At 36.9% G+C, this 288,358-nt stretch overlaps 1 protein-coding gene across 13 annotated transcripts; it reads left to right on the top strand.

Moving 5' to 3' along the window:
* The first annotated feature begins 93,531 nt into the window (after positions 1 to 93,531).
* On the top strand, positions 93,532 to 268,724 carry PPP1R12A (protein phosphatase 1 regulatory subunit 12A). 13 transcript variants are annotated; one of them, XM_072655461.1, is made up of 26 exons: positions 93,542 to 94,044; positions 154,298 to 154,428; positions 187,006 to 187,124; positions 196,198 to 196,357; positions 198,957 to 199,101; positions 204,569 to 204,643; positions 205,221 to 205,309; positions 205,455 to 205,612; positions 210,516 to 210,640; positions 219,366 to 219,578; positions 221,829 to 221,923; positions 224,345 to 224,464; positions 225,723 to 225,890; positions 226,328 to 226,504; positions 231,330 to 231,420; positions 233,866 to 234,066; positions 234,209 to 234,377; positions 239,758 to 239,879; positions 241,636 to 241,701; positions 248,610 to 248,626; positions 256,075 to 256,210; positions 257,985 to 258,089; positions 260,600 to 260,647; positions 262,896 to 262,926; positions 263,706 to 263,756; positions 266,483 to 266,617. In XM_072655461.1, exons 1-25 carry the CDS (start codon positions 93,808 to 93,810, stop codon positions 263,735 to 263,737), a joined length of 3,030 nt encoding a protein of 1,009 aa, XP_072511562.1. In that variant the 5' UTR covers positions 93,542 to 93,807; the 3' UTR covers positions 263,738 to 263,756; positions 266,483 to 266,617. The 13 variants fall into 13 exon arrangements, with proteins under 13 accessions (XP_072511560.1, XP_072511559.1, XP_072511565.1 ...); XM_072655462.1 differs by having other exon boundaries at positions 239,755 to 239,879; positions 262,896 to 262,908; XM_072655460.1 differs by having other exon boundaries at positions 239,755 to 239,879.
* Positions 268,725 to 288,358: the final 19,634 nt, after the last annotated feature.

Here is a 288,358-nt window from a genome sequence, read left to right as displayed (position 1 = left end):
ACAATGAAATTAAACACATTGAACCTGCTGTATTTAAATATTTAAGCACCATATTTTAAACAAATCATACTAATGGGCCTTCATGAATAACCTTGAGGATTTCAAAGATGAAAATGAAGTCTGAACCTTTGAGAGTCCTCTCTTTTGGGGGGAGGGGGAAAGAAGGGGGATAAAGAGTAAGGCATAACTTCATAACTTCATACAATGATGCCATTCTGTTCTGCACTTTTTTCAAATGTTTTCAACTTCTTAGAAGCTACATTGTTTTGTAAGAATAAACTGTAGGTCTTCCAAAGTGCCTCTCTCCCACTCAGCTCCCCCAGGGGATTTGGAGCCTCTGCACACAGATTATTTTCATTTCCCTTGCCCCAAAATGATCAAATAAGGACTGCATTTCCCTACCCAACATTTCTAGGACAAGGAGATCTGACAAGCGCAACTCTATCACTACAAATATCTCTCCTCTTTCCTGCCGAGGCAAGTCCGAAAGGGGAAAAAAAGACTCTTTAATACACACCAGCCTCGTTAGATCCAGGTCCTCAGAATAATAACAGTGAGACACAAGGTGAATGTTCAGTGTTAAATAATCAAAAAGAGAACACATTCCAGCTCTCTGGAATCCTGCCACCAGCCATTGGGAGAGCTCCATGAATGCCACCAAATCAGTGCAATTCCATTTTGGAATCCACTCTTTCTTGCCACCGAAATAGATGCTTGTTGGCTGCTGGACTCTAAGTGTCCTGGTTCAAATAAGGATACTGCACATTACATATTCTTTACTATTTTGAAGTTGCCATGGCAGGGAAGGGAAGAGATATTTTTGTTGGTGTAGCTTCATTCGACACAGCTCCCTATTTCTGTCTTTCTGACTTTGTGACGCAGTTTTACGGATCTAGTTTAGAATTCTTCCATGTTTGTTGTTGTTGTTGATTTTATCTGAAATAACTAGCATTCCAAGAGACCAGCAAGAGTAGTCTCTATAATTTAAGAACTATTAAAATGACAACCTGTCCTGGGGCAAAAGATCTTTTAGACCAAGAGTCAGATGACAACGTATCTGACTCAAAATTTCAATCAATTCTTTCCCTTTCATATCAGATTTCTATTGGTCCCCCTTTTCCTGTTTTTTTCTCTATCTTCCTTCTTTCATGAACAAAAATTTATAACTTTGAAACAGACAAATTAGGGATGGATTACTCACATTACAAAAGGATTCAATTCAACATTTACCAAGTATATTCTGTATCCAAATACACATACACACACACACGCACGCACGCACGCACGCACATGCTCAAGACTGAAATGTAAAGTTTAGTCCAGAAAAGATCAGAAGATCACAGATCTAGAATTAGAAGGGCCCTTCCAAGCCTTCTAGTCCCACTCCCTCATTTTAAAGATGAAGAAATGAAAGCTTGAGGAAGTGGATTGACTTGTCCAGAGTCACACAGGTAGTAAGCATTCAAGGCAGGACTTGAATCCTGAGCCAAGACTCTTCCTACTGTACCACAGATACGGTATGGGAACATGATACATACAAAAATAATTGCAGCACAGAAAAACACATTTGTGTACAAAACAAGTGTAACAGGCAGGTCCAGGTGAGGTAAGGTGATTATAAAATTGAAGGAGGAGGAAACTAGGAAAGTTTTCTAGAGAAATGAGAGAATGGATAGACATCTGGGGTGGACTTTAAAGAACAGATGGGCATTCATTTGGTGAAGGACAGGGAATTCTAGAGAACAACAGAAGCAAAGGCAGGCAGGAAGGAAAGAGTAGAACATGTAAGAGAAATAGGGGAGTCGGAGGTACACTGAAGTGCACTGGATTTGGAGATGGAAGACCCAGCTTCTGAGATTCACTATCTATGTAACCTTGGGCCTCAGTTTCCTTGCTGTAAAAAATAAGGAGGTTGGGAAAGGTGGCAGTAAGTTTTCTCCAAGCTCTAGGCATCCTATTATCCTGTTAGAGAGTAGATGCTCTAATGTGAATAAGTAGAAGGAATTGCCTTATAAGGAATTCTCTATATTAATAAAATCAGAGTCTAACCAAAACAAGTAAAACAATAAATGTGCAGAATTCTGAGAAACTGGAAAAGATTTATGAACTGATATAAATGAAGTAAGCAGGGGCAGGAGAACAATTTGCATAATTACAATGAGAATGAATGACTAGATGTATGAAAAAGCATGTATTAAAGTTGTTGTGTACCAAGCACTATGCTAATTGCTAAGGATGAAAATACAAAAGGGGAAAAAAACAGTCTAGTTCACATGGAACTTACATTCTTATGGGAAGGGAAGGGACACACATAGGGGAGTGGTAGCCAAGGAGGAGTCTGGTGGTTTGTAAAGTTACCAGGATAAAGAATGGGGCCAGAGGGTAGATTGACATACCCTTTACGATATTGACAGCATTGATTTAATTATGGGGAGGTGCGGAGGTGGACACCAAGAATAGCTTACAGCTGGCATACACACACCAGCAAGGTAAATAGTGAGGGGATGGCCAGATAATAAAGTGAGTGGAGCAGGCCTGGTCTGAAATAATGGGCCATGTGAAACACTGCACAGTCATTATCAGCCACCATGCTTTACTTCATTCTCTACTCTCAAGCCATCTCCAATACATACACTCCTGCCACCTACCTTACCTCCTGGATCTTCCCCCACATCTCTCCCCTCTCCCCCAGCACTATTCCTTAAAATCCAATTGGAGGCATGAACCAGAAACATATAAATTCAGTCAGTGCCACTGGATAGGATGTGTTAAAATACCACCCCATTCCATCATGGCTCCCACTCACCAACAGGGCCCCAGAGAGGGAGTTCCAGAGACCAAGGATAAAGTCCTCCAGGACTAAGAGAATTCTTAGAAAAACAAGAAATAGAAGTGACCATAAAAGATAAAACCACACCATTTTGATTATATGAAGTCAAAAAGCTTTTGCATGAATAAAATTTGTGCAGCTAGGATAAGAAAAGATGCTGTTTGATTGGCAGAATATCTTAGAAACAAATATCCCTAATAAAAATGTGATATCCAAAAGATATAAGAAATCAATACAAATATATAAAGATAGGTGGCATTCCCCAACAGATAAATGGTCAAAGAATATGCACCAGAAGTTTTCCAAGTGACCTTTAATTTTGGACCTCTCTCTCTTGTTGCTATGCCCTAGAGATTCCTAGACATTGCCACCTAAACTTCTAATGCACCCAAAGGACCCCTGGGCCTTGCTATCCATCCCAACATTAGCCCTTAGGATTTTGAGATTTACCACCCACCCTGTAGCTGAACCCTCCTATCTGTGTTGTTTCCCTCAATTAAGAGTGGGCTCCTTGAAAATAGCTCCTATCTGGATTTTTCTATTTGTGTCCCCAACACTTAGCACTGTGTTTGGCACATAGTAAATACTTAATATAGTGGGGGAGGGGCGTTATTCATTTATTCACATTAATAAGAAATAAATGTCAGTCTCACCACTTATGAATTCAGCCTGCATTACCAGCCAGGGAAGACTAATTTTGAGGTAGATACTTAATCTCACAAGTCTTATGTACCCAATTCCATGCCAACATCAATGAAGGGTATAAGGGCAATCTCTGACATGAAGGGAGTTGGACCACTTGTGGAAGAGATTGCAACTGTGAGTCTGGCATTTGGGATTTTTCTGGGAGAAGGGAGCATTATGTTTTTTGCTTTTCAAATGTTTTCCTAATACACTTTCAAAAATATATCTCACAATTACTTCCCAGTGACTTTCCCACTTGAACCTTAATAGAACCCTGCCTTATAACCAAGACATACAGTTAAGAAAAATAACTCAAAATATTGTGCATGTCTGACTTGGAAATGTAATTTCTTTGATAAAAGAAAAGAAGCGTATTTAGGGTTAAGAATTCATGAGCAGGCACTACTACATTGATCAAGCTTCTTAGATCCTTCAATCTTGTTTTCTATACATTTATTCCTTGTCCATCTCCTTCTCCTTGATAACTGCCATGCACTCAAACCAGAGAACCTGCTATGATGTCATTGACTGATAGCTCCTTCAGGTGGTATCTGATATTCTCAATATCTTCGAAAGCAATTTTCTAAGGCTGTTCTTGAAAAAAATCAGGGGTTGTTGAGATGAACTGTGGACAATTCCATCAGTACATCTCCCATGCCACTCAGACAATGAGAACATATCAGTTCTCTAAAGGAATTTCTTCCTCACATGAGTCTTCCATTCATAGGATTATTGATTCAGAGATGGAAGGAATCTTAGATGTCATCTAGTCCAACACGATTCTGCAGATGAGGAACTGAGACCCAAGATCAGACAATGACAGTAAATGACAGAGCTAAGAGTCGAACTCAGGTCATGTGACTCTAAGTCCAGTGCTTTTTCTACTACATTATATTGCATTCCTCAGACACTGGAGAATAACCACAAAATTTCAGAGATGAAAGAGACCTCAAAAATGATCTGTATCTAACTCACAACTGAACAAAGATCTCTATAAGCGATTAATAACAATAGGTAGCATTTATATAGCTCTTTAAGGTTTGCAAAGTACCTTACATAATCTCATCTGAATCTCACAGTCCTATGAGGTAAATCCTATTATTATTTCCTTTTTATATATAAGGAAACTGAGGCTGAGAGATGCAAGTTACTTGCCCAGGTATATATGGCTGAAGCTGGATGGATTCAGATCTTTCTACCTCCACCATGCTACCCACATCCCTCAACAAGTTATCACTTAGCCTCTGCATGAAGGCCTCTAATGAAGGAGTCCCTACTATCTCCTTAAGCAGTACATCCCACCTGATTTCTTTGGCCAACACTATTCACTTGCTTCTGTCAGCTTTCAAACAATGAGAATGTGTTGTCTGAGTCACAGGTCACAGATTGCAGGACTCTGCCAATATTTTGCCATGTCTAGACATGTTAGCACCACAGTGCCCACCTACTCACTGATATCCCCAACTTCCCTACAGGGCTCCAGCTAAATCTAAATAAGAAAGATCCAAGAAAGTCTGGTGAGGCAGATGCAAAGATTTTTAGGGCCCTTACCCCCAGGCCTGTCTCCATTTTTTTGTTGACAGAAGATAGGATCTCTAGTTTCTAGCAAACTAGCATTGAATGTTCCTCTCAAACATACCTAGCATCTTCATATTATCCAGAGCTGTAGCAAAATACAACTTGGCCAACAAAATACAACTATCATTACTTTTCCCAAGGCCAGCTGTCTTGACCTCTGATCCTAAGCCTCCTTCCAGAAAGAACAATTCTGAACAGTAGGTTCAGGGCTCAACAGGGCTGGCTTGGATTACATCTGTAAGGTCAGTCTCTACTTGAATCTAAGTGGTCCATGCCTGAGGTGATTGCCTAGAACCTGCTGGGACCAAGTTTTTATTACTTCAGCATACCTCAACACCTCAGCACCATTCAGGCACTATTCTTCATCATCCTGAAGTAACTAGATCAGTGCTTAGAAAATGTTTGTGCATCCACAAGTTCATTATGTCATATCCAATCTCTCTGAGTACTTGAATCAGCCTACAAGTATGAGTCCCCTAAATACAGACCTCAGCAGTGACTTCTGTAGTCCTGGCAGCAGATCAAATGTCTTCTGTCCCTCCTGTTAAGAGGTAGGTGGACACAGAGATGCTTGGAGATCCTGGCACTACCAAATTGGCTACCTGGCATCTTCAAATATCAAAGTACAGCAATCTTAGGGCATCACTACTTTAGTATGTCAAGGGCAGGTCTCCTGAGGTTTTCTAGCTGTCACCTACATTCCATATACATTCCACCTACATTCACTCTTCTGTCACCTTGATATTCTATGGCATGCTCTGGCCAAGGAACAAAACCTCTAGGTCCTGTCCCTCTAACAATAGCCTTAAGAATCCATAATGACTGTCTACCACCATGCCCAATTATATTGTTAATGGAATGGGAAGATCCTTGCCATCCATTAATAGGCCCATGTCACATGGAAGCCCGAGTCACATGAGTTTAAGTCACATGGAGCAGGAAGGGTGGGGAAGAGCTGGGAAAGAGAGAGGAAGCAAGCAGCTAGCTTGAGAGGGAGTGATTTTGCTTGAGGGAGTTGGTTTGTGGGAAGGCCTGATAATGTATATAGATTTCTTAGTTACTATGATGGATTTGGCTTTCTGGTGTTTGAATAAATATCTTGGTTCTGTTTTCAATGAAGAGGGACTCTTTTATCTTGTGATTCAAACCTGGAAGTACACCAACGTATTCATAGCAGTTGCTATGGGTATTGCCTTGGCGATATATCAGTGGGCTGATGAATGACACCCTGTCCTACAATCTATAAGGTATAATCTACCTACAAAGGTAGATTGTACCCTACAAAGGGTAAAGTCCATGATTATAATAACTGTAGTTCATTAATCAAAGAGGAGGGTGACAACACTATCAAGGAAGGCATTCCTCCACTCATCAAGCACTTTATATCATCCCTACTTTATTGTCTTCCCATGATGAGGGTTTTTAACTCCATTTTAACTCTCGTAGAATGGAAGGGCCTTGAGGACAAGGACTGAGGTTGTTTTTTAACTTTGTTTTGTATCTTTAGTGCTTAGCACAGTGCCTGGAATGTAATAAATTAATAACTGCCTTTTGTGTAAATGGTGATAGCCCTGCTCCCTACCCCACCTCTGTGTATTAGGAAATGTCTCATAGTCCAAGTTCATAAAATACTGTAAGGATACCATCTTCTTCCTTCCTTTTTTTGTCTATTACTTTACACAGGAGCATATGGAGAATTTGAGGAGGACTAGCACCTCTGGTGTAAGGGCTTGCCAAACCCTTTTCAGGGTTGCTCATCTACCTTTGGTGTCTATCTGATTCCAAGAAGAGGTAGTATGCACAACAGCTTCACTTCAGTAAAACTTTCTCAGCAGATGAACTTAACCAGGTTGAGGGTAACCTGTTGAGTTAGGGCAATGCTTACAACAAGCCCATGAAGACTTCCCCTAGAAGAATGGCTGGATGAGAACAACTTGTTCCAATGGTGAAAACAGCTGGAGCAGGCAACAGGGAGCACTTGGAGCTTGATCAGACATCAAAGACACTAAGGTCATCCACTGCATTCTGGGCCATTGCCAATCATCCTCACTTTTGCCTTGCACTGGACTTCAACGACTCTGAAAGAGAGAGTGAGGCTGAAGACTTTGGGAAACTCTGCCTCAGGTAAATCCAATTCATATATGAGTCAAGACATCACCTGCTGATGCCATTGGTCTACTTCAAAAGTGAACAGTAATCAACAAAGTTATACATTCTCAAAGTCATCCACATACCATAAGATCCCTCCAAATTCTTTATCACTACAGTCTAGTGATATCCCTGCAATGAACTTTTCTCAAAAAGGATTTAGCCATGTCAATTAACACCAGTGCTCCAAGAATTTGGGAGCCATGGTGACTATGTCACCTCAGCAAAATGTAAAATGTCACTTACACAAAATTACACACTAATTTCCCAAATCAAGGTACCTAATTACTGACAGATCTTCCACTGGGGGAGGGAGGAAACAAATTACCATCAAATTATAGCCTAAACCTTTAAAAATAACTTACAATTGATACCTTAAAACTATTATAGTTAACCTAGCCTAACCAAAACAATGAAAATATTTTTATGCAATCCTTGACAAGGCCTCAAAAAATATAACACCAATTTCATGTGATCCTGGGAACACTTTGCTATTCTAGTTTCTGCATGGGATACACAATCTCTCAAAGATTCTCTGATGGGAAAGGGAATACTCCCTAGATGTCTCATGTTCCTAGGTTTAGATCCTAGCTAACACACCAAAAAGAGCCCTCTTGTAACACCTAGGTGCTTCTCAAAATTAGCTACCATTTTTCCTTGCCTCCAAAAATGCTTTTTTGCTGTTTCTACATAGCAAGCTCCTCTACACTGCTGCTCCTGCCATCTGCTGGAATTGTTGAGGCTTCTTCCTCAAAAGCAGTGCATTGTGATTTTGTCATATTTCCTGGTCAGCACACCTGGGGCTTATCAACACATTTTCAGTTCTTTTGTTATGTCAAACCCACAGTTAGATCCAACCAGCACACAAAAGAACCCCTTAGGTCAAAGTCTTTCCTTTCCTTTCTTTCTTTTTTTAACAAAATTATCCACCCTCAATATATAGTCACTTAGTATCTCCTGACATATATGTTGGGAAAAATAAATATTTCAAAACTTTTGCCACTTAATACCAAGGTGACATTGAGAAAATTATTTAGCATCTCTGGGTCTCACTTTCCTCAAATATAAAATAAGGGATTTGTTTAGATGACCCTGATCCTTCCATCTCCAAATCTATGATCCTATAATCCTTTCATGCCCCTGGCAGGTAGTTCTAATGCCATGGAAATTACCCTGAAGCTTGGAAAAGCCTTAAATAACATATCTAACACTGTTATAGGGAAGAGGAGAGAGCTGAAAACTTTTACCACTATACTAAGGTTCCCATCTATAAGCAGACATTCAGTAGAGACATCTTTTTTTGAGAAGTTTGGTAGTAAACAGAAAGGAAAAAATGAAATAGTTGCTAGATGGGGTGGAAGGGTCAATACTTGGATGGATACATGGTCTCCCTCTAATGGTGCAGATTGTAACTCATCCATTGATTCTCATCCTGACAGATTCCTGTCCATGTCTTCCAATAAATACTCCATAGAAGACCTGCCTAATGGTACTCTAGCTCTTTTAACAATCCTTGAGTACCAAGGCAGGACTTGGAATATCTATCTCATATCCCTAGGTTTCATTAGAGAACTGATCAATCTACTTTTCCTGTCAACACATTTCCTATATGATGTCATTTATTCCTAGAAATAGGTAAGATGCATATTACTAATCTACGTTCAAATATGTTCATCAAAAGGATGACTGTAATAATAAATTTTTTGGCTTATACTCGTTCTCATGTATCATCTAACTAAGTTATAGAGAGGTTGTATATTGCACTATTGGAGGAAGTACCTATGCTGACAAAATTACAGGTGTTTGAAACACTGAAATAAGTATCATTTATGCCACATTTTGTGTGCAAGTCATCACTGGTAGGTAGTCCACTGAAACCTACTTATTTTGCCCACCATGCATCTTTTAATTAACCTTTGTACTATCTGCAGACTTTATTCTTCAGAGATTATAATGTTCTATGATTCACCAATAGCAACCATGGAAGAATACTGGTGTTTAAAAATGAGTATTGATGTCAAAGAATAGCTTAGGATTCTTAATTTAGGATTGTTGAAAGCACTTAACAATTTGTGAAATGCAACTCAGGAAGCAATCTTCATTCTTTTCAATTTTTGGCCAAGTTCATTGGCTGTCTGGATTGCCTATCTATTACACAAGTGTTACTAAGCCAATTCAATGGGCCATTCATCCAACTGCACATCATAGTTTGGACAATAGGTACTCTTCATGCAACCGGTTTTTCCTATGTCAGTGTATTCTCTTGAGGTAACATGGATCAGAGTGGCAAGGCTCTGTGTTAGCACCAAACCATCAAAAAACAGGAACAACTGAAGGACCTCAATATCTATGGAAATTCCCTCTTCCATCCGGACTCCACTTAAGACACATCCTCCACTACAATGACAAACTGGCAAGTATCTGTCTTCCTTCAAGTCCCAAATAAAGTCCAACCTTCTGCAAGAAGCCTTTCCCAATCCTCCTTAATCACAGCACCTTCCTTCTAAGACTACTCCCCTATTTATGTGTGCGTGTATATAAATATGTATGTATGTATATAAAATGTTGTCTGAACCTAGGACATTTGAATGCTGTCTCCCCAATTAGACTATGAGTTTTCTGAAGGCAGGGACTGATTTTTTCCTTTCTTTCCTCAGAATTTAGTACAGTGCCTGGCACATAGTAGATGCTTAATAAACACCTGTGCATTGGCTGATTTATACTTTTCCTCATATTGATTATTAAGGTCTATTGAACAAAATTATCATTGTGGTTGCATCTGTCAAGTAATCATATATAATTTTAATATTCATGAGAAACCTTGTTGAAGAAAAGTCATTAAAGAAGTATTTACCTCTACCAAATCAATTTTTAAAAATAACAACCTCCCCAATTGATAAATGGTCAAAGGATATGAATAGGCAGTTTTCAGAGGAAGAAATTAAAGCTATCTCTAGTCATATGAAAAAATGCTCTAAATCACTATTGGTTAGAGAGATGCAAATCAAAACAAGTCTGAGATACCACATCACACCTATCAGATTGGATAACATGACAAAACAAGAAGATGATAAGTGTTGGAGAAGATGTGGGAGAGATGGAACACTAACTCATTGCTGGTGGAGCTGTGAGTTGACCCAACTATTCTGGAGACCAATTTGGAACTATGCCCAAAGGGCTACAAAAAATGTGTATACCCTTTGACCCAGCAATATTGCTTCTAGGACTATATCCCAAAGAGATCATAAAAATGGAAAGGGCCCCACATGTACAAAAATATTTATAGCATCTCTCTTTGTAGTGGCCAAGAACTGGAAATCGAGGGGATGTCCATCAATTGGGGAATGGTTGAACAAGTTATGGTATATGAATGTAATGGAATACTATTGTGCTATAAGAAATGATAAGCAGGAAGACTTCAGAGAGGCCTGAAAGGACTTATATGAACTGATGCTAAAGGAAAGGAGCAGAATGAGGAGAACATTGTACACAGTAACAACCACAGTGTTCAAGGAATTTTTTTGGTAGACTGAGCCCTTCACAGCAATGCAGGGACCTAAAACATTTCCAAAGGACTCTTGAGGCAAAATGCCATCCACATCCAGGGAAAGAACCATGGAATTGGAAAACAGAATGAAGCAGAATATTTTCTCTTATGTTATGTTTTCTTTTGTTTTGGTTTTTCTCGTGGTTTCTCCCATTCATTTTAATTCTTCTGTGCAACATGACTAATGTCAAAATGTGTTTAATAAGAATGTTTGTGTAGAATTCATATAAAATTGCATGCCATCTCAGGGAGGAAGTGGAGTAGGAAGGAGGGGGAGAAAATCTAAGACTTATGAGAGTGATTATAGAAAACTGAAAACAAATTAATAATTTTTTTAAAAAAGAAAAAATCTTCTGGAACCCCCCAAAAATAAAACAAAATAAAAATAGCAACCAACAGTAAACATAGTGGAATCTTATATTCTCTATTTTGTTCAGTCAGCTGTGTGACTGTAAAGATGTGGTATGTTTTATAAAATCAGCTGTGGAAGTATGCCTATTCTCTTCTCATACCTTAAGTAATGACCACAATACATGTATAAATTGGACTTGTAAAGATTTATAGGTCAAAGGAATATTTTTTTGTAAGAAAATTATTCATAGTAGGTTCCTTCTAAAGGCTAAGATCCCACCAGAGAGTGAGACTGATGACTTTGCACAGCTCTGCCTCACTTAAATCCAATTCATGCATGAGTCCAAACATCACCCCTATGATGTCACTGGTCCTCTTCAAGAATGAAAGATGGAAAAATAAAAAGATCTCACCATAAAAACAACATATTTCATACAATTCATATGGAGTGAGGTAAGGTGAGGAAAGTGGAACCAAAGAGCAATATAAACAATGACCATAACTGTCTCAAGACAACTATACACGTCAACAAAATCCAGATCAAATAAATAGATCACTCAACCATCAACAAACATTTATTAAGCATTTATTATGTGTCAGGCTCTATGTTAAGTGCTAAGAACACAACTGCAAGCAAAAAGAAGTCCCTGACCTCGAGAAGCTTACATTCCAATGGGGAAGGTGATACATAAAAAGAAGTTGAAAAGCAAAGGGCCAGAGAACAAGACACCAGGGTGGGAGCATGATGGAGCAGTTCAGCTGAGTGTAGCCTGGTGGGAAATGAAGAGATAACTAGTCTGAGCACTCCCTTTAATGGAGATTCTGGGAGGAGCCCTTCACTCTCCAACCAGAGGAAGGAGCCTCAAGGCAGAGAGTACTTCTGGGATGTTCCTTTCTTTTGACAGAGACAATAAAGTACATGAAAAAAAGTTTAGCTCTTCTAAGGGAAGTAGTCTCCAAAGTAGAGTTTGGCATAACCCCAACAGGTATATGATCAACCAATTGTGGGAAAATGGATCAAACACTACCCTCCCCATGACAGCCAGTAGTGACAGGTTGGTTTTTTGGGGGAGAGAGAGGGTTACTTACATAGCCATACCTACCCTTGTCCCCAAATACTCCCCCACTCTGCTTCTCCCTTTGATACGCAAGTTCCCAAGATCCCATCCCCACTCAGCTACACACATACACACACACACACACACACACACACACATACTTCGGAGCTAGGCACTGAAATGTGCCTTGCCACTTAAGCAGCTTCCTGAAACCTGTTGCTGCCCCATTCTGGCTTTTGATATAAAACTCTATCATCAAACAGCTACATCTGAAAACTTCAACTGATGCTCCTTTCACATTTTCTGAAACCTAGCCTTTCTCTAAGCATACTTCATCGCTTGTAATCATCTGCATTAGTAGTCATTCCACCCAGTCCCTTCTATCTCTATCTCAATGATTTATAGGATCACGTGTTCTAACCACTTGCTTCCCACTGCCAATGTTCAGATTATCAGAATATATTTGACAAAGGAAAAGCAGAGAAGTAGTTCTCTGCTGGAGCCACAGGATTGTAGTCAACCTACTGAGCTCCACGAGCTTTCATTTCAAGTAAGTGGTTCTACTTATTCAATACTCCAGGACAAAAATGGTGGCCTAGAAGAACTTAGACAATAACCTTAAAAAGAGATCTATTGAGAGCTCTACGCTAAAAACAAAGAATAAGAAACCACTGATTAAGGAATAAATGAAAAAAATTGTGGCATATAAATGTAAGAGAATGCTATTGTATCATAATAAATTAAAATATGAAGAAGAAGAAATTTAGGAAAGATTCATAAAAACTGATGGAGAACAAAATAAATAAGACCATGTGAACAATTTATGTGATAAACACAATAATTTAAAGAAAAACAATATAAAAGACTTTTAAATTAAATTAAGACTGATTAATTCAATGTCCGTTTATGAACTAAGAGAAGCCTTTTGTCACAGAGGTAGTAAACTATGAGTGAAGAAATGAAGTATATGTTTACAAACATGACCAGTTATTCTGATTTGTGTGGCTTAACTATATTTCTTTGTTCTAAGAGAAGGATCTATGAGTACAGTAAGTCATTGGAAAATAATAAACATATATTTTTAGAGATTAGAAAATTAATAAAACACTTTTAAAATATATAGGGCACTCTTTCATGATAGAAACATACAGAAGTCACTTCCTCTCAAAGTCTCCTTCATCTGTACTCCAAAGGAGACAGCAACACCAGGTATTGACCCAATTGAAGGAATGACATTTGAAAAGGAATAGATAAAATTGTTAACGTGTAAATTGACCCACAAAAATCAATTGCATTTCTATATCACAATAACAAAATCCAAGAGACCATGATAGAAAGGAAAATCCCATCCAAAATAACTGCAAAAAACATTAAATATTAGGAAATCGATGTATCAAAGCACAGAAAAATATTTGGATAGATTAAATTACAAAGTGCACCTTAAAGAAATAAAGAAAAACTTCAATGGCTTTTCATTGCTCCTGGCTAGGACACACCAATAGAATAAAAATGAAAATCCTACCAAAGTTGTTAGTTTTAATGCAATACCAGGCAAACTATAAAAAGTATATTTTGTAGAACTTGATAAAATAATAATAGAATTAATTTGGAGAAAGAAAATATCTAGAATATCAAGATAAATAATTTTAAAAGGTATGGATGAAGAGGAAATAGCAGTTCTAAACCTTAAACTATACAATTACAAAGCAACAGTTATCAAAACCATTTGATATTGGTTAAAAAATATAGAGGTAGATCAATGAAACATATCAAAAAAAAGAGAATCAGAAACAGTGGAGCTCAATAACCCAGTGTTAAATAAACCAGGAAACACAAATTATTTAGGGAAGAACTCCCCCCATAGGTTTTTTAATTGATAAAAAAAATGGAAAGCTATCTGAAAAAAAAATTGATTTAGACTAACATTTTATATCCTATTCCACAATAAATTCAAAATAGATGTGTGACTTTAACATCAAAAATCATGTCATAAACAAATTAGAATAGCAGATCATACACATTTCATAGGTGTAGATAGATGTTTTCTTAACCAAAGGAGGCATAGAGACAATTACAAAAGGTAAAACCAATAACTCTGATTACATGAAACTGAAAAGGATTCTACACAAACAAAATTAGTGCACCTAAGATAAGAAGGGAAACAGTTGAATGGGAAAAAAAATCTTTGTATCAAATTTCTCAAAAGAAGGTTTGGTATTCCAGATATATATACATGCAATTAACAGATCTATTGAAGACCAAAAGTCTTTTCCTCAATAGATAACTGATTAAAAGATATGAACAAACAATTCTCAGAAGAATGACAAAATATTAACAATCATATAAAAGAGTACTCCAAATACAAATCAAACAACCCAGATACTCATCCTCACAACCAGCAAATTTTCAAAGATGGCAAAAGATAGGAATAGTCAATTTTGGAGGAGCTGTGGAAGGATAGGTCCAGTACTGCATTTTTGGTGGAGCTGTCAATCAGAACCATTATGTGATTTAGAATTATGCAAATAAAGTAACTAAAATATCCATACCCTTTGACCCATATTTGTGCCCCAAAGAAGTCACATGAGAAGACAGTCCCCATGAAGATCAAAATATTTATAATGGCACTTTTTGTGGTAGAAAGGAATTGAAAACCAAGTACATAATCATTGTCTGGGAATACAAGGGGATATTATCATTCAATAAAAAACAATGAATGTAGTGAATACAGAGAACCATGGGAAGATTTATACAATGTGAAGCAGAGTGAAGCAGTCAAGAAAACTAAATGACTATAATAACATAAAAATTAAAAGAACAATAAAGATAAAGCAATTGAAACTGAATGTGGAATACAATAAACCACAATTCTGAAGGACTTCTGATGAAAAGTCCTATTCACCTCTAGAAAGAAAATTGATAAATTCTAAGTGTGGGTTGAAGCATATTTTTTCACTTTATTTTTCTTGGGTGTTTTTTTTTTTTTTTTTGCAACATGGCTACCATGGAAATATGCTTTGCATGACTTTGCATATATATTGGGCATCATATTATTTGCTTCTCAATGGGTGGGGAAGGAGGTGGAGGAAGGGAAAGAATTTGGAACTGAAAAAGTCCTCCTGATGAATATCTGGTCACTGGATCCAGATGGCTCAGGAAGGGAAAGTGAGGCTGGTGACCTTGCACAGCCCTCCTCACTCAAAACAAAGTCAAGTGTAAGTCAGGTCATCATTTCTCTGATATCATGGCCTTCTTGGAAACAAAGTACGAACACAGACAGAAAATAAACGTAAAAAACTGAAAGGCTAGCTTTTGAAAAGAAAAGACACTGGATGTGGCAAAATTACAAAGAACAAATATGGATTCAGAGAAATGATATGAAAAAAACATCCCCAACACTCTCCTTTACAGAGATGGGAGGTTCAGACTTTCTTTATATATTCATGAAGTTTGCTGATTTCTTTTGTCTCTTCTCTCTTTTCTTCTTTGAAAAATAGTATTTTTTTAAATATGGAAGAGAAAAGGAGGAATAGTGGGGGAAATTATGGTGATATAAAAACAAAAGATGTTGATAAAAATGTGTTTTTTAAAAAAACAGAAGAGACTTATGGGTGATCCATACAGATTCACATAAAGTAGAAGCCTTATCTCAGTGGGATAGTTCTACTTCTACAAAAGATATAATTAAGTTCCTTATCTTGACAAAGTGCTATTATCACCTTCTTTATAGCTCTTTTTTCCTCAACAATGTCTCTCATTGATCTACCAAAACACCAAAGCCTTTTCAATCAATGCAAAAAGTTGAAAGTGCGTTTTATGATCTGAATAATTGATTCAGCTCAGCCCTTAATACATGGATTCATAGAAAGAGATCATTGTATAGTAGAAAGTACTCAGTGTTGCCATGGAGAATATCCTCTTTTAGGCCATGACATCTTCCCTTAAACTGTCAATCAACAAATCAATAACAGTCATGTATTAAGTGCTTACTATGTGCCAGGCATTATGCTAGATGCTAGAGATACAGACAAGAATAAAATATTCCCTGGCCTCAAGAAACTTACATTCTATCAAGGGAATTACTGCATACAAAAATAAGTACACACACATACACACTCAAGAGAACCCTTCTAAACCATTCTATTCTCATATCATTTCCCCTGTATCCATTCCAGGACAAAAGTAGCCCACACCTGATTCCTCTTCCTCTTCAATATCTTCTTTTGCTTAAGCCTCTTGCAATTTGATACTTACCATTCCTTTTATTTCTTTCCACAATCCTTTCCTCAGCCACCACCAATGTTCTATTGAAACTTTTCTTTCAAAGGTCATCAATTACTTCCTAATCACCAAATCCCATTGTCTTTTTCTCCAGCCTCATCTTCCTTGACTTTTCTCTTGAACATCCCTTCCTTCAGGAGACTTTCTTTTCCCTTGGTGTCAAAGGTACCACCCTAGTTCTCCTACCTCACTAACCACTTTAACCTTTTTTTATCCTCTTTCCTTAATGTTCCTTAAAAGGAACATTCCCCAAGGTTTTGACCTTGTCTTTCTTTTTTTCCTCTCTCTGTACTCTCTCACTTGGCAATCCACATACTCACATAGCTTCAGCTCTCACTTCTAGGCAATAACTCTGAAATTTCTATTTCTAGGTCTGACTTCTGTTGCAAGATACAAATGTAACTTTCCCATATTTAAAACCTTGGAGTTATTTTGGGCTCTTCCCACTCTCTTACCTCTCATATCCAATTAGTTAACAAGTTCTGTTGATTCAGCCTCAATAATATTTCCCTACTCTCTTTTATCACTGCCAACATCTTTGTATATGACCTTATTAAAATTCATCAGGACTTCTGTGATAGTCCCTTAACAGCTCCTACTACCTCAATTATCTCCACCTTTCATCTCCACCTTTATCAGAGTAATTTTTCTTACAGCAGTCGGTCAACAAGCATTTATTTATCATTTACCATGTACTAGGCACTGTGCTAAATACTAGAAATACAAATATAATTAGAAAGTTAGACAGTTCCTGCCTTCAAGGAGCTGAAATTCTAATGGCAGAAAACAGCACATAAAAGGAAACTGGAAAGGTTTCTAGCACTGGGACAAGGTAGAGGCAATCTTAAGTGCAAAAGGAGTGTGATGAGAGATGTCAGATCTGGTCATTCTCTTGAAATGAAGGTTTAGAGGGAAGTCATCTAATCAGAGGGAAAAGTCAAAGGGATGATCATTATGTGAATTTCAGGACAGGACAGAGGCATGGGATGAACAGTTGGGGCATGGCAGAGGAGGTCCAGGGTACATCCTGGAGAGTATTATCCTCCCACTGAAATATAAACTGCTTAATTGTGAAGGCAATCCTTCATAGAGAATTCCTCTCTCACTAGAGGCCTTAACTCTAGGGAAGGAGCTCTAGTCTGGGATCTGGGAATATTTTTTTTTAATTTTTGATGATCATTTTTCAATATAATTTGTAATTCTGTGTATTTTATTTTATGCATTTAAAACTATTATTCCAAAAAGGCATCCATTGGCTTCATGAGACAGCCAAAGAAGTTCATAACATAAAAAATGTTAAGAACCCCTGCTTTAGACCAAGTCTCTGGTTATTATAAACATTAACAAATCTAATTTTTCCAGTATGTAAATGGACACAAATTCAATTAGATATGGTTGCATGGGGGGTGGGGAGAAGAATCACAAATATACAGGCTAGCTTGCCTCTCAGCAAAGGCATGTTTATGCCTTCTTCCCAGTTGGAGAATTATTTTCAAAGGGTCCTGACGTTGAGTCCTATTCTCCCCTTTCAAAGAAAAAAAAAAAGGAATGAAAGTAAAGCTACACAAAACACAGACATGGCCTGTTTGCTCATCATCCAGCCCAGGATGCATCTCTCTGTACACACAGGGGAATATTATGGCCACACACAGAGAGCCTTGGAACCACCACACACCCTTTCAACAATCCTGGCTTTCCATACTACTCAGAGGCTGCTGAATTCCAAATCATCCTCCCTGAACTCATTCTTGCCAATTTATTTGAAACATTATTTTGGGAGTACCAGTGTGTGCACAGCACTGAATTAGATAGTGAAGCGCAAAGGGTGGTGGCGAGAGGCGGGGGGGGGGGGGGAGCGGCGTGGAGGGAGAAGTAAAGAGTAAAGATAAGAATTTCTCTCAAAGCTAAGCTTAAAATGAATCCTGGCAGGCCAGGCCATCTTCTGAAAGACTCAATCTCATTTAAATGTTGCACTGCAGAGAAGGGGGAAAAGAAATCTAAGCATCCCTCCCTATTTTTAACACATATACACATTCCAGCAGCCTCTACTTATACTAGCTAGCACACCAAGCAAGACATTCTGCCTTCTAGCCCTGCCTGAAGAATCAGGGAGCCTGCTTATGGCTGATGTGAGGGTTTGAAAATCAAGGACATTCCATTAACAAAGAGCTAAACTCCATCCACAACATTACCTAGCTGCCTGTAGTAATTTTACCGATGATAGAGGCAAAATTATTGCACCTTCTATGAAAACTTGTCAGTTTCAGAGGGGCTTAAAAAATAAAAGCAGTTGTGCCTTGCCTATTTTGACTAGGTTTAAAGGGAAGATATTGGGGATGGGGGAGGGGGTGGGGAGGAGAATTCAGGCATACTATTTCATTGGTATCTGTAATTCTTCTCAATGCAGAACAACTTTCATGCAATTTATAATCTCAGAGATTTGCCCAAGATATCAAGAGATCAGTGATATGTCCGGGTCACACAGTATGTGACATAAGATGGAGGATTTGAACCCAGTCTTCTTGACTTTGCAGCCAACTCTCTCTCCATTAGGCCAGGCTTCCTCTCTGCTTTGCTCCTTGTAGGTGCTTAATAATAATAGCTTTTAAACATTTCAGAAGTGCTTTGCATACATTATCTCCTTGGAGTCCCATGACAACCTTACATAGTAGGTACTACAGACATGATTGTTCCCATTTTACAGAAGGGGAAACTGAGTCTAAAGGACATTAAATGACATGCTTATGGTCACAGAGAAAAGCCTTAGTCTCACTTGATGATTCTCAGTCTAGCACACTATCTAGGTCACCACTCCATCACACTTAATAGATGGTTGTTGAATTAAATTGGATTGGATTTTCCCTAAATCCTGAGCAGGTTCCTGACTCCTCCTCAACCACATCCAGACAGATCTCATCCTCACAAGAGTTCCTGCTTTCCCAAGAACTCAACAATAAGATAGATTTCCCTGATGCCATTATCTAAAATGCTGTATCAGGGGTAGATTCCCAAGCTCATATAAAGTGTCAACTGAAAAAGAAATTCCAATTACTGCTGGGGCAGGAAGTTTTGGATTACCAGATCATGCATGAGGGGTCCAGCTAGAGGAGGATCACACACATCTTGCAATGACATTCACTTACAAGATGAAAAGGGAAAGTTGGGAGGAAAGAACAGGAGAAGAATGTAAAAGTATCCCTAGCTCTTCATTCTTCCCAAATGCTGACTGACGTGTTATTGTGGCCGTTCAGTCATGTTAGTCAAGCAGACCTCTTTGTGACCCCATTTAGGGTTTTCTTAGCAAAGATACTGAAGTGATTTGTCATTTCCTTTTCCAGATTATTTTACAGATGAGAAAACTGAGTCAAACAGGGTTAGGTGACTTGCTCAGGATCTCACAGTTAGTAAATGTCTGAGGCCAGATGAGTCTTCCTGACTATAGGCCAGACACTCTGTCTACTATGCTATCCAGCTGCCCTCTGGCTGAAGTAAACCTAATCTAATTTTCCTTCCTTTCCTAAGACTTCTGTCTACTAAGCTTAGGAATACCCCAGGAGCAGGCAACTAACCTCTTCCAAACTCTGGTAATTCTTTGAGGAAATATAAATTCCCCTTGTCCAGAGTAACAAACAGCTGAATCATATGAATTTGTTTATGGAAACAGAGAGACTTATGATGATAGTTCAAGACCAGGTCATGGCCAACAGAAATGACAGAAAGACTTTTCTCAAGGAGCCCACACTAAGAAACCATTGCAAATTAGCCAAAGGAATGGTAGAAACTGTACTGTATATCAAAATGGCAGCATGGTACATTATAGTAGATAGGTGTGATATAGTAGATAAGGCACTAGGCTTAGATTCAGGAAAATTTGGGTTCAAAAACTGTCTCTGATAATATCTGTGCAATGCTGGACTGCTTAGCCTCTCTAGGTTTATTCATCTCTAAAATGAATTTCTAAGATTTCTAAGATTTACTCAAGCTCTGATCCTACGACCCTTGCAGGTTCCAAAAACTCAGTACCTATTTACAATACCTAGCAAGATATGACTTGATGGCAACTATACATCAAAAACTCACTATTTTTCATGAACTGACATATACAGATAACAAATCCCCATACTACAAATACAGACCTTGAAATACTCTTGGGTGTTTAATCAACAAACTATACTGTAACTAAACCATTAGCATAGCATAAATGGTTGCCCATATAGTCTGCATATAACACAAATTCACATAAAAGTCATAATGTTTTTAAAAGATGTTTATGTTTATCAAATACTCAAAATCTCCAAATTATAAAGTACAAAAATCTTAGCAGGAGTAAAGAATGTAAAATCTTTAAGGGTTTCATTCTTGACTTTGTATCCCCAGAACCTGGCACAGCACCTAACAGATAACAGGCAATTAACAATGATTGTTGAACGAAGCACAAATATTATTAACCCCGTTTTACAGATGAGGAAAACTGAAGTAAAGAGAAATTGCTGCGTGGTCATGGTCATACAACTAATAAACACCAGAGCTGAGATTCAAAGACAAATCTGCTATTTCCACATCTAATTCTCTGATATAATAACTTCTGATATTAAACTATGTTACAGCATCAAGGACTTTTCCAGTGATAAGAACTTTCTTTTTCATGTCTTCAGGAACTGTGGTTGCTAACGATTCTGGGGCCACAAAACTTGCAGAAACAGGTAGTAAGTCAAATCTCCATGAGTGTTTCTTCCTAGATGTTGACCACAAGGGTCTGGGCCAATTATCCAACCTTACTGTCTTTAGACAGAAGAATGAAGATATTCTTTTTTTTTATTTATTTAACAGAAATCTATCAATCCTCCTATTTCCATTTTAGAAAGCAGACTCCTAAAGTTGAACATCTATGCCCTCATCTTTATACAGAGATTAGGTAAAATGAATAATCAGATACTTGATAAATTATTTCATAATGCTGTTAGCCATTTAGCATTTACAAAACGCAAATAGTTTAGAATATTAATCTACTAACAAGAAAAATTATGTATACATATAGAAACAATCATGTGCTGTCTACAAATAACTATTTGATGCCTTAATCTGGGTAATGAGAACACAGGGTGAGTCAAGCAAACTATACAATTAATGATTTTGCTATGACCTTTGAGACACCACATTACTGCAGGACTAAAGAATGAAAAAAAATTGTTGAACAGTGATATAATAGAAGAGTGTAATGACTCACTTTGTAATGCTCGTGCTTTTGAGCTAGAAGGTCAAACAGTCACAGTGCTCATTCTGAGTGGCAGTGCTTCAGTATGAGTGGTGGAGTGCAGAAGAAGGGCATAGAGAAGACAGTAACATACAATAAAGTTGAAGTGGGTAGCATTGGCATACTACCCAATCCAACCCATCAAATGGGCAGAATCTAGGATTAGGTACTTTGTAGCTGGGAGAGAAGTTAAAAAATCAGCAAACCTTTAGAAATACACACACACACACACACACACACATATCCATGGTTATATATACATACATACATACATATATACACATATGAGCTTACAAACAAGTAATGACAGACTTGGTCTAACAGTGGCCTAACACTGCCTTATTCTCAATATTTGGAAAGTATCTTCTCAACTGTACTTTTTGCTTATACTCCTATGCTGATGACACACTGATATGTAGTGATAATGTCCTGATGAGTTTTTACACCCACAGAGTATGAACTTCACTGCAAGAAAATTAAGTCAACTTTAAAAAAAAAATAAGTGCCTACTACATGTAAGATAGCACATGAAATCTTGAAATGCTTGTGTCAGTAGTCTTGCACAGTGCCTAACACACAGTAGGCACTTAACAAATATTTGGTGATTGTTTAATCTTATCAACTCTGGGTCTTCTAATGCAGCTGGTAGACCTTGTATTATCACATATGGGATTCTCAAATGATCATTATTGTGAATTTTGTGCCTAATCTGATAGAAACATAGTTTTGAAAAGTGATATGAAATACTGATGTGCTAAAAAAAAATAAACTATAATACATTTTGCTAATCTTTTTCATGAGAATTATTAATCAAAACTATTCTTGAAGATATGAAAAAAATTGAAAGGAAATCCATTTAATTTTAGGAATCGTGTTGCAATCATCCTTCATATTCTGAGAATGCAAGTCATACAGTTCAAAAAGCATCTAAGTACCTATCACAGGGCATTGTGATGGGTCCTAAGGACACAAAGACAAAAAAAATTTTGCTTCTGCCCATCAAAGATTTTATATTCTACTGGAGGAAAACAGAAAAGAATTAGTACAATAATACAGTTGATGTGATATTTTTTCTCAATTTAGAAAAATTGATCGAAAGTGTCTACATCATTTCCTTAGACTATAGAGACAATTTCACAATCTTCTTTGTTTGGTGAAAGGAAAAGTAACAATTCCCATAAAGGACACAACGTTTCAGTGGGAAGAAATTTGCCAAGCCCTCCAGCTAGAGCAAAGCTAATACAGAACATGATCACAATCTCCTTACCAACCTATAACAATGATGCTTGAGAGAAAATAGGTTGGAAACTTGAATTTGCTTTGGAGACCAACAAAACACATAAAAGTCACAGTTTTCTGCCATATCATCTTCACTCTAGAGTACTTTAAAAAAAAAATTATACCTCTTCAAATAGGTTTTAAAAAAAAAAACTAACAACATTAGCTTAACTCAGATTAAATGCAATGGTCAATCTTTGTTCCAGAAGATAGATGATGAAACATACTTCTCTGAGAAGGAAATGAAGAAATGCAAAACTCTCTTTTCATTGAGAAGGTGGTAGCCTGGGTTTAGAATGATGTTGACTCAGTTTTGCTTAACTATTTCTCTTTGTTACATTGTAGGCACTTAATAAATGCTTTTTGATTGATTACAAAGAAATGTTTGCTTTTAGAGGGAGAGTATATTGAGAAATGGCTAGGATATAAAAAACAAAAGATGTCAATGTGTCTTTCTTAAAATTTTTTGTAAAAAAGTTAAATTTACCCTCCTCTTGGTAGGGTGATTAGAGGATTACCGGTGCAGAAAGTTTCATACACCCATAGACAAAGTTGCCACATTGATCAATTTTGCTTAGCTGTTTTCTTTCATTAGGAGAACATTTGGAAATGATTTGGGTTTAAACAAACAAAAGCCATAAAAAACTTTTAAAAATAAAGAAATAAGCACATTTTAGCAAAAAGATGGTTACTATTAATATTTTCCACCTAGATGTTTTCATCCCACAAACAACACCCAGTTTTGCTACAAGTCAAAAAGCAAATAATTTCTCTCCAAGTATAATGCTTGGCTTACTGCCAAAATCTTGTGCAAACCAAACTAATGACTCTAGTTGAATTCCATAGGTTGCATGCAGTCCTCTAACCAAGCTAAGTCTACACAAGTGAAATGCATGCTTTGGATAAAAGCTGCCTGTTTGGACAGCCCTGTCCATTATCTACACACTGAAGAGATGCAGCTTGGACAATTCCTTTCAGCTGCACAAGGGTGTCAGTGACAGTTACCCTTCGGTTAGGACACATGACTTATCTACCCAACAAAGGCATGTTTCCTGACTCTGGTGGCTGGGATTCACTCCCAAGTAAGCTATTTCAGCCTTGGATGTCATTCCATGATATTGAAAGGACTGCTTTCCCTTCAATATGTCCTCTGCTCAAAGCAAATAGACCCATTTTTAAGAGGAACTCTGGTTCCTTTAGAAATCACTTGGGTAAAATAAAAACAAAAAAGAACCCCAAGGACACCAAGTGCTGACTAGTGCAAATGCTGAGCTTCCTTCATAGACATAAATTCCCACAAAAACCTAGTCAAAAGGTAATAAGGAGAGGCCAACTTCCTTCACAGCAGGCAGAGGGTATTAAAGAAAGAGTCTGAAAGAGTCATGTTAAGTCTAGCTTAATTTCACAAAAGTCACAGATACACTGAACTGCTTTAATCTACAAGGCTGTACTTATCTAGGCTAGTCAGTTAGGAACTGGCAGGGTATGTTATATCTTTCCAGGAGGCCTCAGTCAGGAGCAAGGCTCATCTGCTAAGCTTTGCTCTTTCCTCTGGTTTTGAGCACATGCTTGCAAACTACTTCCCCCTCACCACCACCCTGCCCCCCCCCAGATACACACACACACACACACACACACACACACACACACACACACACACACACATACACACACTCCAGGGATTACAGATAAAGTAGTACTCATAAAGTATAAATGAATAAAATGAAATAGCATTCATTCTATTTCACTGTTGTATGCTTCCTATTCTAGTGTCACTATTTCTGACTCATCAGCTTCTTGGACTTTGGACTCTGCCTCCTTAGATACTCCAGACCTGCCTGACACTCCTGCTTTAGGTGACTCCCTAGATTTGACCTATTAACAGCCTGACTACTCTGACATCTCTGCCTAATCAGGACAGACAAATCTGTGTTTCAGGTCTCAACCCATTTCCTGTGTAAAACTCAATACCTGCCACACCTCTCCTAACAAACTGGTCTCTTCCATATCTTGCTTCACCATCCATGTACCAACATGAGAATACATTCATTGGATGAAAAAAAAGTCTACTTAAAAAGTCAATAGTAGTAATGTATCATTATCAATTGCATTTTATTTTATTGCTATTTTCTTTTTTTTATAACATTACTGTCAGTTCCCAATGCCCTCATCCCTACCCTCTCCATAACAAGTACAGTTAGGCAAAAACACAAATCAATGTATTGGCAATGTCTGAAGGTACATGCCTCATTCTTCACCTATAGTCTACCATCTTACTTCTAAGAGATGGGAAATATATGCTTCACTATCAGTCTTTAAGTAGCCCAGTTTTTAAGAAGGCCATTTGCAAAACAGTAACCACGGCAACATCCCTTCCAAAGATCAGGAAAAAAACTGAGGCTTTCCTATTTAACACCAGAAACAGTGTAAGGCCATGGTAACCTCTCCCTCTCCACTAAGGCATCCATCTGCTCTATACCCAAGGACACAATCCAGACTGAGTTCAGTCCTGGCGGACCCTACCCATCTAAAAGAAGGGCCAGTGTCCTTTTCTTGCACTTTTGAGTTCATTGCACCACCTCCATCCCAACCCCCAAAGCCCAGGAAAAAAATGTATTTAAAATTTAGGTTTTGTCTGTGTCCCTCAAGATGGAAATAGAAGAAAGGTATTTAAATGTACAATATAAATCAGATATTTGATTAGTTTTTATTTCCCATATACCATAGAAATGTTTAACACAAAAGGCTCTCACAAGCTCCCATTAACAAACAAGTGGCAGCAATGACTATAGTTACACTCTGCCAACAATCTAAGACTTAAAATAATCAAAATATAAAATATCTTGAAGAAGAGCCAATTAGGCATTTTATCTCTGGTCTACTCTGTCTCCTTTAAGACAGATATATTCTGACAGGCCAAGCCATGCACTTATTCAGCCAGTGGTCATCATCTTAGAGAGCTCTGGGGACTCCTTCAAAGTTCCCTAGAAACGACTGGGGACACAGGATCTCTTAAGTTCACATGATCATCTCCAAACCTGAACATGTACATCTTAAGATCACTATGAGGTCACCTAGGAGAAGGCAAAAAACCACAAAGTAGAAGAAGTAGCCAGACTCTGATAGCAGCTAATGTCTTGCTGGAGGAAAGTAGGGTCACACCTCCTCCATGTCTCACAGGAAGTCCTAAAGTTATAGAATGGTAGTAAGTAACATTTATGTAGATTTTTAAAAGGTTTATAAAGCTCTTTACATATGTTATTTCATTTTATCCTGACAGCAACTCTTTGAGGTAGGTACTGTAACTTCATTTTACTGTTGAAGTAACTGAGACATAGAGAGATGAAATGCCTTGCCCAGGGTCGCACAGCTAGTAAGTGTCTAAGGCAGGATTTGAACTCAAACCTTCATGATTACAGGTCCAGGACTCTTTCATTACTGTTCATGCCACATGGAGGATTGAAAGAAAAAGAGGGGCAAAAGTAAAGTCACTCTCTGTTTAAAGGTCCACTGAGTCATCATTCCTTCTGACTTAGTGACCATTACAGAAATTGCCTAGTCATTTCCCAAGCTTCCAAGCTCTGAGGCAGCACATGTGGTCAGCCAAAAGCAGGCAGACCAGTTCTGCTCATTGATTCTCAATTATACCTGTTTCCAAACTGTACCTATCCAAATGCACATTACTTCCCCCATCTTCCTGTGATTTTATTGTCTGTCTATCAAGTTGTTTGGTTTAAAAAAAAAAAGGTTTATTTCATAAATAAAAATTCAAAAATAAAAATAAAAGTCCCAAAGTTTATAGAAATTTTCATCTTTCCACATTTCCTAAATAGAAAAAAATCTGAAATGAAAGAAAAGATTTCACTCCTTACCTCCTTTCCCCCTTCTCCTCACCAATAAAGAAAAGACAAAATAGTAACTTTAGTAAGTTCAGAAATATTAAAAAAAAACCATTACAAAACAAAGTGTATATTTTTCCTTGAACAGAAATGTTGTATCTGCCAATTTGCAACTGTGCCCTTCTCTGCAGCCAGATCACCAGGAATGACTTATTAGATGCCTTGAAGGTAAGGACTTAATGGTGAACATGGAGGATAAGTAAGGGTTGCACAGGAAGAAGAAAAAAGCAGTATTTGGCAACAAATACTGAAAATACTCTGGGAAAGAGATAACCAAAGTTCTTTTGGGGGAGGAAGTAAGAAAGGAATCTTCTCAGGGGTTCTTCATTTTTTGTATGTCGTAGACTCATTTGTCAGCCTAGGGAAGCATGGACACCTTTTTAAGAATAAAGCCTTGAAAAATGTTATAAAATTAGTAACACATCATACAGCAACAGCAATATTGTTTTAGGAATGACTTTGAGTGAATAAGTTATTTTGACTATTATAAATATCCAAATTAACTATAAAGGACATATGACAAAAAACTATTTGCATCTAAAGAAAGAACTAATAACTAGAAGTATGTATAGAATAATTTTACATATGTGTGTATATATATATGTACCTAAATGTGTCTAAAGGCACTCATCTCTGAAGGAGGGGAAAGAAAAAAAGAAATTTACATGATAACTTTTTATATTTAAAAAAATAAGTTGTGCATAGCAGTTTTGCAGTTTCATATGCAATCATCTTTTTTATTATACTATGTTATAAAAATGCTTGTTTTATTCCATAAATTAAAAAAAATTTAAATTAATAACTGAAGAAAATGCTATATTTCACTGACGTTAGTGAAAATAAAAAAAATATTTTTGTTTTTCCATCCAAACTCCTGTGCCCCTTGAAATCTATTTACAAAGCCTTTGGGCATCCATGAACCCCAGGTTAAGAACTCCTATAACTATTATGAGCAGAGCAGATATGCCATTGGGAAATATTTAAGAAAAGAAATAAAACTACAATAAAACATAGTTAATATTACATTTTATGAAATGAAGGGGAAAATGATACCTTTTGTTGCTTTGTCAGTATCTAGTTCGAATATAGGAAAGAATGACAGTAATGCTAGCAAATGTTGATGGGTCATTGTGATAGTCATGAGAGCTGGGACCTGGCATCAGGAAGACAAGTCAACATCTTGCCTTATCAGGCATACAACTACGGGCAATAATGCCACCTGTAATATCTCCATCTTGTGGTTGTTGTGTAATTTCCAATGAAATAACATGTAATCAGCTTTGTAAACTTTAAAAGCTTATATAACTGATATATCATCATTATGTGGAAAAGAAACAACCTGGTATAGTGATGAGAACTGGCCTGGGAGTCAGGAAGCCCTGGGTTCAGTTCTGACCTCTGGCATATGCCAGTTATGTGGCCATGATCTAGTCTTGTAAACTCTGTTCTAGACAACTCCCTAAGACCAAGCAATAGAGGACATTTTCTTGTCCTGGAGTTCTCTATCCCACACAATTTACATAGGCACCTCTTTTTTGTTATAACATTATTTATCCTCTGTACCTGTGGTGTCAAATTCACATAGAAACAGGGGCCACTAATCTATACATAAAGATCACTGAGGCTTACATAGTGATTTAGATTTAAAATGTAATATCGACTATGTTTTATTGTAGTTTTCTTTATTTTCTTAAATATTTCCCAATGACATTTTAATCTAGTTCTAGAGGTATTGAGGAGTGTTGGGGACTGTATGCTGTCCACTCTATGTTTGATACTTCTGGTCTACACTCACACCAGAACTTCTGAGGAAGCTTTGCTATAGTGGAAAGAGCCCTCAATATGGAATCAAAAGATCTAGTTCTATGTCCTGGTTTGTATAATTACCATTATATTAGTCCAAAGCTAGGGAAATTAGCACAGTATCAGTGAAGGAACACAATGAAGGAAGGCAATAGGCATCTGAAAAATAGTCATTTGTTTAGATGCTATAGCTTGTTGGAGGGTGGATTACTGGCCTGGGGGGGGGGGGTGTGTGTGGAGGGTGGTCTGATCTGAGTCCAAATCTAGTCTCTGAGACTTACTGGCTGAGCGACTCTTGGCAAGTCATGTCCCTTCTCTGGTTCTCAGTTTCCTCAGCTACAAATGAAGGAAATGGACTCAACCCCTAATGCTCCTTCTAGCTCCAAGTCTATTATCCTATAATCTTATAAAGTCCTTCAAAGTCTTGACATGATCTGGAACACACATATTTTGTGCTGACTTTAATATACTATTTTCAGGCTCATTACCATGCCAGGACATAACAGTTATTCCTCTTTCCCTCTGTACTCAGTTAAGGTCACTTATAAGGAAAAACCATATAAAAGACTTTTAATTAGAATAGTGAGAAGCAACATGGCATGCTGAAAGGAGCACTGAACTTGGGTCCTCAGGACCTGAGAAGCAGCATAGTGTAGTGAATAGGGAATGAGTAGGAAATACTTGGAGTAAGGAAGATCTCAGTTCAAATTCTATCTTAGATACTTACTAGTTAATCAACTCTGAGCAAGTCACTTAACGTTTTTCTGTGCCTCAGTTTCCTTGTTTGTAAAATGAGAGAAGTGGACTAGATGCCTCTGAGGTCCCCTCCAACTCTAATGATCCTGTGAGATAAATAATATCTATGAACCCAGCCTGCACATACATTTCTACCTTGTTTTCCTGGCAGGCAGGGCAAAGGCCCAGAAATTCAATTCTCCATAGATCCCAGCAAGGGTTTTCCCTCAGGGGGTGTACTCACAATCCATCTGGGTAGATCAGCTTCCCACTAAAGGGATACAGTAACTAAAATCCAGTTGGAGTAGGGTCTGTCCTGAAGGTGATGTAGGTTGAGCCAGAAGAATGGCACCTGGAATTGGTTTTACTTTCAGGTAATCCTTGATCTCCAGCTTTCTCTCTCTCTCTCTCTCTCTCTCTCTCTCTCTCTCTCTCTCTCTCTCTCTCTCTCTCTCTCTCTCTCTCTCTCTCTCCTTCTCTCTCTCTCTCCCTCATCTTGATATCAGGTCTGTTTTAAATTGCATTTAATTTTAATGCATTTGATTTCATTTGTCTCTTTTGAACAGAATGAGTGAGGGCAGGGGTGGTTTCCTCCTCACCTCTCAAAGTCTAAGCTTCCAGAATATCATAGTTTCACCAAGAGAGATGGAGGTAGGTTTTCACAGGCTGAGCTTGTGGTTCATTTTCCCAACCTTTCTCTCTTCATATTCACACCCAGTCTCTTTTTTAAATCCCCAGGGCACAGCTTTCTCTATCACTTGCTTAGAAACAGGTAAGGTCCTAGACCAGCCCTCCCTCTTCCCCAGGACACTGTGGGAAGATGTGCTAGGAATAACATTAGCTGCTGTAAGTCAGGTTACTTTTTCTATAAAAGGAATTGAGTCTGTCCTGAGATCTGATTGGTTCAGGTCAGCATGGCTTCCTAATCATCAAAGGACATAAGAGGTTCACCTCTCTAGAGTAGTCATGGTCCTTAGGACTTGGCAGATGTCCCAGTGGCTTCTGAGTCACAACACCCTGCCATACAGACTTGATGTATTTCTGTATGGAAACTAAGGAAGTGGGACCTCCCTGATTTCTGTGTTGTGTGGCTGAGTATCCTTTCTATACTATGGCTAAGCAAACCTCCTTTTGTTAACTGTTGAATGACCTATGGTCATTTCCTTCCAATAGTAAACCTAAACTGCCAGAGGATGGGCTCGAGCCAGGCCTGGTCAATGTGGAAGGGCATACATGCTATACAAGACTTGTCCTTAGCCTTGTCCTGGGATCAGTTGTTATGAATGGGAATCCATAAACAGTCTAATTTTAGCCAGAAATCTTGCTATTAAAGGGGGAAAGAGTGTGGAGTAGAGAAGGAAGGGTGACTTTACTACATTGACTTTTATTATTACCTGATAGAATGGAGCAACTTCTAGACGTGCTTGCTTCCTACAAGGCTTCAAGTAATGCACAGAAAGGTCATTTTGATGACAGTATCTGCTCCATTTGTTGCATTTGAGTTGCCCCAGCACCCATCCCAGATGAGTATCAGAGTCACAGGCAGTTCAGTTGTGATCTGAATGGCAAGAGAATTTGTTTTGATTTGGAATAGGACAAAGTAGTCAAAGTCCTGACCTCTAGGGAAGGGATGGAGCTATTTAGACTTGGTTAAAGGCAAACAGGCCCTGAGTGAAATACCCATCTTGGGGAAGGAGATCAATAGGATTTCATGGTAGATCAAACCATAGCTCACAGAGTATCCAAATCCAAGATCTAATCCAAGGGATTAGCCACCATCCAAAATTGGGAAAAGAAGCAAGGAATCAGGGACATTCTTTCATCCATTCATTCAACAAACATTTTCTAAGCCTTTGCTACATGTAAGCTTCTGGATACAGAGACAAACATGAAACAGATGCTGCCCTTCAGGAAGCTTAGAATCTCGTAGTTAAGAAAATGTACACAGATTAATTTGAAGGGAAAGATACTAAACACAGGAGGCAGAGGAAGGGGCAGAGGCAGAGGGGGAGGAAGAGCCTCTACAAAGAGGAGCAGGAGGACATCAATAAGATAATGATCTGTCTCAGAAAATTTCTCCACCCAAGATAACATGGCATCCTTGACATTGCCTCTCCTCTGTCCACTACTCTAATGCTGCTATGTCAATTTGGCCAAGTTGACCTCCCTGCGCCTTGGTTTCTTCATTTGTAAAATACATAATATCCATAATATCCACTAAGTTATTGTGAGACCTGAAGAAATAATGGTTTTAAATGTACTTTGTAAAACGCTAAATAAATGTCAACCATTCTTACTGAATGGTACATTTACGCTTCTCTGTCACAGAAAAGAGAACACATATCAATGTGTAAAGTTGAATAAACTTGGCAAGAAGCTGGGTTCAGTAAATGTTCGAAACTACTTTTGAAACATCTTGAATACAATCAAACCCTGAGAATACTTTTCCAAGTAAATTTCATTCCCTTGTGTATTTGCAAGGAAATGTAATCGTTGTGGTTTTGGTCAATTTACAGTTAATTCATCAAAATGCTGTAGGAGTTTATGAGCTATTTGACCTCTAAGAAATATTTTGAGCTTTCTTAAATAGATTAAGCTTCCCCTCATCCCCTCCACAGAAGTAGGATGGTATATTTTGAGAGAAGGAAGTGGCTTTAAACCCCAAAGAAACTGGATCGCATTCCAACATTAGTAAAAGACATCCTGTTGTCCAAAAAAGTAAAGGTCCCTAATGCTCAGAACGGTTAGAATGATAGAGTCCACATGACTGACAGAATGTCATGGAGCCTTGGAGTGATAAAAGTCAATTGTTCATACAAAGAGAGATTGCATTTAGGAGGAAAGTCTCTTTTTAGAGAGGTTTATGAACATATACACATCACACCAACCTACTCTAAACCCCAAAAGGAAAGAGTCCCAGGTTCTGTTTCTTACGACTTCCTCTTGACTTGACCCGTTGATGTTTCATGTTTATCTGCTTGTTCAACAAAAACTTTTCAAGAAGTTGACTAATTTTCACTAAATATGGCACATGCTAACACATAGTAAAAGGCAGTTTGGGGTGGTGGAGAATCCTAAATTTGAAAGTAGGATAATATGATTTCAAATACACTTTAGATATTTACCACCTATGTGACCCTGGGAAAGTCACTTAACCTTTCTCAGTCTCATTTTTCTCATCTGTAAAATGAAGATAATAATAGCATCCAAGATCAAATGCACTTTATATAATGTATATTACATATAATACATGTAATATAACATGTAAAGTTCATTTGACCTTAGATGTTATTATTGTAACTCTGTGTAAACCTTATATAATTATAGGATCAGTAATAGTAGTAGTAAGAATTTCAATTTGTGGATCATGCTGTATCTCAAAATAAAATGGCGACTGGCATAAAGAGCACATCGAGGCATTGGTTCATTTTGGGAGGTTCATATTTATAGAGCACTTATTGTTCAAGTTCTACAAAGATGTATCAAGGGCTTGTTATGGGCAAAGCCATGTCCTGGGCATAAAGATGAAATCCCCTGCCTTCAGTGAGGCACTGTTAGATAGTCAGTATAGTGCTGCATTTGGATTCAGAAAGAACCGAGTTCAAATCTCTCCTCTAACATTTAACTAGCTGTGTAAAGTAAAATTCTGGGAGGACAGAAATGATAGTCCTGCTCACACCAAAGGAGAAAACTACAGGAGACTAGACATTAGTGCCCCAAAATAACTAATGACTCCCTCCCAAAATTATCTTGTATTCATTTTATACACATTCTGTATATATTTATGCGCAACATGGTGTCTCTCCCATTAGAACATAAGCTTAAAAGTTGGGGCCAGGACATTTTCACTCTTGTCTTTGCAGTTCCATTGCTTAACAAAGTATGTTACTTGAACTGAGCACTTAATAAATGTTTTTGATTGATTGACTGAACAGTCACTTCTGCTTCTCCAGGAACCAGAAAAATCTAGATGAGCAAAAACTGAAAGCATTACTCCTACAAGCAGAGAGCCACAGCCAACCTGGAGAAGAAACTACATTCAGATATTAGATTCTATCTTGAATTCTGGGAAACATTGACTATAAATCTATTAGTGGTTTTATTCTGTTAAAGCAACTTGCCACAACAATCTACCTCCTGGCCCCTTCTCATCCAATTTCATGGCCCGTAGTTTAAATAGCATGCCTAAACTACCTCTTCCTAAAGCCAGGGTGGGGAACCTGTGGCCTTAAGTTTTATAGAACAAATTATTTTATTAAGAGAATTTGTTCTGTGAAGTTTGGATTCAGTCAAAGGGCCACACTTGAAGACCTAGAAGCTGGCTGCAGGTTCCACAGCCCTGTAAACATTCATCCAGATTCCTAATTACCCCTACTCTCCTCATACCCTCTTTGAAAATGTTGATCCATTGCTGAATGCATTCTCTGGTGCCCTTAGTAATCTCTCTTACATTGTCCACAAATAGCCTCTCTATCTTCAAATTTTTCAACTACTATTTCTTCCACCCCTTTGAACTGAAACATGAATGCTTTCCACTAGTGACTCCTCCTCTCAGTGTTCTCAATTCAAAGGCCCTAGAAGAGAGATACGTATAGTCCTTGCTTCCCTGTGCTATTTCCAAACCATTGTACCATCGTTACTCAGTAACATCCTTTGAGGTCCATGCAATCTACTTATACTTATATCTCTTCAACACAGTGGCTATCAGTCATTGAACATCGTGTCATTCTTCTAATATGCTTGATGATGTTAATACTCAGCTTTGCCCTCGGGTCCCTCTCATTCCCTCCCCTCATCCTTGGGGATTTCTGACTACCCCTAACAAAAAGTTGATCATACAGATCCTCACCCTCCATAGTTCCAGTGACCTACATCTTCACTCTACTTCAGTCACATACAAATATGATGACATATCCGTCAAAAATTGCACCAACCCCCAGATCCGGAACTTTTAAAACATATTGTCCAACCACAGCTTCCTCTTCTTCTATTTCTCCTACTCTCATCACACCTGCTCTGCCAATATTGTGACCTTCAGTCCCTTGGTCCATCCCTATTTGCTCAGTCCATCTGTTCCAACTCAAACACACTCTTGATCCCTTAGTCTGCCACTTTGATGACTCCCAGGCTATAGTACTATACCCAGCAACCTTCATCTCTCTACACTTCCCTCATTCCTGATGTGCAGATTCTCTTACATTGTGTTAGGCACAGGGTAACCTCTTTTCCATATATAGGCCCAACTTCTTAAGAATTTTGCTACTTTCCCCTTATCAAGACCTTTTTCCTTTTCCCTACAATAACTCTCTCATATCTTTTATTTTCTTCTCTCACCACCAATAGTAGCACCATCCTTATCCTTATACTCAATGATCTAGCTTCCTACTTCACAAATAAAATTGGGGCCATCTTGTGTGAACTTATCCCACTGCTTTCCTCTATTCCTCCAAATTGCCTTACCATCTTTCTCTTCCAGGATCCAGTAAGAGAAGAAGACATAGTTCAAACACATACTAAAGCCTCTCTACATGTATGCTTGAGCCTATTGTCTCCTGTCTCCTCCAGAAACTTGCTCCAATGCTCCTCCCTTTCCTTCTACTATCCCTTCTTCTTCTCCCTCTTTTGCTGCTTCTCCTTCTCTCTCTCTCTCTCTCTCTCTCTCTCTCTCTCTCTCTCTCTCTCTCTCTCTCTCTCTCTCTCTCCTTTTTCTCACCTTCCCTTTAATCTCTCCACTACTGGCTTCTTTAAATCAGTCTGCAAACATGATCAAATCTTTCAATCCTTTCAAAAAAATGCCTTCCAATGACCTTTCTAGCACATATGACTATTCTGCCCAATTCTTTTCTCTCCCTTGCTACTAACACTCAGTAAAAGTTTTCTAAACCAGAACCTCCCATTTGCTCAAGACCTTCTCCCTCCTCAGCCCCCATCTAACTTCTGCTCCCACCACTCTAATGAAGTTGCTTTCTCTAAGGTTACCAAAGACATAGTCACCAAATTCAAAGACCTTTTTTGTATTCATTATTCTCCCTGACTCTTGCAACTTTTTACAGTATTGGTTAAGTCCTTCTACTGGACACATCTCTTCTTGGTTTGGTAGACACCATACTCTCCTGTTTTTCTTCCTACTTCTTTAATGAATTCTTCTCTGTCTCTTTTGTTCTCTCTTCATTTTCTTCCCAATCCTTTAATGTGGATATTCCTCACACATCTATATTTAACTCTATTTCTTCTATATTTTATACTCTTTTCTTAGCAGCCTTATTCAATGCAAATATCATTTCTATGCAAAAGACTCCCAAATCTAGATTTACAATCCTGAATTCTGAGTATCTCCAGACTCATCCCTCCAAACAGAACTAGAGGTATCAGTTTGTGCATTTGGGGCAAGGTGTTTCCTTGCCCAGCATAAGCAACATGAAACTTGCTTCCAAACCAATATTTTCAGACAACTGCAGTACAGAAGGCAAGGATCAAGGACACAATATATCCTGTGGTTAGAGAACTTAGAATTTTCAGATTGTTGCTAGGAATACTCTCGTGGAGCCAAGGGGGCAGGGTGAGACCCAAACAAGGACAAGTTTATCTGGGGTGCAACTTCTAGGCTAGAAATTGTTCCATCTGGTTACTTCCTAATCTATTTTATCCAGTTATTCTTGATAAGTTCAACTGTTTCTATACTGTTGAAGACAGTGCCTTCTAAATCTTTGTCCTGAGGCAAAGCTCAGGTTGTCCCATTAGATTGTTACCAGATACCTTTAGGATATCTCCACCTGTTGGACTACTCTTGCCATTAACTCAACATGGCCATTGGATCTTCACCTATAACATGTTATGCCTTCTGATTTCATTATTTCTTTTCCTATCACTTAGTCTCCTATATTTATAACCTTGGGGTTATCTCTGACTTTTCTCCTTCCCTAACATCTCATAGCCAATCATTTACCAGCTCCTGTTAATTCCACGTCCACAAATGATTTTCATCTGTCCCTTAATCTCTGTTCACTACCACACTCAAAAGGCAGCTAACTAAGCAGCACAGTGAACAGAGCTCTGGACTGGGATTTAGGAGAATCTGACTTTAACTCTTTCCTCACATGCTTATTAGCTGTGTGACCTAGTTAAGTAAGTCACTTAATCTCTGTTTATCTCAGGTTCCTCATCTGTAAAATGCAAATAATAACAGCATCTCCTCAGGGTTGTTGTAAAGATCAAACACACTGATATATATAAAGCTCTTTGCAGACCTATAAACCCTATATAAATATTAGCTAGAATCAGCAGTGGTAGTATAGGGTCAAATAACCACCCACCTTGACTCCTATAGTAGCCTCATAGGAGGTCTCCTCTTTTTCTCTTCCAATTTAGCCTTCACATATCTTCCAGAAAAATCTTTCTTGGGCATAGAATGGGTCATGTTACTGCTTTGCTTGAAGAACTTTTGTGACTCTCTGTCACCTCTTAAAGTTAAAGCTCACTGACCTATCATTCAAAGCCCATCACAATTTGGTACAAACCTTTTTTTCAGTCTAATATGGTTGTTCTTTATGATCTCTATACTCCCAAACATCTTGGGAATTGCACTGTCATAGTTCCAGCCTTTGGTTAGATTTTCCCTATCCCTGAAATGCAGGGCCTCCTTCTTTTCATTGGTGAAAGCTGTACCTTTTCTTTAAATCTCAAATAAAATGAATTTCCTCCATAAAGACTTCTATTTTCTCAGAAGTCAAGTAACTGGCTGGGAAAATGCCCAGAAAAGGGGAAAAAAAATAAGACCATAGAAGGTTACTTTCTTGGTGAATGGATATCTCCTCCCTTCCTTTCTGATGAGGAAGAACAATGCTTACCATCAGGGAAAGACATAGAAAGCAAGGCTTCTGTATCCCAAACAACCAAAAGAAATATTCCATGGGCTCAGGTCATGGAAGAGCTCAAAAAGGATTTTGAAAATCAAGTTAGAGAGGTGGAGGAAAAACTGGGAAGAGAAATGAGAGACATGCAAGCAAAGCATGAAAAGCAGGTCAACACCTTGCTAAAGGAGACCCAAAAAAAATGCTGAAGAAAATAACACCTTGAAAAATAGGCTAACTCAATTGGCAAAAAGAGGTTCAAAAAGCCAATGAGGAGAAGAATGCTTTCAAAAGCAGAATTAGACAAATGGAAAAGGAGCTTCAAAAGCTCACTGAAGAAAATAGTTCTTTCAAAATCAGAATGGAACAGATGGAGGCTAATGACTTTATGAGAAACCAAGAAATCACAAAACAAAACCAAAAGAATGAAAAAATGGAAGATAATGTGAAATACCTCATTGGAAAAACAACTGACCTGGAAAATAGATCCAGGAGAGACAATTTGAAAATTATGGAAATACCTGAAAGCCATGATCAAAAGAAGAGCCTAGACATCATCTTTCATGAAATTATCAAGGAAAACTGCCCTGAGATTCTAGAACCAGAGGGCAAAATAAATATTGAAAGAATCCACCGACCTCCTCCTGAAAGAAATCCAAAAAGAGAAACCCCTAGGAACATCGTAGCCAAATTTCAGAGTTCCCAGGTCAAGGAGAAAATATTGTAAGCAGCTAGAAAGAAACAATTCAAATATTGTGGAAATACAGTCAGGATAACACAAGATCTAGCAGCTTCTACATTAAGGGATCGAAGGGTGTGGAATAAGATATTCCAGAAGTCAAAGAAACTAGGACTAAAACCAAGAATCACCTACCCAGCAAAACTGAGTATAATATGTCAGGGGAAAAAATGGTCTTTCAATGAAATCGAGGACTTTCAAGTATTCTTAATGAAAAGACCAGAGCTGAAAAGAAAATTTGACCTTCAAACACAAGAATGAAGAGAAGCATGAAAAGGTAAACAAACAGCAAAGAGAAGTCATAAGGGACTTACTAAAGTTGAACTGTTTACATTCCTACATGGAAAGAAAATATTTGTAACTCTTGAAACTTTTCAGTATCTGGGTAGTAGGTGGGATTACACACACACACACAGAGCACAGAGTGAACTGAATAGGATGGGATCATATCTTTAAAAAATGAAATTAAGTGGTTACAGAGAAATATATTGGGAGGAGAAAGGGAGAAATGGAATGGGGCAAATTATCTCTCACAAAAGAGGCAAGCAAAAGACTTTTCAGTGGAGGGAAAAAGAGGGGAGGTGAGAGAAAAATATGAAGTTTACTCTCATCAATTCGACTAAAGGAAGAAATAAAATGCACACTCATTTTGGTATGAAAACCTATCTTACAATACAGGAAAGTGGGGGAGAAAGGGTTAAGCAGGGTGGGGGGGATGATGGAAGGGTGGGCAATGGGAGGAGGGAGCAATCTGAAGTCAACACTTGGGGAGGGACAGGACCCAAAGAGAGAACAGAAGCAATGGGGGGCAGGATAGGATGGAGGGAAATATAGTTAGTCTTACAGAACACGACTATTATGGAAGTCATTTGCAAAACTACACAGATATGGCCTATATTGAATTGCTTGCCTTCCAAAGGGAATGGGTGGGGAGGGAGGGATGAAGAGAAGTTGGAACTCAAAGTATTAGCAACAACTGTTGAGTATTGTTCTTGCGTACAACTAGGAAATAAGAAATACAGGCAATGGGGTATAGAAAGTTACCTGGCCCTACAGAACAAAAGAGAAGATGGGGACAAGGGAAGGGAGGGATGATAGAAGACAAGGCAGATTAGTGATGGGGGCAGGGGGAGGGGACAAATGGGGAGAAAATTTGGAACCCAAAATTTTGTGAAAATGAATGTTAAAAGTTAAATTAATTAATTAATTATATTTTTAAAAAGACTTCTATTTTCTCATTGGTAAAGACTTTCCTCCTCCTCCTAGTTGTCTATGTATAAATAACACTTTGTTCCATAGCTTCCTAATGAACTCATCATGTAAAATTGTGTACCATAACTCTCTTATATTGGTGACTTACTCTCTTCCCAGACTATAAGCTCCTTGGGGGCAGAAACTATGTCTTATCCAAACTTTGTATCATATTGTATTTGTAACAGGTTCCATATATCCAGCACTTAATAAATGTTTGTATTTGTACTGCAAAGTACTTCACATATATGAACTCATTTGATCCTCACAACAACCCTGCAAGGTAGGTGCCATTATTATCCCCATCTGTACACCCAGAGTGACTAATAAATGTTTATATTTGTACTGGGTGGAGGAGGGGAGTATAAAATGTAAGAGGGACACTATTTCCATTTCAACAGTGCATAGTCATTAAGATACAAGGATATACATCCAGGTACACAAAATACACATACATATTCATTTGTTAATCCAGCAAACAATTGTTAAGTACTTAATATATGCAAATTATGGTGTTAAGTATTTGGGAAAGAAATAAGACAGAAAGTCTTAGTATATAGAGTGCTGTAGTTAGTTGTACACACAGCCTGTAAATATACTACACAGCTGTTCTCACTCTTAATTCCCCACCCTAGCCTCACCCTGCCTTTCACTTGATAGCTACTATCAAGATAGACTTTATGTAAGAACTCCAACTTATGGTCCACCTTCAGTCATCAGATCTGTTTGCAGAGACAAGTCCATATAGTTGCTACTCCCAGTTGCCTAAGGGAGGTTGAAAAAAAGTAAACAGTGATATAGGTTCATGCTAAAGAAAACATGGTAGAAAATATTGTGCATAAGAGGAACAAAGGTATCATGTCGGAACATGCCTTCTCATAATCTTCATCCTGCCTTCTGTCCTTGTCACTAATATTGCCCCCACTCAGGACTATCATTGTTCTCTAGTCTAATGATGACAGGTGTTGGTCCAATTTGAGAAACATGACCTTCTAAGCCTTCCCAATAGAGCATGTCACCTATATTTGTCTTTCCTATGTTGAACACCCACTGAAAAAACATATTGACTATTGAGTACCACAAACACACCAGTTATTTGTGTTAGTTATATCACCTCTCTTACCTTGGTCCTCAGATATATTCACAGATATATTACAGGTGACCTGTAGATAACTGGGTGTGAGATCCAAAATCCTAACGGCATAGACATTTTTGTCAGTTACAGAATCACCAAATCTCTGAGTTGGAAGTGATCCAAAAGGCCATTTAGTCTAATTTAAACCAAATTCTTATTCATAAGAATCCTTCCTATAACATACTAGACAAATGACCACCTAGCTTTTACATCACTGAGGGAGATCCCACCACCTGCAGAGGCAGCCTAATTTAATTTTGGATAACTCTAGTCGTTATGAAATATTAACTTACACCAGTATCTGTCTCTCTATACTTTTCACCTATTGTTCCTAGGGAGAGCTTATGGGGCTACAGTGAATAAGCCTGATCCTTCTTATATATGACAACTCTCCAAATAGCTAGAAGACAGTAATAATAGTAATGATAGAAATAATAATAATAACTAGCATTTATATAATGTTTTAAGGTCTGAAAAGTGCTTTGTATATCTTATTATCTCCTTTTTACAGATGAGGAAACTGAAGCATCTGGAGGTTAAGTCAATTGTTCAATAAACGTTTATCAAGCCCCAGGCAATGTGCCAAGCATTGGATTTGCCCGGGGTCACAAAGCTAGTAAGTGTCCAAAGAAGGATTCAAACTCATTTCCTCTCAACTCCAAGTCCCATTCTCTATCCACTGGGTTACCTAGCTGTTAATAATCACATCTCTCTACTGCTTTCTTTGTTCCCACAAGACTTCTCATCCTGGGGCAAAATATCCATCGTTCTTTCAGCAGAATCCTTTGTGGTATGGTCCTACATTATTCTGTTCAGTTTTCCTCTAGTCAATCCTTCCTAAAAATGAAGCACTAAGAAATGAATATCATACTACAAAAGCAGTCCATCTTCAACCACACAGGATCATAGAAACTCAACAGGCCCACGGAAGCCATCCAGTCCAACACATATCTCAGATTCCACTTCTTGAAATTCAGGAAAACCTTTTCTTTTATGGACATGAATGATGGTTAACTTTGAAATATACAAAAACTACTTTATATGTCATATATAATAATAGAATAACATCTCCAATGAAACCAGCCTTCATATGTGGAATTAAATAGAGACATAGAAATGGGGTGTTCTGTAAAGATTTAACAACTACCTCTCCAGAAAAAAAATGTATACAAACATGCTATTTAGTTTAATCTGTGTTATTAATATTTTCTCCATTCTTTTCCTAAGTCTGGACAATCAAAAGAATAATGAATTAAGTCCTTACTTATTGTGTTTGCCAGGTCCTAATATGTAAATGCTCACTCTAGAAATTTGACATTATGTGAGAGACAGTACAAGCTGGTTATAGCACACTCCTGTGCGGAGGTCTTAGGTAAAGTGCTTGGGGAAGGAAGAAGGGAGCTCCTCACTCTTTAAAATCATCACCTACAAGTAAACTGGAAGAGTAGTTATAAGGGAGAATCAACGAGTATACCACCAGAAGGGAATCCAAAAAAGGTCTCATGTGGTCCATACAAAAGGCACTCTCTCTTTCTGTATCAGTCCAGGGCTGGCTCATAGAAAATGCTCAACTATGTCTAAAGGGTTTTCATTCACTTCATATCATCTACAACCTTTTAATTCACTTCAACTTATTGATCTCTCCCTACTTACACTCTCATCAGGGGAATTAGCTTTGAGTTGGCTAAGAGGACATCTCAGAGTGACCAAAAATGTGTGATTTCTTGAAGGAACAATGATCCTTTGGCCACTTTTCTGTGTCTTGAGCTAGAGGATGGATATGTTTTCCACTTTTCCTAGACTATTCATTCTTCCCAAATTTCTATGGGCATGGCTGACATTGATTGCTCAGTCAATGAACAAGCATTTATTAAGCATCTGCTACATGCCAGCCATTGTGTTAAGCACTAGGGATACAAAGAAAGCCTTCACTTCAACCCCACTACCCTTTCTCACAAAAGCTGCCCCTGTTCTCACAGAACTCACATCAAACACTTAAGAGTTAGTGGTTACTATTTTCTTTGTATAACAGTGGGAATAAATGGCAGCAAGGGAAAAACAGAGAGTGTAAAGGAAAAAAGATAACCTGTAAACAAATATAACCAATACTGCTACTAAATGCTACAAGCAACATTGTTGTTATTGGTTTCTAACACCTTCCTCCCACAGGAAGGAGTCGAGATTAAACCCAGAGACAGTGAATACAATCAGGAAGTGGCAACAAAGTATTAAATATAGAATATCATCTCCATGTAGGATGCAAATATTGTCAACTAGCCTTTGAAAGTATTCAGATAGCACATTACTAAACAGTTTCTTTAGTCAATCAGTCAACAACAAAGCAATCAGGAATCACTGGAGCTTCTTGAGCAGGGCAGTAACATACTTATACCTAAACTTTATGAAGGTTACATCTACAACTATCTGTGGAGTGGGTTGGAGAGGGGAAAGACTTCAGACCAATAGGTAGACTCTTGGCAATAATCAAGGAGATACAGGCCTGAACTAGGGTAGTGGCTATGTGAGTGGAGGCAAGGGGAGAAATGAGAGAGAAGTGAAGGTAGAATCAAAAAAACTTAGCAACTGATTGGATACTGGAGATAAGGGGGAGGAAGGAGGTGAGGATGACTTCAGCATTGATTCTTCAGTGGCTGGGATGATGGTGATGCCCTCAACAGATATGGAGAAATTAAAAAGTTTCATTTGGGATACAGAGAGTTTAAGCTATCTATGGAAAATTCAGTTGGATTTTCTCCTTCAGTAGATCATCCCCTCTGGTCCAATAAGATAATATTTGTAAAGCACTTAACACTGTGCCTGCCATTTGTAAGTGTGATGGTGTTATTCATCCTTCATTTTCAAAGATGATCAATGACTTCATGGGATGATGTCATGATTTGCACATTAACTAATTTCAGTGAGGCAGAGCCTCACTCTCTCTTCCAGAGTGATCAAAGTCCAGCCAGGGAGAAAATGATGGTTTATGAGAAAAGTTATAACCTCTGTGGCCTCCTTCTTGTCCTTTTTCTTTCTCCCTCCCACAATTTGTCTCCCTGGCTATTGATCAAAAATCAAGATAATTGGTGATGGCCTAGGATGCAGTAAGTGACTTTAGACTTTCTAAGCTAAGGTTACTATTTGATAAATTGTGATATATGAATATAATGGAATGCTATTGTACTATAAGAAATGATGAATAGGAAGACTTCAGAGAGTCCTGGAAAGACTTAAATGAAGTGATACTGAGCAAAAGGAGCAGAACCAGAACTTTATACAAACTTTATACACAGCAACAACCACAGTGTGCGAGGATTTTTTCTGGTAGACTTGGAACTTCATTGCAATGCAAAGACTTAAAAAATTCCCAGTGATCTTTTAAGGTAAAATGCTTTCCACATCCAGAGAAAGAACTATAGAATTCAGTCACAGAATGTAGCAGATCATCTTTTGTATTATGTTTTGGTTTGTTATATGATTTCTCCCATTCATTTTAATTCTTCTCTGCAACATGACTAAGGTGAAAATGTATTTAATAGGAATGTAAGTATAGAACCTATATAAAATTGTATGCCATCTCAGGGAGGGAGGAGGGAAGGAAAAAATATATAAGTTATATGGAAGTGATTGTAGAACACTGAAAATAAATAAAATAATAATAAAAAAAGATTTACTATTTGTTCTATGTATATAGATTGTTTGCATATATCTCCTATTAGATTGTGAGATCTCTGAGAGCAGGGACTGTCTTTTGCCTCTGTTAGTATCCCCACTGTTTAGCTCTGGGCCTGGCACATAGCAGAGCCTTAATAAATGTTTTTTGATTGATTAACTGATTGAAATGTTCAGTAAGCAGTTGGTGATGTAAGGCTAGAGCTCAGGAGAAAGACTATGGCTGGGTACCAGGCCCAGCAAATCAGCAAACAAGGACTCCTTGACTGCTTACTTTGGACAAGTTCCTGTACCAAATACTATGAGGTAGTCAAGACCACAAGCATTCATTAAGCACTTCCTATGTGCCAGGAACTGTGCTAAGCACTGGGGACACAAAGTAAAACCAAACATACTATATCTGTATTTATTTCTATATGTCTAAACACACACACATACATATATGCATTATATGTGTACATAACACACACACATATTCCTTGTATTCTAAGGAATACAGGACATAGACCAAGGACACATGGAACTTACTATTTAGTTGGGAAGACAAGGTAAAATACAATAGGAGTACCAGAATTAAATAATAAAAGATGACAACAGAAGAGGACTATGAGATAGTTCATGATTGCCACCATAAGGCAGGAGACCACTGATGAACACTGCCAAGTTGGCAAGTTAGCATATGTTATGCAAATTGGCCCTGAAAGGGGTAGATGACAAATATAGTCTAGTGGATTTTAACTATAGATTCAGTCAGAATCATACAGGATACCCATAAATGCTGGTGAAACTGCCTTGGGCTGGGCTGTGGCCTTCAGAGTTTGTTGAAACTTCTAATTGAACTTTGGACAGGCAAAGTTTATATGGTTTATGAGAAAAGTTATAACCTCTGTGGCCTCCTTCTTGTCCTTTTTCTTTCTCCCTCCCACAATTTATCTCCCTGGCTATTGAAAACTCAAAACACAGAGTCAAGTTAATGATATACTAAGCTGGGTACAGATTTGCAAATTCTAGTACAAGATCAATTCAATTAGTGGCACTAAGGATAATGTCATTTAAAAAAACTTAATGCCAAACTGAGTCAGACTCATGATCCACCTAGATAAAGATGGATCCTACATTTTGTGCAGAGTGTAGTTACCTCCATATCAACTTCAAAAGCCTAAGAATGTGCTTCCCCTCCCCCTCCCCCCAAACCCTTCAGTAACATTATGGAGGAGTAACAAAATTGAAATAATGGTCTCAAAGAAATTTTTTGAAAAGGCATCCTATTATCATGTTCCATGGAGGATTCCTTCCTTTCATTAGCCCTTTCCCTGCCCTACCCCTGCCATAGACACACACATATACAGTTAGCCTAAATGAAAGGGGTTACTTTTAGAAGTCCCTGGCTGACCTGAAGAGAAGGTGGGGATAAAGCTTCCCTTAAGATCTTATGGAAAGGTTTGCAAGCCCCACCTCCTTCAAAGTCAAATTAAACTCTTCTGAACTGTGTCCTTATCTGTAACAAGAAGGGGGAGAAGGAACTAAACTAGATAATCTCCAGGGTCCCTATCATTTCTAAAAGCATTCTACTCTATTCCATTCTGGCAATTCCCAAAAGCTTTCTGTAATTACCTTTCCCCCCAGATCTGGTGTCAAGTGTTTATAGTGGATAAACACTAGTGAAAAGCTTTGCCCAACAGGATGATTAGCTATTACTTTCAGAGAAAGTTGATTCGTAGGAAAAGGGCAAGTCTAGCCACCACAGTTTAAAACAAAAAAAAAAAGTGGAGCAAGGGGAGGGGACTTTGGTGCCTAAGGGAGTCATATAAATCCATTTACTGATAAAATGAAGTGCAAATCAATTTAATGTTCAAGTGTCAGCCTTTGAACTGGCAAAGAGCCAGACTGACATTCTAACATGAGGTTAATTCTCTAAACCTTTCCAAATAACAGGTTAAATATCATCTGAACAGCCCCACTCTGATCTCATACTGCAGTTGGGCCCTTCTCTTCTTCTCCAATGAAGGAGCATGAACTGGAAAGGATTTTTGCAAGGAAGCAATCTGCTTGTTCCTCCCCTCCCAACCCATTCTATTGTCAAATGTCATTTCAGAAATTCATTAATTCATTCAAATACTTATTAAGTGCCTCTTATAGGCCAGGCATTGTGCTAGGCACTTGGAGATATGAAGATGAAAAAGCACATTCCTTGTTCTCAAGGGACTTAATAATTTGATACAAATATATATACATACATGAGCATGATACAGGGTGAATGTTATCAAGGAACATAGATTTAGAGGTAGAAGGGACCTTAGAAACAATCAAGTCAAACCCCAGGCTGAAAATTTAACTATCAGCTTACAGAAGAAGAAAGTGAGTCAGAGAAGTTAGTGACCTGCCCAAGGTCATACAGCTAGTGTCTGAGAAGACTCATCTTGATTTCAAGTCCAGCAGCTCTCTACCTAGTGTTCCAGTCTGGGCTTCAGATAAAATCCTATGAGAAATTGGGGAGGGGGTAGCAGGGGAGGGTGGGGCACAAATATCACCTTCAGCTGAGAAGAGATAAAGGGAGATTCCATGAAACAATGACAACAATAATAATGACTAATAATAGCTAGCACTTTTGCATCACCTACTATGTTCCAGGTACTGTGAAAATGCTTGAACAAATATCATCTCATTTGATCCTCATAACAACCCTGAAAGGTAGGTGATGTTATTGTGCCCATTTTACAGTTGAAGACACTGAGGGAAACAGGGTAAATGGTTGAGGATTAAGGTTAACTTGCTCAAGGTCACATAGCCAGTAAGTGTTTGAGCCTGGGTTTGAACTCAATTCTTTCTGAATCCAGGCACAATACTCCATCCACTTTGCTACCTTTGAAAGAAAAGGATTCCAGGAAGCAGAGATGGAAAAGGCATGGGAGGCAGTCTATACCATGGGTTCTTCTTTTTGGCTTTTAGAGGGGGGGAGGCAAGGGAATTGGGGTTGGGTGACTTGCCCAAGGTCACACAGCTAGTAAGTGTCAAATATCTGAGGTGAGATTTGAACTTAGGTCCTCCTGATTCCAGAGGCAGTGCTCTATTCACTGTGCCACCTAGCTGCCCCATATACTATGGGTTCTTAATCTCTTTTGTGAGTCCCAGAACCCTTTTGGCAGAGTCTATGGATCTTTTGTCAGAACATTGTTTTTAAACGCATAAACTAATACATCGGATTACAAAGAAACTGAATTATACAAAATATAGTTATCATTTTTTTAAAGATTCCCTTCACACAGTCTATTTTATAACTTTGTGCTGGAACCAGCTCAAAAAGGCTCTCAACAGCTGGTGGTTAAATTTTCAGTGTCAGTTAAGAAGTCCTGACCTATACAAATTCATAAAGGAAGGAAGGTACAGTGTGGAATCTGGACATAGCTAGCAGTACAGCTTGGCTATAGCATGGGATGTGTCAAGGTAAGAAATGAAATCAGACCACAAAGCCAGACTGGAGCCATATTGTAGGGGAGTCTGATATCCAAGGCAAATGACTTTATTTTACACTATAGGTACTAGGTAGCATGATGACACCTGAGCATCAGGAAGATTAATTTGGCAGTTATGTGAAAGATGGATTGGATTAAAAAAGGAAGGAGGCAGCAGGATCATTTTAAGGCTCCAACAATCCTCCAGGCAAAGTCTAAGTTAACAAGCTAAAAAACAAAACAACCCAGCTTCAGCTACCATGTAGAAACTGCTTAACCAACTAGTGAAGGTGCTTCAGGAAAATGAACTGAGGAGGAGAAGCCTGGGTCAGGGAATGGAAGTAATAGAGCAACGAGCCCTGGAGGGAGATATGCCCTCTGATTCCAGGATGGGTGAAATACCCTTTGTGGTGACAAAAGAGCACTTCCTGGCCAGGCACTGGTGATGGGGCTGTGCCAAAGATGAATCTCTTAGGGCATTAAGAGCGGGGCTGCAGAGAACCAGTTCTGTCTCTATCTTTAGGGATTCATTAAAGTATTTTTTTCTACCTTGGACTTCCAGTAGGAGTGGGAGGAAAGGCATTTATTTCCCTTGCCTCCCTCTCTAGCAGCAATGGTGGTGACAAGCATATGTCTGCTTGTGAAAGTGGGCTAAGCAGGAAACATGTTTTCCTTAAGTTTGCTGGTCATTGATCTATGCTCTGGGGAGAAAAATATAAAGATCCAAGACTCAGGTTTTCCTAAGCAAGAATACATTCTTGCCACCACTGATGCTAGAGGAGAAGGGAGACAAACCTCTCACTACCCCCTTGCTGAAAGTCCAAGTGAAAGAAAGGGCTGGATGAGTGTCAATGATGCAGTCCTGGATCCCCTTAGTAATCTTCCTAGCTGACTGAATGGGTGGCTCTTTCTGACTCCAGCCAATTATCTTCAAGAAAATTCTTGTTACTGACTACCAATCAGGAGTTGCTGCATCATCTCATCAAGGAGCTTATGCTCAGGCAAGAGCCAGGTCATATAGGATCACTCCCACTATCCCATCAAATTTACACTTACAGGAGCCAAAGTGATCCAAACTTCAAGAATGGGTAGTGAAAGCTATGCTAAGGCAAGTACCATGGGACATTAGAAAGAGCACTGAATCTGGAATGAGAGGATCTGAGCTCAAAGCTCCACTTCTGATGCTTACTACATGTGTGATGTTGGTAGTCAATTAACCACTAAAATTTCAGTTTAAACATCTGTAAATGGCCCCTGAGGTTCCTTCCAGCTGTAAACATAGAATACTCTATAATTACAATGGGATCTGAAGTTGTGGGGTATATTTAGAGATTCTTACCCTGATATTTAAGACCTTCTGTAACCTGGCTATGACCTAGCTCTTCAGCCTTATTTCATTCAATTCCCTTTCACACGATCTATTTTACAACTTTGTGCTGGAACCAGCTCAAAAAGGCTCTCAAGAGCTGGTAGTTAAATTTTCAGTGTCAGCATTTAGAAATTAGCAAATGCTACAAATCAGTGCTTGACTTATTGTTCTGTTGATTGTCTAGACTTAAGAAAGTGACAGAGAAATTGTTAACAATGTCAATTAAGCATAAAAGTATGTCATAGACAAATTTCTTTTCAGAGACCTGATTGTTAGACATTTACCAGCACCCCTGCCTACAACCAAATTTACTAATGTATTAATTGTATAATTTTGCATATGTTAACTGTCTGTTCAGGTATCTTATTCCCCTACTAAGCTGCACTTCTTTTGAAGGCAAGAATTATGTATGATTTAAATTTTATACCTCTTTCCAACCCAGCACAGTGTTCTGCGCACAGTGGGTGTTTTATACAAGTTTATTGACTGACTTGGCCACTACAGAAAAGTTAAGAAGAATGAGAACTGAGAAAATGTTATTGTATTTAGCAAAAGATAGGAATGAAATTCAAGCAGAGGATCATTTGCCAAGGGAGAATATATAATTGGAAAAGAGCCAGAGATTCATTTTTTCCTGTAGTTTTTCCCAATTACAGGACTCTATATGTCTTGTTCTATACATTCTATCTGGCCAATCTGAACCTGGGGTAGAAAGAGGCTGTTTAAGAACTGTGCTGGAAGGAAGAATGAAATTTAAAAGGAAAATGGTCAGGAGAAGAATGAACATGGATACCATCAAGCAAGATTGGCTAGGTCATGAGGAAACTCCTTCCCTCTAAATCTTGGTTCCCCGTCAACATGAAAAATCCCAAGGGATTTGTCCAAGTCTTTTTCTTGCCTCATTACTCCATTTTCTGTTTGTTTGTTTGTTTAATGTCAATATTTCAAAGATCTGTGATTTGATCAATGCAAGATTTCCCTCCTGCAACAACTCACAGTCTAGAGCTTCAGAGAGGTTAAGTAATTTTTCTCCTGGCCACACAGCTAGTAAGTGTCAGAAACAAGACTTGATTTATGTTTTCATGACTCCAGGGTCATTACTCTGTCGATTAGGACACAGTGTTTTTGTGGTTTTATTTTAACCCAGAAAAATAAGTATCTAAAGTTGTAACTTATTCATAATTCATTCATAATTCCTTATAATCATACCTAGCACCGGAAAGTGATCTCAAATCACTGTGAAATGGCTATATAACTCTGGTTTGGGACATTTTTCTGCTCAGTGCAGCCTTTGTTTTCTCTTACGTAACAAAAACAACTAAAATTTTAGAATTCCTATTGGTTTTAAGGTAGTTTTTAAAAGTTATTTTTAATTATATTATTTTATTTTGTAGCACCTCCTTTGACAATTTTTTATAGCTTAAGCTGAAATGAATATTTTTAACACACAGCAAATGACTTAAAAATTACAACATAAAATATAATGTACTACAAATAATCAAATATACATACAGTATAAATAATTAAGATAGAAATATAAAGAATAGTTCTTTGTGTGTTATTTGACTTTTAGTCATTGGAGACACTAGTAAAGAAAACAAATGAAGTCTGACAAGCCGTGTGAACAGAAAAGAGCCAGGAAGAGATAAGAAGTTGATTGAAGGTAGATTTCTACAAAAAAACCTCAAAGACAATAGCTGAGGGTAGTTCTTGTTTGTATTAGGGCTTTGGCAGAAAGTGGAAAAGGCAAGGAAAGCTCCAGAAACAAACAAACAGACAGAAAAATCTGCTATTTATAAAATCTCATTCACGAGCCCCTAGCAAGAGAAGATCTGGTTTGGCTAGCCAGCAGACATTTTGCAACAGCAGTTAACCATAAAAGATAGTAACAAGAACTGCAGAGGACTGAATATTTCTGGTCCTGCAAACACAAAATGTCCCAAAAGTTTTCTGTGTAGTTGTAAGTATTTCAAGTTAAGGGTTGATGTGGTGTTTTTTTGGCTGACATGGAGAGTGAATTTCTATCAATAACAAGTAATATCTATGTGTGCACATGAAACAAACGGACTCCCAAAGTCCCCCTGAATGTTCCAGTTCCAGCAATGTTTATTACTTGTCCCAAATTCAGTGTGGGTTGCTTTCGTTAATAAGTTACACAAAGCATGGCCCAGGCCCCAATCCATATAATATAGTGTCTGTTCATAAGCTATGCAAGTCATAAATCCAATGATAAAAATCACTTGATTAAGTCATAAAACCAGAGTAAATAACAAGAGATTCAAGTAGTAGAATTGTGTTCTGTCCCTATATTCAATTAAGTTCAACACTTTCCAGATGCCAGGTTAAGTGATATGCCTCTTTGGTCCCCCTGCCTCTTGCATCCAGGCTTTATTCAGAAGGCTTTCCTTAAGCCTAGGTTCTCAGAATTCTATTAGAACTCCTCCTGTGTTCAGGGATCTCAAAGCCAGGCCAATCTCCATGCTCCCCCTTCCAACTCCCTGCTCTGAACACACCCTGTGGCTGTGGGACCTCTCCTAATGACCCCCAACAAGCCTGATCCTTCCTAGAAGATTCAGTCAGTCTCCATGTAGTAATTCCACTACTCTGCAGTCAGATTAACATCTTTTTTGAAAAATGTAGTCTAGGAAGAAAGCTCTCTTTAGGCCACAAGGTTTATGGGAAATAAAGTCTTAGGGACTTTTGTCCTTGGCTGTGGAGATCAAACACGAAATTCTATCCTAACTACACATAACTTGAAGCTCAAAGTTCATTTGTATAAGACTCCTCATTAGTGGAGAATTACTTGATGTGCCCAGAATAGTGGAGGGTGGCATTATCTGATCTTCTGGCTTCTCTTTAGGGAAAGGATCCTGAATAGAAAAAAGACTCTGGGGTGAAGCTGACACGTAGAGGAACCAGCAGCTTAATCATAACCCTACCCACAAACTTTGGGGCATTTTCCCTTAGGTGAGATCTGGAACTCTCTCTCTCTTAGTTGAGCTGAAATCTCTCTCTCTCTCTCTCTCTCTCTCTCTCTCTCTCTCTCTCTCTCTCTCTCTCTCTCTCTGTCTCAGAGCACATTCATTCTGTGGATTGTCTGATATATTCTCATCTGCCTAACTTCTTTGATTTCTGTTTGCTGTGAGATTGGATAAATGAATTTATTTGCTATTTGCTGTGTATAATCTTTGTGTAACAAGCATTTGGTGGGAAAGGAGTGAAGCTTTTGATATATATAGCTTGGAGTATTCTTTCCCTGTTAAGGGATAGCAATCAGGAGTGCAGCTTTCATTTAAAAATTAATTCTCATAGACATACATTTAAGGAGAAAGATAGATATAATTCTAATCCAGAACCCTCTCTAAGGAGAGCAGAGTGACCAGTCTTGTGGCACCAATCTCTTGCTCCCCTTCCTGGTAGGAATCTGTTTCCCTTAGAGAAAGATGGACAGAGACTAGGATATCTATTCATACCTCTCTGAGAGCCACATGTAATAAGGATGTCATTTTGATCCTTTTTGAGAACGGACAACAACCATGTGGGATGTGTGTATATGCGAGTGGGTGGGTGTGGGTGTGTGGGTGTTGTCAGTGTAAGCTATGTGTGTCCATATGGGTGTATCTTAGATGTAGCTCCCAGGGAGGTATCATTTCATCTCTTCCTCTTCCATGCTCCTTTGGCCTATCACAACTCATGCCTTGCCAAACCCTAATACTGGTTTATTCCCATGATCTTTCTTCTCCACTTTGAATATACCCCAAGATTCTATCTAAAACCTTCTTCTTTCTCTACATTATCTCAAATGGTGATGTCATCAGTTCCTATGATTTTAATTACCATTTCTACGTCAATAATTCCAAGACTTATATGTACAGCTGTGTTCCCTTTCCTGAGCTCTGGTCCTAAATGATCAACCACCTGTAAGACATTTCTAACTGTATCATAAGCATTTCAAACTCAAAATATCTAAAACTAGACTCCTCTGACCCTAGCTCATCCCTTCAAAATTCCACATTTCTGTTGAGAATACCATCCTTTCAGTTACCCAAGTTTATGACCTTAAAGTCATACTTGACCCTTCTCTCAACTTTCGCCCCATTAATGGATAATGATCAGTAGTGCCGTGTAAACTTTAGAATTATTACCTCTAGATTAACAATATTTAAGGGAGCAGATAGATAGAATTCTAGCCTGATGCCCTTTCTCTGAGGAGAGCAGAAAGATCATCCTTGTAGCCTCCAATATTCTGTTTCCCTTATAGAAGGGGGTGTGTGTGTATATATATACACACACAAATATTTACATGTGAATATATGCATATGAATGTGTATATATGTGTATGTATGTATGTATTCATGCCTTGCATCTAGACAGACTCTTGAAGACATGTAAACTACCTGGACAACACATACCTTACAAGAATAAAGGCAGAAATTAGACCAAGAGGAAGGAAATATACCTTTTCCTCTTAGTTTTTGTGCTTATTCATATTCAAAAATCTACTGCACTCTGAAGCTCATACATTGGACAGCACTAGGCCCCTGCCTAAGGGCTCTTCTGGACCCTTCTGGCTTCAGAGTGATTATCAGTAGTAACTGTTGTTGTTTCCCTCCAAGCCTGATGTCTTCATTTTTCTTTGTCTCATTAAAGGGGCCATCCCCTGGCTACTTGTTAAACAGGTCTATTCAATGAATGGGCATTACCTCACCTTAAGTGAGTACCTGAATAGACCTTGGCCTAAAGGGGCCAAGGTCTCTCAGTGAATCTTGGATCATCTCCAGTCCTCCTGATGAATATCTGGTCACTGGATTCAGATGGCTCTGGAGGAGAAGTGAGGCTGGTGACCTGCACAGCCCTTCCTCACTCAAAACAAAATCAAGTGCAAGTCATGTCATCATTTCTCTGATGGCATCATCTTCTTCAGCAACAAAGGACAAATACGACAACCATATATTCAATCAGTTGGCAAATGTTGACATTTTTATTTCTACAGCCTCTCTCACATTTCCTGCCTTTTCTCCACTCCCCCAGCTACCACCTTGGTTCAAGTGCTCATCATCAAGATCTTGCCTGGACCATTGCAATAGCCTCCTAAATGGTCTTGCTGCCTCAAATTTTGCCTCACTCCAATTCATCCTCCACATAGCTGCCAAAGTGATTTTCCTAAGGTGTAGGTCTGATCATGTTGCTGTCCTTGATAAAGTTCACTGGCTCTGAAATACCTATAGGATCAAATATAAACTCTTCTGTTTGCCAATCAAATCTCTTCACTGCCTTTCCAGCCTCATTATACATTAGTCCCCTTCACATATCTTGTAGTCCAGTCAACTGTCTTTCTAACTGTTCTCTATATAGGATGTCCCATCTCCCAGTTCCATGATTTCACTGCTTATCCCCATGAATGGTATATACTTTCTCTTAACTTCTGCCTCTCCAAACCCTGTGTTGTGATCAGCAAAGACAACAACAATGTAGAATGGCAATTGTTGGAAAGGCTAATGGGAAAACAGGTACATTGTCACCTCTGACCCAACTCTCCAGTCTATTTTTCCACCTCTCCCCCAAGAAGTCTTCTCATGACCTTTCCTCCTATTGGTGGAATCTTCTTTGGAATCTCCATTTTAGAAAGTATTGATAACTGTTATGCTTACTTCAAATCTGAGTCAGCTCCTGATTCTCTGGACAACTTTCCCCTCTTACTCCTACAGAGATATCTTCTCCCAAACTTGCACCTGCTTTTCAAATCTCCTTTGTGTTGTCTTTCCCCTTTAGAATTCAGCAGTTATTATTTGATAGAGGTAATATTGCATAATAGATAGAGTGCTGGACTTAGAGTCGGGAAAAAATAGTTTCAGATCTGGTTTTTGATACTTGCTATGTGACCTTGAGTAACATATTACCCTGAGTCATGTAATCTCTCTGATCCAAGTTACTCCATCTGTAAAACTTGGATAATGATGTCTGTAATATCTAGCTCAAGATGCAGGTTTGGAGACAAGATATAGAAAATGTTCTGAAAATCTTAAAGAGCTATATAATAATCAGGTGGTATACTCACAACAATCCAGTAAGGTTGATATTCTTATCCCCATTATTTTGGATGAGCAAATTAAGATTTGAAGTGGTTCACTGTAGGAAGAGTTGAAGGTAGGATTCCAAACTAGGTCTCCTCAACCCAACTCTAGCCTTCTTTTCATCATATCATTGTGCCTCACAAAAATGTATGGACAACATATTTTGCACAGAAATATTCTATGAAGGTTTTTTTGTTGTTGGATTGCCTAATGTCACAAAACCTACCTTGGGTTGTCCCCACCTCAAGGACACATTTTTGGTGCATATAAGTCTTTGTAAAGCTATAGAGACATTTGACACAAGGAAAGTATCAAAGTCGAGAAGACCTGGCTTCAAGTCTTGCCCCTAACACATACTGACTGTGTGACCTGGGCAAGTCAGCCAACCTTTCAGGACACCAGGGAGTTCTTTAAGTATATGAGTTCCATTAGGGTTCACAAGTCCTCATTGGTGGAGTGAGATCCCACACTGGGACCAGTGAAGTAACAGTCTACATTAGTGGAGGGAGTGGATGTTCCCTATACAGAGGAATTAGAGGTCAAGAAAGAGAGAGAAAGAGAGAGAGACTGAGATACAGAGACAGAAAGAGCTAGAGAGAGCAAGAGACAGAGAGAAATGGACATAAGAAACAGAAATAGAGACCATGACAGAGAGGCAAAGAGACAGATAGAGAGAGAAAGACAGAAACAAAGAGAGACAAAGAGAGGAAGGGAGCTAGGAATTTTTGAAGACAAAATAGCAATATTAGTCATCTTTACTGGTTAATTTTGGAAAAAAGAAACAATGTGGGTTTCTCCTTAAAATATCCATGAGTTCTTTAACTTTCCATGAATGGAAAACAAATTATTATAAAATACTTTCTGGTCATGGACATTCTGCATGTCTACAATGGAAATTCTTACTGAAAGCTTTTTCAATCAGATAAGTCAGTCCAAAAAGCAGGTTCAGGAAATACTAGATATTGGAAGGGGACAAGAACATTCTTCCCTCCATAGCTCTGTATTTGTAGGGCCTATCACCACAGTACTTTGTGCACTCTACTATTTAGTACAATGAAAACAATCTCCATTAAAAACATGTAAGGAAAGCAGCTAAAAAGCCTGAGAATGAATTTATTCTTTTAATTTTTAAGTTTCACTTAAGCACAGTTCCCTATGATAGAGCAGAAACTCCCAAAACATAAAGCTGACCATGAAACTACTGAAGCAGTGTTACCTACAGTTCCACAAGGGTGGGTGGTCCTGGCTAAATTTTTAAATGAGGCTTTTATTATTTTTTTGTCTTTATATGGATACTGGAGATTTATGGAGAAAGCATTTGCTCAATATCTCTAAGACCTATTTAATGTTAACAGAGAGCTAGCTATACCTTTATGCTCTGCTGTACAAATACTAAGATGGACCAATTTTTACCAAGTATTTCATTTTAGGTTGTAATATTTAAAATCTCAAACTCTCAAAAGTCACACTTCTCTTGCCAATGTCTATTTTTAAAGTAAAATTATCTGAACAAGAAAATCTTTTCATACTAATAAGAAGCCCTGGGTTTGAATTCAGACTTTGTAGAACTGGGAGCAATAGGACAGGGCAGAGGCAGATTTTGTACAGAAGAAAGGAAAGACAGGGGCGGGGGGGGGGGGGGGGGGGGGGAGGGAGGGGAGGGGAGGGTGGGGGGGGAGAGCACTTTTTAAGCACCTACTATGTGCCAGACACTGTGGCAAGTGCTTTAAGAATGTCTCATTTGATCCTCACAACAACCCTCAGGGGTAGGGATTGGGATAATCCCTTTTTACAATTGAGGGAACTGGGGAATATAAAGGTTACATGACTTGCCCAGTGTCCCAAACTAGCAAGCTTCCAAGGCTGATTTGAACTAGTCTCTTCCTGATTTCAGACCCACTGTACTATTCACTGCAACATTTTGCTGCCCCTGTGGCAGGATTGTTTAACCTCTAAACAAGAACTTAGAAAAAAATTGATAAGTATATTTGAATATAATTGGTTTCTTTTGTAATTCTATGTGTTTTTATTTTATTCATTTGCAAGCATTATTTTGAGAGGGATTTCATAAACCTCACCTAAAGACATGCTTGTAAGGGGCCCATGACCTACATAAAAAAATTAAACACACTTGACGTCAGGAAAAACTTCCTAACAATTAGATCTATGGCTTGCTCTGAAAGGGTTCATTACTACCCATGTGACCTTGGACAATTCATTTGCTTTCTCCGAACCTCAAATTCCTCATCTCTAAATGAAAGAGGTTGGACTAGATGATCTCTGGGGTTTGTTCCAGCTCTGAATTTAGGATTTTATTATCAAGAATGTTCTTCTCTGGGGTAGGAATGGTAATTCCTTTAAAAAGTTGAAATCATCACAGAGACTTCATCGTCTTGGGGAACTAAGGTGTCAGAGTTTGGTGTAATTTTCTGGTGGCCAAAGTTCTTCCATCAGGATGAAGGAGCAGGTGTTTCCTCAAGTTTGACCAGCACAGAGGCAGGAACACTACATTCACCTGAATGAATGTAATGACCTTGCTGGATATCCTTTCCTTGCTTTAGCTAAGCAAATCTCTTGTTAATCATTAAATAAGTGGTGTATGAATGGACACCAGACTCGTTTGAATCAGGACCAGCTTACAACACTATCTGTGCCCAGTTGAATCTTCTGCATTTATTCCCCTTTCTTCCAACAGTTCATCTCTATCTCTTTTCCTTGTAATGTTTGCTGATTTTCCTTTTGCAGCTATAGCTTGGCAATGCCAAGAGCCAGATCAGTGAAGATATAACAGGTGACTCAAAAGCTTAGAGAAGTTAATCTAGGCTCTGCATTTAACTATAGTTGGAAAACATAGTTCCCCTAAGTCAAGGAAGGGGTAGAGTATGGTAGGGATCATGTAAGAGAAAATTCAGGGATTCTCTAATGGCTAGATCCTATTCTCATTGAACCATAGATCAAGAAAGATCAAAGAAGGGCTAGAATTTCCTGCCTGGAGTAAGAATAACAGTAGTATTTATATAGCTCTTTAAGGTTTGCAATGTGCTTTATATATGTTCTCTCACTTGGTCCTTGAAACAACCCTATGAGGTTAGGTAAAAGTTATTTATTGTCCCCATTTCACAGATAAATTGAAGCTGAGAAAGTTTGTGTGACATGCCCAGGTCACACAGTGAGGCAGGATTTGAACTCCAGTCTATCCTCACTCTAAGTCCAAGGAATGATGATGATGATATGTATGAAAGAAAAGATGGAACCATTTAACTCCCTTTGGCTTCTTTGTTCATTACCAAAGGCAATGAATTAAAACAAAGAAAGACAGAACAAAAACAGCTAGCAAAGAGTAAGCTCTGTGAGGGCAGAATCTTGTTATCATTCAATCTTTGAATCCATAGCTGAGGACAGAGTTTCACAAATAAGGCACTGTTTATTAAACATGTTAAACATGTTTGTTAAATGGAATTGAATTGAAGATAAGTAAGATATTGACAAAGGACCAATTAACTACCCTATTTAGAAGACAGAGTCAACAAGGGAGGACAAATTCATTTACTTCTTTGCCATTTCTGCCTAAATTAGGATGGAATTTTAACAAAGGTGATTTTTAAAAACTTCTTTATCTGGGTCCAAAATGCCTTAGCACTTCAGCAGAATCAACAAGAAGTAACTCAGCTGGAAGACTAAAGAGAAATATTTTCAGATAAATGTTCAAGATTAATTTATTTTCATTGCCCAAGAAGCAAGTGCACATGCAATGAGAACTTAATGTAGCACACAGCAATAGGGATCAGAGAGGAATCAAGCAATTAATAGGACCATATTTAGGCAAGAACAGTTTCTTCTTTTATTTAGCAAAAGCCTCTGATTAAAAGTGAATTTTCATACTTTCCAGACAAGTTTCTCTGCAAAGAATATTTAGTTCCATTTTACTGAAACCACTGCTGCATTTTTTAATATTATTGGCCTCTACATTTGAAGATAATGTCAAATGTGCTACTATTTCTTTGAAGGAATACTGATTTTAAAAGAAAGCATGATCCCATAGCTTTTTTTGCTGTGAAGGAATAGCAGAATTCTTAATTCCCTAATTCACCACTTAGCTTGTAGACTCCACCTCATTGTAATTTGGCCTATAAATGTACTAGGTTGCAATAGGTATATACATATATATATGTCCATATATGTGTATGTCTATATATAATGTGTATACATATATGTATATGTTTTATATATATATATATATAGTGAAATATTCCCAGGTCTAGTATCTAATTGGTACGTGGTGACACAAGCTATATGCAGATTCCTACAAAATATTTGGTTCCATCATCTGCTCCTGCTCGCATGGTGCCATTTTCCTCTGAATCTCACCCTGACAAGTAGAATTAAGCATATGACATCATAGCATAAGGGTAAAAGTAGACTAACTCTATGATCATTACATCTCACTTAAGGTAACTAACAAAACACTACAATCCTGATACCTTCTCAAGTGAGATTACTTCTATTGAATTGACTAAACTAAATTAGTCAGAAGTGTCTCCGATCTTTGGAATAAATGAAATGACACTATAAATAGAGTGTGCTGGGATTAGTTATGCCCTGTGGGTCTTATGTAAAATAGCAAGCCAATTTGGACCCCAGGATTTGAACAGTAGGCCACCTCCAGAATGGAAGTGATTCCCACTAAGCTTCTGAGAAAGACTGCTTGAGGGGGGTGGAATGAAAGAGGGCTTCTGTTACCCTGGCTCCTCTCCCCAATAGGATGACCTTTTAAACTTTGAAAGGATTTTGTGCTTCCCGTGGGGATTCTAGAAATATCCCTGGAATAGCTGATGGTAGTGTGTGCAGTGGTATCTGAAGACAAACTAGATACACTAAGGAAAGACAACTTCAGGACTCTACAAGAAGCCCAACTTAAATCTGTAGCATACCTAAAGGGAACTTGACAAAGATCTTACAAAGGGGAGAAAACGACTTTAAGTAATCAGAAGCTATGAGTTAGCCCTTGGTCATGTTTGCTCTCTAAGCTTGAGCCCACTTTGACCTGAACTTTGTATGTACTTGTGGAAAAGTGTGTCCCAAACTTTAGGGGGAATGTTTGTACAAAATGTTCTAAGAATATCATTTTAGTATACATCCATTTTGTAAAGCTAATTAATTTTGGTTGGCTAATTGATGTCAACTAATAGTCAATGGGGAAAGAATCAAAGTAGGGACTCATGAGGTATTTAACACTAGTTTTATTTTATTTTGTTTTAAACCCCAGAACCCTGAGAGGAGAGCCAGTCTCTCTTCAGGCCCAACTTGTCCAGGTGAATAGGTGTCAAGAGAGTGACCTCAGAACCTATCCTAGATTGGGAAACCATAAACCACTTTTAAAAAGATATGGTAAATAATAGAGGGCTAAACCAAGAAGGAAGCATTGCTAGTATCCATTCTCCAAAGTAGCTGCCATCTCCAGTCCAATATCAAGAATATTGTAGCTAGGTGGTATCACCATGCTACAAGTCTATCACACAAGCTTATAAAGGCTTTCCTTTCAGCTTCTGCACTATGCTAGGTACAATGGAGAATATAAAAAAAAAAGAAGACATGGTTACTGTCCTCAAAGGGTTTGTACACAAATTCAGGAGAATAATCCAGTGCTAAACTCTGTGTTTCAGTCATCAGTGTAATAGAATACTGAAGGAAAGAAAGAATAAAGTGGGCCCGAATATTCTTAAAAGAGGGAGGACTTGATGTGAGTCAAGCAATAGATAAAACAATAGTCTAGGTGCAGGATGGGAGAAAGTAAGCAAGGACAGAGACAAGAAAGGATACGCGTTATGAGCAGCTGAAGAGAATGGCTAGATAAAATGAAGGGTGTCTTTTGTATGTTCTTGATAATAGAACTTGGATCCAAAGGGTGGAGCGAGATTACAAAGGGCCTTGAAAGGAAGGGGGAGAAACGTGGTTTCAACGTGATGGAAAACACACTGGGAACAAGGGAATGACATAAGCAAAGCTTCAAGCTGAGCTTCTTTGCAAAGCTTTCATGCCAATAAAAGACCCTAAATAGTCTTTGCAACATGCCAACCCACAGTATTTCCCAGCTCCTTTCTGAGGCCATGGAAAAACATACTGTTGCATAATTTATTTCAATTTATTCTTTAAAAAAGTTTTGCTACCCACTTACCTTATGGTTACCTCCAATAATCTACCCAACAGTACCCTCACATGCTAATTTGCTCAAATCTCCATTTTTTAATCATCCTACTTGTTTCTTCTAGAGACACTATGTTCCTAGAACACCTTATCTCCAGAGCCCTCAAAGCCCTCTCCTTGCCTTTGGCTACACAGTTCTTAAAATCTTCTTTTCCCCACAAAGCCTGCTCTAATTGAAATTAGGTAGCATGTCACATAGACACAGAAGTGAGAAATAAAGATTGCATGGTAACATTGTCAGATTCATACAGAACTGTCTAAGTGGTCAAACTCAAAAGGTATTTATTAGTGGTTCAATGTCAAAGAAGGAAGTCTCCAGTGAAGTACCCCAGGGGTCTGTGCTGCTTGATGTTTATATCGATGACTTGCTTATTGATAAAGTGGATCTATTCATAAGGTTTGCAGAAGAAACAAAACCAGGAAGGATGGTTAATACATTGGATAACAGAATCAGGATCCAAAATGATTCTGACAGGCTGGAGTGCTGTCTAAAGGTAACATTCAACACGGATAAATATGAAGTCTTGTGCATGAGTATTCAAAAAATCAATTTGACAAGTACAAGCTGAGAGAACCATGGTTAGAGAGTAATTATTATGAAAAATCTTGGTGCTATAGTGTACTTCAAGCTCAATATGAGTCAGTAGTATGATGCAGAAGTTTAAAAAAATAGTTAATACCACATTAGTCTGCATTAAGAGAGACATAGCTTCTATGAAATGGGGTGGCTAGATAGTGAAATGGATAGAGTGCCAAGCCTGGAGTCATCAAGACTCCTGCTCCTGAGTTCAGATCTGGCCTTAGACACTTACTAGCTCTGTGACCCTGGACAAGTCACTTAATCCTCTTTGCCTCAGTTTCCTCATCTGTAGAATAAGCTAGAGAAGGAAATAACAAATGAATTCATGTCTTTGCCAAGAAAACTTCAAATTGGATCACAGAGAGTCAGACATGACTGAAATGAGTCAGACATGACTGAAATGATTCAACAACGACAACAAAAAGAAAAACTTTCTAAAAGTTAGTTGTCAAAAACTGGAATGGTTTGCTTTGAGAGGTTTTCCCTCTTTGGGTATCTTGAAGTAGTGACTAGACAATAAATTTTGGGGTATGTTATGGGGAGGAATTGCTGAAGTCCCTTTCCATTATCAAAAAAATTTGCTATTCTGTATATCCTTTGTGTGCAAGTAATATAAATGCAATGAAAACTAATTTTATGTTTGGCTTGTGGAAGAAAATTCATTACTTCATAATCCCATCACATAGGGACCAATCTGCAAACATCAATGGATAGAAATCACTTCTACTAGATCTATATCATGCCTTGCATAAGTATGCTTTAATAAAAGTTTTTTCTTTAAAATGAAGATGGTATTTTTGAATGGTAAGTAACAAATGAATCATAAGATATTTATTAAGCACTTACTATATGTCAGGAACTGTGCTAAGTACTGGAGATACAAAGAGAGAGAGGAGGAGGAGGGCCACATCAGTACAATCAACTGCATCAGGGAAGGAGCAATCAGAATCCAGGAACACTGTCACCAGGCAATCACTACTTTATTCTCCTATCTCTAAGAAGAATATCAGACCAGATTGATGTCTTCCTGCCATATTTCAAATATTTCTCTTCTTGAGTACAATAAAGGGTTTAGAATAAAAATCATTTCTCCTGATTACTCCCAAGGTGAGGGTAATAGTTTACAATTGCCAGGTTGGCTCACTATCTCTAAATGTTGGTTTCCTAAAGAATTGTCACGGATAATTAGTAAACCTCTTTATCAAAGTGAATACTAAATAGAAATCAAAGAAATTATAAAGATTAGCATAAATAATACAGCAGAGTAACTCAGTTCTATGAATTGTGAATGAGTTCAAACTTCACACATCCAAGCAGAAAGCAAACCTGATTGGGAGAGGGAGGCAGGAGGATGAATCAACTCAATCAGCTCTTAGTCTCTAGGGTAGCAGGTACCAAGAATCAATGAACATATCTCTGGCTGGTTCTGAGATGTCCCATCTGCCATTCAGAAGTTTATCCTTACTTCCCACTCACCTTGAACCATCTCTCCCGAACTACTTCTCTGAAACTTATCTGCCTTCTATTCAGCTACAAAGAATCATCAGCTCAGTCACCCAGGAGTCAAACCTCTGTTCCCATACATAGCATACAGTATCACAGAGCAGTCCTTCAGGAAAACTGCCTCAGGCTTATGAAGAATCAGGGTTACTTATGGATGTCCAGTAAGTAACTTGTAGGCCTGGTTCCAAGCAAGTTAAGGCAATGATCATAATGATGAAATTTCCATAACTCTTCAAAACATGTTGCCAAACTAAGATGAGTTACAAAACCACATGTCATGTAAATGGACTGACCAGTCCCTAGAAATATTATTAGGGGCGTTAATGTGATTTTTAATGGTAATTAGCCAGAGTACCAGCTTCTGAGTCATGACTCTGGTACTTGCTGCCTGTGAGACTTAGACCAGATTTTCTTTAAATTTCCATACAACTCTAAAGATATTATAATTTTCTTTCCTCTTAGTATCTCTTCTCAACTCGCCCTACCATACCCCATCCCAGAAAAGAAAGGATAAACCAATTCATCCCTAGCTTCCTTCAGATCTAATCTCAATTGTCACTTCCTACTGTGATCTCCCTCTTAAAATTATAGTAAATTGACTTTTTTGTGTATATAGATAGATAGATAGATAGATAGATAGAGATAGATAGAGATAGATGTGGTGTCCTGCTGCTCTTCTCCTACTTCCTCACTATAACATAAAATCTCTAGATGTAGAGATTATGTCATTTTTTTGTCTCTGAACTCTCAAAACCTATAAAGTGTCTTGCACATAGCAGACATTTAATGTTGAATTGAATTAATTGTGCCTTATAAATATGGCTCATGAAATCATTCAAGAAGTTAAATAAAAAAATCTTCAATAACTCCAATGGACACACCTTTATACACTTTCTAAACTTTATATTTAGTCTATGGCACCACGTTACCTTCTAAAAGATGTACTGATTATCATGAAGATGCTCCACAATCAAGCTTCCAACCTACCTTTCCAGTCTTATCCCAAGCTATTCTATTTCATATACTTTATGTTAAGGTTTCCAAACTGAGATCCACAACCCATAGAACGGCTACAGGGAAGTAACTCATGGCTAATTCTGCACCCAGAGGCCACGGAACATTGGAGCGAGGGAGATTTCTGTTCCAGAGAGACCTGCAAACCTCTCGCGGGGGGTCCTTCGCGTTGCGGACTGGGCGATGGGACTGGGAGCTGAGTGCAGCCCTGCCACGGCCGCGGCACCGAGAGGAAAAGATCCAAGCGGGCTTCAGGGACGGGATCTCCAGCAGCCACGTGGGTCCCTCCACCCACAGAGGGACCTGCAAACCTCTCGCAAAAGGTCCATCGCGCTGCAGACGCGGAGCCCAGCCCAGACCTGCTGCGGCCGTGGCCGCGGCACCGAGAGAAACAGATCCGAGCAGGCTTCAGGGACAGGATCTCCAGCGGCCGCACAGGTCCCTCCACCCACAGGTGACAGGGGTCGGTGAGAGAGTCTCTTTGGCAGGTCGAGAGGGGAGTGGGGTGCCCCCATAATTCAGGACCCCCCCGGGAGGTAGAAGCTGAGAGGCGGCTGCAGACCAGGGCTCCCCAAGCGGGCAGGAGCCTGGATCCATTGTGGAAGGTCTGTGCATAAACCCCCTGAGGGAAATGAGCCTGAGAGGCGGCCCTGCCCCGACCTGACCACCTGAACTTAATCTCACACTGAATAGCAGCCCTGCCCCCGCCCAAAGCCCTGAGGCTGGAAGCAGCATTTGAATCTCAGACCCCAAACACTGGCTGGGAGGATCAGGAGGCGAGGTGGGTGTGAGGAGAATATTCAGAGGTCAAGTCACTGTCTGGGAAAATGCCCAGAAAAGGGAAAAGAAATAAGACTATAGAAGGTTACTTTCTTGGTGAACAGGCATTTCCTCCCTTCCTTTCTGATGAGGAAGAACAATGCTTACCATCAGGCAAAGACACAGAAGTAAAGACTTCTGTGTCCCAGCCCACCCAATGGGCTCAGGCCATGGAAGAGCTCAAAAAGAATTTTGAAAATCAAGTTAGAGAGGTAGAGGAAAAGCTGGGAAGAGAAATGAGAGACTTGAAGTCAAAGCATGAACAGCAGATCAGCTCCGTGCTAAAGGAGACCCAAAAAAATGTTGAAGAAAATAACACCTTGAAAATTAGCCTAACTCAATTGGCAAAAGAGGTTCAAAAAGCCAATGAGGAGAAGAATGCTTTCAAAAGCAGAATTAGACAAATGGAAAAGGAGATTCAAAAGCTCACTGAAGAAAATAGTTCTTTCAAAATTAGAATGGCACAGATGGAGGCTAAGGACTTTGTGAGAAAGCAAGATATCACAATACAAGCCCAAAAGAATGGAAAAATGGAAGATAATGTGAAATATCTCATTGGAAAAACAACTGACCTGGAAAATAGATCCAGGAGAGACAATTTAAAAATTTTGGGACTACCTGAAAGCCATGATCAAAAGAAGAGCCTAGACATCATCTTTCATGAAATTATCAAAGAAAACTGCCCTGAGATTCTAGAACTAGAGGGCAAAATAAATATTCAAGGAATCCACAGAACACCGCAGGAAAGAGATCCAAAAAGAGAAACTCCTAGGAACATTGTGGCCAAATTCCAGAATTCCCAGGTCAAGGAGAAAATATTGCAAGCAGCTAGAAAGAAACAATTCAAGTATTGTGGAAATATAATCAGGATAACACAAGATCTAGCAGCCTCTACATTAAGGGATCGAAGGGCATGAAATAGGATATTCCAGAAGTCAAAGGAACTAGGACTAAAACCAAGAATCACCTACCCAGCAAAACTGAGTATAATACTTCAGGGGAAAAAAATGATCTTTCAATGAAATAGAGGATTTTCAAGCATTCTTGATGAAAAGACCAGAGCTAAAAAGAAAATTTGACTTTCAAGCACAAGAATGAAGAGAACCATGAAAAGGTGAACAGCAAAGAGAAGTCACAAGGGACTTACTAAAGTTGAACTGTTTACATTCCTACATGGAAAGACAATATTTGTAACTCTTGAAACATTTCAGTATCTGGGTACTGGGTGGGATTACACACACACACATGCACACACTCACACATACAGAGAGACAGAGTGCACAGAGTGAATTGAAGAGGATGGGATCATATCTTAAAAAAAAAATGAAATCAAGCAGTGAGAGAGAAATATATTGGGAGGAGAAAGGGAGAAATTGAATGGGGCAAATTATCTCTCATAAAAGAGGCAAGCAAAAGACTCATTAGTGGAGGGATAATGAGGGGAGGTGAGAGAAAAACATGAAGTCTACTCTCATCACATTCCACTAAAGGAAAGAATAAAATGCACACTCATTTTGGTAGGAAAACCTATCTCACAATACAGGAAAGTGGGGGATAAGCGGACAAGCAGGGTGGGGGGGATGATAGAAGGGAGGGCACGGGGAGGAGAGTGCAATTCAAGGTCGACACTCATGGGGAGGGATAGGATCAAAAGAGAATAGAAGTAATGGGGGACAGGATAGGATGGAGGGAAATATAGTTAGTCCTATACAACACAACTATTATGGAAGTCATTTGCAAAACTACACAGATTTGGCCTATATTGAATTGCTTGCCTTCCAAAGGGAAGGGGTGGAGAGGGAGGGAGGTAAAGAAGTTGGAACTCAAAGTGTTAGGATCAACTGTAATGTTCTTGCCACTAGGAAATAAGAAATACAGGTAAAGGGGTATAGAAAGCTATCTGGCCCTACAGGACAAAAGAGAAGACGGAGACAAGGGCAGAGAGGGATGATAGAAGAGAGAGCAGATTGGTGATAGGGGCAATTAGAATGCTTGGTGTTGGGGGGGGAGGGGATAAAAGGGGAGAAAATTTGGAACCCAAAATTTTGTGAAAATGAATGTTAAAAGTTAAATAAATAAATTTAAAAAATAAAATAAAATAAAAAAATAAAAAAAGAAAGAAAAAGAAATGAAAAAAAAAATGAAAGGTTTCCAAACTGATCTATGCCAAAGTTTTATACACCTGAAAGATTCTTCTATTAAAAGTCTTTTACTTTCTTCTTTTCTTTAGCTCTTATTACTGCCCACTGTGCCAATGAGAACCACTAGCCTGAGATTGGGTCAAAGAGTCCATGGTAGACAAATTTAGCCTTCCTAGCATCCTCACAATAATTTGAGTCAGGAAGCATGGCTCTATGGTCCAGTCAGAAAGGCAGAAAACAAGGCCTATGGAGGTTAACAAGACTTATCAAGACAGAGGCAAGGCTGGAGTTTAGGGTTTCTGTCTTTTGCTCATTACAGTGAACTGCACTTCCTCAGCAAAGCATCATTTATGATTCTTCTTCAACTAGGTTGCCAGTAAGCTTCTGTAGTCAACATTATGCTCTAACTTTTTAAACATATAACATTTCAAAATTATGACTTGTTGAATGTTACCTTTAGGGATTCAGCCCAGTGCTCTAGCCTGTCAAAATGTTTTGGATCCTGATTCTACTATCCAATGCATTAGCTTTTTAAGGGAAGTCAGTCAATCAGTTCATTAAAATATTTACTACCATTTTTTAAAGTAAAAACTAGTTTTTAGATAATTGTTATTCCATTAAAGGAAGAGTGCTGAAGCTATAGGAAAGAAGGTAATTGTTCTTAAGACCAAGTTCACCTTTTTCAAATTTTGGCAGAGGTTTGGAAGTTGTACACTAACTTCAAAGACTTTTGACTTCCCTCACATGAGTGATTTCTTCACTTCCTTCATGACTTAGTAAAGGGTTTCAAGAGTTGATTTAGCTGAAAAAATTCATCACTTAGTGGGTGACCTTGTTGAGGATTCTTTACCTACACTTCTATATTGATTCTCAGGTGACAAACAAATACTACCAGGCCCATGACCAAAGCGTGGTAAAACCTTACAGAGTTTGTGTTCTATAGATGCAGCCTTGAAGGCCACCAGTGTCACCTCCATTATGGTGAGGTTTCAGATGACCTACTTAAAGGAGAGGTGCAAATTATACGATCAGGAATTTCTCTTTTTAGGTCACAGAATTCTAGGACCACAGATTTGGACCTGGAAAGGAACACAGGCCATTTAGCCCAAATCTCTCAGGTTAGAAATGAGGGAACTTACTAGTGTATGTGATAATGGTCTCATTTCTAAAATATATAGAGAACTGAGTGAAATGTACAAGAATCCAAGTCATTCCCCAATTGATAAATGGTCAACGGATATGAACAGGCAGTTTTCAGAAGAAGAAATTGAAGATATCTATAGTTATATGAAAAAATGCTCTAAATCACTATTGGTTAGAGAGATGCAAATCAAAACAACTCTGAGGTACCACATCACACCTATCAGATTGGCTAACATGACAAAACAGGAAGATGATAAATTTTAGAGAAGATGTGGGAGAGTTGGAACACGAATTCATTGTTGGTGGAGCTGTAAGCTGATCCAACCATTCTGGAGAGCAATTTGGAACTATACCCAAAGGGCTACCAAAATGTACATACCCTTTGACCCAACAATACCACTTCTAGGACTGTATTCCCAAAAGATCATAAAAGTGAGAAAGGGTCCCATATGTACAAAAATATTTATAACAGCCCTTTTTGATGGCCAAAAACTGGAAATCAAGGGGATGCCCATCAATTGGGGAATGGCTGAATAAATTATGGTATATGAATGTAATAGAATACTATTGTGCTATAAGAAATGATGAACAGAAAGACTTCAGAGAGGCCTAGAAAGACTTATATGATCTGATGCTGAGTGAAAGGAGCAGAACCAGGAGAACTTTGTACACAGCAACAACCACAGTATGCGAGGATTCTTTCTGGTAGACTTAGAACTTCATTACAATGCAAGGACTTAAAAAATTCCCAGTGATCTTTTAAGGCAAAATGCCTTCCATATCCAGAGAAAGAAAGAACTATGGAATTCAATCACAGAATATAGCAGATCATTTTCTTTTGTAATATGTTTTGGCTCATTATATTCATTCTAATTCTTCTATACAACATGACTATGGTGAAAATGTAAAAAAAAAATAAGGGAACTTTAGTCTAGGGAAGAAAAAAGTCTTGTCCAAGGTCATTTAAGTAGTAACATCAAAGCTAAAATTTAAGTACAAATCTCTGATAAGTATGAACATTTCAAATGGTATATCCCCCTCTGCTTAGGTAGATCTATCTCTTACTAAATTTAATGAGAAGACTCTTAAGCAAATACCCCAAGAAGGTCAAAGACTGAAAAGAAGGTCCTATAATCACAGCAGCACTTTTCATGCTAACAAAAAAAATGAAAACCAAATAACTGTCCATTAATCATGAACTAGCTAAACAAATTGTGCTAATTGGATCTACTGAACTAAAATGATGCAATACAAGGAATTCAGAGAAACACAGGAAGACTCATGAGAATATCACATAATTGAAAAGAACCAGAAGAACAAAATACATGACTATGATAATAAACACAAAAAATAAACAAACATTAATTATAACTAATCTTGATCCTAGAAAATCAGTGATGAAACACATGCCTCTTCTCTTGGTAGAGAAATGAGAAGCTATGTATTCACTGTCAACGTCATTTTGTCAGATAGTTTTTCTTCATTGTTTTTCTTTATTACATAAAAGACTTGACTCTTCAAGGGTTGATTGGGAATGAGAAATGATAGCAGAAAACTGCCTGTGGTATGTTAAACAAAAAATATCAACACAATTTTTACTTTTTTTTCCATTTAAAAAAATACTCTATGATGGCAATGAATCTGTTATCTTATCAACATAGGTATTCATTCCAACAATTCAGACCAAAATCCATGCATATCTTCCCATACTAGGCAACTCTTAAATTAACATGTAGAAAAAAAGAATCCAGGAATTTATAGTCAACATCTATGTTTTAAGGTTAATTTATTTATGGAAAATTTATAGGTAAACACCAAATTAATATGTGTTCAAACAGAAAATCAGAAAAATATGTTCATTTTTGTTGTAATATTTAGAAAGTAATATGATTTTTTTAAATGACTCTAATTTTAAGTACTGTGTCTTATCTATCCTGATATTCTTCCTGAATGCATAGCAAAGTACATTGGGCATGGTACTTAAAAACTCATGAATGAATGAATGAATGAAGTTCTTGGTAATTTTTACTCTGTATTTTTGAAACTACTGCATTTGCTGATATAAAAGATCTAGTTTTAATTAACTGTGATTTATTTATGATCAACTTCCTCCAAACAAGAAAATAATAGCTTGAATGGGTATTTATCTAAGACATTAAAAATATGAACTTATTGTACAACAATACTAGCACCTTTTGTTTTGTTTTGTTTTTTTCTAACATGGAACAAAGTTAGTCAAATGATTGCCAGACAACCCAGAAAATGAAAAGAAAAAAAATATCATTTTATAAAAAAGTCTATCTGAAACTGTTGAATGGTGACATAAGTAAAAGGCACACACTCATAAAGTGCCAACAAGTACATCTTTTATTACAATTGTTTAAAAGAAATTTATGGGAAAAGAGAACATGAAAAGCAATATTTCAGGAAAACTGAATTTCAAGATTACTGTTAGACTGTTAATGCTGTATACCATAGGCAGCACTGCTTCTTCTAAGATAATCAACAAGAAGACAGGGTGCTACTTTGTTACATAATGCCCACTGTTACATATCTAACTTAAAAAAAATGGGTTCAGAGTACAAGAATTAAGTTGAAAACACCCGCTTAGCTTACTATCACTTCCTGGTTTTGTTGTTTTAAAGTTTTATTGATAGCTTTTGTTTCTTACATCACAGATATCTTCTACTATACATGCTCTCCTCGCCATATTGGAATAGAATCCTCCCCTTTTTCCAAAGGAAAAGTTAAACAGAACGAGCTGATGCAGCAGTATGCCAAGCATAGGACTTTCAGCACCTGTAGTTCCCTATTGCTCTACCAAGAGGAAGGAGGTGTTTCATCATTTGTCCCTTGAAGCAGTATTGGTCACTGTGGTCAAATATCAACTTCTCATTACAAATTTAAAAAAATAAAACCTCAAATCCTGTAATTTTCTACTTCCACTAAAAAATCCAGTTGCTCAATATGTTTTTATTGTAATTTTTTTATTATAAATTTAAATATCAATATTTCAATATACAAAGAAAAACTTAAATGGGGTTGCATATGAAATAAGAACTTGTGTCGTCTAATTTGTTTTTTATTCATTATGTGAAGCTTATAATTTTTTATATAATTCAAATTTAACATGGTAGTCCCAATACTGACCTGCTTATGAATCCTCTTTTGAACTTTTCTGTTGTCTCCTACTTATCTTTGAGAGATTCACTAACATGCTCTTCTTTTTCTGTTTTTTAAAGAAATAATAACAACAACTAGTATTTATATAGCACTTCAAAGTAAGAAAAGTTCTTTACAAATATCTCATTTTATCATCACCACAACTCTGAACTGTAAGTAGGTGATATTATTATTCCTTTTACACCTCTGGTTGAAATTCATTACAACTTACAAGCAAATAAAAAGTAAAATAGGAATGATGTATATCTGTTCATTAAAACTTATCTTCCTCTCCCTAAGGAACTTTACCAAGAACTGCTTTTATGGCACCAATAAATCATGGTCTCATAGACTCTGAATTGGGTTAGAAACTTAAAATGCAGTGAACTCAAGCAATGCCCAAACGATGATGCTCATCTATACCATTGCCAGTAAGTGATCATTCAGCCTCTGAGGCAAATGACATAGTAGAAATAAAAATTTATTTGGAGTATTTTGGTTCAAATCCTAGTTCTGCTATAATATCTGTGTGATTTAAATCTCTCTAGGCCTCAGTTTCCTCATTTGTATAATGAGGTATTTAGACTAGATCATTTCCAATGTCTCTTCCAGTTTGAAATTCTGAGAGGCATCATGATGTAATGGATAGACAGCAGAGATTTGGAGTCAGGAAAACCATAGTTCAATGCCATCTCTGATACTTACTAGCTTTCTGCCTGTTGGCAAATCACTTAACTTCTCTGAGACTCAGTTTCCTCAGATGTAAAATGGAGATAAAACCTTTAGATAATACCTGTATTATCTACTTTACAGGGTTGTTGTGAGGTTCGAAATACCCAAAATGTAGCTTTTTGCATGGGCAGCTGGGTGGCACTCATCCTGACTCCAGACCTAGTGCTCTATCCACAGGGCCACCTAGCTGCCCTTTTTATTTAATAAAAATATAAAATTCAAATGTGAAGGAACACAGTTTTAAGAGACACAGAATGTTAAGAGTCTGAGGACTAAGAAAGGGCTGAAGCTGGGAAGGCATTATGGCCCATCACATCATCTGTATGTTACTGTTTTTAGGCTTAAGAAGTTAAAATTCATGAAATGGCAAATAACACGTATGTTTGAAAATTACAGAATGATTAAATAGAAGCTATTGGTTTAGTAGCCAATAGAAAAGAGATGACTGTGGTTTTTACTTTATTTTACTTTTCTCTTCATAAGGGAAAGGTGAAACACTAATTAGAGTAATTCAGGGAATTACAGGTAAAGAACCTGTCAAGAATAGGCCCCAAAAGAACTGAAAAGCGTGGGGGGGAGAGGGGGAAGGAGGAGGGAAGCTTGCAATTATGCAATTGTGTGAAAAAACCAGCAATAAGGCAAATCAATTGACAAGAAGTTTTCAAATGCTACTTCCTGATTGGCTAGGTAGAGAAAAACTGGTTCTCACTGAAAGACACCTGAATTACCCTTTAAATTCATCTACAGTTATTTGTCATATAAAATTCTTCACAACTTCCTTCCTCTCTTTCCGATTTTGTTACATTCTGTTCATTTCTATATATGTTCAGACCCAGCTATAATGCCTTTTTACTGTTCCTTACACATGACACTGTATCTTCCTTCTTCATGCCTTTGCATTGGCCATTCCCTCACACCTGGAATTCTCTCCCTCTGAAGCTCCACCTCTTAGAGTTCTTGGCTCTCTTTAAGATTCAATACAAGTGACACCTGTTGTAGCTAGTACCAGCTCCCCTAAAGGTACTCTCCCTCTTCTCTGTATTTATCTTTTGTATTCTAATTTAAATGTCATCTCCATGTGTATGTAAATTCTTTGTGAATAAAGACTATTTTTGCTCTTACTTTGTATTCCTAGTGGATAGCACAGTGTCTGCACATAGTAAATTCTTGATAAATGCTTGTTAAATGATTGACAGTAGATCTGGTCAGTTTTATTGTTTCTTTAAATATAGTACTCGGATTCTTTTTGTTTGGCTATTGTTTGGCTGATAATTCTTAGATTTTCTCTCTGATGTGTTTTCTAGGTTAGGTTTTTTTATAGTTGGTACTTACATTTTATGCTATTTTTTCAATCTTTTGACTGTTCTAATATTTTTTGTTGTCTCATTGGGTTATTGAGTTTTGATTGCTCCATTATATTTTTCAAGGAGTTCTCTACTTGTATAAGGTTTTCTCCTTGTGTTTTAAGCTATTTGTTCTCCATCTAATTCTTTCCTCAAGGCCTTTAATTTAATTTTATTTCTTATTTAATTCCTTCCATTTACTCTTAGAATTCTTGTGGCCAATCTACTTTTTTTTTATCTGAGGCTCTGCTTGGGGCAACTAGGTGTTGCCATGGATGACAGAGTGCCAGGCCTGGAGTCAGGAAGTTAGTTCCTTAGTTTAGATCTGGCCTCAGATACTTACAAGCTGTATGATCCTGAGCAAGTCCCTTAACTCTGTTTGCCTCAGTTTCCTCAGCTGTAAAATGAGCTGGAGAAGGAAATGACAAATCACTCTAGCATCTCTGCAGTGAAAATGAAGTCACAAAGAGTCAGATCTGACTGAAAAACAACTGAACAGCAAGTGCTTGTACTTGCTCTTGGCCTTATTTTTCACTTGTATTCACTCTTTCTCTTTACTCATCTTTCCAACCTCAGATCTTAGATTGGGGTTTTCTGCCAGGCTAGACAGCCATTCCCTTGGGTACTCTTGGATGGATTGATTGGACTTTTTTATTCTAATCTGTTTTCTGGCTTTCATTACAACTGTTAATCTGTATGGAGTGGCAAGTACTCGGCCCCATGCTTTGCCTCCATCCAGGGCTTCTATCTCAGTCTCTTAGGGGTCTACTGTGGGTGTTGACCTTACCTAATCTCTATCTCCTTCTCCTTGCCCAATTAACTATTAGAAGTGGTTCCACCCTCTGCTGTAGCCCTGACAAGCTCTGGTTAGATATTGTAGATTGCACTGGTCTCAAACTTCCTACAATGCCCTCTCATCACTGGCTTTAAGGCAGTGAGGAACATAAAGGTGGAACATGTCTCCTTGCTCAGTGGTCTATAAAATCAGCAAAGGTGCTGAAAGAGACAGTAAGTAATAGTAGGACAATTAGATAAATCTGGATTGCATTTGGAAAACACAGAATTTTCAATGATCTCTAAATCCTCATAGATACATAAACCATCTATATTTTCCTTCTGATACAATATTAGGATTGGATATATAGATTTGGGAATTATCTTCATGGAGGTGATTGTTGAATGAATCAAAGTCCATCAATTACTGAGAAGATGTAGAGAAAGAAGAGAAGAGGGTGGTCTCAAATAGGATGAAATATCAAACTTTACAAGAGAGTAAATAACTTAGAGCCTATCCTTATAGAGGTGAAATAACAACAGCTAAGAACTATATGCTTGTATTTTTGGTAGCTTTCATGAAATCTACGATGGTACCTGCTTAAGAAGTATCTTGGGTACAAGAAGCAGACTTTCTTCAAGTCTGGTTTTCAGAGGACAGCAGCATTAAAGCACATGCTCCAGACACCTATGCTTTCCCTACAGGAACAGAATTCCTTATTTAAAAAAAATACAGGTAACAAATTCTAGTTGACACTTTGGGCAATAAAATACCCCTACAAAGTAAAGGCATAAAGAAATATAAGACTTAAAACTACAAATTAAGTGTTTTCTCTTACTTTACTGTTTTAAGTTCCATTTATGTAAAATTTCACTATCCTTTGAACCTAGAAGGAAAAACATCTCTTCTCTTCCCTCTCTAATCTAAGGATTTTTTCATGGCTCCTGGCCTTGTCTATTTCTGGCTGCTATTCAAATGAAAGGCATTAATTACCTCCCTATTACTCAGCAATTGCTAATTGTTGATTGTCACTCTGCCAATGTTGTCCTTGGCCTACCATCTGGAGTTCTGAATCGCTGACTGTTACCACTGTGCCACAAGGCTCTGAATTCCTTTTCTCAAAATGGTAGCAACTAATGTCCCTGCATTTCTGGCTTGATGCTAGTTCATTCATTCAAAGTTCTTCACTAGCTTTTTAAATGGAATAGATCCTTTTTTCTGTACTACCATTTGATACCTACTAAAGAAAAAAGTAATATAATTTTTATTAATTTTTCAATTAATAAGCATTTTTCTTTTCTCTACTTCCTTTCCTTTCCTTGGGAAAAAAAAAAGAAAAACAAAACCCCAAACTCATACCATAAATATACATAGCCAAATAAAACAAATTTTCCACATTGGCCAAGTCCAAAAGTATACATCTCATTCTTAATCTTGTGTTCCTTCTCTGTCAGGAAGTGGGTAACATGCTTCATAACTCATCTTCTAGTATCATGAAGTAGAGTAAAAAATTTTAAACCAGATTACAAAGAACTTTTTATAGATGTTAGTATTGGAGTAATACAACTTATTATTCTTCTTATAAACAAAATATTTAATTTTTCCTCTTCTGAAAGTTCTCCAAAGTTTCCAAGCAACATCAACAAGAGTTTTATAAATACAATGTAGAATTTAATAATAGCAGCACCTATCTTTGTTGCACATGACTTACACAGAAATGTGTTTTGCATGACTACACATGTATATAACCTATGTCAAATTGTTTGCCTTCTCAAGGTGAGGGGGAGATAAGGGAGCAAGGGAGAGAATTTGGAACTCAAAATTTTAAAAGAATGTTAAAACTGTTCTTACATGTAATTGGGGAAAAATGTTAAATTACAAAAATAAGTTAACTGTGAGGGTACAATGAAATGACATAAGCAAAGTTTTTTGACACAAACTTTAAAGCACTATGTAAGTGCTATATGTTATTAATAATAATCCTCATCTTTCTCACACATACATACTCATACTAGATTAAAAAACAAACCAGGATGTCTTTGGTCTCCATTTATCCATCTCCGTGGCTGAGAAAGGAAGCTGTCTGTGCTCCTCTGCATACACACACACAGAAACCCCCTCCCAATTTCTGCAAGAGACTAAAAAATATTAGTTGGTTTGATTCTATGGTGCAGCCAAGAATAAACAGAGCAGTACACTCTCAGGCTACAAATCTGTAGTCTTCTCAATAAATGTACTGGCTTTATCAGTGCAGATGGTAACCTATTCATACCTCTTCATCTTAAGAGTCTTATCTAAGTTGCCCCAGAAATCCTCCAGAGGCATTTCTTTAGTCCTCATGGCTTTCATCCTTGTGACATAGGTACCTCTACAGAATGCTTCCTGTCCATCAGTTATCCCTCATTTGTCTACACACAATCTCTTTTATCAACCATAAAGCTCTGATGATATTTTAGACCACTTTTTAAGTGCAATTTTTTGGTGGTAATAGTATTGCATCATATTTATGTCTATCATGTAGCTCTCCACTGCCCTTTGGGTGACCCCAAATTATGATTCCTCAGAGGGTTTGGAAATCTATAATTAGAAGTGGTATAACTAGAAGAGTGATGCTAAAATGATGGGTTTTTTGATCAGGCAGAAACTTATTCATTGAAAATGTTCCGAAATACAATCCAGCCCACTTTCTCCTTCCTATTCAATCATAGGCTGTGAGTCGTTTTCCCTCTTAGACAAGGACATTCACTAAAGCTTCCATTTTTCCTTCCTTTAACTAGGGCCACGTCTCCCCACTCAGATTGGTGGCAGGGGAGTTTCTCCTGGTGGGGGAAGAGATAACCTGTGTCTCCTTTCCTTCTTTTCCCAAACTGTGATGGACAGGGCATTGCCCATAAAGTTTATTCAGTTCCATTAGTGTTTGTGACCAGACTGAACTAAGTTGTTTTTAGGACAAAGATTTGAGATGGAGTTGGATCTTAATGGCTTCCTATTCATATCTTGTGCTCTAGCAATATAGGTTAGAAGTGCTTACCTGTGGTCAGTGCACTTGTTTTTTAAGTATTTTTTAAACTTTATTTTAATACAATTGGTTTCTATTGTAATCCTATGTGTTTTGTGATATGCATTTTAAAAGATTACTTTGAGAAAGCTTCATCAGACTGTCAAAGGGATCTATGACATATAAAAAAAGGTTAAGAACTCCTCATCTAGATATTCCTGGGAAAAGAGACCACTAAATTCAAGTAACAGAAAAAGTAATTGCCTTGGGGGGGAAGGGGAAAAGGGGGTACAATAATTATCTTGAATATAAATTTAGAATTGTTAGTTGATTGAGGTTGATCAAAAAATTAAGTCAAATTGTCAGAGTTTTAGTGATTGCTACCTTTGAAATAAAAGAAATAACATTTCTTTTCTTCAATAATACTTTTCCTAACAAGTAAAATATTTCTGCTATTTAGGTATAGCAAGGGTTATAATATTACATCTGATGAACTATGAGCCCCACATTCCAAGATGCTTCTTCTTATAAAGCTGAGATCATGTAAAAAGTAGTTCAATGCCAGAAATAATACTAGATGCCAGTGGCCATTATGAACATGCAGGGCGTTGTGACTCCAGATGAGAGAGAGGATCCAATGATCTAGAGTTGAAAAACACTGTGGAGACCATATAGTAAAATTCCCTCATTTTACAGATGAAGAAACTGAAGTCTAGTAAAATTAAGTGAGTTGCCTAACATTATGAAGGCAGTAAAGTTATGCAATGCCAAATTTGAGCTCAGTGAAGCACTGTACCAAGGTGCCTCTTCATCCTCATTTTACAAAAGATGGATGATATAACACATCACCTGGAGAGGATAGAAGGGCCTGGCTATCAGAGAAGATACCAAGATGTGATCTACTGATAGCTATTTAAATATAGTCCATGCTCTGGAGAGACTATCCCAATCCCCATTCACACTGGCAGGTCAGGTTTTCAGAGGGTCAGCTACTTCATTCCCTCAGAGTACTAGGAATAGCCTTGAGAGGTTGGAGGATGTCTTTCTAATACTATATATGAGCATACACCAATGTGCGTCCCACCATAATTATCAAGCATATAGTGAGACATAATTAGATTTTTAAAAAGGGTATTGATTAAGGTGATACAATAAGAAGTTGCCACAAAACCACCCCTCCAAATCTGTGACCCACTGTTCCACCAGTACATAAAAAGTTCAGAGGAAAGTAGGCTCAAGTTTAGCGGTGGCATTTCACAGGACCTGGAAGTTTCTTTGCTAGTCAACCAAATATTCCCTTTAGGTGTGATGTTTTTCTGTTGAGTTCTTCATAGAGTCTTGAATTGGCTTTCCTCATTTTATCTAGTCTGTGAGAAGCCCAAAACACTCATCTGGCTATGGTAGAGAGACGGACACTGAGCCCCAAAGCACACCTCTTCTTATTCCTCCAAATGACATTTTTTTCTAGAGTTTTTTGTTAGAATGTAGTCTTAAATGCCAAGTGCTCAAATCTCCAACTACCTTGATGGTTTTATACAGGCTCCAGAGTGCATGGCCAAGTAGGTCCCTCATTCAATTTGAGCAGATTTCTACTCACATCTAGTTTAGTGTCTAAGTTCACAAGAAATGAACAACTGAGATAGGTTCTTACCTAATATATCAGGACCCAGGATCTTATCAAGGGGGAGAGAGATTAAATTAACTTAATCAACCTACCTACTGTTCAGTTAACATTTTTATTATGTTTCTTTTACTTGGTGGTCATAAGTAAAGATTGTATAAAGTTTAGTCATGTTTATGAAGACTCCATTATGACATATTATTGTGACTAGAGTTCACTGGAATATAGTACAGTGAAGAGGAGGGTGGAGTTCTCCTGGTGGGTGAGGCCTCAATCCAAGATCCTCATTCAGTAAGTCCACACTGACCACAGACTCTCCTACTAACAGCTGCTGCCAACAAAAGAGGGAGGTAGGAGCTCTCTAGGAACTACATAGTCTTTAAAGTTCTCCCTGAGTGCTCCTGCTGTTGGGTGGAGCCCACAAAAACAAGGAGATGAATGTAATTAGTAGGACCTCGGCCCTCACAACTGAATAGGGCCAGTGACTGTGCAGAAAGCCTCTGCAGGGTTAAATAAGGATTTCAGTGCTTTCCTGCTGAGTACCTAGGGTTGATTTAATTAAAGTTAGGGGAGGCTAGAGTCAAGAATATCAAAAGCGAACAATTAGAAATGGGGCTCATGGGGTCATAGGGCTGGAATCAGAAATGCAGAGAACAAGATCTGGGGGGAAATATATATAGCTCATAAAAGGCCTGTGTCATGTTACCAAGCTATGACCAGGTACAGGAGGGTAGAGTTAGGAGGAATGGGGAATTACAAAAATTCTGCTTCACAGAAGCAAGAGTGTCTCAGGCAATTCCAAGGGACTCATGATGGAAAATGCTATTCACATTCAGAGAAAAGCTATGGAGTCTGAATGTAGATCAAAGCATATGGTTTTTTATTTTTTTCTTTCTTGTGGTTTTTTTTTCCCCTTTTTTCTGATTCTTCTTTCACAACATGACTAATGTGGAAATATGTTTAATATGATCATACATGTAAAACCTATATCAAATTGCATGCCATCTTAGGTCTCCCAGTGCATCCTGGGTCATCTCCTGTCATCCTGATGAATATCTGGTCACTGAATTCAGATGGCTCTGGAGGAGAAGTGAAGCTGGTAATCTGCATAGCCCTCCCTCACTCAAAACAAAGTCAAGTGCAAGTCATGACATCATTTCTCTGATGGCATGGTCTTCTTCAGCAGCAAAGGACAAACACACATCTTAGGAAGCGGGGAGAAGAGGAAGGGAGAAAAAAATTTGGAACATAAAATCTTGTAAAAGTGAAGGCTGAAAACTATCTTTGTATGTAATTGTAAAAAAATAAAATACTATTTATTAAGTGGAAAAGCAAAAGAATGTCTGAGGTTATTAAATACCTAGTTGCAATAGGTATTCTCTCCTCTAATAAACCCCTTCTTATCCACTTAAGGACTCTCAAATGATATTCTAACATTACTATAAGGAAATCTCAACGTAACATTAGACTTCTAGGAAGTGACTTCTGTACACACAGGAATCCCAGGAGAGTTGGACTGGGGTTAACCAATTGTTTTCTATATCTCAACTAAAAATACCTTCATAGCATCCTCCTCTGAAAAAATGCAGGGTCTGATTAGATCTAAGGTCCCTCTGATCTCAAAAATCTCATGCTCTGATGATTTTGTGAATGATATGAAACTTCTCTTAATCATTATAGAGAGCTACTTTCTCATAGGCCAATATACAGGTGCCTTCTCTTAGGCAGATACAGAAATGTAGTTATGCAGAGAATTCATTCTAATATGAAGATGTAGAGATGCAGGAGTGCTTTGTCTTGTAGATTTAGAGCTAAAGAAATTACTAGTGGCAGAATGGAAAGAACATTGTCACTAGATTCAGAGGCCCTGTGTTCCAATATCACCTCTGTTACTACTTGTGGGACCTTAGTTAAGACATTTAACCTCTCTGGGCTTTAATTTCCTCATCTGCCAAATAAAGGAATGGATTGGAGATGGCCTCTAAGATCCATTCCAGCCCTAATCACATCTCATGGAAATGAGTCTGATGTTCAAAAGTATGAAGTTCGACTCCTTGACAGAGCTCTTGTGCTTGATGGAAAATGACTTATTGGTGTCCCTACTTGAAATTCAGAATGTACTCTACCAGAGAAACAACGTCACATACTGGCTAGATGTACTTGAAATACTGACGGTGCTGAGTTTTAGGTGTTTTAGGCACAAGGGTTGGGCTAGTTACACCAGAGACAGATACTTGGTGGTGCCAGCAAACAGAGTTACAAAGTTAAAGGTCACAATTACTGAGCCCAATTCACATAGATGTACTAAATAATTGGGACTTCAAATTGTTGGGTCAAACCAGAAGCCACAGGCAAAGTCTTAAGTCTGAGTAGGCAAGCAAGAGGTTGATGTTCAAAAATCCAAGCTTGAGGGAGAGACAGATATTTGGAAATATATGGGCTAAGTGGCACAGTGACAGAGATTCAAGTCCAATAAGATGACGTAGAAAATCTGTGCATACAGGGATGGATCAAGGTTAGGGGTTGAAGTCAAGCATAAACAAATAGTTTGGAAATAGTTTGGACTTAAGAGATTTCAGGATCTGAATGGATTCATAGCATAATTAAGTTATGCTACAAAGGTGCTGATTTCTGCCCTGCTTTTAAGCAGCTTTCCTGATACTGGAAGAGAAAGGTAAGCACATGTATGCTGTTTCCCAGACTCAAAAAAGGGTCTACAAATGCTAGTAATTATATCAAAGAAATCTAACTGGGGACCCTCAGAGTTTCAACAAATAAATTTAGATAATGTTAAGAGCTGTAAAGGACATTAGAGGTTATCAAGCAAGCCCACAATATTTCAGGTCCACAGCACATTAAATGGGAGTTTGTTGGCTGGTCTAGGAATCCAACCTTCACTCCTAATATTGTTTCTATGGGGGAAAACACATTCCAAGTCCCAAATAAGTATATTAAAAATGAACTTTGGAGATATCATCTTCTCATATTAGAAGTACTTCTCTAATAATAATAGTAATTTACCTCACAGGAGGAAAGCACTTTGTCAACCTCAGTTTTTCAAGATCATAAGGATAGGTAGTTTTTTGAAGGAATTCTCTCTACTGACACAAACTTTTTAAATAGTACTGAGATTTATAATCTTTTTTGTGTCACAGACTCTTTTGGCAATCTAATGAAATCTATGGACACCTCAGAATAATGCTTTTAAATAACTGAAGCAATTCCCCAATTGATAAATGGTCAAGGATATGAACAGGCAGTTTTCAGAGGAAGAAATTAAAGACATCTATAATCATATGAAAAAATGCTCTAAATCACTATTGGTTAGAGAGATGCAAATCAAAACACCTCTGAGGTACCACATCACACCTGTCAGATTGGCTAACATGACAAAACAGGAAGATGATAAATTTTAGAGAAGATGTGGGAGAGTTGGAACACTAATTCATTGTTGGTGGAGCTGTGAACTCATCCAACCATTCTGGAGAGCAATTTGGAACTATGCCCAAAGGGCTACAAAAATGTGCCTTCCCTTTGACCCAGCAATACTGCTTCTAGGACTGTAAGAGATCATAAAAATGGGAAAGGGTTCCACATGTACAAAAATATTTATAGCAGCACTCTTTGTAGTGGCCAAAAACTGGAAGTCAAGGGGATGCCCATCAATTGGGGAATGGCTGAATAAATTATGGTATATGAATGTAATGGAGCACTATTCTGCCATAAGAAATAATGAACAAGAAGACTTCAGAGAGGCCTGGAAGGACTTATATGATCTGATGCTGAGTGAAAGGAGCAGAACCAGGAGAACTTTGTGCACAGCAACGACCACAGTGTGAGAGAGTTTTTCTGGTAGACTTGGAATTTCGTAATAACGCAAGAACTTATTTTAAAAAAATCCCAATGGTGGTTTTCTAAGGCAAAATGCCTTCCACACTCAGAGAAAGAAATATGGAAGTCATTTGCAGAATGTAGCAGATCATGTTTGTGTGTGTGAGTGTTTTTGTGTATCATGTTTTGATTTGTTATATGATTTCTTCCATTTATTTTAGTTCGACTACATAGCATGACTATAGTGAAAACGTACTCAATAGGAAAGTATAGGTAGAACCTATACAGAATTGTATGCTGTCGTGGGGAGGGAGGGGGGTAGTGGGGGATAGGTGTGGGGGGGTAAAATCTTAATTTTATGGCAGTGATTGTAAAACACTAAAAAATAATAATAATAAAATTAAATTTAAAAAAATAAACAAATAACTGAAGCAAATGCTAAATTTCAGCTAGATGTCACTAAAAAGAAAGATCAGATTTTTTCCCATCTAAATTCATGGACTCCCTGAAATTTATCCACAGACTTCTTTGAGGTCCTTGGATCTCAGATTAAGAACTCCTTTAAAAGAGTTTCAACTTCAGAGCTATGGAACAATGACCACATATCTTTCTTGAGTTGATAAGGCTGAAAAAGTAATCACCATGCAGACAACTTTGTGATGAACCTTTCTAATGTTATTTAGGGTGGGTCTCAAAAATCAGATAGGCAGTCCATCACCAGCCCATATTCAAAACCTTTCCAGTTTGGTAGGACCTACTCAGCCAGCATAGCCTTCAAAACCAAGGGTTCCCACCACACCATAATGCAGCATAGAAATCAGTGGAGCTTAGCACAGGGTCTAAGTGTCTGAACAGTTAAATGTTTAGACTGACTGGAAGTCATAAACCTTGAATTATGTAAATATGAGTTATGTGAGCTATTTTCTCTTTCAGTACCTTTTGGTCCATTAAAATCATTAATCATGTTAGTATTACATAAAATTAATTAGTTTTTAAAACATATTATCTAAGAATAAGTAGATCATATACCTTTTACAGCCATGAGGGAGGTGGATTTTTAAAATTAAATTTCTTTCAATTATCAAGCAATATTTTTCCTCCCTCCCCCCATGGGGTGGAGGAAGCAAAAACAGATATACATAGTAAAGCAAAACAAATTTCCACACTGGCCATGTCCAAAAATGGGTTTCATTTTTGCATATTTAATTAGCTCTCTGTCAGGAAGTAGGTATCTTCACATCACCATCATTGTCTTTTTTCTGGAATCTTGGTTGTTTATTATGTTGAAAAGAGTTCTTAAACCTTTTAAAGTTGTTTGTGTTTACAATGTTGTTATAATATAAATTGTTCTCCTGGTTCTGCTTACTGTACTTAGCACCAGTTCACATGAATCTTTCTAGGTTTTTCTGAAATCATCTAATTTGCCATTTCTTACGGAACAATAGTTTTTAATTATATTCATATACCATAATTCGTTCAGCTGTTCCCCAACTGATGGACATGTGGCAGGTGAATTCTTAACCAAACAATGGATAGAGACAATTACAGAAGATAAAACAGATGCAATTTTGATTCTATGCACAATCAAAATTAACTGAGCTAGTATAAGAAGGGAAGTAAATTGGAGGAAAAAAATCTCTATTTTAAAGATCTTTGATATGGGTCTGATATCCAAGATATATAAACAACTAACAGAACTATATATGATCAAAGGCCATTCCCCAATAGTTAAGTGGTCAAAGGATATGAAAAAAGTTATCAAAACAAGAATTGCAAACTATTTACAACCATATGAAAAAAATGCTACAAATTAGTGAACATGGCAAGTGATGAAAATAATCAATGATAAAGAGTGATTGTGCCGTTTAGCATACAAACGCATTATTGGTGGAACTAGACATTGGTCCGCTCATTCTAGAAAACAATTTAGAATTATGTGAAAAAAAGTGAGTAAAATGTCCATACTTTTTAACCCAGACATTCTATGGTTAAACATATACTCCAAGGAAGATAAACATACACACAAGAAGCCCATTTAGGCCAAAATATTTATAGCAACACTTTTTATAGTAGCAAAGAACTGGAAAAAAAGTAAATAACCATCAATTGAGGAATGGTTACACAAATTTTATAACAGTGATATCATCAATTATTACTACTCTGTAGGACATGATGAGTATGGAGAAACATATTCATATGAACTGATTCTAAGTGAAGTAAGTAGAACCTGGAAACAGTATATACAATGATTATAATAACAAATGAAAGAAGAAGGAAAAATTTAAACTAAAAATATTATATATACATATATGGGTGTGTACACACACACACACACACACACACACACACATACACATACATACATACATACATACACATATCCTGGCCCCAAAGAAAAGATATAAGAAGATACTTCTTTCACTGACCTTCACTTTGAAAAGGTGAGAGGTCTCTAGGTGTGGAATACTGCATATAATGTCACATCTGTTTTTTGGTCTGGTGGTTAGTTTTGCTGAACTTTTAAGAAATTCTTTATTATAAGGGAAGTTTTCCTGGGTGAGATGATCCCTGGACAGTCTGGGAAAGGAATATAGTGGGAAATGCAAGTGACGTAAAAAATTAAAAGAGATGATTAAATATTTATTTTAAAACATATTATCCAAAACAGGGCAGTTAGGTGGCACAATGGATCAAGTGCTAGAGTCAAGAAGACTGGTATTCAAATTTGGCCTCAGATACTTACCACCTGTGTGATCCTGGACAAGTCACTTAACCCTGTTTACTTCAGTTTCCTCATTTCTAAAATGAGTTGGGGAAGGAAGTGACCAATCACTCCAGTTAAGCAACCTTTGCCCCCTCCCCTCCAAAAAAAGGAAAGGAATCACAAAGAGTTGGACATAAGTGCAACACTATGAAACAAAAAAAAATTATCTAAAATGTTTATTGAATTCTTAGGTAAAATTCTGTATTGGACCCTATATTCAATTCATCCTCATCACCCAGCTCAATGCTTTGAACAGAACAGAACAGAGCTTTCAAAATGTTTGTAGAATTGAGTTAAACACTGGTATAAATGTAATGGGGGTGATTGGCTTTGTATTTACCGACCTATGCTCACATATTCTCTCCAAAAAGAATATATAAGAAACTGCTTGAAGGTAAGAAGTTGTTATTTTTGTATATCCAATTTCATACTAAAGTTTATAGAATGATTTACTGATCTATTGCAAATTTTATTGCATGCACCTACTACAATGAAAAATATCTTTACTTTTCTTTTAGGTAAGGCTACACAAACTATTAAAGAGCAAAAAAAGGGACTCAGAATCCACTTTTATCTTTGCAATTCAAAGTTGCTTCCTATCACTCAAAAATTCTTATTGAATTGCAGAAAGCATGGTTGTTAAAGCCATGGAAGGAAGGATGACAGACATGATTCCAAGAGTTTCATTTTAAACTTTTTCAATAAGTAGATTCTAATATTCAAATTTGATTCAGTTTTACTATCTTTCAGTCTGCACCCATATTTTGTAACATGATTAAGTAACATATTTTAAGTAGTTACAGAGAATATCAGCATGGTGCTCCAGTCCTGTCTCCTTACCTTTGCTCATGCCATCTCCCAAGACCTGGAATATTTTTTCCATCTAAGCTTGCTGAAATCTTTTCCTTCCTTCATGGCTCATCTCATCTGATATTATCTATGTGACCTTAAGCAAGTCACTTAGTTTCCATGACTTTTTTTCCTTGTCTGTAAAATGAAGAGGTAGACCTCAATGGACTCTGAAGTCTCTTTTACCTCTAGACTTATGATCTCATTCCTCCATGAAACCTTTGCTAATTTTCCTAGCTGGAAGTACTCTCTCTCTCTCTTCAAACTTCTTAAAACACTTCTGATGAACCTCTCCTACGTACCTATTTTAAAAGTTGACTGTAGTTATTTGTGTGAGAACTGTATCTAATTTCATTTTTCTGTTTGCAAACTCTGACATAGTCCTTTTCCCAACAAGAGGCTTTGTAATCAGACAGCTTGATGGAGCGGATAGACCAACAGGCCTCGAGTCTGGATGATAAGTTCAAATTCTGCCTGAGATACTTTCTAGGTATGCGATCCTAGGTAAGTCAGTCATTCAACCTCTTGGCCTCAGTTTCCTCATCTGTTAAATGAAGATAAATAGCACCAGCTTTACAGGGTTGTTGTGAGGATCAAATGAGAAAAAATATTTTAAGTCTTTTGCAAATCCTAAAGCACTATATAACTGTCAACCATCAATTAATAACATGTTGAACTGAATTTTGTTCTTTAACCTAGGTTGCTAGAGAGATCTTTTTCTTCCTTACCGGCTCTCTGAAAATAACATGTTTACCTAGTGTACTTTTTAAGGGCTTATTACTGTGTTGTAGTAAAGTATATCATAGAATCTGAGGGTTGCAAGTCATCTCAGAGGTCATGTAACCAAGCTGAGAGCTGAATAAGAATCCCTGTATAATATACTGGAAAAATGCTCAGGCAGTCTGAAGACTTTCAAGGGTGGGGAACCCACTGCTTCCTGAAGAAGTCCACTCTTCTTTTGGACAACTCTTAATTGCTATTAAGTTTTTCCTTAAATGAGACCTGAATTCCCTTTTTGCAATCCCCCAAAATTATTTTCTAGTTCTGTCCTCTTAGACTAAGAAAGTCAAGATAATCATTCATTTAGGTGAAAACCCTTCAAATAATTAAAACCAGTTATGTTTCCCCTAAGACTTTTCTCTCTCATTTCCAGTTCCTTCAAAAGGCCCTCACCTTTCTAGTGACTTCCCTCCACCACTGTCTGGTTTACGCAGGTCCTTTCTAAAACAGGGCATCCAGAAGACAATACTCCGAAGGTAGACTAAAGCTTATCTCTTTAGTCCTTGAAGTGTCACTGCTTTTAATTTAGACTAAGAACATATTAGATTTTTTGACTGTTGTACATATGTTATTGACTTACTAATGCATAGTCCTCTAAAACTCCAAGGCAAGAATATACAGAGAAAAATAATAATAATAAAATAATAAAACATATAAATTAACAGAGCTCTAATCATGAAGTTTCTAGTTTTACTTAGTCATGTGCAAATACGTTAGATATTTGGTTTTATTTCTTGTTTTCCCTCTCAAATCTGACTCTTCTTTATTTCAGATCTTGTCCTCAATGGCCAGATCATTTTTTCCTTTTCTTGCAAGGCTTAGGATCATAGAATTAGAGCTGAAAAAAAGCCTTTAGAGGTCATTAAATCCAATTCCCTCATTTTATAGATGAGAAAACTGAGACAGAAAGGTTAAATGACTTGTCTAAGATCTTGGCTAGTAAAATGCTCGAGGCAGGATTTGAATTCAGGTCTTTCTGACTCTAGAAATTGTACCAGAACATTTTCCATATAAGCAATATGTTTTGAGTGACTTAAAGGATCCTTGAAAACTAATGGACATCAAAGACTATAAGTAAATAAAAGAACGACTATTTTCTGTCATAGGGATGAAAAGCATTTTAATTGGCAGCTGAGCTAGAACAGAATGTGCATCCAAAAAGTTCATGCTAACAAAAGAACTCTCTTCCCTGGCCCTTGAGGAGGAACTGCTGTGGGCCTCCAGGTGGGGGAAAGACCTTGGAACCAACTCACTGGACTATTTTTCTTTCTGTCTTCTTTAATGATTTTAGGGGTGAATGAGTATCTTAGACAGACTAGACCAGATTATGACCTTATGAGCTTCAAAAGGTTGGAAGAACCACCACTCATCCAGAAATTGGTTGCAGTCATCTGGTAGCCAAGTAGCTTAAAATGGTGAGGAAACACTGGCTAGATTCTCATCAATAGTGAGAATACACTCGGAATCAGTCAGTGCATGTGGTTATGCCATGAACAGAAGTGAACTTGATGAGGACAGTGATTGGTAGCCACTTTGAGTCCACTCTCCTCAGCAATCAAGGTGGTATGTAGAAGAGTGGGCTTTCTGTTTTCAGAGGTTGTTGTATTTTGGTACTTACTATAGAACTTCTCAGCAAATTTTCCTTTATAAAAACTAACTGATTTTAATTGGTTAATTTCTGATGATAAAGAGAAGATACTAACTGGTCTAAAAGATATTGGGACAATAATCACTGGTAATTAATATTGGGGAGAAATTACCGGATGAAGGCTCATGAACAAACATTATTACAGAAAAATTACCCTCCAACTCTTCAGGATTTTAACCCTGAAAGGAATAATATTCTTGGTTTAGAGAACTTACCTACCTATTTGGGTGAGGACTGAGAGAGTTGGGCTAGAACTTAGGCATGCTACATAAAAGCATACAGTACCATACAATAAAGTGTTTGAAATATGAAGACATGGGATTAATTCTGATTCTGATACTAACTGTGATTTAGGGCAGTTTCTTAAGGAAACAAAGGCCCAAACAAGCTATTTGTAAAAAGAGTTGAACTACGTAGCAATTTTCAAGGTCTTTTCCAGGTCTAAGTGCTATAAAGGAATCATAATTAAGTTTTTTCTCTTCATCGCTGTCGAATTAGCTATCTTTTAATGTATTATGTATTAATGAAGCAAATTTCTTTTAGTAATAATAACTTATGGTTCCATCAGTATTAACACTGGGTTATCATGGAATACATTCTGAAACTGAGATTAAGAGAAAGAAAAATCTAGGTAAACCCAAACCTGTGTATGTATTGTCCACAGTTGTCTTTTGACAGGTAGTCCTCAAAAGTAGGTTCACTGTAGTTTATATTTTGTTACTCATATTTATAAGGCCTTAAAGTTTGAAAATGACTTTTCTTACAAGACTACTAGCTATATAAAAGAATTATTATCCCATTTAATAGATGAGGAAAATAAGGCTGAATGATTTTTTTTTGAGTGACTAAGTGACAAACCACAATGACACTACTAGGAAGTTGTACTCAAAAGTTGGACCTGGAAGCAGGACTCAAACTTAAGCCTCTGGTTCTTTCTGTAGTGCTCTTACTATTGTATAAGTATTTCATCTCGACTATGAATTATTTTACATCTTGTAGCAACAGTCAAAAACAAGGCATGGCCACCTCTTTATCTTGTCTCTGTTCCCAAAACAGGTATTTGGGGCTATTTTTCAAGGCTTTTATAAGAGCTATCAAATAGACCCAAATATTCTTGGAAAACAGCTATCTAAGGCTAAATGGTGACCCTTGGTTCTTCTCTGGGTTATTCTGATTGGGTTTCTTGGGGGGTGGAGAAAACAGTAGCTGACAAGAAAGGATTTTTTCCAATTGCTTTCCATAATCGAGAGCTGAGACCTTTCAAAGGTATGGCAGATGTCCTAGGCATGGCCTTTAGGGACCCTTTTACTGCTTTGTGGTGCTAACTCTAAACATGAGAAAAAATTTTGATTAAGGATTTGTATTATTGTAGTAACATAGTTTTTTAAAATTAAATATGTAATATTAAGTATGTACATTGCCCTACTAGGTGGTGGAGGCATACAAAAGACGCTGAATTCTCCTTAAACTTGTTACTTCAGCAACAAATTGCACCAGGTTACTTAAAGAGCAAAGGAACATATAAAGGGGGCACAAAACAGTGCTGTGCTAAGAACACTAGATCTGCGCTTCTAGTCATAGTTTGAAAGCTGGAATCTAACCCCTTCATTTGGCAGAAGAGGAAACTGAAGTCCAGGGAGTTTAAATGGCTTTCCTAAAGTCACAAATGGAACAAGTGGCAGAGCTGAGAGCAGACCCCAAGTCCTGTGACTCCAAATCCATCATGCTTTCCTCTATACCACACTCAGAACTGGATTAGAATCTTGGTTCTGCAGTTTTCTACACGTAAGATCATGGGACAGATTCTGGGAGAGTCTGTGTCTCACATGCCTCATTTTCCCCATCTGCGCAAGTTCCCATGACTCAAGCACATTGTTACCTTCTCTGCCTCTTGTAGTCTCAGAGAGTTGCCTAGAATACTGAGAGGTCCAGTGATTTGCCCAGGATTACAAAGTGTGTATCAGAGGCTGGAGTTGATCCCAGGTCTACATGATGCTACTGCATATGAGATAAAGTACATGTTTCTGTATGTCATAAAGACCCATATATGATATTAATTATGCAAGAAAAATAAAGGATTTTAAATGTGGATAAGACAAAATTATCCCTCAGATCCAACTCTGAGAGTCTATAAAATGCAGTGGGGAGAAATAATAATTTCAAAATGCTTTACGCACATTATCTCACTTCATTGTCATAGCTCCATGGTCTTACTGTTTCAGTGACAAGATAGGAATTTGCATTTTCCTATGTCAAGGTTCAGTAGTCTTCTTTATCGCTGGTCTAGCATGATTAGGAGAGGACCACTACTGGGTATTACTAGTGACAAAGCACCTGCACTTGAGATTTAGGATTATCCAACCTTGTTCACTTATGTCCTATTCATCCTGACCCCATTTGGGATTTTCCTGGCAAAGATACTGGAGAGGTTTGCCATTTTCTTCTCCAGCGGACTAAGGCAAAGGGAGGTTAAGTGGCTTGCCCAAAGTCACACAGCCAGTATGAGGCTGGATTTGAACACAGGTCTTCCAGACTCTAGGCCCAGCTGAGTCACCTAGTTGCTTCCTTTATTTGACTTACCTGCTGCCTTACATTAGAAAGTTTATTCAGAATGTGAATACTTCCTTATTATTACCTCCCACAATTGTTAATCTCAGCCCAATTTTTTATTTGTTTTGTATCAGTTCTCCGTTTTTAATTACCTATATTTCTCCCTCTTTGAGGGTAGGGTTCACAACGTCAAGTAAATAAAAGGCATAATGTTTTTGGTGGGGTGGGACTTGTGATTTCTCCTGAAGAAGAAACTCTTACCAGTGTAAATCAGCATCAATTCAGTAATTTAAGTTGCCTAGGGGCACTGAGGGTTGTGACTTTCCTAGGGTAAAAAGAGCCTGTTAAGTCAAAGGAGGACAAGTTGAACCCAGGTCTTTCAGAATTAAGGTTCTTGTACCTACCAAGGTACCAATTATTGTACCTACCAAGGTACAATACCTCTCAATAAATGCTTGTGGAATTGAAACCAGTGCTTATTTAGCACAATGCATGACACATAGCACTTAATGAATGTTTACTGATTGACTGAAATAGGTGAGATAGCTATAGATACAAAGCTATACGGGGGCCCATGGCGTCATCTAGTCCTCATTTGTTTCAGTGGCCAGACCACTGGGCTGAGGAGTCAAAAGCCCTGGTTTTAATCTCACCTCTGAAATCTTAGCCAATTGACTTTATTTCCTTAGGCCTAACTCATCTATTAAATGAGAAGGTTGCACTAGATGGCCTCTAAATGATCTTATAGTTCTAGATCAAATAATCTTGATCATGCCCTGATAAGTTGAGAAGGAACAATATATTTTACTTCAAGTTGGAGGCATAGTATTAGGAAAAAAAAAAGAAAAAAAAAGGCCCTAAATGAGCAACTCCAGAGACTCACCTCTGATACTTTCTAGCTGTGTGACTAAGTCAAGTCACTTTAACCTCTCTGGGCCTCAGTTTCCTCATCTGCAAAGTGGAAGGATAATACCTGTACATCCTGCACAGGCTTGCTACATTAGAACCAAATGAGATCATGGATGCCAGCACCTATATAGACCTTGAAGTATAAATACCAGGATTACAGTCAAGCTCTGAGACTATCCCTCTGAAATACACTCCATATATCACAGAGGCATGACCTTGTAAACTGAAATGTGCTTTATAAATAGTTACAGTGAGGGATCACAGTAACCACAGATTTGGAGCTGGAAGGAACCTGAGAGGTCATCCAGCTCCCCCCCCCCCCCCATTTTACAGATGAGGTAACTGAGGAACTGTGAAGTTAAATGACTGGCCCAGGGTCCCACAGTTAGGGATGGTCAGCTATGGTATCTGAGCCTAGGTCTTCCACTATAAGAATGACAACATCCAAAATTGAAATATCGATTAAAGGTTTGCAAAGTACTTTATGTAAAATGGACTTTTCTGATCCTTACGGCTTGGGGAGGCTGTTATTAAAACACCCAGGTCTTTCTTTCTCTAAGAACAACTGCTAGCTAGCATTTCTAATTTGCCTTAAAGTTATTTTACCTGCGTTAGCTCATTTGATCCAGAAAAACAATCCTGGGAGGGAGGTGCTCTAATTACCCCCATTTTACAGATGGGGAAACTGAGGCACAGAAAGGTTGGGTTATTTTGTCCTTCCTGCCCCCGCGAAAGTGGGCATTATCCCCGTTTTACAGACGAGGAAACTGAGGCCGATTAGATGGGTGGGCCAGGGTCAGTCAGGGAGGGTCCGAGGCAGGATTCGAACCTGCGTCTTCCCGACATCAGACCCAGGTCTTGGATTGAGATGTCTCCGCACAGTCCCCGACGGGCGACGGCTCACAGTCAATCCGACCCCACCTTGGCCCACAAAGACAGTCCCCGCCCCTTCCCTTCCTCCGGTTCCGGAGGCTCTCGAGGCCCCACCCTCTTCCCCTCCGAAAACCACCGCGCCCGCTCTCGGCGGTTACCCTTCTCTTCCTCCTCCTCCTCCTCCTCCTCCGTGTGGGGAGGCAGGCAGACAGAGCATGCGCAGTGGGCGAAGGGCGCCTCCCCGCTCAACTCTCGCGATGTCTCCCTACGGGAGGCGGCTGGTGACGGGTAGCGGCCTGCCCTGAGAGGGGCGGGGGCGGGGGCGGGGGCGGGGAGGGAAAGAGTGTTTGTGTCCCGGCTCGGTCCGCCCGCCAGGTGCGCGCCGCCCCAGTGCTCTGTGGGAGACCGGAAGTCGTCTCCTCCTCCCGTCTCCTCCCTGCCTCCCCACACCCTCCTCCTCCTCCTCCTCCTCCTCGTCGCTCCGGCGCGCGCCCCCGCGCCCGCTCCCCCCCTCCACCTCTCCCCCCTCCCTCCCTCCCTCCTCCCCTCGCGATAAGAAGACCCGGCGGCCGGAGAGGGGGGGATGAAGATGGCGGACGCGAAGCAGAAGCGGAACGAGCAGCTGAAGCGCTGGATCGGCTCCGAGACGGACCTCGAGCCGCCCGTGGTGAAGCGCCAGAAGACCAAGGTGAAGTTCGACGACGGCGCCGTGTTCCTGGCGGCCTGCTCCAGCGGGGACACGGACGAGGTGCTCGAGCTGCTGCACCGCGGCGCCGACATCAACTACGCCAATGTGGACGGACTCACTGCCCTGCACCAGGTCTGTCCGAGCGCCGAGGCCCGGAGCCCCGTCCCCTCCCCCCCGGCCGGCCCGCCTGCCCGGGCCTGCGACCTCCCCGGGGAGAGACCTAGGACGGACGGGAAGGACGGCGCGGGGTGGGTCCGAGGCGTGGGAGTGGAGAGGAAAGAGGGGGTGATGGGCCAGCGCTGGGGGATCCCTCTTCTCTTCGCCAGCCGACGTGGACAGCCCGGCCGAGCCCTCCAGCACTTATTAAGCGCCTACTGTGTGTTGCCTTGTAAGCTGCAGGGCGAGCGTGCTTGGAGATCCCTCGTCGGTGTGTAAAGGGGGGGCATTTAGGGATCTGTGAGACTGGGGGAGTAGTCGGTGCGGGAGCGCTGCAGAAGCGCCTACTACGTGCCCAGAAACCCTTCTGCCCCCCAATACTGTGTGGGGGAGGGGGGCCGCCCGGGGACTTGGGGGACCGGATCCCCGCGGGCCTCGGGGCGATTTCCTGCCGGTCCCCCTCCCTGACTCTGGCGCCGCACTTCTCCTTGTAGGGCTGGACGTGGAGGGGGTGGGGGGGAGACAGTGAAGGGCTCCCCCCACCCCATCCCCCGCCGGAAGGTTGAAGTGGGGAGTCTGCTACGGAGCTTTGTGCCGCAGTGCCTGGGACCTTCCGTCCCTGCTCTCCCCTCTAGGGCCGGCTGTAGCGAAACTCGCCCATCGGTGACATGGAACTGTTCTGGAGTGGGGGGGGGGGGTCGGAGATCGTCTCGGGGTGCACGTCTCGAGGCCAGGTGGGGAGAAGGAAACTGGGAACTTTGCTCAAAATGGATGCTTTGTGCATGTTAAAGTTTTATAGTGGAGTCCGATCGGGATCTCTCAGTGTTAGCCAAATAAGGAGAGACCCTGGGCGATGCAGAGATAACGTGGAGCTTTGCCTTCCCCAGGCTCGAAGTCATGGTACCGAACCGCACACGGTTCGTCAGAGGAAAGCTGATGTTTGACTGAATGGTCGGAGTGGACAGCCTTGCGCACCTCTCTGCATCTCAGACCGAAGTGGGGTGTGAAGGCTGCGGCTTTGCTCTGAGCGATACCGTGGGGGCGAAGCTGAGGGCTTGGGTTTCATGTGTGTGAGCTTGCCTCATATTTTAGGGAGGTCTCTGAGCCCTTTGCCATTGACTGCTTTCAGTCTAAGTGAAATACGTACATTTGAAGTTTTGTTTCATGGGATCAGGCAAGTCTTTGTTTACCAAGTTAATTACGTGACTTAAAACTACTCACAAAGTAGTAGGGTAAAATGCCCCTCAAAATATGGTGGAGATGTCACTGTCTTCCTCTCATGTAACCCGTTCTAGCAAAATGATAGTTGTCTGAGGTTTGTTTTATGGTTAAGCTGATTACGCTTCATGCTTCAGGTGGTCAGAATGAAAAGGCATTTTCGTAAATTGATTTCCTTTCAAATTAAGATAAAATTCTAAATATGACCAGCCCTGGCAATTTGTGTCTTTATTCTTAGGGAGAAGAGCTTCATGCCTTTATAAGTCATTCTGTGCTGTTTATTTTGTTATGAAATACGGTTTTTGAAGAGGCAAATATAGTTGGGCAGACGTCAAGACCGTGAAGGGTTGGTTTTAGTATTTTAAAATGTTTCACCTTTTCTTCATTTGTCCCTGTTATAGCTGTGACCACAGTATATTTGAATGGGAGGAGAAAAGGGGTCATTTGTGATACGTTAATGACGATATTGGTTCAAACTCCACGATTTATATTTAGTGACTTTTCAGTTCCATTTCTATAGCTACTGTTTCAGTCTCTGTCTACACAGTGTCACAGCAATCACTTTGACTTGGTTTTAAACAAGTACTCATTTTTATTTTGGAGTTAGTGAGTTGAATTTTTGATACTCTGTAAACTTTAATGTATTTTAACTAGTTTATATAATTTATCTCATCATGTAAGTAGAAAGTCCTAGTTAGAAAAAACTTTTTTTGCATAAGAACTTTGAAGTATCTGATTTTTACAGCCCTCAGACTAGTGAAGTTTTATATTTTTTAAAATATGAAAGATAATTTTTTATTTTTTGTCATGTGTTTTTCTTAATTGGTATTTCTTGTGCACTAACCTTTTTGGACACTGAGTGTACTTTGCCATTGTGGTGAGGGAAGCAGGCACTTCTCTCTTGGAAAAGTGAAAAGAGTAGAGGATCTGGAAGTTCCAAAGGAAATTTGTTTGAAACAGAGAAAGCTGTTTGAAAGATCTTTAAGAGAGCTCCGCTACCTGTGTTTTATCAGCCACTGTAGTTCCTGCTGTAAGACAGACCTAATAACAAGGATGATAAAAAAGCTAATTCAATAATTTTTTTAATACTAATCCATTAAATAAAACCTCAAATATAATTGAGCGTTTTATATTTAATAACGTGTCAGCCGGACACATCAAAACATATTACAGTGCAGAAATTCTTAATGGATTAAATATTGGTCTGTTTTAGTTTATTAGTCTCTTCAACAAAAAAAATTGCGGATTTCACTTTGATGTGGAAAATCATTAAGAATTTCCTATTCCACTGATTAATATTCATTGTTCTGACATTTTGCTTATATAATTGCACTTTAATTTTAAAAAAATTATAGGATCATAGGTTTAGAACTGAAAGGTGGGACCTTAGAAATCATCCAGGCCAATCTTATTGCACAGATAAAGAAACTGAGGTTTGGAGAGGTTAATGCACTTTCTTATTTTGTTATAAATTACAAAAGCTGTTTTTTAAATAGAAATTTTGTTATCCACATCAATCAGCAAATATTATTTATGTAGTGCATACTGTGTCAGTCGCTGTATTAGATATTGGAGATACAAGGAATGTGAAGCCTTTTTTAGTATTATTTTTTCCAATTTTCTAGCCAAAACCCCATCAGAATAGAAATGTCATGTTTCTTGCTTACCAGAAAAATCAGTTTTTCTAGCAGGACTTTTTTAGGTATTTCCCTCTTAGAAATAAATGTCATTTAAAAGTGATTTAAAGATGTATAACTTGGGATACACACACACTCATATTTTCTGTCTGATGTGATTAGTTTTTTCAGTGCAGGATTGTGATCATTTCATAGATCTAGGTATCAGTTAGGTTGTGTTTAATTCCCTCTTTTTTTTCTTTACAGCCACTCTTGAAAATCTCTTCCACTTCCCCACTCCCCCTGCCTTCCATAGCTGTAACCTTGACCTCTCTGCTGAGCTCTTCTACTTTTCCAACTACCTGTTCCAGCTGCATAGAAGTACTGTAGTAACTTCAAATTCAGATGCTATAAGATAGACTTCATCAGTTTATCCTTTCACCTTCCTTCTTACTTGCCTAAGTCAAAAAGCACCAACTCTTCAGTATACATTACCTACTTCCATTAATGGTACTGACTAGAAGTTTCTCAGTCTTCTTAAATCCCTGAGACCTCAAATACTCAGTTGCTAAGTTTCTTAGTATTCTTCCTTTTTTCTAGTTTCAATGCTGCCATCCTAGTTGAAGTCCCAGTTTACCACATGTGTGAGTTACCGCCAAGAGTACTGATCTCTCTATCTCAGTCCACCCTGTGTACTTCTACCAGTTTAATTTTCCTAAAATAGCATTTTTATCACTTTGGCTCAAAAATCTCCATTAGTTTTCCACTTTTTTAGGAGCTAGCATTTATAAATTGTTTTAAGCTTTTCAAAGTATTTTGTGCAAATGTTAGCACATCTGATGCAAACTTTTGAGATAGATGCTATTATTATCCCTATCTATAGATGTCAAAACTGAGTCTGAGAGGTGAAGTGCCTTGCTTAGGGTCACACAGCTAATAAATGTCTGGGATAGCATTTCAATTCAGTTCTTCCTGACTCCAGGATCACTCACTGTTGCAGCATCACTTTCCAAAGGATGACATCTGAACAGTGCAGCCTTACATTCAATAGCCTCACCTTTACCTTATGGTTCTATCAAGTCAATCTGCGCTTCTCCGCCTCCCTACTTTAAGTCATTCATTTTTGGATTTTTCCCTTGGTTGTTTCCCAAAACAAGCCCCCTGTGCTCCAAGGCCTAGCTCATTGTCAACTCCACCATGAAACCCCTCCTTGTGACTCCACCCGGAAGTGATGTGTCAATTCTGTTTCTACCAGATATACCATATTCCTTTGTATTATGCTTTATTCGGGTGTGTGTGTGTGTGTGTGCGCGCGCGCTCACATGCATGCATTTATCTATATGTATATATCTATATACATATCTATGTGTGCATATATACATACATATATATATGTTTTTCCCTGCTAACGTGTAAACTCATCAGACATAGACAAAATTGTATGTCTTGTGTACAAATTTTAAAAAGTCTACGTTCAGATAACAGATTAAAGAAATGGTTTGTTTGGGAACCAGGCATATATCTCTTGCTGTACATATTGGGAAGATTTAAAAAATAATAATTTTCTGTTGCTGTTATTCTTTTTATTGCTCTTGTTATCAAACCTCCCCTCCTCCCCTTTTCCTGGTAATGATAAAATAAACCAGCCCAGATCCTAATTATATGCTAGAAAGAATGTTCCTGATTGAACTCTTTACTGTTCATCCACCCCAACTAAATTTTTTTAATCATCATTTAACTCTTTTCAAATTAAATTTCAATACAAATTTCCACATTGATGTAATTATAAGTTAGCTTTATTTTTCAAATTTTGTATTAACACATAGGCAGTTATTCTAGAATTGAATCTTAAAAATAGATGAAATTTAAAATGTTATAAACTCCGTAGGCTTATATGCAAAGTGTTGCTTTCCTCACCTCTTGTCAGTAAAAGGAAAACTACTCAAGTGTTTGATAACAGACAAACCTTTGGCAACCCCCTAATTATTTTTTATTTTCAAATGCACTGTCATGAAATTCCACAAAGAGTTTTGAGAGCTTAGGAAAATGCCAGCTGTGAACCAGTAGTTTGCAAATTCTATATTAATATGTTGTAATTACTGTGTTGGAGGTATATTGTCTCTTCTATAGCTGAGGGATTGAAGTCGGAGGTTTATGTTATGAATATTTTATTAATCTTCAAATACTTTCAAATAGTTTTTCAGGAGCAGAATTTAAAAAGACACTTAAAATTATAAAGCTGTCCATTGAAAGTAATGTATTGTACAAATCCCTATTTTCTCTACTTAATTGTTAGATGAGAGGTGCTATCTAAAAAAATTTTTTTAATAACTGTTGCACACTTATATATATTTGGAAGTTAGGAAAATGTTATGGGGTTTAAAGTAATACTGAGAGTACATTTAACTTAGAATTTTAAACTTGTAACAGTCAAGGTTACCTAGAAAACTGAAAACTTAAGCATCTTCAGTTTGAAACAACTTGAATTAGTCTTAAAATTGAGCTTGACTTGTTTTATGGAATTTATTTGAATTAAAAATACAAGGTTTTTTAAAAATTCTTTCAAAATGATGTGTGTCTCCCCTCTCTCCCTTCCCCCCCCCTTGGACCTAGCATAGCTTTTGTTGTCTTTTAAATAGTATAGCGCAAACACCTCATTCTTTTCCCATGGTAGGTAGTGGTAACAGCACTCAGCTAAGAATCACCACTCTTTCTGCTTCTAAAAAAAAAAATCACAGAATTAGAGAACTGAAGGAAATTTCAAAAAATCATGACGACCTCCTCCCAAAATCATGAATTCTGTCTAGAATTGTTCTCAAGTAGTTTTCACCTAGCCTCTGATGAAGCCAGTGGAGAGGAGCTCTGTGCTCTGAGGCAGGCCCATTCCATTTTTGGACAGCTCTAGGACTTCTTGGCAGGAGCTTTGTGGTCTGACTTTGAAGTGGCATAACTAAATCCTTTCTCAGTTGGAGTAGCCAAAGTATAACTCCAAGCAGTGGATAGTCCTTTTTTCTGTATGTCTAGATATAAGTAAGCAAAAATAAAACTGGGAAAAAATAAACTCTTTGCACATAGGTGGGAATAGCCATGTGTGATAACTGCCTCAAATTTGGAACAGTCCATTGCAAGATACTTACGTGTACTTTTAAAAAAGATTTCAAATTAACGTCCTTTGTCATTAATGTCAAATTAATGTCCTGATTTTTTTATTTGGAAAACATCTTAGGCTCTCAATCTTGGAATTATATATACATAGAAAAAAACTTATTTTTAATAATTTGTTCCAAAATTATGTACAATATGGTGATTTTAAACATATTTAACATTAAGACAGATTTAGCAAAATTTTGGCTTGGAGTCTGCAGCCCACAGTCTACGCAGTCTTATTTCCAGTGAAGTTGCTACTTTCCACTTTGCAGCGGTCTTACCAGAAGAAAAGAAACTTGCCATGTTGGCAAACTCCTTTTTGAAAGGTTGCGATCTCCTGGTTTAGCTATTTATTTCTGAAATGGCATTTAGATTTTACAGAACTATTAGACTTAATCTGTATAAATAATGATCTTACTTAACTTTAACACATGATGGGCGTAAAGCAAGTTGGTTATATTTAGAATTATAGACTTCTTTAAGTTAGTAGGAGTAACAGTTAAGCAAAACCAAACGTTCTGCATCTGTAGTCCCTACATCTTTACTGGGAAGAGGAAATGCATTTTATCATCTGAATTTCTGGAAACAATAGTGATCGTTATATTTAATCTGAATTCAGCTGTCTTTGAATGTTTTACATTATTGTAAACATATATGGTCTCCTGGGTCTACTTTCTTTCTTCTGTGTCAGTTTGTATAAGTTTGCCCTTTTCCTTTCCCTAAATTTGTCATTCATTTCTTATGGCATAATATTTCATTAAATCCATATACCACAGTTTGTTGACTCATTGCCTAGGTGGTGCCAACAGCAGCCTCATAGATAATGAAACTTTGAGCAAGACGTTTACCTTTTTTCAAGTCTCATTTACACAACCAATTACCCAGAGATCTGATCTCTGTTTCCTGACTTCCTGTCATTCTTCTTACTAAAACCATACTTCTCGATGAGACTGAAGAGAGAGCTCTTGCAAATCTCTTACATTTTTGATACACAGCCTTTGAGGCTCTCCAGGATTTGGTCTTAGCCTAACATATATATTCCATCCTTTTTCTGCTGTCCCATCCCTTCCTTCCTTGATTCTAGATTCCATCCATATTCATTCCAAACTTAGAATGACAGAATTTTGGACTTGGAAAGGGACTTTACAGATGCTAGGACTGAAGGGTTTGGAAATGGAAGGGATCTTAGAGATTCTTTAGGCTAATATTTCCCCCCCAAAAAAATTTGTTTTAGAAATTACTGAACCCTAGAGAGAAGAGCACAGCCAAGGTTATACACATCATAAGTGGCAGAACAAAGACTTGAAGGCAAATCAGACTTTTCTCCAGTCTTTTCCTCAGATTCCACACTTCTAACTGTACCTTCAGTTTTCCCTTTGTCCAAAATATATAATTAAGCATATATGAAGAACCCACTAAATGCTTTGTTCAAGGTAAAAACAGTGCCTGCCCTCAAAGAGATAACATTCTATAGTAGCTCAAATGCTGCCTTTTAAAAGTGTTTCCTGATATCCCACATTTGGCACAATATGTTCCTTTTCTGAATACCAAGTACCTTATTTATATACCTCAGGCCTCACCTGTTCCCAGGACTGCCCCAGTCTATGCTCATCACAGTAGATATACTTCTTTCTAAGTTGACATGTGGAAATTTAACATTGCCTTGTATTTGCTTTTTGGAGTATTATACATTATTAGTGTTAGAATCCTTAGAGCCCAGCTCTAGGGAATTACAGAGAAAGAAATAGACCCAAAGATGTTAGCTGGCTTTCTGCAGTACCAGAGAAGTTACTTGGCAGGACCAGCATTCTGAGTATCCAGATCCTCTGATTCCACCTCCAGTTCTTTTTGCATGATGCTCACTGTGTATGTGATGCTATCTCCTGAGGATGTAATCTCTTTAAGATTTATTTTTATTTATTTATTTATTAATATGGTGTTCTGTACTTTAAAATGCATGTAGTACATATTTCATGATTGAGGAAATCTAAATTTGATCTAGAAAATCAAAACCTATGGAAATATAATAAATTATCTCGGAGATGGATAAATGTCTTAAAATAAAAGGAGATAGACTTTATAAAGGGTTGTTAAAATTTGTAATGCTGCAGTTTAATTTTGACATAGAAAGTATTCTGATTAACAGAATCAGTTGTTAAGTGTCATTGCTTATAACTTTTGGATATTTCTTTAGAAGAAAACTAGGGAGAAAATGGATATTTTGAGGTTTGAGATATGAATATATTTGCATCATTTTTAAATGGCCAGCTTTTTTCAAATAACATGTCCTATGTGAAACATTTTAGTAAATATATTCAGTCTTTATTAGTATAAAAAGGTGAATGAGCTGCGCTGCATTACATTGCAAGTCTGCTTGTAAGCAGTGCTTGTTCCTTATGCATTTGTACTGGTAGATATGTTCCTACGTGTCTTGAGTTGCCATCAGCATTCCTGAAATGACAGTGGATAGAAACTGTGGCCTAGGAATGAAGACTTTTTCAGCTGTTACCTTTCTAGTAATCCTTTAAATGCTTTATGTGTAAAGCAATAAGAACATAATCATGAAAGTTTATTCCTGAAAGAGGGGGTTTTGGATTAGTCCCAAGCAAGATACTTGGAGGTACTGTTGAATACTTGAATGGATCTGTATTGATTGAAAAACTGATCAGATCCCAGTCATCTAGGTGTTATTGTTCTACGTGATTCCACACAGCAAAAATGCAAATCTGAGAGGACACAGCATACTTTCATGGTTCTTTTAATATTTTGCTGCTGTCAGTGCACCCCTTGGGCTATTCACTTTGTTCTCCCTCATTTTCCTTGTATAGTTGGCCTGCCTTCTCTTCTTGTCATAGAGTTCTTTGGTGTTGAACTCTGAGCTCACCTACATGCTGAGAATGCTTTCCTTCCTTCTCCTGTTTTTGGGAATCCTTTTTCCTTCAAAGCTAATCTTGGATGCCATGTCCCTGATTCTTTGGGTTGCTAGTGTTCTTTCCCTTCCCAAATGATCTTATGTTTACTTTCCTATGTAATATTGTTTGCCCACAGTAGACTTGAAAGGGATGGAGGGGGCACTATTTGTTCATTTTGTCTTTGCATCCCCATCACCTAGCATGCTACTTTGTAAATAGTTGGCACTCAGATGATTGTTGAACAGAGTTGAAACAGACGAAATGATTGACAAATCATTGCTTTTAAGGATAGCCTTTGGCCAACTAAAATATTCATTCTTTCAGGTGTTTTGGAAAGCATTGGATTTGGAGTAAAGACTATTCCTGGCTATTCATTTGCTGCGTGAAATGGGGTAAATACTGCTTGAAAGGCCTGTTTGCCATCTTCAGAAATAGTGGGGTTGGGGTTTAGACTTAGTGATCCTTGAAGTACCTTCCAACTCAGATGGTCAGAAACACATTGCATCACTGATAATATATTTCAGTAGTTAGCAATATTAGGTAGTTTTGAAAATGTATTATTTCTGCTTTATATTTCTTTTTGCATTCCAGTTTTCAAAAAACAGGTCTTGTCCCATGAGCACTTTAGTCTTAAGACACCCAGTTAATAAAAAGTTGGCTTTAATAGCTGTGTATCTTTAACATGGAAAATGTTTCTCCATAATGAAAATGTTCATAAAATGGCACTTTGGCTCCCAGATGTTTATGTAGTTTTATAGAGTGAATATATACAAATACTTTACAATTATTTGCTTTTTTGGCACTGTTTTAGTCTATGGTCTTGCCAATTACTAATCCATGAAAATTATTGTTGCAGATTAAGATACTTAAAACTTTTGGAAGTTTCCTCAGCTGTTTGTTTTTTGGCTATTAATGGAATATGTAAAGAATTAACATAGAGTTGGAATAGTTTTCTACCAAACTAAAATATTCCCTAGAATAACTTTTGTAACTACCCAGATATTATCATGATCATTGCTAAATAATATTGTTCATAAGAGCAGCCATTTTAGAAAACTTTAATTCAAATTTCTTTGTATGTTTGACTAATTTGAACCCAGGGTCACACAATGAAATGTCTATCTGGATTTGCCTAGCTAATGAAGTAGCTGTTATATAATGCTTCCCCCCCCCCCCCCCCAAATTGTGAGTTTTTCTGATAGTAAAGTTAGTCAGTCAGTGCTAGACTTGTTTCTGCTTAAACTGAAACAACATGATTTCTCCATATTTTAACATTGGTAATATATACTGCCTTCTATATATATCCTTGAAATTTAGGCATATACAATCTCACTTAACGATGCACATGTGCATATCCATAATTATATTTATTTTAGATTGTAAAGAAAATGATACCTTCAGCAATACCCTATAGCTTAATTTATGTGCAAAAGAATTAGGAATATATGTTAGAAATTCCCTTTTGAGAACTATTTATAGAAAATTTTATTACCATTTCATGACAAATTATCAAAATCTTATGCTAAGGTAGATTTTTTTTGTCTCAGTGGTATAGATACTTTCAAAACAGAAATGGGAAATGTTAACAAATAAAATTTTGAAAACACAAAGGGAAGAAATTCCAAAGAAAACAAATGAAATTTGCCTAAATACTCTGATGCTCAGGGAACTTATCAACCAGATGATATTTTTAAAGAAGGAAGAGGAAGAAGAAGAAGAAGATGATGGGAGTAAGGCAAAGTAAAAGAGGATGATTATAAGGGTGAGGTTAAGTCCTCTAAAATAGTGTCAGGTGTGTTTAATCTTAGAATGAATTAGGGCTCTCTGGGGAGGTTAAGGATAACAACAACAAAAATTTTAAGGTATATGGGTGGGATGCTCAAGAGAATCAAGAATGAATCTTTGTGCCCATACATCTAGCAGTCACTGAAATTGGTGAACGTTTGTAAAAATAGAAATTGCCCAGATTTAAAGAAGATACTTAATTGAAGGAATTAAAATAGGCATTGAGGAAATAAAACTATCATTCTTTACAGACGATGTGATGGTATTCTTAGTGAAACCTAGAGAATCAATTAAAAAACTAGTCAAAATAATTAACTTTAGCAAAGTTCCAGTATATAAAATAAAACTTCATGAAATATCAGCATTTCTGTATATTACCAATAAAATTCAGTAGGAAGAGATAGATAAATGCCATTTAAAACAACTGCAAACAATATAAAACACTTGGGAATCTACCTGCCAGACAAACCAGGAGCTACATTGAACATTACAAAACTTTTCATACAAATAAAGCCAGATCTAAACAATTGGAGAAATATTATTGCTTTTGAGTAAGCTGAGCCAATGATAAACATGACAGTCTTACCTAATTTACTTATCCAGTGCCATCAGCTTATCAAAAAATTATTCATAGGGCTAGAAAAAAATAGCAAAGTTCATCTGGAAGAACAAAAGGTCAAGCATATCAGTGGGAAAAAATGTGAAGGAAGGTGGGCCTAGCAAGACCAGTTCTCAACTGTATTACAAAGTGGTAATCAAAACAATCTGGTATTGGTTAAGTAGAATAGTGAGTCAGTGGAATAGATTAGCTACACAATCATAGTAAATGAACATAACAATCTAGTGTTTGATAGACTCAAATATCCAGGTTTTTGGGATAAGAACTCACTATTTGACAAAAATTGCTGGGAAAATTGTAAAGTAGTTTGGCAGAAAGTAAGTATAGGCAAAGGTATAGGACAACATCACACATTCTATACCAAGATATGGTCAAAATGAGTACGTGATTTAAACAGAAAAGGTGATACCATAAGCAGATTAGATGAACATGGAAGATTTTACCTGTCATTTCTACGGATGAGGGAAGAATTTATGACCAAATAAGAAGAGAGCATTATAGGATATAAAATAGATAAATTAAAAGGTTTCTGCACAAACAAAACAGTGCAGCCAAGATTTAGAAAGAAAGCCGGAAGGGGGGAGTGATTTTTACAGTATTTCTCTGATAAAGGACTTATTTCTCAAATATATAGTCAAAATATATATAGTCAAATTTATATGAATATGAGTCATTTACCAGTTGAGAAATGGTCAAAAGATATGAACAAGTTGTTTTCAGAAGAAAAAAATCAAAGCTGTCTACAGTCATTTTTAAAAATGTCTAAATCACTATTGATTAGAGAAATACAAAATAAGGCAACTCAGTGGTACCTCACACCTATCAGGTTGGTCAATCAGAAAAGGAGAATGACATAATATGAAGGGGATGTGTGTAAAAATTGGAATATTAATGCACTGTTGGTGGAGTTGTGAACTGATTCAGCCATTTTGGAGAGCAATTTGAAACTATACCTAAAGGGCAATAAAACTGTGTATACCCTTTGACCCGAAATACCACTACTAGATCTATATCCCAAAGAAATCAAAGAAAAAGGAAAAGGACCTATATGTGCAATAGCAGCTCTTTTTCTGGTGGCAAAGAATTGGAAATTGAAGGGATGCCCATCATTTGAGGAATGACTGAACAAGTTGTGGTATAAGATTGTGATGGAACATTTTGTACTATAAGAAATAAGGAGCAGGATTGTTTCAGAAGAAACCTGAGAAGACTTATATGAATTGATCCAAAATGAAGGGAGCAGAAATAGGAGAATGTTATACGCAGTAACAGCAATATTGTCTGATGATCAACTATGAATGACTTAGCTATTCTGAGCAATACAGTGATCAAAGACAATTCCTGAAGGATTCATGACGATGCTATCCACATCCAGAGAGAGAACTGATCAAGTCTGCAGACTGAAGCATGCTTTTACTTTCTTTATTTTTCTTTCTTTTTTGGTCTGTTTTCTATTGCGACATTGCTAATATGGAAATGTTTTTTATGGTTTCACATGTATAATCTACATCAAATTGCTTGACTTCTAAAGAAGGAGGAGGACAAAGAGGGAGAGATTTTGGAACTCAACATTTTAAAAAATGAATGTTAAAATGTTCACATGTAATTGAGAAAAGTTATTTTAAGAAAGAATACAACCTTTGCTTTGGTGGTAAGTTGCATGATGATCATTAACAGAGGAAGTACTGTTGCTCAGTTTTTATTTTGCCTACTTTTTCTCTTCCAAAGAGATTAAAATGTGTCCTAGAAATAATAGAATAACAAATTGCTAACGTGGAGTGGAAACCCAAAATAAGTAATGACATAGTAAAAGACCACCTAGCTGCCCATAGTGCATTCAGATTGCCTGGCCCAGATGAACTACACCTTTGAACATGGAAAGGGCTAGCAGATGTGATCGTTGAACCACATCTCAGTGGCATACTGCAAAATTGGAAAAAGGACAAAAGTATTGATTTTCAAAAAAATGGAAAAGTTTGTAAACTCTATAGACCAATAGAATGGATTATTAAAGAGATAGTTGGTGAACATATATAAAAGGGAGATTGCAGAGAGTTAGCACACTTTCGTCAAGAACAAGTTATGCCAGACTAACTTAATTTCTTTTTTGACAGGATTACTAAAATAATTGATGAAAGGAATTACCGTGTAAATAGTTTACAGAAATGTTAGCAAAGCTTTTGATTAAGATGCATTGTATTATTATTGTGGAGTAGATGGAGAGAAATTATGTAAATGATTATAAAATCAGGTGAATTCAGAGCTGATTACATGGCCAGACTCTCTAAAGAATAGTTTTTAATGATTCAGTATCACAGTCAGAGGTAATCATGGAAGTATCTTACAGATCTGTGCTTGAAGTGCACTACACTGTTCATCTTTTTTAATTAATGTCTTGTATCAAGGAAAAAATGGCATGCCCCCGTGTTTCCTGAAATTTGCAATCGACACAAACTTGGAGTGATAGGAACACATTAAATTCAATAGGAATGAATAATCCTCTCTTGTACTTAAGTTAAAAACATACGCACTCACACAAATTCACAAATATAGGATGAGGGAATAATGATTAGGAAGCAGCTCTGGAAAAGACCTTGGTGTTTTAGCATACTTACAAGATCAATATGACTTAGTTGTGTACTGTGGTAGCAAAAAAAACCCCAAAAACTGTGACTTTGGACCACATTGTGAGAGGCAGGAGAGGCAGTCTTTCATCAGTTGCTCTCATTGGGATTATTGTATTCTGTTTTGAACACTAGAGTTTAAGAATAGCACTGATATACTAGAGAGTATCCAGAGGAGGGTAACCAGAATGGTGAGGGACCTTAAATCGTGTCATATGAAAATCGGTTGAAGGAACTGGGCATGTCTTACTGGAGAAGAGAAGATGTTGGGGTGGACCTGACAGCTTTCTTCAAATATTTGAAGGGCTATAACGAAGAAGAATTAAGTTTCCTTCTTTTTGTCTCCAAAAGGCAGAACCAACTCTTGGTGGAAGTTGCAAAGAGGATAATTCAGGTTCTATGTTCAGAAAGCTTCCTAACATTTAGAGTTGTCTAAAAGTACAACATACTGCTCTTCAGGGTGGTAACTTGCCCTTTTTTGAAGGTCTTCAAGTAGAACCTGGTGACCACTTGTTAGGCTTGTTGTAGTGGGAATTCTTTTGATGCACAATTTGGTCTGGATGGCAGTTTTTCCAATTCTCAGATTCTATGATTCCTCTACTGGTGCTGATTGTGACTCTTTCATACTCTGGCTTCCTTTGTGATCTTATAAATCTTCTCTAGACAGTTGTTGTTTTTCCTTTTTTGTCAAAGAGGGCCATGACATCAGGGAGGTGATGCCATGACATGCAAGTGAATTGGATTTAAGTGAGGGAGGGCTGTCAAAGTCTCCTCTGGAGCCATCTAGGTCCAGTGGCAAGATGCAGATCAGGACAACCGGAGATGGCCCTAGATGCAGGCATGAGACAGTGAGGGCATGCACCAGGTTGGTGTCAGTTTTAGGGGTGGGGAACCTACAGCCCCAAGGCCACATGGCCCTCTGGGTCCTCAAGAGTGGCCCTTTCATTGAATCTAAACTTCACAGAACAAATCCCTTAACAAAAGGATTTGTTCGGTAAAACCTGGACTCAGTCAAAAGACTGCACCGAAGGACCTAGAAGGACACGTGTCCTCAAGGCCACAAGTTCTCCACCCCGTTAGGTAAAAGAGGCCATTCTCTACCTCATTTTTTACCTAACTTTAATCACTGAGTGGGCATTGCCTCGGCCAAACTGAGACCTGTTAAAGTGCAGTCCTTAGACGTCCATCTGTTGTCATATTCTTCCTACGCATCATCTCATCTCTTGTTCTGGTCTTACATGTTCTTAATATTGTTCACACCATTTCTGGTTCACACCTGTAAGCAGGTGATCACTACAGATAAATAGCCACTAAATAGTTTTCTGTTAAACTTTGGTTCATTTGAAATTTTGAGTGTATTAAGCAAGGGGTTCCCTGATTTTACAGTCATGACATCATAGGGAAAATACTGGTATAACGATGGGGTTTTGTGACAGGAAACAACTTGGCGTCAGTATAAGCACTGAATGATCTCTAGTGTCTTTCTATTAATAATGTAGCATTTTAAGGTTTACAAGAACCTTTAGATATACCAAATGAATAAAAAAAACAACCTAAAACATTAAACTCTTACTACGTGCCAAAGATTGAGGATACATATAGGAAAGCAAGACTGTCTCTGCTCCCAAAGAGCTCACAATCTAATAGAGGAGACAACACATAGAGGTTTCAGCCACAGGTCAGGTTGAAAGAGGCCAGGGTTCTTAGGGTACGGCAGTAAGGCAGAGGGTAATGCATCTTCTTTAATGTTATTTCTGCTGATTAAATCATATCGCTTTCTGATGTTGAATCATTTGACAATGCTAAAGACTTTTTGGATGAGAACCTTTTTTTTCAAGTCTTCTGTAATTATGGCTGTTGAGGAGGCAGGAATATACTGCTTGTGAAGCAGGCCACATCCCTACAAGGATTGGTTCCTAGGATAGTAGTTATAAGGGCTAGATTAGAAGAAGGTCCAGTGCTCTTGAAAGTGCTGGTTTTCCCAAGGCTCGTGGGCTCAGGCTTTGAGACTGTCTCTAAGTCCAAAGGAGGTAGTAGAGAGTAAAGGTGGCTGTAGTGGTTTTCCTCACCTCTCACACTTTTTATCTTTCCCTGAGGGTCCCTTGCTACTTCATTTAAGCTAGTTGGCCTACATTGTCTTACTTTCTCATACCAACCCTGTGAGGTAGGTGCTATAAGTATTATCTCTTTTTTACAAATAAGGAGACTGAGGGTTTGGAAGATTAGTGATTTGCATTTGGCCATATATCTAGTAAGTATCAGAAAAGGAATTTGAAGCCAGGTCTTTCCGGACTCCAAGTTTATTACTATTTTGTTACATGATATGCTCTGATTACTCTCTATCTGTGGGTCCTGTATGAGATAGATAAAGATACTTTATATATCTGTCTTTTGAGGAATTGTGGATTTCATTGAATAATCTCTGTAAGTGGTCTCCAGTTTTAATGCAATCAACCCATCACCCCATTCACTCACCATTTATAGGAGTACTGGACATCTACTATAATAATGGAATGCATCTGTTGAAAATGTTATTTCTGCTTTTGAAATGCTTTTTTGAAATCAGGATCCAATGATCATATAATAGGTCTGGGGAGATTATATAATCTTGCAGCTTTGAGTCAGCAGCAAAACTGAAGTTTAATTCCTCTTCCCTTTTCATGGTTCATCATAGATACCTTGGGTTCATGCTTAAAATATTCTTACAAAAATTTCAGATAATGAAAGTAAGCCTTAATTAGTAGTGGTTGTGTAGTCTCAGTTTTACTTTCACTGGTAAAATTACTTGTCTTTGTTCTTTGGTTCTCCTTTGGAATTTTATCCACTTAGAGCTCTTGAAAATTCTTAGCCAAGTGCTTTAAAAAATGATCATTTCTTGCATGGATTTCTTACTTATGTGTTTGAGATTCATCTTTGTAAGTGCTCTTGCCACTTCCTCGTGTAGTTTATTACGCGTTGAAGTGGCAGGGTCCAATTTTTGATGAGAAAGTGTTGAAATATTTTCCATTCTATTCCATTTATCACCAGTTGTTTTCATAGGATCATAGAATAAGAAGTCTAGTCCAACCCTCTTATCTTAGAGTTTGAGGAAGCAGAGACTGAGAGGTTGTGACTTGCTCAAGATTGTACAGGTAGTGACAGTCACTATTTGATTTCAAGTCTTTAATTTCTAGTTCAGTACTCTTTCCATTGTAACAAACTTGATTCTCTAAAGTTTCTTCTATAAATGCTGTCAAGGAAATCTTCCCTAGCTGGATCTTACATTCAGTTCACTGCAAGCTCATTTTCCCCTCAGCTGCTATTAGACAGTGAAGTAGATTTACTAGTTGAACAGCTATGCAAAGAATGTTGACTAGGAGATGCCAACCTACTGCATTAGTTTCTAATGATGTGCCCCACAGGCTTTATTCTCTTTCTGTCTCTCTCTGTTTCTGTCTCTCATATCAAAGACTTATGAAGGCAATGTTTTGCAAATTATACACAGTTAGGATCTATAAGTAATAAACAAAATCAAATCATAACAATTCTAGTCTACAAGGAACAAGATGAAATTTATAATTGAGCATTGTACATTTCAATTGTGAAAATCAGTTGTTCTAGTTAGAGGGTAACCTCTTTTGTCAGTAGTTCAAGTGAAACCAAAGAAGGAGGATTTTAATTTATCACTTTTATTCCTGAAATCCCTCTTCCTCATCGTCTCCTCAGGTTAGAATCCCTAGTTTTCTTCCTTCAAGGCTCCTTTCAGGTTCTACTTCTTATACTGAAGGCCTTTTTTGTTTTTTTGGAGTTGTTAGTTCTCTCTTCTGAAATTACTTTGTATTTGCTCACCTGTGTAGTGCAGTATCACTCCATTAGAATGTACCTTCCTGAAGCAGGACTGGTGTTTTTGTCCTTGTTTTCTCTAGTGCTTTGACGTAGAGTAGCCCCTTATAAATGTTTAAATTGAATAGAACTAGTAAAATAGCAAATAAAATCTTAGGCTACAGAAATATAATACTAGGTTGTAGGGTACTTTAACTTCTTTGTGTTTTATGTTTGATTGGATTTCATTTGAATTGTTTTGTTCACAGTTGCCACATTTTGAGTAGGATAAATGAGACAAGCTAGACTTTGTCTTTTCATATTTCAGTAATGTTCACCAGTTTTAATGTTTAGGAAAGTAAAGAATTTAATCAGAATTGGAAGCATTAGGTTTTATTATCTCTGTATTTAGTGTCATTTATATAAACAGCATCATGTGAGATAATGAAATTAAGTTAGAAATGCCACATAAAATTTACTGAAATAGAAGCTATTCTAAAAAAGGCTTTACAAAATTCTATCTAAATCTGGTTGAGGGAGAAATTTTTAAAAAGTCTTTTCAAAAATAAAAAAGGGTGTGGTTTCTGTAAAATTTTCCAGGTCAATTTGCTTTCGCTTTAAAACTAATGAGATTTAGTATTTATTTCCATAAAGAACAATTACATTTTGAGTTTCATATCTCACCTAGACATAATAATAATAACTAATGTTTATGTAGTGCTTATTATATACCAGGCACTGTGCTAAGCACTTTGTAGTTATTATCATTTGATTCTCACAATAACCCAGGGAGTTTTATGGATGAAGAAACTGAGGCAGACAGAGGTTAAGTGACTTGCTCAGGGAACAGCTAGTAAGTGTCTGAGACTGGATTTGTATTCAGCTCTTCCTGACTTCAGTCCTGGTGCTCTGTATACTGTACTATCCAGTTGTCTGCAACAACATGTCTTACTGATAGTAGGCATTCACATATTTTTTTTAACAAAACTGAGTCAGGTTAACTGTAAACAGAAACCATTCTGGACTAAGGTCTACCTTCAACATTGTTGTTGTTGTTCAGTCTTGGCTGATTCTTTGTAGTGCTGTTTGGGGTTTTCTTGGTAAAGATACTGGAGTGATTTGCCATTTCCTTCTCCAGAATATTTTACAGATGATGAAACTGAGGCAAAGGGACTTGCCCAGGGTCATACAGCTAGTGTCTGAGGCTGTATTACTAAGAAAGATGAAGAGTCTTTCTGACTGCAGGCCAAGTGCTCTATCCATTGTGCCATCTAGCTGCACATTCAACATAACTTACTTATTTTAATGTTGTCTCTTTCTATCCTCAGGATTTATTGATTTCAAATGTTGCCAGTTGTATTACTTGTAGCTGTAAGTGTGTAAACCGGCACTAAACAATTGAATTATTCTCTCAGTCTCAGTATGACATTAAATGAATAACAGTAATAACACTAATTTATGTAATTTACACATATATATCTTAGATATAGTTTTAATTAAACAGCCATATTTCAGACAGAATATGAGAATCACATCTTCAAGAGAGATTGAAGTAGCAAACTTCAAAAAAAAAGTGTCCGCAGGTCCAAGTATATATTATTTTTATATTTCCTTTTAAAAAATTAGACAAGGAATAGGGAAAGCTTTTGCCAAAGTGTTATAAAGTAATTTTGTATCACATTTTTATGAATACACTTTAATTCATATGTGTGTGTGAATCATAGAATTCATATAATAAGTAAAATGAACTGTTTATGATCAACCTATCTAAGTGCTCTGTTAACAGTTCAGGTATTTTGGCATGAGGCCATACAATAGGATGCCAGAGCTTTGAGGGATTTCAGACATTATTTAGCTTAACTACTTACCTGAAATATGAATCTTCCATGACATTATTGACTACTAGTCATTCAGCTTCTGCTTGAAAAATGTTAATGTCTGGAACCTCATTACCTCTTAGGGGCATCTTTTTTTTTTAATTTTTTGATGACTGATTGTTATAAACTTCTTCCCTGTATTGAACAGAAGCCTGCTTTTCCTGTAGTTTCTATAAAGCTACTGCCTCCTTTAACTATTATTTTCTCTAACTTATAAATAGTCATGCTTCCTGCAATTACTGCTCATATGGCATGGTTTTGAGTTGACTTACCATCCTGGTTACACTTGTATATCCAGAACAACCGTTCCAAAATGTGCCAATTCAGAGTATGGTAAGAATTCTCATCTTGTTCTTGAAAAGATTACCATTAATTCAGCCTATGGTCTTAATTTCTTTTAATAATAAAATTTTGGCTGTCTTTGAGTTGTTGAGCTTATAGTGCACTAATAAAACTCAAGTAGTTTTCACTTGAACTGCTTTCTATTCATCCTGTAGTTGTACATTTTTTAAAACTATAGATGGTACTTGGCATTATTTTTTATTAAATTTCAACTTTTTAGATTTGTAGCATGGTTCCAACCTGTAGCAGTACTTTTAGATCCTATTTCTGTCATCTGGCATATTAGTTACTGTGTCCTGTCATTGAAATATTTAATAAGCATGGCATCTATGCCTTCAAGCCATTGATGAAAACATTAAACAGAATTGGGCCAAGGATAGAACTTTGGGACATTTCACAAACTCTCTATCAGTGGATTGACATAATCTCAGAGTTGAAGATTAATTACAAGTCTTCCAACAGGTGCTTAAATAGGAATCTTCTCTACGACATTGATTCATTATTACTCTTTATTTTGTATTGTTCATTCATTTATGAATATATGTTATTAACCCCACACCACATCATTCTCTTATCCATAGGAATATCCTGAGAGAGCTTGTTACATGCTTTGTTGAAATACAGGTGCCCAGCATGGTACAGTGGAAAGAGTCAGAAACTATGGTTCTAGAGTCCAAGGACCTAGGTTCAAATTTTGCTTCTATCTCTTACAGTCTCTCTAACCTTGGATAGATAGGTCATTTAAAATCTCTGAGCCTGATTTCCTCATCTGCAAAATGAGGAAGATTGAACTAGTGGGCCTTAGATCTCTTTTAGCTCTGTAAAATCTTATGACCTTATGAGTAGGTTATTTCTTAAGGTCCTTTCCAATTCTACATCTCTAATTTTTTTTTTGTCCAATAATATTCTTCTGATCCACCTACCAAAGGTGTTTAATTTTGTGTGACTTCTTTGTAAATAATCAATGCTGAATGCTAGTGTTCACACACCTCTCTTTTAAGCTCTAATAGACCATTCCCTTAAAAGTTGAATAGTGAATTTCCCCAATTTTATTGCATTGGTTGGGTATAAATCATACATTAAACTATTCTTCAGGGTGAATGTAAGGAGGAACGTTTTTCCATCCCTAGGTAAGCAGGAATTTTACTAGGCAATCTTCCACAGTTCTTGCATCTGTTCCCTTATCTCTACTGATGTAGCCACCATCTTAATTCAAGCCCTCATCACTTCCCTGGATTGCTACTGATAGCCTTATAATTGGTCTCCTAGCCTCCAGCCTCTTCCCTCTCCAATCTGTCATCCCCAGAGTTGCCAAAGGGATACTCCTGTTACTCCCATTGTTGTACTCCAATGGCTTTTTGCTACCTTTGGGATCCAGTGCAAACTCCTCCGTTTCTCATTTAAAAAGCCCTTTAAGACCTGGCCTAGGCACATACTTTTCAAGGCTTTCTACACTTTGTAGTTCAACCAAACAGGCCTTTTTCCGGTTCCTCATACACTGCATTCTGTCTCCTCTCATCCATTAAAGCTGGCTTTTTCCCTGATACTTTCTCATCTTCACCTCTTCAAAGCCCCCTTTTCCTTCAGAGTTTTTTGGAAGTATCACATCCATTTTACTGATTTCCCCTACCCCCAGTTTCTGGCTATTCCCCTCTACTCCTTCAAATTACTTTGCTTCTATTTTGTAGATACTTATCTGTTGTACATACTGTCTTCCCTACTGGCCATGAGGTATTGAGGACTCATTGAGGGCAGAAACGGTTTTATTTTTGTCTTTGTACCTGCAGTACCAAGGATGTCCGTATAGTAGGTGCTTAATAAATGATAGTTGATTTGTTTGTCCTCGAGAGCAGTTAAAATTTCGGGTGCTAGTCTACGGGACACCCTGATTTTTACTTTCCTTCCAGCTGGATTTGGATGACCAAATGTTGTATAATTTAAAATGTCTTCCTAAAATACAGTCAAAGGCCAGCCTGTGGCAGGCTGGAAATCATGGCAGCTGGATAGTTCATGGACTTACTCTTCAGCATGGCAGTGAAGCGAACAGAGCCTTAGGTCTTTTCTTCAATATGCTAGTTTTATTGGTCCAGCTCCTTGTTCTCATTGCCTCTCCTGGGTGTAACTGAGTACCCACAAAGAGTGGTTAGAATTTTTTGTAGAAGCAGTGAGAGAGACACAGGGAGAGAATCATTTTGAAGTTGTAATTATTTTCTGGAATATTGAACCTTAAGAAAAAAGTTACCTTTTTTGTTTTTTTTGCCAGAAAATATTGTGTTGGAAAAACTAAGCAAATGCTTCTGTTTCATATCTAAGCTAAATGCATGTGATAATAATATACCTACTTTTCTGCTAGGTCCTATATTTGCATTAAGTAATTTTTTCCATGACTAAAAAGCTCATTTGTTTTTATTGGATGTGTTCATTCCAAGTTTAGAACATCTATGTTTTACAGGACTGTGGGGCGATAGAGAGATAAAAACTGACTATTAGAAAAGCAGTTCCTGATTGCAACAAAAAAAAAGTTTCTGCAGTCTGTTTTTTCTACGTTAACCATGCTATTCCTATTTTGGAATAAAAATAAGGGTAGGACCTAGCTTTGGTACATAATTATCATAGATCCTTTAAAAACAGTATTAATGTAATGATTCCATTTTGAGAATCAGAAATCCCAAAATACCAATTGTTTAGATTTTCATACTGTGCAAAGTATAAGTTTTTTCCACTAAGTCTCATCTAGTCTTGGCTATACAAAATTTAGATTTCCATAGTCTGCTGCAAAATACAGTATCTTTAAGGCAACTACACGGGAAAAATCTATTATAAACTAAATTCGTGTTGTAACAGACATTTCTCAGCACTTGCCAGTGGTCATGTTCTTTTAAGAAAAAATTTAACTAGATTTTTTATTTCCAAGTGACTAAGTCATTTGATAGTGTTGGAATTTCCCCTGTACATAGTAATTAGAATTACTGTGAAATCTCATTAATTTGTACTAATATAGGACTGAATTTGGATCACTTGAATTATATGACTTTAAAAGAGTTTTATTGCTTTACAGAACATTGTGACTGAATTAGGCTAACACTAATGTTATTGAAAAGACATGCATATTATAAACGTTAATCTTTCTTTGTTAGCTCTTGACCCCTCCTAAGGAAATACCATTATACAATGTACCATATATACCTTTGGATGATCTTAGGCAAACAAAATTATCTCAAATTCATTCTCATTTCTACACGTAGTAGATTTTTCTTGTAAGCAAGAATGTTATCTTAAATGTATAAAAACCCTTTTAGAAAATTAATTTATATCATGTTAAAGATTTGTGAATACTAATGTCAGGAATTGTAAATAGGTAGAAGTCCAAAAGCTCTTGTTTGAAATTTCATTTACCTTTGCTAAATTTCCCCAATACTATTTCCCATCTAGATCCAATCAATGAAGAGTTAATATTTCACTTCTTATAGCTAAAATATTTCCCAGATAAGCAATTCACTGCTAAGACATAACTTATTTTCCTCTTACGTTTATAAAAATAATTGTGCAAAACATAAAGGTATTTAATTAAAACAAAAACATCACATTTATTCAACGTGTTTTTTTTGTTGTCATTTTTCAGTCATGTCTAACTCTTTGTGACCTCTTTTGGGATTGTCTTGGCAAAGATATTGAAGTGGTTTGCCATTTCCTTCTTCAGTTCATTTTACAGATGAGGAAACTAAGGCTAACATGGTTAAGTGACTTGCCCAGGCACAGTAAATGCCTGAGGCCAATTTTGAACTCTGGAAGATGAGTCTTCCTGACTCTAGGCCTGGCACTCTAACCAGTGTGCCACCTGGCTGCCCATTCAGCATGTTACTTGGCTCCTTAGGTGAAAATTTAACAGCAGCAACAACAATATTAGGTCATATTTATATAGCATTTACTATGTACTAGTAACTATGCCTAAGTGCTTTATAGTTATTATCTCATTTGATCCTCACCACAAGTCTGAGAGCTAAGTTCTCTTATACCCATTTTATAGTTAAGGAAACTAAGGCAGACAGGATGAGTTAGTTGCCCAGGATCAGCACAGTAAGTATTTGGGGCTAGATTTGAAATCAGTAGTCCTTAGTACAGACCAGGCACTCCGCCCATTACACCATTTAATGTTGACACTAACGTTTGTATCATTGTCTTCTGCTAGTTTTTTTCTCCAGCTTACTGAAATTTTGTATGCCCATTTATTTTTTTTTAAAGTAAGTTGTGTTTTGGTTCTATTCCTATCCGGATCCAGAGAGCAGGGATTCCATGTTCTTTTAGACTCCATTGTTCCAAAAATATTGCAAACACTCAAATATTAATCTATAATGCTATAAAAAGATATGGTAGAAAATGTGTAGTAATGGAACAAAATTTCTTATCTACTTCCTATCTTTTACCTTCTTTTTACTTCATACTCTTTGAGTATTTTCTTGCTAAAAATGCTGTTTACCACCATTGAATAGGGCAAGCAGTTAAATGATAATATCTTAAAATTTGCTGAAGGAAGAAATTCATTTTTGTGACAGATTAATGAAGCTTTAGGACTCCCTGTTATTTATATGTTATTCTTCCTAATGTATAATCACTGATAAAGAATTGGCTTCTTGTGATTATGCCGGAGCATTACACATTACTAACTTACCTTAGTATTTCAATCAAAGAAGTGATCACAGTACAGAGAGAATGCTGTTTTCCTGAAAATTCATTTAGGTGGAGCATCTCATTTCCCATCAGTGCTGGAAAAGTGACTGTCTATCAGACATCTTAAACTGGTTAGCCTGTGGACATCTTAAACTCTACATGTCTAAAACTGAATTATCTCTTCAGTTTCATTGTCTTTCGGTTTTCATTAGCTTTTCCTCCAAATCCTTTCCACTTCCAAAATTCCCTATTACTGTTGAGGGCACCATCACCTCAATTTCATAACCTAGGTGTCTTCTTCCACTCCTCACTCTCTCACTTCCCCTCATACCACCTCATCTCTCTCACTTCTTGCCAAAACCTGTTCATTTTACCTTTGAAACATGGCTTGTACACTCCTCTGGCATTGTCACTCACTACCTTGGTGCAGGCCTTTATCACCATATGCCTGGACCGTTGCAATAGTTTTGTGGTTGATTTGCCTGCCACAAGCTTCTCACTCTTGTCAAAGTGATCTTTCTAAGGTACAGGTTTGACTATGTCACTCTTCTACTCACTAAACTCTAGTTACTCCCTATCACCTTCAGAATAAAATATAAAGTCCTCTCTTTGGAGTTAAAATCCCTTTATAACCATTCATCCACATTCTCTTTAATCCATTCACACTAGTGTCCTTGCTGTTCCTCAAACCAGATACTCCATCTTCCAATTCCGGGCATTTTCACTACTGTCCACCATGAATGGAATGTCCTTCCACATCTCTGCTTTCTTGCCTTCTATCAAGTCCCAGATAAAAGCCTACCTTCCATAGAAAGCCTTTCCCTAGCCCTCTTAATTCAAATGCCTTCTCTTGGGATAATTTTCAAATTGTCACATACATGTTTTTTTACATAGTTGAATTCCTCAAGGGCAGGGAGTACATATTGCCTTCTTTGTATTCTCAATGCTTAGTCTAATGCTTGGCACATGGTAGCTACTTAATAAATGTTTGTTTACTTATTTTAAAAAGCAGAAAGTTCATCATAATAATATTTTGTTTTGAAAACACTAAGATTATGTAAAATATTTATAATAGGAATTTTGGAGCTATATATGCTTATGTGTCTGGTAAATGATTTTCAGTCTAACTTTGGTAAATGTGCTTCATGTATAGTTAACAGAAGCCAGTGTATGTATCTAATTCATTGTATAGGCATTTTTATGGGAATCCCAAAACTTTATATGGTCAGAGTCTTGTGGTGAAATCAAACACACAAATTCAAAAAACAAGCAAACAACACCCAAATCCACTCTAGTTTGGCTTTAACTTTGTTTGTATTACTTCTCCCCACCCCCACCCTTCTTGGCAGCCTTTACTAGCACAGTAGCTAAATTGCATGCATCAGGAATCTACCATAACCATTTAAAAAGAAATCCTTTTGAGGCAACAGTGTCATCCTAATCTTAATCTTATTTTAATAAGACATTACCATTTATTGATTATAAAACCTAATTTTTACAAATATTTACTTAAGTGGACTTCAACTTTACATAACAAGCTCCTCACCAGGTGATTTATCCATGTTGGTTTTCCTCATGTGTTCATAGTGTGAATCATCCAGGCATAGGCTGTCCTTCCTGGGAGTTGAGGGCTGCAGGAAAGTGAAAAAGGGCCTGGAAAAGGGATTTTATTCCTCACAGTACTTTCCTCAATGCCTTTGTGGCATAAGCAAAAGCTAATGGGTGAAAAATAAAAATCAAAAGCTGTGTAGGATCTCAGGAACAGAATGCCCTGCTCTCCACTGGTGATACCAGACCAAAGGCTGACCTTTAAGGAAATAGAACCAGTTATCCAATCTTGAGCACAGTCTCCTAGAAAATAAATAAATACAGTACTGAATGGGAATCTTGGAGCTCTCCAGCATGACCAGTTTGCCATATTGGACTTTTTGTCTGAGCATATGTTCATCTTTACTGTTTCTCAACAGTTTCCAGGAGAAGGCCTTTAGGAATCAGAGGAATATCATGTATTTATATATCATCTCTTTCTGAGAAAGTCAAATGTTTTAGAGATTTTAACCCATTTTCTGACCATCAACCTCGTGGTGTAAAACAGCTGTGGGTCCAGAGTCGGGAAAATTTGAGTTCAAATTTAGCCTCAGACACTTACTAGCTGTGTGATCCTGAGCAGATCACTTAACCTGTTTGCCTCAGTTTCCTGATCAATAAAATGGGGGTAATATAGCAAGGATTATTGTGATGATTAAATGAGATAATAATTGTAAAGTTCCTGGCATATACTTTACAAGAGAAAGTTATGTAAATGTTATCGTTATTGGTTGACAAACTTTTCTCTGAGCATTATCGGTGAAGCCAGGTAGTGCTTGCGTATTAGGCAGAATTAAGATCCAGACAGGAGAACACATAAGGGTTGTGTTTGTAGTGAGGATTGGTAGGGTATCACTGATGAAACTTTGGTTGTTACTCAGTGACAGCAGTGCAACAAGTTCCCTATAGGGCAGGTAGGTACAAGGACAAAATTATTTCTGTAATAGTGTAATAACTGAGGTTTAAATTTACTTTTAGATTCATTCTAGTGACTTGGTAATTTTCCTTTGGCAACTGGGTTTTACAGAAAACTATAAACCATAACCTATTTTCCTTGAATGCTGTTTGATTGCATGGTTATGTCTAGTTGGATAACTAGAGGACCACTAAATACAGTGAAAACCCCAGTGTGATAGAGTGGAAAGAATGTTTTTTCCATTGACTTTTCTCCTTATTACCTGTGAGATCTTGGGCAAGGCCTTTACTTTACCTCTTAGACTAGAGACTTAGTTTTCTCTTTTGTAACATGAGGGCCTTTGACTAAATGATCTCTATATGCCCTTTCTGTTAAAATCTGTGATGCTATACATGATGTATTTGAACCTGCTATTATGGAAAAGTGATGATTTTCCCTAATTTGCTGATATGCTGGTTTATAATTAGACTGAGTTGAAAATGTGCCCCAAGAGAGTTTAGTAAAGGGATCAGTCCTATATTTTTTTCTTCTTAGCATCTTTACCTAATTTAGGGTGTGGCCTTGCCCAAAATGTATTTTTTCTTCTGTATAACAAGGGAAATCATAAAAGGAACATAGATTTAGAAACTCAAGTACGTTACCAAAGGTTATAGTGGTAGTAAGTAGCAGTCATATTCCAATCATGTGACTCTGGATCCTGTCTTCTTTTAACTGTTGGTCCCTTTTGTTTTAAAATGATGGATTATTAATTATGAAATGTTGAGTTGCGTTTTAGACCACTAACATAAAGACTCCGCAAACATAGCAGTGATAAACTCAGCTTTCCATCTGTGTTATATCGCAGAAAATAACTGGCTAACATTGTAGCCTACTTGGTCAGTGTGGGTGGATGCATGTTTTAGTGCATACTGTAATTGATATTTTTGGTTTCCTTTGTAGATGTGAACCAAAGTAACCAGCGTTAATGAATCACAGGGTTGCAGAGGCAGTTTGTACAAAATGAAATTTTGGGTAAATGGTTTTTAAAACAGATCTAAAATGATGTTTTGAGAGGCAGATTAGAAATTCATTCACATATTTCTCCTTCATTACCTTCTTTTGTAATTGTAAATTGCTTATCTGAAAAATGAAGCTCAAAGTAATAGCCTTCTTTATAAGGAGAATAGAAGGGTTTGCTAATAATAATAATAATAATAAACTGACTTATTTATATATAGTGTATTGTGAAATGTTTTATATATATATTCTCATTTAATCTTCTCTGAAGCTCTTTGTAGGTATTATGGGCGTTTTATACATAAAACTGAGGTTTACAGCTTAGTTAAATTATCAAGTATCTGAGGTGGAATATAAAGCCCATATCTCTCCTGATATCAAATCTAAGTCCTTTCTTCTGTATGATGCTCTTTCTTTGTATTAGTTACTCTGCCTCACAATGACAAGAAATCCATTTTTTCTTGCTTACTAGATTTAGAAGTCATTTTCTTATGTTATTAATGTTTTCTCTGTTAATTTATCTGTTAAATTATCTCTATTAATTTATGTTCATGGCTTTGAGTTTTCTTTTTCCTTAGATCTTGGGTAATGTTAGTTTTTTCCACCCTGCCTTCTCCTGTTCACTTGATGCTTTTGTCCCCTCTTGTGGTTTTCCTGGAACTTGATCTCAGAGCCTCTCAGCTGCCTTCTAATAGTCCACCAGCCTTAGCTGTCTGCCCCACATGACTTTGGGGTGGTCATAATTGGCCTTAGTTAGATGCTGTGCTCTTTCCCTCAGAAATAGTGAAATGCTGTTCCTTAATTCTCTGGCCCTTTACCAGGTAGTTAGAGCTCTGCAGTGATAGTACCACAGGATTATGATCCTAGCCAGCCTTTGTTCCTGAAGGTCTGTAGCTACATGGCTTGTGCAAACTTTCACAGCAGGGTCATCATGACACAAAAAAGGAGGACAGCTAGAGTGTAGGGTTGTGTTTTATTGTAAAGCCTAGAGTCAAGTCCTTTGATCTACTATTGCCACCTTGCTGTCATCTAGGTGCCAAATAGTGTGGAAGGTGAGGAACAGATGCTGAATGAGTTCAGTGTCAGTGAACATGTGTCATTTCATGAGATTTTATAGAGTTTAACCTTGTTTTAGATTCTGGGTGTCCTAGGCCATGGAGATAGCTGAAGTTGCTTTATATTTGGCGTATGATTTCTATTTTGTAGGGTTTGAAAGGTTGGAGGGCTAGCAGGGAATACTACTTTCTTTTAACTAGAGTACTGTTCCTTCCCTTTAAACAGATTTAATACATGTTTATTAAGCATCTGTGTGTAAAAGGCACTGTTGCAGGTGCTAGATACAAAGATAATGACACAGGTGGAACTCTTGTCTATTCTCAATGGAGGGAATCACCCTAGTGGGAAATATGCTGATTGACAAGAATGATGGCTGTTCAGCGACAAAAATCCAGTTGTGGTTAGATAGTATAAAATTCAGTGGGATCGGACAATACAATTTTGCCACTTCCTCCGTAAATGTTTGGTAACATATGAACAGAAGCAGAGGAAGTGGTTGTTAGATAGGAATAACCCAGGTTCAAAAGTTTTAATGGGGCAAATACAATATGAGGTCAAGGGTAGTAGGTTGCAAGCTATTCAAGTGTGGAGAAAGGATTATTGTGTCAGGATTGGATAGGGAGGAAGGTCAGATCAAAACATGGTTAGCGAACTGGGAGGGAAGAATGTTGAATTTAAGTATTGAAGGGCGTGGTGACACTAAAGAATTGTTAGGAGGGGAAAGGGAGTAGGAAAAGTAGAAAGATAGGAGTTGGTTCAGAGAAGAGATTTTAAGAGTTCAGTGTATCTTAATGGTCTAGTAGTTTTTAGTAATGGTGTGGTTTAGGACTAAAACAGTGGAGATAGAAAAGGGCTTCGTAAATTAAGTGAAGAACTGGTTCAGACAGTATTTTTAAAAGATCATTGATTGAATTCCATGAGGATGATAGTGGAAGGTTGAGAAGGAAGAGTGGATCACGTGTTGAAGTCATGATAATACGTTTTATAGCCTCTAGAAGGGGAGGCCTTTCAAACAAAAATACCTATTTTTCTCTCTTGTTCCATAAAGAGTTAGCTAATTTTAATGAAGATAAATTTAAAATATTAAATATTAATTATTTTAATCAATCAATTTATTAATTTAGTTTTAATATTATTAAAAATTTATTTATGCATTTATTAGATAAAGTAAATTTCCATGTAGAAAGAATTATCTGGTATAAGATAGAGTGCTGCATCACAGTGTTGAAGTATGCTTTGAATCTCCAGCATTACAGCAAAGTTTAAAAGTGGGCAGAATGTAGAAACATCTACACAGTGTGCTATTATTATTCAGTCTGAAGTACATTCGACTTTTCCTTATAATTCATGGGAGAAGTATCTCCTTTTATTCCCAGCTGGGTCTTGGCAGGCTCTACAGCTTCTCAAACCAAATTCTACATCAGGCTTATTCCTATCCATGCTTCCCCTCCATTTTAAACTTTATTTGTATGAGGGTATAGAGTCTATGCTTATTAATGTGTTTTAAGGATAAAGGTATAGTAATTTCGTGACAGAAATAGGGCTCTAAAGAAAGTCCCAAAAGGCTGGAATTGTGGACTAAAGCAAATCTGTGTGTGTGAAATGTACAAATAGTGGATGGAGGAGCTGTGGCTTTTAACAGTTTTTGTGAGGTGGACCTAGGAGTTCTAGTGTACTGCACCCTTGATGGGTCACTTAGTATGGTGCAGGCCTAAAATATTGAACTAGATCTCCAATACTTCAGATGATCTATAATATCATCGATGTGGATATTTCCTCCAGTAGTACAGATTAGTCAGTTGTGTCTTCATCCTATGTGATTCTTACTAATCTTCTATATAGGTTCTACCTAACATGCTGGAGGCTTTCCCATCAACCTTTAACATTCTATGATGCTGTGCATAGCCATGCACACCTATAAATACCTTTTAGTGTGGATGGTAAAGCAGGTTGATCACTTGAGTGTAGGAGTTTTGAGCTGCAGTAGTGTTTCGGCTGATTGAATATCCACACTAAGTCTGGTGCCACTATGCTGAGCCCCAGGGAGTAGGGGACCACAGTGCTGCCTAAGGATGGGTGAACTGGCAGCTTCCATACTATGACCAGTGGGATCAGGCCTGTGAGTTGCCACTGTACTTCCAGCCTGGGTGAATTAGGGAGACCAAGTTTCTAAATAAATTAATGAATGAACAAATGACATTCCATGGATACCAATGCAGCACTCAGGTTCATCTGTTCTCCATTCTGGATAACTAGTTTCCTTCCTTTTTTGGTCTTTTTATTTCTTCAGTGCATTTATAATATATTACAGGTAGCATCTATCTACTGGATGTTCTATCCATTGCAACTTGAAGTCTATTGTGGACGTAATGGTTTTCTGTGCTTTACCACCATATAGCATCAGTAGAGAATTTTGATGTTTAAAAATAGGGAATTTTCAGTGATCTTCTAAGGCAAAATGCCTTCTACATTCAGAGAAAGAACTATGGAATTCAATCGTAGAATGTAGCAGATCATTTTGTGTGTGTATGTGTGTGTTATGTTTTGGTTTGTTATGTGATTTCTCCCATTTATTTTAGTTCTTCTACACAGCATGACTAGAATGAAAATGTATTCAATAGGAATGTATGTGTAGATCCTATATAGAATTGTATGCTGTCTTGGGGAGGGAGGGGAGTAGTAGGGGGAAAAAATCTGAGTTTTATGGTAGTGATTTTAGAGCATTAAAAATAAATAAAATGAATATATTAAAAAAATAAAAATAGGGAATTTTGTCAGAATAGCTTAGATTGTCAGCAACATACTTTAGTTTTCCAAATGCAGCTCAGTTGACTAGCTTCTCATCTTTTTCTCGGCCTACTTAATTGTTGATTTGTATTGCCTTTTCTGGATATATGATATTGATGGATATTGTGTGCTTTTAGGTTGCATTAAAAGTATAGCGTAGAAAGCAAGAGAGATGGTGGTCCTGCTGTACCGTATCCTGACCATGCCATCTGTCTGGTGTATAGTTCTGGGTATTATATTTTAGAAGGGATATTGACAAGTAGGATGATAAAAGGGATTTGATGTCATAGCAAGTGAGGATCAGTTGAAGAAATTACAAAGGAGATAATCGGACATGCACGGGAAGGATTGGTAGGAGTAATGCTGTGGGATATTGCCTTGCCTAGCATATGTCTGGGTAACAAGCATAGGTCATTTGAAAGTTGGGGGTTGAGCTACAGTTTTCTCTGCTCTTCTCATAAATGCATAATCCATACTGTATAATCCATCCATAATCCATCATATCTGAGAGTAAAGTTTAAACCTTCTGATTCTTTTGTTTATGTTCCAGACATCAAATAGTACTCAATAAATACTTACTGATTGGCAGACTGCAGTCTCCTAAATTGAAAATTATTTTTAAATATGTCTAGACCTGTACTTTTTTTGTTGTTGGGAGCTTCCATTGAGGAAACTGGAATGAGCAACTAAATACTCTGAAATTTACTGCATTCATGTTGCCCAGAGTAGCAGTAGGGAAAATGACTTGCCCAGGGTTACAAAACCAATGTATTTTAGAAGCAGGACTTGAATCCATTTTTTCCTTTTTCCTCCTCATGACATGCTTTTAATTTACTATGGCATAGTGACGTTCATAATGGAAAGCAAGTGTATGTAGGTATTTTTCAACATCAGGAATGTTATATTTTTTTGTCAGCATAATGTTTCTTATGTTATGCATTTATTTGAGTGCTATAGAAATGTCTGTCAGAAACATCTCTTTCAGTGGATTTATGATCTCATCCATGTGACAGATGCAAATTGCAACCCAACCAGGTCTTCTCTAATGAACTAGGAAACTTCCTCCAACTTGCCTGACATTGTGAAAAATAGCATTTGCACTGAACATCCTTTGTTTATACCACATCATTAACCTACCTCTGTTTCTTACAAGATATCTTTGATTCCCCCTCCTTGATTTTTTGCTCTTAATTTATCATTTAGTAATATGTTGCACCTTACTTATAGCACCAAACACTTCTATACTATTTGATTCATCTAATTTTGTTTCCATGAAAAATATGTTCATCGTGATTCAGAGTGTCATGGCATCACCAAAAGAGAGTGAGTGTGTGTGTGTGTGTGTGTGTGTGTGTGTGTGTGTGTGCATGCGCGTGCACGTGCGCATGTGTGTTGAAGAGAGACTTTTGTTCAGGGAGAAACTTGGAGTCATTCAAAGTTCTATATAGTTTCCTAAATCTAGTCTGATTCTAATTGTGGACCTAACTCAGTGTCCATATGATATACAATATTAATGATCTACAGTGTTAACAAGCTTAATGGGTTACCTGTCTAACCAGCTATCATACCCTGAGCAATAGACGCTCTTCATTCATTTGGTTTTTCATCTGTAGGTATTTAGGCCAAATTTATGTTTGAGTGACCATGGGCATATCACTTTATGTCTTTAAGCCTCCATTTCCTCATCTATAAAGTGGAATTAACACCAGTAGTATCTCTTTGCATTAATGTGAGGATTAAATAAAGATATAGTGTTTTTTAAAAAAAAAAAAAACTTTAAAGTGCTATGTAAATGTAAATTTTTGTTGGTAATAAAATTTGGAGTGATTTGGGATCTCTTTTGGGATGCTCTTCATTGTTTAGAGCTTGATACAGTCAGAAATCTGCCATCTGCAGCAAACTCATCCAAAAAACCATCTGTTAAAAAAAATACTTCTTACAGTATGTACTTGATATTTTTTGAAACATGGCAAATACTTTTGAAAACATACATCTCTTTTATTGCTGGGCATCAATTATTAGGGGATTGTTGATATAAATAGCTTACAAGAATACGGCATGAAGCTCTATGTGAATATAAGGCAACCAGTTAACATTTCTCATGCATGGGTAATGTTTTCAAAGAATACTTTGTGATTTTTGTTCAGTGATATGGTTTGAATCTCTTCATTTATATACGTTTGAAGCGTATTTTAGAGATGTATTTCTCAGCTATCTATACTTATTATATACATATGTGCAGAGACAGTGAAAGAAATACTATGGTGTAGTGAGTGGAGAGCTCAAAATAAGAAAGACCTGAGTTCAAGTCCCACATCTCTGAGCTCTCCAGAGTGGAAGACCTTGCCCTTGAGGTTTCTGGTGAACCAGCCAGGAGTGAGAAGACAGGTACATCTGAGTGTAAGTTACAAAGCTGTCTACTTGTATTGGTAGTGGGGACTTTCTACGTGTTGGAATTCCACAGTTCCAGTCCTAATTCCCCATCTCGGATACCTTTAAATCCCTGTGTTGGGGATTCAGTAAGCAGAGAATGGTGGAGGGTATTCCAGGCCCTGATGGACTGTGTGTAAGCAGTAACTTGGTTGATAGGAAAGCAGAGAGGTATGTTCAGTAGATGGAAAGTTCTCCATTTTGCCTAAGTTGTAGGTGGAGGGGGTGGTAATATGAGGGAAGGCTGGAAGATTGGATAGTGTCCCATTGTCATTGACTGTGACTGCCAGGCCAAAGGAATTTGTCAAGCTACAGAAGGAAAAGGGCAGCTAGATGGCACAGTGGATAGAGTGCCTGGCTTGAAGTTGGCAAGACTCACTATCTTGAGTTCAAATATGGCCTCAGACACTTAGTTGCTGTGTTACCTTGGACATATCAATTAATTTTGTTTGCTTCAGTTTCTTCCTCTGTAAAATGAGCTGGAATAGGAAATAACCAAACCACTCTAGTATCTTTGCCAAGAAAACCCCAAACAGAGTCCTGAAGAGTTAGACACCACAAAAAAACAATTGAACAACAACAGTAGAGGAAGACTTCAAAGCAAGATGACCTTTCTGACAAGATTACCTATTCATAAACTAATGTGGAAACAGTCCAGACTGTGGGTATCAGTGCCTCTAGCATCTTGATTAATGGTTGTAGAAAAAGGAGTTTCAAGAGATCTTAGAAATAAAGTGAAAGGAATTTGGAATCTGATTGGGGACTGAAGCATTAGTAAACGGAATCATGGGTCTTTGGTTGCTGCTATCATCTTGGTCACCTGAAGAGAGGGAAAAAAAAACAATGTATCATCTTTTCCATTGTTTTGGGATTCCCATTTGGTCAGGTCAGTCACTAAACCATGTATGTGCCAGGAACAGGTCAAATGGTATTATTTCTATGTCATTCAAAAAGGCAACTCTATGCCAAGCACTGGGGATGCAAAGACATTAGTGGAATAATACTTTGCTGCAAGATGCTACTAAGTCTCTAATGAGTTATGTCACTACAGAAGCATCTTTATTTTGACACATCTATTTGATTTGGTATATGTGTTCTTTACCTTCAGTTTCATCTACAGATATTCTTAAGATTTTTGGGTTTGGGCAGCTCTCAGGACAAGTGCCTGAGGAGTAAATGGCCCTGACATTTTTCTGGAACAAGATAAGTTGGAGCATCTGCAGCTCTGTCCCACTATGATTTTCCTCTTGTTTCCAGTTTTTGTAGATTAACAAACAACTATTTTGTTGTTCTGCATCTGTCATTACCAGCTTCAGGTTATTCTAAGATTTTAGCATCATGCTGTTCTTGTATTCATTGTTATTTAGCAATTTCTCTCCATTTACTCTTTTTTAAGGCATTTTATCGTTACATTTTGTTTTGGTATAATGGACACTTGCAAAATATTCATCTGACTTTTATACCTTCTTGTATTTTTCCCTCGCTTCCACTATTTCCAAAAAAAAAAAAAAATTGTATCATTGGAACTGATGGTATACTTACTTGCAACTTTTATAGCTCACAGTTGTTACTAGAAAGGAAGACTGTGTTCTTTAAATTGGATGGTATGATACTAACATTTGTCTGTTGTATTTGACCTCATATTGACTTTTAGCATTGTCATTATTTATCTTATAGTTGTTGTGTGTATATTTGTTCTTCTGGTTTTGTTTTCTTTACTCTGAATCGCTTTCAGTCTAATGAATCCAGTAATCATTTATTTAGAGTCTGCTAATGTTCAGGGCTGTGTGCTGGGTCCTGGAGTAGAGAGACAAAAAGAAAAATAGACCCTCTTCTTAAGAAACTTATATTCTACTGAGGGGTTACAATCTATAAAGAGAAAACTATGTATGTTGGATATGAGGAAGAAGGGAGGGAAAGGGGAGAGACAGAGAGAGGAGAGAAACACCTGGGGTAGACAGAGGAGGTGTCACCTGAACTTATCCTTGAAGGGAGAAGTTCTAAGAGTTGGAGGTAAGGATGTAAGCCTGTGCAAATTTAGAGGTGGAAGATAGAAAACCAGGTTCAAAACAGCAAATGGTAGGTTGGCTGGGATATAAAATATGTATAGGAGAGTGGCGTATTATAAGTCTGAAAAGATAGGCTAGAGCCTGAAAGGCTTTAAATTCCAAACAGAGTAGTTTATATTTTATCTTAGAGGCACAACTAAAAGTGCTATCTGTGCAATAAGAAGATTATTTTGGTAGTTGGTCTGGATTGGGAAGAGAAGGGACTAGTAGCTGGTAGTACAGGCAGGAGTAATCTGTTACCATAGTATAGATAGGAGGTGTGCGTGTTTGTTCTTCATTGCCAAAGAAGACCATGCCATCAGAGAAATGATGACATGACTTGCACTCAACTTTGTTTTGAGTGAGGGAGGACTGTGCGGGTCACCAGCCTCACTTTTCCTCCAGAGCCATCTGAATCCAGTGACCAGATATTCATCAGGATGATTGGAGATGACCCAGGATGAGGTAATTGGGATTGAGTGACTTGTCCAAGGTCACACAGCTAGTGAGTGTCAAGTGTCTGCGGTGAGATTTGAACTTAGATCCTCCTGACTCCTGCACTGGTGCTCTATCCACTGTACCACCTAGCTGCCCCTAGGTAGGAGGTAATAAGGGCTTGAATGAAGATAAGGGTATATGAGTGGAGAAAAGGAGAGAGATGCTGGATATATTGTGGAAATAGAAACAAAATCTGGCAACTGGTTAAACTTGGACCAAGGAGGGTGAGGGAAAGGAAAGAGTCAAGGATGCCTTTCAGGTTTGTGAATCTTGGCAATAAGAAGGGGTATGGTTGTTCAGTTGTGTTTGACTTTTTGTGACCCCATGCATAGGAAATGTTGCTGTCAACTAGAGAGAAGAACCCTGGACAAAATAGTGTTCTAGCTAATCAGCTCAAGGAGGAGTGGTCTAGCAAGTAGGGGGTGGAATGAAGAGGAAAGGGGAGGGAACAACCGTTTGTTCCCAAGGGCTACATGTCCAGTATTGTCCTCAGTGCTTTATAAATGTTACCTCATTTGTACTCTCAGAAAGTGATATCATGAAAATATGGGAAGGAAAGAATATCCGGGAAAGGAGGGGTCACCAGTGTCAAAAACTGTAGAGAAATTGAGGATGAGAACTGAGAAAAGGTCCTAGTACTTTCAGATTACCAACAGATTAATCTTTGAGATTGGGGAATAAGAAATCAGAATTTCTGGGGATTCCCCAGGTCTCAAGTTATGTATTTTTCATAATGTTTTATTCACATGTTTTAAAACAGTGAGCAACCATGCAAAAAGATAATAAATGCATATTATGAATGAATGTTATGAAAATGACTTTTAAAATATTTTACGAGTTGGCTAATTTTCTTTATCTTTCTTAAAATACTTCCAATATTCTTCATACTTTTACTTAACTATTTTGAATAGCTTTGAAAAATTTACTTAGTAAATAAGAGATAGTAATTTAGAGGTATTCACAAAGAATTGTAGAATGTATAGAGAATATTCAAACTGGAAAATATTTAGTGAATATTATTGACTGGTATTTGAATAATATAACATGCAGATCTCTTAGCAAGGTTAACATCACCATACAGAATACTGACAATGAAGAATGCTGGGGGAGTATGGAAAGACTGTTATGAACTGATGCAGTGTGCAGGAATAGCGCCACAATATACACAGTGACTTCAGCCATGTAAACCCCCCCAAAATCACAAGTGAGTGCTCTAGATTCTACTGAAGAACCATTACCCTGGAAGAAGAAAGAACAGAAGGTCCCTCCTTTCTTTTTCTTTTCCCTTGTTATTTTGGGGGGAGGGAAAGGGGAAAGGAAATTAAAAGGGTGGGAGAGGAGGGTGCAAGGGAAGGTGATACTGAATGTGGAATGCTGTATATACTCTAGGGCTTAAAAAATAGGTTGGCTACTTTTGCTGAGAGATGCATTGGGAAATGAAAGTGATGTAAAAAACAGAAGATTTAAATGAAATTAATTTTTTAAGAAGATTGTAGATATAACTGAAAAAAAATTGCTTCTGTTGGGCACTGAGACCAGAAGCGAGACAGCAAAGATTTGAATATTGGAAGAAGAGAAAGTGGCATACAGGCTACTAGGCACTTGTCTGACAAGAGATACAGGATAGTAACTTGAGGGGGATGGTTGTATCAAGTGAAAGGTTTTTGTTTTTTAAGCATAGGAAGACTTTTGCTTATTCCTAGGCAGCAGAGAAATCGATGAAAAAGAGAAAATGAAGATTAGACAAAGGGATGATTATTGAAAGAGCAGTCTCCTGAAGGAGATGAAAGAAGATTGGTTTAAGGTACAAGTAGAGAGAGGATAAAGTCTCTCCCGCAATGCATGAATAAATGCAGTGAATGTCATCATTTCCAGCTTTTTCCTTCCTTTACCTCTTCGATGGAGAATTTACTTTCTCCTTAGATGCCCATCATTTTCTTTTTACTTTGACAACCATCATTGTTTCCTCTATGTTTTTGAATAATTAAATTACCATTAAGGAAGATCTAACACATACAAGTTCCTTTCTTAACAGTGACTATTCCATAATGTATTCGGACCAAAATTTACTCCCATTTTGTCCAGTGCAGGCCTTGGGTTTGAATTAGAGGTCCAGGATGAGAATCACAATGTACAGCAAAAAGAAACTTCTCTTAAAGATCAGTAGAGAAGTGCCGACAAAATCCCTACAAAGCTGCTGAACCTGTATGGTAATCTTTAGCATCACTGGTTTGAACTAGATGGGAGAATTCAACAAGACTGCAACCTAGAGAATCATATGAGTTTCAAAAGCAATTCTGGTCACTACCTGGTGGAGTAAGTTGCATGTAATTCTTTTGGCCAGGTTCTGATAGCAGTACTATCAGAAACCTAGAGAAGACCTCTTGTTCAGTCTATCTTTCTCTATAAAATCTTCTGTAGATTCCTTATTTCCTAAATTTGTCATCAGCGTATCAAGCTTCCATCCCAAGTTTACGTGGGGAGACTCTCTAGAGAGAGGTCTTCCTACAGAGAGAGGAGGGAGAGCCATTGTTACATTATTTAGGACCCTTTTTATGTATCTTGATTACATCATCCAGTGCAATCAGCTAAACCTTGCTTTTAATCATCATCAGATTTCATAATTACATTATCTATGTTTTTCCTCAGTAATTGCCAGCATTGTTGAACAGGTAGCTGCTATATTGTGTATGATCCTGATTATGGCTCTTTCATTTTGATTGTTTTAATCTAGATTTGATGGCCTTTAATCTGGAAGCTCTCAATTTTGGCTATAAAGTTCCTGGGATTATCAATTCTTAAATTATTTTTCTCCTGAATATTTTCCAAATCAGTTGTTTTTGCAATGAAATACTTTACATTTCTCTTACTTTTTCTCTTTTTAGCTTTAATGTTCCTTGTTGTCTAAATGGTGTCACTGGCTTTCATTTGATCTATTCTAATTTTCAAAAAGTTTATTGCTTGGACAAGGTTTTATTTTGTAACAAGCTGTTAATTTTCTTTCCAATTCCTTCCATAGCTCTCATTTCTTTTCCAATTTTTCTCTTCTAGTTCTCTCATTTTATTAAAAAAAAATTTTTTTTTAAACCTCACTCTTATTTTTGTCTCCTAGGAATTCTAGTTGAAATTTTGCCCGAACCATATTTTTCTTTGAGGCTTTGTTTGTTGATATTTTGGAGTCATTCTTTTTTTTCTTGTTTTGTCTTGAATGTCCCTGTCACCCTGGTAGCTTTTTATTGTGAGAAAGATTTATTTGGTAAGGCTTCCAGCCTACTTTAGAGTCTAGCTTTGTATACTTCTGGAGGGAAGGTCTAGTATTGCTACATTCCTGAAAGAATGAGTTTTGTCTTATTCTATAATCTCAGAGACAGGTGGGGGATCTGTAATCTTTCCATACTTCCAGAGTGATCTGATCCAGGGCAGAGTGATTGCTGCCCTCCAACCCCGGGTTTGCGGCTGAGCAAAAACAGAATGGTGCTGTATTAGGCCCTTATCAACCAGCTTGAAAAGCTCTGTTGGTTCATAATGACCAAATGGTAGACTCCCTCTTGGTTTCTGGGATTTCTATGCTGTTTATCCCTTTGCTGCCTGGGCTAGATGGTGAACCTGAGACCCTCCTCCACCCTTGTGGTCCACACTGTGCCTTTGCTTGCTTCTGAATTTGCTCTTGTTTCTGTATATAACGTGGTGACTAATACCACTTTTCCTCCTGCACTGCCACCTTTAAACATAGGTACCTCCTCCATTTCCCTGAATCTGTGACTTGGAACTGTATGGTGAAAGACAACGCTGCCAGTGTCAAAGACTTCCTCTAACCCTAGTGTGTAGCCTCTCTGTTTAGATTTGAGTGCTACAGATCTCTCTGTCCTACTCTGCTGACCTGAGCTGAAAAAATAGCTCACTGAAACTTTTGATTTACTTTCCCAATCAGAATTTGATCTAGTGCATTTTCTGGATCTGTTTGAACGAGTTGGGGTGGGGAAGGGAGAAACTCTCTTCTTCTTCCTGCTATTTTGCCATCTTGGATCCTGTACTTTATAAATCTTGAGGTGCTGCATGAAAATAAACATGGTGCTCAATTATGGTGACACAAAATATTTAAGATGGAAAACCAATTCAAAAGAAACATGTTTTATCCAACACACTGTCAGAAAGCAAAAGAACACATAGGTCTAAGTCTTTGGAATTCAGAGGTAAGGATTCTGGAGAAACTGCATAAATCAAGCGTTTTTTACACTGAGAAATACTAACTTATCTTTTAAATTTCAGTTAGTCTAGGAGGAAATTGGAGTGACTTGTTTCTCTGTGGTAGACCTTGCAATCTCCACAGGACTGGTTAACCTGAAGTGGAATCCAAAGACCTGTTATTTACCTTTTGCTCTCTAGAGCATGGAACAGAATGTGCATTGGAATCACTGCCCTCAAGGCCCAGCTTTCTGCCTCCACTAAATAAAGCAGAAATCATTTTTGGATTCAGGGTATTGGCAGTGAGTCACAAAAACGTTTCCCTACAGTGTGATGTGGATAATAAAGAAGCACAAGATGGGAATGAATGGTCATCGCACACAGGAAGCTTGTAGTCTAGGTGAGGAAAGAAGGAGTAATACAGCAATTAAGTAATATTAACAGTGTGATATTAAATCAGAATTTGAACTGAAATCCCCTTCATATCATGCAGTCCAACTTTTTGATTTTATAAATGAAGAATTTTAACTATAAATTTTAAATCACTTCAGGTTACACAGCTCATCATTTTCACAGCACATAATATTATTCAGAAGGACCTCATTGGTGTGATGTAGTTGAAGGAAGCTCCACAGATTATGTAGGCTCTGATTCAGGCCTTGCAAAATGGTAATTCACTGAAAACTGTGGTTTAGAAAGGACTTTAATAAATGAAGATGAAAAGACAAATTATTATAGTCAGAGAATTTATGATCCAAGGCATGAGAATCTTTAAATATATTGACAATTTAGAGTTAGAAATGACTTCATTTTACCAGTGAGAAAATTGAAGTCCAGAGAAATTTACTGATACCCATTTCTATTAGTAGGTATGCACATATATATAGACTCAAGAAAGGGCCAGTGACAAGAGTGGCTTAAATGTTCCTTTCAAAGTCACTGGGGAGTGGGGTGGAGAATAGGTAGGAGAAAATAGCATTTATTTAGTAAAATGAGGAGGATGATAGAGGACTTTGGAAGCCAGGTAAAGGAGTTTAGACATAATAAATAGGAAGAGAAGTGTCACAGTATATAGAGCATTGAGACTGGAGCAAGGAAGACACGAGTCTGCTGCTGCACATACTTCCTAGCTATGTGACTAAGTCACTAGACCTCTATCTGAATTAAATTTGTTCATCTGTTAAATGGGAGATAGAAATAGTACCAGTGGAGTTAAAAGATAAAAAGAGGTAATATTTGTAAAGCACTTTTGTAAACGTTAAAGCACCATATATATGATAGCTGCTACTACTGTTTTTATAAATAGTTGTGGTTTCTTGAATGGGAGGGTGAAATAAAAAAAATTTTTTTGCAAAATAATTCTGTATCGTATTAATCCAAACACTGAAAAGCAATAACAAACATTTATCAAGTAGTTTCTTTGTGTCAGGCACTATGTAAGTGCTAGAGATACAAAGAAAGGTGAAGATAGTCCCTGCCATCAGGGACCTCACATTCTAATGAGGGAGACAATATAGAAATAACTAAGTGTACTATATTTATCTATCATCAGTGGAAAGCGGTTTTATAGAATAAGATGCTAGGAACTGAGGGACTGAAAAAGGCCTCCTAGCAGAAGGTTGGGGGTTTGAAGGAAAGCTAAGGAAACTATGAGGCAGAGCATGGAGAGTGATATGAGATGGAGCAACTTCAAATATACCAGTGCAGTTGGGCCTTCATGGATGGGGGAATAAGGTGTAAGAAGGATGGAAAGGAAGGGGTCAGGTCGTGAAGAACTTTATGTGCTAAATAGAGGTTGTGCTTGATTTGGAAGGTAAGAGGAAACCACTGTAGTTTATTGAGAGGAGCCAGGCATGACGTGGTCAGGTCTGTGTTTTGGGAAAATTACTTTGATAGCTGAATGGAGAATGGATTGATGTAAGTGGACACTTGAGGCATGGAAACCTCTTTTTAGTAAGCTCTTTCAATAATCCAGGCAAGAGGTTCTAAGTTTCTGAACTAGTGTAATGGCTGTGTGAGGAAAAATGAGGCAGGAGACATGTTGGGAAGGTAGAAACAGGATTTGGCCTTGAATTGGATGCATGGGATGAGTTGTGAATGAATGACTCTGAGGTTGTAAGCCTGAGGATCTGAGAGAATGGTGATGTCCTTGACAGTAGTGGTTTCCTCCTAATACCTTGCTTGAAAAAATCTCCAAATACCTGGATTTTTACATCTCTCCCACCCTAAACAAACAAAAAGCAGTCAAGAACTTGTTATGTTTGCCCAGTATTATACATGCTAGAGTATTAAACAAGCATTCTGTCTATTCCAAGTAACTGGGATTTAAACTAGCTTGATTGAAGTTAAAACTACCAATTTGAGGACCTGTTAAGTGTGTTATACTTGGATTTTGCCTTAAGGTACAGTACCTCATCCTCATTTTTCTATTGTTAATTTTCTGTGTTTGGGGAATTCGTTTTATTGAGAGTATACAACAGAAACTTGTAACATCTAGTCAGTGTTTGTATAAGTTTTTCACAGTTATGGGAAGTATAATATTCAGATACAAAAATGTATTCCCCGTCATTTACATGAGAATTGAAAATGTCTTAAAAGTAGAAATTAACTCCAAAATGAATAGGGTGACTTTTTTTTTATTTCCTCCCAGCTGAAGAAAGTTTACTAGAAAGTACATTGGCCCTCTAGTTCCCACTCTACCTTTAATTGGTTTGGATCATTAGGAAAATAACAAGCATAATGAGGCCCCAGCTTGCTTCTGTATAAAATGAAAGTTGAATTAGATATGGAGTTCTTGAGCTGTTTTGTGTCCTGAACCCTTTGGACAGTGTTGTGAAAGCCTACTCTCAGAATGTTTATTGTCCACATTAATAATTGAAGGAAATGCTACATAGTTTTATGAAAATAAAGATATAGATAATACACATGCTTATGAATCTCATATCAAACACATGCACATATATCCCCAGCCAAATTCACAGACCTCCTGAAATCTAGCAATGAACCCATTTGAGATCCATAGGGGGGAAAAATACACACACACACACACACTCACTTAGCATTTCTAGGATTTTCGCTGATATTCTTAAGATCCAGTGTTTCAGAGATAAGTTAGTATTTGGTAGACTGCACACATTTATGGTCAGTTGAATTTTAAGCCCCATTCATATATTTATGTCTGGTCTTTAAACACCTGAATTTAAACAACTTACTGAAATTTAAACGAAATGGGAAAGAGAAGTTGTTAAGATTCAAAATTTTGAGATAAACTTTTAAATATTAATGAAAATACTGGTATTTAACATAATGAAATCTGTAAAGTAGCCATCTGTATAGCACTGGGAGAATATTAAAATGAGATCCTTCTAGTATTTAAAGTAATAAAACTATTTGGATGCTGTCTGACACAGAATGTTTATAATTATAATAGCTCATGCTTCTTTTTATCAAGATAGCTGCCTAAAGGGAGACAGGCAGTCCAGCTTTCACTGGACTCCAAAACCTAAAAATCACAACAGCCCAAATAATAATTAAGATATCTAGTTAGAAACTAGAGTAAGTGACTTCTTCTGCCCTAAAAAGTCCACGAAAACTAAGTTAGAAGCTTATGGACCATAGGAAAGACGGCTGCAGTGAAAAGCCAGTACCTGTACTTAGGCAAACAAGCCAGCAACTTCCCAGCATTAACAGAGATGGTCCAGAGACACTTGTAGTCTTCCAGACTGTATCTGGAGGCAGCAAGAGCAGAGGGACCTCCTAAGAAGCCTTAGAGTAGCACAGCCAGATCTGTGGGCTATGAGGTCGGCAGTATTCTTTCCTCAGAGGTCTTAACTCAGAGAGTCTCAAAAATCCACCACTCTGAAACTCAGAGGTTGGGAGGAGGAGTGCGAACCGTTGGAGGTGGGTTCCAGGTGTGCCAGTTTAAGATCCATACAAGGGCTGACCACCTCCTACCTACCCAAAAGCACAACAGGTAGCAAAGCTTGGCCCTAGCACAAAAGCCTCCATTCTGTAATTAGACCAGATAAGTAAACACAAGAAGACAAAGAATTACAATAGATATCCTTTTGGGAGAAGAGAGTTGCAAACAAAATGAACTTCCTGATTTGGGGTGGGGATTAAAAAAAGAAAATTTACCAATTGGGCATTGAGGGGACTACTGATCAGTTCAGAGATGGGGGTACAAATTGTGGTATGTCATAATGGAATGTCATAACATCATAAGAAATGAAGAGACTTCCAGAGAGTCCTGGGTAGTAGTATGAATTGATGCAGAGGCAAGTAAGCAAAACCAGGAAAACACTGTACGCAAGGACAAAAACAGTAAAAGAAAACAACTTTGAATGGCCTAAGAATTCTGATCAATGTGAAGACCAACCGTGATTTTAGAGGACCAGTGAGAAAATGTGTTATTCACCTCTTGACTCAAGGTCCACAGACATATACAATTTTTGGACATAGCCTCTTTGTGGATTTGTTTTCCCTGTGCTTATTTGTTAAAAGTGTTTTGTTTTCTCTTTAAGAATTTTTCAGTTTGATATTTTTAAATTAATAAGCTTTATTTTCTCTCCCCATCTTACCCTCCCGCACACTCACCCCCTACCCCAGGTAAAACAAGCAAAACAAAACTCCTGAGGCAATTATAGGCAAGAAAAACAAATTCCCACATTGGCCAAGTTACAAAATGTATATCTCATTCTGTATTTTGAATCCCAGCCTTCTCTGTTGATAAGCCCATCATCATTCTCTGGAACGGTACTTGGTCATTATATATACAATAGAGTTGGTAGGTCTTTCAGAGTTATTTGTCTTTATTTTGTCAAACCTTTATTGCATGCCTACTGTATTCCAGGCACTATGCTAAGCTCTCAGGATACAAATACAAAATACAAAAACTGTCCCTGCCTTCAAGGAGCTTACATTCTAGTGAAGAAGACAATCCATAAAAAAGAAGCTGAAAAGCAAAAAGTTGGGGAGCAAAGTACCTGGGAAGAGAGTGTGATGGAGAATTCTAAAAGCATGCAGCCAGGTGGGAAGGGATGGCTGCCTGGGCACCCTTTTCAATGATGGTTCTGGGAGGAGCTCTCTCCCGCCCCCAAGCAAAAAGGCTACATGGGCACTTTTGATAAGTTTACTTTAATATGGTTTTAAAGAAGTAAACCTGTGTTTGTCACAAAGGAGCAGACCATTACCAGAGGAAATAAATCCTTTTTCAATAAAACTTTCTTATGTGATTGAACCAGTTTCTTAAATTAGCTTAAGTGCTGCAATTGACAAAGCAGCATTCATGTTATCTGTACCTGAAAGTAAATAAATGGAGGCCTAAAATAATTGCTTTGCCCATTGTCACAGATAGGTTGCATATGTACCATGATGCCATTTCAATGTGATGTAGTGGGAAAGGTACTGGAATTGCTCATGAGATCTTGTTTTATTATTTGTACATTTTTTAGATCAGTCATTCTTTTTTTCTCCTTCCTAAACTGAGGATTTCTACTAGGTAACTCCAAAGTTTACCACCTCTAAATGCTAAAAACTTATCTTAAATGCAGACTTAAAGAGATTTTGAATACTCAGAAAGGCCTTAAGCCCCCTTATTTGCCATTTATGTTGATGGGGAAAACTTGAGGAACATAGAATTGGAGGGTGAGGGTCAAGGTAGGACTCTGCTTTTGTGGCATGTGTTTCCCAATGCAACCCTTGCTTTCTGTATTTCTTGTCAGCCTTGTAAAGTAGCAGTAAATTAGCCAAGGCTGCTGAATCCTTAGTCATTGTCTTAAAGGACAATTAATGTCTCTGAGGACTAAATTGGCAGGTCTGGGAGGCATGGATCCCAGGACAAACCCAAATGCAGGATGAGAAGTCATTGACTAAAAGTATAGCCCACAAACTTTATTGAGGGAGAGATACACAGTGCACAGATGGTCAAGGAGGTGGCATATATAGGGCAGACAGCTGGGGTCATTAGGTGCCCAATGTGAGTTGTTTTTTCTTTTCTTTTTTTTTTCTTTATTTAACTTTTAACATTCATTTTCACAAAATTTTGGGTTCCAAATTTTCTCCCCTTTTGTCTCCCCCCCCCCCCCACACACACCAAGCATTCTAATTGCCCCTATGACCAATCTGCTCTCTCTTCTATCATCCCTCTCTGCCCTTGTCTCCAACTTCTTTTGTCCTGTAGGGCCAGATAACTTTCTATACCCCTTTACCTGTATTTCTTATTTCCTAGTGGCAAGAACATTACTCGACAGTTGTTCCTAAAACTTTGAGTTCCAACTTCTCTTCCTCCCTCCCTCCCCACCCCTTCCCTTTGGAAGGCAAGCAATTCAGTATAGGCCAAATCTGTGTAGTTTTGCAAATGACTTCCATAATAGTTGTGTTGTATAAGACTAACTATATTTCCCTCCAACCTATCCTGTCCCCCATTACTTCTATTCTCTTTTGATCCTGTCCCTCCCCATGAGTGTCGACCTCAAATTGCTCCCTCCTCCCCATGCCCTCCCTTCCATCATCCCCCCCACCCTGCTTAACCCCTTGTCCCCCACTTTCCTGTATTGTAAGATAGGTTTTCATACCAAAATGAGTGTGCATTTTATTCCTTCCTTTAGTGGAATGTGATGAGAGTAAACTTCATGTTTTTCTCTCACCTCCCCTCTTTATCCCTCCACTAATAAGTCTTTTGCTTGCCTCTTTTGTGAGAGATAATTTGCCCCATTCCATTTCTCCCTTTCTCCTCCCAATATATTTCTCTCTCACTGCTTGATTTCATTTTTTTAAGATATGATCCCATCCTCTTCAATTCACTCTGTGCTGTGTGTGTGTGTGTGTGTGTGTGTGTATGTGTGTGTGTGTGTGTAATCCCACCCGGTACCCAGATACTGAATAGTTTCCAGAGTTACAAATATTGTCTTTCCATGTAGGAATGTAAACAGTTCAACTTTAGTAAGTCCCTTATGACTTCTCTTTGCTGTTCACCTTTTCATGCTTCTCTTCATTCTTGTGTTTGAAAGTCAGATTTTCTTTTCAGCTCTGGTCTTTTCATCAAGAATGCTTGAAAGTACTTTATTTCTTTGAAAGACCAGTTTTTCCCCTGAAGTATTATACTCAGTTTTGCTGGGTAGGTGATTCTTGGTTTTAGTCCTAATTCCTTTGACTTCTGGAATATCCTATTCCATGCCCTTCGATCCCTTAATGTAGAAGCTGCTAGATCTTGTGTTATCCTGATTGTATTTCCACAATACTTGAATTGTTTCTTTCTAGCTGCTTGCAATATTTTCTCCTTGACCTGGGAATTCTGGAATTTGGCCACAATGTTCCTAGGAGTTTCTCTTTTTGGATCTCTTTCAGGCAGTGTTCTGTGGATTCCTTGTATACTTATTTTGCCCTCTGGTTCTAGAATCTCAGGGCAGTTTTCCTTGATAATTTCATGAAAGATGATGTCTAGGCTCTTTTTTTGATCATGGCTTTCAGGTAGTCCCATAATTTTTAAATTGTCTCTCCTGGATCTATTTTCCAGGTCAGTTGTTTTTCCAATGAGATATTTCACATTATCTTCCATTTTTTCATTCTTTTGGTTTTGTTTTGTGATTTCTTGGTTTTTCATAAAGTCATTAGTCTCCATCTGTTCCATTCTGATTTTGAAAGAACTATATTCTTCAGTGAGCTTTTGAATCTCCTTTTCCATTTGGCGAATTCTGCTTTTGAAAGCATTCTTCTCCTCATTGGCTTCTTGAACCTCCTTTGCCAATTGAGTTAGCCTATTTTTCAGGGTGTTATTTTCTTCGGCATTTTTTTGGGTCTCCTTTAGCAGGGTGCTGATCTGCTGTTCATACTTTGCTTGCATGTCTTTGATTACTCTTTCCAGTTTTTCCTCCAGTCCTCTAACATAATTTTCAAAATTTTCTGAGCCCTTTTTGAGCTTTTCCCAGGTCTGATGTGGGTTGTTTTTTCAAGGGTTTTTATATATGTCAAACAGGACCAGACATTAAGGATCAGAGCCAGTAAAGAGACCTGAGATAAAGGTCAAAGTTCAGGACTGGTACTGATTCATGCTGAGAGTACATTACTAGTTAGCTGATATTCAGACTCCCAGTGAAAAGGGGCTTAGGACCCTTACCATTGGTCTTGTTCTGACTGGGTCACTGGGGCGTTAGAGGCTTTCAGGTTGCTTCTTTGTTTAGAGGGTTAGGAAGGCAATTGTATTCTGTATACCTGTGAATCACATTCTGTTTCTGCCACCTGCAGGATATCTAAAAGATGCTGGGAATGTCACTACAGAGATTATTGAATAATGTTGCCTTCCTTGTCTGGATATTATTTAATATGCTGATTTGTAATTGATTTACTTTTTGTCTTTAAAATTTGCATTATTTTAGTTTTACCCTCTACTACGTAGTCTATGGTCAGATCAAACACACAAGCGTTTATTAAATACTTGTTGTATGACAGGCACCATGCCAACTATTGTTAATTAGAACCTGGAAATTCTCCCCTTACTGTTATTAGTTCTTAGCCAGCACCGATACATAGGCATTTAATAAATGCTTTTTGAATTGAACTTGACCAGTTTTTCTTCTTGTAATATAACATATTTTTCCAGGACTCTGCTCCTAGCTCATAATGGCTGTGCAGCAAAAGGAATAATTAAAGGAGAATTTCTCTGTATTTCACTTTTTCTGTCACCATGTTTCCTGGTCATGTCCTCTGTATGTGTATTTTTACAATTCCAGTGTTCTTTGCTAGGGTTATGTTGTTGTTGTTTTTAATATGAGAAAGGAGAAGTTAATGGAAGGAAGGTTAGGAAGATGACTTTTAGATAGAAAAAGTGTTTTCTTTTCCTATTGCTTAAATTATTTTAGTTTTTTGATGTACTTTTTTTTTCATATTCAAAGAGAGAAAATAGAGAGTGAGAAATGTAGAGCCAAATAATTTTAATGATTAGTGATGGAGCATTATAGTCTGTCCAGCCATTCAAAAAATTTGGGTAACGTTATTGGTAATCCACGTTCTAATTAGAGACATAGAAGTGTAGACTTAACATCTGAAGTGATTTTGGTATGTTTGGCCTGTGCAAAGAAGGAAAACAGTGTTGGTTTTCAAAATACATGGCTTTAGTTACTTCACTTGTTTTGTAATGGTAAAACATTTATTTCCTTTAAAGTTGAGTTTTTCCATCATTTGAACATGTTTCTTTCCCTAAATTCCCGGTTCAAAGCTATGAAGTAGTTAAGTGAATTGTAGTTATCCTGTGTCATGGCTATTTCTTTTTGTTTTCTTATCTACAATTTCATGCTATTCTTCTGATTTTTATCCTCAAAATAAAACAAAAGCTAGATAAGAAGTATTATGAACAACCTTGAAATAATTTGCTGAGAAAGTAACAACTTTTAAAGTAGAACAGTTGTTTCTTCTCTGTTTTGTGAAGACAGTTTCTTAGATTAGTTTCAGTGCTATAATTTGCAAAGCAATGTTAAATTCATCTATACCTGGAAGTAAACTGCAACTGTGTTTTCATGCGGCTTCTTCTTACAGATAATCACTCGGGTACAGATTCATGAGAAACTTAAAACAAACAATCTCAGATAAGACCCTGCAAGTATATTTAAGCTGTTCTGTTTCTCTCCATATACGGCACAATAAAGTGACCAAATTTGGTCAAATATTTTAAGTCAGCTAGTCATGTGTCTCTTAATGTGCTGCATGTGTAAGCTTTTGATTCTCTTAGCAACAATATTTTTATGGGTATGTCTTGCCAGTTTCTTGTGTATACTTTAAGAATGTGCAAAAGGATTATTCTATAAACAATTAATGCCACTATCAGGCTCAATGTATGTTTTCTGATGGGGTCATTAACATTTAAATATCATTTCTACTGACAGTTCTTAAAAGCACACTTGTTAAAAAACAAAAATAATCTATTAGTAACAGATTTTTCAGACTGTGTTTAATGGTTTTGAAAATACTATTGGTCTGTCCTCAGCATCCTGATCTCACATCCCCCTATTATAAAGGCCTTTGTTGGATAGGGACAGAATGACGATTCTATACCATCAATCAAGGAAAGGGTACTGGGCTATCATTTTCTTTTAACTAAGTCTGTGTTACAAATTCTGCTTTTCTATAAAACAACTATTTCTCCTATATGGTTTCAAATAAAGGGTACCTAAGTTTAAGTGCCAAGCATATTTCTAGGTTCTGTGACTTAAAAATTCAGGAAATCTTGTCAGATGATGTAAATAAAATCATGAAAGTCAAAGGACTTTGACATAATCTTGAATTTTTTAGGTAACTCTTTTGGACTACTCTGGCCTCTGGAAGCAAGCAAAACAATTGGATCGACTTTTCTATTTGATAATTAACCTGATAATTTTTAAATGGTGAAAAGTCTCTCAAACCTTTTCTTCTCCAATTCCTTCAGTTACTTTTCTGGTCACTCTCTATTTGCTAGTTTGTTGATGCCCATTCTAAAATTTCTGACACCAGAATACAACATCCATAATGTAGCATAACTGGGATAGAATTAGAAATTAGATGGCAGACTAGAAGCCGCAATTATCACCTGTCTTTTTCTGGAAAGTGTTTTTTAATGTCAGATTAGGTGTTCATTTTTCAATCATGTCAGACTCTTCATGATCCCATTTGGAGTTTTCTTGGCAGAGATACTGGAATGACCTGCCATTTTTTTCTCTAGCTCATCTTACAGATCAGGAAAGAGAGACTGACAGGGTTAAGCGTCTTGCCCAGGGTCACATAGCCAATCTGAAAGTGTCTGAGGCCGATGTTGAACTCAGGGAGATGAATCTTCCTGACTCCAGACCTGGCACTCTTATTCATTGTGCCATCTAGCTTACCTAGTATGGGATGACATTAGCCTGTTCTTAGACATCATGTCATACTGCTGATTCCTGTTGATCCTTTAGGATTCTTAGATTGTTGCCCTGCCCTCCATATGAGAATTTAGACAACCTTTTCCTCCAATCCTATAGTTGAATATATCCTTTTTAAAAAAAGTCTTGATTACGGTATATATTAAAGGCATAGTTTGTAAATGTTTGGAAAGGGATGTGGTAGTCAGTGAGATGTAGCATGACTTCATGTAGAACAAGTCATGCCAGACTGACCTCATTTCCTTTTTTATAGTTATTAGACCTAGAAATAAGAGGAATGCTTTAGATAAGAGTTTACCTGATTTCAGCAAGCTATTTAACAAAGTGTAGCATGTTATCCTTGTGGATAAAATGGAAAGATTTAATTTGAAAATGGTTCTATTACTGCAACCAGAAAAGATTAATTATTGGCTTGGTGCCAGTTTGGAGGAATAGCTATGGTGGAGTGCTCCAAAGAATTATCCTTGACTCTGGATTGTTTTAACATTTTTATCAGTGACTTCTACAGAGGCATAAATGGCATTCATGTTTTAAAATTCCATGAAACTGATAGAGATGGCTAAAATGACAGGTGACAAATGAGATTTATAATTACCTTGACAGTTAAAACAAAATTTGAGAGGTGAAGAAAAAGCAAAGGCCTGCACTTGGGTTAAAAACAAACTTCCCAAATGCAAGATGGAGAGGTATGGGTGGACAGTTTATTTAGAATAAAAAAATCTGTGTGTTTTTAAAGATCACTGTGATTCAGTAAAAGGACTTGAAGCTAAAAAATTCTACCACAATCTCAGGATAGAATGAGAAAGGTTTAGGCCCAGAACAAAGGAGGAGACCCATCCTCTCATGGTCTGTTCTGGTCTTAACATATCTTAAGTATTTTGCTGGATGCCACATTTTAGGAAAAATTTTAACAAGCTGTAAGATATCTAAAAGAGCATAACTGAATTGGCAGGGGTAATCGAGATCGTTCCCTGTAAGGATTGATTGTAGGAACTGTGACTATTTCACCTGGAGAAGACAGAATGGGGAAGGAGATATATTAGGGCCTTTAAGTATTTGGAGGACTGTATTGTGGAGGAGAAATTGAGCCTTTTCTGTTTGGTTCTAGGGGGAAGTACTTGCAGCTCCAAATCTATGATACTTTGATCCTGTAAACTCTAGGATCTGTAGTGTAGAAGCTGCAGAAAAGCAAGATTTTTGAGTGATTAGAGCTAATGATGAACTCTGTTGAGGGGTGGTCCTGGAATTCAGACCTGGAAGGAATCAGAGGCCATTTTTGTCTAATACTCTCATTTTATGGATGCGGAAACAGTCCTGGTGGTTAAATGATGCTTAAGGTCACACAGGTCATAAAACTTAACAGAGCTAGGTCTTCTTATTCCAATTCCGTTGTTCTTTTCACAATACTGTACTTACTGAAGGCTAAGCTTCAGAGCGCTCTATTCTTTCAAGTCAGAGTCACCGAATACCTCCTCATGTGATTCCTGTTATTCCAAAGTAATATCTTCTGCTTTCCTTGGTTACCTGAAAAATAAAGAGGCAGCTAGCCGCCCATCAAGTTCAGTTCCTGGTTATCAGAAGTAAGGATGTGTGACTAGACCTTGTAGTACTTAAGCTACTCCTTTCCCCTCTGGATTCCTAGAAAAGTTATCTTAAGTTTGAAAGTGAGTCAAAGATTTAAGAGTTTACGAACATGGACTAACATTTGAAGTAGGATCTCTCTCACCAATATTTACTTTGGCCAGCCAGAGGACACATTTACATTTACCTTTAATTTGATGTTGTAGCCCGTAAAGTGATGGGAAAAGATCCCTCTGTCCCACTAGCTCATGTACGTATAGGGTCTACTCTCTTTTACATTACTGTGTGTGTGTGTTCACCCTTCATTGCTGAAAAAGACCAAGCCATCAGAGAAGTGATGACATGACTGGCACTTGACTTTGTTGTGAGTGAGGGAGGGCTGTACAGGTCACCAGCCTCACTTCTCCTCCAGAGCCATCTGAATCCAGTGACCAGATATTCATCAGGATGACTGGAGATGACCCAGGATGAGGCAGTTGGGGTTAAGTGACTTGCCCAAGGTCACACAGCTAATGAGTGTCAAGTGTCTGAGGTGAGATTTGAACTCAGGTCCTCCTGATTCCTGCACCACCTAGCTGCCCCCTCGGCTACCATACCAGCAATGAAGAAAGCAAACATACAACTCTAGGGAACATGCATGGCAAGGTACCTGTTTGGGTAGCATACCCATAGTGGTATCTATCGTCAAGGGTATGCACTTGACTGTAGCAGCTCACACTTGCACTGTTGCAAAGTCTTGCCTAAGTGGCACCTGCTCTGCTGAGGTGTCTGTCTTGTGGTCACCGAGCTGCTCACGCAATCGTGTCGCTGAAGCTGGCTGGCCTCTTCTGGGTTATCTTCTGTTCTGTATCTGAGTCTGCTGAGGCAAAATGCTAGAAAAACTTCCCTTTAACAGGAAAAACGACATATTTTTGTGGTATTGCCAAGGGCTTTGAAATACCGCAGTGAGCTGGGCAGCCTAAGATAGTAGTTTATTCTTTTAATTGATATGTCTTAAACAGATTTGAAATCCATGGTCCCAGAGATCTGACATAAAGTTTGGAAATTCCTTTTAACAGCTGTTACAGCCTTGATTAGGGTTTTGTGTTCCCCAAATGGGTTTGTCCCTTTAAAAAAACCCGAATAGAGCTGAATAGAGAGCAAGATGCCAGAATGCCCTCCCTGTTGTCTTTGGTGTATAATGAATTACAGATTATAATAGAAGCTAAGTCAGGAAGGCACAGCTATCTTCCTCCACCTTCTTTGTCTTCATTCTCTTCTCCTTCTGCCACTTGCAAAATCTTTTTATACTATGTTCTCAAGATGCAAACTCTTGGTGTCACCTTTTATGTGTATGTGATTTTTCTTTGGATTGACCCTATAAAGATAATTTCCAATGTTCTGCCACTATGAATTAGATTATTACTAGAACTACTCAATGATAATACTACTTCTGCTAAGATTGACTAGAAGTTATGTAGCACTTTAAAGTTTGCCCAAACACTTTACATTTAATTTACGTTACAAACTCAGTAGATCCTCAGAACCACCCTGTAAGGTAGGTGCTATTAATTTCCCCATTTTTCAGATCATGATGATGACCAATCCTGAATCCTTTAAAAGAACTGAGGAAATGGACCCATTGTGTCTCTTTACATAGTGATTATAGAATGTTGTATTTGCTATTAGACATGGTAGATGAATTCCTTTTGTGGAACTACTCAGTTTACTTTATGGGATAGAGCTCTGAAGAGTAGAAAAGGGAAAAATACATTAGAAATGATAATAGTATAAAAAAAAGATTTTAAAATTGCTTCTATTAAATTTTATCTCATTAGTTTGTTATTCTAGCCTATTGACATCTTTTGGATTCTTGCTCTTTCAACTAAGATATAACTGTTCTTTTCAACTTCCTGACTCCTAAACGATTGTCAATTTATTATCCCCTGTCCCATGATATTTGCTATAATGAGTGTCATTTGTCTTTTGTAATGTTATTTAACGCCCTGTGTTTTCCTCCATTAAAGACTTATATCATTGTAGTGAAGAGAATGGCTTTTTTCTTTAAAGCTGTGTTGATGGGGATAACACAAGGTGTTGAAGGTTCTAGCAAATCAGAATGATTTTTCCCTCTTCTGGGTCTGGTGATGAACATTGTCTGATCAGTCTGGCTAAGTTTGGAGAGGCTCACCATCACGTCAGCTGCTCTGCTCGTTAAGCTTGGTCATAGTTCTCAAAGACTGTTTTCTAAGAAGAGGTTGTAATCTGCCTTGATAAAGAAGGGTGCCACAATGATAAAATTATAGATTTTTGTGTCTTTGAAGTATGAACATTTGTTTTTTTATCTCTCCACTTCCACTCCTTAAACTTTAAGCTCCCTGAAAGGGGGCAGGGGTTTTCACTTCCTAATAGATACCTAGCAAAAGAAAAGCATACTGGCACTATTTAGATGTGTCTTCCCTTGCCCCTACCCAACACTTGCCTTTCAAATTGCCACGCTTCTTTTCTCTGATTCCATTTACCTCAAGTCTCACTGTTTCTCTGGAAGTCTTCCTAGATTTATGGGTTGAAGCAACCAAACTAACCCTTCCAAAGTACCTTTCTCTTGTCTGGCTCTCCCTGCCTATTGCTTAGTGTGATAGAAGAACGCTGGTCTTAGATCAGGAAACATGAGAATTGACTCCTATACACAGGTGTATGATATCCCATGCAAGTCACTTCACAGAATCATGGCATCACTTAAAAATCATTTAACTGAACCCCCCTCATTTTACAGATAAGGAAACTTATTCTCAGGTTACATAACTCATCCAAAATCATACAAGTATTGTTTGCAGAAGCAGGATTGGAATTCACTCCCTCTGACTCCAAAGCTAAATACTCTTTCCATTGTATCATGATGCTCCGTGTTGTTCAGTTTCTTAGGAATGATGTACTACTTGCATTGTCTATTTCACAGAATTGTTAGGACAAAAGTGTTTTGCAAATTGTCTTTTATTTTCACATCCAACGTAAAAATATTCTTCACTCACAGCAGAGAAAGTTGGGTTGTCTATTATGGTTTCACTGGACAGCCAGTTTCTAAGGAGTTGGAACGTTATATCCTTGGTTTCAGACTCCGTATGCACACACAGCACATTTAATTAGGGTGTTTCACTCAGAATTTTATATAAATTTTAAAGTGAATATTTATTGAATACTCAGTGAAGGTCATTCTTATAAATTGAAGGAAACTAATACTTAATAAAAGAAATTGGCAGCTAATTTGCTTATAAACTTTTCAAAAAGCTCCTTATACTTAAATCTTCACCCTGAAAATACAGAACCTTTTCAGCCTCATCTTGTTAGCTAAAAATGCATTTTCCTACCTCAGTCCTGTTCCTCTAGTGTAGTTCTTTGCCATGCAGGACCCACTGGAATTTAAGGACTAGCAACTAGAATTGTATCCTTTTAAAATTTAAGTTTTTATTTCTATCGTGGGGTTGAGCCATGGAAAACAGTGACCAAAAGGGGGAAAATGATTGTTTGATTCTCTCTTCTCAGTTCCTGATCCCCTCTCTGACATCTCTCATGCACCATACCACATAGGGAGTGGCAGAGGGCACAGGTATGAAGCAGAGGGGGAAAAGTAGAAGTAACAGCAGTGGCAGTCTGCTTCAACAACCTGGAGCCCCAGAGACCAGCGTTAGGATCCAGATCTATGGCAGCCCCATTGTGTTGAGAGGGCTACTGGCCCACCCTGTAGGTATACTTACCCCTTCTTGACATGGGGATATTATAATCACAGAAATCAATTTTTCCTATCAACTCTGGGATTATACCTAGGGATGACAAGGGAATTCAGGATAGATGACACTGCACTCAAAAATTAAAGTTGATCTTTATTTCTTAAGCTGGTTAAATAAGGCTATGAGCTAGAATTTATTAGTATTGTGTAGAAATGGCAATACATTTCCTCTGAAACTTTTATAGTTGCCTCATTTATTATTTCTATTTGTTTAGAGCACCATCTTCTGTCTATATGTTGTAACATTTTTGGTCTTTCAAAGAACCTGATGTTACTAATCACAGAAACAATACAATTTATGATGGTAATTTGATTTTTCTTTTCAGACTTATTTAAAACCTTGAAGAATTGCATTTAGCCCTTGGGTTATGACTTTGCCATATTCATTTTGTAATTTAATTTTTTTAGCATACAGCTTTATTGTAAGGTCTGAGTTTCCTTCTCTGTAAAATAGGAATATTTATACATAGAGTTGTTAATGAGGAAAATACTTTGCAAACTGTAATGCATCATATAAATATGAAATAATATTATTATTGTAAGTCCTGTGACTAGACCCAGAATAATCTTAGCAATGAAGGCTTAAGATTTTTGAAAGAGGAAGGAAATTGAACAGCATACAGAATATTTAGGTTGCCTTAGGAGAAGACCCTCAGAGCAGAACTTATGCTAAAGAGATAGTCAGATTCTTAGAAAAGTATTTAGTGTATTTTGACAAGCTAACATAAACCTAAGGTCAAAATTTGGAACTATGGGATTCCAAACGAGCTTACCTCTTTGATAATATCTGCAGTAGATGGTCATGTAACCTTGAGTACTTTTCTTTTGACTACTATCTGATTACTTATTTGGGAAGTTCTTTCTTGTGACCTGAAACTTGTCATCTCATAATATTTATCCTGTTGTTCTAAGTTCTTTTCTTTGGAGTACTTCAAAATAAATCATCCCTGCCTTCTACACCCCAGGTGTCAGAAAGAACGTAGTAATGGTCTTCACATACCTGCATAGTTCTTTTTTCCGAGCCAAACAACTAAAATTCTTTCACTTGTTTCTTAGTTCATAAAACTTCAAGATCTCTTATCATCCTGATCACTTCTAGTTTGTGAGATTCCTCCTTTAAAAATGGCACCTCCTATGTAGCAATATACTATATACTTATACGTGGTTTGAACATTATGGAGCACAGTAAGACAGTTATTTCCTGTAACTGGAGTGTTCTACTTGTGTTAATACAGTCTAATGCAAGCAACCCTGCTACACTGACTCATTTGGTTAAATGGAAGCCCCAGGAATTTTTAATGTGAGCTGCTGCCATATCACGAGAGTTGTGTAATAGGCAAGTGATCCTAGGCATGTCACTTTTAAGTGGCCTCAGACAACTCTCATGTTGACATAAGTCAGTTCAGCCTCCAAACCAAAAGAATGATTATTAAAAAAGAATCAAGGAGGCCTCCAGTGATATGCACTAGGTTCTCTTAGAAATGAGGACACAAAAACACAGTTATTAGGTTTTAAAATAACAGGAAGAATAAACTAATATTTCAAAACTAAAATAATCTGAAACCAAATCAAATTTAACAGGGATTGATTTAAGATATTGCACTTAGATTTTAGAAATTCAGTTGCAAACTATCAAATACAGCATAGACTACTGTAATAGTCTCCTTCTTCCTACTACCTTAGCTCTAATCTCTCTCATTCTGTCATCAAGGAGGCACTTTTCTAATTAACAGAAGTAGAATATTGAGTTTGAGTGGAAAATTCAATTCAGTGTTGTTTAAATGTCTGCTGTAGATGAAGGGACAACTGGGTGGCACAATGGGTAGAGTGCCAGGTCTGGAGTTAAGAAGACTCATCTTCCTCTGTTCAAATCTGGCCTCAGACATTTATGTAACCCTAAGCAAGTCACTTAACCCTGTTTGCCTCAGTTCATTATCTGCCAGATGAGCTGGAGAAGGAAATGGCAAAACACTCCATTATCTTTGCCAAGAAAACTTCAAACAGGGTCATGAGTCAGACATGACAGAAAAATGATTGAACAGCAACAGTAGCTATATAAGAGGGACTGCACATATAAAAACAAAAGCAAAAAAAAGTTCAAGGAACTTTTAAGTCTAATATGGGGTGAGGCACGTGTATAACTATAATATAAACCATTAACTGAAGGTTTTGATCAGGGAAATTTCCTCTGAGCATTAGGAAAATTACTTTGGTAGTAGTAAGGAGGATGGAAATTGCATGATTATAGAGTGAAACTGTGCAGCTTTGGTGAAGAGTATGAAATTTTCTCCTCTGAGTTTGGAGGTGATAAAATGGGTGAAGATATGGGCATTTTGAGAAGGGAACTCGAAGGAGCTCTAACTGCATAATTTTAGTATCCTCACTGAAGTAGGAGAGTGAATCATCTCCTGCCATTGTTGGGGTTGAAGACTGTATTTGGTGACTTGAACATAGAGAAGATTTGGAACAATTACTGTGGAGAATGAGGAAAGGATGAGGGCTCAGCTTAAGTTATGGGCACCATAAATTATAGTGGTTGGAATCAGCATGACTTCAATACTTAATATAGTGGGTCATATCCCCATCATTGGTCAGGAATATTGTCAATTAAATTAGATTATTGTGATTACCCAGTGTTGAGAATTAATGGGTAAAAAATGGTGCAAGATGAGTGGGAGGCAGGATTCTAAGATGGTAGCCACTCAATTATTTGATCATAGGTTAATGACTACAAATGGAGGTAAGTGAAGCTAGAATGGGGCGATAAGACTAAAAAAATTAGGGGTTGAAGGTAAACACTTTTGGAATTGGGTGTAGTATCTGAAACCATCGTATCTTAACATCTGAAACAGAATTTTAATAATGCTTTCTGTTTCATTTTCAGGCATGCATTGATGATAATGTTGATATGGTGAAATTTCTGGTGGAAAATGGAGCAAATATTAATCAACCTGATAACGAGGGCTGGATACCACTACATGCAGCTGCTTCCTGTGGATATCTTGATATAGCAGAGTAAGCTAGTTCTGTATTCTTTATGTTAATCTGGGATTTATACATTGCTGGTGGTTTAAAGACCACCTGAGGTTTCATAGGAATCCCTATATAATCTAAGGTCTTTGATTGTACTCTTTGGTATTACCTTGACCTTGGAGGCTAACTCTCCTCAATAGAGAGTTTTCTTAGATGTTCATATCTGTAATATTTTAGTCTCAGCATTTCTCAAATGATGTGAAGCACGTTTTCCCACAAAGCAGAAGATACCTCACTTGTAACTTTGTATATTAAAATAACTACTTTATATATCTCCACTTAAATTGTTTGCGAGAACTATAGTGTTACCTATTTTATCTTTTCATTTCTTGATTTATTTGCCCATATGTACCCCTGAATTAATAAGAAACTTCATTATCAATTTTTAACTGGGCTACTTTTGGGTGAGAAAATGATCCAAATACATTTTGAATAGTAACTCTCTCAATGAACAAATATTTCTCTGCCAGATGAGCTTGGGGTGGTTCCCCAAAAACCACATTCTTAAGTGACACTTGTCATGAATTGGTGCCTCCTAAATAATCAAGTTTTTCCGGCTTTACCAATGGAAGCTTTGATATGTTTATCATTATTTATCTACAAAATATGTTTCTTTCATGTGATGATGTAGAAGAAAATAATTTTTAATATTGTATATTATTGTATTCTGTTAGTTGGTTAATTGGTCAAGATGATGATGTGGGGAGATTGTGTGGTTAATATATCTATCATCTTTAAACCAAACATATGCATTGTTTTTCTTTTTTCATGTTTTTATTGATGTCTTCTGTTTCATAACATCATTATAATTATCCTCAGCATTCCCTTTTCTTTCCCAGACAGCTCTCATATTTTTATATAGTATTTTTAATAAGGAAAAACAAATCAATTGTTTTTCAAATGATTGATATGTTGGGAAAAGTCCCATAACATGTGTAATCTGTAACACCTGTGGACTTTCCCACTTCCATGAAAGGTTGTGGTTGTCTCCTCTTTTCATTCCAGTCAGACTTGATCTTAATTTTGTTACATTCACTTTAATGGGGGAGGTGATGATCTTTCCACTTATATTTTTATAGTTATTTTGTACATTCTTTTCTCTACTCTGCTTCCTTCACTCTGCATCAGTTCACATAGAACTTCCGTGCTTCTCTGTATTTACCTCATACATTATTTCTCTAGCACAGTAGAATTCCGTTACATTCATGTACCTCAGTTTATTTAGCTAGTCTTCTGTTGATGGGCATCAACTTTATTTCCAATTCTTTGCTGTTTTAAATCTTTTGGTACAAAATCAGCCCTCTAAAATCACCTGCATTTCTACATAATAATAAAACTTGGCAAAAACATAAAGAGAAGTCCTATACCAGATAACTACAAAATGCATAAAATTGATTGACTCTACCAAAGCACACAAACGACTTCTATAGATTCAGTTACAAAGTACTCCTTAAAGAAATAAAGAATAAATTGAATTGCTTGAGGAATATTCAGCACTCATGATTAGGACTGCTACTACAATACTGATTACAATGCTATCAAAATTAGTTTATACTTTTGATGCTATACCAATGAAATTATGAAGAGAATACTTTAGGGAACTTGATAAAAATAATAACAATTCATTTGGAAAAGATAAAGAATATCAAAGGAAATTATGAAAAGAAATAGGAATAAAGGGGGAAGTAGCATTTCCAGATATCAAACTATATAGTAAAGCAACAGTTACCGAAACTGTAATTAAAAAATAGAGATAGATTAGTAGAACATACTAGGCAAGGGAGAATCAGAAGCCATGAAATTCAATAATCCAGTGTTTGATAAAGTGGAAAACATAAATTACCTTTTGGAAAAACAACTTATTTGAAAAAAAAACTGCTGGGAAAACTGGAAAAGTAGTCTAGCAGAAATTAGACTTAGACCAACAACTTTACACTATATTTCACAAAACATTCTAAATGGTTATAAGACCTTAATATTAAAGAACATTCTATTTAAAAAGTTAGAAGATAAGCATAACATATGTATCTAAGAGTGTGTGTATATCTAAGACTGTGTGTGTGTGTGTGTGTGTGTGTGTGTGTGTGTGTAGCTAAGAGTAGGAGATGTATTTATTTAATCAGACAAGCAATAGAGGCAGTTGTAAAAAATAAAATAGATAACTGATCACATGAAACTAAAAAGCTTCTGCACAGACAAAATTAATGTACTTGGGATAAGAAAGAAATATGCTTATTTCAGGAAGCAAAATTCCAAATTTCCGTTTTCCTGGATTATGTTCATATATTTCAAATCATCACATAGTAGTTACTCACCTTTCACATAGTGTTGCCCTTAACAAATTTTTCTGCAAATTTATGGTTCATTTTGAATTTATTGATATTGAACTCAGGAAAGGCAATGTAAAATGTGGTCTCAAGTTTCTTGAGGAGACTCCATCTAATTGGTGCTATAAAACTAATACAGATAAAAGGTTAATTTTTTTTTTTTTAAACATGATGTCTTCCCAGAATGATATAGTAGGGAACTGGGATTCAGGAAACCTGGGTTCAAGTCTGCTTTTTAATAATCGTGACTCTTAACAGGTCACTTTGTATCTAGATTCTAAATTTGGTTGGGCTATGACAATTTCTGATTCTGAGGAAACAAATGTCTGTTACAGATAAATTTTGTAAAAATTTATAGAGCAAGGAGAGTGATGTAAGATGGACTAAGAAGAAAATGCTTTATAAAGGAGATTGAACCTGATTTCTAATCTTGGATAAGTTATTTAACATGTGACTTAATTTTCTCATCTGTAAAAAAGGATAACAATACATTCATAGGATTCGTGTAATGGTGTTCATAAACAATACAGTCTGTGAATATTAAGTTCCTGCCATATGGACAGCACTGTGCTAGGCCCTGCAAATCAAAAATGACAAGTATCTTTCAAAGAATTTACATACAATTTGAAAAGTGTCCTGTGTACAAGGATACAAAAATACAAAGTAATTTCAGCAGTACAGAGGGAATCAGGAAATATTTCAATCCTAAGTGTCCCCTGACTTAAATAAAGCTCATAAGGAGGAACAGTAAGGGGAACGCATTCTGGACGTAAGAAGCATATTTGTGTCTTTGAAATGGAATTGATTTTTGCAACTTAAATATACAACTTCCTGGGAAGGTTACCAGAAAAATTACTTTATAGCTTTAGGAAATTACCTGTTGTGAAACTTCCTTTTCCCATACAGATCAGTAACTCTTCTGCAGCTTAGACCTGGAGGGTTGCTGGGCACTTAGAGGTTTAAGGGATTTAACTGTGGTCACATAATCAGGATGTTTCATTTCTTTCTTTATTAACATAAATTTCATTTTGGTGTGATCTGGCATTTCAGTCTGTTGACATCATTCTTATGTCTTGTATTATTTATTGCTCCCAATTTTGTGCCATCTACAAATTTCTTTTAAAACACACAAATACATACACATACCCATATACAACCAGCGACACAGTTTGGATTAGCATTGATCTGTTCCTCAATTTTCTTTAGAAATCATTATTAAACCAGTAAATTCACTCTAATATCATTTAGATTTTGAGAACAAAATGATCTTAATATGATACCTAGCTAAGGAAAAATGATTTTGAGTAATCTCTTATAAAGATAATGTTTCTTATAAAAGAACAGAAGTCTGCATGATGCGATGGAAAGTGGGCTGGATTTAAGGTCTCAGGATGTGGGTGGAAATTGTTTCTACTACTTATTACCAGCTGGACTTTGGACATGGCCCTTAAGGTCTCAGTTTCTTTTCTCTACTTTTGTTTTCTTAAAATCTGAATTTAACAGACCTCAAATAAAATAAGCATTTTCATATACATTGCAGAGCAAAAGGAGCTTGTACATGAAAATTCAATTCTGCATTAGGTAGATCTTGCTTTTCTTTTTAAAGTATCTAATAAATTCAACATGATACTCACAGAGCTATCATAGTTATCTGTGATCTTTCCGTCTGCTTTTATTGGTTGTTGAAATTATTTTTGTAGGTTTTTTTTCACCTTTTGAAAGAACAGTATCTCTACTGCCCTTTTCGTAATGGTTGGACCCATTCGTAGCTCCACCATAATACATTAACATGCCTGTATTTAAGAGGAAAAGACATAAAAATTAAGGAATGAGTGGTATCACAGATGTGCCCCTACTTTGTCTACCTGACACAGTTAAATTAGGAATTATACATCCCTCGTCATGACTTTTGTCACCCCAACCTTGCAAGTGTATTGGTAAGGAACATGAGGCTCATATTTGAGAGATTTGCAATGATTACCTCAGAGCCACTGGAAAGCAGATCTTCTAACTCCACGTGCAGTGTTTCTTGTGCTATGCCACACTCTTGAGGAATAAACCTTAGTAATTACCTCATTCATTGTATTTGTATCTCCATGTTTTACCAGCTATTAAAATATATACACATATATGTGCAACAGAAATCCTACATGTTACTTTCAACACTGTCCTACTTGTCTGTACTTCCTTCTCAACTTCCTTTTGCTTTTAAAAATTTTTATTCAATTTGAACTTAAATACAAAAAGACAAAATGAGAAAAGAACATAGCCATGCACACAGCACAACATAAAAAGATTCAATATAAAACTGAAGTTCATTTCACACTATTTACCTTTTTTGATAAATGATGTGACAAATATTACATATTTTCACAGCTACTTTTCTTTTTTGTTCTTCCTTCTAAATTTTCTTTTGTTCTCTGCTGTGTGCTTTTTTCTCCCTTCCTACTGTGCCCTAGAGACGTTAGACACATACACACACACACATACACACACACACAAAATTGTGCTATAAATACTTAATATTTATCAATTCTTTCTCTAGAAATGGATGGCATCTTCCCTCATAGGTCCTTTGTACTTGATTTGGTATTTATAATACTTAAAATGACTTAGTTGTTCAAGATTGTTCTTAGAGCAATATTATTATTATGTACAAAAGTTCTTTTGGTTCTTATTTCACTCTTCATTATTTCATACAAATCTTTGCATGTTTTTCTAAAAATCAGCTCATTATTTCTCATAGCACAATAGTATTCCATCACAATCATAATACCACAACTTGTTTAGTTATTCCTCAGTTCATGGGCATCTCTTTGATTTCCAATTCTTTGTCATCACAAAGAGAGCAGCTATAAATATTTTATACTGTATATGTTCTTTGCTTTGTTTACCTAATCACCTTGGGAAACACACCGAATAGTGGTATTGATGGGTCAAATTACTTTTTTAAGTCAACTTGGCACTTTAACTGTTTCTGTTTGAGTTTGATACCTCTAGTCTGTGGCATTATATCTACTCTTTAACTTGCTATTCATAGCTGCCTGTTGATTTGCCTCAGCTTACTTGCTAAACTTTGTCTTTTCCCTCTCGTGGACCCCTGATGTGATTCTCCTCATTCTCCCTTAACCATGCATAGACTGATCAGTCTAGAGCATCAGTGAGTGTTTCTGAACCTCAGTTTTCTCATTGGTAAAATAAAAATCTAAGCTCCCTTCCAGCTCTGAAATGCTGATGTAGTCAAAGGTGTCTGTGCCATTGATTATGCAAAAAAACATCCTCTGACTACAGTGATGCATCTTTTGTCTTCATTTATTACAGTCCTTTCTAAAACATGGTTTTCATTATATCACTATCATTTAAGCACCAGCTATACCTCTCGTAACCTGTGGATTTTTCTTCAACCATATCATATCCCTTTTTGAGTTCCTCACATAAATGTTTTGCCTCTGAGAAACTCTGTGACCTTAGGCAAATTACTTAATATCTTTGACTCAGGTTCATAATTTATAAAATTGAAAAGTAATTGCCTGATCCTTGAGGGGAATTTCAGCTCAGATTTGGATTTAATATACATGTACTCCATTTATATCTTTTATATACATGTGTGTATATACACACACATACACACATTTATATTTATATGTAGTTATTTGCATGTTGTCACCTCCAGTAAAATATAGGAGCAGACAGATTTAAAGACAGGGGCTGTGTTTTTGCCTATTCTATATTGCCAGCATTTAGTTTGCAAATGGTAATCACTTAATAAATGCTTGTCAGACTGGCTAAAAGATCTGGAAGTGCACAATTAAGACTGATGCTACATAGGTGTTTGTTGCTTTAAATGATATCTCGTTGAGCCTTCCAGATGTCAATGAGTTTTTCAACACATTTAACTATAACTCTGTTCCTAAGAGTGTTAAGGGTTGCCATAGCTTGTCTTCAAGGTCGATTATTCCTAATCAAGTTCAAATGGAATTTTGATATTATTGGAGATTCAACAAAATAACATCTTTCAGTGCATCTGTATAACTTGTTGCCTTCATAATATCAGGGAATTCTTAATATTATTTAGTTTGACTCTTTGGGCTTAAATTGTTTTCCAGGAAAATGACATGTTTTATGTGAATTGATCTTGATATTGTGTTGGTAGTATTTTTCAAGTAGCCAACAGTTTTCCATAGGGGCATAAAATAATCTGGCGTTCTCATTGTATTTGGATCTTTGTATTTTTGTGTTTTGTGTTTTGACAGTACTGAACAAATCTTAAAGGTTACATTGAGTTAAAGGCTTTGAATTAATAAAAGCAGTATAATCTTTATGACATTTTTCAGGCAATTTGTTCAATATAATTACTAAGTAGCAATTTTTATTTTGGGGCATACCCTTTCTGCTCCTCAGTCAATACATTGTTTTCTTACAATTTTGTGTGGGTATATACATAGGCTGCCAAGTGACATATTGTAGGAGAATATGTTGGCTCATGATGGTTAGAACAATTGTCAGCCTTTTTGAATGTTTTCTTTTTTTGGTGTAATTATCCTTTTAGTTGTATTTGTAATGTCAGACTCAAAAAGGGTTTTTCAAAATGAGAGTATAGTACGTCCATCTTATTTTCAAAATCATGTGTTTCATTGACATTTTATCCATTTTGTTATTAGGTATAATTTCTCAGTTTGTGTTAAGTGAAGATTTTCAGTGACCTTAGGTTCTTCACATTTTTCTTTTCAGATTCTAATAACTCCCTTATTTCTTATTTTATATGCATCTAAATTTAAGGATGAAATTGTTCTTTAGGATTGCCCTGCACTGGTCAGGAGTAAGTTGTGTGACTAGGAGCTAAGGATACTATTGACAAAAGACATCATGAAACTTTTGCCAGTAGCTGGTGAGATTTCTTTCCAATTTTATTCTGACGTACTCTTAACATATAAATAATGTGTTCCTGTCTCCAGTTCATTCCAAGCTCACTTGTGGTTTGCCTGGTTTAGCAGTCAGCACCATCTGTACTAAAGCATTTCCAGCAGGTGTAGGGTATTGGTGTATTTGATTTGTTGTGGTATATTTTGCCTCCTTGTGGTACTTGAACTTGAAGCAGTGCCATTTACTCACTAACCATCCATTTCAAGCTAATCATCTCAATGGTTTTAAGTATAATCCACCTTTGACCTTTTGCCTTTGACTCATAGGAGTAATTCTATCCCCACTGACCTGGGTGCTTAATCCAACCAATAGTATCACTTTAAGCCCAGTTGGACAGCATTTTAGTGTACTTACCAGGCCTTTAGAGCTATCATAAGTGTCTTAGGGCACACAAATTACCCTGCTGCATATAACTGTGACTGGTGTTCTTTGACTTTGCCATTCCCCTCATCCCTCCAAACTCTGTCAGATGGATTGATAGATTGGGCTTTGAGGGTGATTTAAATTATTGTTATCCACCTTTAACCTCACCTTGTTTGGAAAATAATGGAAGGAAAACAAGAAACTTGACCCAGACTAAAATTAGAAATGAATAAATTATATGTAATTAGTTATAATTCCTTTTAATGACTACATTTTCAACAATGAGATGATAATGCGAATCTGTTTTCCTTTAACATAGTACTTGCTGACATTTTACCACCTCTCCAGTGGGCTTTTAGCTTACCAGGAACGACAAAGAAAAGACCCTCCATATATTTTGGTTTCCTTAGCTTTTAAATCAAAACAGTTATCTTCCCTTGTAAGGAAGATGAGAATAAATTATGATCTTGCAGCATAATTGGGGACATAAATAACTGTAGTAGAGTTCTTATAACACTTAAAAACATAATATAAATGCATAACTGATCATTTTTATCTTCCCTTGAATTAGTTCTTCATAGTAAAAATTTCATAATTTTTAAAAAGATATTCTAATTTCCTAAACATAAAATAATGAAATGTAATTATTGAAATGTGAAAGTGTATTCTTTTTCACTGCTGGAAATTTTTCCACACCATTGTTATGGAATGCCGCTTTTAAGTTTTAAGGTGTTTTGTTAATTTTTTTGTTTAATGTTACTGCCACTTTTGACCAAACTCTTCTCATAGAAACTACAGTTGTATCAAATAAAAATAGTTTAAGCAAAAGAAATTAATCTTTGGTGAAGTCTGAGAATGTGCATTTTATTCCTCATCTCTAGTCCTAGGTCCTCTCTGCTAAAAACAGCCTAAATAAGATCCCAAATGACTCAAAAATATTTTCCCTTACTATTTGTGTAAGCAAAACCAAGTGTTTGAAAAGTGTCTCTCATTTATGCATGGTAATGCAGATGGATAAAGCTGTGGAGCCACACACGCACACACCCCCACCCCTGGTACAAGCATTGCAAAAATGAACAGTAAGTTGGACCTGGGACTCAAAAGAAAGAGCATACATTCAACTGCCTTTGGTTAATTGCAGAGTTCCTTTAGTGACCCCAAGTTTCTCCCTTTAATAAGACCCTTTTCTCTTCTTCAAGTAATGTTGTAGGACATTACTTGAAGGACAGTCATGGAACACAACAGTCTCCAGAAGTTTGAAGTTGAGGATCATTCAGAGGGCATTGGAGATGGTGTACTGTGCAAGAGCAGGTCTCCATCAAATTAGAAACAAGAAACAGTACAAAGGATGTCATAAAGAAATCTAAAATTGAAAAAAATTTCAGGACAATTAAGTTCCTATGATGGGTGAATTATTGTGGTGTTTTTATGGGGAGACATGGTGAGAGTCACACTTGATGGCTAACTGTCAGTTTGTGTTATTGATGAAAATATCCACATCAATGAGATCACAGATCCATTTGAGCAGATTCTTGGAAAGAACTTGAATTGTGGGAGGGCAGAGCCAAGATGGTGGAGTAGAAAGATGCACATACACTAGCTCTTCCCCCACAGCCCATAAAATACCTGTAAAGAAAGGCTCAACAAATTCTAGAGCAGCAGAAGCCACAGAACAATGGAGTGGAGGAGATTTCCAGCCCAGGGTGACCTGAAAGGCCAACGGGAAAGATCTGTCACACTGGACGCTGAGTGGAGCCCAGTCCAGCCTCGGCCACGTGGCACGGTGCTGGGAGGAGGACTAGAACAGGACTCAGGGGCAGAATCCCCAGTAGCAGTGACTGAGGTTTGCAGATCCCTCAACCCACAGGAGCCAAAGGTCAGTGAGAGGGTTTTTTCAGCTGGCTGAGAAGGGAGCAGGGTCTTCCCATAACTCCAGCCTCAGGCGGCAGCAGAGGACACATAGGACTGCAGCAGCTCCCACAGCAGCCTGCATCCATTGGTGGATCTTAAAGCCCCTGGGGGAACTGAGCAGCTGATTCTTACCTCAACCCTGTGTGCTGACCCTGCCCCCACCTAATGCTCCTGGGGCACTTGAGCAACTGATTCTTACCTCAGCCCTGTGTGGTGGCCCTGCCCCTGCCTAAAGCCCCTGGGTATATTGAGCAGCTTATCTGAATCTCAGCCCCCAGTGCTGGCTTGGTGGAACTGGAGGCCAGATGGTTGTGGAGAGAAAAGTACTACTCACAGATTCTGGGCACAAAAGTTTCTGGTTTCTCCCAGATCAGTGTACACGCTTGATTGTTAGCTTGGAGGAACTGAGATCTTGCAGATCCCCAGAGTATACCCTACTCTTGACAAAAGACCGAAAAGTCAAGTAACTGGTTGGGAAAATGCCCAAAAAAGGGAAAAAAATAAGACTATAAAAGGTTACTTTCTTGGTGAACAGATATCTTCTCCCATCCTTTCAGATGAGGAAAAACAATGTTTACCATCAGGGAAAGACGTAGAAATCAAGGCTTCTGTATCCCAAACATCCAAAATAAATATTCAATGGTCTCAGGCCATGGAAGAGTTCAAAAAGGGTTTTGAAAATCAAGTAAGAGAGGTGGAGGAAAAATTGGGAAGAGAAATGAGAGAGATGCAAGAAAAGCATGAAAAGCAGGTCAACAGCTTGCTAAAGGAGACCCTCCCAAAAAAATGCTGAAGAAAATAACACCTTGAAAAATAGGCTAACTCAATTGGCAAAAGAGGTTCAAAAAGCCAATGAGGAGAAGAATGCTTTCAAAAGCAGAATTAGACAAATGGAAAAGGAGGTTCAAAAGCTCACTGAAGAAAATAGTTCTTTAAAAATTAGAATGGAACAGATGGAGACTAATGACTTTATGAGAAACCAAGAAATCACAAAACAAAACCAAAAGAATGAAAAAATGGAAGGTAATGTGAAATATCTCATTGGAAAAACAACTGACCTGGAAAATAGATCCAGGAGAGACAATTTAAAAATTATGGGACTACCTGAAAGCCATGATCAAAAAAAGAGCCTAGACATCATCTTTCATGAAATTATCAAGGAAAACTGCCCTGAGATTCTAGAACCAGAGGACAAAATAAGTGTTCAGGGAATCCACAGATCACCACCTGAAAGAGATCCAAAAAGAGAAACTCCTAGGAACATTGTGGCCAAATTCCAGAGTTCCCTGGTCAAGGAGAAAATGTTGCAAGCCGCTAGAAAGAAACAATTCAAGTATTGTGGAAATACAGTCAGCATAACACAAGACCTAGCAGCTTCTACATTAAGGGATCGAAGGGCATGGAATAGGATATTCCAGAAGTCAAAGGAACTAGGACTAAAACCAAGAATCACTTACTCAGCAAAACTTAGTATAATACTTCAGGGGAAAAAGTGATCTTTCAATGAAATAGAGGACTTTCAAGCATTCTTGATGAAAAGACCAGAGCTGAAAAGAATATTTGACTTTTAAACGCAAGAATCAAGAGAAGCATGACAAGGTAAACAGGAAAGAGAAATCATAAGGGATTTACTAAAGTTGAACTGTTTATATTCCTACATTGAAAGGCAATATTTGTAACTCTTGAAACTTTTTTCAGTATCTGGGTAGTTGGTGGGATTACACACACACACACACACACACACACACACACACACACACACACACATACATAGAGAGAGAGGCAGAGAGCACAAGGTGAGTTGAATAGGAAGGGATTATATCTAAAAAAATAAAATTAAGGGATGAGAGAGGAATATATTGGGAGGAGAAAGGGACAAATGGAATGGGGCAAATTATCTCATAAAAGAGGCAAGAAAAAGACTTTTCAGTGGAGGAAAGAAGGGAGGTGAGGAAGGAATAAAATGCACACTCATTTTGGTATGCAAACCTGTCTTACAGTGCAGAAATGTGGGGGAGAAAGGGATAAGCAGGGTGGGGGGAATGATGGAGGGGAGGGCAGTAGGAGGAGGCAGGAATTAGAACTCAATACTCTTGGGGAGGGACAAGGTCAAAAGAGACAATAGAAGAAATAGGGGCAGGATAGGATGAAGGGAAATATAGTTAGTCTTATACAACATGACTATTATGGAGATCATTTGCAAAACTACACATATGTGGCCTGTATTGAATTGCTTGCCTTCCCAATGGGGATGGGTGGGGAGGGAGGAAGGAAGAGAAGTTGGAACTCAAAGTTTTGGGAACAACTGTTGAGTATTGTTCTTGTATACAACTGGGAAATAAGAAATACAGGTAATGGGGTATAGAAAGTTATCTTGCCCTACTGGACAAAAGAGAAGATGGGGATAAGGGAAGGGAGGGATGTTAGAAGGAAGGGCAGATCGGTGATAGGGGCAATTAGAATTCTCAGCATTTTGGGGTGGGGAGAGGAGAGAGATGGTGAGAAAATTTGGGACTCAAAATTTTGTGGAAATGATTATTGAAAACAATTTTTAAAAAAGAACTTGAATTATTATTTATACTTTTACATTTCTAGTAAAACTGGTTTATTCGTTTATTGTGTGCCATGCTTCCATGTTGATTCATCAGTGTTCACTTATCAATCCACTGTTGCGTCTGATTACCTTAATGTGTAATCTGGCAATAATTTAGGGTCAGAGTATGCAGCTCTGGTTATCCATTAGTCACCCTCTTCCTTTTGTAATATCCACCTTTCTCTTTCTGTTTTCATTTGAACGTGATATTTCACTTTGTTTCTCATATTTCTTTTCAACTCTCTGTGTCTAATTCTAAAAGACTGTTCTTTTCCCCAGTTTCCAGCAATTGATTACCCATTCCTTTGTTTTTCTCCTTTCTGGTATTCCAATGACATCTATCTGAGTTAAGGTCAAATAGAGGGGGGGGAATGAGATAGATAGTATAATAAAAGTTATCCACATTTTAATATCAGAGTAAAATTCATGATTTGTCATTCTTTCTGAAGGTAAGGCTATTAGAATCCTACCTTTTACAGAAAGCCTTTTCCAATCCCTCTTAATTCCACTGCCTTCCCCCTGTTGATTCTTTCCTATTTCTTTATATATTTTGTTTGTACTTATTTGTCCTGCATATTGTCTCTGCCGTTAATCAGACTGTGAATTTCTTGAGAGTAGGAACTTTCTTGCCTTCCTTTATATCCCAGTACCTAACATATATTAGGCATTTGATAAATGATTGTTGACTAATTGACTGCCATTTGAGTTAAATCATCATGGACTTATAAAGGGGCTGTAATCCTAGTTCATCAGCATCTGTTTATTTAGTGATTACACTCAGCCAGCTGTGAGCTAGGCCTTGTAATGGATATAGGAGAAGAATTTCCGCAATAAGATCTTGGAGTCTAGACTTATAAGATGTGATTGAATAGATAATGCTTAATAATACTCTTAGATTTAGTATGTATTATTTTTGACATTCTTCTACAGGAGACCTTTCTGTATTCTTTTTCTTTATCTTCCCCTAACTCGATACTGCTAGTGCCTTCTCTCTAAGATTACTTTCTGTTTACACTGTATATTTTGTATGTACAGATTTTTGTTAGTCTTCTCTCCCATTGGAATGTGCCTCCATGAGCACAGGGACTGTCCTTTTTTGCTTTTACCATGAGCATTTGATATGTGTGGCATCTAATAAGTACTAAAGAAATGTCTTTTGACTGAAGCAAGGGACTCAAAAATTCAATTCTTAATGTTTAAGGACTTGAAATAAAGTATAGATGATCACTTGTGAGGTGTGGTCTAGACTGGGTCATGAGCTGCAAAATTTCAAGAAGCCCTGGTCTACAGAGGATACCTTGTCAGGTGTGGATCAGATTACATAACTTCTGGGATTAATCCTTCTTTGAAGTTCCAGGATTCTATGATAATAGTTCTTATTTATGTAACTTTTTTTAATAGCCATTGATCTGTTAGCCTTTTTAAATAACAGAAAATGCAAACACATTTAAAGCAGTCAGTATTAATGTTGTAGTTTGAATTTCTATCCTTACTTTCCTTTAGCCCCTTTTCTTTAGTGGTCTGAGGGTTTATAGAAAAGAAAGTGATTGACAAGGTAAAACGTGTGGGAGCATCTCCCTGTGCAGAATTCTGGCTAAGCTAGGGGCAGAAAGAGTCTATGGAGGAGGCTGGATGTGCTTCTACCAGTAGAAGCTTCTAATATTGCCCAGATTGGGCACAGGCATTGCTTCTTTAATTTATTTGTTCTTTGTGTCCTTGCATCTTCACATTTCTCTATTCCTAGGTCATATGGGCAGCTCACTCATATTTTTGATCCTGGACAAGCATAAAGACCATGGAGGTAGCAAGAGATTCACTGCTCAAGTGTTGGCCTTGAATTCAGAAAGACCCAGATTCAAGTTCATCCTGTAACAACAGAATAGTTATGTGATCCTGGGCAAGTTAAGTCTTTAAGTCAGAGATGACAAGTTGTCGGTTAGTATTAGTAAAAAGTCATTTTCAGGCCAGAGTTCCATGTTTCAGTGAAGTCATAGGTCCAGAGCATTCTTCTTCCTCCCCTTCTCAGATACTCAAGATCATATTAAAAATGAAAATAAAGCCATATGGTGATAGAAGTAGAATCATTAAAAGCCTTTAACCAAAAACTGTGCTTTTTTATGCTTTTTAAAAAATCCACAACCCTTCAAAAAAAAGCACAGGCATGTAAAAGCAGTTTTAAAATATGATTTTTTAAAAAGTTTGTGTCTAAACCAAAATCTAGTGTTAATGGAGTAGAGACACCAAAAGCTTTCTAAATAAAGACACTACATACACTACCAGGTTTCATTTGACATAATTCTTTAAAAAATGATAGTAATAATAATATGAGAAATTAAACTATAAACCCTGCCAGTAAAGAGACAAAGTTATTCCTGTGTTCAGTTTAATTGCTGACTTACTTAAAAACAACAAAAAAATCAGCAAAGAAAACTAATGCGACAATTGAGGATAAGTCTAGACAGAACATTTCATACCATGCTGCTGCTGCCCTGCTCCCCTGGCTATAAGGAGAGGCAAGGCTATAGGGAGACAATTGAGATTTTATTAAAACAGCAGAATACAAGTTAAATCCATAAAATCCTCAGTATTTCTATTTAGCCATTTAAAAAACCAGGAGGGAATGATCATAGTTAGTGTAAATAGCATTAACAGTTAGTAAATAGTATTTGGCCTTTGTAGGCAGATTAGTGTTCCATAAGGCTAATTTATAACTCAGTAGCAGGCAACTTAACTGACTTCCCTCTAGATACCTCATTATAAAAGACAGTTCAATTTCGTGCTTAGCCCACAAACATACTTAGTACATAATGTAGTTTCAGTGCTACCTATCTGCTGTGAAACCTTTGAGGAAATAATCGAATTGCAGGATTCTCTAGTATTTGGGTTATTATTGTGCTGTTCATTAAACAAAGTAAATTGAGTAAGAAATAATATTTTATTTATCTTGAATCAACTAGGTTTTATCTTGCACCTGATAGATTTGCAAAGATGGTAAAAGATGTAAAAGAAATAGTTCCTGTTGGTGAGGTTAGGAAGTCTGGCAACACTAATACATTGTTATTGGAATTATGAATTGGTTCAGGTATTCTAGTAATCATTTGACCACCATGTGAGACAATTAAACTATTCATATTCTTTGCTTCTGTAATAACATGACAAGGCATCTATCCTAAGAATATTTATGATAGAGAGGTCCTTTATATATGCTAACAGAGTCTTAGAACTATTTGTAGTGTGAGGGGGAAAAACTTGAAAATAAAACTTGTGCTCATCAATTGGAGAATGGCTTAACAAATTGCTTCATGTGGATGTGACACAAGTGCCCTGTAAGATACACAGACTATGAAGAATTCAAATGAATATGGGAAGACTTGTAGGAATTGATGCAAAGCAAAAAAGAAGAGGAAAGCCAAGTCAAGGTAACATTATCTGCATTGATGATGATAATACAAGTGAAAATACTCCAAATGGCAGCTTAATTTATTTACTTTGTCTGGACTGACAGGGGAAAGAACGTGGGAACTGAATATTGCAAACGTGAGACTTAAGTTAAAAATTGCCCCATCAGTTTGTTTTGAGAGAGGGTTCTATTTGTGGACATGAATGAGTATCACAAATATAGTCCAGAGGCATGATACAGTAATAGTGGGGGGACTTCAGTGATCCATAATCTGCTAAACAGAAGGTGTTCACTTGCTCTCTCTCCCCGCAAAAGCAGAATAGCTAATAACTTCTTAACTTGTCCTGATATTCATTTTATGGTTCAAACAGTCAATAAAGGGAAATACTATTCTGGATCTGATTCCTTACCAGTGGTGGAGTAACTAACTGGGTGCTGGAATAGAAATAAATGATATGACCTCTTTGGAGGTTTTGAAAAGGAAGGGTGCCCACAGGGAGAGGGTATAAGCATTTATATAGCACCTACTTTGTTCTGGGTACTGTGCTAAACACTTTACAGTGTCATTTTATTTGGTCTTCACAACTGACCTACAAGGTAGGCAGTGCTATATACCATTTTACATTTAAGGAAACTCAAGCAGACAGAAATTTAATGACTTGGCTAGTACTACACAATTAATAAGTATCTGCGGCTGGATTTGAAGTCAGGACTCCCAAGCCCAGCACTCTATCAGTTGTGCTGCCTTTCAGAGATTGTAGTGGAGGAAAGGAAAACTGGGGTCAGCAGTCTGCTGTGCTCCTTCAGTTGGAGGGGAGCTGAAAGAGCTAAGGCTGGCTCAAGAAGCTCAAGACAGCAAAAGGAGTTTTTAAGCTATCCTGGGGGAAAGAGGTTCAGAGACTGCCTTGGACTGCTGTTTGATTGGATGACTGGTCTGAAGAGTAAGGCAGAACTATTCAGCTGTATTTCACTTCTGTTTTTCTCTGCCAAGGAGTATGACCTTTGGACTTGAAAGGACAGAATAGAAATGGCAAATGAGGAATTGATTCTCAAGATGAATGAGATGGTAAAGAGAACACCCAGTTTCCCTTGATGGATTCGTATAACCTGGCCCAGAAGAGCTGGTGTACTTGATTGCTGAGCCACTATCAGTGATACTTGAAACATGGTGAAACAGGAAAGGTACCATAGGCCTGCAGAAAGGACAAATGTCCTGATTTTCAAATATTGAAGAGAATGGCCATTGAACTCAATTTTGATCCCTGGGCAAATTCTAAGATGTTATTAAATGAATATTTAGTGATCATCTAGAGAAGGAAGAGGTGATGGCAGAGAGCTAGAGGACTTCATCATGAGTGAGTGAGTGAGCATTTATTAAGTACTTACTGTGTGGAAAACACTGTGCTAAGAAAATACAAATAGAAAAGTAAAACAGCCCTTTCTCTCAAGGAGCTATCACTTTAATAAGGGAGAAAGCATGCTGAGGAAGTTTTGTTTGGTTGCATATCAGATGATCCCTAGGGTACAGCAGCAAAGCAGGTCCATCTTATTTAATGTCTTATTTAATTTAAAGATCCATCTTATTTAATGTCTCTGGTCATAAAACTCTTAAGTTTATTTTTTGAGCCATTTGGTAGTGGTGCAAGGGACCTTGGGGGCAAGAACTTTTTTTGAATATTCAGTAGCTATGGCTGCTGTGGAGCCAGGGCCTGCATTAGCACCTGCAGAGCTAGGTGACAGGTTACATCTCCACAAGGGTAGATTTTGTGGGGGCTGGGCCAGTTGGGGTGAAGAGGCAGGGTGGAAGTGGGAACACTAATCCCAGTTCCCAGGGCTTCTGGACTCTGCATCTTGGATTGGCTCAGTCAAGAGCCTTGTGAGGTTTCACTCACAGTTTCACCCACCTGGTAGATGCCACCTCCTCTTTCAGCTAAACTAGTTTGCCAACCCATTGGTGGCAGTTGGTAGTGGTAGGAAGATAATGTCTGATCTCCACGAAGTTATGCTCGACTAACATTATTTCTTTTGACAGGATTACTATACTGGTTGTGTGTATGTGTGTGTGGGGGGGTGTATGTGTGTGTGTGTGTTGTGCACTCATACATACGTACAAGTATATTATGCTGTACTGGGATGCTGTTGATCATCATTTACCAAAGTTTTACTAAAATATTTGATCAAAGTATACTTTATGTTACTGGAATATGGATATGGTAGACTAGGTGATAGATGAATTTTTGAAGTGATTAAATGACTAAACTCAGTAAGAATTTGATTCAGTTATAAGTTGGAGGAGTCCTCCTATATTGAGTTCTGTACTTTTTAATATTTGTGTCATTGATTTGGACAGGAGCAAAGATGGTGTGTTTATCACCTTTTCATTTGATACAAAATCAAACACTTTCATAATTCAGAAACAACTTGATACACCAGAACAGTGAACAAAATCTAATAAAATGAAATTATTTAATTGATTTCTTCTAGTATCTGAAAGATTATTTTGTAAAGAAAAGATTAAACTTGCTCTCTTTGACCCTAAAGGGCAGAATGACAAGTAATGAGGTAGAAATTGCAGAGGGACAGACTTGAAGTCAGGAATATAGGACAGTGTGTTGATAACGCGATGTATGAGGGCAGTGAGGGCACAGTTGAGGTTGTGTAAGCCTAAATTTATAGTGAATCTATTTGGAAGGGTTGTATGATTTTCTTCATCTTCGTTCAGTAGCAAGTGTGTAGGAGCAGAGATGGCAGAGGCTGGGAGTGAACCCAAGGATGACGCTTGTCTTGGCATAATCAACAATATGATAAGGGGTCTAGAGATTCAAGTCGGGGGGAAAAGAGAGGAGAATGGATAGTACAGGAGAGATGGCCTGGGAAAGACTGGGGGGGTCAAGGACCTGGAGATGATGGTGTGGATAAAGAGTAGCATTTTAAAGTAAGGGCAGGCAGAGGAAGGGGGGGAAAGCAAATAGACTGTAGTCATATAGGAGGATTTCAGATTTCTTGAAAAAAGAGGTAGTACATTTGTGAGTGATGGCAAGATCAAGGGTATGACCATCTTTTGTGTGACTGGAGTTAGGTGGAGGAGTAGGTCATAGTAACTAAGTAGGTTAAGGAACTGAGTGGTTAGGGTATTTGAGGGAAAAATCAGTATGTTTGTTCACAATCCCCTAGAATAAGGCTGGAATGGGGGAGGGAAGAAAAATTGTGAAGCAGGCACCAAATTCATTGAGGAAGGAAAGGGGAGTGATGGAGCAGGGAGGGGAGGGTCTGTAGACAGCAGCTTGGATTTGGATTGAGTGGTAGATACAAATAGCATACATTTCAAAGGAAGAGAGTTTACTTAGTGATGTAGGAAAGGGGAGAATGTGAGGTATGATGCAAGAAGAATTCTAACTTCACTGATTTAACCTGTGAACTGAGGATAATGAGTGAAGACGCATCCATTATTGGAAAGGGTGGCCCAGGGAGGCTGTCATTAATGGAGAGCCAGGTTTCATTAAGAGATAGTAGGTGGAAGGAATATGATTAGAAGAAAATTAAGGTTAAAGGAAATTTGTTGCATAATTATGGAACAGGCAGTCCAGAGGTTACAGTGGAAGGACAGTAGAATTAGATTGGAACTTTGGGGTGGGATGGTTGGGGAAGATGGAAATGAAGAATGGGGGGGGGTGGGATGTGGAAAGGGCTTTGGACAATAACCTACAGGAGTTCAGAGATACTGGGATGTAAAGGGTGCTACTCCTCTACCCATCAGAAGTGGGTAGACCATATTGGACAGGAGGCAAATGCAGTATGAGATGGGAAGCACATGGTCAAATGGGAAGCTCCATTTCCCAACTCTGTATCTCTCTAAAGGCTGGAGATGAGGCAGGAATGGGGCAGAACTGGAAATGAAAGTCATATTTTTGCATAGCAGGAGAAAGAAGTCTCTCTTTACTACCAACTTTCCTCTTCTCTCAAAGAACAAGATACAGCAGGAAATTAAAATCCTGAAGTCAGTGAAAGGATTGCTTTTCTTTTCCTTAGAGGTTCTTCATAACTCATTTGAGAGATCAGGCAGTCAGCAGGAGGTGGAATTTGTCTTGTTCTGCTACAGATGGAAATGATTGCTTTGGAAAGGTAGAAGACCTGACTTGGCCTGGCCCAGCCCCTGACAGCTTTTTGTCAGGGGACCACACAACGTACCTAGCTTGCACATGGTCTGAGGTCTTCTTACTTGACAAGTCTCACTATAAGGTAGTGTCAGGAAATATTAAACACCCTGTGCAAGAGGAAGTTCTTTGAGGTGTGTAAGGGGTCTGGAACTCTCTGGTTATTAGGGTCATGATGCCCTCGGGAGAAACCTCTTTGAGACGTCATGTTCTTTCATGACTTACGTGATGGACCACCCCTACCCAATTACCAACCTTCACAATTATCTTGAGCAAGAATAACAACAGCCAAGCACATAAGCTCAGCACGCAGTGTTTACAAACTTCTTGCTTGAATGGAAGTAGAATGCCTATATATACTCTGAGCTAGCTGAGAATAAACGGAGTGCATACCATCCTTGCTCCCGCCTCATTCATTCGCGCCTGGAAGAAAGATCTCATGCAGGCATGAGATCTTTGGGAACTTAATAGAAGTGGATGCAAGATGCCTGACTTTGCCCCTTGAAGCCTTTCCTCAGAAGATATTCTGTGCCCAGGAAAGCACAAGGCAGTAATGAGGTCTGAGGAACTATGGTTCTACTTCATACCTGAGGATCCTGGCAATGAGGCAGCAGCAGGAAAGCAACCAAAAAAAAAAACCAACCAAAATAGTCTAGTGAGTTGAATGACAGTAATGATTTCCCCCTTCTTACATGCACACCATGTAACTGTGTGGAGCACACATGGAAGGAGAAGCATACAGAGAACACATGTGACTAGATAATCTTTCATGTGCATGTAACATGCCAGAAACTCATGTGTCTGAGGCAGTGTACAACTCTGAGGGGACAGAACCACAGTGACTTCTCATAATATCCTCATGCTGCTCTCTTACTGCAGGTCACACATAGTACTAGTTTGTTGATTAATTACTTATTTATTCTTTCATTTGCTCAGCATCACATCATCTTTTGGTCTTCTCATTACTTTAGTTTACAGTTCTCTGATACCATGGTACCTTATGACATCTTCTGGAATTTTGGGGTAATTATGCCTCTTAGTGGCAAAGGAAACCCTGAGTATCTTTTACTGCACATTGTAGTGCTGTAACCCACCACCTTCAGCCAGGAAACTGGCAAAAAACTAGCAGGAACCCTCAGGCTAAGTTAAAGTACTATTTGGTTACCACCCTTATCTAGTACTGATTCTTTGTCCCTTACACCTCTGACCTAATTTTAGAAAATTCATTTTTGCTCTTGTTAAGTTCCTTGATTATTAATCCATTTCTCCTCCCCTTCCTTCCTCCACCCTTAATCTTTTCAGGGACTCTGTTTAGCAAAACCCTGTGGTAATCTTAGTGTATACTGGGGCATTGAGTTACGGTTACACTCCCTATGATGTACAAGTAACAAAATTCTAGAGCATATCTACTAGTAACAGAATCAAAATCCTAATTTAATGTTCTGTGCAGCACAAAGTGCTAGTTTTTTCCTATAATTAAAACTGCACAAAAGTAATATAGAGAAACTACAATCTGGATTGCACAATCATGTGGCAATTATGGGTGTACATATGTTGGAGACAATTTATCATACAAAGAGCAAGAAGAGTGATTCACATAGCAAAGGATGGCATGATATGGCAGCAAAGAATATGGACTCTTTTACATATGGGACTGATTTAGAGATTTTAATTCTGAATTAAACCTTGCTTATTTTATTCCTATTCTTACCTCTTACTTGGTGACTGTCAGATCGTATGAGTTTAATTACCATATTTATGCAAATGACTTCCATATCTATAGATAGAGTCCTGGTGAGCCCCAGCTCTAACCTTAACCATCATCAGCTTCTTATTGGATATCTCAAACTCAACATGTCAAAAACAAAAGTCTTTTCCCCATCTCCCCAATACTCAGCATTTCAAAAAAAACATTCTTCCAAATTTACTATTTCCAATTTACTGTTGAGGGGAACTCTGGCGTCACTTTTAGCTCCTCCTCCTTACTCACCTCACATTCAGTTGGCTGCCAGGTATTGATGTTTCTTCTTCTACAATCAGGATCTTGACCTTTTATTTTGTCATGGACCCATTTGACATTCTAATGATGCCTTTGTACTCTTGGAAAAATGTTTTTAATTACATGAAAAAATTATAAATAGGATTACTAAGGAAGCAAGTTATATTGAAATTCACTTATCAAGATATTAAAACAACTTTGTGATATAGTAATATCTGTATATTAAAGTTAAATATAATCTAACTGAAAGTTTTAATTGCTTAGCTTGAATGAGAATATTAAACTGGGGATGCCATTTCTTTTGATTCATTATTTGTTGTGGTTACACATGTTGAAAATCCGAGTTTGTAAAGATAAGCACTCTCAAATGGAATTAAAGTTTCCACAGTTGCCTTTACAAAGCAAAGCTGAACTTCACAAGGAACACTGGATTCTCTAAGACTTTTTGAGTTAAACTTGAATAGTCTTAAATTTCTTATCATAAGATCAGTGAGTTCATCTATGGTTATGGTGGTCAACATCTTTGATATCGATTATATCAGAAGGAAAACAATTGTGAGTTCATGATTAAACTGTAGTCCCATCAATATAGAAATAACTTTTGAAAAAGTCCTGAAGTGTATTCAGATGTTTGCAGATCTCTCTTTTAAAAGCAATTGAAAAAGAATTTTGTATCTCAGCTTCCATCTTGATAAAGCACTTAAAACCTCCATCATTTGAAAGATGGCAAAGATAGCAGCCTCTGTTCATTTTTATATTGGCAGCGCTGCCAAGAAAACTTATAATTCTTCAGTAGATCACTTGATTTGAAAGATTTAACTCATTCATATGGTTAAAAATAATCTTCCAGGTTAGTCAAAGGATCAAATCCATTTTTTTTCCAGTGCTCCAATAGTGAATTTTCTTTTTTCTTTCAAAAAAAAGTTAAACTTCTGCCCTTATTTTAAACAAGTGCTTTGTTCCTGTATGGTAGAGGAGCACTGATATTCTGCTCCCATTTGGTGTGGTATCATCACATTTAAAAAATGTGATGGTGTGGAGACCTCCTAATAACGTTGGAAACTTTTATGAATGTTGCCATTGTAAGTGTCTCTGTTGCCAGTGTGTATCTCTTTAGAAGGCTTGAGCTATGATTGCAATGAAGAGCTTTCTTCTTCCTGAAAGTAACAAAACTAGATGTATTACTGAGCATTGCTGGAGCCCCTTCTTGGGTAAAGAATACGAAGTTTTTCTTTCTCATCCCATTGTTTGGGAAATAAACTTTTCACTGTGTCCAAAAAGGACTCTCAAAAATAAGAATTCTTCTTTGGTTTTGGGATGCATGTGGTCAACAAAAACCAAAAGCTGGCTGTTTTTACAAGATGTCTGCAATTTCATTCAGTTACATATTTAAGAAAAGCATCATCATGGCTTCCAGTTCCTCAGTGACCTGCTTCAAAATGTTAAAAGAAGTATCAACTATTCTGCAATATATCATATCATTTAACAATAGAACTGCATCTAATTTTTCTCTCTATTGCAGTTTCTTTAGTAGTATAGGCTTCTTTTCTTGACAGTCTAGTATGCATTTTTATATGATGCTTCAAGGAAAGGTTTTGTGAAATGGCAAATCAAAGTTTTGGAAGCGTCCTAACTTTTCTAAATTGATCTTTCTTAGCATGAAAAGAATCCCCACATCTTTAAATATATTTTCAGAATGAGCAGGTATGAGGTTTTTTGTTTTTGTTGGCTTTTTACTTCTATTTGCAAGAATTTTTCCACTCAGAAGGCACTGAGACTTATGTCCCCTCACATTCATTAAAGTGAAATCATATGATTGATGTACAGTCCCAGTCAGCATGTTGTCTCATTAAATATATCAATTTTGGTCCCTAGTGCCTAGCACATTGATTGGAACATACTAGATATTTAATAGGTGCTTATTGGTTAATCCAGTAGGTACCTTCTAGAGAATTGTTTGGATATAATTATGTTTCCCTATTTTTACATTTTGTCACGTTTCAAAATGGACAGTACTGGGGTAGGGTAGGTCATGAAGAATCCATTCAAGTAGGAACAGTTTGGCTGACACTACAGGGGAAGGGAGCAGTTAAGTGAGGACAGAGGAGCTGTTTAAGATAGGAATGGGCTAATGAGCACGTGTAGCAACCCTCCTTGGGTAGGGAACTGAATTCAGAAACCCTAGTCTATTATAGGAGTCAACAAATCATCTAAGAAGCTCTGGGTAAAATACTTTAGTGGGAGCTTTCAGCCAAAACAAAACTAATAACAGATGGGTATTGGTTGTTTCAGTTCTTCTCCAAAGGGCCTTGACCCTTTGGACTCCAGGGCCTTTCTCTTTGCACTACTTTCTAAAGTGGTACTAGATATTTTCCCATCCCCCTTTCATCGGCTACCTTTCACTAATGTCCTAATCTGGCATCTCTTCTCCTTCCCTATATTTTGTCCTGTACCTTATCTAACCAGGATCAAATGATTTTTGCTTTCCAAGGTGACATTTAATCTGATAACCTCCTTGTAATCCTGTGCCTAATGGGAAAAAGTACTGGGGCTTCTCAGAATTACCAGCATTAATTTTTTTGGAGGCATTTGAGGTTAAGTGACTTGCCCAGGGTCACACAGCTAGCAAGCATCTGACAGGCAAGCAAGATCTCACAGGACATACTTGAAACTAGGTCTTCTCACTCCAGACCTGATGCTCTGTCCGCTGCCCCACATAGTTGTCCCCATCATTATCATCATTGTCATTATTAGCATTTATGTATTGCTTTAATAGTTGCAAGTCACTTTACAAATATCATCTCATTTTGTCTTCACAACAACCATGAGAGAGGTAGATGGTATTATTATCTCCATTTTACAGATGGTGGAACTGAGGCAGATAGCAGTTAGACATTAAATGACGTGGCCAGATCACGTGATTAGTAAATGTGTGAGTCATAATTTGGACTCCAGGTCTTCTGACTCCATCTGCTTTCAGTGTTTTATGCCACGTATGTGCCATCTTTCAGGGTTAATTATTTGGTCTTTATTAAATTAGCTTGTTAAATAAAACAAAAAATATATCAGCCAGTACTGTATAGCATTTGGTACAAAATATCTTTAATATTATTTGGCAGGAAAACAGTATCAAATATAAATTTACTTCAGTGACAATGAAAGATTCTAAAACTTCGTTGATTCATTCATTCATTCACTTATTTTTTGCAATGGCTTCCTTAAAGGTTGTTGACCTCCAGTTCTTGAAGACGTGAGAACTTCTGTAAGAATGTGTAGGTATAGTGGGTTCAGGTGGATGAGCACAGTTCACTTGCTGGGGTGATAAAAGTAACAGTCAAAAACAGGTCAATAAGAAAGGTCACTGATCTACAAGCCCATATCCCAGCACTGAGCTTGGAATGCAAAGAAAAAGGGAAAACCTTTAAAAGGGGGAGGAGAACCATAAATATGGAAAATTGGGAGAAGGTAATTTAAGGAGGAAGAATGTACTAACAACCAAAGGTATCAGGACTGGCTATTTAATTGTGTAACAGCTGAGCCTTGGAGAAAGGTAAGGATTCAGAGATGATGACAGGCGTAGTTATCTGCTGCTGCTTTGTTTCAGTTCCCCCACCATCTTCATGGGGCCTCCTACCCCCAGAGCCAGGAACCTTCTGGCTTTCCCCCGCTCCCTGCTTTTCACTTTGCTTTTACGTATTGTCTTTTACCTTTGGATTGTAAGCTCTATGTGGGCAAGGACTGCCTTTATTTGTATCCTAAGAACTTGCTGATCAGTACTTAACGAATGTTTCATCATGTTATATTAATGGACAGCTTATGAAAATATTGGGAGATTGTGCTAATATGTAAAGAGCAGCAATGCTAGATTAAGCTGAAGCCAGCCTCTTTACATGGCCGGTGTCAGTAGCTGGGTTTGGAGCCAAACAGACAGTTCCTAACGTTACACTAATTGTGAGGAAACATTATGCAAATCAACATAAGATAAAGCTTCTTTTAAATTATCATTGGCTTTCAGTTCTCTAAAACTATCATCTTCTTCAAGGAATGTGGAATATCAATGAAGTGATCTAAAAGAACTTATTATATGTTAAACACCCTGTTTGACTGGAGATGTGAAATTATTAATTTGAACTCAGTCATGTGTAATCTATGCAAATATACTTCTATCCTTTTAAATAATTTGACAGACTAAGTAAGTAAACAGCTTATCCAAATCAGTCTTAGCTTTCAGAGATTCCCAATTGGATGCCTTTCCAGATTTCATCTATTTACTTAATGTCTCTCCTTCCTGTAATCTCATAGTACTTACGTATTAATTCAGTCATTTTTCAGTAGTGTCTGACTCTGTGAGACCCCAGTTGGAATTTTCTTGTTAAACATATTAGAGTGGTTTGCCTTTTCTTTATCCAGCTCATTTTATAGATGAGGAAACTGAGACAAACAGATTTAAGTACCTTGCCCAGGGTCACCCAGCTATTATGTGTGTGTCTAAGACCAGATTTGAACTCCAGAAGATAAGTCTTCCTGACTCCAGGCCTGACTGCACTGTGCTGCCACTTTGCCATCCTTTAGTACTTACAGTGATCCTGGTAAACTATAATATATTTAATTCAATAAATTTTCACTAATCTTCTATACTATACTAACCATTTCATTCCCTTCACCCCACCCACAATTCCTTTATCAGTAGTCATTTTTTTGTATATCTGTCTAAATAGAATACCTGTTTATACATTTACAAAAGGAAAAATGAGTATTTTGGCTACAAGTAAATATAAATGCACGTTTAGGCTTACAGATTTTTTTTCTTTTGTAATTGCTTTTTGAATTATAAAGTTAAACACAAACTATATTTTATTTTAAACATTTCATCTATGATGGGTTCCCCTCCCCCCAAGGCTATCACTGCAAATTTTTAAAAGGCTTTTCTTTTTGACAGTTTGCATTTTAAGACAGAATTTAGGTCCATTATATTTTGACATTATGCAGAAATAGTACAGAATAGATTTTTATTTTTTATTTCTTAGTTACTAAGCTAATTGAGGTCACTTTAAAATATTTATATTGCTTTAGTTTATATATTTTCCTTTGCACAAAAAAAGAAATTCCCTTAATAATTATTAAAGCTATAGTTTTCATAGAGTACTGGCCATGGAGCCAGAAAGACCTGAGCTAAAATGTGGCCACAAACACTTACTAGCCATGTGACCCTGGGTGAGTCACTTAACCCCAATTGCCTCCCAAAAGACAAATAAATCAATGTACTTTCCATGTAAAATAATGATTTTCAATCATGAAATGTTCATCATAGTATTTGTCTTGTTTTCATTCTTATGTAGAGACATTGACTCTTTTAAGTTTGGGTTGCCTATCTTGTTTTATCATTGCTACCTACGGATTTAGAAAAAAATTCTGAATTGAATTAAGTAGTAACATTTATATATCTGGATTTTTTTTATTCCTTGAATAAAGGAAAACTATTTGCTACTTCATGTGCTGGATAAATGACCTGTCTTTCTTTCTAGACCTAACTTCTCCTTTGAAGTCCAGTCTCACATCACCACCTGTCTCTTCAACATCTCCTGGATCTTCTCTGGGCCTGTCATGCACATCCTCCCAGGGATTCAGATTTCTAACCTTGGAGGCATTACTGAAATTTTTTCCTTCCATTTCTCTCTCTGGATGAATATATTCAAGATATTTCATGCCATCTGCAACTAAATATTTGTGTCAGGCAAAAACACAGTGCCCTGTTCACTCCATCAGTACCAGTATTTTGAATCCCAATGATAAATATAGTGGTTTGTCTTTTTTGAATTTGAACTTTTTTCTTTGTTTTTGTGTTGTCCATAGTTGAGCTGTCTTTATTGTCTTTAGTTTTACTACTTTGAACTGCTCTGGTGGTCGTTCTCGTCAGACCAGTTAAATATACATCAGTGATGGGAGATTTCATTTTTTTGCAAAGTAGAGAAAATAAAATGAAGGATTTATATTTAAATATCAATCATAGCTATTTTGAGATAGGAATGGAGTTTTCTAGGTGAAGGGAGAATATTATTGCCAATTGTATGATCAAAATGAATAAATTTGAGGAATGTATAATTTTGGTACTTTTAACTCCACAAAAATTATTTAACTTTGACTTTATGCTTCATGTTCAAATAAGTTGTGAAGACAGTCTGTCATAAGCATTTACAGATGGATGTTGACAGTTATTGATGTTAGCTGACTTAAGGCCTTTCTTAGCACATTAAATGATTGCTGGTACTACATTTAATCTCAGTGAGAATAAATTCACTTTTACTGTCACTTTTGATATTTTTGATTTTAGCTTTGATAAAGTTATATTTATTACATATATCAAAAAAGTTATATTGTACTTAAAAATATTCAGTACTTTTGGTCATTGCTTCAAATCCATTATAAAAAAAAATAGCACACCCCAAGTCCAGAAAGCTTTGCCTTATGGTTGTCCAAGCACTGTCTTCGTAATAGTCCTCTGATACAATGCAATGATTATTGCTCTAAACAAGACTCAGAAAGATGGTGAGTCTATGGAATCATATATCTAGGATATGTTGCAGCTCAGTATGAAACCCAGGTCTTACATCACTCCTCTTTTCTAGTACACTACTTCTTAAACAGTGGCAGGATGGAAGGATAAGCATCCCTTCCTATAGAAAATAGGTGGAAATACAGGTAGCCTTTGGACCTTTTTACAACTGCAAATAAAATAACAATAAAATTTCAGCTATCGAGATACTTTCAAGAAATACATTGTCTTAGCATACTCTCTTCACATTTGGCTTAAGGAGGGAATAACATGCTCACTCAATTTGGTATAAAAATCTATCTTACACTACAGGAAAATAGGGGAGAAGGGGACAAGTGGGGTGGGGGGATGACAGAAGGGAGGGCAGATAGGAGGACGGGGTAATTAGAAGTAAACGCTTTTGGGGAGGGACAGGGTCAAAAGAGAATAGAATATATGGGGGGCAGGATAGGATGGAGGGAACTATAGTTAGTCTTTCATAACATGACTATTATGAAAGTCTTTTGCAAAACTACCCATATATAGCCTATATTGAATTTCTTGTCTTCTCAGTAGGGATGGGTGGGGAGGGAGGAAGGGAGAGATGTTTTAGGGACGAATGTTGAGAATTGTTTTTGCATACAACTGTGAAATAAGAAATACAGGTGATGGGGTATAGAAATCTGTCTTGCCCTAGAGGAAAAGAGAGAAGATGAGGATAAGCGAAGGGAGGGGTGTGATAGAAGAGTGACCATATTGAAGGAAGGGGTAATCGGAATACAAGGCGTTATGGAGTGGGGGGACGGGAGAGATGGGGAGAAAATTTGGAACTCAAAATTTTGTGGAAATGAATGTTGAAAACTAAAAATAAACGTTAAAAAAAACGAAATGCATCGTCTTGTACAGTTTAAGGTATCTCCCCTTCAGTTATCAAAACTTGCATTTTTGCCATTTGGGATGGAAATGAAAAGTACAGTAGACTGCAAAAAAATCATTTAATGGCTAACCCTGTAGTGATAAACTAGGTTTTATGGTCCCTAACAGGATCCGTACTCACTCTTTCCAACTTGATATAGCACCTCTGAGAGTGACTTTACTGACATCACCTTCAATAACCAGGTCACCTCCATAATCATTTGACATCCAAGAGGCATTTATCACTAGTAGAATTTCAGAGTGGACGAAGATACAAAAATGAAACAAAATATTTCCTCTAACAGGAATTTACTATCTAATTGTAAAAGATTGATGACTTATTTTATGGTACACTTGAGTGTATTAGTAATGATCTCAGTGGTTAGTGAAGTGTATAGAACTGAATGACCCCAGAACTTTTAAGTTATGTTTGGATTTCTTTGTTTGTTTTGTGTATTTTTTCTTATTCTCACTTCTCACTGTTTTTGGAATGGCTGCCTATGAGAGCCACATCTTTTCTGCTTCTAAAACTGCTGTGAGCTTGGTAACCAGATAATGAAGCTTTTTCTTCCTTTTTTGTTTGTTTGTTTGTTTGTTAGATTCGTATATTAAGGTACAACAGATACCTCCAAAGTGAAGACCTTTCATTATAATAAAGCTGGCTTATCGGAGTCCTTTTTTTATCCTTCCCCCTCCCCTTTCTATTTGCATGTCTCTGTCTCTCTCTTCCTTGCCTTTCAGACAAAACTAGGAGGAAGATTTGTTAATGATTTGATGTCTTTAGTTCTAGTATCTACCTGAATAAGCAACATAAAAGGGAAAGTTCTTTGGTTTGCAAATGAGTGGGTTCTTTTGTTGTGGGTTTTTTTTTTTTTTTTGTGGTTGTTTTTCCTGGATGCATGTAAAAGTCTTTAAATTCTTTTTTTTAAACTGTACTGGTCACTTAATATTTAGTAACTAGCATTTACACACCTCATTAAGCTTTGAAAACTGTATTTTATATATATATATATATATATATATATATATCCTTCTATTCTTAGGATAACACTTTAAGATAGATATTGTTATTATCCTTATCTTACAATTAAGGAAACGCACAAATTAATGAAACCTAATGTTGACATGGGGCAGAGGAACTCCTGTACTGTATGTGAAAGGAATAGGTTCTGGAAATGTATGAATTTGCTGAATAGTGGAGTTAATCAGGACTGTGATTTAAAGGGAAGTTGTGCCAAAGTATAGAAGAAAATCATTTTCAAAATTCAGGGTAGTTAATTGGGCTTTTAGAATTGTGTAACATTTTACATTTGACTGACTGCAACTATATTTAATTAATTGAAGCTTTCTTCTCTTCTCCATCTTTATTGTTTCATTTAATGATCTCATCATCTCTCTTGGATTGTCAGTTCTCATTTTTAATCTGCCTGTTCAACCCTAACTTCTCTGTCAATTTCTAGTTTTTCATCTCCAACTCACTGTTTGTATATCTCAGACTAGATGTCCCATAGACATTTTAAACTCAGTGTTCCCCTTAAATCCTCCTCTCTTTGTTTTAACTTTCTTTTTGCTTTCTAGGATACCACCATCCTTCCAGTCACCCTAATTTGCAACCTCGAATCCTCATTCTCGCACCCTGTATCCAATCTGTTTCTAAGACAAAATTGATTTTCTCTTTGTAACCTCTCTTTTGTATGCCCCTTCTCTCCTATGACACTACCACCAGTCTGAAGCAATGCCTTCATGCCCCCACATTGCAATAACCTGATGGTTGATCTCCCTACCACAAGTCTTTTCCCACTTCAGTCTTCACTCCACTTAACTACCAAAATGATCTTTCTAAAATGTAAGTTTGACTGTGTCACCTCCATTACCATACATGTGAGTGCACACAAATACGCCTCTAGCATTCAGAAGCCTCATAACTTTCCCTCCCCTGCTCCCTTTCCTGTGATTTCATACCATATAACCACCTCCTCCCTACATGCGCTGCAAATCAGTGACACTGGAACTCACTGTTTCCTCAACTCTGCCTGCAGGCTTCTCTGACTTCCCTCTCTTACTAAAATCGTGCCTTCAGCTAGAAGTCTTTGCCTTGTCCCACTTAATACTAGCACCATCCATCTGTTTATCTCTAAATTTATCGTGTATATAATATCTTTTCGTACATAGTTGTTTGCATGTTACCTCCACCACTAGACTGAAAACTCCTTTAAGGCAAAGACTTATCCATAGGACTAAGATATATGGTGTCTGATACATGTGCTTATTAAGTGACAGACTAATAGATACTATTATAGCCGTCGTACTGAATTTGACAAGATTCACATGAGATACTCAGAATAAGGGAGTACTTTGAAAAAAGTGACCATAGGAAGACACCTTAAACAGCCCTCTGCCAGTCTCTTATTCAATGTAGAAATTCTGTCAGCAGTGTCCCTGATAGGTGGTCACTCAGTATATTGTCTGCCTATAAATTTTTTATTTTTCAGAGGATTCCATTACGTTTTTAAACAACTTTTGTTAAATATTTCTTCCCTGTGTGGCACTACAGTCTGTCTGCTTTTAACTTCCACTTGTTGGTCCTGGTTCTGCCATCTAGAATAATTTAGAATAAAATAATCTTCCAAAAACATAAGTATTAAAATATTTGAAGATAGTAATTTGTCCCATCTAAATGTGTTCTCTTAATTGAGTCTCCTAGGGCATTTTAGGTAGAAAGGAACATGAAAAGGCTAGCAAAAATCCATAGAGACATAACTATAATGTACAGGTTTAGAAAGCCTTATAGTCAATATGGCAAAGTAGTGATAAAAAACTATAATACAATTCCTGGACCTTAAAGGGTTTTAAATGGAAATTTTAATCGATCTAGACAGAGTGTCCTACAAGTCTTAGAACAGCCTGAAGTTTTTTTGTTAAGTAGTTATTCATTAATGTCTGACTCTTCATGACCCCATTTGGGGTTTTCTTGGCGAATATACTGGAGTGGTTTGCCATTGCCTTCTCTTGCTCATTCTACAGATGAGGAAGTGAGGCAGAGAGGGTTAAGTGACTTGTCCAGGGTCACCTAGCTAGTAAGTGCCTGAGTTCAGATTTGAACTTGGGTCTTCCTGACTCCTGGCCCAACATTATGCACTGCACCAGTACCTGTCTGTCTATCTTAAGCTCTAGGAGCTTAATTAAAGTTGTGCTAAGACTTGTGGGATATTTTATATGCACACATACGTGTGTGTGTTTATATGTGTGTTAGTGTGTGCACACTTGCACAGAATGCATGTATGTGTGCATATACACGTGTATGCACATTCTTTGTACACCCAAATATGCATTTGTATTGTTTCCTTTTTAACAAGTTAGTGATTGTATTTAGTCATTTTATTTTTCATTTCCTAGTTCTTTAGCTTTCTCTTGTTTAACTGTCTGTCTCTTTATTTTGCAGGTTTTTAATTGGTCAAGGAGCACATGTAGGAGCTGTCAACAGTGAAGGGGACACACCCTTAGATATTGCTGAAGAGGAGGCAATGGAAGAGCTACTTCAAAATGAAGTCAATCGACAAGGTGATTTAAAGCAGCATTACTCATTTTTCAGAGTTGTTTGTTGTAAGAAATTGGAAAGACCACACTGTTGGCCCATCTTCAAAAGGGCCCTGAGATTTTCTTTGCTCTGGAGATTGTAAATTCCAGTCTAATTTTCCAATTATTTCAGGGAAATAATTAGGAAACTCTTTGAAGATAAATTGAGAGGTAGTGTGATATAGTCACCCCTTCAGTCTCTGTTAGCTCTAAGTATATCATTATATGTGATTGTATAGCTGATGAATTACTGAGAATAAAATCTTTCTATGGTTACTGTGCCCAATTCCCCAACTAGTAACCAGAATTTGGTTAACAATCCTTCATTTTCTTTCATGTGTAATCTTGCCATTTTTGAGCTCTTTCATTATCCCCAAGTAACTTCTTCCTATTCATGTTCTTCATCTTGTCTTATCCTTAGAAGTAGCAGATTAGTCCAAAACTAACAGTTCTTTACTGAGTCTTAAAAAATGTTTTGAAAATAAAAATCATTGTATCATTTACCATTTGTGCTATTAAAAGTGATAAGTTTATATAAACTCTATTTTGGGTGGCCCTTCATTTTTTTTCATGACAGTCAAGAGTTTTCTCAGTGTTGGGGGAAGAACACTTTTTTAAAGTTCATTCTGTCATAGATGGCATTGTCATTGATGACATTGTCTAAACTCTGCTCTTGATTGACAGGTACAAGGACAGAATTTACTTCACATAAGTATCTTTGTTACCTGGAATTTATAGGGCTACAGAGTAGATCTCAAAAATCATTCTCCAGGTCGTGGTCCTTATCTTTTTTATTGCCTGTGTGACAATGATGATACTTTGTGGTGATAATAGAAGTGGGTAGGGCAAAATAATGTAAAGGTAACTGAGATATTGTTGAGTAGGAAAAGATTTAAAGAGCTACAAAAGATAGGACAGGTTAAATGATTGCTATGAAAGCATGGTTGTGGTTTTATTAAAATCAGATGCATTAAAGATCAAATAAGATACATTTTAGGAGGAATACTAAGGACAACAAAAGATTTGGGGGGTTTGTTTGCTTTAAGGAAGCTGTATTGGGTCAAGGGGCTTGCAGCTGATCAATATTCATAACAATGAAGAGAAGGCAGAATTACTCTACTTTTCTTCTATTCTCCTACTAGAGAACCATCTTTTGACTGGAAATGAGAGAACAAAAACTGGCTTTGAGAGAATTGCAAATTAAAATCATTAGGAAGATAGTAAGATAGTTGTCCTTAATTGAGTTTGCCACCAAGCCCTGAAGATGCATTCCAGGAATCTGATAGAATTGGTATCTATGCTTCTTGAAAGATCATAGAAGACAGAATAAATACCATAAGACTGAAGGACAAATGTAGTGATTTTCAAAAAGAGAAATCAATTAAGTCTCTATCCTCTTGGCCAGTGTGTATGACTTTTAATTCCCAGCAAAATTCTTAAAGTTGAGAATATTCAGTGAATTCTAAGAGGAATATTTAGTGAATTTTTAGAAAAAGAATTCACAGTGACAAAGAAGTACAACTTAATCGAGAACGTATTGTACCAGATGAACCTTTTTTCCCTTTTTTGACAATCTTAGTAGAATAGTAGCTCAGGGGCATACTGTAGAAATAGTTTACCTAGATTTTAGCAAAGCATTTGACAAAGCCTCTCCAATACTGTTGGCTGCAAACAAATATACATCAGACAATATCGTACAATTAAGTAAATTGTGAGTAGATTGGATAACTATATCACAGACTTGTCATTCATGTCTTGAGGCAGCTTGGAGGGAGATCTCAAATGAATCGCCCCAGGAGGGATCTTTGCTTGGTGTTAAGACTGTTTATCATTTTACTGATGACTTGGATAAAGGTAGAAATAGCATACTTAACAAACTTATAGATGAGATAAAGTGATAAATAATAGTTAACTCAGCAAGAGTTAACAGAGTCATATAGCAGCCAAGATCTTATTCAGCACTGGAGGTAGGTAGCATTTTTCACTTTGAGTTCTCTCAAATTATTGGTTCATCATTATACTACTCAAAGTTCTTAAATCTTTCAGAATTGTCTTTATGTTTATTTATGTAATGTCATCTCAGTTAAATTACTAAAAATTTTATCTTGCTGTGTCAAAAAAAATAACAACAGGTTTCATTTGGAAGAGCACAGGGTCAGAAACTTCAAGGAAACCAGGGGGAAAAGATATAAAAACTAGATTCAGTAGTGTCAGGCCATAATCATGTAAGGTGAGAGTAGCATTGAAGCGTCAAATGAATCATTTTGATTGTTTGAAATTAAAATTTTTCTGTATAAACCCTAGGTAGCCAAAAGTAGAGACAGAAACTGGGGGGAAAACTCTCATAGACGATCTCTCAGATGGGTTTGGATTGTTGTGGTCTGGGAAATGAGGAACTGGTGACTTGAGAGAAGTATGGAGGACTTGGACAAAAGAAGGAAAGTGCACCCTTTAGAGAAGAAGATGACAGGTAGAAATAAGCATAAAGTGGTCTTACGTATATATGTATTTGAGTGTATAGGTGCATATATGCATATGTTTATGTAGCATTAATTGTAGCCTTTGTGGGGGGGCAGGCAGGTGGTAAAAAATAAATGTAAAGTGCACAGCAGAGGACAAAAGAAAACATATAAGGAAACAAAGAAAAGATGAACAGCTTTGAAAATGTGTAGTTTTCCTCAAAGTGGAAATTTATTGCTTTATATTGAATCCTCTAATATGTTCTGCTGTGTTCTTATTTTTGTATTTAAGCTTAAAATAAATTTTAAAACTAAAATTTAAAAAAAATTTCTGTTATCTAATCCCTGTACCTCTATTTTTTGGTCATAGCCTTTTAGATAGTCCAGTGATTCTTAAATTATCTTTGCTTATTTGTTTTCTGGGTCGGTTATTTTTGCTACAATATACCTTATATTTTCTAAAGGCAACTAAGTTGCTGTAAGTATAGGTTACTGGACCTGGGGTCAGGAATGCCTGAATTCAGAAACCAGCTGAACACGTACTAGTTATGTGAACCTGGGCAAGTCATTTAACCTGTCTCTGCTTCAGTTTCCTCATCTATAAAAATAATAATAAGACCTACCTTTCAGGGTTGTTGAAGGATCAAAGGAGATAATATTTGTGAAGAGTTTAGCATAGAAGAGGTTTAACAAGTGCCTTCCTTTTCTCTGTCTCTTCTTCCCTTTTTTATGGGCTTAAAAAGATTGGTAAAGACATGCATGACCAGAAAAGGATGTGTGTCCTACCAAATGCCATTTAATGTATTTGGCTCAATGGGCTATATTTCTTAATTCATTTGTCATTCCATTAATTAAAAAGCAGGCTTTCATTCTATTTTTTCTTAACTGTGACTAAATCATTTGAGTCTATAAAAAGTTGTTTCTTTCCTTTCTCTTATTCTCATTCCTGTGAACAAATGAGTACTGCATTCTTTGAAAAATCAAAATTGGAGTGGGAAGGTACATGGTGGATTTAAGCAGGCCATGGGGTGTTATTCCCTGACTTCTCTGTGAGAAGTAAAATTAAATACACTTCAAGGATATGTAGCCCCTCAATATATTGAGAATAAAAGACAGCCAGTGGACAGCTCGAGGTATTGAAGAACCAGAAAGACTCCAGCAGATGCCAATGAAGAGTTTAGGTAAAGAAATGAACAAGACTCACCCAGAATAAAAGTCTGGGAATAAAACATTATTTAATTTCAAATATTGCTAAACTCAGAAAATAATTTTTGAAAATTTTATCCTTAACATATATTTGTTTCAAAAGCATGCTGTGTACCAAAACATTTAGAATTATATTTTATTATTTTAATAAAGCTATATCTTTTAAAGAATTAATAGAAAAGAAATTACTGTGATTTGAATATTTTCTAAAGCATAGGCTCATATGACCAAAGCAGCCTTTTAACATTTAAAATAAAGTTTTATGTTTACATGAACTGATGCTGAATGAAGTGAGCAGAACCAGGAGAATGATGTACATGACAACAGCAACATTGTGAGTGATCAAGTATGATAGACTTAACTTTTCTCAGCAATATAGTGATCTAAGACAATTCCAAGAAACTCATGGAAAATGCTCTCCTTATCTAGAGAAAGAACTATGGAGGCTGAGTGCAGATCAAAAGCATACTGTTTTCTCTTTCCTTGCTTTTTTTCATGATTTTTTCCTTTAGTTCTGTTTCTTCTTTCACAACATGACTAATGTGGAAATATGTTGACCACGATTTCACATGTGTAACTTATATTATATCGTTTGCTGTGTTGGGAGGGAGAAAAATTTGGTACTCAAAATCTTGCAGGAATTTAATGTCAAAAACTATCTTTACGGGTAATTTGAAAAAAAAATAAAATACTATTTACCAAAAAAAGTTTTATTTTTAAATTTTAGGATATAGTTTTGAGGTTGCTAAATTTCCCCCTCAAAAGCTGAAGCTACAGAAGTAAGTTTTAAAGTGATAATGACAAACATCCCAAGGTTGTTTGGTAAGTGCAAGGTAAAATACATAGAAAAGTAGCAATCTTGGACTTCAGACTTCATATGCTGATAGTTACAAAAACTCAACCAAATGCTTTTAGATGCAAAAGCATTAATATTTTCTCCAGATAGTGGTTGTTACCTATGACACTAATTTTCCAAAGCAAAAGAGTAGTCTTTTTTTCTTTAATAATTGAAGTACACCCTTAAAATATTTGTTATCAAGTTTTAACTTTATAGCAAACTTTGACAAAGGTTACTTGTATTCTTAATCTACTAGTAGAAAATTTCTTGAGATTAGTTCACCCTCTCTTTTTGCCATGCCTTCCCACCCCCACTCCCTTATGTCCCCAAAACTTGAGTGACTTTTTCTGTCTCTGGCCAGAAAAGGCCTGTGTTCTTTCGCTGAGAGCATTGTGCTTCAAAACAAATATTTGAGGGAAACAGATTTTATGTCTTCTTCAGATTGCACTGAACACTCTGTACAAGGTCTAGGTTTTTTGTTTTGTTTCGTTTTCACATCTTGTAATTAGATGGTCAGAGACTCAAGAGTTGGAAAAGAACTCAGGTCATACGTTCCAACCCCCTTCATTTTGCTTATTAAAAACTTGAAGGGCAGAAAGAGTAAGTGATTTGCCTTCACATAGTATATTAAGTACTGAGATTTTAAATTGAATTCTCTGCCTCTTCCCTGGTACCCAGCAAACCCTATTCCTTAAATAGATAGCTTTCAATAAAGCAGTGTAACCCTGAGAGAGGATAAATGGGAAAGGGGAGTAGAAGAGGCCATGGGGAGAATCACCCCAGTGGGGCCAGGACTGGGCTCCAAGGCCTGTTTCCTGGTGAGGTGAGTAGAAGCGTTTTTTCTCTGCAAAGGTCATAGGAAAGAGACCATGGGGTTGTAGATACAAATAAGTACAAGATATAAACATGAGAAAGGGGAAGAATGCTCTGAAGTAGTGTGAAAATATCTGTGCAGAGTATTCTGTGGGAAAGTTGTAGGAAGAGATCAAGAAATATTAATGAAGGAAGTGGGAGTGCTAGCTGGAGGTCATTCCTCAGCCTGGGATGGTGGTGGGTACAGGGCTAGAATTAGCTTAAGGAACATAGTTGGCTTTGTTTTTTGAAACCAGTCTATTCACTGACTAACTAAATGACTGGAACTCAGGTCCTCCTGACTCCTGCACTGGTGCTCTATCTACTGCACCACCGACACTTGACACTCACTAGCTGTGTGACCTTTGGCAAGTCACTTAACCCCAATTGCCTCATTCTGGGTCATCTCCAGTCATCTTGAGGAATATCTGGTCACTGAATTCAGATGGCTCTGGAGGAGAAGTGAGGCTGGTGACCTGCACAGCCCTCCCTCACTCAAAACAAAGTCAAGTGCAAGTCATGTCATCATTTCTCTGATGGCATGGTCTTCTTCAGCAATGAAGGACGATCATACTATACTATATACTAAATGACTCTGGGCAAGTTATTTAACTTCTGAGCCTCAGTTTCTTCATCTGTAAAATGGTTGGAGTGAACTCTGAATTCTTGAGTAATCTTCCAGCTGTAAATTAGTGATTATATGTTTTACATCGGCTGAGATGTGGAGAAAATACTGAAGGTAGAAGTGTATGGAGTCAGGGGGAAATGCTAATTTTACTTTTGAATATGAATTGGAGATATTAGTGGTATGTCTGAATGGAAGTCTCCAAGTTGGAAAAGACATAGAAGCACATATTTGACCAAGAATCCCCAACAAAACCTTTGCTTTAAAGGCCTGAAGACTCCCAGTCACTGCCTCTAGGGGCAGGCCTCTTAAATTTCAGATAATTCTGTTAGGAAAGCTTTCCTTTTGTCAAACTAAAATCTAACTCTTTCCCAGTCTCTTCATTCTACCACTGCTCTCTAAGTCCAAGCAGGAATAGTCTCTTGTGAGAGCTATTTCAAGTTAGCTTTGCTTTATGTCTCTCTTAGATCTTCTGTCTGCTAAACATTTACATTTCCTTCAGTCAATCCTAATAGGGCATTAAGGCCTTTCAATCCTCCTGGCTATCACAATATTACCCTGCTTAGCAATCTTTCCATATAAATGGTCCCCAGAGTTGATCATAATTCTCTAGATATGAGCTGTTCATGTAAGCTTTCAGCAGACATCATCTTTAAAATACTGAAACATAAAACTTCTTAATGCAGCCTAAAATTCATTAGGTTTCTTGAGTGCTATAGCATACTATTGGGGCAGCCAGGTGGTACGGTGGATAAAGCACCAGTGCAGGAGTCAGGAAGACCTGAGTTCAAATGTCACCTCAGAGACTTGACACTCACTAGCTGTGTGACCTTGGGCAAGCCACTTAACCCCAACTGCCTCTTCCTGGGTTATCCCCAGTTATCCTGAGGAATATCTGGTTGCTGGATTCAGATGGCTCTGGAGGAGAAGTGAGGCTGGTGACCTGCACTGCCCTCCCTTACTCAAAACAAAGTCAAGTGCAAGTCATGTCGTCATTTCTCTGATGGCATGGTCTTTGGCAGCGAAGAACAAACACACACACTGCATGCTATTGATCCCTCATGAGTTCCCATCCACAAGAACCCCAGGCTCTCTTTTAGACAAATTGCTATCTAGCTACCCCTGCCAAGTGGAAAAACCAGACTGAAGATCAGGGAATTAATCGAGAATGGATATGTAGATTTGAGTATTAACTATATCATGAGTAGAAATGATCATGAGGAGAAATTAATTCATTCTTTGCATTTCTGCCCCTGGTGCTTTGTATGGTACTTGACATATGGTAGATTTCATAAATGCATGTCAATTGAAGTCAAAGGAGAAAGAGAAGGGGGACCAAGAACAGAGCCTTACAGTGAAATCTATGCTTAGTGGTCCAGATGACTAAGATGATGTGTTAGGTAAGCCCATTAATAGGTAGTATTACAAGATGAGAAGCTGAGGGAGGAGAGAATACCAAAAAGGAAGAGATTGGTCGTATCAGTTGTTGGAAAAGGATCAAGGAAGAGGATTGAGATTTTTAAAGATTTCATCAGTGACACTGGAGAAGTTGGAGTAGAGCAGGTTTGTAGTAGTTTGAATAGTGTGAAGTTGAATATAAACTTTTCTTCAAGTCTGATTTAGGGAGAACTATAGCTTGAAGGAAATGGCACAAAAATAGGAGGATTTTTTTCTCTGTGGAATAGAAGACTCAAACATGATTAGGACAAGGAAAATGACTCAATAGAGAGAGTGAGAATTAAGATGAGAGAATATGAAATGGAACAAGGCCCTGGAGAAAACAGAAGATCATAGGAAAAAGAGTTAACTGTTTAAGGTTAGTCAGTTTCTTTTCAGAGATTAGAGGATGAGGAGAGAGAATGTGAAGGAGGCATCGATGCTGCAATGCTGTGACATATTCTGCCACAGCCCTGCTCTCTGAGTTCTTTGAGATGATATTCTACTTTTTCTTATGTTGCATTGCTCTTCTGTCTACTTCACTTGATTGCCTCCTCTAGGGGACTGTCTTAATCCCTTGAGGTCAGATTACTTGTTCGTAGGGAGAGAATTAATTTGTATACATACATACATACATATAAAATATATAATTTGCATGAAACTAAATTCAGATATCTACAATGTGAAAGGTACCATTGCTAGGTATTTGGAATACGAAGGAGAAATTACATAGAAATGTATAATAAGATTGGAAGATAAGATTCATACATATAATACAAAGTAAAATGCAGTAATTGTAAAAGGGAGATCCTGGAATAAGTGTACTTTGAGAAAAGCTAGATTGGGTTAAATTGTCATCCAAACATAACAGATGATAAAATTGGTAGCTTAGTGGATAAAGCACTAATCCTGAATTTTAGAAGCCCTGAGTTTGAAACACCTACTTTTCAAGGTTGTTATGAGGACTTCAGTATTACCACTGATTAGAAGACAGTAAAGGCAGTGACAGGATGGAAGTAAACTATAGCAAGTGTACAAGTAGAGGACAAAGGCAAGATAATTTATGACCAGAAAAATGGTTGTGCAATGCCAAAAAATACAGAAATCAGAGTTTTTCAATTTGGAGTATATTGTATATCCAGGTGGAAATAACAGTGAACATTTAGAGACACAGAACTTGAGTTTAGGAGTATGGTTAAGGCTAGAAATTTAGTCTGGAGTTGGAGGCACATTTAGTGCTCGTAGAAGTCACAAGAATAGATGTAATTTTTTAAGGAAAGAATATTCCAAGAAAAGAACAGAGGTTTAAGAAGTGTTTCCAGGAAAATCATAAGAGTTATGTGAGGAGACAGCGAAGACAGTCTAGCGAAGTAGCCAGAAGTAGCAATAAGAGGCTTCTTATGAGGAAAACTAGTTCCTTTTGGTCAGAGAACTCCAAAAATGGGGAGGAATGGAGAGGAAGAGGTAACACTGTCCTGTAAGTAATTCTGCAATGCCTCTGAACCCCTACACCTTATTAATTGCCAGTTTGATGCTTCTTAAGCTTGAAACATTTTTTATTGGATTTATTTTAGCATTAAAAAATTTGATTAATGTAAGCAAAATTATATATCACTCATTTCTTCCTCCCACCTGCTTCAGGGGTCGATATAGAGGCAGCCCGTAAGGAAGAAGAACGGATTATGCTTCGGGATGCAAGACAGTGGCTCAATAGTGGCCACATCAATGATGTTAGGCATGCAAAGTCTGGTGGTACTGCACTCCATGTAGCAGCTGCTAAAGGCTATACAGAAGTTTTAAAGTAAGTAATGTTTCCTTAAGCGTGGGGCATTTTTTCCCTGTGCTTTCATCTTCTCATCACTGTCTCTTGAGATTGCCAGCTATTGTTCTCCTTCTTCCCCCAAGTGTTGTTTTGAAGAGACTCTAAATTTAAGGATTATTTAATGTCCTTTTTTTTCACCTTGGAGAGCAAATCTGTTTTGATGTGACTTTTTTCTAAAATTTATGCACACACATATCCACATGTGTCTGTGTAATTGTGTGTTTGTATTATTTCTTAGTTTCCAGTTAAGTTTTTTTGGTGTGCTTTTGACCTTTTAAAATTAAGGTGAAAGTCACCTTAGGAGTAAGAACAAAAAATTTCTCTTGAATCTCATGATAAAATTCACAGTGACACTTGAATTGTTGTTTGTAGCTTTAATGTCAGACAAAAGAACTATTATGTAAAGATGGTAAGACTTCTGATGGGCTTAATGAATTCAGGAAATTATCGATTGATCTTTACAGTGTTCATGTACTATGTACAACAGGTATTTTTCCCATTTTACTAATAAGAAACCTGAAGCTCCCTACAAGAAGCCTAACAAAGCTTATAGTAAACAGTGGTTTCTTGATTAAAAAATCCTTGAGAATAAAACCAGTCAGCCACATTTAGAATGTTAATAAATCACGTGAGGCAGAGCTATCTATAGCTGCATAACAGAAATAATTGAGCGCACAGATTCTGCTGCTCAATTGAAGGTGGAGTTGGGTATACCTCTACCAAATTTTTCTCTTACTGCCTTTCTGTACTCTTTTTTTTCTTTAAAAATTCATAATTTCCCTCATTTAACATATCCATTGTTCTTCTTGCCCTTTTACGGTCTCCTCCTATCAGAAAAGAGGATTCCGATCCATACATTCTCCTAGTTGTAGATCATTCTAAGACTTTTTACCTTACTGCCTTTCTAGGCTATTGCAGTATCCTCTTCCTTCCAGGACCCTCTCTTTACTCCACCTTGACTTCACTCTTGCCTTGCCCTCCCCTAGACACATAGTTTATGTTTACTGCTGTGGATGATCTTGTTTTAGTTAATATTTAGTGGGGTTTTGTACTTTAACCTTCCTTCTGGTATGTGCTTTCTACCTCTTATGTTATTTCTGCCTCTAGTTATGGAGTTCTCAACAAAGAAGTGTCCCGAAATGTGACTTACTGGGATTGCTTTCGGCACTTGATATTTGTTTGGTCCTAGTAAGAGATAGGAAGAGTTTTTCAGTAATCCAGTAGTCTTTTGTTAAGCACCTATTTGAAGTGCTTTATTAGGCCATAGATTAAGTTCTTGAAATGTAAATGAAGGGTTATACATTAGATATCACTGCCACCTCCTTAGGTAAAAAGAAGGACTTCTCAAGCTCCCAGCATGGACAGTGAGGTAAAGGCTCATCACTTTTCTTTTCATCATGATTATTATTATTAAGTTGTTCAGTGTTTGTGTGTTGGGCTGTGCTGCCTGCAAGTTATAGACCTGTTCTCTGCCTTCTAGGAGCTTAACGTTCTAAATACAGGTAAGAGTGGTGCCTATGTACAGTTAAAAGGGCATGCTAACAATTTTTGCAACTCTGCATTTTATTAAAAATTATAACTGATGTTCTAGTAATGTTGGTTAGAATCTCTTGCTTACTACTACTGCTCTAAAATGAAATCAAGGTCCTTTCATATTTTAAAAACTTAATGAAGAAATTGTCATTTTTCCCCTCAAATTTCATTTGTAAAATAAGATACAATCCTAAAAGCAACTGTGTAGTATAATATAGCCCTTTTCTATTATCCTGTAAGATCACACCAAATCTTTTTTCAAAGTATATACTCCAACATGTATTTAACATGTAAAATAAAATGTGTTCAGTCATTTTTTTCAGTCATGTTTGACTCTGTGACCTCATTTGGGATTTTCTTGGCAGAGATAGTGAAGTGGTTTGACATTTCCTTCAGCTCATTTTACAGATGAGGAAACTGAGGCAAACAGAGTTAAGTGACTTGCCCAAGGTCACATAGCTAATAAGTCTTCCTGACTCCAGACTTGACACTGTATCCACTGTACCATCTAGCTGCCCTGTAATAAATAATTGTTTAGTATGTAAAAAGTGATATAGGATTGTATATAATCACTAGTAAATAATTAAAAATAAAATTTGCCCTGTAGTAAATATTATTTGGACAGTCAAGGTAGTTTACTACTACCTTAAATCAGATTTGTGGGCAGTTTAGTTCAGTGGTTGTCTCAGACCAGGAAAACTAGATTCACCCTAAGAAAATTCTCATATAAAAATCTTAGTAATAATAAAATTTTTCATACTAAACTTGCCTATCAGACCTAGCAGATAATGAAAATGAAAGTATATCTACCACAGGATATAGTATTTCATTTTGGTAATTTAGAATATATTTTTCTCTTAACTACTTTCTACCTGTCCCAGTTTAGATATTGCAGGAGAAACTGTTGAAATATGAAAAGCAAAATAGTTAACCCTATCCTGTTGCCCGACTTTTACTTAATGTGCATGAAATCAAACTGATGAGTAGCTTTACAGGTTCCCAAGTTAACGTATGTCCTCGCTAATTTGTTATATAATCTCTTTAGACTCTTACTACAGGCAGGCTATGATGTAAATATTAAAGATTATGATGGTTGGACACCTCTTCATGCTGCAGCTCACTGGGGTAAAGAAGAAGCCTGCCGAATTTTAGTGGACAATCTTTGTGATATGGAGATGATCAACAAAGTGGTAAGCAGTTGAAACGTGCACATGTTTTAGTGTAAGAAATATAATTATAGCTTCTCAAGTGGTATACAAAAAAATATATTGGTATTTAGTTTGGTTTTATGTTGTACTTTTGGAATTAATAATCATAGGTATTTAGCCTTTTTTGGTAGGGAGAGTACATTCCCTAATTTTGTATTTATTTTGAGTACCTTTTATGATCTGTTTCTGATCTTTTTCTGAAGGAGAAGAAATACTATTTTGAGATTGATATTCATGCTAGTTTCTGGTAAGCCCACCAATACAATAATCTTATGGCTTAAGAAATGAAATGAGGAGATTTGGGGTTTTTTTAACAGATGTTTTATGAACATAGTGATAATAAGTGATTTTTTTTCCTTCATCATTCACGGTCCCCATTAACTCTCAAATTGTTCCTTATTTAGGATGGATAGCTAATCAGAATGAAATTTACTTTTCATTGCTGCCATGTTTTTATTACTAATTAGGGCACTGACTTTTTACATATACATGAGCAGGGAAACATACATATTTTAGCAGTGATGCTTTCTAACTAATTCTAGTTACTACATAGCTAAAATAGCATAGCAGAAAGCCTACTGGACTGAGTGAACCTATTATAGTTTCACTCTACTACTAGTAACCATTTATTTACTAATTATAGAACCTTAGCTAAATCACAATTTACTACTTTAAAGTCAGATTAGTCAGTAGTTGGAGAACACAGCTGCTCCTTCTCCTTCTGCATTCTGGCTGCTATGGATGAAATCTCCTGTGTGTACATGTATGTATGGATATGTCTCTATATGGTTTAGAGTCAGTCTCTTAAGTTTATTTCCTGTAGTAATGATGGTATTTTTTGGTGGCTCATAGAAATTTTGCAGAGATGTCTGTCACACATATTTGTAATTTGCACTAAGGATCTACTAACCTCCTAGCTCCATCCAAAACACACACACACACACACACACACACACACACACACACACACACACACACACACACACACACACACACACACACACACACACACACACACACACACACACACACACACACACACACACACACACACACACACACACACACACACACACACACACACACACACACACACACACACACACACACACACACACACACACACACACACACACACACACACACACACACACACCCCTTGTTATGTAGATCCCTCCTAAGGTTTCAGGCTCTTGTTGTCTTCTCTTAATCTCCTTGCTCTCACATCAAAGAACAAAACATGACATTTGAACTATCTTTCTACTAGCTCCCTTGTTTGTACCATCAGTTCCCAGTAGCACCAATACACGCTTATCTTCATGCAAGTGTCACTGTTTCAGCTATGTACTTTGAACATAAAACTTACTCGCTATTGAACTGTCTTTGATTTCCCACCTTTCAAAACAGGTAATTGCCTTTTTTGCTGAAATAACAGAGTAGGAATGACTCACCTAACTTGTATTACTATATCTCTTGCTTTTCCCTATCGCATATAGTGCCAGTTGAAGGACTGCTCATCCATTTGCAAATGGTAGAATCCTTTGCAGTTTCTGGAAGAGTGCTTTGGGGATGTTCTCACTTAGGAATGTACAAATATCCCAAACAGTTTCTTTGGGTAATATGAGACATAGAAAATTATAGGGAGTTTCAGAATCTTTTAGAAAAGTCACAGAAAGACAAAATCAAACATCACACTATTCTGTAATGATAGTTCACTTAACTCATCCACTGCTTATTAAGCACATAACATTATGCTTGACATTGAGAGATTAAAAACACATAGTACCTGCCTTCAAAGAGTTTACGGTCCATAAAACCCTCCTCTCCTTCCCACCCCCCAGATAAATATAGCTACTTCAAAAGCCTCTGCACATCATCTCACAAAGCTAATTACTTACTGGTGGATTAATGATACTAATCATTTTGTATAACTGGGAATAGTAATAACTCACTTTATGTGGCGTTTTAAGTTTCACAAAGGAATTCTTCACAGCCTTTTGAGGTAGATGGTCCTAATTATTATTATCTCCATTTTATAAATGAGAAAACTGAGACACATGGAAGTTAGAACCATTGTGTGGCAGATTAATCTGTCTTTTTGTTTAGTTAGCATCACACCCTTCTTAAGTCTCCAAATTCTGTTTTTATTTACTTTTCAATCACTTCAGTATTTAAAATTTCATTGAGCTTTTCTCTGGTCTTTAAAGATAACTTTATATTTTAACAATAACACTTTATGTTTCCATAGCACTCTATATTTATCAAAACATAAATCGCTTTTTGTTGTGTCGAGATAAGCTTATCTTTTGATGTTGCATATGAATTTGCAGGGTTTTTTTTATACTTCTATAATGATATAGTAAAGATTTTTGCCACAATTCTTTTTAAAGTTTCATAGACTCTGAAAAGTTTATGTAGATGTTTCTAAATCAACAAAAGTAAATAATTCTGGGGAACATGACTTTTAGAAATCATTAAAAAAAAAACCCATGCATTGTAAGATTTATAAATCATTTCTTCCTGACTCCCACATGTGAATGGAAAAAAGATATACTTTGTTTTTAAATATTTGGAAATCTTTTGCCTATACTGGTTTTCCTTAATGATGGATTTTCATAACTTTAATGTCATATAGATGTGTAACTTTAAAACTGTGGCATCACAGTTGATTATTTTCATATTTTAATAAAAAGGAGAATTATTTTGCTGTGATGTACCTAGAATATTTACTATCCCATTCTGCTACAAGATTTTGTTTTTACCCATAAACAAATTACACAAAAATGCATGTGCATTTTTGTGGTGTCATGAAGACTTAAATTAGTTGGGACGTTATTTTGTTCATACCATTAATGGACGTGAGGGATTTTATTTGTTTAAAAGAAAATCATTCATCTTTTCCTTAGAAGTGTTTTATTTGGAGATCTGAGTTCTGCACCTGACTCTGCCACCTACTGGCACTGTAACCTTGGGCATGTACTCTGAGCCAGAAGTGCGGAATACCTGTGTTGCTCACTTTTGTTGTGACAAGATGGATTTGATCATGTATTTGAAAGCATTTTTGAAAGGTGCAAGGCAATATACAAATGTGAGGCTATTGAGAATAAATGAATGAAATAAAGTTAGACTATGCAGAGTGAGAACTATTGCATATGATGCTATGTAATTAGAATATGTTTTCAAGTGGTCTCACTCTGAAGTATCACAGTAGTTTGATTATGTAATTCTCATCTTCTCCATCTAGGCTACTTATATATCCTCCTGGCTTATCTTCCCAATAGTCTTGAGTATTAATGAATCATTCCATAGTGTGATTCCTTTAATATACTGTTTAATTGGTTGAGCAAAGGAGCCTTAAAAGATGGTTAAGAATCACGTGATGTGTGTAATTTGACAGCTACTGGGTTTATAAGTGTCCTGTAGACTATTTAGAATGCATGTCTACGCTAATAGGTTAAATTGATAGGTTTGATTTTTACATGTTCACAGCCTACATTTTACTCTAGTTTTTATTCTCTATCAGCTGCTGTTTGCAAAGTAGACTCATTTGTCGAGGGAGAAAGTGAAAAGAAAGGTTAGTAAGGTGACCACATTTCTTATCATTAAAAAAAGGAAAACTACTAATAAACAAAAAACTCCTTTCTGTTTAAATGCGCTAAAATGATCAAAATATGTTTTGTTTGTTTTGTTTTTTGAATAGGAGTGTTGACACATGCTTCAAAGTCTATTATTAGTGGTGATGTAAAAAGTCCATTGAATACAGGGCATCAGAAGCTGTGGGTTCTAGTTCAGCTTCAGTTACAATTTAACCTTGAAAAAATCTCCGGACTTCATTTGCCCCATCGTAAAACAAGGAAATTAAACTAAGTGATCTCTAAGCTTTGACAACTCTGGAATATTCTGATTCTAATTCTGTTAATTATTTTACACAAATAATTCCTCTCCTTTGCCAAGCTCTTTACAAAGCCAAATTTTACAAATCAGTAGCTTTAAACACAGTTTTTGAATCAAAGCTGCTTTAAAGAGCATTCTTTTGTAGCCCTGAATCTATGGAGGCATGTAGAATAGCCAGTAAGTCAAAAGAAAACATTTAGATTTCTTTAGGATATTATTTAGATTATCTAGGAGAACTATAGGCCCAAATTGAAATTTTCAGTTTGTTCAAGAATATTCCACTTATGTGGAAACTATCTTTGATTTTCAGCACTAGAAACTGAAAAAGAAACATTCTTTCCTTCAGCCAACACTTTTCTTACTCTGGGCCAAAAGAAGGGGAAATGCTAGTTAGACTAGTAAGCTCATCTGGCACAACAAAATTCAAGAGCAATTTTTATAGGTGAAATTTTCAAAAGTTGCTTTTTTGGTATGTATAGGTAAGCTCCCTTTAACCTAAACACATTCTTTACACCTTTTTTGATACAGATATTTGCGTATTTAGGAATAAATAAAGATAGAATGTTTCTTGTTTGACGTATGCGCAGAAAATTTACTTTACATTTGAGGTATATTTATGCATACACTGACTTAGACCACAACAAGAAATGTATGTCCTTTCCTCTAGAAGGTGCAAATATCCTGTTCTTTAAGTAAAATTAAAAAACAGAAACCTTTTCTTTGGAAAGATCAATTGCTACTGAAGTATATATACATTTCCAAATTTACATTAATTTAATTTTGGGACTTTCCATTTAGTCCTATTCTGATTACGGTTTACATTTCCTATATCTCTGAAGCTAGAATTGTTTTTTCGTATGATATTGTTTTCCATGTGAAGAAGAATTGGTTCTGAGAATCATGTCTTTGTTGATATATAGCACTTTTCCCTGAACAGTATATCACTTTTCTTAAAGAATGAATTTTTGACGTTCTGGAAATTTGAATTAATGAGGCTGCAAATAGGGACAATGCAGGATAGCCAAGCAGTGTTACTGTTTGGTCAGTGGACAGGTACAGAATGACAGATGTTCCTCTGAATATTTTTTAAAACTTGATGATTTATGATAGTACCTGAGGCTATAGCTTATTTTGAAAGGTGAAGAATAGGACAGTCATGTTAATTGCTCCATAACTGCCATGGATTGCATTTTTTAGAAATTTCATTTTTAATCATATTGTGGCTTTGGCACTTTGCTATTAAATAGGTGTGTTTACCCTCCTTGACCAGTCACACCAATACAGAACACAAAAGCCAAGGAAAAGAAAGAAAGAAAGAAAGCTCTCTACATGCCAAATAGATGTAGCAGGTGCTGAGTGGGAATAAGGGGGAGACATAGGAGGTTGACTTCTCCCATCTATAGGATCATAGCTGGGCGAACAGCCCCTGGAGACACATAATTCTTGTATATTTACTCAAGCACATGGGTGGCTTTTGGTATAATTATAAAGAAAATGAATGTTATACTATGTTAACTAAAAAAAAGAAAACCTTAAAAAAATTTTCCCCATGTAGGGTCAGACTGCCTTTGATGTAGCAGATGAAGACATTCTAGGATACTTAGAAGAACTGCAAAAGAAACAAAATCTGGTATGTTTAAGAATTATATAAAACACATAGATACTTTTCAACTTTAAATGTTAGCAATTTTCTTTTCCAATGATGTTTTGTTGTGGCTCTTTTAATCTTTTCCTGACAGTCAAATTAATTTTGGCCCCAATGAGGAAAAGTTTTTTTTTCTGGACAAATTTAGCATTTTGACTCTGTTGCTTAATGTGTCAGTATGGTTAGAAGTAAGTAGGAACTTCTTACTACCTTCTGACTTCATAAAAAAAAAATACTTATATTAATACTCTTTGACCAAAATACCCATCAGTTACTTTTTCATGTTTATCTTGGTGGGAAACCATATCTATTAAATGGAACTAAACGTAGAGAATAGCTAGGTAGTTCAGTTGAACTCTGTGTGTCCTTGAAAATGAGCTTGAAAACTGTCTACTTTGTTACTGTTTCCTCTCTCCTTCAGCCCTCATGTTTCAGGTAAAATAGAGCCTTTTTAAAGAAAATGACGCAGACTGATAGCTCGTCTGCATGATACATGTAACCCTCCATGTTACTGCTTCATATCATTTTAATAGTATTTTTTCCACCCATGATTTTATGAAAGCTCCATAGTGAGAAGCGAGAAAAGAAGTCTCCGCTAATTGAGTCTACGGCCAATATGGATAACAATCAATCACAAAAAACATTTAAAAAGTAAGTAAAATATTTACATGAGCTTCATTATGGTTGGGGGAAATTTTAAAGTTATTTGGTTTTTAGGAATCTAGGTAACCTTTGTAAAATTTGAGCTTTCTCTTTGGCATGATTTTGTAATTAGCCATATGTTTTTCACCTACAGTAAAGAAACATTAATTATTGAGCCAGAGAAAAATGCAACCAGTATTGAATCTCTGGAGCATGAAAAGGCAGATGAGGAAGAAGAAGGCAAGAAAGATGAATCCAGCTGTTCTAGTGAAGAAGATGAGGAAGATGACTCAGAATCAGAAGCTGAAACAGGTAAATCTTTTTTAGAATCAGAGGACTTGTAGACTTCTAATGAACTCTGGAGTGAGAACTTACTGGTATAGGAAGAGTAATGCTTGTTCTTAGACTTGAGCAGTCATTTCCTGAGCAAAGTGTCCATATTACAGTCTGCATGCATACCCTGTGTAATGTTGCCCTAGTTAGCAGTGATTGACAATGTTAATAGAATTTAACGGAACTACATTGTAGTGCCCTTCTAGAGAGCAGATACTGCTGGTCCCTAACATTGTTGCTATTGCCTCCAATAATTTTCATCCTTTCACAGAGCCAATTTATAACCCTAAAAGAGGGTGGCTCCACTCGAAATCATTGGTTAAAGTCATTTAACCTTTTGAAGAATTTTCATCCCTTTAATTTTAAATTTGTGCAATTGTAAGCTTATTAAAGCTTAAAGGTGCACTAAAATCTTGGGAACAACTGATGTATAATTCATTCTGCATGTAAAATATCACATCATAAAATGATATTGAAACTATTCAAATATATTTTAAATGTTTGTCAAGCATAATAGTGCCTTTTCCCTTTATTTTCTTCAGTTCACTGGTTCTTTACCTCTTTGTATATATGAATTTTTATTTTTGCATAGTTGAAGTCAGTGTGCATACTGTTCTTTTTGTTCAGTATTCTTGACTTAGCATTGCTTCATAAAGGTTCGTATTTTCTCATAATCTTTGTGATATTTTAATTTGCATTTTAGCATTCCATTCCATTGATACATAGGATTGTAAATTTAGAATGGGAATATGGACCTTTAAGGTCCTCCATTCTAACAAAAATGAGGACATTAAAGCCCAAAGAGACTGGTCCTCTTGATTCCAAACTCCATTCACTTCTATTGTCCCATGTTGTTTTCAGTCATTTACCAGCTATTGATCATTTATGTTGTTGCCAGTTCATTTATGTTGTTGCCAGTTCTTTGCAATTACAAATAATACTACTATAAATATTTGTGGACCTATTTAAAAAGGTAAGAAAAAATGTATTTGTTTAAACATACATTTTGCTCACAGGTACAAATTAGACTGTTTATAGTGCCTGGAAAATAGTAGGCATTCAATGTTTGTTGACCAAATCTTAATTATTTGCTAGTGACTATCAGCTAACTTTTTTAAAAAATTGTTTTGTGCAGTTCACTAAAATAGGCCTTCATTCTCCAAGTGCTTACTGAGCACTTCCTATATGCAAAGCACTCTAACTAAATACTAGTTTTAATAAATGATTGATATAAATTGACTTAGATTTTCTGCTTTTGTTTATTGGAGGGAAGCTACTAGTATGTGGCACAGTTTTCATTCTGTGTTTTGAAGTGGAGAAATAAAGTTTGTTAGGCCATGCATGATCAGTCAGGTTCTAAACTAACTCAGAGTTCCTGAAATGATAAAATTCTAGTGCCACATTTCAGTGAATTTGTGATCTCTGCATTGTGGGTGCCCCCTCAATCACAATAGAAGATCGCCAACTATCTTGTCCATGTTCTACCATAAATACTCAGTAAAAAAGTTCTACCCAGTGTTGGAGATTTAAATCTTTATCCAGGTCTTTTAACATTATGTGAACTTCAGTACAGCATACAGGCTGGCTGGCCAACCATTTGTTATTTCTCACTGTCTATATGACCAGCCTGCCAGTATCATACTTGAAAGTGAAAAAAAATATGCTTTTAACTGTAGAATTCTTCATTTTTCTTGCTGGAGGTGGATTGCATTTCTCATCATGAATCTTTTAGAATTGTTGACCAGAGTAGCTAAGTCTTGTATGCATTGTTCTCCTGGTTCTACATACTTCATTGTGCATCAGATCATATAGGTCTTCCCAGGTTTTTCTGAAACCATCCAGTTTGTCATTTCTTAAAGCAAAATAGTATTCCATCAATCATATTCCACAACTTCTTCAGCCATTCCCTAATTGATGCACATCCCCTCAGTTTCCAGTTTTTTGCCATCACAGAAAGAGCTGCTCTAAATATATTTGTGCATATAGATCCTTTTTCCTTTTTTTAATCTCTTTGGGATACAGACCTAAGGGTATGCGCAATTTTATAGTCGTTTGGGCATAGTTCCAAATTGTTCTCCAGAATGGTTGGACCAGTTCACAACTCCGCCAACACATTCTCTCCAGCATTTGTCATGTGATTATTAATAGCTTTGATTTCTTCTTCTGAAAGTTGCCTGTTCATATCCTTTGGCCATTTATCAATTGGGGAATGGCTCTTATTTTTTTAATAAATTTGGCTGATTTTGCTATGTGTTTGAATCTTTTATGCAAATTGCTGCTTGGACAGTATGTTATATTTTCCTTAGTCTGCCATTGCCCTTCAGTGTACCTGCTATTTTTGATATTTTGTTGATTGCAGCATTCTTCAAGTTACATACTGCATTTATAGCTTCAGAGATACAGAGAATTAAAATCATCATACAGCAAGCCTTCTTCCCCCACCCCTCCTATTCCATCTGCCATGAGGGTTCCACATACATAAATTCTTATGTGAATTCATTTTTATGTATCTGAAACTCTACATCGTAATCCTTTAGGTTAAATAGTAGCTTGAAACAAACCTTTATTGCTCAAAGTTCAAAGATATTTAGAGTGAACTTGCTCTGTATGTATAGTTTAAGTTCCTCTCAGCTCTGAGAACAAGGCATTATCTTTATTAAATCATATTCTGCTTTCCTCCCGTCCATAACATTCTCACAGGTGTTTCTTCCCTACTCCTCCCCTAGTCATTTCCCCACTCTTTTTGCTTCCTTAAGTTTGTCTAGCCATACATATGTCCTGTCTGAATCCACACTCCATTGTCTTAGTAACCTTTCTTTAGCTCTTGTATATCGTTGTTTGGCTTCATTCTTGGCCAGGCTGGCCCCTGCAGCCAACGTTTAGAAAGCAACCCAAGTGGAGATGCGATCTGACACTTCCTTTGTAGCTACTGCAAACTACCTTCCCAGCAACCTTAGGTCCTCAAGGCCCCCAGAAAGTCTTCACCTTCAAAGCTGTTGACCCTAGCCGAGGGCCAGCATTAGACAGGGATAGAGTTACATAACTGAAAAAGACATTAAGGAAAGTGCATATCTACGGAATGTGGGGTCTTTCCATCTGCTTTACAGCTAAAATGTGTGATCTTCTTGGCAGCAAATAACATCTTACTTTTCTATTGATATCCATATCCCACACTTAGCTCAGTGCTTTGCATATAATAAGTGCTTAATAAATGATTTTTCGTTCTTTAATTGGTTTATTCTGGAATCATTTTCTAGCTATCTTCAGTTCCAATAATACTGTGTTCTTGTGGGCTTACTTCCTGCTAGGTCTCCCCTGTGCACCTTCCTTGCAGGTGTCAGGTGTACTGCACGTATCAGTTTCTAGGTACAGGACCTTAGTTTTCTTCTGTGTTCTTTCTCCTTTATATCATAAAGCTTGTATATTTTAAAATAACACATTCTGAACATGAAACCAGCAAGGACCAGCCTTTGATTCCCTTCCTTCTTTTTTTTGCCTTCACCTTAGCCTTTGAGCAGAAGTTCTTCAAGTTCTAAGTGTAGAATCATAGTAATGATTTTATTCTTCTTGTTTTAAAAGTCCATTACATTTGAAATATTTTGACAGGAAATTTATATCTCCATAGGATTTCTTTTTGTTTTTTTAATCTAACTTGTCATTTCATTTGGTAAGATAAAAAACTAGGCATTTCTTTGTAAAGGCTGTTTAATGTATGAAACTTTGTCTTTTTTTTTAAGCTTTAATTGTAGCTCATGTAAAAATATTTTGCTTAAAGTAACTTTTTAAAAAACTGTACCTGTCTAGTTAGAAAAGACAGCTGTTTTATTAACCAAAAAAGAACAATCAAGACAAAGGATAAAACTTCCCTTTTCTTTTGAATGATTTGTGAAAATCTTTTAAAAATCCCTTGTTCAAATTTTGAATTGGAAGCAAATTGATATTTTCTTTATAAAGAAATATTCTAATTGTGCTTTTTTTTTAAACTCACGGATTCTTGCGGTCATTTATCAGTTGATTGGTTAATTAGGTTCTTAAAAGTCCTATTAAGATAGAAGAGCCATGTAGGCTTTAAGAGAGAAAGAACTAGATTGTAATTCATTGTAGCTGCCAATGAGGTTTTAGCTGATTTCTAGATTTTGTTAGTTATCTCAAATCTTTGTTCCATGGCGATGGTTCATACCTTTACCCCTATTACCCACTTTATACACATTTATTATTGCTTTCTATGGGAACTGGGTAAAATCAGCAATGAATCATTAAAAATCTGTTAACCATTACCAGAAAGAGTGCCAGGGAAATATTTTTTTGGTCCCCATACTTAGGATTTTCATGTACATCATATTTTGTTTTCTGTTGTAACAAAGATTATTATCCGTCTGTTTGTGTCTGTGTCTAGTCAGTGCTGTTTCTCATCATTTAGAGAGAAGAGCTAGTTATTTAGTATTTATGGACTTGTTTCATAGAGTCCCAGTAGTTGATTTCTAATGAGGATTAGTAATAGCAAAGTCTTCATCAGTTTTGTAAATGCTTATTTTAATTATTTTTACAATTTTATGCTATATAAGTCAATGTAGAATTGTATGATCACCACCATTTTCTCTAGAGACCATTTAGTATGTTTTTATCAAATTTTATTAATATTATAAATGCAGCAAAATTTACCCTTTTTGTAACATATTTTTCTTGGACCCTGTTTCCATTTTATTTTCATGATTTATTTCATTTTACATATTGAGTTCTCATATATCATTTTTAGTGTTTTTTATTTTTAGAAAAATAATTTCAAAAGAAGATTTGATATTTTTTCATGTTGTACAAGTTGAACAAAAATACTTTTAGTCTTATCTATTAATGTCCAAATGTTTGCTTTTGTGTCTTTAAGATAAGACAAAACCTATGGCATCTGTTACTAACACCAATACCTCCAATGTGCCAGCAGCTCCTGTAGCTGTCACAACACCTACTTTGTCTTCTGGCCAGGTGACACCTACGTCACCCATTAAAAAGGTAAGTTAAAAAATCTATTTATTGAAATGTACATTTTGCTTAGAGGTACAGAATGGGTTATTAACAATTACATATTGATAATTATTGGCTAATTGTAATTTTAAAAATATTTTCACAAAATATTTGGTTTTGAAACATGAAGCTACTTTTCAGGTTTTTATAGATTGAGCTGACATTTCCTTACAATATTTGTGTTTTGTTGATATTTGTGCAATTTCATTTGATTTTCATTATTTCATTTGTAACAGGACCAAGAAAAATTAATTGAGGAATATTGATAATAAAACAAATCACATTATGGATAGAATAGTAGTAGGCCTATAGATGAGAAAACTTGCAGACTTTACTAACTATCCATATTAGCACAATAATAGCTGACATTCATCTAAACTTTAGCATTTATAAAGTGCTTTTATATATACCTTAGTTCATTTTATATCTCCCTCTTAACCATGTGAGATAGGTACTATAGCTGTCATTATACGTCTTGTAAGAACTTGTCCATGATCATATAGTCTTTTCTCCTAAATCTTTTCCCTCTTTCTGACCTTTTTATTAAGAGTACCAGCCTCCTTCCTCCCAGTAACCAAGCTCTTACCAAGCTCACTATCACCCCCTATATCCAACCTGTTGCCAAGACTTTCCTTCTACCTGTGTAACATCTCTTGTGTATGCTACTTTCTGTGACATTGTCACCTCGCTGGTGTAGACCCTGATCAGCTCGAGCATGGTGTGTTCTTCCTTCGTTGCTGAAGAAGACCATGCCATCAGAGAAATGATGACATGACTTGCACTTGACTTTGTTTTGAGTGAGGGAGGGCTGTGCAGGTCACCAGCCTCCCTTTTCCTCCAGAGCCACCTGAAGCCAGTGACCAGATATTCATCAGGATGACTGGAGATGACCCAGGATGAGGCATTTGGGGTTAAGTGACTTGCCCAAGGTCACACAGCTAGTAAGAGTTAAGTGTCTGAGGTGAGATTGGAACTCAGGTCCTCCTGACTCATGCTTTATCCACTGCACCATCTAGCTGCCTTCTCGATCCTAGACCATTACAACAGCTGAATGGTTGTTTTTGCGGCCACAAATCTCTTCCCCTTCCAATTTATCCTCCACCTTGCTATCAAAGTAATATTCCTAAATCACAGATCTGACTGTTAACCTCATCCAATAAATTCTGTTACCTCTAAGATGAGATATTAAATTGTCTATATAGTGTTCAAAGCCCTCACACATTGACCCCCTCCTGCCTCCTGTCTTCTTAAAACTTTCTGTCCTCTGCAGTCCAGTGGCACTGGGCTCCATGATTGTCTTCATACCAGAAATTCTGTTCCTGTCCTATCCTGTTTCCTTCTGTCACCCCCCCATCCTCACACCTACACACTTTTTACTGCTGTCTCTCCCTCCTTATCTTTGCCTCTTGGCTTCCCTGGTTTCTTTCAAGTCTTAACTAAAATCTCACCTTCTCTCAGAAGTGTCTTCTAATTCATCTTGATACTAATGCTTTCTCTCTGAGATTATCTCTAATTTACCCTAACAGGGGTGAGGAACCTGCAGCCTTGAGGCCACATGTAACCTTCTGGATCTTTAAGGCAACCTTTTAACTGAATCCAAATTTTTACAAAACAAATTTGACTGCACTAAGGATCTAGAAGACCCATGTGTGGCTTCAGGGCTGCAGGTTCCCTGCCCCTGCCTTAGAGAGAGCTTGTTTGTAATTATTTGTTGGCATGTTGTATATCCCATTAGATTGTGGGTGTTTTATGATCAAGAGTTGGTTTTGGTTTTGTTTTTCTTTTTATCCTCAGTGTTCTTAACACTGTCCCTGGTACATGGTGGGTTTTAATATTTAGTTTTTGATTGACTAATTGAGGGATGGATTTGTGGAGATTTGGAAATTATTTGCCCAGCATTGTTTTCCACTACATCCAACATGGTTGGTGACACAGAACACATTTCCATATGCTAGTTTTCCTTACTAGATGTAATTATCTCCATTTGCCTTCTTCCCCCCACCAGTTGTTCCCCTAAATGAACATGATGGCACATTTAGAAATTGACAGGTTGTACAAAGACTGGACAAAGATTTGAATGTTATACCAAAACAAGTTATTGTTTATTCAGTCATAAAAGTACCTAATGTCATGCCTGAGTGTGACCTTATTGGTTGCAAGGTACTATTGAAGATTGGAATATTAGAATTTTTGTCCTCATCACATTATAATTTACAAATTATTTCACATTTTAGCTTATTTGATACAGTATATTGTATAGAAGTTTTCTAATCTCAGGTTCATAGATGAGGAAATTGAGATACAGAAAGATGACATGATTTGCCAAAAGTTACAAAAATTAGTAAGTTACACAGCCAACTATTGAACCTCTATTCCCTACAAACAGTATTTTTTCCACTATAAAAAATTTTTGTGACTATTAGCAATCGTGATGGGGGGAAAAATTTTACAAGACTCTAATTTCTACATAATGTACTATTCATAAGTATTTCTTACACAGAAGATATGAAAATACTAATCAATTACTTGTGATAAAAATTGAACTAGGAGAGACTTTACTTAGAATCTTCAAATTTATTACCAAGCTATGATACCTGCCCTTTTCTACCTGTTTTCACAGTGCAGGTCTTTTTTTCATTATTTAAGCAAAAATGTAAAAATCCGCTCCATTTTTAATGGTAGGAAAGCAAAAGATACAGTGAAATTACAGGGTTCACCACCACTACCCACAGAATTAGTAATGATGTTTATGTAGTGCCTGTGTGCCAGGCAGCGTGCTGAGCACTTGAAAATACTATCTTCTTGATGATTACAGCAACCCTTGGTGCTTTATTCCAAATAATGGAATGTTATTATGCTTGCCCTCTGCCCTTTAGCCAAACTGGCTTTCTCTCTGTCACCCACAACACTCTCAGTTCCCATCTCTGTGCTTTTGTACTGACCTTTCTACATGGCTGGAATGCTCTCTTACCTCCACCTCTTGTTAAGAATTAGCCTTAAGGTAGTTAAATATCTTGTATTTAACTAGTTTGTTTTTATTTGTATTTATTTACTACATATTTATGTATTAGTATCTCCTCTATTTGAACATAAGTACACTATGAGAAGAGACTGTTTCATTTTTTTTTTTGTGCTTATGTCTCCCGGGTCAGCCGCATAGTAAGTAGTAGGCATCTAATAAATTCTCATTGATTAATTGATTTGATTGGGCATTCCCTCCATTGATGCAAATTTTAAAAAATCTATGCCTGCCAATCCAGTGTGATTCCTCTCTGTCTCCTCTCTTAAGTTTGACACAGAGATCAACCAAATGTGCTCAATCTTCCTCTGACTTTTCTGACATCACAAGGATACCAATGGAGCACATAGACAATTTTATACCATTGCCTCATTATGAAAATCATACATCCTCTCTTTTGTGCATAAGTTTTCTCTTCACGCTCTCCACATACCTCTTCGTTGTCTTTCGGGCCATCCTTAGTTTCAGTTTTTGAAACACTCCAGCATTTCATGACTCAGTTATAGAAATCAGAGAAGAGTATTATTTTAAAAAGAAGCACCTTTGTTTCAGGTAGGATCTTAAGGACTTTTCGATTTCCCCAGAACAGTCCAGCCCACTCTTTTGTTCACCACTGAGCTCAGTTTATTGTCTTGTATGTGTATAAGTTCTTAAAAGTTTTCCTCTGAATTGCATTTCAGAATCTGGATAATACACATTCTTCATCCACATGGTTTTTCATTCTTTTGAGTGATTGTGGGTCTCCTTTAGGAGGTCCTGCAGTGTTCTTAGAATTGATGCAGTCGGCATTTATCACATATTATCTACATACAAAAGCATGTGAAGGGACCTCATCATCTATAGGGAATGTTAAACTGTACACTGGCTCTTTTGTGACAAGGACAAAAACTTTAGTTCATCATATGTGTCTCTTTTATGCCTCACTCATATTAGTAATCAAATAGAACAGAGGATCACTGAATAAGTTTTTATTTCAAGGGATCTTGTATAATTCTGACCATGTGGGAGACATGTTGTTGAAGGAGAGCTTTTAAGTTTATAATGTTTTGTTCTACTGAATCAAATACTTTTTTAGCCAAGAACCAAACATTTTGCATTCTTTCTGTCTTTTAGTCAATTGTGTGGTGCTGAAATGTGATATTCCACTATGGAATAGTATTTCTATTAAAAATTTTATTTTGATGATAAAGTAGGCAGTAGTGATTTACACTTTCTTTCCCTTTCACCCTTTTTTTTCTTGATAGTGGAAAATTCTGAGATATTTTCCATACCTTTGGTTTCTTTTCTTCCATGACAGTTGATCCCTCTGTATCCTCTAGATTATAATTTCTGGCACAGATCTACTCTTTGTTTCATTTATCTGGTTCAGCTATTTTTCTGTCTTGGCTTTCTTCAGTAGTATTTCTGCATCCTTAAGCCAAACATGCTATGATTTTTGAGTTCCAATATGATGGTATAAAGGTTAATTTAAAAAGTTTTTACAGCCTAGGGTGCAGCAAGCACCCTAACACATCCAGGATGACCTGCTAGCACAGGTTCTTACATCTGCTTTTCTAAAAGGAAAGGAAATTTTGAGGTGTCAGCAATCTTCTTTAATCACATATACCAACAGAGGAAATACAAGTACAGAAATAAAGACCAACAAACAGGGCTTCTAACTGTCTGACCATTACATATATAGTGATCAGAGAGAGAAGCACCAGCATCTGGGTTTGGGGGCGGAGAAGGGGAAGCTAGGTTGGGCTCCTTAATGACTACCCAGAGTCTCATCTGCCACTCAAGCCTTCTTCCATACAGTGAGCCCCAAAGCAAAACTTCACATGAGAATATACATATACGTATATATGTATGTATGTATGTATGTACGTATATATATAAAACAAAAAATGTGAAACCCTTCAAGGAAGCTAACCTACCCATAAGCAAACTTTCTCTTTAAACAAGTTCCTCCCTCAATGAGGTCTTTTAGGCAGGGAAGATCTTTAACACCTATTAACATAAATCCCATCAACATTACACCTCCATCCTTAAATTACTTCAACAGAATTTCATTCACATCAGTTAAACTTATAATGTTATGCAGTATATATATCTTTTCCTTGTCTATTTTCCATTTTTGCCATCACCTTATTCATATATATATTTATTTCAAACCATTTTATTATACAAAGGTTGTCACGTAATTGGATAGTCCTACTTTCTACATAATCTTAAACAGTCTTCATCTACACACAAAAACAAAAGCCACTTTGGAACTTTGTGATGGCAAACATTAAATTCTGATTTAGCAGAATAGTAGTAAAACTGCCTCCACTGATTGAAGTTGAAGGCAGAACATCATATACATGGATCTTATGCCTCTGTCAGAAATGTACAAATGTCTTTTTATTCAAAAAAGCACAGAACAAATTGTCTTTTGGCATGAATAATGAAAACAGTAAACAGTTACCTATTTTATCAACTGAAACCAGTAATTGGTCATTTAGTGATTTTATTGAACATCAGCTTTGAATTGAGTCACTCTCTTTCCATTTGATTTCTGGAGTTAGCAAGGACCACTGTCTTTAAGTCTTGCTCATGTCATAGTTCATTGTGGTAGAGCACAATTCTAGGAAATTAGAACATGCCTCCTTCCTCACATGCCCGCTTTTAGAATTTTGGTGACAGCTTCTATGAAAATAAAGAGAGAAGCCATACCAGTTGCATCCAACAAAACAGGTCTCACCTTAATTGGATCAATTAATTTTCAAACATATTCATAAAATCTCAGAGCACTGTATCATAACCAATCTCTGAAGAGCTTTGTAAAAATTTCTGAACTATCAATGAGCTTTGAACCTACATACTTAGCAATGGTCACTGCAGGAATTTTCATTGTCTTTTTTATTTTCCTTTTCGGTTTTTTTTAGCCTCATTTGCTGAAATTAACTGGCCATTAATAATTATAAATAATAAGGCCATTATCATCAAAGAAATGCACAGCCACCTTCTAGAACTATACCTTCTTCAACAGTGACACATGTAGCATTTAGTGCTTCTGTAATTTGATCTTACTTTCCATTCACTTGTTTCACATTACTTGATCCACCAACTTTTATAACTACTCCATCAGAAAGTTTGCCATCCTCCCCTTTGTTTACTGTTGTATTGAAGTCTGCAACTGTCAATGGTTATGTTGATTTAATTTGAAGAGTGTTAACACCAAGTTCATCATCCTCTGTTATATTGGCACGTGAGTTTCAATTTTCATAGTAGTTTTTTGTGTGTGGTTTGGGATTTTGGTTCATTTGCCCTGACTGTAAGATGAACAGTGTCTTACTGCTTTTGCATACATAATAAAGCCATCTCTGGCAACTCCTTGATTTGACTCTCAGGAGATCTGCTGAAATATATTTCCTTCTATATTCTGGTATATTTCAATTCCTCTAGTAATGCACATCACCATGTAGGAACCTGTTTATTCACCTCATTATTTCTAGAGTCTGTTCATTGTCCTCTAATAGCCATAGATATTTTTGTGCATCAGTCATTTATTTAATACTTCACACATGCATAGTGAATTGTCACATTTAAAACATAGATTCTGTTCTTTCTACAGTAGACACTCAGTTTACTAGAATTCTCCAGTACTATGATCTGATTAATTTACTTGTCATTAAATTTATTAGTTACTTATTACTAAATGCAAAATTAAATATGGCACATTGAAGAACTGAAACATTTCTTATTCATATGCCCTTTAACCTAATTCTATAAATTACTAAAAAAAATTTATCAATCTACTTACTTTGTAAAGTATTCTATTTTAGGGAACTTATTAATTGGTGTCTCTAGTTTTTCTTGGTTATTTGTCTTAAAATTTGAAACCTCAACTCAGAATCTATAAAGTAACTCTATAGACAAGAAGACATTTCTGTGGTATTTAACTAAAAATAAAAGTACAAATTTCAGCGGTATATTGTACTCTCACTTATTAACAAGTTCAAGTTTATCAGAACTAATCCATTCAAAGAACTAATCATCTTCAAAGCTATTCGCCTTAGGAAGAGAATAACATTTATTACAGTGATAATACTATTGTTAAAAGGTTTTCTTCCCCTTTTTTCAAAATTGCCTTCAAAAATTGCAACGCTTTATTTTGAATGAGCAAATTTTTACCCATTGAGGAGAGAGTATAACTTATTTTGGACATAGTCAAAAATCATTTGGAGCCACATCACAGAATCATTGGGCAGTATCACCTTTATACAACAAAGTGTGCCTATAAAATAGCACCATTATTTTCTTGTTTCATAACTCCTTTGAGCAGTTCAATTGACCTTGAGCAGTCTGCTGTCAGAATTTTCTTCTTTCATGGGAATTAATAACCAACTCCTCATTTTAATTTGAGGCTCCATTCCTCATGTGAAGACACATTAATTATCTTCCAACTCCTGCAAGATTTTAGTAAGCATATACTTTGTGCAGAATATTGTACAAGGAGATGTGGGAGGGAAATACAAAGTTAAAATAAGATGCAATTTTTGTTCTCTTGGAGCTCACAATCAATAGAAATGAATGTGTTTTTTAATTATTTATGAAGCTCGAATTTCTTATGGTAATCATCAATCAAAAATCATTCCTGAGATAAATTGTGTAAAATTATAAAAATTTATCTTTTTTAAGAGATCTCACAACAATAAACACCTTTATCATCTCTTAAAATATTCCAACTTCAATTTCCCTGAGAATTCATATAATTAATGTATATTAAATTTGGATCAGAAAAATAAAACCAATGCTTTTTTTTCCATTTTTGAATCTGTACAACAAAGTTTTTAAAGCAAACTGTATGACTGACTAAAAGCCAAAATTCATATTTCACTATTTTGATTTTATCTGTTAGCCTCAGAATGGTTGGTGTTCTTTTGTTCATGTTTTTAAATTGAACTACCTTTATATACTAGGTACTCTGGACTGCTATTTTAATGAATGTTGTTTATTTTTAACTGTCTTGGGAGTACAGCTTATTTCTCTAACAGCTTCTTTCATTGTACTGTCCTCTGTGTTAAGATTAAAGCTTATTCCCAGTTATTTTAAAGCCTAAAATCATTATTTCTAGTTTCTGGACTTAATTAAGCAAATGAATATGGTATCTCTTCTTAACTCTTTTGTGTTCTTTCTTTCAATCTTCATTTCTTTACATGTCATGTTTTAATTGGCTTTAGTATGATTTCATTCCTCCTATCATTCCTGTGGCGGAATCAATAGATCCTGCATCATGGAGGCAGGGGTTACGCAAAACTGGCATTGTTCTTGTGCCCAGTAAAGGTGAAAAACTTCTGGTGAGGATTTTGTATGTACAAGACTTTGTTTTAGGTTACAGTATAACAAACTTAATCCAAATGCCAGTGCTACATTTGCATGGTTTAAAATTTTTACTGTGTGATGACTTCTGTTTTGTCTAGATTTGCATCTTGGTGTCTGTGTGATTAAAATGTGTGGAGTGTATTTTCGTAAGCCTAACTTCTAAAATTCTATTCCATTTTTTCAGCTATGGATGTCGTCATTATTGATGAAGTCATTAACATAGGAAAACAGTATTTTCTCTTAAGATCATATTTTTATGTCCTGTTTGCCTACAAGCATTATCTTGATTCAAGCCCTAGTATGATGGATTTACTTTTTTCCCCCACTTTTTACAAACAAAAACAGTTTCCAACTTCTACAAAAGTTTCTCCAAAAGAAGAGGAGAGAAAAGATGAATCCCCAGCTTCTTGGAGACTTGGTCTGAGGAAGACGGGTAGCTCTGGTGCCCTTGCTGAAAACACAGCCTCTAAAGAAGCCCAGAAAGGAAAGGACACAACAGGGGTTATGCGCTCAGCCTCCAGCCCCAGGCTTTCTTCTTCATTGGATAATAAAGAAAAGGTAAATTATCACACTTGTATCTAATTGTTTTTCTCATAGTACCACAGCTAATAATCATTTGTAGCACACCAAATCTCTCTAGTTACTAAAGTGTTACAAGGCACTTTGACATGTATCATCTTACTTGACTCCTCCCCTCAGTAGTCTGCTAAAATTCCCACTAGGATCATGGACCTAGTGCTTGAAAGAACTTCAGAAACCATCTTCTCCAACCCCTTTATTTTTACAGATATGAAAATAGAGGTTCAGGGAAGTTATGTGCCTTGATTCCAGGTCCTTTGACTCCAGAGCCAGACTTTTCTGTATCAGTACTACTTACTGAATTACAGATGAGGAAACAGACCAAGGGAATTTAAGTAAAATAGCCAATAAGTGAGAACTCTCACAACTAGGCAATTACTGTTTCCACAACTGTGAACTGGCTTCTGTGGGCTAAGGGAATGGTGCCATATCCTACTAGATCTACTGTGTACTGTCCTCAAAGAAGAATTGCATGTTTAATAATAATCAGAAAGAACAAAAACTGTCATGGCATACCTTGTCTGGTACATTTGAGTACCTGCTGTAGTCAGGTACTGGATCTGGAATGCATGTATTAATTGCCTGGATTAATAAGTTGTGCGGTTTAATATGGGTAAGCCTCACTTTTGCTTTGAATCTAAATCTTAGATGCTTTGTCAGGTGAATGTACCCCATTAATGAATTTTCATATCATGTGATTCTTTTTCTCCCATAAATACTCTATGTAATAGAGTGTTAGGTTGCTGTTCAGTGGAGATTCTTTTACATATTTTAACATTTTGTAGGTTTTAATACATCAGTGCTTTTCATCTTCTGTGCCTCATTCTTGCCATGTGTCCTCCCTGCCTCTTCCTTTCATCATATTTTGCACACTTATTGACAGTGTTAAACTGCTGGATCGGCAGTCAGGAAGACCTGAGTTCAAATCCAGCCTCAGACACTTACAAGTTGTATGTGACCTTAGACAAGTCACTTAACCTTGTTTGCCTTAGTTTCCTCTTCTATAAAATGGAGTTAATAATAGTTCCTACCTCCCAAGGTTGTTGTGAGAATCAAATAAGATCATAATTATAAAGCACTTAGGATAATGCCTGGCAACACAGTATGCATTATATATAAATGTTAACTAATATTATTATTGCATGTCTTACAAATATCACCATAATATACCATAGCCTACCTCACATAATATGTTTGTTCATTATTTTCTTTTTAGATCACTTCACATTTTGATTTTTTTGCAAACTATGGTGTTCAGTGATTCACAGGCACATAGGAGGGCACTGGTGGTCTTGAAAAGATAAGCTCTTATATCACAAAGGCACTTGGGATCATTTGAGTTGTATGCCAGGCCCCATTTCCTCCTCTAATTCTAGCCTATATACAATGCCTCACCAAGATACATGTTTTTAGGGACTACTTCAGTGACTGTTCTTCCACCTGTAGCTTATAAACCAGTTTGGTTTTTTGTTGTTGTTTTTTTTTAATTTGGGTTTGTTTTTACCAGCATTTTCTTTTAAGAGTTTATTATTTAAAGGTGTCACAAAAATATTTTAACTGGACTATATAAAAATTAAATTATAGAACAATTCCCTCCTAATACACTAAAAAATGACTCACCTTTTAATTATTTTAATAATAAATCTTCCTGTACTAATTTAAAGTCATTATATACAGTAGTGTGTTTAGTAATGGCAAAAAGTGAGAATAAACTTATGTTACCCTAAACATAATATAGTGTGCAAAAATGTTTTTGACCTTGTTGAACCACATGAAACAGAATTTTTGAGGTATCTGTGTCTTTTAAATTAATAAACATAGCCTTCAAATATAAAATGACATTTTGAGTAACTTATTTTTTACCAGTTGTAGGAAATTTCACAGAATTGTAAAGGAATTTTCATTTCCTGAATTTCAAACTTTAGGTGATCTTTTAATAAAGGCAAAGGGATTGAACCAGTAAGTAAGGAATAATAGAATAAGTAAGGAATAATAAGAGTTACGGGTATTTGTGAGGGAAGAAATCTTAGAGTTTATCTGGTTCTATTCCCTCATTTTACAAATTAGAAAACCAAGGTCCTAACAAAATAGCATTTGCCCGAGATCAAATGGGCCAAGATTATAGTGCATGGTTCCTAATTATATTCTAAGTTACAATAGCTGAATGCTTGCACATTTTTTAATAAATATTGATTGTGTTTTAGTTTAATTTTTCCCCCTGTTTTGCAGGAGAAAGATAATAAAGGAACTAGACTTGCATATGTTATACCTACAATACCCAGGCGTCTGGCCAGTACATCGGACATTGAGGAGAAAGAAAACAGGTGACTTCTTAGTGAACTCTAAATAATTTGCTTTATTTTATAATATAAAAGTTTAAAAATAAAATCTTTGAATTTAGTTAAGATAGGCATGCCATTTTATTTAAAATTTCCATTTAAATATCAGGTAGTGTCCCTTTTCTTTCCTTTCTAAGATCTGTGAAAAGAATGAGAAAACAGTATTTTATACATCATCTTATCTCTTAAGCAGTGAGCTTTTTTAACTTAACATTTTTAAAAGGCAGAAAGGATGAATAGTTCTGTAGTAATTTGAGAAGCTTACTGGACTTTTATGGTGCAAGTTTATTTTGGAGTATGATGGAAAAAATTTATGTCCATCAAATGACAGCAGCAGAGACAAAGACTCCAGTTCACAAAGCAGTACATCAAAAACCACTTATCCACCCATGTCCAGAAGAACTAAAAGATTACCCTTTAGTGGACTCAGTTTAGAGTCACTAGACAGTGTCTTAGAAAGGAAGCAAGACCTTACTAAATATTGGTTATATTAATTGCTGTATCCAAAACAGAAAGAACTTTGGCTAAATCTGAATCAAATAAATGTAACAAGTGAAGAGACATACAGATACTCACTCAAAACTGGCTCAGACGGCACATCACCCACACTGCTGACTGCAGTTTGCAGTACCTGTTTTGGTCGATTGAGCTCACAGAGGTTTGGACCTTTTTTCAGGCTGAAAAACTAAAGTTCTGTTGTGTAAGTTGCTACAGACCTAGTCATAGCCCCTGTTGGCAAATACTTAACAATTAGCTATCTGGATTTTTTTTTTTTAATGTACACACAACATGCTTTTAATTTTAATCTGCATCATTCATGTTTTCTCTGTCACTTTTTTAAGTCTAGACAATCAACAAAACAGTAATTCATGCCCTGATTTGTAGCATTGGCCAATTCCCAAGGTTTCTTTCTTCTAGTTTTCCTGTTAATATCAGTACTACATATCTTAGAAATTTGTATGACAATATTAGAAGAAGTGCTTTCTGGAGCATTCAAATCAAAGGGACTGATAATTTTTTTTTGTTATTACAGTTACTAACCTTTAAAAGTCCATGTAAACCATTGCTGTGGAATAATGGGTATAGATAAAATCTGGTGTGACCACTTGTGAATAATTCAAAGCCCTTCACACGTTTATGATTTTTGCTTTCCTAATTGTCCACATTCTACTCACCATGGTGCTGTCTTATTATAACCTCCACCAGCCTCTGTACCAAAACTAGAATAAACCATCCTCTGTTCTCCAATAAAACAACATTTTGGAAAATTTTACATTTTATTAAAACTTGTACTGATTTCAAAACTAGTTACAGCAGAATGAGTTGCTACCGTACCTCTGCTTTTAACCATTAAAACAGTACCAGTCCCCTTTTTTCTTTAAACATTTAAATGCAGTGTAACAGTTTCTATGATGTTTCTTTCTGGATTTTCTCTGTCAACCTTAGATACTGAAATTTTATAGCATTATCACTAAATCAGTGCCGGTGTTTATTAGTACTTAAGTGATTTGTAGGTGCTCCCATTAAATTTTTAATGTGCGTACCTAGTTTGTTTACTGCTATGAAGTTTTAATATTAGCTAAAGCTAATATGGCTAAGATATTATTCTTAACATATATGCTGACACTTCCATCAAGGACATGAATAGGATGCTAAATGTATTTTTCTGAGGATCAGATTCCTTGAGGCTAAAGATCTTGCCTTCCTTGTATATTCCTTTCCTGTCTTCCTCCCATCATCTTCCAAAAGCACAGTGTCTTGCCTGTGTTATCTGTTGCTCAGTACATACTAGATGTGTGAAGAATAGATAGAGAAATCCATGGAATATGTGTAATGTTCTAAATAAGTATACCCTTTCATTGAACATAGAGTCCTATGTATTTTATCTCTAATTCCCTCTCATATATTAGTCCAGTAACATGCTCATATCATATCAAGTCTGGTATTCAGGAAAATAATTAAAATTTTCATAATATGCCTAGAATTTTTGGTTAATAAAAGGCTGTTTTAACCTATTCTGCTGATCAGAAATGTCTATTAACTGGAACATCTGCATTTTTACAATGTAAAGTATTGATGAAGTATTCCTTATCTATAATTAGGAAGCTATACCATTTGAAATGCCTTTTGCAAAATCATTATATGTTTTGCATGATAAAGCTTCTGCCAAAGCAGAGCTTACAGTACCTCAGAATGTAGTTTTCAGTGTGTCTACCTGTTTACTACCTCACAACAGCTCTTTTTGACGGTTATCCTTATGTCCATAATTTAGTTTTGATATGTTCATGTTACTTTTCTTTGATTTTTTTAGTGGTCAGTATAAAATTTGAGAATATCAGTTGATCATATGATAAATGTTTACATTTTAGTGCAGAGCCATATAACTGAAGTGTGATCTTTTCACAGAGATTCTTCAAGCTTACGAACAAGTGGTTCGTATACAAGAAGAAAATGGGAAGATGACATCAAGAAGAATAGCTCAATTAATGAAGGACTATCCTCCCTCGGCCCACCTTATTATAAAAGGTAATGTTATTGTGTGTATTTAGAAATACTGGGGTTAGTTTAACCTTTATCGAACAAGAGACGTTTATTTAGAGTATATAGAATTAAGCAGTTCTCCTCAAAAAAAATCCTTTTCATTCTTTATGGGAAACTTAGCTTTTATATTTTTAGCCTTTAGGATGTGATTGATAAATATTTGTTCACAGCAACAGCTCCATCATTTCTATTACATTAAATTTGCCACCCCATAGAAAATTCATTCATAAATGGGTGGAACTGGAGCTCTTCATATAACTTGACTGGAAGAGCTGAATGAGAATGCTAACCAGCTAATTGATCCCCAGTAGATAACCCAAAATTCTGCTTATGAAAAGTCAGGTCTCTGCAACCAACTTGAATTCAGTTAGAATGCTACAGACAGAATGTTGACTGCTCTAGTAGCGTTCATATGACCTGAGGGAAGAAAATGGTAAGCAATATTTAGGGAAATATATGAAGAAGAACATAAGACTAAGAGTATGAATTTTCTACCAGTCAGCAGCCTTGGAGCAAAATTGCTTAATTCTCATTTCGTACACTTGCTTCTTTTCTCCTATCAAAGGTGACAAGAAAAATTTACAAAAGTTTTAAAGCTTCACAAGAAGTCATTTTGTGTTTCATTTTTTTTATGCAGATACTAGTTTATATAAGATGTAGGACTATATGCTACTTCATCAGTTTTTATCTTAGTGAGCCCAGATTATGAATGACATTTTGGACTTTAGGTTTCACTGGTCTTCTTTTAGGACCATGCCAGAAATGTGGTCTAAATCTGAACTATTTATATTTGTGTACTGGAATAAGTGCAGTGGTTCTTCTTAGAGGTCCCCAGAGTGCCTAATATTCTGGATCTATTTGAAGGCCCTATTAAGAGTTTAAGACTTAGCCTAGGGTTTCTGAAATGGTTTTTTTCAGACCTTCACAATGACTGGCTCTGACTAGGTTCCCTTAGGCCATTCCACACCAGAGTGCTCTACTCAGGCCCATTGTACCATGGACCTAAGAGCTGGGACATTTTAAGACATATGCCAGATGAGCAAAACTAGTTTAAATATGGTGCTTGTTCATAAAATGTTGTATTTTCAAATTAGTAACCCTTTCTATACTCTGGCAAGTAGTGAGTGGAAATCTGGTGGTGTTTCTGATGATTTCAAGCCTTACCAATTTGTGTAACGTGGAGACAGTGACTTTAGTGTCCACCATCAGACACACTCTATATGGATATGACTCTTTCCTTCAGTTGTTCCTTTGGTAGAAGACAAGATGATATGGTTAATTCTAGCGTTCCAAGTACCACATCAACACCAACAGTTACCTCTGCAACTGGGCTCCAGAAAAGCCTGCTTTCGGGCACAAGCACTACCACAAAGGTTGCAGCCAGCTCCTCTCCAGCAGGCACACAAAGCAGGTCAGTGCACAGTTGTGTTTTGTGTTCAGGTCTACTGTGTGCTTTTGTATGTGCATGCATTTTTGTTTAGTAGGTATTGGGACTCTGGATTTTTTCATTTTACCCTGTTCAACTTATTTGGCTACTTCACAGACAGAAAAAATATTGTACAAAAAGTTAGGGGCATCAGCCTTAAAGTAGCAATTATGCATGTCTCTGTGAAGAAAAAATAAAACATGAAATTTAGTCATTATTAACTACTCTTTCATGAAAATCTTAAATGTGAATTTATCCTGATTACTCCTAGCGAGCTTTGTTGTTCATAGCTGAGAGATTTCTCACTTGGTGTGTTTAAAAAATCCATCCCTGGAGTTACATGTTATCAGCTGTTTAGCAAGTGCTTTCGGTGTTTAGCTGTTTCCTTTTCTCTTTTTGTGTTGCTGCTTATAATGTTATAGTACCTCACATCGTTTGTGGGCTGAGGATAGTGCTGAAAAAGACAAGGACAGTGTTCCCACGGCAGTGACCATTCCTGTTGCACCAACTGTTGTAAACGCTGCCGCTTCTACCACATCCTTGACTACAACTACTGCTGGTACTGTGTCCTCAACATCAGAGGTCAGGGAGAGACGCAGGTGTGTAAAAGAACCCCATGTGGGGAGAGCATACCCAGGGATAGGTGGTTTTGTGGGTGACGGGAGGAAGGGGTGGTTTGGTTTTCTTTTGTTTTGTTTTTAAATTTTGTCTAGTTGACCATCTATCTTTCTGTTGGGATAAATGAAGTAATACATGTTATTTCCCTAGAAACTGTAACAGAAACAAGCATCAATCCATTAAGATCTAATTATTAGCTCTTATAATTCGAAGGCAAAGAAGTGGCATTGTTGACTAGGAAAATCACTGAAAAATAGGAGTCATACTCGGCTTCTCATCTTGGCTCTGGTCCTTTTTAACTGGTCCTTAAGGCAAATCAGGCCTGTTATCAAAGTAGTCTACTACAGTGATATTTGATGTTCTTGACTAATGCCTCTTAAGATTCCCCACACTGAGATTTTACTGTTCCTTCGTTCCTTGACATAACCTCCCTGAGTCTTAGTTTCCCTCTTCCCTGACTCTATTTATCCTGGAACAGCAGCTGATATAGCCAAAACTATTATATACAATTGTAATATGGTATCATTATTACTCTTATTTTTAACTTCAATAACCATTTCTCTTACATGGTTTCAAGCTTTTTTTCAATGAATTATCTAGCTGTATAATTCTTTAGTTTAAGTTTTTTTTCCTTTGAGTTACAAAATGTAAGAGGTGTACAGAAATTCTAAAAAAAAAAAAAAAAAACCAAAGCAGTACAGCAGCTTAAGGATTCTGGACATTTTAAAATTATTAGCAGCAATATGTCCAAAAAAGTGTGATAGATAGAAGTATTCTCTTCACCTGTAGTTCTCAACATCTTAATATTTAATTCCATGAGTTGCTGTAACCATCATACATACACATGCACCTGAAAACTTCCATTACACTATTATAACCTTTAAGAACACAGACAAGGTTACCTTCATACCAAGTGTGTTGAGTACAAGAGAACTTTCAGTGGACAACTATTATTAATAATTATTTGGCATTTCAGCGTATGCTGCCATTTGTCAAAATTAGTTTGTTTCTTCTTCATCATTTTTCCCTGCTGATAAGAAAAAAAGATTTTTAAAAGAAAAATTCATATTAAAAACCACTTGGATAAAACAACGCCATATCTGCATAGGCCAATATTTCATTTTTCCTGAACATGCATACCTGCATTTGTATGTCCATATTACATTAAAGGGTTTCCCCTTCCTTCTATTCCTAAATTCATTTAATTGTACTATTCCCTTGCCTTAACTTCTCCCTCCCTCAATTCCCATCAAGCTGCAACAGTATAATATAATATAGAGTTTTGGGCTTGGTTGGAGTCAGGAAGACCTCTCTGTTCCAGTGCCAGCCCTGACATGCTAGCTTTGTGACTACTTTGTCAGTATGTCACCTAACCTCTGTATGTCTCAGGTGATTTCCTAGCACTTAAAGTTATAACCTGGAGGGGATATGCTTTGGTGGAAGGAATTCTTTTTAGCTGAGGAAAGCAAGACTCCCTCATATACTGGTGCACATATTTTGATATAGAGGTATAGAGCTGGAACAGATTTTAGAAATCATCTAATCACTTAATTTACAGATGAGAACTTCAGGAAATTAAGACCCATGGAGGTTAGGTAATTTGTCCAAGGCCACAGAACTAATTAATGCCAGAGCCTGGATGGAGAACCTTGGTTGTCTGCTTTAGTGCTCTGTTAAAGGGGTAGATTCAAGGAAACATCACCAAAATCTTATTTTCTACTTTTTAATCTTATATATTTATTAATTAAAGGAAGATAATTTGCATTTTACCTTTCAAAAGTACCAGGAAAGTTGGCTAAATATTTAGCTTATATATAGGTTTAAAGAATGACAAAATTTGTCGTTCAAATTACACTTCCAAAATCCAGGTCTCGGCCCTAAGCCTAATTTTAAAAGCGTCAGTCATAAATAGTACAACTTCAAATCTTTTCTTCTTTAAGGATCCAAATTTATATTTTCCTGGGAACACTTAGAGCTATTATTGAAAGTCTACCTCAGTGGTACTTGCTGAAGTTGTTTTAATGTCATTTAGTTTGCCAGTACGAAACAAAATCTTAAAAGTGTCAGAAATGTTTTTGTTTCCATTATAGAAATTTTGTGGCGTACTTTGTTTTAATAATGTCTGCAGTAATTTTAATGCTTGTGTTTTGTTCTATGTGAAATAGTTGTTTGCTATTTTTAATAGTTGTTATCCTTTGCTTGTCTTTTAATTAAATCACAATATTATTCACCCACCCAAAAAAAAGCTTTCATTGAACATAGGCTTTTTTACACAAATATGTATTTTTAAAGGGCCAGTCTTAATGCCAGAACAAGGGAATTCAGAAAGATTTCTTATTAATCACCTTCACCAGTGTGTTTAGGTTTTGCATATGTGTTGTTTGAGAGCACCAGGTTTATATAGGATTGACAATCTTACATTATGTGTGAGTTCCCTTGCCTTTATAGTCATCCAAGATTTAGATTGGAAAAAGACTAAGGTAGGTAAGATAGCAAAGACAGTGGACAGGTACATGTTATCCTTTTTAGGTGTGATTTGAATGACAGTCATAGCTATAAATTCATTGATTTTTCAAATTGGAAATTTCAATAAGATCAGTGCCTTAAAATTTTTTACATTAGAAATTAATATTATAATTATTATATTTGAAATGAATTCCTTTGCTAAATACAAAATGTTCTTTAAAAAGAAAAGTCATATCATACTAAACATATTAAGGCCTAGTGACAGTTGCAAGGATTAAAGCCATGAAATTATTCATTTAATTGCTATGCATTCTCTTCATAATAATCTTTTAGTAAAATTCAATAGTAGTAATAGGGTATGAAAAGACTATAATTTTCTAGAGTCATTACAGTGGTTCTCTCTTATGAACCTGAACTGGTGTTGGAAGTAACTGAATTCCTCCATTCTCATTATTTATAGTGCCCCTGAGTTTTTTTCATGGATTTTTTTTATCCTTCTTGCTTTCATTATGGACCAGACAAGAAGCTCAGAAGAGCCACTTGTAGTCCTGAAGCTTGAACCTCTCTGAGATTAACTCAAGAATTTGTGGTTTGTCTCCTATTCAAATGACTCCTGGAGGTACAGGTCCTAAAAGAACCAGTGGAATAGGCAGGGAAGAGCGGTATAAGGAAAAGCAGAGCTGTGCTGATCAAGGAAGCCACATTATTTTAAATTATTGTTGATTCACCACTTTGGCTTTTCCAACCACATTATTTGTCCAAAAAGAACCAGACTTAATTGTGATAAGAAATGTGGTGTATACCTAATTTAAAGAACTGATCTGCTCATTAAAATTCAACATGTTTGTGTTTTTTTCATTTCAAACAAAGCTTCAAATCAAGATTTATTTTTTGTTATTTAAATTATACCTAGTATAGACAAGCTGTTTAAAAAACAAAAGTAAGTTCTATTTCTTGAATTTAGACTGATAATATGAATTTTTTGAAGATCTTTATGAAGATTTTTTAATTTTTCCATGCATTTATTAGAAATTATATATTTGTACTGAAGAAAAAGTTTTCATGACACACAAGTATAGCTCATAAATTATATTCATAGTTGAGTGATGTCATGAAACTGTTTAACATTTCCCCTAAATCAATGAACATTTATAATGAAAACTTTGAAATTCCATCATTCTTTAGTTAAATATCTCATTTTAGCCATTTTTTGTTCAAAGTAAAGACACATAAGATGATGATAAATAAATAAAAAGAATAGGAAACATTCTGTAGGATATAATTTTTTTTAAAAAATATGCTTTTAAATATACCTACAATTTCACCTTCTACTAAATACAGTAAGTACGGAGTAATGTTTAATTTTATAAAGTTTAGAAAGTTAAAAAAAAAAATCCGTAGCAGTCAAATGTCTTTTATTAAACATTTCCCAATTACATTTTAATCTGGTTCAGGCAGCGCAAAGATAGTGCATTTGACACTTATTGTAGTGCAGTGCTTATTCAACTGAAAATTACTGAACATTTATTTGTAATGATGACCCCTAAGCACCACAAGATTTTTAATCATGTTGACTGAATGGAGGTGGATGCCATGAGAAGATGTGCTCTCTACTTACAGTGCAGAAAATCACTATCTTAGTAAGTAGGAAATAATAAGGAACATTTACTTTGTAAACATTTTTTTCATTTTTTTAATATCACCTTCATTTGTGAATGTATCCTTCTCCCCTGTCCCTCCTAGTGAGCCATCCCTTGTAAAACACAGAATTAAGATGATGGTGTGCAGGGTAGGGAGTAGTAGTTCATTAAAACTAATGAACACATTACCTGGCTGTATATCCAGTGTTGCACACTCATTGTCCGTCATTTCTTTAAAGAAAAAAAGAGCTTGCCTTTTCTCATGATATCTATTTACTGAGCTTTCTCACTATGTCAAATTTTAGTTTATGGAATGTTTTTCTCTTCCCCAGAATCAGTCTTCCTCAAAATTTGAGGGGAGAGGAATTATTAAGCAAGGGAAACCTAAGAGAATATAATTGACTAGAGATTTGGTTCTCATGTGGAACTGATCTCCAACTTCCAGAATGGTATCTGAAGCATAAAAACAAAAACGACAAGCTTTAGCTTTCACATTCAAAAAGGAACATGTTTCAAAAATTAATGTTGTTATAAATTGACACCAAATTTTTTTATTTTGTAGAACATACAAGTTTCTAAGGAATTTTCTCAGCAACATTTTTTTAATGAAAAAGTGAACATTTCATTCCCACTCAATAACATTCCATGTTTTCTTTAACATGTTAGATATCTGACTAATGATTTTTATTTTTGACTGTAGATCATACCTCACTCCAGTTAGAGACGAAGAGTCTGAATCCCAAAGAAAAGCACGATCAAGACAAGCAAGACAGTCTAGAAGATCAACCCAGGTATGCTTGATGTACTAAATGTGTAAATACATTGAACTTTGCCCAGGGATGGGGGGTAGGAGATAGATACATACATATGTAATAACACCTAGAATTTCATTAAAGTGGCACAAGTAGTCTGGTATTTGAAGCACTGTCTGCCAATTCAAAACCACAGCTTAGCCTTAGGAAATTCCTGGGGGTACTAAGAGAGGTGGAATGGGAGCCTCATTCCAAAGCTTTCCCTTCTAAGTCCACTGCCCCATCCTACCTATTACATTGAAATAAAAAACATGAAGCAAAAGATCAATAATGTTTATTTTGAACTCATTCATTTGACTTCAATTTCATTGATGTAAATATGTAAGCACATTGAATAGACTTCTGGAGCTCAGATCATAAAGGCCTGGCTTCAGTTCCAGCTTCACGTGACTACAGTCAGATCACGTCACCTTTTCTAGCTTCAGTTTCTTAATTTGTAAGATGAAGGGATCCTACCCGCAGTGTTGACTTCAGGGACTTTAAAAGCCTAAAAGAGATATATAAGTGTCATCGTTCAGTCACTAAATATTTAAGTGCCCACTAGGTGCCAGGTGGCTGGGAATACAAATATCAAAAAAGATAGTCCTTGCTCTCTAATTCACAGTCTAAAAAACAACACAAAAGGAAGACTGGTGGCATGGGGAGTGGAGAAGGTAAGGGTAAGGTAACCCACGTGGGGCAGTCTCTGAGCTAGCTCTCTTCTTAAATGGAAGTTTGGAGTCATCATCATCATAAGACTTCCTTATCCTTAGAAATGTTACACAGCAATGAAAAAAAATTAAAGGCTTATTTGTGTTCGTATTAGAGTGATTATTGGCATCATCCTGTCAAAAATGCTTATTTTTATTTTTCAGACGTATTTCTGTTATTGAGATCAAATTCACAAAATACTTTCCCTATAGTATAAAAGCAAATCTTGTTTTCTGAATGAGATATCAGGAACCTGTGATGCAAATGCCAGACACAAGCCACTAGAATGTAAACTCCTTGAGAGTAGGGATTGTGTCCTTTGGGGAGAGTATCTGGTGTGTAGGTACTTCAGAAATGCTGGTTGGTCTTTCAGTGTTGTGCAGGTCTCTCCCCTGTCCCATCACCTCTGCAGGTCCTTCCTAGTCACTTTGGAAAACCAGTGCTCACCACCTGCCAGGAGAATCTTTCCCTACCTTTCTCAGGGTTGCGGACAGGCTGTGAGCACTGTCCTTGGAATGCTAAAAGGAAAAGGGTGAGGAGCTTGGCATACTACTTTATTATGAAGTTTGCCTGCCTCTATATTTTAGAAGATATTTAGATATACATTATTCAGGAGCACTTAACTGGAGTTGAAAACTGCCATATGAATCAGTAATAAGTATGGCAGACTAAGGGCCTTGTGTAATTTTTCCATCTAGAGAATTTTTACAGTATATACCTTTTATCTATAAATGTATGATTTTTTTTTAATCTCACCTAGGATCTCCAGGCCTACTTCAATAAAGAATTAATAGAATATTTCTAACAGTGACTCACTTACAAAGAGTTAACTATCCATTAGTATTGTGAAAGAGGAATAATCAAAGGGATTGTTTCCATTAGCATTAATTTGAAAGATAATTCACTTTAAAAATACTTCTCTTTCAGAAGACCTCATTGCACATTTCTTTTTAGGGAACATCTTGGTCCTAGCTCTGGAGAGGAAAGGAGGAATTTGTGTGTCCTTAATATATTGTCATGACCAAGTTGTGTTTCTTTTTAACATTTTTAAATAAATTTGCCATTGTAATAGCCATATTCTTCCACCACTCGTTCCTTCCTTTCCCAATGTTGGACTGAGGTCCACTTTTTTTTAATCAGACATATGACCCTTCCCAATCTGATTTAACTTGCCATTGTACCTGTCTTCCCCTGTTAGAACCTTGTGCTACAGCCAAATCAGACTCATTCAGTGTGCATTACCACTTCTTAAATGCATACCTACATATTAAACACAGACTCAGTTTCCTTTCAAAAACATTTAGTCTTAGAAGGATGCAGCCCATATTCAGAAATGAACCAAAATAGAAGCATTTTTCATTCTTAGTTTTTTGTTTTTATATTTGTTTTATAAATGTGTATATGCCACCTCTCCTGAACTAGGTTATATATTTTTTCAGGACAAGAACCACTTCTTCCTCGTATCCCTCAGCATCTTGCCAACTCTTTTGCTCAATATTTGATTGGTTCATTGAATGACAGAATGACTGGGAGAATAAACTTTTCCTCAATTTCAAAGCCTATTCTAAATGGACTTTACTTTTTTAATTCACGCACACTACTTTCTTATCAGTTACTTTATTCTGGGGATCTGCTTTTGTCAGCGTGTGTACACACTTGTGTGTCTGTGAAGTGACTTTTGTCAGTGGAATGGAAGGTATATATTATAGCTTAGTTTATCTTTTTTGCCGACAGGGAGTGACATTGACTGATCTTCAGGAAGCAGAGAAAACTATAGGGAGAAGTCGATCTACTCGAACCAGAGAACAAGAAAGTGAAGAAAAAGAGAAAGAAGAAAAAGAAAAACAAGACAAAGAAAAGCAGGAAGACAAAAAGGAGTCAGACACTTCCCGAGAAGATGACTATAAACAAAAATACTCTAGGACATATGATGAGGTAATGAGTAATTTTTCTTGAAATAAAGGCTCTAATTGGGAACTTTGAATGATTTTTATAATAACACTCAAATGATGATTAGCTTTCCTTAAAGTGAAATATAATGATTGCTTATATTTTTTTAAAATTTTCTATTCAATAGCCCTATCAGCGTTATAGACCAGTGTCAACCTCAAGTTCAACTACACCATCATCTTCACTTTCCACCATCAGCAGTTCTCTCTATACTCCAAGTCAGTTAAACAGGCCAAATAGTCTCATAGGTATAACATCTGCTTATTCCAGAGGTTTAACAAAAGAGAATGAAAGAGGTAAGAAGGCATTTCCTTACTTGAATTGTTTTCCTTTTGTAGTTCCTTACCCCCTTGGAAAAATACTACATAATGAATTCAGATGACCTTTTTAAATAAACAGTACAACTGGTCAGAGAAATACCACCTTTTTGACCTATATGTACCAAAATATTTATAGCAGCTCTTTTGTGGTGGCAAAGAATTGGAAATTGAAGGAATGCCCATGAATTAGAGAATGACTGAACACATTGTCGTATGTGATTGTAATGGAATACTATTGTGCTATAAGAAATGATGAGCAGGATGCTCTCAGAAAAACCTTGAAAGACTTACATGAGTTGATGCAGAGTGAAATGTACTGTGTACAAACTAACAGCGATACTGTAAGATGATCAAGCTGTGAATGACTTAACTATTCTCAGCAATACAATGACCCAAGACAATTCTGAAGGCCTTTGATGAAAAATGCTATCTATCCCAAAACAAAGAACTGGTAGTGTGTGAATACAGACTGAAGCAGACTTTTTTTTTACTTGCTTTACTTTTCCTGAGGTTTTTTTTGGAAGGGGGGGGGGGTGGGTTATGTTTTCTTTCACAACATGACTAATATGGAAATATGTTTTGCACGACTACACATATAACCTGTATCAAATTACTTGTCTTCTCAATGAGGTATGGTGGGGAGGGAGGAAGGGAGAGAATTTGGAAGTCAAAGTTTTAAAGAAGAAATGTTAAAAATTGTTTTTACATGTAATTGAGGAAATATAAACTAAACAAAAATTAAAAAAAGAATACCACCTTTTCTATAGACCTTTGAAAGTGGAGACTGAACAAGTGCATACAGTCTTAGATGGGACCACAAAGATCATCTATTCCAACTTGTCCCTGAATTATAAGTTTTTTCTATAGTATCTCCTAGGGGTATTCAGCCAGCCTCAACTTTCAGCCTTCCGATGAAAAAAAAATTTGATTGTCCACTTGTCTAAATTCTGCCTTCATGTTTTTTTTTTAATTTTGAATTCTAAATTATCTCCCTCTCTTCAGCCACTCCCCATCCACTGAGAAGGCAAGCAATATGATATCAATTACACATGTGAAATTATGCAAAACATTACCATATTAGCCATATCATGTAACAGAAAGAAAGAAAGAAAAGAAAGTGAAAAAAAACACGCTTCAGTATATACCTGAGTTCATCCATTCTGTCTGTGGAGGGGAATCGAAATTTTCTTTATGAGGTCTTTGGAATTATAGCATGATATTGTGTTGATCAAGGTTACTAATTTCTTCAAAAGTTGATTATCTTTACAATATTGCTGTTACTCTATTATTCTCTTAGTTCTGCTCATTCTATTTTGTATTAATTCATATGTATCATCCCAGATTTGTCTGAAAATCTTTTATTATATGTATATATAATATATATACATATATAATAATATATATACATATATAATAATATATAAATATATATATTTATTATATGAAAATCATTTATTATAGCACAGTAGTATTCTATTACATTCATACCATAACTTGCTAGGCAGTTCCGTAATCAATGGCCATCCCCTCAGTTTCCAGTTCTTTACTAGAACAAAAAGATCTCTAACTGTTTTTGCATATATGGATTACTTTCCTTTTATATCTTTGAGGTTTAGACCTAATATCTGGTCAAAACTATTTTCCCCACATCCTTTCCCACATTTGTCAATTTCTTTTTCAATCATTGTAGCCAATCTAATGACTGTGAGGTGGTTGCTTGGAGTTGTTTTAATTTGCGTTTTTCTAATTATTGGTGACTTGAAGCATTTTTTCATATCACTGTTGATAGCTTTGATTTCTTCATTTGAAAACTACTGAGACCATTTATCAATTGAGGAATGTCTCTTATTTTTATAAACCTGATTCATTTCCCTGTATATTAGAGAAAAGAGATCTTTATCAGAGAATCTTGCTGTAAATTTTTTTTTCCCAGTTTCCTGCTTTTCTTGTAATTTTGGCTGCATTGGTCTTGTCTTTGTAAAAACTTTACTTTTATGTGATCAGAATGCTCAAGTTTACCTCCCATGAACCTATTTATCTCTTGTTGAGTCATAAACCCTTCATCTGCCCATACTTGTGATAGACAATTTCTTCCATTTTGCATAAATAATGCTTTATATCTAAATCATGAACCCATTTTGAGAGGTTTTTTGTTGGATTTTTTTTTTTTTTTTTGGTATACAATGTGAGTGCGTTATTAGTCTATGTCCATTTTCGACCAGATTATTTCTAGGTTTCTCAACAGGTTTTGTCAGATGTTTTTCTGCCCCAACAGCTGAAGTCTTTGGGTTTATCAAACACTAGGTTAGCCCCCTTTCCTCCTACTTCGTGATTGAATAAAATGAATTTTACCCATCTACTTACGTATGTATGTTCTTCTTTCCTTGAACCCAGTTCAGAAGAGAGTGAGGTTTAATTGTTTTCTCACGCCTCTCCCACTCCCATTCTCCCCTCCATTGTATAAACTCTTCCTTGGTGCCCCACTTATTTGAGATTATTTTCCCTATTCCTGCCTCTTTACTCCACTCCCAGGACATCCTTTTCTTACTCTTACATTATTCTTTTGAGATCATATCTACATAATAGACTCACACTCATGCCCTCTGTCTCTCCCTCTTGCAGCTCTAGTGATGATGACAGAGTTCTGAGTGGTATCTCATGTTGCATACATGTATTTATTATCTTCCCATAGAGGGATATAAACAGTTTAACCTTGTTTAGTCTCTTATGATTTCTCACTCATCTTTACCTTTTTATGATCATTTGAATCTTGTGTTTGAATGTCAGACTTTATGTTCAGCTCTGGCCTTTTCATTAGAAATGCTTGATGGTTCTCTATTTCATTAATGTCCATTTCTCCCCATTATATTTTGCTCAGTTTTGTTGGGTAGGGTATCCTTGGTTGTAATCATCTCTCCTTTGCCTTCTGGAATGTCATATTCCAAGCCCTTTTTTTTTATTGTGTATCTGCTAAGTCTTATGTAATCCTAACTGTGGCTCTACAGTGTTTGAATTCTTTCTTTCTGGCTCCTTGTACCATTTTCTCCGTAAACTTCAAGTTCTTGACTTTGGCTCTAATATTCCTGGGAGTTTTTTTCTTTTGTTGGCAAGGAGTTATGGGGGGGATTTCTTTGAAGTGACTGGTAGATTCTTTCAGTTTCTATTTTGCCCACTATGCTCCCATCTCATGTGAGTAATTTTCCTTCATAATATCTTGAACTAAGATCCCTACACTCTTTTTTTTTTTCTTATGATTTTTGGATAGTCTGATGATTCTTAAACTAGCTCCCCTCAATCTTTTTTTTCCAGATTAGTTCTTTTTCTTATGAAATATGTATTGTTTTTTGATGTCTCTTATAGTTATTAGCTTCCTCTTAGCAATTTCTAATTTTTAAGAGGTTATTTTCTTCAGTATTTTTGTGCCTCTTTTATACCAAGTTGTTAATTTTCTTTTCATAATGTGTTACATTGTTCTCATTTCATATCTCAGTTTTTCTACTACTGCTCTTATTTGATTTTTAAATTCACCCTCCCCCCTTTTAATCTTTTTTTAGCTCTTCTTGGAAATTTTGTTGGCCTTGTGTCCAATTTGCATTTTTTTTTTTTTGAGGCTTTGCTTGTAGATGTTTTCATGTCTGGTATTCTTCTGTGTTTGTGTCTTGAGCTTCCTTGTCACCATGGTAGCCTTTTATGGTCAGGTTCTTTATTTATTTGTTTTTCTAGCCTACTTCTTGACTTCGGGTTTTATATCAGTGTTGAGCTCTATGCCTGCTTCTTAGGGTGATGGGGGAGAATAATGGGCCTGAGCTTCTGTCTTTTATGTATTTCTGCTGCTTTTATAGCTTCTTTTGGGGATCTGTATTTTTTCTGGGCTTCCAAAGTGGTGTGATGTGGGAAGAAGTCTGTTCACTACCCTCCGTATCTGCACTCTTCAAATTTTTGACCCATTTTGGGTCCCTAGGCTTGTGTGAGTTTCTGTAAACTGCTGGTGAATTGCATCACAGACAGTTAGCCCACTCAGGTTCAGAGTGACTAAACTGCTAATTTTCCCTTAGTTTTGGCATCCTGCCCTGTAATCCACTGCTGGCTTATATAAGGGACTAAAGATTAGGCCTAATTCCTCTGTCTGCTCTTGGTGTCAGAGCCATATAGCTATGTTTCTGGAACATGTTCCTTGGTCCTTACACAGGTAGGGCCCCTCCTTCCTCACCACCCTGGAACTGTGACTGAGAACTAATGAGCAACAGAGCTGCTAGATGGCACCTGTTCCCCTGGGGCCTCTTTCAGCCTAGGTGTTTTGTCCCCTTTGCATCCCTGAGCACTGGGTTAACATTGTGCTGTACTTCTGGCCATCCCACACCCCATCTAGCGCCAATGCCATATTTACAGTGCCTACATTGGCCTTGAATATGCCAGCACAGTTCTGAATCACAAAATATAACAGACTCTCCATATGAAAGACAGAACCAAAACATTTATTCAAATACCAGAAAGCTGAATCCCTACACCAGAAAACTGAATCCATCATAGCAACAAAGAAATCTGTACACAATAACAATGCAGGGTACACTGCCATCCCCAAGCCTTCTCTCTGTTAGGCTTCCCACAAACCAGCTCCATCAAACACATCAGAGACTCCCTTAAACAAAACCACAAACAAGCTCCCCCATTCACACTAATTGCTGCCTGCTCTCTCTTTCCCAGCTGTGACTAATTTCCTGCTCTACCTGTTCAGCAGACTCTTCCCACCATAGATTCCATGTGACTCAGACTTCCATGTGACCCAGGCAGGTCACATGAGCCTACTAATGGATGGGAAAGATCTTCCCATTTAAATTACCATTATATACCAGTGTCTACAGATCTCTCTTATCATCTTTCTAATTTCCCCTGGGCTGAAAAATTGAGTCACTGTGATTTTTTTTTTTTTTGACTTTCCCCACTGAGAATTCGTTCTGGTTGTTATAGAATAGTTTGTGGAGGAACTAGAGCAAAGTTTCTAGCTCTAACTCCAGCATTTTGACTGTACTACTATTCTGTTTCTTTAATATTGCATATCTTTTTCCAGGCAAACACAATTTATTCCTAAGTTCCCTAGTAATAGAATTGTTAAGTAATGTTCTCAGTAATTGAAATAAGAACTTACTCTTTCAGACAGGCCATGTTGATAGTTTTGAGAACGAAAACATATTTAAAGGTAATGGTTAGCAAGGGTAATCATGCTAGCCCCTAACTGGAGATATTTTCACACCTAGGATTAATTGCACTCTGTTATATGCATCTCCTCATTATTACTGTGATGCTGGAAAGAAAAGAATACATTCTGGTCACTGTATTAGTCACTTGTTTTTAGCAGATGGTGAAAAAAAAGAGGAAGAAAAAGAAGGAGAAGATAAATCACAAACAAAATCAATAAGAGAACGACGACGACCAAGAGAAAAGCGAAGGTCGACTGGAGTTCCAGTCTGGACACAAGATGTGAGTGAAGAAGCTGCTGAAATGGCTCCTTTCAAGTACTTTAGATGTTACCAAGTGTATAGATTAGATTTCAAAATTTCCTTAAATGTTAAGATCATATCTTACTCATTGTGACGTGCTGTAATATATAACAGTGCCTTACACATTGTTATTCACTAATATTTTTTGCACTTGAAGGAGCTAAAGGATTTGTCAGATACACTTTTGAACTGGCTCTATAGTTTTTATCATAGAGTTGTTTAAAAAAACCATCATACTCCTTTGTCCAAAAATAATTACTATACATCTTGGCCTTTTGGTAGTACCTAAGGTCAGGAGTTGTTTATTTGAATAAGAAGCTAAAATATTAACAGCTCCAGACTAGCCCATTTTGTTTTTCTTGCACATAAGGACTTAACTTGTATCTCTCATTTATTTTGGAGATTCATAAAAGAAAGATCCAAATGGTGTTACAAAGAAGATTTCTGTAACAGTAATTTGAACCCCAGTGTATAGTCTATAAAACATTGATTTTTTTGTTTTCCTTGTCAGAAATTCTCTACAACTGATCATGTAAAAATAATTTATTCTCCTGTCAAAATTAATATATTTGATGTGTTCCTTTTGCCCTAAATAAGAGCTACAAAATGGTGATGTTAATTCAAAATATTCTCTTTGACCCAGGCATCTGACAAAAAGACGCAGAATCTACACACTATTATTCCTAAGTCCAGACTTTGATGACCCTAAGTATTTTTGCATTCTCATAGACCCTCAACTATTAGTTTTACTTTTCATTGATAATATTAAGAAGGCTATTTCCTTTATGCAAATATTTATTTAGCAACTTAATGAAGGTACAAGACACAGCCCCAATTTCAGAGGCCATATTCTTTATGTAAGTGTATTGAGTTTAAAAATTGAGAATACTTTCTTCTGCTAGTAGGTAAGATAAAACTCATCTGTAAACTTCTTTTCAATTCCAAGTCTGCATTGTCTTAATAAATATTTTGCTTTCAGCAATAACTACCTTCGTTGGCCTTCTAACTAAATTCCTAAACATATGTAGCACAATATAAGAGAAAGAAACTTGTTAAGACATTGGAGGGGGGAAAAACAGTGTAGACAGCTGTATCCCATGGGTTGTTTCCCCTGCTGATTTCTCTGATCCATTTGGTTCATTCTGCATCAGTTGAGGTCCAGAGGGCTTCTAAGACTTGCCCAAGGTTTCACAAAGCAAAGTGGGAAATGAAACTCATTTCAGTCAACTTCCCTTACCATTTTTCCTTCCTAAAATTCATAGAATTCCAAAGTATTTTAAGAGTTTTCTACTTCAGCCCATCTGAAGCATAAATATCCTGAGTTATATACTGACAAGAAGCCATTCAGCCTCTCGTTGAACAGCCAAAGCCTGTGGTGCTTGACTGCTGAATTAAAGGATTATTTTACTACCAAATTATAGTATGTTTATCTACCTTCGCTCGTTTGCTTGTCACCTCTTTCTCTCCAAAGTTGTCATTAACCATTGTTGATATTTATTCCAGCTGTTTTGCTATATTCCTATATAACTCTTTCCTCCTAGACTTCTAGTCAGTATTACAAACACTTTAGGATGCTATAAAGCTTAAACGGTAGAAAATAATTCCTGTTTTAAAATTGTTTACTCCATGTTAGAATTTTCTCAGAGGAAATTTTAAATAAGACTTAAGATTCTTTCATGCCAGCTATTGATAATTTTTAAATTTAGTTATCTAAAAACATTAAAAATCTGTTTCAGAGTGATGAAAATGAACAGGAACAACAGTCTGATTCTGAAGAGAGTTCAAATAAAAAAGACACTCAGGTAAATTTCATTATTCAGATATCTTTTGGGGAAGAAATGATATGCTAATATAACTTTTTCATTGCAGTTAAATATAATAATATGAATTCATTAAATTCTCTCTGGCTCATGACTTTGTATTTTCATTCTTAGCATGATTTTTTTTTTTTTTTTGAAGAAAAATCAGAAGTTTGACAAAGTATCTTCCTCTTGTTTCTCTTTACGTTCTGAATTGAAAATGCATTCTAAAGATAGGTTTAGATAATACAACTTTGTTATCCAGCTGTTTTTATGAAGCCTTATTTTTTATTTCGAATAAGGTGTTAGTCAATTTTGAGGTGACATTTAGAGTTGAGAGGTAGTGTAAGCTATAGTGGGTTATAGAGCTGGCCATAAAATCAAGAAAATATAGGCTCAAATTCTGCCCCGGTTGTGTGACTCTAACTTAGCCTCCTTATGCCTCAGCACTTCTTAAAGACTTAAAAACTATTATTAGACTTTCTCCTGGACTTCTCTCCCAATTAGATCACAGTTGCAGACCCTCCCTCCCTATTCCTCCCAGAAGAGAAATCAGAATTAACAGAGACATTATTAGTAATGAGTTTTTACAGAGAGACTAAGATGTTACTATCAGCCTTCAACCTAAAAATAACTTTAAAGTCAGAAGATATCTGTTAATTATGTCCTGGAGACATTTACCTTATCTACATTATTAAACTCTAACTTTTCCAAATCTCTTCTTGTTGTTTCTGATGGGACAGCACATTTGGAAGTTGTGTTATCCTTTGAGAGCTCTTGGGCAACTGCTTGGATGGGTTAGTTGACACTGACCAAAGCCTATCTTCCAGGCCTTAACAGGTTACTTAAAGCAGTGACTTATTATAAGCATTTCTCTGCAACTCTACTTTCAACTTCTTAGGTACCCCGACAGAGCATGAGGAAACAAACAAACAAAAAAAGACTCTTTTATTAGCCAAAATGTCCAGTCTGGGACTTTAGGAAAAGTTTTTGTTTTTTGTTTTTTTAATTTTGTTTTGACATGTTAGTAAGCAGCCAGAGGCTACCATTTTCCTGGTAACACTAAAACTAAATATTACAATGGATTTGAGGTGTTTTTAAGAGAAAACACACATTTTATTTTAAAAAAGGATTTATTTCTCAACAACTCTGTAATGTAGACATTGCCATGTTATTAACCAAATGGAAAATGGAAACTCACAGAGGTGAACCAATTGATGGAAGCCCTGCAGTACTTCTCCACTACAAGAAGACTTGCTGTAAATATGTTTGTATATATGGATTCTCTCTCTCTAATTCTTTAGGATATGGTACTCATAGTGATTTTTTTCTGAGTCAGACAATGTGGTTACTACTCTTACAGCTTATTAACTTTGGGCCATAATTCCAAATTGCCTATAGCAGACCAATTCCTAGCCCTACCATGTGAGTTAATATGTCTGTTTTCTACACGCCCTCTAATTCTTTTTTTTTTCCGATCTGATGAGTGTAAGGCAACAGTACAATTGCCCTAATTTGCATTTAAAGTACTTTTTTTGTATGACTATAGATAGATTGGATTTCTTCCTTTGACAACTGCTTACATATATCTTTCAACTATTTGTCATTTGTTCTTTTATAAAGTTTGAATTACTTCCTTGTATTTCTTGAAAATGAAATTCTTAACAGAAATTTTCTGCAGTGATTTTTCCCAGGTGACTTTTTCTTCTCATCTTAGCTGCATTGCATTTGTTCATGCGTAAACTTTTTACATTTCACGTAATCAAAACTGTGTTTTATCTTCTTTAATCCTTTCTAACCCATTTGATCATGAACTCTTCCCCCCTCTGTATATCGACATTTAATTTCAGCACACAAGTGTCTTGTTTTCCCAACAGTTCTTGTCAAGTAGAGTCCTTACCCCAGTAGTTGAGGCCTTCAGTTTTATCACATATTAATGTAGTAGATTTGTTTGCTTTCTATGCTGTATACCCAAGCTTTTCCCTTGATTGGCTATATTTTTTAATCAGTACCAAACTTTTAATAACTACTGCTTTATAGTTTTTCCTATACATTTAAGGAATTCCAATGGCTATTTTTTTTCCATTATGTATAACTAACCCTCCTTCTGCACCTTACACTCCCCTGATCAATTAAAAATGTGAGAGGGAAAAAAATAGACAAATAAGCATTGTCAGGCAGAATAGTTTTATACAGTTGCCATGTCCAAAAAGGAATGTCACTTTCTGCACCTTGAGTCTTATCACCTCTCTGAGAAGGTGGATGGTGTAGATCCTATGGTTGGTCATTGCATTAATCAGAGTTCATATTATCTCTCTTTGGATTAGGGGCAGCAAATGAAACCTACATTTTTGGACATGGAAATTACATTGATCTACTTTGTATGATTATGCTAACTTGATATATGAGTAGGATTTTTTTTTTTAATTACTAAAGGAGAAACAAAGTGGGTAGTGAGAACAATGAAAAAAAGGCTTGAATGAAGTGTTTTAGAAATGCACAGAAAGAGAACAGAAACATGTTTGGAGGCAAATACAAACAAGTGAAACAACTTTTAGAACCATCTGCCTGAATTTAGCACATGCTTTAAGGGAAAAAAAAGTACAAAATGAGATTTGTATTTTAATCATAATAATGCAGTACTTTTTAAGGTTTGTGAAGAGCTTTACATAATGCTATCTAATTTGGAGATGCATGGTTAGAGATTAGGAGAGGTTAAGGCTAGTGTAGTAGATCTGAGAGTCATCTGCATAGAGGTGATAATTAAATCCATGGGAGCTGATAAAATCACCAAGTGAAATAAAATAGAGGAAAAAGAGATGAGGACCTTGGATAGAGCCTTGTGGGACACCCATAGTTATCAGGTAATGAAAAGTAAACAGAAGGAATGGTCAGAGAAGTAAGAGGAGAACCCAGAGAGAACACTGTCACAAAAGCTTAGAGTATCAAGGAGAAAGGGGTTATCAGCAATGTCGGAGGCTGAAACCAGGTCAAGAAGGTTGAGGTTTGAGAACAGTCTGTTGAATTTGGCAATACAGAAATATTTGGTAATTTGGGAAAAAGCAGTTTCTGTGGTATGATGGGAATAGATCAGAAACACCTATTATAGATAGCCTTCTCAAGGTTTGTTGGTGCCTGTCAAATTCATAACCTCTTTTAAAGATCCTTTAATTGCCACCTTCTACTTTCAGCTTTTGCTGATTCTCCTCCAATTCTTAGTGCCCTCCTTGCCAATACTAACATATATGTGTGTTGTGTGTGTACATATGTACACATGCATGTATATATGTGTGTTTGTACGTGTTCTTCATATACTTTTTACATACATATTATCTCTGATGAAAGCTCCTTGAGGAGGTTAGGTTCCGTTTCGTTTTTGCCTTTGTCTCCCCAGTGTCTGCCACTGTTAAATAAATATTTGCTGATCTATTGGATTCCCCCCACTTCTTATCTTTGATTATAATGGATATTTACTCTCTTCCTCTAAGCTCCTAGTGTATTTTGTTGCCTCTTCTGTCACACTTATTGTAGCTGATATCTGTACAACTGCCTTAACCTTCCTGACTGAATTTTTTCTAGGCTGGAATCATGCTGTAACTCATCTTTGTATTTCCAAAATGCCTAGCACGATTCCAAGTCTAGAAAAACGTTTGTTGAATTTAGTTAACTACAAAGGAAAATGACATTTTGTCAAATGTTTAAAAGTCTTAGATCATTCTACTGTATTTTGAGAAGTCCAGATGATATCTGCGTGAAGAATATATATTGTTTAATCTATTTTCTATTATTTTCCATTAAAATTTTTAGTTTATATGGCTTAACCCACAAAAAGTGTCATCCTTATAGTTTGTCTGTTAAGAGGCAGCATGGCATGATGGACAGAATACTGGACCTTGGAATCTGGAGGGGCACTCAGCCTTCATTGTAATTGACTATAGATGTAAAGAAATCCAGCAACTTAATTCATTTATAAGATTGTGAAATTGGAGCTTGAGATTTAAAAGGGGGGCCCTTGAGGTCATCTAGTCCAGAGGTGTCAAAAGCTATCCCAAATCAGATTATACTGCAATTGTGAAATGTTTAACCAAAATAAATAAAAATAAAGTACTACAAAAATAATGTTAATTAGTTTTTTTGAAATGAGTGTGCTGCCCCCAGGGATACTTTTCTGTTTGAATCTAATGCCTGATCTAGTCCAATCACTTCCTTTTTACAGATAAGAAAACTTAAGTCCTTTCACACTAACTGCCTCTTAACACTGCACAATTCCTGTTCTGATACAAGTATGATTAACTTTTTGCTCTTAAGGAAAAAAAGCTACTGCTTTTTACTAAACACCTTGCAAAGGTAAAAGAAAACTTGATTTGAGTTGCACTTTAGATTTAGAAGTCTTTTTAAATTACTAGATAGTAATTTAGCTTCCCTTACAAATAAGAATTAGTAAAAGCGGTGTTTTGTGCCACCTGTCAGAATTCTTTCCCTATTCTTCCTCCACTCTTCATTTCTTTTTCTTTTTATTAACTAAAGCCAGAAGAAGATCATTAGTAGTGATCCATTGAATGGCTGATTACCATTTATAATAGTGAAAAAGAAATTATATTTATTATATGTATGAAATTATATTGTATGTATATTAAACTGTTAGGAAATTTTTGGTTCTCAAATCAAAACATATAAATTTTATTCTGTTGCTCGTAACAATATATATTCAAGAGTATGTATATATGATAGAAAATAAAATATGGATGAATTTAGAACCTTGTTAAAATCCTAAGGAAATGGTTTTAAATGAACAAAACTTGTCACACTTATTTTCATTAGCCACTTAAACTTTATTTATGTACCCCTCAAGCTCCTTTCCAAGTATTCCACCAGAGTTGTTTTCCCAGAAGTAGATTGCCTAATACCAAAAGTCCAATCACTTTTTCTGAGTCTCTACCCTTCATAGCCTCTCTAGTGCTTAACCCTCCTTATCACTCTGTCTTTCCTTGGCTCCTCTACACTACTCAAATCTTCCTCCTGCTACACCTCTTACCATTCCTTCTCTGGCTTTCACTCTTCCTCTGGATCTCATCTACTACCATAACTGTAACAGTCCAGATATGTCTATAGATGTGTCCCTCCACCCCTGTGCTCTCTCTCAAGCCCCAGTTTTACACTTCCAAACTCTAACTGAAGGCAACTCAAACCCATGTTTAAAACATTGAATCCATGATTATTATTTTCTCTAAATATCTCCTTTATTTTTGTAAACAGCATCACCATCCAAATTCGACTTTTCAGTGCTGCTATAAGCTTACTATTTTGTCACTCTCTAGTAGGACATAGAAGCATTAGTTAGTTATCCTCTGTCCTCAAGAAGTTAATGACCTAGTGTGGAGATACAACATTTATACCAGTAATTATAATGGGGAATAATGACTTGCTTGAGTGCTATTTCAGACCTGAGAAGAATGAGAATTTCCAATGGTATAATCATGAAATGCTTCATTGAATAACATAAACAAAAGAGAAGAGAAGGTGTATATTTTGTTAGTTTCTTCTCCATAACCCTCTTTGGATGTGTGCTTCTTGTGGGCATGGACTGCTTTTTCATTTTGTCTTTGTATCTTTAACTCCCACAACAGTATCTTGCACATAGTACGTGATTAATAAATGGTTTGGGGATTGTATTAGAGTAGGTGGTGTTTGAACATATATTCAGGATAAGTTGATAGCATTTCAGTAGAAAGACTATGGAAGTGGTATTTCATGATGAGGAATGTTGTCCACAAAGACTAATTTAATAAGCTACAAAGATATATATAAGTGATGGCAAAGGAATTCATTTTAGCTAAAACATAGTTTATGTGAAGGAAGGTAGTGTGGGATAAGGCTAGAAAGGTAAGGATGGGACTGGATACTATATACTTCGTAAATTAAGTTACAAATCACTGAATGTAGATAGGGTACTACCTAGTACAGTATTCTGCACATAATAGGTGCTGTATACAAAATACTTTCATAGGATTCTAAACTTGAGCTTGAGAGATCTATATTTTATATCTCTTACAGGTAAGGAAATCTCACAGAAAGTAAAATAATTTGCTCAGGATCCCATAGATATCTGACCTAAATCAAAGCTGGGTCTTTTGACTTCCATATGCAGTGTGTGACATAGTAGTCCCTTACTAAATGTTTGTTAATAGATTATTTACATAGCTTGTCATCTCCTTGAGAGGGCAGTTGTACTCCAGATTTCCTGTGTTCTTGTTTCCATTTAGCAGTACACTTTGCAAGATATTAGTTTGAATTCCAAACAATAAATTTTCATCAGTGTCTCTTTGCTCTTAAGTATTTTCGAAATGTTTTGTGAATGCACATGAGTTAGCTTCTTTTATCTTGCTGCTTTAACAAAAAAAGTAATAGAAAATAGTTGATATTTTCCCAGAATCTATTATCTCTTAAAATATTTTGCTCTGATAATTTTGGCGTAATACTTGAGTCTTTCATGAATTTATGAGCTAATCATTAAGTCACCTACATCATTAAAATGTTCTTCTGATTTGTTTTAAAAGTAAGAAATTAGAAGCAAGTCAAAACTGTGCCTTAAAAGTTTATACGCCATAGTGAACATTGGCATATTCAACTATATAAACATAAAAATTTATTAAGACTCCTAAGAACCTGAAGTCTTAAGCCACCTAATGAGTTACCTTCATAAGCTGTCTCTCTGGCAGTATATTTTAGCACGTGCTATTTATTTATAACAAAACAATGTTAAAATTGTATGTGTTGTTCAGATAAGTCAGTCTACTGCCAGTAAATGGTTTGCCTTTTTTCTTGGGTGCCTTAACTTGATTGTTGCCATGTTATAGTTTATTTTCCAATGAAAGCAAAAAAATTAATCCTTTTTTTCCCCTTCTTTTTAGACTGATTCATTTTCAAGGTACGTATGATGGTTTTGTGTGTGTTTCATTTTAAGAAATAAGAGCCATTTGACTCATGTGTTCAAATATTTAAAATTTTAAGTTAATTGTCTATTCCATTACCAAATAGTTGTGGGTTAAAAAAAAACTAGACATTTGAGACTAAAGAAGGGATTGCTTTTGGGTTTGTTACTTCTACAGTATACTAGTATAGGTGAAACAGTATAGATTGTATAGTATAATAGCAGTAGATAAGACATCTCTTCTGCTCATACATATATACTGCCCCTTTCAGAGGTTGGTTACCTTTAACATTACTTTTGTTAAACTAAAAGACATAATGATCTAAAACTGTCCTCTTGTTCTACCAGAAGAAATTCTTGTGATTCTGAATGGTAGGCCACCTAGGCCAAACTCTCTTCCTGCACTAGTATTCCATTTCTACTGTCATTCCCAGTTAGCCTGATCTTTCCAACATCCCTGTCCCTTGCATTTTGTGCCTTCCAGAACTTCTATTCTACTGGTAACAAGCTGCCTTCATTTACATCCATGCCCTTACCCCTGGAAATTATTTTTTATGCATTTAAAAAGTTTACTTGTCAGAGGATGTGCTGTTTCCTCCTTTTACAATGTAAAAACTCTTGAGTGCAGTCACTGTTTCATTTGTGTCCCAGTGTGTCGCACAGTACCTAACACATAGTAGGTACTTAATATATGTTCATTAAATTAGATCGTAAAACAGCAACACAGTTTAACATAATTGAAAGGTCTGATAGTTATGGCTTTAATACTTTAAATAAACACTGGAGATCTGTTGCTAGGAGCTCACTCCTTAGGACAGTATTAACATCTTTGACTAGGCTGACTGGATTTTAAGGAACCCTACATAATATGAAGTATCTTTATTATGCCATTTCATTCAGAATGCTGTAGTTTCAGACTTTGCCGTCTGCTAAAATAAAGTCCTTTTACAAGATTTATTATATATTGAGGGTTGTCACCGTAGTATATATGTACATAGTACATATTACATTCCAGCATATATCAAGTACTGGTAGAGTATTCACTAGGCGCTTGTCCATAGACTGATATGATAAGATAAATCTTTTATGTAGAAAACCTGGCTTCATGTGTATACTTGCTTTTTTTCCCCCATTTTTAATGATTTTCTTGAACATATTTCAATAAAAAAATGTTTCCTTTAAACAAAATCCCACCATAGAAAAATCTAACTTTAAAAAAATAGATCTGGTGATTCTTTTTGTAAGTAAAATTCCCTTGGAATTTATTTTAGTAGTAAGCAGTCATAATTCATTTGCAAGTTATGCTTTAAAAAATAGACATTTGTATATATATTTTTATTACACGTATGTATATGTGTGTGCTTGTTGGTAGAGATGGGTCCAAGCTTATTAGGAGCTCTTTACATGAAAATTTCCTTCACCAGTACAGGCCAGCAACTTGTCTGTAGCTTTGAATCTTAAGAGAGTTACGTTGTGTTCTACAATATTATGACTTGCCCAGGGTCACACGGGTAATAAATAGCAGCTCAGACCTAGCTCCTCTGCCTCCAAATCATGTGCACTTTCCATTGTACCATACTGTAATGTTTAATTAACAAAGCTATGTTGTTTGTATTTTATTTTTAAAATTATTGTTGACTTTTGTGTTTTATACCGGTTAATTTCTAGTATATCCTAAAAAGAACTTACAGCTGACAATTTGGTACATATTAGGTTAAACTTTTAGAATTGTTTTAGTTTGTATTTCTCTTGTGTACTTATTGATAGTTTATATTTGTTATGTTGATTATTGTTTATATCCTTTAATTCATTAAGAAATAGTTCTTATATTTGTGTCAGTTTTCTTATATAACTTAGATATCAGATTTTTATCAGAGATGTTTTATGTGAAAATGTTTCCCTTTTCCCCAGCTCTTGTTATTCTGTTGTCATTGATTTTGTTCGTGTGAATTCTTTTTAATTTTTTATACAATATAAGCTATTTTCTCTTTTTTCATCTCCTATCCTTCTTTGATTGTTATTTTTTTCCTCTGATCCAAGTTGTGAAAAGGGTCAGCTTCTGTTCTTTTATTTTTTTTTTTCCATAATAAGACCTTTTAGTTGTTATTTTGGTGTATACTATAGCATGCTGAGCTATTCCTGTTTTGTGCCACGCTGCTTTCTAGATTTCCAGTAGTTCTTGTTAAAAAAAAATATATCTGCCCTAGCACTTTTTGTTCTTGTGTATATGAAACATTGCATGATTATTTCATTTGCATGTCTTTCTTGTCTCTTCAGCGGAGCTGATTTTCTGTTTTTTAACCAACACCAAGTAGTTTTGAAGATCGCTACTACTTTGTAGGTTTGGCAGTGCTAGGTCCCCCTTCACTTGTACTTTTTTCTTTATTTTTTTCTTGATAGTCCATACCTTTTGTTCCTCCAAATGGATTTTATTTTATCTAATTTTGTTGGCTTGGCACAACAATAAGTCAGTTAATTAATGTATTTATAATGTATTGGAACACAGTCCTACATTGGCCATGCATGTTCCTATGACCCATACATTTCAGTCTAATATTTATTAGTCATGTGATGTATGCTAGACGAAGTGCTAAGTACTGAGAATAAAAAGACAAAAGACAAAAGCTTCCCCTTCCTTTAAGGAGCCTTTATTCAATTTGGAGGTTGCAACATGTAAAACAAAAGTACACGATAATGTGAAGTGAGAAAAAACCTATGAGAGAATTAGGAAAGTCTTCCTACAGGCACCTGAGCTCAGACTGAAGGGAAAACAAGAATTCTAAGAAATGAGTGTGATGGAGGGTATGCATTCCAGGTATAAAGGACTGGGTAGATTTTTTTCCCTAGTGTGTACTTTGAAGACTCCATTGTATCATTACAAATTAATATCTGGAAAGGATGCTGTCAAATTGAGAGACCACTAAAAGTAGTGCCCAGCCTGAGAGAATTTCTAACAGTTGATGACCTCAAACAGAATGAAATATTATTATTTTATCCTATAATATTCTGTAATTTCTTTTCCTAGCCTTTTTTTGATTAAGAACCTTTTCCATTCATAATAAAGTCATATACTTTAAAGTAGCATTGACATATAAACTAAATCAAATTGTATCTTTGACCTACTTATAAATGATTTGGGAAAAGAAGCACTGGAACCTCTACATGTATTGTATTGTATAGGAGATCATGGAATGGATTACAACATTGGATTATTTCGAGACTTGCTACTCTTCATTCTCTAATGTCTATTTTGTAACCATGGCTTATTTTTATGTGAAAGAGATCCCCAGTAGTTGGTGTAGTACATTTCTTGGGGTAGTGTCATAAAAAGGATCATTGTAAAGCAGACCTTTTTATGTAGTCTTTGTAACCAGTTATTTAACATCTAATGTCCCAGAATCAACATAATTCAGTACTTGAATGGGTCTTTTATCTCATTGATATAGGTATTTCCTCTAATAGTGCAGCTTTTGGCTTATCTATGCTTTCCCATCCTGTCCTTAGTGTCCTGAAGACCATCCAGAGATGAGCCCCTTAGTAAAAGATAGGGTAAAACTACCAACTGCTTAGTATTCCAGGTGATTATATCATTCCCCGTGTCTTAAAAAATATAGAAAGGGGCTGTGACTTAATTGCTATAATGTACTCTCACATAAAGAAATTCAGGTCGGTACCTTCTTTGCAGTTGATGGTCCAGTGAGTTGCTCTGGCATATGGGGTTGTGATAAACATTGTCAGAGGCAGAACTTGAAACCATGTGTGTGTAACTGTAAGTTAAGTGCACTATTTCCTACACTGAGCTGACTCTCAGGCTACTAGAGCAATACCAGACCTTGAAAGCCTCTAGATGTCCAGGCCTGCATGCCAGGTGCAGGTTACCCAGTGAACCTCCTTTCACAGTGGAGATGAGGGACAGCAAAGCTTCCTCGGGAAGGAGGGGGAAGAAGAATTCTCATTAAGAGGAGGTCCTGGATTTGCAGTGTTTTAAGTCCATGCCCTTTTGTACACCAGGCTTTCATAAAGTAGACATTTAAAAACCTTACATTGATTGTACAAAAGGTGCAGGAGGCTTGAAAGTCTGTACAAACAGCGCAAAAATTATACCAATTGTAAGTTTTTCTGAAACTAGTAGGCTATTTGTTAATATTACTAAAACATTTAATATTTCTAACCTTCTTAGATGTTCAATTCAGTTTTCATTTCATTTTTCCCTGTGTCTTATGATCCCAACCCTATTCTTCATCCTCATCCTGACCTCTATTCTCTCTATTTCTTATCTTTTTTAGGACATCAGCCTTGTACTGGCACCATCAATCTCCCTTTCTTCTCTTTCCTTAATTTTTGTTGAATTCTTTCAGTACTACCTCTTAGAAAATGCTTTGACCCTTGTTCTGTTGCTTATCACACCTTGCTAAACTATAGATTACTCCTGCCATCTGTATCTTTCGCATACTGCTGAACTGAAGAAAAAAACATGAAACTTTGCTGATTAGATTATGTATAAATTTATGTCATCCAATCCCAACTGAGTCCTCACTGCAGCAAAAAAATCATCTCTTCCCTTATTGCTTCACAATCCTGCTCCATACCATGACTTTTAAAAACCTCATTGCTGCCCCAAATTCTCACAACACTTCTCAGCCTCTCAGCCAGGCTTTCTATCTCATACTTCGCTGAAGAAATTGAAGCCATTTGCTAAGTGCTCCTCTCCTTCTGTCCTCATCTTACATCAACCAGAGATCTCACACTGTCCCTATGGGTATTTTTTGTCACTTCTTTTTTGAGCCAGTTCTTGCATAGTATAAGGTCCACAGACCTTGCCCTCCCATCTCGGGGCTTTTTGGGGCCTCAAACCCCCTACGACTCTTCAGGCTGGCTTCAGTGCCTGGAGGGAAGGATCCCTAGCCTGGGGCTGCAGCAGCATTACTGCAAGTCATATACATGAGGCAAATGTAGGAAACTGTCTGTAGATAAAGAAGTGACATTTCCCTTTGCCAAGACCAACCTCTCTGTTGTTGTTCTTGATTAGTCATTGAATTCATCTCTGACTGTGACCCCTGTTGGGACTTCCTTGATAAAGATAGTGGAGTGGTTTGCCATTTCCTTCTCCAGCTTATTTTACATATGGGGAAACTGAGACAAACAGGGTTAAGTGACTTACCCAGGGTTATACAACTAGTAAGTGTCTGAGGCCACATTTGAACTCAGGTCTTCCTGCCTCCAGGCTTAATGATATTCTATCCACTGTGCCCCCTAGCTACCCTACATGCATCTATAATCCCTTATCTTCTACAGCAGATTGCCTTTATTATCAAAGCCACCATCATCCTGACTTTCTCTTCTAATCACTCCCTGTCTGCTCTCTCTCCCTGCTGATGATGACTCCCTCTTTCTTTCAAACACAGAACAAAACCCCTCCCTTGATTCTATCCTCCACATGAAATATTGTTGTAAATATTCTCTTCACCTCACCTAAGCTACTTAAGAAATCCATCTAGACTAAGTAATGTATCCACTTCCTCTCCTCTGAGTCTTTTCTTAACCCTCTGCTTTCTGGCTTCTAACTTCATCTGAAACTGTCCACTTCAAAGTTGTGGGGGATCTCTCTTAATTGCCAAATCCAGTGACGACTTCTCAATTCTTATTTTTATTGATTACCCCTATTCCCACCCCTTTGGCTTTTGACACTATTGATCATTTTCTCTTCCTGTATATCCCTCTAGGTATATACTACTCTCTACTATCAGTGATCCCACCCTTCCTCCAGTTACCCAGGCCACAGCCTCGGTGTCATTCCCTGACTCTTGACTAAAATTTACTTTACATATATAATCCATTGTCATTTCTGCATTCACATGATTTTTCTCATCCTGTCCCCTTCTCTCTACTCAAACAAACTACCGTCCTAGACTTCTAATTAGTCTTCCTGCCTCATAGTTCTTCATGTTCTAATGCCTCCTCCACTCAGCTGCCAAAGTGATTTTCCTAAAACATGGGCCTGGCACATTTCTCCTCCCTACCGTGGCCAGTGGTTCCCTCTGGGGTCAAATATAAAATATAAAATTAGCATGTTGTAAAGCCTTTCACACCCTTGCCCTGTTTTCTGTTTCTAGTCTTCTTACACTTTAATGCTTTTACATTTATTTTACAATCCAGTGACACCTGCCCATGACACTTTGGATCTTGACATGGTGCCTTTTCACTAGTTGTCCCCTCTACCTGCTCTGTTCCCCCTTTACCTGTCAGCTTCCTTTAACATACCACTCAGATGGCATCTTCTGCAGAAGGCTCTTTCCAATTCCCTTTTTTAATTATTTTATTTATGTTATAAATGGTTTGGGTTTTTTTGGTTATTCCAGAGGTTTTATTTTATACGTTTAAAAACACTGAGAAGTCTGTAGGCTTAACCAAACTTGACAAGGAGTCCATGACACAAAAGAAGTTAAGCCACTCTTTCCTAGCTGCTAGTGCTTTCCTCTCTGAGGTTGCTTTCCATCGTGTGTGTGTGTTTATTACATTTACCTAGTTATTTACATGTTGTCTACCCCGTTAGAATGTGAATTGCTTGAAGACAGGAACTGTTTTTGCCTCTTTATATCCTGAGCACTTATCATAGTACCTGGCACACAGCAGGTGCTTAAGAAAATGTTTGTCACCTGACTGACTGCTGTTCATAACTTTTACTGCTTCATGCTTAGAGACCTGGGTTCTAGTCCTGGTTTTGCGATTACCTAGATCTATAACTTCAGACAAATCACTTAACCTCTTTCATAGTTCTTCATCTAAAAAATGAGGGGATTGGACTAATTGTTCTATAAAGTCATTTATCCTTCTAGTCTGAACAACATCCCAAAAGAAATAAACTATTCTATTCACACAGTTTACTTAAAGTTGCCAAAACAGATGTCAGTGGTTGCTGAAATATTCTGTAAGACAAAGCTCAAACTCAACTATAGATCCTGCTTGATTAACTCAGTTGGATTAACCTAGAAAGTTCATCTAAAAAATGACCAGAATTCAAAATAGGATGATAAAAATGTTATTTAGGAGTGCATTCTTCCTAGGATGCACATACATTTATATATAGAGAGTTTTATATATATATATATGTATATGTATATGTATATATATAGTTAAATGTTTTATTGCTTAATTTTTGTTTTGAAATTTTTAAAAAAGCAAGCATTTGAACTTTATTGGTTATTTCAAGTAGTAAAATTTTCAAAAACGCTAATTTCTGTATTGAGGCCATGACTTTAATAGCTCAGAGTCAAAGATTTAATGTTGGCATTTTAGAATATTCTGTGCTATCATGGCTTACTAAGTTGGTTTTCATCTAGTGGATCTCCTTGTTCATGAATACATTTGAATTAAATATATCTTTATGTAATAACATTAGCAGTAGCCATCATAATTTTAACTTGTCAGTATATTTTTTTCTGAAGACATGACACAGGTTCCACATCATCCACTGAGCGTTGTGATTCCTTGCTGAGTCGATCTGGGTCTTACAGTTACTTGGAAGAAAGAAAACTTTACTCTAGCAGACTAGAAAGAGAAGATTCAACTGACTTTAAAAAGGTATTTAGTGCATCTGATCTTTTAAGAAAAGTCAAATCATCTTTTGCTATTAAGATTCTTCTCTTCTGATATTATTCCTCAAAGATCACAAATTAAGAAAATGCCTTCTAATAAAGGCTATTCATAATGGATGTAACATAAAAATTGACGTGTATTTTCTTTAAATGACAAGACCAGGGTTTCTGATACTTACCCCAATGACTTAAATTCCACCTAATGGTAGGTGGTATGAGAAGGCAAAGACGAATAGGTTTATGATTATGTGGTGTTGACCATAAGTAGACTTTAGATCTTTGCCACAGTGAGACAACTAATGAAGGATTATATTAGATTTTTCCAGGGAATTTAAGAGTCAAGGAACTGAGACACTTGGAACAAGAATGGTGCAGAGCTACCTAAGTATTAACTGTTCAGAATCAGAAGAAAAAGTAGTAAAGGAATTTGGGGGTGTTCAACAGAAAGCAATAATTTTGAGTAATAATCTATAGGATTCTAAACCAAATATGAAGGAACTGAGAACTTGAATGTTTTGGTGATTAGATATTTCCCCTGAGCCTACTAGCAGTACTACAAATTATCCAAAGAGGTGAGGTTAGGTAAGGCAGAGATCTTCCACAGCTACATTTTCAGTGGTGTCCAACTCTTCATGAACTCATGACGCCTTTGGGGTTTTCTTGGCAAAGTTGCTGGAGTGGTTTGCCATTTCCTTCTCCAACTTATCTTACCGATGAGGAAACTGAGGCAAATAGAGTAAAACAAATTGCCCAGGGCCACACAACTAAGTATGTAAGTAAGTATCTCAGGCTGGATTTGAACTTGGGAAGATAAGTCTTCCTGATTCCAGGTATGGTCCTCTATCCACCGAGTCAGCTAGCTGCCCCCCACAGCTACATTAAGTTTTCTAATATTGTATAATCAGTAAGCTTAAACAAGCTGCGTAAGAAATATTTACTGAAGGCACATTTGTGTAAGGTGGCATGGAAGGTATTTTTTCAAAGATATAAATTCCTCCGGCTAGGAGGTTGTAGCTAGTAAGAGAGCAGTCATCCAGAAAACTAATAATATAAGACAGAAGGTGTTAGGTGCCCCATACAGGCACAGAGATGTATCCAAATTCAGTCTGTTCCTAATAAAGAAGTTCACATTTCTCTAGCACTTGAGAGCTTACACAGCAGTGTGTTTAAGTGTATAAACAGCCAGCCTAGGAGTCAAGAAGGCCTGAATTCAAGTCCTACCTTGGACATAGAATGTTTTTTTGGGGAGGGGATTAATATTTTAACAAATCATTTACCTTCTCAGTGCCCTGGGCAGTTCTCCCAAAATACACATTCAAAGCAGACTGCCACTGGGTATTTGTAGAAGGTGTTTTCCTCACTGAATTTCCTATACTAATGAAATCACGGGTCCATACCAAAAATTAACAAACGATTTTCCTCCCAACAACCTTTTAAAAGGTTGTATAAAAGGTTTAATATTTTTCTGTCCCATTTTATAGATGACATATCTCCCAGCTCCTCAGACAAGTTTTCTTCTATTCATGGAAACAAAAATAATACTACCATAGAATTTTTATATGGATAATTTGATGTGAGAATTATTTTCAGCCTCAAGGTACCAACATAGGTAATTTCGGGTGTTAAAAAACTTTTATAATAAATATATGATACTAAATTCTCCTTTAGCGTAGGAGAACAGTTATTGGGATGAAATCCTAATGTTTGGACACAAATAATAGATTAATTTTTCTCTAATTCTACCCCATCTTTTGTCCTAGCTTTATGAACAAATTCTAGCTGAAAATGAAAAACTGAAAACACAGCTACATGATACGAATATGGAACTGACAGACCTTAAACTGCAGTTGGAAAAGGCCACCCAGGTTGGTTCATTGTTCTTTTTCATCTCTAATAGAGACTTTTAATATCATGTTTTTCATTCAAGCAGTCTAAAAAATAGAATTAGGATTGTCTCCAGCAATAATTGTTCTGGCTAAAATTATGGTATCTTGATGCAATAGAATCCTTTTTTGGTAAAACATTAGAAAACAGAGATAATACAGGAAGTGCCACATTTGCTTCTCCTCTCACAATATGGTTGTGTTTTTTCTTTAAGCTATTAAACTATTGAAAAATGTGTGTTGAAAAATCTGTCTCCTTACAAATTATAACTAGTCATTAGTAGTATTTTTAAAATTTTATGACTAAAATTTCCTTTTAAGTAGCATGGGGCAAAATTGTATGTGTTTTGTTTTTAAAAGTTCTTTTTTGAGCCCTGCTTGTTTGGTTTCTAACAAGGTTAATGGAGGTAAAATTTGATTACAAACATTTATTAAATATCTGGTATATTAGGAGTTCTCAACTTGAGAGTCCATGAACTTGGGGGAGGGAGGTTATTTTATATATTTTGGAAATTATTTCACTATAATCACTTTCCTTTGTAATCTTACTGTGTATTTTATTTTATGCATTTAAAAACATTATTTTAGATGAAGTCCAGAGATTTTCTCTACAAAAAACCCCTGCTTTAGTTATTCTTTCTTTTTAAAAGGTCAAACTTTGAAGGACTTAAAACTCCCTATATTTGCAGTATTTATTGATGGAGGACGACTGACAATTAACCTGGTATCTCATTTGGGACTGGCTATTTATAGAGAAATAATAAGATTCTGCTTCCCAAAAATAGCCCATTTGTGGTAAACTTCTGGTGTATCTGGGTGTCTTTAATAAGGACTTGGGCTTTGTGACAGTTGGAACTCCAGCTGCTCAGGTTGTCAGCTGTTCATGAGCAGAATCTGCCTCTACCTTGTTATACAGCTGAGTTATTAAACCCACTGGTTGTTTCTAAATGTCAAGTGTAAAGCAAGTACTCCAGTCAATCCAGCATTTAGCACAGTACCTAGCACATAGTGCTATCATTTAATTAAACACCTGCTATGCGCCACACAAAAAGAATCCCTGCCCTCAAAGAGCTTACTGTCTAATGGAGGAAGTCAACCCACAAAAAGAAGATGAAGGGGGAAATGGGGAGGGAAAAAAATAGTGAAGAAGTCAGTCAGAGAAGTCCTGAAGTAGAGCAGCCAGGTTAGAGATCAAGAATGTCGAAGCTGAATTCTCTTCTTACTAGATTTGGAATTCACAGCCCTACCCTCCAGTCTTTAAAACTGAGGGTTGCGATGAGGTGAAGTGCTCAGGTGAGTGAGGTCTGACGGAATGATAAGCATATCCTAGTGATGAGCTTCCTGGGCCCTGGCAATGTCAGTCATAGAAGTCCCAAAGTAGTAGTCAGAGGAAAATGAGTGTTGATTCATTGTTCCATTAAATTTTAATTAGTGCTGGTGTTTTCTCCATTGGATTCTTCATGTTCCTTTTTTCCTCATTCTTGATTTTTTACCATTTCTTCCTTTTCATACTTATTATTGGTTTTCCCTTTACCCCTCTTCCTTTTCCCCAATTTCACTCTGGAGAAGCAGAATATTCCCATTGTAAACTCGTGAATATCTATAGCAGTGTCTCAGGTGTGTTTAACTTAAATAGTGAAAGGGGGAATCATAAATCCTTAAATCTTGTGAATATCTTTAAAAAGCAACACTATGCCATCTATGACAATTTAGATGTTTTCTTGGACTTTGACATGAAAATAAAACCATTCAGTCAACATTTATTAAGCAAAACACTATGCAGTATTTGCATTATTAGGGAGTTTTAGTAGTGGCAGCCTTTATATAGTCACGAGGAATTTTCCTTATGACTAAATTGTTTCTAAAACTAAAAGCTCTCAAAGTGTTGATTGGGGTAGGATCGTAGAGCTGAGTAATAATGCTTTAGAGGCCGAAGGTGAGTCCTTAGGTCTGAAAATGTCAGCTGTGGGGCAGATTAAACTGGGAGAGCTTGACACCGTTCCTCTTCCTACTGATTTCATTGTACTTTTTGATATTTCCTTACTAACCTTGTTTTTTCTTCTTGGCTAATTCTTTAATCAGACCCTCATCTCTACACAGGCTTGTTGGGAGGATGAAATGAGATGTCTGTAAAGTACCTAGCACCTAGTAAACACCATAGAAATAAATGTTAGCTGTTTTTGGCTATTACTACACCAAAAGTGAACAAAAGAAATAGCAACCAAAGTTATGAGAGGGAAGAGGTTTTATTATCCTTGGTTACTTTCTTTCTCCTGCCCATCTAGGAAAAGAAAACAGTTGCGTTGTTTTGAGTAAGTGTGTTGGGTCCATTTTTTTTTTTACTTGCTTTAAGCTTTTTCAGATCATGTGCCTAGCTTACAGTAGGGCTTTCTTTTAATCGTAATTAGGGGAAAGAAATGATCCTGCTTTTCCCTTTAGTGCTTGTCTCTCCCATTTCCTTCTTTTTATAACATATTAACTTTACATTACAGAGACAAGAAAGATTTGCAGACAGATCACTTTTGGAAATGGAAAAAAAGGTAAGCTTCAGATATTTTGTTGAAATAAGAATCATTTTTTCCCTTGGCTACCAGGGGTATTAAATTTAAGTTTATAAATTCTATAGATTCATTAACCCTTTAAAACTCTTTAGTAATTTATAGTGTAAAATACCCTAAAAGCCAAGTGATGTTGTGTGTGTTTTTTTTTAAAGAAGTTTTCCTCTTGATTCCAAAATGTCTTTAGTGGATTGAAGAATTTTTTAAATGCTGTCTATCATCTCATACCATGTATTATATAGAGTAATGTACTGAAAACATATGCCCAGTTTAATGGAGTTTTGCTCAATTAAAAGTTCATTCTTTACTCTCAACGTCTTTTCCCTTAAACTATGTGCTTTGGGGAAAACAGCCTTTAAATCTTCTATTATGACTACTTTATGTTAAATTTTCATAAACATCAATGGGAATTATTTTTTAATTGTAAAATGTGATTCTTCTTCCAACTATAGCCTCTGTGTTCTCTTGATTTATAGATTCAGGAGCCAAAAATCTGGAGATTTTTCTCCCTATTGTAGAAACAAAATTATAAAAACGAAAGTAAGAGTAAAGATAGTATTTTAATGTGTTTCATATGCAAAATTACATCCTGGATGTTAAAATAATCACTTATTAGATTTTTAATAGCCATTCTAATTTTTTTTAATAATTTGAAATAAGTTGGTGGCTCAACTGTTTTCATTAGAGTACTTAGTGAAGAAAGCATTTCTTGGAACAGTTTAGCTTTCTCTGTTATTAGATTATAATTGAAAATTTCTTATTAATGCTTCATATCCGTTTTGTGTCCTTTCAATATTTTAACATTAAGTTTTATTTATCTCTGAATAATGTGGTCATCTATTACATATTTGCCAATACTGGACAAGATGAGAAAAAAAGCATATGGATGTCTCAGAATAACAAATAATACAAAAAACCTTTTCTTTTTATACCCATCACACAGACACAAATTCATACTGTGACACTAACTCAGATATCCTTCATGTCCTGGCCTCCTACTACAAATGACCTATTAATGTCAAGTTCTAATTTGGAAACATTTTACATGATTGCTCATGTATAACCTGTATCAGATTGTTTACTGTCTTGGGGAAGGGGATGGAAGAGAGGGAAAGTTAGAATTTGGAATGCAAAACTCTTAATTTAAAAAAAACTAGTGTTAAAAATTGTTTTTACTTATAATTGGGGGAAAATAAAATAGTATTATTAAAAGAAAAATAAAATGTCAAGTTCATTCATTAGATATTCAAAATCATCTTCTCCATCCATCTCAGTTCATAGATAAGGATAAGCTGAGGCCTAAAATGGGGATATGACTTGCCCAAAGCTACCTAGATAGAGGGAGGCAAGACCAGGGTTTCCAAAAATTCTTAGCAGGGCGTTTTCTGCTGTATCTGCCGAAGTTAACCCATCACCTAGAAGCCCCTTCAATTCACTTTGTCATTTCATTACTTGTCAGCTTATTTAAGTAGCTCCTTGATGTGATTGGTGTTTCTTGCAGTACAAGTCAGAACCCAATCATGACTTATCATCATCTTGGATTCTTCCGTTTGGTCTTCTTAGAGGGTCCACCTCTCACACAGAGAACGTAGGGCAGGGCTATTCTAATTATGATTGATATTTCACTATAATCAGAGTCCTTTGTAATTTCATTATTTTCTATTTTATGTTGGGAAAGCATTATTCTGAGGAATCCACAGGCTTTACCAGACTTCTCAAGGCAGGCCTCCATGATATACACAAAAAGTTTCCAATCTCCATAGCTAGGGGCTTTTACCATTTTTTTTTTCAGTGTGCTACCACCTGATCTGTTACATGGGAATAATAAAGCATGCTCAGTCTAGTCTATAGGGTGGTTTTCAGAAAATATGACATGACGTTTGTGAGAACTCATTGAAAAACATTTAAATATCTAGATAAATGAAAAGAGATGATGGGCTTCTTTACCAGGAGCTGGTGATAGTAACATAATTTGTAGTTTATAAAGTTTTGTGTGTGTGTTTCTTGAGCATATCCAATACTGGAATAATAAGTTGCTTTTAGGAATGTTTGTAGACTGCTGAAGTAGGTTTTAAAAATCAATTGAATAAAATCATAAAGACATTAACAATGGCAGTAAATAAGCGCTTTTACTAAATAAAGATTGACAGTAGTTACTAATTGGGAAAAGGTTGTCATTAAAAGAGCTTCAGTATGATTAAACTAAATTCAAATGGTTTATATCTGAAAGGTGACCGGCAAGAGTCAGTATCTTCTGGGCGGTATGACCTAACCGAAGTTTTATAGCACATCAGTTACTACTGCTTGCTTTTTGCATAACACCTCAATATGCTAATTCAAAAAAACAAACCAATGCTGCCATAATATACTGTATGCTGCTTTTGCATATCACTCTTTGAAAAAAGATAACAAATACTGCAACTGCTGTTAAATTAGATTCACTGCACTAATCCTACACAAAGAAATCAACTTAGAAGTAAGCCTCTGTAATCTATATAATCACTTTGGAAAAATAATTGGGCTAGAGATAAAAATAGCATAGACCTCTCAGATTTTCCAAGTATAGCATACATTTTATTCACATTTGCTTGTCTGCTTTTTTGCATATACCACTTTAGCATAATTGTTTGGGGTTTCTTTTTGTGTGTGCATATGTGGGTTTGGGGTTTTTTTTTTAACTTCCATATGAATTTCTTCATCTTTGGAGTGGTATAATCTATGCTATAATTTTACCTAAAATAGTTTACCTATACAGCTTAAATAAACTTACTATGAAGCATTGTATCTATCAGCATTTCAACCCTTTAATGAAAAGATTATATGTTAATAGAAATATATTAAAAACATTTTGAGTTTTTTCAGACTTTGGAAAGCTTTCTACACATCACTTGCATCACATCTTCTGTCTATACTGCTCCTGATTTGATTTTTTATTTAAATCTTGTATCACTATTTCACTATATATATATATATATATGTAAAAGCTTTAAAAATGTAATTATTTTATCATTACTAATATTAACACATTATTCAATCCTAGGAACGAAGAGCTCTAGAAAGAAGAATATCTGAAATGGAAGAAGAACTGAAAGTAAGTAAACTGTGCTATTTAAAATGAGTTCAAGTTTAGAGGTGTCATCCTCTTTGGAGTAACAACATTAAACTGATGGCTCAGATTCTAGATTGCTCATGCCTTCCCTTCTCTTTTCTATTGCCTCTTAATTTGGACCAGACTATTAAATGGCATTTTTACCACAGAAATAAGCTGAACAGGAAAATAAAACTCAGTCATTAAGTTTGTAGCTTCACAGTCCTTGTGAACTATGGGTGTAAATCTGTTCTCCATTAGCATTGATAAGTCAGAAATTGTTCTATATTTTTAGGTATAGAAATTATTCCAAAGTGTTGAATGTATAACATTGACTTCTTTATTCTCAAAACATAAACTTCACTATCTGAGGATTGCTCATATATTTGACCTAGGAAAAGTTACTTAGCTGTGTATACCTTTAGGGAGAAAATCTCTAACCTGTTTTTATTTTACTTTGAGTTTTTACTTTTGAGTTTCTAATGGAATAAAAGGGGGAGGGGGAGAATCAGTACAAATACAAGAAAGGATATGCCACTTTTTTAAAAGAAAAGCACCAGAAAGTTGGTTAAAGACCGTGCTTTACCTGTGGGAATGATTAGGAATAAAATGCTAGTGCAGAAATGTTTAAATTGCTGCAGGGGGTACTTGAGAGGTGTGCTTAGCCTTCATTGTAAAATTGGTATATTTGGTGCTTTTAGTTTTAACTTCCAAATACAGTATGTATTGTGTGTAATAAAATTTAAAACAAAAAAAGAATTTCGCAAACAAGATGCTTTGCCATTGGAGACTGAAGGGTTTTATAAGTGTCTAATCGTTGGCTTTTCTGAAGTATACTTTAAGAATGTATCCCCTTTCTAAAGATCTTGGCAAGATTTATTTCTAAGGACTTAATTTTTTTATTCCTCACCTATACTTTCTTTCTACCTGTTGTGCTGTTTTTTCCCCTTCTGTTCTCATTCATTTTTCTTTTGTGTTCTGATTCCTGCAGAACCTACATCAAATAAAGCAGATTCAGACTCTGAGACAGTTACATGAGCGACTGGTGACTGAGAATAGGGCCTTGACCAGAGTGGTAGCCAAGCGATCAGGGTCCTGTAGGCAACTACAGGCTGTCAAGTTGTAATTTGTATTTGCTTCATTTCTTCTTGGTAGAGCCAGGCAGGTGTTTTTTGTTCTAGTATTAGTGTGCTGGGCCCGCTTTTACAATTAATCCCTGTGTGTCTAAAGACTGTCATGTAACTGTTTTAATTATGCATGCTGCTTCTTGGAGTTTTTAGAGTGTTCACTAATTATACATGGCAATTGATAAGCTGCAGTCACATTAAAACAGTCACATTCATGCAGTCACATTAGTCAGGGAATGATTTAAGAATCAAATTAAAGGTTTTTATTGTATGAATATGTACTCCAGAATTACTCTTGATAAGGTGTTTGAGGTTTTGGTTTTTAATGTCACAGTTATCTTTTATAGTGTCTTTTTAAGTCTTTTTAAGTATGTGTTAGAGGATTTAAAACTGAAAGGAACCCTAGAGATTATCTAGTCCAACCCTGTTATTGTAGGCCCTCTAGGTCCCCCCAAAGTTAATTTTTATTTAGACCTGTTCTGACTCATATTCACTTTCTGTATTGTGCCTGTTTTCATCAAACCACATTTCTTAATGACAGTTTTGCCTTATTTAGTTGTTTTATGTTGAAATATATAGAAGTCTTTCCTTATAATCAAATCTTTTTTTCTCCCAAAGTGTGCCTAAAAACTCCATTCAGAATAATACGCTTACATTTCAACTTAATAGGTAATTTTGTCAGTATTTTGCCGTTACCTAATCTGGTGGAATAATATAGAAGACATGGGAAGGTATAATTTCTCAATGGAGAGAATAACGTTTGTCATTGGAGAAACCAGTGAAAATTAGGTTTGCACTTCCTAAAATGAATTACTCTGGTGTTTCTAAATCTAAATTGTTTCTTCCTTGCCTTGTTCCCTCAAAAGAAAATCATGTGGCTCAAACCCCTGTGCCTTTTCGTAGTTGACATTGGTATTGCCATACCATGAACAATTCTTGATATTTCATTTATTCTCTTTTCCACCCTCTTTTCAAATTTATTTTTATAAGAAAAATATATAATTTTATAAGAAAATTTTCTGTGGGATTTTCTCCATCTTCACTCCATTTGTTGTGCATATTTTGGTATTATTAAAGATATTATTAAGTGTTTTATTCCCAAAAAGAGATATTAAACTGAGCGTACTACACACACACAGTGCAAAGTGCTTTATAGTTTACAAGAAATAAAAAGTTTGAGATTTTGTTGAAATCCAGAAAGCTGTTTCCTAGTTGGACTTCCAAGGGGGTGTCTTTTAATAGTAATGAAACAGAGTACTAATATAGACTGAATATTAATCTTGATACCAAAATGAATCTCGTAAATTTCACTCCCTGCCTTTAGAGAATCTGATTGAGTCTTTATATTAAACAAATTAGAAATTTCTTCACAAAGATCACTGACTTTTCCATGCTGTCCTTCTGTTCCATCTTATTTAGCCACTGAAAATATATTTAACTGACACAGCTTGCTTTTTGTTTGTGGTGAAAGTATAACATTTGTTGAAAGAGAATTTGTTAAAATACCTAGAAAATAGTATTGACTGTTGCACTGAGATCTTACCCCATTGTTTCATTTCTCGATTTTCTACAGTTAACCTTGGCTTCTTTTTTTACTTTCAGATGCTACCAGACCTGAAAGCAGACAACCAGAGGCTAAAAGATGAAAACGGGGCCTTGATCAGAGTTATAAGCAAACTTTCCAAATAAAAGAAAAGCAGCAAGTAATGATATTGCACATACTAGTAACCCCAGTGGACCATGGTTGGCAGTCATTGGATTCATGGAGAAGGAATCCTTCAAGACTGTCATTTTCAAATATCCTGCCAAATGCCCTCTTACCTGTGGGTTTATTTTATGGGGTTCTTTTTTGGTTTTGGTTTTTTGATTTGCTTCATTTTTGCACCAAGACCATTGTTTCATGTTAATGCAGCTGCTGAGAAGATGAAAATGACTAAGAAATCTTGTTTACAGCTACAACATACATAAGGAAAGTGTTCAAGGCCAGATACGCCTCAGATATTTAACCAGTAAGCCTTAGTTGTACAGAAACACTTTTGCATCAACAAATGCTTTCAGCTCTCACAGAAGACAGTTACTCAACATAGTTTTTTTGATGTTGTGCCACAGCTTCCAGTTTTCTTATATTCCATTTTTTGTTGTTGTTTTAAATCTTAAGTTTGGATTTGTCTTTTTCCCTTCTAACTACTCATGTGCCAGGCTTCCCCCAGCCCCTTGTACAGTGTTTTCACAGCTTCATCATTTGCAAAGAACACGTCTTCTAAAGTACATCTTTGTATAGTGATATAGTATTGTGTTGTTTAACCACCTAGAACAGAAAATCTAGGTGGAACATTTGCTTTCACTGTTTGTGCAATATGCATTTATTTCTTATATGAAATGCTTTAATGTCAGTTCAAATTAGAATTCCACAAATCCTATTCTCTGCTTTCATTGGTCAATGTTTATTGTTTGGGGTTTGTTTGGGGTTTTTTGTTTGTTGGTTTTTTTTTTAATTGTAGAGTAAGATGTTGAATACTGTAATCTTCACGTTTATTTTAGCAGGTACTGAGTGATGTTGTATATATCAATAAGTGTACTGTTTGGATTTTTAAACTACCACATGGCATGCTTGACTTACTTCATTATTGCAAATGTCTGTTCATGCAAAGTAGGCTACTCCAGAATAGTGTTAAAAATCTGCAAACTTTGTGGTATCAAGAATTTAAATATTATGCATTTTATGGAGTCCTATCTTTACAAAAGGTTTCTACTGTAAAGTAATTTTCTTTCCAGTTTTCATTTGATAGTGTTCACCATAACTAAAGTTGCTTAAATATAATTGCTTTCACTACATTTCACATACCTGTATTTATCTGAGTGCTGTCCGAAACTGTTGTGCTAGCCAAAGTAATGTTATTAAATCATTTCCAAACCTAATTCATTAACTCATATTAATGTTTATATGCACTGTTATTGCCATGTGAAGGGGCATCTAATTTGATACCACCACCATCATCATGTCAGACCATTTTGTACATTTCAGTGGCCTTTTTCAAAAAAACAAAAACAAAAAAAAGAGTACTTAAGCAAAGATGTCTTTTGTTAAGAGGCAAATAGCTTTTATATTTTCATTTAACCATGTGAAAAAATGACATCTTACTGGCACATAATCTGTCTCCTAAAACCACTGAACAGTTCAGCCATTAAAATAAATTGTACATTGTAAAGCTTGAAGTAGCTGTTGTATTATTGATTATATTGTATACTATATTAAATGTGAATTTGTACCCCTTCATTTAAAAAGGTCATTGTGTTCAACTGCCTAATTTAGGTTATTTGGGGGGTGGGGAGGGTATTTTGGTTAGTAAGACTTTAAGTCTTTCTGTTGATTGGTTTTATGAAGATACAAGGTTATGCTCTTACTACCAAGCTCAGGATTCTTGATTTTTAAAGGTACACGGATAGTTTTGGGATCTTTCTTTTGTCATAATTGAACTGTATGAAAGGTGGGTCTGAATATGAATATGCAGACTTTCCATGGTCTGAGGTAAAATATGCAGGTAACTGATCAGTTTGAGTGGCTGCAACCTTTTAACAGTGTTGCACAACAGTTAGGCATGCTGAGGATTATATTTCGTGATGTTTGGGTGCCTGTGAAGAATGATTAAATGCGTGTTTCTAATATTTTAGTGTTTTGTATTTAGGTTATTTATTCTTTGTATCTAAAACTGAACGGCTACTGTGCTTTATTGATTTTATTGGTAGTATTGCGCAGACTTTGTTTCTGCATGAAACTAGTTGCAAAACCCACTATTTTGGAAAAAATGTATTTTGACATATACAAATAAAATAAATAAAACTATTTTAAATGTCTGAAACTTTTCTGAAGGCATGTTAAATTCCATTTTGAGTTTAATATTTAAAGTTTGATTGGGCATTTTTTTTCCCTACTATTTCGATCCATGTTATGAGTTTTTTTGGTTATTGAGCTATTTTTTTGGCCTGGGGCTTTTTTGTTTTGATTTGTTAGGCCTGTGATAGCATTGGTATAAGGAACTTCCAGTGAGGTAACTTGTTCTTCCCATTCAAATTGTCAACTTTTTGCAATTTATGGCCTTATAAAATGTCTGGGGGGAGGAAAGGGTGGAATTTACAAGTTAAGTGACTTACCCTGGATCCCACAGCCATTCTGTGTCAGAAACAGAACTTGAAGCTAAATTTTCCTCTCTTTGAGACCAGCTCTCTGTCCATTATAATTATGGTTGCCAAGTTATTTTCAAAAATGGTAATATTTTGGTAAATTGCAGTTTATTGTACATGGACGTGTATTTGTAATAGTAATTGTTATATTTATGTAAGCCACATACCAATTTGGGGAAATGTTTATGTATTTCATGTATATCTGTCTATATGCAGAATCTGAAAACTAGGTTGGGTTTTTGTGATTATTTATTTTCTAGTAAGGATACAGGAATGAATTTCCTAAGAGAGCCACTTTAGAACACAAGAAATCAGTGACTTCTATTATTTTTATTAGGCTCTTTTATTATAGTTGTAATCACAGAAGTATAAAAATCTGTACAAGACACAGTTCTGTTATATCTGTCCATGCCAGATACAACACTGATTAAAACATTTTGGAAATTATCTAGTTCTTCACTTGATCTTTGATCTCATTTATCAGTGTGAGTATCTCTCTGACACTGCAGGTCACAGCCCTACATCTTCCAACTCTGTGAAACTGGAGGCCATGTTTGGCAGGAGGGAAAACTTCCTCAAGTGCTTTTGACATTCTGTGGCTATCAGTGGGCCATATGGACTGTCCCTTGCTATATACATCCAATACAACTAATATTAATTAAATCATAAATTTGGAGCTATGTGGGTCCCTACAGGTCATCTAGTCCAAACCCCTTTATTTTCTAGATCAGGGAATGGGTTGAGAGCTGAAAGTGGCCAGGCTCTGAACTGTCTCCTGACACCAAATCCAGTCCTCTGTTCCACTATGGAAAGTACTTATTGCTATTTCTACACTATATTAAAATGTGCATATGTGTATAAACACACATATACAGGGCCAAGTTCAGTTTTCTATTTCCCTGTTTACTTTAAAAAGGAGTAATCTATAATTTCTTGCATGTTTTATGCTAGATAGAGGCTTAAGATTATATCACCAACAAATGAAATGTTAATAGGGTAACCAAATTTATATCCAGATGCCAGAGTTTCCTTAGAAATCATGTAGTTTGTGAAAATCATTTATCTTGTGAAAATAAGAAAACTGGGTCCTAGAAAGATTGGGTGATTTACCCGAAGGTCACACAGTAAGTAAAACCAGCATTTTGGAACCCACATCTCCCAAAGAGGAGTCACCTAACCAAGATGACAATGGCGGAAGCAATATGGCTCCATTCTCCCCAATAACTTCTCCACAAAAATATAGAAGTTACCAGAATGTGTTCTCATCAAGAAATCCCAGGAAAAAAAGGCATTTTTCCAGTCTAGGCTGGCATGAGGAAAAAGAAATATGTGGACCCTGGTTTAGCTAATTGCATGCCACACAGAGCATGGCACATCCATAACGCTGCACCAGGACAAGAAGAGGTCATGTTCATCACAGAAGGGGCTGACCTTGTATAAGAAATGGGAACAGATGTCAGTGGACAATTCTGTCACAGAATGGATGATGGGTGGCCCTTTTTTCAAAATGTACTTGAAACCATTTTCATGCTGTAGGTAAAGGTTTGGACTTACTGATGGTTTCCAATGGTAGAATTCAGTGTGTACTGAGAAAAGGATCTGTGTCCAGGAGTGGAAGATGCATTCAGTTGCATGCTGAGCAAGGGAGCAAGAACAGATGCAAGCAGTAGCTCTATCGCTCTGACCCCAAAAGCAGAACAAGGTCTCAGATCCATTTCCTAGCCTATTCTGGAGCCTACAGTGGAGTAGCCAGGCCAGGAAGACCAGACAAAGGGAGAGCCTGCGGGTCAGTCACTCTAAATCTAAAAAACTTTCCAGCTGACTGCTAGTGGCTGAGTCCAGCAGCATTCTACTAAAGTTCCAACTAGGGGTAGTCCCTGAAGAGTGTTGCTCAGATCCAAACCCATGTTGGGAACTGCAGAATTCAGACAAGGGAGCAGTGCTCAAACTTTGCCCTGGATAGGACTGGTTTGGACTCACCAAAATCGTACATGTCTCCAGCCTCTGAGCTATCTCTGAAATCCTTGAAAAACATAGCAATCTAAATGGTCAAAGGATATGAACAGGCAGTTTTCAGATGAAGAAATTAAAGCTATCTATAGTCATGAAAAAATATTAAAGCACTGGTGATTAGAGAAATGCAAATCAAAACAACTCTTAGGTACCACATCACACCTATCAGAATGGCTAGCATGACAAACCTGGAAAATGATAAATTTATGCTGGAGAAGATGTGAGAATATTGGAACACTAATGCGTTAAGTGGAGTTACGAACTGATCCAACCATTCTGGAGAGCAATTTGGAACTATGCCCAAATGGTTATGAAACTGTGCATACCCTTTCACTCAGCAATACCACTTCTAGGTCTGTATCCCAGAGATATTACAAATGGGAAAAGAATCCAAATGTACAAAATTATACATAGCATGTCTTTTTGTGGTAGCAAAGAATTGGAAATTGAGATGCTGATCAGTTGAGGAATGACTGAGCAAGTTGTGGTATATGAATGTAATTGAGTACTATAGTGCTATAAGAAATGATGAGCAGGCAGATGTTAGAAAAACCCGGAAAGACTTATGTGAACTAATGCTGAGGGAAATGAGCAGAACCAGGAGAAAAATGTGTTTAATAAAAGCCACGTTGTATGATGACTGACTTTGATAGACATCTCCTCTTAGCAGTGTAAGGATCTAAGACATGGAAGATCTAATTCCAAAAGACTCGAGGCAAAATGCCATCCACATCCAGAAAAAGAACTATAGAATCTGAGTGCAGATTGAAGCATCTTATTGGCTTTTTTGTTTGTTTCTTCTTTCTCATGGTTTCTGCCATTGGTTCTGATTCTTCTGTACAACATGAATAATGTGAAAATAAGTTTAATATGAATGTACAAGTGTAATAGTAATTTGGATGGAAAGATCTTTCTCATTAATAGGCCCATATGATCTGCTTAGATCCTCTGGAAGACCTGCGGCCCGTAGTGGGAGGAGGTTGCTAAAGAGGTGGAACAGAAAGGGTGGAATAGAACTGGGAGGAAGTGAGTGAGTGGGGCCAGGTCAGAGGGGGAAGAATGCAGGTCAACTGACACATTGTTACAGTTGATAGTTCAGAAGGCCCTGGCTAGGGGAGGGGAGGTTTGATACTGACACATTGTTACAGTTGATAGTTCAGAAGGCCCTGGCTGGGGGAGGGGAGGTTTGATACTGACACATTGTTACAGTTGATAGCTGAGAAGGCCCTGGCTGGGGGAGGGGAGGTTTGATACTGACACATTGTTACAGTTGATAGCGGAGAAGGCCCTGGCTGGGGGAGGGGAGGTCTGAGAATGGCTTTGCCCCCTGCTGTGATCACATTTATTAACTTCTTGGTCACCATGATATATTTGGCTTTCTGGTTGTGGGATTTGGCTTTCTGGTGTTTAAATGTTTTTATTCTGCCTTCTATATGGAGAGTCTTTTATATTTTGAAATTGAGGACTACTCTGGCATATTCATCATTACCACCAGTGCTACAATGCATTTGGTGTCATGAACAGGATCGCAAGGTATAAAATCTCTATTTGGAGGTAGAAATGATTTAGAGGAAGACGTTAATATCCTAGGATGGGAGAATTTACCATTTTCCTCACTAGTAAGAGAATGGGCTAAAAGCACTGGACTCTGTGAAAACTGGAAAGTGAGGCTACAGGAGGCAGGACCTGGAGATTTGGAAAGGTGTTCACAAGGAATGCCAGTAAGACCAGGGAAGGAGTTGGCAGAGGTAAGTAGGAGAGGCTGAATTTTACTAATGGCTTACCATATTATGTGTAGAAACAGAGATGAACTGCTTGAAAAAGTTCAGATGGAAAAAGAGTACAAGAGTAGGCTGGGGGGTCTCAGGTAGAAGGAAAGGCTGTTTATTTAGCTCAGAAGAAGCTGCAGGCTAACAAAAGAAATGCACATCTGACCTTTGTGCAGACCCAGCCTAGTTCCCACAGTGACAGTGAAATAATTTTAGAGGATGAAGTTTCTCAGTCAGAAGCATGCCCAATACTGAGGCAGAAACAGGAGAACCAAGGAGGTAACTCATTGTTTAAGGAACTAATTGAGGATTTTACTCAGCAGGAGGTCACAGAAATTTTGAGTAAATTCACCCAAAGGATGGGAGAATCGTTACTCTCTTGGATGGTGAGAATCAGTGACGATGGAGCTGGAGGAATAGCCTTAGATCCCGTTGACTATCTGAAATGTATAGGTATTAGTCAGAATCCTTTTGTACAGCAAATGTTTAGAGATTACAATATGCAAGGAGGTAACAATACAACTAATCTGTTAGCTTTGGCTGCAGAAGACTATAGTAGACAGTATCCTAATGACTCTATGTGGCCTAGTGGAGACAGACCTTGGTATTCCTTAGGAACTGTATAAGAAAGTTAAAAGAGGAGGTAATGAAGACTGCCATAATGACCAGAAATGCAGATGTATACTATGATACTCCCTTTGCAGTGTACCATAGGAATGTAATAGTGAAGACAGCTCCTCCTACTTACAAGCACTTGATTTTGACTCTAATAACTGGGGAAACTGGGCACCCTCTTTCAGAGGTCCTGGACAAGTTTTCACAGTTAGGTGACAGGAGACTGAGGAAAAGACAAAATTGCTAGAGAGAGAAGAGCAAATAGCCAGTGGATTCAAAATCAGGATAAATTGACAAGGAAAGAATTGTTTACTGCTCTATTAAGATCAAAGGTAGATTTTAGAAACATAGGTGGTATTCCAACTAATGAACTATACAGAATATACCAAGAAAAGGGACTTGATAACTAGATAAAACAGAGAAGTAAGAACTGCCCCTACACATCCTGCTGAACCCTTGTATCCAAGTCTGTCACACCTTCAGGGAGAATAGGAAGTTGGCTGAGCCCCAGTTCACATTAAAGAAACACACAGACAGGATTACAAACCCCATATCAATTTGATCATATATTAGAAAAATGGATCAAATACTGTAACCAGGGCATTAATAGATACTGGGGCAGAGGCCTCCCTTATATATGGAAATCCTGATAAGTTTAAACATGAAACTCCTATCACCATCACAGGGATTGGGAGGGGCTGAAATATCAGCCAGACAAGTTAATCTAACAATCAAAATTGGACAGTTACCTAAGAAAGAATATACCATGGTAATTGTACCCATTCCTGAATACATCATTGGAATAGACATATTGAGAGGTATGACTTTAAATTTACCTGAGTGGAGATGCCAGTTTGCAGTAAGGAAGATAGGAATTAATACAGTTTTAGTAGGTAAAATAGAAATGGACCCAGTCACTTTACCTGAACCTTCTGAAGTGATTACTTTAAAGCAGTATCATTTGCCAGATGGACAAGATGGGATTACCAATACTATAAAGAAATGTGTTGAAGCAGGAGTGTTAGTCTCTATAACCACTAGATGGAATAATCCTGTCTTGCCAATATGAAAGTCAGATGGAACATGGAGAATGACAGTGGATTATAGACAATTGAATAAAGTCACTCCTCCTTTGTATGCTGCTGTTCCAGATGCCATTACCCCAATAGAAAAAATTCAGAAATATGATGAGACTTGGTACAGTTATTGATTTAGTCATTGCTTTCTTTACTATCCCAATAGATTTCGAAACAATGGGACCAATTTGCTTTCACTTGGCAGGGACGACAATATGCTTTTATACGCTTGCTACAAGGATATCTGCATAGTCCCACCATTTGTCGTAGGATTGTGGCTGAACATTTGGATGAATTAGAGCTACCTGGTGTACAGCTTGCCTATTACATAGATGATATAATACAGACTAAAACTGTAGAAGAAGGGGTGAAGAGTTTGACACTTTAATTGAGCATATGAAAAGCAAAGATTCAAGGGCTAGCTCAAACTGTAAAGTTTTGGGGTATACAAAGGAATCAGGGGCTGTGAGAGATTCTTCCACAAGCCCGACAAAAGATTCAGGATTTTCCTATCCCCACCAATAAGAAAAAGGCCCAAAAGTTTACAGAATTATTTGGATATTGGTGACATCACATACTGCATCTAGGATAAATTTTGAAACCTTTATATAAAATTACTAGAAAAAACATGAATTTGATTGGGAACTTGAGCAGACCAAAACTTTTGATGAAGCTAAGGTGGCTATTCATTTGACCCCAGATTTATGGCCTATGCAAATGTCCCCGTGGAATTACAAGTGACTGTACAGGATGAATATGCAAACTCGTGTTTATGGCAAAAACGACAAAGCCAAAATGTACCCTTAGGATTTTGGTCTAGGAAACTCCCTTCATCTGGGGCTCAATATACCCCTTTTGAAAAGCAGTTGTTAGCTGCATGGTGGGCTGTGGTAGAGACTGAACAGCTGACTTTAAGCCATGAGGTAATATTAAGTCCTGGAATCCCAATTATGACCTGGGTAACGAGTACCCCAGCTTCTCATGGAATTGGACATGCACAGAAAGCAAGCATAATTAAATGGAAATGGTATACTCAGAACAGATCTAAAATAGGCAAAAGTGGAGTTTCTGCTTTACATGAATCTATAGCAAACATAGATACTGAGGGAAATGGTTCACCCTCTGAACCAAAGCAACAGTTGCTACAGTCCTTGGTAAAATGGAATGAGGGATATGATGCATTAACTGAAGAGCAGAAGAGACATGCATGGTTTACTGATGGGACAGCAAAATATTTGGGCCACAAACGACACTGGAAAGTGTTAGCCTAGAACCTGTGTACAAAGCAAACTTTGGAAAGCAATGAGATAGGTGGAAGTAGTCATATGCTGAACTTCTGGCAGTACACCAAGCTATCAAAACAAAACAAGGAGAACAGTGTCATATATTCACCAATTCATGGGCAGGAGCTAATGGGTTAGCTACATGGATGCCCATGTGGAAAAATCAAAATTGGGTCACATTTCAAAGGTAATGAAATGAAGAGATACGGTATATTAAACAACATAGAATGGATATATCATATCCCATATTATCCACAAGCATCTGGGTTAATTGAAAGAATGAATGGATTATTGAAAGGACAGTTAAGGAAGTTAAATTCTAATAATTCTTATCAACATTGGAAAGATAACTTGTTCATTGCTTTACATAATTTGAATGGTAGACATAACAAATTTGAAGTGGGTCTGGGCAGCATGGTTTCATTGTTTTCTCCATATTTTTTTTATTCAATCATTTCTCTCATGTCCTATTTTTTTGTGACCCCATTTGGGATTTTCTTGGCAAAGATACTGATGTGGTTTGCCATTTCACAGATGAGGAAACCCAGGCAAACAGGGTTAGGTGACATGCCCAGGGTCACATAGCTAGTAAATATCTGAATCCAAATTTGAATTCATGAAGATGAGTCTTATTGGCTCGAGACCTGTCTATCCACTGCACCTCCTAGCTTCCCATCATCACCATTCCCCAGCTTAATTAGCCATTAACATGAGTAGGAGTGAAGGCAGTAGATGGTGAGAGCAATCCAGGGCTGAAGCTAAAGGGGCAAGGAATTCAAGAGGTAAGGACAGTGTAGAATTGAGTCAGTTTACCAAAGGGTCAAGATGTAGAAGGAGGGAGAGTGTATCCAGTGGAGGGATGATGACCTGGGAAAGAACTGAGGGAATAAAGGAATGGAAACCACAGTGAGCACCAAGAACAGGATTTGTGGTTGCAAGACAAAGGGGGGGCTGGAGGGAGAAAGGGAGGGAGGGAGGGAGGGAGAGAAGGAGAAAGAGGAGAGACAGAGGGAGGGAGAGAGAGAGAGAGAGAGATGGAATAGCAGATTGTGATAAGAGAATGTCAGAGTTCGTTAACATAGAAGTGGTGCATCTTTGAGTGATGGCAAGGTACGACCATCTACATATAACTGGGGTGGGGTGGATAGATTTAGAGAGTGACGTTGGGGGGAAAGGTTACATTGAGGAGATGTGGAACTGAGAGAACACAGCAGAAGAGGATGGAGAACAGGATTTGTATAGTAACTGGGGTTTGGAAGGGGGGAGGTTTCCAGGACCACTGAGATGGAGAGTATATGACTGGGGAGGAGTTTGTAAATCATTGTTGATTGAGTTCTAGAACACTGTTAGCATCACTAGGAGGTTGGCCTGGGTGGTGCCCTCTCAGGGTATGGAGGAATCACTGAGGGGAACTGATGTAATAGTGTTTCTCTTCTGTCCCTTCAGGAAGGCCAAGTCAAAATATGGGTGGTGGGAGCAGAATGGAACGGTTTCTTTATTCCTGGAAAGTGGGAAGGATCCCTTGTGAACACGAAGAAGACCTAAGGACACAAAATGCAAGAGATCTATACAAAAGAAATGGCTAAAACACAAAAGACTCACAAGATATGCATTGACAAAGATGTAAGCATAGAGCAGTAACTTAAAACAGCAATTAAACATTTTTGAAATCTACTTGAAATATCAAAATAGGAAGCATTTGGTTGAAGAGTAGATCAGCATTTCTCCTTTGACATAACAGCATTCAATTTCTCATGATCCATGTGCTCTGACAAGCTAAGCCATTGAATGGGATCTTCTTCCTGACGGCCATGATCTTCTCCAAAGAGCTGTAGTAGCACTCCCATCATGCATGCAGCCCAGCCCCAGTTTAGGAACCCAGAGATGCTTCACTTCTTAAACTAACAAGATGACTTTCAAAACTAGAAGCAGCCATTTTAGAAGCAGCTCAGTCATCTGTAACCCAGGAAGGAAATACAGAGTTAAAGAGACAGCCAGAGGCTTGAAGCACAAGTTCAAGCTATCTTAGACATCCTAAGTTTGAGATCCCTATAACTGCCTGAGGTGAGAGTGGGCACCCTCTGCAAGAGAGAGTCAATCAGAGTACTTAACTGCTCAGCAGTAGTTGTTTTCTATAGACTCCTTGACAATCTGGTGGATTCTGAGAACTCCCCGTCTTGTGTTTTTAAATGCATAAAATTAAATTCTTAGAATTACAGAGGATACCAATTATATTATACAATTGTCAAAATAATTATAAAAGCAAGTAAGTTCATGGACCCCAGGTTAGGGACTCCCGTTTTGAGGTCTTCCAAACAGGCAGCTCTTCCTGCCACAATGGCCAAACTTCTTGAATGTAACCCCTTCCTCCTGCTGCTTTTAGGGGGTGTCTATGGGATTGCTGATTCATCCTAAAAGTACCCAGTCTTTCAGCACCAAGCCTTTCACCATACAGAAAAGGACCACTGGGAGGGGTCCAGCTATAAAGATAGCCATGTAACCTTGAAAGAGGCTTATTTCTAAGAATGTTCCCTTAGCCAAAGCAGGTGAGAGGCCTTCCTTGATGATACCAAATACAATTAAATAGGAAGAAGGTGTTGAATCAGTCTGTCCTTCAAAGAATTATCCATTACACTCATTCAACATTTCACAGAAGATTTTCAAAGAGTCCATTAACCTTATCATTTCTCAGACCAGTATATCTTAGGGATGATAGAACACATTTTCTTCCATATATTTCATCTTCATGCATTTTTTCCTCCTATACAAATTGTGCTCTGATATTTCACATTAATGTGTTTACAAGTTAAGTCAAAATGGAGCAATTGAGTTTTACTGCCTCAAACAATACAAGGAAAATGTGTAACTAACTGTGTGCCTATAGTAAGTTGCAATATAATTTGTTACCATTTGTATAAGATCTGTTAATCATTAAGAATTCTGTACAAAACTTTTACAACCAACTCATGTCTCCTTTTCCCATGCAGTTCTGTTCTTTCAATAAAGCAAAGAGGGCCATATGAAAGAACTTCTGAATATCCTGGTGATTGCCACTCCAAATGTTGCCTAGTATTGCTAGTGCTATGAATAGTATCAAAGTTCTTCCTATATTATGATCCCATTCCACAGATCTTTAGACATAGTTTATTACTTTTAGACAGACAACTACAGAAACTTGAAAACTAACCTATAGTTTACAGTTTTAATGAAGAAGAAATATTCTTCAATTTGCCAGGTTATATTTAAGACATTGGGCAGCTAGGTGGCACAATGGGTACAATGCCTGACCTGAAGTCAAGAGTTCAATCTGGCCTCAGACACTAGCTGTGTGACCCTGGACAAGTCACTTAACCTCTTTGCCTTAGTTTCCTCATTGTAAAATGAGCTGGAGAAGGAAATGGCAAATTACTCCAGTATCTTTCCCAAGAAAACCCCATTGGAATCACAAAGAGTCCAACACAATTGAAATGACTGAAGAACAAATCTAAGATGGCATAATTACTCTTTCTGGAATGATTTGTGAGCCTGCACCCTAGACAAGTATTACCTTAATTTTCTTCTGACCTCTGGATATGGGCTATGTTTGCATCTAATTTTTTTTAAACAAACATCCACTTAACTGGAATTCTGAAAGTATGTCTCTAAGTCAAAGATTAAAAATTGTTATGGAAATCAGAAAATCACGAAAGAATTTTTACAACTAGTGGATGTGATAAAGGCCTCATTTCTAAAATACATAGAGAACTGAGTCAAATTTATAAGAATACAAGTCATTCCCCAATTGATAAATGGGCAAAGAATATGAACAGGCAGTTTTCAGAGGAAGAAATTAAAGTCATCTATAGTCATATAAAAAATGTTCTAAATCACTATTGATTAAAGAAATATAAATCAAAACAACTCTGAGGTACCACATCACACATATCAGATTGGCTAATATGACAAAACAGGAAGATGATAATGTGATAAAGTTGGAACACTAACTCATTGTTGTTGGAGCTGTGAGCTGATCCAACCATTCTGGAGAGCAATTCGGAACTATACCCAAAGGGCTACAAAAATGTGCATACCCTTTGACCCAGCAATACTGCTTCTAGGACTGTATTCCAAAGAGATCATAAAAATGGGAAAAGGTCCCACATGTACAAAAATATTTATAGCAGCTCTTTTTGTGGTGGCCAAGAACTGGAAATTGAAGGAATGCTGAACAAGTTGTTGTATATGAATGTAATGGAATACTGTTATGCTATAAGAAATGACAAATAGTGCAACTTCAGAAAAACCTGGAACGACTTGTATGAACTGATACTGAGTGAAATGAGCAGAACCAGGAGAACATTATACACAGTAACAGCCACAGCGTGCAAGGACTGTTTCTGACAGACTTAGCCCTTCACAGCAATGCAAGGACCTAAAACATTCCCAAAGGACTCGAGACAAAATGCCATCTGCATCCAGAGAAAGAACTTTGGAATCAGAAAGCAGAATGAAGCAGACTATTTTCTCTTGTGTTATGTTTTGTTTTTTTCTCATGGTTTCTCCCATTTGTTTTAATTCTTCTATGCAACATGACTAATGTGAAAAGATGTTTAATAAGAACGTATGTGTAGAACCCATATAAAATGGAGAGGGGAGGGAAGGAAGAGAGGGGGAGAAAATTAAAAACTTATGGAAGTGATTGTGGAAAATGAAAATAAATTATTTAAGTTTAAAAATGGTTATTATGAAAAAGCCCAGAGCACTAGAGAGTACAATGTATACAAATCAAAATTGACCTTTAGTACTCAACAAGGGGAGGTCAGCTAGGTAGAACAGCGGGTAGAGTGCTAGACCTGGAGTCGGGAAGACTCATCTTCTTAAGTTCAAATCTAGCCTCAGACCCTTACTAGTCGTGTGACCCTGGGCAAGTCACTAAATATTGTTTGCCTCAGTTTCCTCAGCTATAAAATGAACTGGAAAAGCAAATGGCAAACCAGTCCAGTAACTTTGCCAAGAAAACCCCAAATGAGGTCATGAAGAGTAGGATATGACTGAAAATGACTCAGTAACAACAACACTTAACAACTGGTGATCTCTTCCAAGTCCACTAGTATTTCTTGCTTTTTTTCTTTGTCTCTTTGCTGCTACTGTGCCAGTTGAATCGCTCACTTCTTCTAACCTAAACTCTCTTAACAACTGGTGCTAGTATTTCTTCTCTATCCTTTCTTTCTTTGTCTTTTTGCTGCCATCATGCCAGTTCAATTGATCACTTCCTTTAATCTAAATGTACTTTCCTTTTACACAGTGGGGACAAGAATGTATACCTTGTACTTTCAACCCTCATTTCCTTCTTTTGTATGCCATTCATCCCATTCTCAATAGCCCTTATTGTATTCTGTCATTCTTAGATTTATCCTGGCTTTCATCACTGCCTTGTAACAACTTCCCTTTTTCTCCATTCCCAAATAGCTTTCATAGGCATGAGTATTTAATCCTCCTCATAACTGAGCTAAAGTACAATAATTGAGTTGAATTTAATCTTATCTTCGAAAGAAAAGAAACATGAAGAAAAGTGTTTCCCACTTTATATCAAGGGAATTGTGTACTCATTCAGGTATAGTCATGACAAGTATGTTCAAATGCATGTGCATATGCTATGCTTATGGAAAATTCATCCAACACTCCCCTTTTAGATTCAAATCACCAATTGTTTTCATTTATTAAATACTTTACAAGGAACTGGGGGGGTGAGGGGGAGGGGGAGAATAGCAATAACAAAAATGAATCTCTTGGATCTCAAGGAGCTTACTTAGTGTTCTATTAGAAGAATACAACTTATAATTAAATAAACAAATATAAAATATAGGTAAAAACAATAATTACAATAATAATATAATACAATGTATTATATATAATATATGTAATATATCATATAATAATGTAAAATATAATAATATGATCATTATAAAGCAATGTCAAGAGGGATAGAATGTTTACTAGGGGGATGAGGTATGATTTTGAAAGGTGAAACAGCCCAGAAGATGAACAGTTTCTAAAGACAGTAAACTTCTTATGGTGCACTGCACTTAAGAGTCAGGAAGACCTGAATTCAAACGCAGCCTCAGACATTTAGGCAAATCATTTAGCTTCTGTCTACCTCATGACTTTTTTTTATAGATGGTAGAGATAATAGCAATGTCTACCTCCAAGGGTTGTAGGGAGGATCAAATGAGATAATATCTGTAAAGTGCTTAGCACTGTGGCTGGAAGATAGTAGGCACTATAGAAATGCTCGTAGTTGTCATCGTCATAGTATTAGCCAGAGTGATCTGGGTTTGAGGCATGGTCAAGTAGTTCCGTTTGAATCCCAATGGCCTTTGTCAAGGCTGGTTTTCCAGAGCTCTGTTTCAAGAAATCATAAATGTAACTGCATGGGACAAAAGAGTTGTCCTGATTTTTTTTAATGGTAGAATAAGTAAGTTGTGAAGAGGAAAAAAAATCTAGCCTCCAAAACCCAAGATATTTTGTAAGGCTTCAGTGATCAAAATTTGTATTCCTTTGGGCAGAGCATCTACAGATGAGGGTACGAGTCCCCATTCCTCAGGGGAAGAGGAGGGAAGGAAGGGAGGGAGGGAAGGAAGGAAAGAAGGGAGGAAGAGAGGGAGGGAGGAAGGCAGGAAGGAAGGCAGGAAGGGAAGGAGGGAAGGAGGGAAGGAAGGAAGGAAGGAAGGAGGGAAGGAGGGAAGGAAGGAAGGAAGGAAGGAAGGAAGGAAGGAAGGAAGGAAGGAAGGAAGGAAGGAAGGAAGGAAGGAAGGAAGGAAGGAAGGAAGGAAGGATGTGGGGGAAAGCACGAACCCCCCTTACTCAAATTGACTGCTCAGAGGCGTCTCAAGGTAAAAACAGAAAATCTCCTTTATTCAGTTCTAGCGAGAAACTGGGCGGTCCCTTCACCAGTAAAGCTGGTGTAGGGAGGCGCCTTACAGAAGCAGAATGGCAATTTATATAGACCTTGACCCGAAAATCCCCCTCCCACAGCTGACCATTATTCTCATTGGCTGAGAAGTGGGTCTTACATTCTAGGTGTGAAATCTAACCAAACCCTTTAGAAACCTGGTTCAAATTTCCCGTTCCTGGATGTTACAAAGCTTGCGAAAATACATTGTATGCAAATTAGGCATTGAAAATATATGCAAATGAAGCATTGATGACTCATGCAAACTGGGCATTGAGAACTTATGCAAATAAGGTGGACCTGTGTGAGGACTGCAGACTGCGTGGGCATATGGAAATTAGGTATTGAGGAGTTAGTGAGTCATATCCAATCATAGATCCTAACACAATACATAGCATTATATGGAAGTCACCTGACTCTGGAGGAATGGAAACCTGGGTCTAAGATCTCTTCCACTCCATATTCCTGAGAAGTGTTCACTAAATGTGAAGGAAGGAAGGAAGAAAGGGAGGAAGGGAGGAAGGGAGGAAAGAAGGAAGGGAGGGAGGGAGAGAGGGAGGGAAGGAAATAAGGAAGGAAGGGAAGGAATTGGGAGGTATCAGACAATAGAGGGCTTGGGTGGGATGTAGGTGGGGCAATCAAGAGGTAACAGACAATGGAAGGCCAGGCTAGGCCCAGGGCAACAGATCTGAGTATGAAAGGCCAGATTCAGTGAGGAGATTCAAGGAGAATTCAGGAAGGTTCTGAGACTGCTTCATGAATAGATAAAAATCATTTATGATTTACAAAGCAAAATTAAGTTCCTTTTGTATTTCTGTCATCTGTATCTTAACTTTTAGAGAAGGACCATTTTCTATCTCACCAGATTTTTTATTTACTCTGGATATTAAAATACTTCTGGAGGGTAAAAAGTGAAATAACTGATATGTTCATATACAAACATATATGTAATATATAATATTGTAGTTTTCTACCAGTGTCTTGTGTAATTGAGTGCTTATAAAACAAAAATGTTTAACCTTTTTGTGTCATGGATGGACTCCTTTGAGAGTCTGTTGAAGCCCATGGACCCCTTCTCAGAAGAAGTATTTAAATTTAAGTTTTTCAATGCATAACATGCATAGGATTACAACGGAGACCAATTAGATTGAAATTCAGTTATCAAAGCTTTTTTTTTTTTAAAGTTCATGGACCACAGATTAAGAACTCTTGTTAAAGTGTTTGAAAATAATTTGTTCTCAGAATATTTAATTTTCACTTATTTATTGAGTTTCAACTAACAAAGAAGAATAAATTTCAGATAGACAATTAGGAGAGTCCATCGTTAACGTTGTACTGTGTTTTATGTTTACAGACACTTTAAACAAAAGCCTGTATTTTACAGAGTAAAGGCATTTTTGCCTTTATTTCTAATGTTATTAAGACGACTATTTTGAGGAAAAGAAAGTGTATTCTAGTTTGGGGGTTATGTTCTTCAGCGTCTTGTTTTTGTTTTGGTTTGGTTTAGGATGCAGTAGCCTCAGGATTAAGAAACTGGCAGCCCTACTATTATTAACACTGAAGTCACTAGGTGGCACTAGGTGGCAAGTTTTTTCAGATATTTAAAGCAGTATACATTTAGTGATTCATGGTGCTGCCTGAGGGAGGATATGGTCACCTGATATCCCAGAGAGAAAAACTTATATAACAGCCCTAAGATCTGTAGATCTACTTAGGAAGACAATATCAGATGCAGGGCATAGCATCTTAACACTCTGATTTAGAAGGGACTTTGAGTAGGGGTCGGGGGAACCTGAGGCCTAGAGAGCACGTGTGACCCTCTTGGTCCTCAAGTGCTGCCCTTTGACTGAATCCAAACTTCACACAACATTGTTGTCAAAGGAGCACACTTGAGGACCTACAGGGCCATATATGGCCTCGAGGCCGCAGGTTCCCTACCCTGTTAATATTCCAGCCTGTACTTCATTACTTTTAGTGAGAGCAAGCTTCGTAAGGTACATCAGGAGTGTACGAATGTGCACACACATGCATGTGTAATATATGCATGTAGATATATAGTGTGTGCATATATAAACGTGTGTATTGTACATGTGTGTACATACATATATGACCACACAAACAAGGCAAATTTGTTACAACCTTGTTAAATTTAAAAGATACTTTTAAAGTAATCTTTCTATAGTACTTTAAGATTTGCTAAGCACTTTACATATAATATCTCATTTTATACAGGAGTTCGTGATCTCATACGTATTCCTGTTTTTGTTTTTTGTATGTTAAAGCATTTATGTTTTATTATTATATTCATTATAATTTAATATTCATTATAATAAAGTTCATTGTAATATTATTAAGTTCATTATAATAAAATTATATTAAAGATATTACATTTGAAACTAAATTTTCATTGAAATTAAATTACTTTAGTTTAAACTTTAATTAATTTAAAATTAAATTAGTTTAGTTTTAAGATTATATTTTATTAATATAAAATTTTAATTTAAAAATTCTACTTTTTATATTCTGATGACTATCTTTCAGCATAATCTTTTTCCTCTCTAAACCTATGTGTTTTCTTTTGTGCATTTAAAAATATGATTCTGCAAAGAGAGATCATCTGCTTCTCCAGACCAGCAAAGGGACATAAAGAAAGTTAAGAACCCTTGATCTGGAAGGAATGCTCATCTTGGAAAAAGAAGTTTCTGAAGTCTAGATCCAGTCTTCATTCCTCAGTTTCTTTATCCATAATCACTCTACTTTGCATCTTTTCCTTTGCCTGGTTTCAACTCCATAGAACAAGATGCCCTTCCCAGGATAAACTCATCGCTTCTGAACTCGTCACTCAAGCCCTGATGGACACCACCTCCCTCAGCTTCCTCTCCTCTCTGATTGGAGAGCTGGAGGGCAGAGTACCAAATTCCTCCAATGCCTTCCTTTAGAGAGGGCAGGAACTGGATTAAGTTCTCTCTAGTCTGCATCTGCTGCTTGCCCTGGACTCAACCCCACAGAACAAGATGTTCCTGTACTAGGTACCCCGTGGAGTGCCTTTCTCACCTTCCTTCCTCCTTTTGTGTGTCTCCTCTTTTTAAAAATTAATTGTATCCACAGCTCTTAGCACACAATACTGGGCACTTCATATCACCAGTGGTTCACCCATGGAACAGAAATTCAGTTCATCCTCTCCCTAAGAGAGAACAGAAATTTTCCTAAGGGAATGTGAGTGAGAGGGACGAGTTTCCTGAAATGTTGATGAGAGAGCCTAGAGAATGTGTGGCCACAGCAACAACTAGGACACTATTCCCTCCCACCCTGATGGGGTGTGCTTTATACTAAAGAATGAGAGGGAAAGAGAGCATCACCTTGCGAATCAATTAATAAACATTAATTAAACAGCTACTATGTGCCAGGGACTGTGCTAAGTGCTGCTGCCTCACCCAATTAGGACTTAAGACCAGAGAAGAATGTCTAGTCCTGAGTTTCTTTAAAAGCCTGTTCCTTTTTTGTATTTTTATTGCTGTGTGTTCTCAAAAATTAAAACACTTTTTATCTAAGATTCTACTGGGAATCCTCAGGAGAAAAGTGAAAGTCACTAAGAAAAGCTATGGTCAGTAGCACAGAGAGAGAAAAGGAAACTCTTTTGCTAAATGACTTAGTTACCAGCTGGAGGAATCAAATGAACCAAAAAGATTTTATTGAAAACATACTATTAAACTTTCCAAAAACAGATCAAAAAATGAATCCCAACTTTTCATGAAATGCCCTAGGCAAAAGTGAGCTAAACAATGGCAGAGCAGGACTTCTTTCTTATCTCAAAAATTCCTTTATTCTCTCCTAGCAGATTTTAAAAAGCCTCCATCTTGTCTTCCCCCCAGCCTCAGCGGAGGGCAGTGAAGGAAGCAGGAAGGAGCAGAATGGCTTCTCCCATATTCAGGTGGGGGCCATCCAAGAGGGAGGAGATGGTTTAACTGCAAAGCCAAATCCCTTTAACACCAGCCAACCTAAAGATACATACCCTAGCAGAATCCTTACAGTACATTCTTCACTAAGGAAAGGGATTTCCTAAACCTTAGATAAACCTGTTAGGCCTATAAATATTTCAGCTGTCGTTGCTACTTAAGGAATTCTGAATTTGCAGGGCTATAAGAAACGTATACGAAATGAATACAATGAGGGGGCAGCTAGATGGCGCAATGGATAAAGCACCTGCCTGAGTCAGGAGGACCTGAGTTCAAATCTCATACTTACTGTGTGACCCTGGGCAAGTCGCCCAATTGCTTCCAAAAGTAAAAATAAATAAATAAATAAAACAGCAATAGAAGTCAGTAGGGAGAGGCAACAAATCTCCAGTTAAAGAATTCCATGACTGTTCAGAATTAAAGGGTCCATCAATCATCAAACATTTATTAGGCATTTACTAAGTTCAAAATTTAAAAAAAAAAAAGGAAATCCTTGTCTTCAGAGAGCTGACATTCAAAAGCGGTGTGTGTATGTGTGTGTGTGTGTGTGTGTGTGTGTGTGCATGTATGTACATAAATGTTGAAGTGTAACTAGACTTTCACTCTAGGTTGAGGTGTTTTGTAGGCTACCTATGTAGAACAGTGAAACCAGATTGGTGAAAAGAATCCCGAGTACATGATGCTAAATACCTACATGGTGGGGAGAGGAGGGCATGGAAGCAAGAAATTCTTGGGAGAAAGAAACTCCAAGAAAGAAATGCATAAAGAATTTCATTGCTGAAGACATTCAGGAGAAGCTGGCTCCTCTACGTTTTCCTGATCTCCAGCTTGTCTTCCTAGAGACATTGGAAACAATACTGTGACAGAGATCAGGTCCTTACTCTGTTCTAGTGAGCTCATTCATCTTGTATATGTTCTGGTATATTTGTTAATTTCTTGGATTTCTGTTTACTGTTTACTTGGATATATCAGCTTTCTTTTGTTTAGCATAGTTCCTGGCACACGGTAAGCACCTAATGTCTTAATCTATAATCGATAATAATACCTAGCATTTATATAATGTTTATTATATACCAGGTACTGTGCTAAGTGCTTTACAAATATCTCATTTGATACTCACAAAATCCTGGGAGGTAAGTGCTATTATTTTCATTTTACAGGTGAGGAAACTGAGGCAGAAATTAAATGACTTGCCCAGGGGCACACAGCTAGTCAATGTCTGAGGTCAGATTTGAGCTCATGTCTTCTCACTCCACTCCCAGCACTCTGCCCACTGTGCCTACTGTAGCTAATCTATTCAATCTAATTCTGTTCTTATATTCAATCTAATCTTTTTGTTGCCTGTGATGATCTTTTGTATAATCAATATTTTGCGGGACGGGGCCTGCTGAGGTTATGCACGCTTGGGGCTGTTCTCAACAAGAAGATCAACTGGGAGAAAGCTTTTGTTCTGAACCTATTACTCTCTGGGTACTCTAGGGGTAGAGAACAGAGAGGAGAAGTTAGAAATAATTCTATTCTGCTATTTCTCTTGGAGGGAGAAAAGTCAAGGAGCAAGTAGGCTCTTTTCTGTTTTCTCTCTAGGTAGAAGCCACGGTCTCACCTGAGAACTGCATTTAGACAGCCCATGGGCATGAACACAGATTAATAACA

Source organism: Notamacropus eugenii, chromosome 3 (assembly GCF_028372415.1).
Source record: "Notamacropus eugenii isolate mMacEug1 chromosome 3, mMacEug1.pri_v2, whole genome shotgun sequence".
NCBI classification, from domain to species: domain Eukaryota; kingdom Metazoa; phylum Chordata; class Mammalia; order Diprotodontia; family Macropodidae; genus Notamacropus; species Notamacropus eugenii.
Note: the sequence above shows the minus strand (reverse complement) of the source record. Positions and strands in the feature narration are given on the sequence as shown.

What these genes read in the sequence shown, in the direction of transcription:
- PPP1R12A (XM_072655458.1), top strand. Translation starts at nt 93,808, where the DNA reads ATGAAGATGGCGGACGCGAAGCAGAAGCGGAACGAGCAGCTGAAGCGC. An exon ending in GGCTATACAGAAGTTTTAAA is followed by an intron (nt 196,358 to 198,956) that starts GTAAGTAATGTT and finishes TAATCTCTTTAG; the next exon opens with ACTCTTACTACAGGCAGGCT. An exon ending in AGAATCAGAAGCTGAAACAG is followed by an intron (nt 205,613 to 210,515) that starts GTAAATCTTTTT and finishes TGTGTCTTTAAG; the next exon opens with ATAAGACAAAACCTATGGCA.